At 46.1% G+C, this 288358-nt stretch overlaps 3 protein-coding genes and 1 pseudogene across 6 annotated transcripts; 1 reads left to right on the forward strand and 3 right to left on the reverse strand.

Annotated features, from left to right (window-relative positions):
* Nucleotides 1–13343: 13343 nt before the first annotated feature.
* Nucleotides 13344–13625, reverse strand: LOC132347900 (small ubiquitin-related modifier 2-like; annotated as a pseudogene).
* Nucleotides 13626–60070: 46445 nt separating this feature from the next.
* Nucleotides 60071–183660, reverse strand: MTCL1 (microtubule crosslinking factor 1). 4 transcript variants are annotated; one of them, XM_059893590.1, is made up of 15 exons: nucleotides 182315–183660; nucleotides 172705–172929; nucleotides 171131–171289; nucleotides 112874–112933; nucleotides 111668–111742; nucleotides 106285–107550; nucleotides 105053–105208; nucleotides 94755–94985; nucleotides 93366–93563; nucleotides 81726–81893; nucleotides 76286–76540; nucleotides 71348–71644; nucleotides 69458–69489; nucleotides 66416–67904; nucleotides 60071–61223 (listed from the first exon to the last, which is right to left on the reverse strand). In XM_059893590.1, exons 1-15 carry the CDS (start codon nucleotides 183368–183370, stop codon nucleotides 61011–61013), a joined length of 5880 nt encoding a protein of 1959 aa, XP_059749573.1. In that variant the 5' UTR covers nucleotides 183371–183660; the 3' UTR covers nucleotides 60071–61010. The 4 variants fall into 4 exon arrangements, with proteins under 4 accessions (XP_059749573.1, XP_059749574.1, XP_059749576.1 ...); XM_059893591.1 differs by lacking the exon at nucleotides 111668–111742; XM_059893593.1 differs by lacking the exon at nucleotides 105053–105208 and having other exon boundaries at nucleotides 182315–182438.
* LOC132347786 (large ribosomal subunit protein eL33-like) lies at nucleotides 151222–151560 on the forward strand. Its single transcript, XM_059894603.1, has one exon. The coding sequence runs from the start codon at nucleotides 151222–151224 to the stop codon at nucleotides 151558–151560; it is 339 nt and encodes a 112-aa protein (XP_059750586.1).
* Nucleotides 183661–221621: 37961 nt separating the features above from the next.
* RAB12 (RAB12, member RAS oncogene family) lies at nucleotides 221622–245613 on the reverse strand. The gene is made up of 6 exons (XM_059894508.1): nucleotides 245111–245613; nucleotides 232681–232741; nucleotides 226217–226355; nucleotides 224468–224557; nucleotides 223750–223854; nucleotides 221622–222813 (listed from the first exon to the last, which is right to left on the reverse strand). Exons 1-6 carry the CDS (start codon nucleotides 245595–245597, stop codon nucleotides 222700–222702), a joined length of 996 nt encoding a protein of 331 aa, XP_059750491.1. The 5' UTR covers nucleotides 245598–245613; the 3' UTR covers nucleotides 221622–222699.
* Between the last annotated feature and the right edge of the window lie 42745 nt (nucleotides 245614–288358).

Genomic DNA, 288358 nt, shown 5'->3' on the forward strand with positions numbered 1-288358 from the left:
TTTCACATGAATCTAGTTGTCAGCGGGGTGGGTAGAGGTACCTGCTAAGTCTCTCCTGGTGTGAGCACACAAGTGGCTTCCCCACCCTGCCCCGAACGCATTTAAACACTAAGTTAATTAATGCTATGGGGCCTGCCTTTTATTTCCACAGAACAGTGTTTGTTTGGAGAGAATCTTGAGGCATCTGAGCTCTTACAATACAGTGTAAAACAAAGTGTTCTTAAACCTGTCAGTGTTTTTCAAATGAAAAACAACCAAACACAACTTCAGCCTTTGGCTAACTTTCTTAGAGAAGAAAACCAGCATCTGCCGGTAACAGGCTGCTCTGGGGACGGCTGATCACAGGGCCCAATGCCACATTCGTAGTAATTAGTGGCAGCACAAGAATGGAAACCTCAGCAGTGCTCTTCCTGTTGCTATGGTGACAGCCCCCCAAACAGCCCGCCCTTCCCCTCCCAGGCGCTCAGCACTACCCCTGACCTTCCATCTGTTGTGCGATCTTGTTGAGAGCAGAAAGATTAAATTGACTGCTCATTTGTCATCCAGAGTTTGTGTGTATGTTTGTGTGTGTGTGTGTGTGTGTGTGTGTGTGTGTTGGGATGTCAGGAGGAGGAGGATGTGGATTGGAAGGAAAGGGGTCTGGGGGCTGGCTGTTCCCTGTGCTCAGCAAGAGGGACAGGAGAGCAGCTGGCACATCTGCCCAGATCACAGACAGGTGCTGTTGAGGGGCCCAATTCTCGCGGCGGCCCATAGTGCCTGGTGATGATGAGTGAGGCCCCGGCAGAAGCAGGTTCTTGACCTGATGGAGGAAAAGCGGAGCTCACGCCCTCAGTTTTTACCAAGACATCCTCCACACTTACCCTCTATTTCTGGTTTTTGAGTAATTTCCACGGGTTCTTTAGAACCTGGGGAGTGTCAAAAATTCTTGTTGCTCTGCTGAAAACCTAAGAATTTGGCCAGATTTGCTAAAGATATGTAAAGATTGTAAAGTAGAAATTGGGCTGCTTATTTTCCTTGGGGTCTTGTTTGTTTTGGAGGTGGATGTGAAGAGCGTTGATCTGATTCGCAGTATTGTATGCTGCTGTCAAAGGACCGTCTCTCCAGGGGCCCCCAGGGCTGCACACTGAGACCAGGTAGGATGTCCTCCACTACCCACCAGGAATTATGGGGATGGTACACGGACGTGCTTCGGAAGAAATGAGTGTTGTGCTCGGGAAAGGGCATGGTTTGCCTGTGACATAAGATCAGTAGGTTTTGGATGTTTTATTCCCTTAATAAATCTTCCCTGTACTGTGCTGTCCTGTGGCCTGGAATGTTCGTGTACTGTGGAGGGTTGAGACCATTTGTCTGGGCTGCTGAGTGAAGAGATTCCTGAGATTTCAGGGTGGAGGGAACACACCTGCCCTGGTGGGTTTGAGTTGCAGCCTCAGGTCTGCCAGTTAGATGGCTGGTGTCTTCCTTGGCAAGTCTTTGTGATGCTCATGGCCAATTGTGAGGTTCCTGCGCTTGATGCGTCCGGGTTTATCTTCATATTTCCGTATTTGGGAGCCAGACTCTGCAATTCATCACACATGCTTATTTCTAAGGACACATTTCTGGTGTGACGTTTTTAAACAGGGCTTAGTTGGGGTTAATAACCTCCACATAGGTTGGAACGGTCCTGTGAGAGGGAATCGTTTGTGTAGCAATTCCTGAACCGTGAACTCTCAGAGCTGCAAGCAATTTGGGGTCAACCAGTCGCATTTGGCAGAAACGCAAACTCAGGTCCGAGGGCTGCTGCCTGGCGTTGGAGCTGAGCCGGGGTCTGTGTAGCCCCTCCCATCCCTCTGCTGTCCGCTTTCATTAGACGTGTTTGCACAGGGACAGTGGAGGAGGGGTGCCATCAAGAGAGAAGGCGTGTCCGTTCCTGGTCTAGTCAGAATGATGCGGCTCAGGATCACATCCCAACTGGGGAGGCTTCCAAGGCTGCAGGAAGCCCGTGTGAGGATGAGTGCTGGCTCCGAGTCTGTGGACACACCCACCTGCTGACCTGCTGACCTGCCTTGTAGGCTCGGACCCAGCCCAGCTCTCCAGCCACCTATCGCTGGCTCTGTGTTCCTGGGAAAATTACTTGAACTCTGTGACTTCTGTTTTCTCAATTGTAAACGGGGACTGAGTACCATCTTTGGAGGGTTGTTGTGAAGATTTGATAACACAGAGAGTCTGGGCGTCCGGCGGCCAGCTCGGAGTAAATGCGCAGCCCCCTGGTTATTCTTGTTAGTCAACAAATCCCCATCGCTCCTTCTTCCCGGCTCTTTACTCGCGCATTTCACAGACTTTCAGCCTCCCCTCAGGTAAGTTAAGGGTGTGCTCTAGCCTGCCAGGCTGCTGCTCAGGTCCCAGTAGCAGACGGCCGTTGTCCTCGTGCCGTTAACTTCTGACAGTCTTTGTGAGCCGTGGTTTCTTGACCGGCATGACCCACAGCTTCAGCACCCCTCCCCCGCAGTTCCTGTTGGCGCTTCCTGTTGGGCACGATGGGGCCCATCCAGCCTCACCCACTGGGGAGGGAGGTCGGTCCATGGAGGCAGGGAGCCAATGTGAGTCCCTGGAGCCTGGTTCTCCGAACTACCCACCGGTGCTTCTGGAAGCCTGGGCTGCACACCTGCTTATCTTTATCTTTCAGGATGAATTCATTCAACAAATATGTGCCCAGCCCTAGGCTCAGTGCCCAAGACACAAAACCAAGGAAGACTTTGTCCCTGTCCTTGAGTTGCCTGTGGTCTATGAGCTGGATGCTTAGGCAACAACTCAGGGAAGACAACCATCTGTGGAGACTTCGCGGTGAGGTCCAGACGGAAGGAACACCTGCCACAAGCTCTGGGCCAACTCCGGGTCCCGCACCATCCCTACAAGGTCTTATGTCGTTAGGTCCTCTCCACACGGCTCTGACGCATGTGTGTTATCCTCACGGCACAGGGGGAGAAGCTAAGAGGTTAACCCTGAGCAAGGCTGCCCAGGTGTGCATCACAGTGGAAACTTACAAGGCTCCTCTGCCTTCTGTGACCAAGCGCGTCTATGCTGGATGCTGCTGCTGATTGTAGCGTGAACTTACGGGTGTTTCTTACCTGTATCTCCACCTCTCCCAGCCCGTTTCAGTTGAAAACAGTAATTTGAAGTTCAACTCCCTGCCTGGGCTCCTTCTTCTTTCTTCTCCTCCTTCCTAAGATGCATCTGTGTCCGGGGAAGAGCTCGAGTTTCCTCCTGGCATGTGCTTCTGCACCGGCTCCCGCTGGCCGAGGAGGGACCCATTGGCCCTGGCATTTGGGTGATGGCCTGGGGATCTCTGCTCAGGAATGAGTGGTCCCGCCTGATTCTTTGGTAGCTGTGCAGGCCCTGGTGCTGCAGCTGATCTGAGTTGAGGTCTGATTTCTCAGCATGATCAGAGTCTAGGGTCTCTAGAACCCACCCCCTTCCCTTTATCCTATGTCTCCTTCCCTCCAGCCGACATTTCCCCCCCCTCCTGAGCCCTGGCTGGTGCAACACGCCTTCCTGGTCTCAGCCCTGACCTGCTCTGATGCTGGGGGTGACCGTCCAGCTGTCCTGCTCCAGGTCAGCCCAGCCTCACCTCGGAGCCCCACAGAGGGCCAGTGGTCCCCAAGTCACAGCCCCCTGCAAGCCTCCTCCAGAGGTCACCTAGGACTATCTGGACCCCAGACTTTCTAGTTGAAGTTGGCCAAGCCTGGCTATTGATCTGTTAGGGGAGTTTTTGGAATTTAGAAAACACTTTTTCTCTCTATAAGAGAGAGTTCTCCCACCATGGACTCCAGAAATTCACCTTGTGGCTCAAAGCAGATGAAGGACTCTCTTCCAGCAGCTCTTGCCCGTTCGTCTTAGTTGGATGAAAACCCTCATGGCTGCATGTCAAGGGCGGGAAGGCTCCAGGGGAACAAGCCTCTCAGTGACGAGGGAGGAAACGTTAGCAGATGGTCAAAGAAACTGTCCCCCCGACACGCAGCGGAGGCCCGATGTGCATCCTGTCCTCATGTGCTGTCCCTGCTGCTGTCACCCATGTCCATGCACAGCTGTTGGGGGATGTGTGGGAGGGGCCTTAATGACCAGGCTGGGGGTGGGGGGAGCAGGGGTCCCCTGGGAAAAGGTGACTCCCAGCTTAAAGATAAAGATTTAAACTAATGGATCAGGAGTGAGATTGTGTTGGGAGAGGCAGCATGGGGAGTAGAAATGTGAGAACTCAGAACCGCCTAGGCTCATTGATCCTTCCGGCACCCTCCCCAAGCCAGGTCCGAGTCCTGGGGAGGGAATGACACTGGTGTCACAGCTGAGAACCTAATGCGTTTCCCCCTCCCCAATCCTGTGGATGGTAGTGCAGAGCTCACTAGGAGGGGCATGGGATGGGGGGGATGCAGGCTTTGGGAAGATGATTCCTTCAGTTGTAACAAGCTGCATTTGTGAAGTTAGTGGAAAGTAAGGCCGACGTGCCATTTCTGATGGAACTGGTCTGGATCTCAGTTGTCTCTGCTGGGTTACAAAGCACGCCACCACTCAGTGGTTTCAAACGACACTTTATTATCTCCCATGACACGGACTCATCAGGGTGGTTCCTCTGCTCCTGTGATGTCAGCTGGGTTGCAGTCACCCAGGTGCTTGGTTGGCCTGGAGAGATGGTTCCTGCCCTTGAGGGTAGTTCCTGCCCATGAAGCCTTGGAGGGGATGCCTGAAAGTTGGGGCTCAGCCGGGATGCGGGGCGGCCAGTCCCCCTCCCCTTCTCTTTGTACAGTGATGCGGTTTCTCCTTCCACGTGGTAAGTCCACGTACTGTCTCCTGTGCTCTCCCCAGCAAGGCAGCCAGACCTCTCAAGGCAGTTCGAGGCCCCTACAGGCACTCGAGCTAAGCTGAGAGGCAGGTGCTCACAGCCTCTTGGAGGCTGGAGTCGGCCCCGTCATTCCTCCCACATTCTCCTGGTTGATGCGAGTCACAGGCCGGCCCAGATCCAATGTGAAAGGGGAGTCTCCAAGGCAGGAATGCTGGGAATGTGGGTCACTGGGGGTCATCTTTGGAGACAGCGATTCTGTCTGTGACTGTGGAAATGCACAGAAAATGAGGAATGGGTTGTAACATAGTTTCCAGGGAACACTCATGTGTGTTATCCCATTTAGAACTCACAACAACTTTGTAAGGAAGGCAGGAAAACTTTCAGAGATGTGGAAACTCAGGCTCATGGAAACTAAGTGAACCATAAAGGTAAGTATCAAATGTGTCAAAATATTCTTGGTCCATTCTATTGTTTCTTTTTTTTTCTTCCAGTTTTATTGAGATATAATGGACATACAGCACCGTATAAGGTTAAGGTGTACAGCATAATGATTTGACTCACATACATCATGAAATATCTATTGCCTCTCTGAGGTTGACCACACACACACACACACACACACACACACACGGAAAGGGGGGGCGACTGTTTGGCCAGAGCTTTATATGAATGATTTTATTGAGTATTTCAGCAACCATTTTGGAGTTGGTGACATCATGTGACCATTTTACTGATGAGGAAACTGAGGCCCAGGGAGGTGATCTAATTTGCTCAAGATCACACAGGTAGTATTGGCAGAGTCAGGATTCAAACCCAAGTCCTTCTGACTCTGGAGACAGAGCTTTCCCTATTATCTTACTACCTTATCATGTAGTGATTCACACAGGTTGTCAATATAGAGAGAATATTTGAATAAATAAATGTTATTCAGTTCTTCAGATACTTTTGTCAATAAGTAAGTTCATTGGTGTCATTTCCAAAATAAGTTACCACGATGCTGTATTTGTCTTTGACAGGCAAAATGAGGCATAGTGAACACACAATTAGTATTTTAAAACTCTATTTTCCTGGTATTCTGAAAAGTGACGTGTTGTCTGGGTTTTGATCATGACTTTCTAGTATGAAAAAATAAGAGAATCCAGGTAGATATGCTAAGGTCCCTTTTGCTGGCTCTCTGAAATTTGGAGGCGAGCCAGGATTCCTTAGAGAACAAAAGATAGAAACCACTATTTCAGAACTTGCGTCTAGGCTAAGCCTGGAAGCAGAGCTGCTTTGGTTAGTTTATATTATTTCCTGAACATGCTTCCTATCTCTGGTTAGTCCATAGGCAACTCAAGTGAATCCCTGTAGTTACAATTACAATCAGATCTTTAACTGGTAACCAAAGCTAAGGAGTCCATTATGCCATGTTGAGTGGATGGTGGGCTGGGATCCTGTGAGGGGCTCAGGACATTGGAGAGAGGCTGTGACTGTCTTCCAACACTACAGTGCTGATCACTGAATATTTAATTCTTGGGGAAACCAGACCCTTTTCATGTTCAGTTACTACTCTGTCATTGGAGTTCTATCACATACCTAAGTTTTATACTTCGTAGGGTTTTAGGTGCATCTCTGGATATATATTGAAGCATTCAGTGGCATAAACAGAATGTAAAACAGGCTTCATATTATTAAAGACGCTATATTATTAATATAATGCTTCTTTGAGGATTTGTGATAAGAACTGGCCTGCATATTTCCCATGGTAAGGATTAAATGAGACAAGCTATGTGAAAATGCTTTGCATACCACAATTATCACTCAATAAATGAGTGCTCATGTACTGTTGGAGATCTTCCCTTCTCTTGTGTGTTGTTTAACTTCATGTTTTGGTCCCTGGATCACCTTTTCTTGGTATTTGGGCAGACCCATTGGCCGAATGGAGGTTGGACCAATTTATGCAAATTGGCAATATTTCTAGATACATATACCAAACAAACAGCCTTTGAATTTCAAGATGACTCAGAATTGATGCTGGCCATTTTCCAGCTACACTGATTCACATTTTTCATCTGTAAAATATGAGTCAAAATGTATGCTTTGAAGAGTAGTTACAAGAAATAAATGAGCTCTGTGTAAAGGCACTTCGCAAACATCTAGCACTGAACAATTGCACCCTTTACTAGTTGCTATTATTATTCCTCAAAATATCCTGGGGTGAATTTACCAGTCCTGTTGTCTATACTCTACATTGTTTCAAGAGAAACTGGGAAATTTATTCTTATCACTGAGATTACGGCAATACAGGATGTATTATTTAGCTATAGCTAACTTATGAAAATGTTCAACTACACATATCTTAGTCTGAGTGAACATGCATCATTACGCACCATACTTTACTATTTGTAAAATAGTTGTCAGCTACAAACACATTATCCTACGCATTAAAGCTAGTGACAGAAAAATGCTGTTGTCACAGAAAATTGGACTCTGAGAATAATAAATGCCCAAATCCTTATTTTGAAAATAGGAAGCATTCATCTTGTGACAACATTGGCTTCCAGTAGCTTTAATGCGACTACGTAAGTGCCAGGCAGACAATTATCAGCCTTGAAGAATGTAAGGACTAGTTCTTTCATCAGCAGAGAAACAGTCTTCCCATTAAATGCCAGATGCAGTCTGAAGTCCTACATGCCAACTCAACTTCTTTTTTTTTTTAATATTTATTTATTTATTTGGTTGCATGGGGTCTTAGTTGCAGCAGGCGGGCTCCTTAGTTGCGGCTCTCAGGCTCCTTAGTTGTGGAGTGTGGGCTCCTTAGTTGCAGCTTGCCAGCTCCTTAGTTGTGGCATGCAAACTCTTAGTTGCAGCATGCATGTGGGATCTAGTTCCCTGACCAGGGATCAAACCCAGGCTTCCTGCATTAGAGGCTCGGAGTCCTATCCACTGCGCCACCAGGGAAGTCCCCCAACTCAACTTCTTGATTTAAAATTTAAAAACTTTGTATATGCTTTTGATCCATAATCTAAGTAATGATACAAAATTCAGAAGGTTCTAAAGGGTAAGGAATGAGACATCTCCCTTCCCTCCCCATCCTCCAGCCACTCATGTCCCCTCCTTGGAGGCAAATAGTGTTCATGGTTTCATGTGTATATTCCATAGATATTTTATTCATATACAGACATGTATCCATATCTATAGCTATCCCCCTTTTCTACCCTCTTAGGGACTGAATTGCCCCTGACCCCGCAATTCATATGTTGAAACCCTAACCCCCAGCACCTCAGAATGGGACTGTATTTGGAGAGAGGGACTTTAAAGAGGTGATTAAGGTAAAATGAAGTCTTATGGGTGGGCCCTAATTCAGAATGACTGGTGTCCTTATAGGAAGAGGAGATTAGGACACAGACGCATACAGAGGGAGGACCGCAAGCCAAGGAGAGAGGCTCAGAAGAAACCAACCCCAACACTGTGATATCAGCGCTCCAGCCTCCAGAACAGTGAGAAATATGTGTCCGTTGTTTAAGCCCCAAGCCTGTGGGACTTTGTTAAGGAAGCCTGAGGAGACTCATGTACCCCCTCCTTTCACGAACTGCCTGCTTTGCTGTGCCCTCTTTTCACTTACTGTATTTTAAAGAAGCACATAAAGCAGGGGTCCCCAACCCCTGGAAGGGGTACCGATCCGTGGCCTGTTAGGAACCAGGCTGCACAGCAGGAGGTGAGCGGCAGGCAAGTGAGTGAAGCTGCATCTGTATTTACAGCCGCTCCCCATCGCTTGCATTACCGCCTAAGCTCTGCCTCCTGTCTGCATGATGGTGAGTTGTATAATTATTTCATTATATATTACAGTGTAATAATAATAGAAATAAAGTGAACAGTAAATGTAATGTGCTTGAATCATCCTGAAACCATCACCCCCCCACCTCAGTCCGTGGAAAAATTTTCTTCCACAAAACCGGTCCCTGGTGCCAAAAAGGTAGGGGACCGCTGCATAAAGCCTTCCTACTTCATTTTGTTGTCTGGATACACAGATTCTTTTTATTGTCTGGATGTTGCATAATTTATCTGACCTCTCTCCTACTGATGAACATATAGAGTCTTTCCAATATTTTGCTATTAGAAATAACACTGCCATAAATAAATAAATAAGCTTGTACATAAATAATTTTACACATGGACAAGTCTATCCATATGATCAATTTCCAGAAGTAGTATCACTGGGTTGAAGGTCATGTGCAGCAAAATTTTTGTAGTCATTGGCAAATTGCTCTTCCTTTCACAGATGGACACTTCCACCAGAAAGAGTGAGAGAACTTAGCTCCAGCTTTTCCCACAAGCTGTTCATGATCCAAACTTTTGATCTTTCCCAACCTGGTAGGTAAAACAAATCATGTCTTGGGAAGTATCATTTTGCATTTCTCTTATTATGAGTGGTGTTATATCTTTTTATAAGTTTAAAAGATTTTTGTATTTCATGTTTTGGTTAAGCTTCTTTTTCTAATGGTTTTGTTTTGTTTTTGTATTGTAGATATTCCTTACTTGTTAGAAAATTTGGTCATTTTCTGTGGTATGAGTGGCAAACATTTTCCCAGTTGGTATTGGTCTTTTTACATTCTTCTGAGGAGGCCATGTAGAAAATTCTGGCATTTAACATAAGCAGTTATTAGTCTCTTTGTTAATGGTGCCATGACTTCTGACTTCAACTACAGAGTCAGGCCAAACCTTGCAGGTGAGGGCGCCATCCCCTTCCAGGCTTCAGATGTCAGCCGCGGGCTCGGGGCTCCGCAGGCATCCATGCTTCTGACCAACGGGCTACAATTTGGGGTCCCCACTCCCTACTCAGTTTCAGTAATTCTCCAGAATGTCTCACGGAGCTCAGGAAAGTGTGATACAGTTTTTTTTTTTTAATTTCAGTTTATTATAGCAAACAGGATACAAATCAAAAGCAGTCAAAAGTAGAGACACTGAGGGCAAGGTTTGGGAGGGTCCCAGATGTCCTCTCCCTGTGGAGTTGGGACGCATCACCGTCCTGACACAGTGATGCATGACAACATGCTTAGGATTGGCAGCGAGGGGTCCTCACCTGAACATTGATGTCCAGAGTTTCCATGGTTTCATTGTGTAGGTGTGAGTAAGTGAATCATGGGCCACTTGATTGAACTCAACCTCCAGCTCCCCCTCCCTTCCCCAGAGGTTGGGCTGATACCACGTGACTCAAAGCCCCAGCCCTCTAATCACCCACTGGTCTTCCTGTCCTGGCCAGCCACCATCTGAGTCATCTCCTTAGTATAAACTCTCAGGGTCCACCAAGAATGACAAAGACATTCTTATGACCCGGGAAATTCCAGGTATTTAAAGGTTACCTCCCAGGAACTGGAGACAGGCCAGCCCAGTTATTTATTACCTAGGATACAGTTTCTGGATTTTGTATTGTATATAGAAGATTCTTCCCTTTTCTAAGGGAAATTATTACAAAAACAAATTGCCCATGATTTCCTCTGGTACCGGAATGATTCCACTTTCCCCCCAAATGTATTATTTCAGCTTTTTGAGATGTAATTGACATCCAACATACATTTTTGATCCATCTGGAACTCATTCTAGTTTATAGGATACAGATTCAACTTTATTTCTTTTTTCTAGATAAGTTGTCCCCAAACCACTTATTGAATAAACTATTTTTCCTCCTTGAATTGAAATGCCAGCTTTATACGGAATTCCTGTATGTATACAGATCTACTTCTAAACTTCCTAGTGTGTTCCATTGATCTGTTTTTCCTGTGTAGCACATGGTTTTAATTATTGTAGTTTTGTAAGTTATTACTTCAAATTGATACCACTAGTAAATTTCTTAAACTTTTATAAAACATTCTTCTGAAACTGGATTTAAAACCAAATACTGGGACTTTCCTTATGGTACAGTGGTTAAGAATCCACCTGCCAATGCAGGGGTTCAAGCCCTGATCTGGGAACATCCCACATGCTGTGGAGCAACTAAGCTCATGTGCCACAACTACTAAGCCTGTGCTCTAGAGCCGGCAAGCCACAACTACTGAGCCTGCATGCCACAACTACTGAAGCCCACGCACCTAGAGCCCGTGCTATGCAACAAAGAGAAGCCACTGAATGAGAAGCCCACGCACCGCAATGAAGAGAAGCCCCCGCTCGCCACAACTAGAGAAAGCCCACGTGCAGCAACAAAGACCCAATGCAGCCATAAATAAATAAATAAATTTATTTATTTATTTATTTATTTATTTAAAAAAACCCAAACCAAATGCCAATTAGAGGTAAGACACCAATACAGCTGTCAGATGAGTAGCCAGCAGTGCATTGATCTAGCTTGCGAGCCAGTTAGCAGCTTAGAATAGGAATTGTTTCCAAGGCATTGCTTACTTTATATGCCAGAACGTAAGGGAACTCACACAGTTGTGCCCCATACATTTGTCTTTTATAGGAAGTTATTCAGACTTACATGGACAATTTTCACTGCACTGGAAACAGCCCAGCCACCTGCAAGGCAGTGGGAGCCTTTGGCCTTCTCAACAGTCAGCTGTGGCATGAGCTGGGCATATGCTTTCCTCAGAGCATCTCACCTCCTGACCATCCTGACCTGGGCTGAGTCACTCACTTCCTCCCAGCGGGATCCGCAGTCCTCCCTCTGCTCCTCACCAGGACGGGTCTGAGTCAGATGGTCATCCTGCTCCAGGGTCGGCAGAATCTAGTTCTTTGGTTGTCAACTCTGCTATTTTCATCTTCAGGCTTTCCCTTCACACTGGGCAAAGAAAATTTGTGGAATCTCGCAGAACCAAGCCACTGGTTTACAAGGATGACAGTTTTTTTGGAGAAGCATAAAGTGGCATTATCCTAGTTATCCTCATATCTGTTCAATTTCAGATAAATTACTGAGCAAAAATTTTAAAGTGGTTTATTAAAAACTTTTCATTTTTATTTTGGCTATAGATAGATGCGTAATTGTCACAAAAATTTTAGGATCATTTTGACTGTTTTAGGCTGTATATTTCTTTAATTCTGCTTACTACTTCATGAAGAAATATCAAGAAATTTCTCAATTAAAACAAAAGGTTTGAGATCAGCTCGGTGCTTTGTAACCACCTAGAGGGGTGGGACAGGGAGGGTGGGAGGGAGACGCAAGAGGGAGGGGATATGGGGATATATGTATATGTGTAGCTGATTCACTTTGTTATAAAGCAGAAGCTAAAACACCATTGTAAAGCAATTTTACTCCAATAAAGATGTTTAAAAAAAAAAGGTTTATGGGTGAAATAACATAATGTCTGGGATTTGCTTCCAAATAATCTGGGGTTGGGGGTGGGGGATTAGTCGGTTTATAGAAGACACAAGTTTGGCCATGAGTTGACGACTGTTGAATCTGGGGTGATGGGGGCATAGGGCGTTTCACTGTAGTTGTTCATTGTGACAAATACTTAATTCCTTTTTATTTTGTGTGTTTGAAATTTTTCCTTAGAGCGAAGCCCACTTTGGTCCCACGCTGGTTGGGATGACGGCAGTGCCGCCTGGCCGCACCCAGTGGGCACCGGAGCCCCTCGAGGGCTGCATCCTCCCCAGGCAGGCGCTGGCGGAGGCAAGAGGCCTTCCCCAGCTCCCTTTGTTCCTCCCAAGGCTTCTGGCAGAATTCCCACTGCTCTTCCTCCACATCATCTTCCTTTTCTATTTCTGAACTCCATTTTGTGATTTTTCTAATTATTCCCAGCAAAGAAGAAACTTGAAAATCACATATGCTGTGACTGAAAATCTTTTTGCTGAAAGCACATTCAGAAATAGCCCGAGGAGTAAAATGCTTCCCAAGAAGAGCATCTGGGGAAGGATTTCTGCCTTAGTTTTCCTTAAAATAAGGTGGTTTAACAGTGATCTGAAGAAAGCATAGTGAGCAACTTTCCATTTTCCTGTTAATTACACACTTGAGCTGAGAAGCAGAAGTAAAAAAAGCATTGAAAAGAAACCCATGAAGTTTATTTAAACAACAAGATGCTTGACCTGAAGGGGAAAACTATCTAGGATTCATTTCTTTTACAGTAATTTATCCTTGCTTAAAGACAGATTGCCCTACCTGTAACAGCTACATACAAAAAAGTTATAAAATTGTTCTTGGTTTTGAAATGAAAAGGAAAAACATTAAAATTCTCCAATCGAACAAAGTATGCAATAATTTTTACATTGTTCTTTTTTCGTTAAACAGGGAAATCAAAAGAACTTACTGGCATATAAAGAGATGAGCTGAATGAGCATGCCAATAATGGAGAAAGGGACTATCTTCACAGAAGCAGTATTTTCCCCCATCCCTTCTCCTTGTGATGTTGATCAAAATGTACCATTGGCCATTTGGTTAAAAAAAATCAATATGCTTGTGCACATACCTCCATTACTTCATGTACAACAAAGGAGTGGGGGAGGGGAAAATGAAAGACTAGAGAAAACTGTACTGCAGCAGTCACGATGCGGTGGAACCAAATCGTGGTTTTCTAACTTAGAATGACTTCTTGGTTCTGGAGTAAAGCAGCAGGTTCTCTCTTTAGTAGACACCTCCTGTCTGCTATTGGGACACAAAAGCTGTATCTTCATCTTCCATTTCCAACTGTGCAGGTGTGTCTGTTTCATTGATTGGCTGCCCATCAAATCAGAATCTGATCTGCCTCATGGACAAACCCTGTCATTCACAATAGGCTTTCGTCAAAAGTGGTTACGCCTCCAAATCTCAAACTGCACCACAGAACCATCCTGCCTCATCACCTTCATGTTAATGTGATCGTGGGTCCTCTGTCTTGACTCCCTCCTGGGGCTCTTCATTGGCCATGGTAACCTCTGGAGCCTTCTCAGTGGCCGCTTCACAAGAAAGGTACCAGGATTGGCACCAAACGAGCACAGAGCACCACCAGTAGTGGCAGAAGGAGGAGGCAGCAATCAGTCAAAGGGAATTTTCTAAAATAAAAAATAAGTCCCTTGAGAGCATAAATTTAGTTAGAACCTGTGAGACCAGGGCAGGGGAAGATCTTTATTATGGAGTTTATTTCCAGTTTATTAATTATGAAATAGCTGAGACTTAACCAGAGAAGTCTGAAACTCCCAGGTAACTGAAACACCTGTGTCAGACAAAGCTCTTAGCATGGAAGGACTTCTCCATCAGCTGAGAAACAGGAACTGCTCGCTTACAATAGCTCCAAAGAGAATAAAATACTGGGGAATGAATTTAGCAAAAGGAGTGCAAAACTTACACTCTGAAAACTGTAAAACATTGTTGAAAGAAATTAAGGAAGACCTAAATAAATGGAAAGGTATCTCAGGGTCAGAAGACTTAATATGGTCAAGATGGCAACACTCCCCAAAGTGATCCACAGTCATTTAGTGCCATCAAAATTCCAGCTGAGTTCTTTCAGACATGGACAAGATGGTGCTAAAATTCATACAGAAGTGCAAGGGGCTCAGCGTAGCCAAAACAACCTTGAAGAAGAACAAAGTTAGAGGACTCACGCTTCCCAAAATCAAAACTTACTATAAAGCTACAGTAGTCAAGATGGTGTGTTACTGGCATAGAGACAGACATATAAGTCAATGCAATAGAATTGAGAGTCCAGAAATAAACCATCACAGTTGCAGTTCATTGATTTTCAATGGGTGCCAAGACCATTTAATGGGGGAAAAGGATAGTCTTTTCAATAAATGGTTCTTGGGTAACTGGATAGCCACATGTAAAAGAATGAAATTGGATGCCCTACCTTACTCTATATACAAAAACTAACCCAGAATGGATCAGAAACCTAATCTAAGACAATAAGACTCTCAGGAAAAAAAAAACTGGTGTAAATCTTTGTGACTTTGGATTAAGCAATGGTTTCTTAGATATGACACTTAAAGCACAGGCACCAAAGAAAACATAGATATATTAGACTTTATCAAAGTTAAAAGCTTTTGTAGTTTGAAGGACAGCATCAAGAAAGTAAAAAATGACAACCCACAGAATGGGAGAAAATGTTTGTAAATCATATATCTGATAAAGGGTTGAGATCTAGAACATATAAAGAACAACTCAGTAGTAAAAACACATATAACCCAATTTAAAATGGGCAAAGGATCTGAGTGGACATTCTCCAAAGAAGATTTTCAAAGGGCCAATAAACACATTTTGAAAAGATGCTCAATATCATCATTCATCAAGGAATTTCAAGTCAAAACCAAAACGAGATAACACTTACATACTAAGATGGCTATAATCACAAAGACAGATAATAAAGTGTTGGCAAACCCGCATACACTGCTAGTGGGGATGTAAAATGGTGCAGCCATTGCAGAAAAGAGGTTGGCAGTTCCTTAAACGGTCAAACATAGAGTTACCACGTGATCTAGCAGTTCCACTTCTAAGTATATACCCAAGAGAAATGGAAACGTATGTCTACACAAAAACTTGTGCATAAATGTTCACAGCAGCATTATTCATAGTAGCCTGTGGGCTAGATGACCACTTCCAAGACGGCTCCCTCACAGGGCTAGCTATTGGCTGGGAGCTCAGCTGGGTTCACGGGCCTGAGAACATGGGACCACTCATCACAGGCGTCTCCGTGGGCTCTTCAGCTTCCTCACAGCATGGTGACCAGGTTTCGAGGAGAGGAGCACCCCAAGAGACAGGCAGTAGAACCTGCTAGTTTCTTGGGGCCTGGGTGTAGAAACTGGTACCATTACTTCCGTTGCATTTTTTTGGTCAAGCAGTCAAACAGCCTAGATTCAAGAGCAGGGAACACAGACTTCAGCTCTTGATTGAGGAGTGTTTAAATTCGGATGACATGTTTTATAACTGCCACACCCCACAGTAACTTCCAGAGCTGGGATGTGAATTCAGGTATGTCTGAATCACGGAGTTCAAAGTCTTAAAAATTCTGCTTTGCATTGCAAATAGGATGGGTGGAAGACCCTGGGCTGGAATAGTGAGAAAACTACTTAAAATATTTTTAGTTGGCATTGGGAAGGGTGGTGGCTGTTGCTGTGTTACCTTGCTCATAGTCAAGATCATTTTGGAAAAATATTTGCACTGTTTATGGCAAATTTCAAAGATATCATTTTAATGCTGAGTTTCTAGAGGTGGGAAGGTCCTTCTATTAGAGATGGTGCTTTTAAAAGAACAAACAGGAGAAGGGCTTATTTCCCTTTTAGCAATAGATCTGAAGACAGGACTTGCCATGAGCAAAAATAACTCTGCCTATGCTTTGGTTTCCACAGTGAAGAACGGTCTCTTTATTGTGGGCATGCCTTAACTCAATACCACGTTACTCAGCTTGACTTTAATCCTGGGGCTACAATCCAACCATTCAAAACCCCATTATTATAGCTGAGAGGTGGGGCAATGCCAGCATGATTCAAACCTGGTAGCACATCAAAATGAGGCGTCAGGGCTCCATTCAGCTGTTGGTTTTAAGATGCAGGTAGAATCCAGGCCCTTTCTTGTTCTATTCTGTTATGGTTCCCAAAAATTGCTGCCCAAAGGGTAGGGAAATTCCAGCCATTGCCCACATTTGCTTTGGGGATCTTGGATTTTGATAGCACTAGAGATGAAGATTTGCATACCTCACAGCTGCTAAAGGATGGGTAAAAGTGAATACGACGTGCTCAGTAGGATCTTGCTGCCCAGATAATAGGAGGTGCTCTGGGGTGAAACTGTGTGGTCATGCTGCGGTATTGGAGGTCACGACTAAAAGGACGCACTGGGAGGTCTGGGGTACAGAAGGATGACTGTTTAAACAGACAATTCCACTAAAAGATCAGGCGAGAAAGCTGCCTCGTGGGGCAACTCTCTGCCAGGCGTTGTCTCCTTAGGGCCAGGGAGGAGAAGGAAGCTGGCACAGGACAGACAGAAGGAAGCAGAGGGCCCAGAGAGAAGCTTTTCCCTTCCACTGTGCCCTGTCCTGAGCGCTCAGGGAACTACGAGGAGCATTCCCGGAATCTTTCCCTGGTGGGGCCGATAAGCAGTTAGCTGCTGCCACGCACAGGCTGGAACCCTTCCACCCCTAATGGACCAGAAGCCATGAGCGCCATCGACCACCGTGCAGGATGCACTCCCAGTCCCTCCCGGGTGATCGATGAGATGGGTGCTGAGGCAGGAGTACTGACTGACAGATGGCCTTTCCAAGTCGTGGTCAGGATGCGCTAGAATCCTTCTGCACAAGCCTGAGTCAGGAGCAGAGACCTCAGAAGTGGACGGAGGAAAAAGAGCCAGGCAGAATGTGAGACTGACACCTGACATAAGAGATGGTCTGAGGCAGCAGACATGGAAAAGCAGCTGAGGGGTTTAGGAGAACCTGGCTGGTGGAAGGCGAGCCACTGGATGAGCAAATTCATCTCAGGGAAAGTCAGGGTCAGGAGTAAAGTCTCAAAGGCCCCATCTGCCTCGCCTTCTCTCCGCAGCCTCTGCCTTCCCCGTTTCTTCTGGACGAGACTGTGCCCGTCACCTCTGGGCTCAGTCCTGTGGGGTTTCTGCTCCAGTCCTCGCTGGGCCAAGAGCACTGCAGGCCCAGGGGATTTAGAGACCAGAGCTTTCCTGGTGGGTAGCGGGAGGCTTATTGGTTACATAGTACAATTCCTTTTTTATTATTGTGGTAAAATATATATTAACATTAAATGTACTGTTTTAATCACTTTTAAGTGTCTAGTTCAATGGCATTAAGTATATTCACATTACTACACAACCATCACCCCTATCCATCTCTACAACTTCATCATCTTCCCAAACAGAAAAACTATCTCCATTAAATACTAACTCCCTATCTCCTCCCCCAGCCCTTGGTAACCATCTTTCTACCTTTTGTCTCTATGAGTTTGACCCCTCTAGGTACCTCATTTAAGCAGATTCATCTATTTGTCCTTTCATGTCTGGCTTGTTTCACTGAGCATATTGTCCTCAAGGTTCATCCATGCTGTAGCATGTGTCAGAATGTCTTTCCTTCTTATGCCTATATACTATTCCATTAGATGTTTACACCACAATTTCTTTATCCATTCATCTCTCGATGGACATTTAGGTTGTTTCCAACTTTTGGCTATTGTGAATAATGCTGCTATGAATGTGGGTGTACAAATATCTTTTTGAGTCCCTCTTTTCAATTCTTTTGAGTATAAACCAGAAGTGAAATTGCTGGATGGTGTGGTAATTATGTGTTGAATATCATTAGGACCTGTTGCACTGTTTTCCACAGGGGTTACATTCCCACCAGCAAAGCACCAGAGTTCCAATTTCCCCACATCCTTGCCCACACTTGCTTTTCTCTGTTCCACCCCCTCCTTTTTTAAAAATGACAGCCGTCCTAGTGAGCATGAATTGGCATCTCACTGTGGTTTTGATTTGCATTTCATGTTGAGTATCTTTTCATGTGCTTATTGGCCATCTGTGTATCTTTGGAGAAATGGCCATTCAAGTCCTTTGCCCATTTTTTAATCAGTTTTTTGTTTGTTTGTTTGGTCTTTTAGTTTTAGGTGGTCTTTATATAGTCTGGATTTTAATCCTTTAACAGATAGATAGATGATTTGCAAATATTTTCTCCCATTCTTTGAGCTGCCTTTCATTCTGTTGATAGTGTTCTTTGATGCATAAAGTTTTAAATTTTGATAAAGTCCAATTTTCCTATTATTTCTTTTGTTGCCAGTGCTTTTGGTGTCATATCAGAAATCATTGCCAAATCCTATGTAATAAGCTTCCCCCTAGGCTTTCTTCTAAAAGTTTAATATTTTTAGTTCTTAGGTTTAAGTCTTTGATCCATTTTGGGTTATTTTATATATAGGGTATAATGTAAGGGTCCAACTTCATTCTTTTGCATGTGAATATCCAGTTTTCTCAACACTATTTATTGAAAAGGCTGTCCTTCCGTCATTGAAGGGTAGTACCCATTCTTCTTTGACTTCGGTTGATTTTGTTCCCCTAAACCCTACGGATTCCATGTAGCTCTAGGTAGATTTAAACGTCCCTGTTGCAAGTCTGACTGTGTTTTTTACCTTTGGGATCTGCCACCCCCTCCAAACGTAGAGTGGACATTAGGTTGTCTGGTCAGTCCATACGGTAAAATTTACACAGTTAACATTAGCCTTGAAAATCCTTATATCATCTCAAGTTACACTGAATGACACCTCTCAGCGAGACAGTCAGAACTGGTTTCCCCTCCTGTGTTGGCACTGACTGCTTGGGGTGGGGGAGGTGGGGGAGTATTGAGCATCAGATGCAGTGGTTGGTCTGCATTTAGGAGCCATTTTTTAATAAAAAATATGGATCTAGATCAACAAAATCACTTCCAGATGGCAAGATGCTCACAAGGTGTGCTGCCCAGATGCAGAGGTTGCCCGCGGGAACAGCAGAGCCCTTGCTCCCACTCACTGCTCGTCCCAAGACACCTGCCCGTGGGGTAGGAGGTGTGCTGGCGGCACCAGAATGTGGTTTTCTCTCACTCTGCAGATGAAAGACATTTAATTGTGCCAGCTAAAAGGCATCTAGTGTGTCTCCACTATGAGCCACAGGTGTGGGCCCCTGGCTTGTGGATTTGAGAATCGCTCCTGGTCTACATTTGTCCTGCTTCGCTTTGGGGATACCTTGCCCTTCCGACCTCGGTGTGGCTTTGGCCTTGGCTCCACTCCTAGCTTAACTGCTCCCTGTGATTTGGCTTCCAGATGGCTGGAACTCTTTGGTTCCTGGATTGTTGTCTGTTGAGACTTGGTTTGCCTTCACTTCTCGGCTTGGACTGCCGGGTTGTGAAGCTCAGGTTCACAACTGAAGGGGCTGCCCCGCCCGCTGCGCCAGGCGCTTCTCCTACCTCCCTCCTTCTCCAGAGAGCCCACGCTGGAGGGTTCCCAGACTTTTGGACTTTCCCACATTGGCCCCGTTGCTACTTGTATTCTCTGGGCTGGGCTCCTCTCTGGGACATTCTGGTCCCTCCCGAGTGAGGAAGAAAACTTTCCACATCACTTCTGAAATTCCATCTGAGATCTTGTTACCCAGCCTCCTAGTCCGGCCCCAACAATGGTCCTCCTGCCGGTGTCTCTTGCGCCAGTGGAAGGAGGCTCTGGAGCAGGTGATCTTGAGTCAGGCGCTGGGCGGGGCTGCTCTGCAGGGGTCCGGTCCTCGGGGAGGGGCGGGGAGGCGGGGGGGAGGGGCGTCTCACAGGGCCTGCGCAGGCGCAGCTGCTGCTCACGCCCCATGATCTCGGCGCCAGGCGCAGCGTCTCTGCACACGGCCCGCCCGCCATCTTGAACTGAGTGTGGTGGGCGGACCTTCTGCACACGGCCCTGAGCCGAGCTGTCGGCGCCGCCGTTTTGCACCAGGAGCCTTGGTCTGAGGTGTTGGCGGTTTGCGAGGCGCCTGCACGCGGTGCCCTGGGAGCTGGTGGACTAGACTCAGCGCAGAGGAAACAAGGTTAGACTTTGTTTTTTTACCCAGGTTCTATGTTTATTTCTCGTGAGTTGTTAATGGGATTTGCCAGTGACAACATGAGTGGCCACCGCAGACCCTGAAGCCACCTCTTATGGATTCTGTTTCCCTTTGCTCTTGGTTTGGCTCATGTGTCCACTATTGAAAGGTCACAGCTGGCTCCTCAGGGGGACTCTGCCCTCGGGGAGGTTGGCCCTTCCCAGTGCCGCCGCGGCCTGAGGTTCCGGGCCGACCGGCTCATTCCTCCGCGAACCGCGAGGGCCTCTCACCACCGGTTCACGGTCAGAAGACAAACCCGACAAACCAAATCATAGCAATAGCTTCCAGGTGCGCGGTCACGGCTGTTTCTGCCGAGAGGCTGGGCCTTCCATCCCAGGTGTGGCCGCCTCCGGGGCTGGTGGGGAAGCCAGTGAAGCAGAGGCTCCCTCTCAGCGGCGGGAGCGGAGGCGGACACCTGTGGTCCCCGCCCGTCCCCAGCGCCCAGACTTCCCGGTGGGGTCTCCGCGCAGCTCCTGAGGGGCCATTGCCTGACCACCTCCCCGCGCCATCCCTGTGCGCCATGGTCGGTGGCTCACCTCCACCACCCGTGGAGGGAAGGCACTGAAGTCCCCGATTCGTGGTCAGTGGGAGCAGAGCTCCAGAAAGCTCCAGCACCTTGCCCCGGGCACCCAGCTGGTGTCTGGACAACCCTGTCCTGCCTGATTTCAAAGCTCGTCTTCTGACGCCCCACCACACAGGTGCCCAGCAAAATGCTCCAGTAAGTAAATCTCATCTCTGCTGCTTTCAGCTTTTTTTCCCCTGCCCTCACACTCCATCCACGAAGCCACCGTTCACTACAGGGCCTCATTTGGCCCTGGGCGCTCGGGTGGAATCCTAAACTACAGTTCTTCCCCTCATTTTTCTTCTCGTTCTGAAATAATTGGCCCCGGGGCCATCCCAGCAGGCTTGGCGCTGGACCGCGTAATTCATAACTCAAAATGGCTGCAGTGTTACTAGGAGATAATGGCTCCAGATGTCTTCCCTTTTCTTAAAATGTTTCCACTTTAACAAAACTCTAGCTGCGAGGACTGTTGGGAGGAATTCAAGGTAGGTCACAACCCTGGAATGGAAAATATTTTTGCATACGCCTCGTTGATACCCTGCAAATCTCAGGTCACACAACAGGCCAGTGCAGATGGGTGGGGACCACAGCTGACGGGCCCCTTGGCAGGGAGAGAGAAAGCCATCCTCTCCTTCCCGGCTCCCTTTTCCGTAAGTGCTGTGACGAGATGGAAGGATTTTGTGGTCAGCACGGTAAGCACTTTGATGGGATATATGAGATCAGAGACATTGAAATCACCTTCAAGGAGCCAGACAGAAAGGCAGGGTGACAGAGCGGCAGGCGACCGCCTGGAGCAGGCAGACGGGGTTTATACCCAAGATCTACATATGCCCTGTGCAACCACCACCCTCTCTGGGCCTTGGTTCCTTGAGACGGGGATAATACTACTTACTTCACAGGTCTGCAAGATTAAGGGAGTGCTCTGCACAATTAGTTACACGTGTCCTGGAAGAGCCTTCAGCAAATGACATCTCAGAAAGTGCAAAATGCCACTGAACTGTTCATTTTTCATGTTATGTATGTGTTATAGGCCCCCCATTCACATGTTGAAACCCTAATCCCTAATGAGATAATGAGATGGTATTTGGAGGTGGGGCCTTGTGGAGGTTACTAAGTCATGAGAGGGAGGCCCTCCTGATTGGATTCGTGCCCTGATAAGAATAGGGGAGAGAGAACTAGCTGCTTGTCTCTGCTTTTCACCAGGTGGGGGCTCAGCAGGAAGATGAGGACGAGAGCTCGTCGGACACTGGATCTGCCGGACTTGATCCTGGACGTCCAGCCCCGAGAACTGTGAGAAGTAAGTGTCTGGTTTAAGCCCTGCCGTCTGTGGTATACTTGTTATGGTGCCCGAGCTGATGAAAGTGGTGTATTTTAGCACAGTTTTAAAAGTTCGAGTGACACAGTTGACCTTCTGGAGTCCTTTCCTTGTTCTTCCCAGTTAAGATAATTCCTTGGGGTGATACCTACTCCTTCTGTCACATGTTAGGCAGATGTCTCAGTGTCTGGGGTGCAGGCTGGATCTCCTTTTCTGGAGTGGCGATTTAGGACTTGTCCGGGCTGGGCCTCGTTCTCACCCTGAAGTGGCGGTTCTGACATAGAAGATGGCAGAGTTGATACAGGCATGAGCATAAGCCCTTTGTGGGCCTTGTGGTGGGAGGGGGCAGCACCTGGGCTTGTCCACCCAAATGTACACTGAGAACCAGATGGAGTGACTCTGCCAGCCAGGAAGCCACCGTCCCTGCATCACGAGCGTTGGCCGGTGGGAGCCGGCCCATCATCATCAGGTGAGATCACCTGAGAACCCCTAAGATGTAGCTGGCACAGAGCGCCGCAGAGCCAGCAGCCTCTCCCTCTTGTGTGGCTCCAGTCACACTTGCCTCTTGGCAATGAGTGGACATGAGCCATAGCAGGACATGGGCCCAGAGGCCCCTGGACAGGTGACTCTAGCTGAGCCTCAAGAAAAACAGATTTGCAAAGAAACAGTGGAGATGACATCTCCTCCTGACAGATGGGGGCCCTACATGGGAGCATCGAACCTTGGAGCTGGACAGCAGGGTCTTGGGGAGGTGGTGGGGAAAACAGTCAGGAGCTATCTCCTTGCTGAAGGTGGCTGGAAGGCACAGAGGCGATGTGGAGGAGGCAGAAGTGCCAGCAAGAAAGAGCGACAGGGCTTCAAGGGAGTTCCTTGATTTGTGAACAACCTGATAGCAGGCAGGAAGCAAGCCCAGAAAGTCCAAATGCCATTGACTCAGGGTAGCCCGGGGCTGGTGTGAAGTCCAGTAAAGCAGGGCTTCCTTCCCACCATCAATGGATTCTTTAAGTGGCTATTTCTAACATGTGGCAACATGGACGAATCTCAAAAACATTACGTTGAATGAAAGAAGGTAGGCAGAAGAGTACATGTGGTGTGATTCCATTTATGATGAAATTCAAGAAGAGACAAAACAGATATAGGCTGGTAGAAATGTGAGCAGTTACATTCTGGCTAGGGATGGGTTGTTGGTAGGGATTGGCTGGAAGGGGAACTAGGGAACATTCTGGGCTGATGGGAATGTTCTCTGTCTCTGTTGGATGGTGGTTACCTGAGTGTAAAATTGAATGAACGGTACACTTAAAATCAGTGCATTTTACTGACGTAAATTATAACCCAATAAAATTAATAAATACACACACAATCATTTCCAGTTATACAGAGCATTGTGCTAGGTGTCTATAAGCTACAAGCATATCAAACAAGAATCTGCCTTAAGGAAATAGAGAGTAAACAATTGTATAGATAAGATAAAAGACATGGTGCCCACGAGTCGTTGTACAAGATAGCCGGGACTTCCCTGGCGGTCCAGTGGTTAAGACTCTGCGTTTCCACTGCAGGGGGCACAGGTTTGATCCCTGCCCGGGGAACTGGGGAACTAAGATCCCGCAGGCTGCTCGGCGTGGCCAAAAAAAAGAATGCCTGGGGCACTCACCTGGGCCTGTACTGCTTGTGGTGAGCCCCACAGACATTTCCCCCGCTGGAGCCAATGTTATAGCTGGACGCCCTTGTGGGTCTTATTATAAAAAGAAAGATAGCTGGTAATATTGTCCCTAAGAAGAGAGGTAGGTATAAAATGACATATCGGAAGTCAGAGGAAGGAGGATGACTTCTGGCTGGAAGAACCGTGGTGGGCTTCATAGAGGAGGCAGTGTTTGAGCTGGACTTGGAAGGAGTTGGGAAGGAGTTGGACAAGAACATTCTGGGTAGAAAAAGCAGAATAAAGGCAGAGAGAGAGAATGTCTAGGAAGCCACAAATAGTTCCATTTGGTTGAGATGTAGATCATGAGACAGGAGCAATGGAAAAGATTAGGAAGCAGAGAAGTAGGTAGGATCTATTTGTACAAGGTCTTGAATGTCAGGCAAGAGTATGAATTTTATTAGTAGGCAACTGAGGGGTTTTTATTTTTGCGTTGCAAATTTGTTTTTATTATTTTTTTGTTTTTATATAATTTTGTATAAAAATTTTTCCATTTATAGTTATTACAAAATATTGGCCATATTCCCTGTGTAGTACAGTACATCCTTGAGCCTATCTTACACCCAATAGTTTGTACCTCCCACTCCCCTACCCCTATGTTGCCTGCCTCTACCGTAACCACTAGTCTGTTCTCTATATTTGTGAGTCTGCTTCTTTTCTGATTTATTCACTAGCTTGTTGTATTTTTTAGTCTACATATAGATGATATCATACAGTGTTTGTCTTTCTCTGACTTATTTCACTTAGCATAATGCTCTCCAAGTCCATCCATGTTGCTGCAAATGGGAAAATTTGGTTCTTTTTTATGGCCGAGTAGTATTCCTGTGTGTGTGTGTGTGTGTGTGTGTGTGTGTGTGTGTGTGATCGATCTTTATCCATTTATCTGTTGATGGACACTTAGGTTGTTTCCATGTCTTGGCTATTGTAAATAATGCTGCTGTGAACATTGGGGTGCATGTATCTTTTCAAATTAGTGTTTTTGGTTTTTTTTTTGGATATATATGCAGAAATGGAATTGCTGGGTCATATGGTAGTTCTTGTAGCTTTCTGAGAAACCTTCATACTGTTTTCCATGTGGCTGCACCAATTTACATTCCTGCCAACAGTATACGAGGGTTCCCTTTTCTCTACATCCTCGCCAACATTTGTTATTTGTGGAGTTTTTGATGATACCTATCCTGACAGGTATGAGGTTGTATCTCGTTGTGGTTTTGATTTGCATTTCCCTGATTAGCGATGTTGAGCATCTTTTCATGTGCCTATTGGCCATCTGCATTTCCAACTGAAGGGTTTTGAGCAGGGATGAGACATTGGTGTGATGTGCACGTTGGTGTGTGTTAGACTTGGAGAGGGGGGGTCGCTGTGCTCGGTTTTTATGGCCATCTAGTGTCTTGCTACCCAAAGAGTGATCCATGACCAGCAGCACTGGTACCGCCTGGGAGCTTGTTAGAAAGGCCCACTATCTGGTCAGTCATACCTAGTGAGTCAGACTCTGCATTTTAATAAAGTCCCCAGGTAATTCTCATGCACATTGAAGTTTAAAAAGCACTGGTCTGCATGTCAGACAATGGAATCGTGGTCTTGTGTGGGGACTGGGGGCTCTGAATCAGTCCTTCGTTACCTAAAATCCTGAGCACAATAGTGGAATATGTGTAGATAACGGATCTTCACGGTGTCTTCTGAAGTGACTGGAAGAATAGTTCATTTCTGGAGCCTGGGGAAAAGCAAACAAAATCCAGGGTAAGGAAAGGGGTAAAAGATCCGAAGCAGAAATGCTATGCTCCTCCATTTCACTGGCTTCTTACAGTGGAAGCTTCTGTGGGTTGGTAATGGGAGAATCAATATTCCTGTACCACAGTGAGTGGAAGCCAGGATTATTTCATTTGAATAATTTATCATCCCCCTGCATTAGAAATTGAAGACTTGCCAATTATTGAGGCTTTTAAAAGGTTATGGTCCCTTTCTATCCCTTCCTGGCTGCCATTTTAGGCCAGCTCTCCATATGCTTTGCCAAACTTTGTCAAGATTATTCCAGTTTTTTTTTTTTTTTAAAAAGCAACTTTCTCCTCTGTGAATTCTCCTGCTTTGGATCCCCAGTTGGCCAGCACCATAGTCTTGACTTGTTAATGAGGAAGCAAGGGCAAGGAAAAGATAGGTCTGCTCCACTCAGAGACCAGCTCCCTTCTCCTTCCTTCACGGGGTGGTCAGCCTCACTGGGACTCCTGCATTACCTCCCCGTGAGTGATGGAGAAAAGACGGAAAGGGAGAAGACTGCACTGCTCTGAACACACTAGGCACACAGTGAAGGTGTTAGGGATCTGCATTTTCTACCCCACCCAGACTCACAGGGAATATTCTGGAGATAGGTCATGTTCTCCTTGACCCCAAATCTGACATCAAGTCTCGGGGAGTGCCTTATGGTTCCTAAATAAGTCACGAACTAAATAGCAACAACTCACAATGCTGAGTACACACTCCCAGGCTGTCCTCTGATGAGCTTTAGCAGGTGTGCTTTAGTGACTGGATTGGGTAAAACAAGCCCATGTACGGCAGAGAAAGGAGCTCACTGAGGGCAGGACATCTCGCCTGGGCAAGGGGGTCAGCCTGCAGCATCGTTGTGCTCTTCCTGGAACCAGCTGCATGACTTTGATGAATTATTCCATTGATGGGAGTCTTAGTTCCTCATTTGCACAATGTGGATAAAACAATGCCATGTTGTAAGGACTAGGGGAGAACCACTGAGATGGGGTTCTACAGCCACATTAACACCAGCAGCCACTGACAAAATCCAGGCCCATATGAGCATCTGTGGAGCCCACGAGGCCCTTAGTTAAATGCCATGAGGAGCCCATTCCTCTTGTACCAAGAAGCAAATAGGCTCCCATCTCCTTCAAAGAGTGGCTTGGGAGCATTGGGTGAAGAAAATGGGAATGGACTATATTTACTTTGAGTTTATCTTTAGGGGAGGTATTCTTTTCCATGACCCAGCCCATCAAACACCACTGTCCCCAGATTGGCTCAGGCAGACCAGGCTTCACTGGATGCCCAGGATCTGGACCCCGACCTCCCTGCCCTTGGAGGCTCCCTCAGCAGCTCTCTCCTTGGGGGTTGTGGGTAGAGCAAGAAGAGAGCTCTGGGGTCCTCATTCATGTTACTCCTGTTGGGTTAGAACCTCCCCAGGAAAGAGGGAGAAAAGTGATTACAAGACTCTTACCTTGGGCCTCCCTGGTGGCGCAGTGGTTAAGAATCCACCTGCCAATGCAGGGGACACGGGTTCGAGCCCTGGTCCGGGAAGATCCCACATGCCGTGGAGCAACTAAGCCCGTGCGCCACAACTACCAAGCCTGCGCTCTAGAGCCCGCGAGCCACAGCTACTGAAGCCCGCGTGCCTAGAGCCCATGCTCCACAACAAGAGGAGCCACCGCGATGAGAAGCCCGCGCACCGCAACAAAGAGTAGCCCCTGCTCGCCGCAACTAGAGAAAGCCCATGTGCAGCAACAAAGACCCAACGCAGCCAAAAATAAATTTAAAAAAAAGAAAAAAAGAGTCTTACCTCCTCCATTTGGTAAGTTGCTAACCTAAACCATCTCTAAAGACCTTCCAAAAGTCAAAATTGTAGGACTGTTTCAGAACTCTTACAGATTTCCTGGTCTGTGTTAGAATGTGTGAAAACTACCTCCAGTGTCAGCAAAAGAAGAATCTTTCCGAGAATAAGTCACTCAAAAGAAGTTACATTCTTTGGGGGGAATCTATGAGGTGCAGGTTTGTTGAGAAATAAGATTGACCTAGAAAGATGATTTTTCCCATTCGTGTGGTCACATTTCTGCTTGTGAATTTATAACGTCTGCCTGCATTCCTGTTTCTGTATGTATGTATTCATCCATTCAGTAAGTGTGTTTGCCATGCACTGTGCCTGTGGGGTGACAGCAGAAATGAGAGAGAGATGGTCCCTGCCCTCAGAGAGCTTACCCTGCAGGACGTCAGGCCGTCAGCCCGGTCCTAAGCTCCGGAGTCCATCCTTTGCCCAACTGGAAGAAAGTTAAAGCACTCTCAATGGTTCCCCATGTCATCTTCGCTGTCAGCCCCGCTTTGACCTTGAACGCTGGTTTCAGTAAGCAGGCACTCATCTTCCCTCTGCAGGTGGCAGGTGGACCGTGTGGTGGGTGAGCTCTGGGACCTGACAGGCAGGGCTCTAGCCATGTCTCAGCTCTTTACAAGCTGTGGGGTTGGACTTCGGATGAGTTACAGAAATCCTCTAAGCTTTAGTGTCTTGGCTGTCAGATGAGTTTGTTGGGAGGCTTACATGAGCTGACTTTTGAGAAGTGCTGGGTTCAGGGCCTCACACAGTGAGGATCCGGTAAATGATGGCTGCTGTTGCTGTTATCCCCTGTGTTTATTTGACCGGTCCTGTCCTGTAACCGGGTGCTAGAGTCTCTGCCCTAGTATCCTGGCCTAGCTGCGACTAGCATCTTGCCCGTCAATTTCCACATCAACTTAACGTTATGAAATGTGCAGACATGAAGAAAAGTTGAAGGAATTTTAGATGACCACCCATCTACCATCCACCTAGATTTTGCTATTAATATTTTACCACCCTTGTTTTTTCACATATTTATCTATTTATCATCCCTCTTTCCATCCATCAATACTTGTACATTTTTGGATACATTTGTTTTTTTCTTTTGAGGTGGTTGTTTTTTGAGTTTTGATAACTGCCTAAATCAGTGTAACCCAAACTCCGACCTGTCAAGGTCAGGACATTCACATACCCTAGGAAGTCCCCTCACATACTCTCCCATGATTCCCAGCTCCTCCCTCCCCAGAGGCACCACTGATCTGATATTTTTTGTATCGTAGAGTTTTCTTTTTTTTTTCTGATAGATACTTTTCTTTTCATACAGTAGTTTTGCCTATTCTAGAATTTCAAATATATGGAATCATACAGTACATACAGTAACACATGCTCTTTTTGGTCTGGCTTCTTTCACACAGCATGATGTTTTTGAGAGTCATCCGTGTGGTTTTGTGTATCACTAATTTGTTTCTTTTTCTTGCTGAGAACTGTCACACTGTATGAACATACTGCAGTTTGTGTATCCATCTCCCTTTTGACAACACCTGGGAGTTTCCAGTTTGGGAGGTTATAAATATGAGGACACCTGGGAGTTTCCAGTTTGGGATGTTATAAATATGAGTGATCTTTCATAGGTCTTTTGTGGACAGATGTTTCATTTCATTTGGATAAACGCCTAGAATGGAATTTCTGGGCTATAGGGTAGGTATGTGTTTAGCCTTACAAGAAACTACCAGCTACCACTCTACAGCCTCCAACAGTACATGAGGTCTAGTTGCTTCACCTCCTCTCCAACGTTTGGTGTTAGTGATTTTAATTTTAGCCATCCTGGTGCCTGTGTAGTGGTATCCCTTGTGGTTTTAATTACTTGCATCTCCCTGACAACTAGTGGTATTGAGCAATTTCTCATGTGCTTATAGGCCATTTGTATACCTAAAGTATCTGATCAATTCTTTGACCATTTTAAATTGGGTTGCCTTTTTATTATCGAGTTGTAGGATTTCCTTATTTATCCTAGATTCTAGTCTTTAGTTTTCTGTTTTATCTGAGTCTATGGCTTGCCTATTCGTTTTCTTAACAGTCACTTGATAATCAAAAGTTTTTAATTTTGATGAAGTCTAATTTATCTTTTTTTTTTTCTTTTATGGTCACTGTTTTCTGTTTCCTGCCTAAGAAGTGTTTCCCTATTTTTAAGGCATAAAGATGTGTGTTTTCCCCAAAAAGCTTTATTAACATTTTCTGTACATTGGGAGGTAGGTTTTGAGGTTTATTTTTTCTGCGTATCAGTTATTTCTACACCATTTATTGAAAAGGCTTTCCTTTCTTTGTTGTGTTGCTTTGACACCTTTGTCAAAAGTCAAGTGAACTTTGGCTTCTGTCCAAGATGGTGTAACTGGCACCAGATTTATCAGAGCCATAAAACACTACACACCTGGACAAACTCTAGGAGACAGTGGTTTCGACATTGGACAAGAGGCGGCACAGAAAAGTCGGCCCTGAATGAGGGGAGACGAGTGAGGTGAGCCCACGATGGCTTCCGCTGACCACCTGGAGGGTCTTCAAGCTGCAGCATGGGAAGGGGGGGCCCAGACAGGGCCTAGTGGTCTCCCTGAGTTGAGGAGTCAGAGGAGAGGGGAGGTGAAGGCAGGTAGAATTTCTGAGGCAGAATGCCAGGGAGGGGAGAGGGGCTCTGAGAGCTGCAGAGGGACTGGAGGTGGGGCTTCGCTGGCCGGGCAGTGGGTGAGGGTGGTCAGCCCGTGATGTCAGCACAGGTCGGCTTTGGGTTTGTGGTTCCCTGGATGCTGCGTTGTCCTGCCCTCCAGCGCTGGGCTGCTGGTGCTTGCGCCTCCCGTGGGGTCCGTGGTGTCGGGGGTTTCCTGGGTGCCCCTGTGCCCCCCTCGCGGGGGCCTCTCTCCAAGACTGTTGCGGTTCCGTACCCTGTGTTAGGCTTGTGGGGGGAGGTGGGGGGGTCTCGGTTCCTCTGGTCCTTCCTTCTCCTGCTCGGCCCCCATCTTTGAGTGATGCCCGATAGAGGCCATGGAAAAGAGCTTGTTTGCAAGTGCAGACCACCATCCTTGTGCCCGGGCATCTGGTCACTATAAATTGTCATGTTGAGGCCACACTTAAGAATTTGTTCACATTTTAGCTGTTTTCCTCCCCCCTGATTTCTGTGGCAGCCGTGCCTCCCTCTGCCTCCACCAAAGGTGAGTCAGCGGCGTGTCCTGTCTTTCCTCAGGGGACTTGTCACTCTGGAATTATGTTCACCTCTCTGATGGGCTCAAGAAAAGCTGTGATACTTTAGAGCGTCTGGCCTTTTCCTGTTGTGGTGGTGGAAGCCGAGTTCGCTCCCTGAGCAGAGGGGAGCCCTGCCTCACTCATCTTAACAAACACTTGCTGAGAGCTTTGCTTGCCAGGCTGTGCACACGCAGAGGAGAGAAAACATGGTCTTTGCTCTCTGGTCGCTGAGCGTCTAGTGCATCGGGCGAGTGGCAGTCATAACAGGATGTGTTCGCTGCTGGTGTGATGATAATGCTGGAAACGAGCCAGCACGGGGGCCCACCAGCACCGGGACCCGTGGGGCCGTGTCAGTGCCAGCGTCTCACCTCATGACAGAGCAGCGGTTTCCAGGAGGATGAAGCGGGTGAGCGCATCCTGGGCAGAGAAGCACCACACATGTAGGCACCGTGGGATGTAAGAGCACGGCTGTCCTTGTGGGATTCTGGCCCTTATCCCCACGTTTGCTGCTGGAGCTCCCGACAGTCACTGCCTCAGAGCCCGGGCTCTCTTAGATGCTACCCAGTGATCCCGATTTTCTACCAGACAGCACCCCGCACAAACACAGGCTCAGGCAAGTGGGCCTCCCTGGGCTTCCCCTGTCCTCGTCACAGCCCTGTGTCCTTCTTGTCAACCCCACCAGACCACACGCCTCTCAAGGGCAGTGAGGGTTTTCCCCCCTTGGTACGAGCCCAGAAAGTGCCGGATGAACTGAAATCAAATAACCTGCCTGTACGCCCTGTTGGGGTGGTTGGACCCCTCTCTGGTTCTCAGGTCTGAACGGTGCACCTATCAAAACAGTGGGGTGTCTGGATTCTGGGGTCAGTTTATTTTTAATTGAAGGGAGGAGATCATCTTATTCCAGGCTGTCACTCCCTCTTGGAATTTGCAGCCCTGGTCTTTTCTAAATGTTACCTTTTAGTGAGCTAAGTTATTCATCCATTCCCTAACCCAATGACATTCTGATTGCGGCGCTCACTGTGTAAATCTGGAATCATTTCAGATTCTATTTGAGCCCATCTCCACATAGGAGGGTAGGGAATTGCTTGCTCTGCAGCACAGGTTTCAACTGTAATTTTACAGAGCAAGTAACTTAGGCTTAAACCCAGGAAACAACGGGGGCATCTGTTTTCAAATGTGACATTCTTTCCCATAGGAAGTGCTCTCAAATGTGTTTGTTTTCCATCTTTTGCTTTCACCTGCGTCCTTGCCTGTTACCAGCAGAACAGTGTCATATTTTTCCAGAACATACGTAGCTCACTCTTGGGTACATGGGAGAGAAGGATGACTTGAGATAGAAAACAGTACAATTTTCTTAACTGGTTAGTTGTGGAAAAGTTTAGGTTATCAGATGAAATGTAAAGAATAGTTTATATATGCACAGTTCAGTAATTCCTCAGATGTTTAAAATAAGTAAAGCAACACTTATTTATAGTGATACTTATATTCATAGTTGTGGTTACAGAGCTGAGGGAGAAATGAGATCTGGGCCAGTAGGATGGGAACATCCAGAAATGGCTCCGGAGCAGTGACAGCGAGGCTGGTTCTTGGAGGCGGAGGGAGAGCTGGCTGGGGCCGGCCTTCCAGAGAATGAACAGCAGGCGCTAGGGCACTGGGTTAGCTGCCATGTCAAATTTAACCCACCCAGTTGTAGCTAAATGCCCATTTTCTTTATGTCTCCCATTTTATGTCCTCTGTATTTTTCCTTTTGTTTTTAAATGAAACCACTCCCACCACCTAAAACATGAACTCTTCCCAGATTATAGGTTCACATTATTATCTCCTTCCCTATTTAAACTTTGTCTCATTTCCATTTGACTCCCATTCCTTTGGGGGTTTGTCTTCACGTCTCTTCCCACACACTCCTGAAACCCACTTTCCCTTACTGCTGTCACGTGGCTGGTGTGCAGTGAGCCAGCATGGAAGGCTCCATCTGAAGATGGAAGTAGCCTAGTCTGAGAATGGTGGAACAATTAGCAAATGCGCAAACCTCTGTTTATGTTTCCATTATTAACATACATGTAACAAATGTTTGAATACCTACTGTTGAGACCAACGTATGAACAGAAATCCTTGTTTGTCTTATCAAATCAGAGGTGAGCTGGTAAGCCATACTATAACATGTGAGGGATTGGACATTAGAATAAAGTGCTCAGGGACCCCAGAGGGCTTCATGTTAGGGAGGTCCTGGAAAGCTTCACAAGTAGTGATCAGAGCAGATCCAGGCTTGGAAGGGTCTGAAGGTTATACAGTTGGATGGCCCTTCAACAAAAAAATATCTTAATCCTGTAATTTTACCTAAACAACAAATGTCCATGTGAACACATTGCTAGAATCTCTCCCTTGGTCTCAGTAGAGGCCTATGGAAATGCAGGGCCTGGAACTTAAACTTCATTGGCTTCACAGTAAATCTACCTGTGGAGATGACATTTCAATTGGGTTTTGAAGGTTGTCTAGGAGTTTGCCAGACAAAGAAGGACTAACCCACCTGGCAAAGCTATTAGTATTTGCAAGGGCCAAAGATGTGAAAATGCTGTGTATCACAGCATTGATTGCATGGGGTTTAGTGACGGGGGATGATGTCAGAGGAATGGTCCTGGGGTCAGATTGACCATGACCTGATGTACTGAGGAGCTTTGGTTATAGCCTGTGTCATGTGCTCAAGAGAGTTTTACACAAAGGAATAATATGACAACTCTTCTAGAGAAGGATGAATAATAGCTTTTCATTGGAAGTGCCTGAAACTCTTGAAGACTGGTATCTATCATCTAATTGCTGAGGCTGGAATTACTATACTGAAGTTTCAGTGAATGAATTAGAGCTATGTTTCCATGTAAATAGATCTTGAAAACACAATTAAGTGGGTAAAGCAAGTTGCAGAACATTGGAAGAGTGTGATATCATTTATGGAAAAAATGTATTAACCGACAGAACCATACCACATTCTGTTTATGAGTACACACACCAGAGGCTCCCAGGAACCTAACCATACTTCCCCTAGGAAAACCGTGTTTCTCCTAGGAAAACTGTATTCCCCCTAAGAGCAGTGGTTCAGTATTATCTAATTAAGGGATTCATGATAAGCTTGTAGAACATAAGTACTGTGGAAAACGAAAATCAGCTGTAATTTGTATAATACGTAAATGTTAACAAAGTTAACCATTCATTTTGAATAGTGGTTACGTGAATATTGTTATATAATTCTTGGTTATTATCTCTATTTTGTCGTTCAAAAAAAAAGAGAAACAGTCTGCTTTGGAGTGTAAGCACAGGATAATTTAAGAACTATTTTCTTTCCTGTTCCTGATATTAGCTTGACAAATACACTTAGAATGCTTACACTTTAAAAAAAAAAACAAAACAAAACACGAGGGGACAGGGCCTTCCTAATTCCTAATCAAGGGTTTCTAGGGAGAAGACTGCCAGGGCAGTCTTCAGCACCACTTAGACCATGAAAGGCTCTTTTTCAGTCTTTGTCTTAGTCTCAGATTAGACCTGAACCCCACTCACTGTAGAATCTGTGTTTGGATTTGCACAAGGCACTTTCAGGGTTCTGATCTGTCTCAGCTGTCCAAACCTCACCTGCTTGTCTCCTAACCCTAACTCAGAACAGATGAAGCCTGTTGGCGTGAGAGCAAAGGCGTCCACCTGCCAGAGAGGGGAAGAGGGAAACCAGTCAGAGGAGGCCCCAGCCTGGGGCACCGTCCAGGGTTAGGTCTGCGGAGCAGGCGGCAGCCAGGTGTGGAAAGTGGCCCCTCCACCTCCAGGCTGCTTAGATGGTTGTCTTTTAAGTGTACAGTTTATACGGAAGCCAGTAGGTTTGCTTATCATCTTCACAGAAAGAAGAAAGAAGTTGCTCTGTTCTTCTCTTCCCACATCAGTTATTTATCAGCAGTTCTGTTATTCAGTAAAGAACATAGGAAGTGAATCCCCTTCGGTTTGGCTATTTTGGTAACAGGTGCTGCACTGAGATACATGGGTCTGTTCTCAGTCTATTACAGCAATACAACACACCTAAAACTTCCTTATTTTTTGTTTTATTTCTTTTCCTTTAGACTATTTTCAGCCTTCAAGGAACAAATGGGTAGCCTGTAAAGCTGGGCAGTTTACCAAATTGCTGCACCAAACAGAAAGAGTGTTTATTGTTTTTCGAATGCTGAGTCAGTGAGAGTGTTGTGGGAAAGAGGACATATTAGGTTATCTTCTGGGCCCCAGCGAAGTGTTTGGGATTCATTGGCTCAACTGTGTGTGTGTTGTGTGCCATGCCTCTAGGACTGCAGGAAATCAAAGGGGATGTAGCAGAGACGGTCCCTGATTCCTTAAGGTGTATACGCGTCTAGTGAGACAATTAGATGAAGTAATTTTTAGGACAAACGTAAACCAGTGGTCACGTGGTTTCGAGGTCTGCCTTGCCGCCAGGATTTCATCCCGGTGGCCTCGGGGTCCTCCTCTCCATCCTGACTACTTCAGCCAACCTATTTGGCTTCATCTTCTGCGCTGTTGAGGATCCACTCAGTAAATCAGCCTCACTGTCCCCAACTTCAGTATGTCCACGACCTTCACTTTGTCTGCCTTTCAGCTGCCTACTCCTGGGGTCATATTTATCATTGTGTTAGTACCTGGAAGTACTCCGTCTCTGAGATCTTAAACTTCACTGTTTGACTGGCCTTTTGCAGAGACTGCTAGAAAGCCTTCAGTTACCACAGAAGGGCACAGGCTGTTCAGAAGAAAGCCTGTGTTTTCTAGTCTCCCTTTCAACTAGGTGTGGCACTGTGACTAAGTACTGCTTCGATGGGATGTAGGCAGAAGTGATTGATGCAGCTTCTGAGAACCGTCCCCATAGGAAGGGGGCAATCCATTCTGTACTCCTTCTTCCTGCTTGCTGGGTGGAATAAGGCTCTGAGGACAGGGACTTGAGCAGCCATTTTGGAGCATGAGTTAGAAGCTAGAATGTTGAGGGTGATAGAGCTACACTATGGAAGGAACCTGGGTTCCCTGTGATTGTGGTGCCCCATCCCAGCCCTGCATTGCCTGTGTTTCCTTGGGAGAGAAATAAGCCTCAGTCTTGTTTAAGGCACTGTTCTTTCGGGTTTTCTGTCCCTTGCAACCAGTTTCAATCCAAATTATAGCTCTTTTTTCTCTACTATGTTTATATCTCAACCTTATCAAGACTTCAGTTTTGCTTCATCCACATTTTCTCTCGGTATTATTTCTTTCACTATCCATACCCTTTCCAGTCTCTGTAGCGGATGTGATAAACATCAGGAAGTGACTCAGAGTTACACTGTGACCTGTGATTCTGCAGGGTGCACGGACATTGTTTCACTGTCCTTGTGTCTGTGCAGCGGGGGATCTGTCTGCAGAGTAGATTCCATGCTTCTCTCATGGCTGCAGCCACAGCCCAGAGGATGGCAGTTTCACCAGGACCCCTGATCCTGCAGAGGGGGCAGTGGCACCAGGCAGCACTGGGGCTGGGGTGTGGGGTATGCAGCTGTATTGACAGCATGTAGTAGAGCCCACTGGTCCAAGGAGACCAGTGGATAAAGACAGTTCCATAAGTAGTGGCATCAGCAGAACTGGCAGCTGAGACAGGGAGTGTTGCAGAGAACGCGATGGGACTCGACCCTGCCCCCGCCACACTGGGCAAGAGGGTCACCGCCTCCTTGATGAGAAAGAAGGCGGCCACGACCCACAGTCAGTGTTCACGACTCACTCGTGGCCTCTAATGTGTATATATGCCTTTCTCTTCCCCTGGTCTACGAGGGGCTCGAGTCAGGGTCTCCAGTGACTCATCTCCACATCCCTGGAACCGAGACTGGGATGTAGTAGATGGTTAATAAATGTTTGTTGATTGAGTGAAAGAATCTTGGCAACAGTATGGATGTGTAATTATTCTTTACACTAAAAACATAATCACATGATAATCCAGCTGACTGGATTTACTGGAAGGGGACTACACACAGGCTGTGTCAGATGTCAAATGGGTACACAGTGCAATTCAGTAAGAGCATGTTATCAGAAGTTGGAAGGATTACTGTTGGACCTGTGTTCCATGTTGGATGGTGTTACGGTGTAGAATGGCACCAGGGCCCCACATGAGCTGTATTCATGGCTCTCTCTTGTTCTTCATGCGCGTGAGAAAAAGCACATGGTACAAACAGCATAGCTCCTGGCCCCAGAAGCTCATGAACAGGAGATACCTGGGAGGGAGGGAAAAGGTTTGCCCCAGCTGCTCAGGGCAGGGGAGTCACCTGGCCCAGAGCCATGACCCCCTGAGACATGGGCTGGCCCACTCAGGAGGGAGGTGAGGCTTTGGGGTGACGTCCCTAGGGGGCGTCTTAGGTGGGACATGACTGCTAATGCCCAGGTGGCAGTGACCACATGGCTCTTCCTCGTGGTAGCCATGGATCTATGGTCAGGGCTTTCCAGAAAACATCTTCTCACAAGCTGCATCAGTGTTCTTTTATTACTCACATAAGCTTCCCCACTATAACCTTCCTCATTTCTTATTCTGAGCTGGGAGGATGTACTGGGGAATCTCTTACTAACTGGTGCCCCGGCATGAACAAGAACTTGAAATGAATGGAGGATGGATGGATGGATGGGTGGACAGAGAGATGATTGGACTAACAGGAGGAAATGAGTGATAATAATAATGAGGAGGAGGATGATAGTTAAACCAGGAATTGAGGCAGAGGCATTGAATGTTTCTTTATCATTTGGTTTGGATGGCACGATAGGCATCTCAAGTTATCAGTGCCCTACAGTAACTTAAAACACAGTTAGAACTTGAAGCACACCATCCAGGAGTTGTAAAGTCTTCATGGTGGCTTAACCTGCATAATTTTTATTTCCTCAGAGGTTATGTTTATTATTCTACATTACCTTCAGAAGTAAAGAAACTGAGGGGAGGGAGATTACATTTATAGCAAGTATGTAACAAAGCAGTTCAATTACTGCATTCTCAAGGAGTATGGAAATGGAGCCAGGCGGTATATACTCTTAATTTTTTATTTTTATTATAAAAATTTTTCTTGGAGTATAGGTGATTTACAGTGTTGTGTTAGTTTCAGGTGTACAGCAAAGCCAATCAGTTATACATATATCCACTTTTTTAGATTCTTTTTCCATGTAGGTCATTACAGAGTATTGAGTAGAGTTTCCTATGCTCTACAGTAGGTCCTTATTAGCTATCTACTTTATATATATCAATAGCATGTATATGTCAATCCCGATCTCCCAATTTATCCCTCCCCGCTACCCTCCTGGTAACCATAAATTTGTTTTCTACATCTTTGACTCTGTTTTGTAAATAAGTTCATGTGTACCATTTTTTTTAGATTCCACATATAAACAATATCATATTTATCTTTCTCTGACTTACTTCATTCAGTATGGCAATCTCTAGGTCCATCCATGTTGCTGCAAATGGCATTATTTCATTCTTTTTTATGGTTGAATAATATTACATTGTGTACATATACCACATTTTCTTTATCCATTCATCTGTCATTGGACACTTAGGTTGCTTCCATGTCTTGGCTATTGTAAACAGCGCTGCAATGAACATTGGGGTGCATGTATCTTTTCTAATTACGGTTTTCTCCAGGACTGGGATTGCTGGATCATATGGTAGTTCCATATTTAGTTTTTTAAGGGACCTCCATACTGTTCTCCATAGTGGTTGTACCAATTTACATTGCTACCTGCAGTGCAGGAGGGTTCCCTTTTCTCCACACCCTCTCCAGCATTTATTGTTTGTAGATTTTTGATGATGGCCATTCTGACCGGTGTGAGGTGATACCTCACTGTAGTTTTGATTTGCATTTCCTTAATAGTTAGTGATGTTAGCCATCTTTTCATGTGCCTATTGGTCATCTGTATGTCTTCTTTGAAGAAATGTCTGTGTAGATCTTCTGCCCATTTTTTGATTTTTTTTTTTTTATTGAACTGCATAAGCTATTTGTATATTTTGGAGATTAATCCCTTGTCGGTTGCTTTGTTTGCAAATATTTTCTCCCATTCTGTGGGTTGTCTTTTCGTTTTGTTTATGGTTTCCTTTGCTGTGCAAGAGCTTTTAAGTTTCATTAGGTCCCATTTGTTTATTTTTGTTTTTATTTTCATTACTCTAGGAGGTAGATCAAAGAAGATCTTACTATGATTTATGTCAGAATGTGCTGCCTACATTTTCCTCTAAGAGTTTTATGGTATCCGGCCTTACGTTTAGGTCTTCAATCCATTTTTAGTTGATTTTTGTGTATGGAGTTAGAGGTGTTCTAATTTCATTCCTTTACCTGTAGCTGTCCAGTTTTCCCAGCACCACTTATTGAAGAGACTGTCTTTTCTCCGTTGTATATTCTTGCCTCCTTTGTCATAGATTAGTTGACCATAGGGGCATGGGTTTATCTCTGGACTTTCTAATCTGTTCCATTGATCTATATTTCTGTTTTTGTGCCAGTACCATACTGTTTGATTACTGTAGCTTTTTTTTTTTTTTTTTTTTTTTTAATTTTGGCCACACCGTGTGGCATGCGAGATCTTAGTTCCCTGACCAGGGATCAAGAGTTAGTTACCCTGCAGTGGAAATGTGCAGTCTTAACCACTGGACCGCCAAGGAAATCCTGATTACTGTAGATTTGTAGTATAGTCTGAAGTCAGCGAACCTGATTGCTCCAGCTCTGTTATTCTTTCTCAAGATTGCTTTGGCTATTTGGGGTCTTCTGTGTTTCTACACAAACTGTAAAATATTTTGTTTTAATTCTGTGAAAAATGCAACTGGTAATTTGATAGAGATTGCATTGAATCTGTAGATTGCTTTGATTCTTCCAATCCAAGAACATGGTATATCTCTCCATCCGTTTGTGTCATCTTTGATTTCTTTCATCAGCATCTTATAGTTTTCTGAGTACAGGTCTTTTGCCTCTTCAGGTAGGTTTATTCCTAGGCATTTTATTCTTTTTGATGAGATGGTAAATGGGATTGTTTCCTTCATTTCTCTTTCTGATCTTTCATTGTTAGAGTATAGGAATGCAAGAGATTTCTGTGTATTAATTTTGTACCCTACAACTTTACCAAACTCATTGATGAGCTCCAGTAGTTTTCTAGTAGAGTCTTTATGATTTTCTATGTATAGTATGTTATCTGCAAACCGATAGTTTTACTTCTTCTTTTCCAGTTTGGATTCCTTTTGTTTCTTTTTCTTCTCTGATTGCCATGGCTAGAACTTCCAAAACTATGTTGAACAAAAGTGGTGAGAGTGGACATCCTTGTCTTGTTCCTGATCTTAGAGGAAATGCTTTGAGTTTTTCTCTGTTGAGAATGATGTTAGCTGTGCGTGTTGTCATATGTGGCCTTTATTATGCTGAGGTATGTTCCCTCTATGCCCACTTTTTTTTTATCATAAATGGGTGTTGATTTTGTCAAAAGCTGTTTCTGTGTCTATTGAGATCATATGGTTTTTATTCTCCAGCTTATTAATGTGGTGTTTCACATTGATTTGCATATATTGAAGAATCCTTGCATCCCTGGGATAAATCCCACTTGATCATGGTGTATGATCCTTTTAATGTGTTTTGGATTCGGTTTGCTAGTATTTTGTTGAGAATTTTTGTGTCTGTTTCATCAGTGATATTGGCCTGTAATTTTCTTCTGTTATCTTTGTCTGGTTTTGGTATAAGGGTCATGGTGGTCTTGTAGAATGAGCTCGGGAATGTTCCTTCCTCTGCAATTTTTTGGAAGAGTTTGAGAAGGATGGGTGTTAACGCTTCTCTAAATGTTTGATAGAATTCACCTGTGAAGCCATCTGGTCCTGGACTCTTGTTTGTTGGGAGTTTTTTAATCACAGTTTCAATTTCATTACTTGTGATTGGTCTGTTCAGATTTTGTTTTTTCCTGGTTTAGTCTTGGAAGATTGCACCTTTTTAAGAATTCTTCCATTTCTTCTAGGTTATCCGTTTTATTGGCATAGAGTTGCTCTTAGTAGTCTCTTGGGATCCTTTGTATTTCTGTGGTGTCCATTGTAACTTCTCATTTTTCATTTCTAATTTTATTGATTTGAGCCCTCTCTGATCTTTTTTTGATGAGTCTAGCTAAAGGTTTGTCAATTTTGTTTATCTTTTCAAAGAACCAGCTTTTAGGTTCATTGATCTTTTCTATCATTTTCTTTGTCTCTATTTCATTTATTTCTGCTCTGACCTTTCTTTCTTTCTACTAACTTTGGGTTTTGTTTGTTGTTCTTTCTCCAGTCGCTTTAGGTGTAAGGTTAGGATGTTTATTTGTGATTTTTCTTGTTTCCTGAGGTAAGATTGTATTGCTATAAACTTCCCTCTTAGAACTGCTTTTGCTGCATCCCATAGGTTTTGGATCATCGTGTTTTTGTTGTCATTTGTCTCTAGGTATTTTTTTATTTCCTCTTTGATTTGTTCAGTGATCCATTGGTTGTTTAGTAACATTGTTTAGCCTCCATGTGTTTGTGGTTTTTACAGTTTTTTCCCTGTAATTTATTTCTAATCTCATAATTGGAAAGGATGCTTGATATGATTTCAATTTTCTTAAATTTACCAAGGCTTGATTTGTGGCCCAAGATGTGATCTATCCTGGAGAATGTTCCATGTACACTTGAGAAGAAAGTGTGTTCTGCTGCTTTTGGATGGAATGCCCTATAAATATCAAATAAGTCCATCTGGTCTAATGTGTCATTTAAGGCTTGTGTTTCCTTACTGATTTTCTGTCTGGATGATCTGTCCATTGGTGTAAGTGGGGTGTTAAAATCCCCCACTATTATTTTGTTACTGTCAATTCTCCTTTTATGGCTGTTAGCATTAGCTTTATGTATTCAGGTGCTCCTATATTGGGTGTATATGTATTTACAATTGTTCTGTCTTCTTCTTGGATTGATCCTTTGATCATTATGTAGTGTTCTTTCTTGTTTCTTGTAACAGTCTTTATTTTAAAGTCTGTTTTGTCTGATACGAGTATTGCTGCTCCACCTTTCTTTTGATTTCCATTTTCATGGAATATTTTTCCATCCCCTCACTTTCAGTCTGTATGTGTCCCTAGGTCTGAAGTGAGTCTCTTGTAGACAGCATATTAGATGGGTCTTGTTTTTATATCCATTCAGCAAGCCTGTGTCTTTTGGTTGGAGCATTTAATCCATTTATATGTATGTTCTTATTGCTGTTTTCTTAATTGTTTTCGATTTGTTTTTGTCAGTCTTCTTTCTTCTCTTCTTTTGTTCTCTTCTCTTCTGGTTTGGTGACTATCTTTAGTGTTGTGCTGGGTTGCTTTTTCTTTTTTGTGTGTGTAACTATTGTAGCTTTTTGGTTTGCAGTTCCCATGAGGTTTTGATATAACAGTATATATGTACAAGGTTGTTTTCAGTTGCTGATCTTTTAATTTCAAATGTAGTTCCTATTTCTTGCATTTGTACTCTTCTCATGGTTGCTCGTTTTGATATATTTGTGTGTGGATGATTTCCTACTTTTACTGTATGTTTGCCTTTACCTGTGAGCTTTCTCATTTGTGGCCTCCTCTTTTTTTTTTCTTTTTCTGCCTAGAGAAGTTTCTTTAGGATTTGTTGTAAGGCTGGTTTGTTGGTGATGAATTCTCTTAGGTTTTGCTTGTTTGTAAAGCTTTTGATTTTGCATTGAATCTGAATGAGAGCCTTCCTGGGTATTCTTGGTTGTAGGTTTTTCTCTTTCATCACTTTAAATATATCATGCCACTGTCTTCTGGCCTCTGCAGAGTTTCTGCTGAAAAATCAGCTGATAATCTTATGGGGATTCCGTTTTATGTTCTTTGTTGCTTTTCCCTTGTTGCTTTTAATATTTTTTCTTTGTATTTAATTTTTGTTAGTTTGATTATTATGTGTCTCGGCATGTTCCTCCTTGGGTTTATCCTATAGGGGACTCTCTGTGCTTCCTGGACTTGGGTGACTGTTTTCCTTTCCCATGTTAGGTAAGTTTTCAGCTGTAATCTCTTCAAATATTTTCTCAGGCCCTTTCCCTTTCTCTTCTTCTGGGACCTTTATAATGCTAATGTTGGTGCATTTAATGTTGTCCCAGAGGTCTCTGAGACTGTCCTCATTTCTTTTCATTCTTATTTCTTTATTTTGTGTCAGTGATTTCTACCACCCTGTCTTCCAACTCACTTATTCGTTCTACCTCAGTTATTCTGCTATTGATTCCTTCGAGGGTTTTCTTCAATTCAGTTATTGTGGTGTTCATTTGTTTGTTCTTTAAATCTTCTATCTCTTTGTTAAACATTTCTTGTATCTTCTCAGTCTGTGCCTCCATTCTTTTTCCTAAATTCTGGATCATCTTTACTGTCACTGTTATGAATTCTTTTTCAGGTAGATTGCTTAGCTCCTCTTCAGTTAGTTTTCGTGGGTTTTTATCTTATTCCTTCATCTGCAGCATATTTCTCTGTTGTCTCATTTTGTCTAACTTTCTGTGTTTGTGGTCTCCTTTCGGCAGGCTGCAGGATCATAGTTCCTCTTGCTTCTGGTGTCTGCCTCCGGGTGGATGAGTTTGGTCCAGGAGCTTGTGCAGGCTTCCTGGTGGGAGGGACTGGTGCCTGCCCTCTGGTGGGTGGAGCTGGGTTTTGTCCCTCAGGTGGGCAGGGCCATGTCAAAGGGTGTGTTTTGAGGTGGCTGTGAGCTTAGTATGACCTTAGGCAGCATGTCTGCTAATGGGTGGGGCTGTGTTCCTGTCTTTTTTTGTGTGTGTGTGTGTGTGTGTGTGTGTATGTGTGTTCCTGTCTTGCTGGTTGTTTGGCCTGAGGTGTTCCAGCACTGGAGCCTGCAGGCTGTTGGGTGGGGCTGGGTCTTGGTGCCGAAATGGCAACCTCTGGGAGCACGCACGCTGATCAGTATTCCCTGGGGCCTCTGTTCCTGGTGTTCTTGTCCCAACAGTGAGCTACAGCCAACCTTCGCCTCCCCAGGAGACTCTCCAAGACCCCTAGGTAGGTCTAGCCCAGGTTCCTATGGAGGTACTGCTTTGTGCTAGGTCCCAGTGCATGTGAGACCTTGTGTGTGGCCTCCAAGAGTGCAGTCTCTGTTTCCCTCAGTCCTTTGGAGCTGCTGCACTGAAGCCCTGCTGGCCTTCAAGGCTAAATGCCCTGGGGGTTCTTCCTCCCAATGCCAGACCCTCAGACTGTCTTGGAGGGCTGTTTTTTTTTTTAATATCTTTATTGGGGTATAATTGCTTTACAGTGGTGTGTTAGTTTCTGCTTTATAACAAAGTGAATCAGTTATACATATACATATGTTCCCATATCTCTTCCCTCTTGCATCTCCCTCCCTCCCACCCTCCCTGTCCCACCCCTCTAGGTGGTCACACAGCACCGAGCTGATCTCCCTGTGCTATGCGGTTGCTTCCCACTAGCTATCTGTTTTACGTTTGGTAGTGTATATATGTCCATGCCACTCTCTCACTTTGTCACAGCTTACCCTTCCCCCTCCCCATATCCTCAAGTCCATTCTCTAGTAGGTCTGTGTCTTTATTCCCATCTTACCACTAGGTTCTTCATGACCTTTTTTTTTTTCCCCTTAGATTCCATATATATGTGTTAGCATAGTGTATTTGTTTTTCTCTTTCTGACTTATTTCACTCGTATGACAGACTCTAACTCCATCCACCTCACTACAAATAGTTCAATTTTGTTTCTTTTTATGGCTGAGTAATATTCCATTGTATATATGTGCCACATCTTCTTTATCCATTCATCTGATGATGGACACTTAGGTTGCTTCCATGTCCTGGCTATTGTAAATAGAGCTGCAATGAACATTTTGGTACATGACTCTTTTTGAATTATGGTTTTCTCAGGGTATATGCCCAGTAGTGGGATTGCTGGGTCGTATCGTAGTTGGAGGGCTATTTTTATGTGGGAACATCCCTGTGTAACCTTCGTGGGTTCATTTATTTATTTATTTATTTTGGTGTGAGGCCTGTTTTTAGTGTGGTTGTCTGCCACCTCTTTCCTCAGTGTATGCTGGCTGTTATCCCCTTGATAGGAGGTGTGACTGATGTTGTGGTGACCAGAACCTGCACTGTATATTGATTAGTGGATATTGAGCAGGGCCTTCCCTTTGCTCTGTGGTTGTCACTGTCCTGTTAGGGGTGGGGTCTGCTTTCCTAGTTGTTGGAGTAGAGACCCCCAGATCTGTTTCTTAGCTGCGTTTCTGATCTGTGGTGCAAGGTAGGTGGGAATGGAGCACTGCCACTGGGAGAGAAGCCACTGAGTATTCCTCCTCTGGAGCTGTTCACCTGTAGGTGTGCTCTTTTATGTCAATGGCAGCCCCTCCCCTTGCACATCACTCAACAAAGGCGCTTCGCTTCTATGGTGGTCCGGGCTTCCTCCACGAGCATTCCTGGTTGAAGAGCTCCTCACTCACATTCCCTGTGCCAACAGCAGTTCTCTCCCTGGGACTGCTCTCCAAACCTCATGTTCCAGCACCCAGCCTCTGTGCACACCAGCGGACACCCCTCTTAGGCTGGGGCGTGCAGGGCTGTGGCACAGACCATCTGTGTGGGTCTCACTCTGCCCTGCCTGCCGCAGACCCATTGCTGGGCTCTCCTCTGGTAGCCCCCGAAGCTCCCCCTCTGTCCCAGCTGATCCGCTCTCCGGTGAGGGGGCTTCCTTGGATGCAGGAACCTCTCCTCTCCTTCAGCTTCCCACCAGGGGTGCGGGTCCCATCCCACTTCCTTTCCTCTTCCTTTTCTATTTTTTCTTTCATTCTGCCTGGTTACACAGGGATCTTTCTTGTTCTCTTAGGTGTCCGAGGTCTTCTGCTAATGTTCAACAGGTGCTCTGTGAGAGTTGTTCCATTTGTAGATGTATTCTTGATGCATTTGTGGGGAGAGGTGAACTCCATGTCCTCTTACTCCTCTGCCATCTTGATTCCTCAACCCACACAGTGAATAGAAGAATAGACATTGGAGGGTAGCGATCAAGACAGGAAGGAAATGTCTGTTTTCTAGAAGATTTTGAGAAATGGGCTTATTCAAGTGGATCACCTGTTTTTGACAAAATGTCATCTTACAGAAGCACACCACTTGACAAATGTCAGCACATCACTGCTCTTGGTCCCAGGCCACCACAGACACAGGTGTCTCTGTCCTCTGTCACCCTTGGCATCTGTTGCAGTGGCTCCGGTTTAGAGCAGCTTTGTTTGCAAGCTCCTATGAGCCAGCATTTGCAGATTGCACCACAGTAAACCTCCATATGTGTTGATGCCTTAGCAAATGCCAGCTGGGCAGGTTCCTCTGTGTGATAAGTCTGGTAACAAAGCTGTCTGCTCTCTGAGGGCAAGAGTCGGGTCTGTCCTGCTCCTGCCATAGGCCCAGCCTCTAGCAGAGCGCCCACTACATGAGAGAGGTCAGCTGTTTGCTGACTGGCTGAATGAAAGGGACCGCTGTGGGGAGACCAAGGAGATGGTTTTGTCTTTTCAGGACTAAGGGAACTGTCTCTTGTAAGATCTCTGAGTCCGAGCCCCTTATGTACCATCTGTGGGGCTTCGTCAGTCTTCTGTGATGTCAGAGGCTTGATCTTCTCATCTTTGTGATGTCACTGCTGAGCCACCAGCTGAATGGCCAAACCTTCCTGGCCCCTGCGGCACTCGGCCTGCTCGTGTCCTGTCTAGATGCTGTTCTGAACAGATTTGCTTGTGTCTGCATCTCCTTTTCCCAAGGGCAGGAACTAGATCTTATGTGACTCCTGTCCTGGGTCCAGCAGAGCGACCCATAGGGGTGGGTCCTCACTGTCTGTTTGCTGAGTGAGTGGACAGATGCAAAGCCTCACCAGGGACCCCCAAATGATGTGGGGATAGGGAACCAGTGATTACCAGTGATGTGATAAATTACCAGTGATGTGTTTCTGGAGATACTCAGAGATGCTACAGAGGGATTTCTGCACTGAGCCAGGGCAGGGGATAAGCAGTGCAGGAGGAGCGCATGCTGGCCACGGGCTGTGAGTGTGGCCTTGGGTCAGAAGATCCAGGAGCTGGTTCCACTCTTACTGCCTGTGAATGACCTAACCTCTCTCAGCCTCGTTTCCTCATCCGAGAGATGGCTAGGATTGTTGTATTAAATGGGACAGTACCTGGGACACAGTTAAGGGCTCAATAAATGATTGTTATCATGTTTATTAGTAAGTAAAATTCCTGGGCATATTAGGCCCAGCCAGTAATGGTGGGGCCCAGGTGGAGGAGGATTACAAATTGGAGACAGAGGGGAGACGTGAGTTTTCTGACCCCTCTCTTTTCCGGTTACCCCATCCTTCCCCTGAAACAGCTCAGGGTCTGCTTCTGAGTCTCCTGGGTGCAGGGTGGGCCGGTGCCTCTGAGGCTCCTGGGGAGAGCAGTTCATGGCTTGGGAGGCAGCCAGGTGACCTGAGCGAGAGGAAGTTGTAGAAAGGGCCGGGAAAGAGTGACTAAAGGGAAACAGGCACGAATGAGGCGCCCAGATCCTCACTGTGTTAAAGGAAAGATGCGGCATAACAGCACTTTGTGAAACCGTGATTTTGTATGCAGACTAGCTGTTAGCATCACAATGTTCTTCTCCTTGTGTTAACGGGTATTTATGCTAGGCAGTGGGTCTTAAGTTTTAATGTACCTTCTTTAAAAAATATTTGGAAATGAGAGTATTGGATCCCACAAGTATTTCTTGAGGGTCTACTACACTGTGCAGGACACTGAGAGGTTATAGGGAAGAGAGCCCTGCCTTCGTGAGGCTCACAACCCACTGTGCCTGTGAAGCCATAAGGCATTAATTCAGGGGTCCACCGAGGCCAGGAAGAAGTCTCCTTAGCTTCACCTCACTGCAGGTGGCAGGGCAGAATTAGGCTGGAGGAAGCTGGAAATATAAATTGGCTTTCCTGGGCAAGTGCACAGCAGCCTACCAGGCCTGCCACGTGCCTGGGTTGCATGGGGGTGTGCTCCTGACCGGGGAAGGGAGATCAGGCCATTTTAAATGCAGAGGAAGAGATAGGGTTGCGGCCTCTAATGCACATGCCCCATCTGCTGTATCTCCCACCTGGAGCAGTGACTCAAAACCCATTGTATGTTCTGTTGAAATGCCAGAGTGATGTCCTCATCAGGTGTGGTACTGATGCTCCTGAGTGACATCTGTGTGGCATTACTAGGCAACAAGCCGCATGCCTTCATCATGGTCCAGCCCACAACTCCCCCCCAGGTACCACTGCACACAGGTGCTGACCAAGTGTGGCCTTGACTGCCACAGAAGCAGTTTGCTGCCCATCTGGTCTCCCAGGTGGTGACTTAATATTGGATCGAACCTCCAAATTGGTCACTGGCTGCTTTATGGGCTTCTGTGCCTTGAGTTCAATGTCCCAAATGTCATTTTAAAAAGGTCCACTTTGTTCTGGCTCCTCCCCTAAGTGGGTCAGGGTAAATTTAGATAAGATCTTTAATGGCTCTGAGAATTCAGTTCAATTTGGACTTGACTCTTGAGGACACAGAGTTCTTAGGGGGAAGATGTTCCTGCCTTATTTTGAGACTCTGCTTTAACCAGTATGGTCTGGGTATGACCTCCTTCAGGACTGAGATCAAGGCAAAAAGTGACAGGAGAGGTTCCCTCTGTGGCCTGGAGAACGGTGGCTTTTCACACCAAAAATCCCTTCTGCCTTCCTGGGGCGTGAAAATTGTGAGCGCAGGCTGCCTTACAACCCTGCAGCCCATAGCCCGTGGGGGATCCTGCCTTAGCCAGGCTGCGGCTGCTCCAGGGTTCCTAAAGAGGGGCGACTTAGGGGACTAGGGAACATCCTTGAAACTGTGTTCATATCACTTTACGTAGTAGTGAGAAGTCAGTTATTCACACCTGAATAAAGTGTGAGGGGAAAATGGAGATGAGACGAGGTGGGCTACATGCCCGTCTCCCCCCACGCCAGCCCACCCCAGCCAAGCCTGGTGCTGCCTCCACCAAAGTCACGGTTTCAGCTCTTGCTCATGGAGGTGTGGGGGTGGGACAGTGCCAGGACGACCCCTCCTTAGTGACGAACACATTTTAAGTAAACGAAGTACTCCTGTGGTCACATCTGTGGCTGCTCGGTGCCCCCTCCAATCCTGTGGTCTGTGTTTTTCTTCACTTGGGTCAAGGTATTACACTTCAAGTGGTAGCAGTGCTTTAGGCAGTTTCCATGCCTTCATCATCCATGCAAATATAAATACTGTGTCACCTCTGCCCGAGTTCATCCTTCTGTGTCAGTTATGTTAGAAAGGACACCACATGAATAAAAGAAACTGGTAGGTTAACTGCTGCTTTTTGAGAACACATTGAGAAAAGAATTCAGGTCCGACAGGTTGGTTGGGGCTATTTTACAACCTTGAAAATAAATGAAGTCAATGAAATTCAAGACATGATTTAGTCTGTTAAGCTCGCAGGTGAGCTGAGTTGGGCCAGGTCCACCTGACAGCCTAGGCGTGTCCCACAGCAGGGCCAGTACAGCCCCACTTGCTCTGTGGGGGGTGTGTGGGTGTGGGGCCCCTGCAGCCTCTCTGCTCAGTGAAGCCCTGGGCTGAGTCCTGCTTTCCAGTTATTATCGTGTAATCTTGAGGCAGCCAGTGGCCTCTCTGATCCTCAGTGCCTTTAGCTATCAGATTAGGACAATCACCTTGATGTCCAGGATTGTCCACGTATATGAGATGATGCTGTTTGTTGAGCAGGTGTCATCTGACAGGCCCCATGCTAACTCACTGTCTCCTCCAGTCCTCACAGCCACCTTGTGAGGTAGCTGTTGTGATTCCCACTTTACAGAATGAGAAAACCAAACTCCAGACAAGGTGAGGAGCATGCCCACGACTGCACAGGGAAGAACCCATGCCTGTCTGATTCAGACCCCGAGCTCTTAAATCTGGTTGAGACTGGCTCTTGAACAATGCTGCAAAATAGAATTAGTTCCAGTGGGGATTAATTCTTTAAAAAATTCCAATGCCCAGGTCTCACCCCAGACCAGTTGCATCACGAGGTCTGGGGTGGGAGGCAGGTGTGGGGTTTCCGAAGGCCCCCCAGGTGATCCCAGTGTGCAGTAAGGTTTGGGAACGTCTAGGTTAAGGAATTCTGCTCTACTAGTAGTTCTCAATCTTGGCTGCCCAGAACCAGCAGGGGAAACATCTAAAATGTACTGACGGCCATGCCCAAAGGAGTCTGATTTATTTGATCTAGGAAGGGCCTTAAGTTACTCCCGGTGACTCTGATGCAGCGAGGCAGAGACCATTGTGCTAAGTTTCAGGGGAAGCACCCTCTGAAAATGGTTGCCGTTGTTAAAATTATGTGTTAAATGAGGGCTTAGTGAGGACGCTTTTTACCGTCTCTTCCAATGTGCACTTGCAACTCCTTAGGAAAACCACTTTTCACCTTTGTCTCAGTTTGCTGGCTCAAGGGAGGGACTCAGTCCGTACTTTTCCAAAAAATGTAGCTGGAAAGAAAAGGGAAGGGGCAGGAAGCAGCATCACTCAACCCGTTTGCCTCTGCTTTATCCATGTAGTCATTTAAGTTCAGTAATAACATCTAACCTTTTAGGTAAAGGAACTGGAAGTTTCTTCTACGGTGAATTTAAAGAATTCAATAAGGAAAATAATAACTGTTTGCATAGCTTTAAATTCTCGTACCTCTTTATTTTTTTAAATTTATTTATTCATTGGCTGCACCACGCGGCATGCAGGATCTTAGTTCCCTGACCAGGGATCGAACCTGTGCCCCCTACAGTGGAAGTGCAGAGTCTTAACCACTGGACTGCCAGGGAAGTCCCTCTTACCTCTTCGTTAACATGAAGTAGCAGTTTTATCGATATATGCTGTGAAAATTTGATCTTCTCTTTTTTTCATACTTTTTAATTGTGTGCTTATTTATTGAAGTATAGTTGATTTATAATGTGTTAGTTTCAGGTGTACGGTAAGGTGATTCAGTTATGTATGCGTATGTATGTGTGTATATTTATTCTTTTTCAGATTCTTTTCTGTTATAGGTTATTACAAGATACTGAATATAGTTCCCTGTACTATATAGTAGGTCCTTGTTTATCTATTTTATATGTAATACTGTGTATGTGTTAATCCCAAACTCCTAATTTATCTCTTCCCCCCTTTCCCCTTTGGTAACATAAGTTTGTTTTCTGTGTCTGTGAGTCTCTTTCTGTTTTGTAAGTAAGTTCATTTGTATATTTTAGATTCCACATATCATATGATATTTTGTCTGACTTCACTTAGAATGATAATCTCTAGGTCCATTCATGTTGCTGCAAAAGGCATTATTTCATTCTTTTTATGGCTGAGTAATATTCCATTGTATATATATATACCACATCTTCTTTATCCATTCATCTGTCATTGGACACTTAGGTTGCTTCCATGTCTTGGCTATTGTAAGTAGTGCTGCAGTGAACATTGGGGTGCATGTATCTTTTCGAATTAGAGTTTTCTCCACATATTGGGTCAGCCAAAAAGTTTGTTCGGGGTTTGTCCTTGAATGAACTTTTTGGCCAACCCTATATATGCCCAGGAGTGGGATTGCAGGATCATATGGTAGCTCTATTTTCAGTTTTTTAAGGAACCTCCATATTGTTCTCCATAGTGGCTGCTACAGTTTACATTCCCACCAACAGTGTAGGGAGGGTTCTATCTCCATACCCTCTCCAGCATTTATTATTTGTAGACATTTTTTTTGAAGGTTTATTTTAAAACTTTTAAAAAATTTTATTGTAGTTGATTTACAATGCTGTGTTAATTCTGTACAGCAGAGTGACTCAGTTATACATATATATACATATATACCCACACATATATATATTCTTTCTCATATTCTTTTCCATCATGGTTTGTCACAGGATATTGAATATAGTTCCCTGCGCTATACAGTAGGACCTTGTTTATCCATCCTATATATACTAGTTTGCATCTGCTAATCCCAAACTCCCAATCCTTCCCTCCCCTCTGCCCCCAACCCCCGTCCCTTGGCAACCACAAGTCTGTTCTCTGTATCTGTGAGTCTGTTTTTGTTTCATAGATATGTTGATTTATGTCGTATTTTAGATTCCACATATAAGTGATATCATATGGTATTTGTCTTTCCCTTTCTGATTTACTTTGCTTAGTATGATAATCTCTAGGTCCATCCATGTTGCTGCAAATGGCATTATTTGATTCTTTTTGATGGCTGAGTAATATTCTATTGTATAAATGTACCACATCTTCTTTATCCATTCATCTGTCGATGGACATTTAGGTTGTTTCCATGTCTTGGCTATTGTAAACAGTGCTGCAGTGAACATAGGGGTGAATGTATCTTTTCGAATTATAGTTTTGTCTGGGTATATGCCCAGGAGTGGGATTGCTGGATCATATGGCAACTCTGTTTTTAGTTTTTTGAGGAACCTCCATAGTGGCTGTACCAATTTACATTTCCACCAACAGTGTAAGAGGGTTGCCTTTTCTCCACACCCTCTCCAGCATTTGTTATTTGTTGACTTTTTAATGTTGGCCATTCTGACCAGTGTGAGGTGATACCTCATTGTAGTTTTGATTTGCATTTCTCTAATAATTAGTGATGTTGAACATCTTTTCATGTGCCTATCAGCCATCTGTGTGTCTTCTTTGGAGAAATGTCTAGGTCTTCTGCCCATTTTTTAATTGGGTTTTGTTTTTTTGTTGTTGAGTTGTATGAGCTGTTTGTATATTTTGGAAATTAAGCCCTTGTTGGTCACATCATTTGCTGTTTTCTCCCAGTCCGTACATTTTTGTTTTGTTTTGTTTATGGACTTTTTTTTTTTTTGATGTGCAAAAGCTTGTAAGTTTGATTAGGTCCCATTTGTTTAGTTTTGCTTTTATTTCTATTGCCTTGGGAGACTGACCTAAGAAAATATTGCTACGATTTATGTCAGAGAGTGTTTTGCGTATGTTCTGTGGTGTCTTGTCTTATATTTAGGTCTTTAAGTCATTTTGAGTTTATTTTTTGTATATGGTGTGAGGGTATGTTCTAATAACTTCATTGATTTACATGTGGCTGTCCAGCTTTCCCAACACCACTTGCTGAAGAGACTGTCTTTTTCCCGTTGTATATTTTTGCCTCCTTTGTTGAAGATTAATTGACTGTAGATGTGTGGGTTTATTTCTGGGCTCTCTGTTCTGTTTCATTCACCCATATGTCTGTTTTTGTGCCAATGCCAGGCAGTTTTGATTACTATAGCTTTGTAGTATTGCCTGAAGTCTGGGAGGGTTATGCCTCCAGCTTTGTTCTTTTTCCTCAGGATTGCTTTGGCAGTTCTGGGTCTTCTGTGGTTCCATATAAATTTTAGTATTATTTGTTACATTTCTGTGAAGAATGTCATGGGTAATTTGATAGGGATCACATTATCTGTAGATTGTTTTGGTAATATGGCCATATTAACAATATTCTTCCAATCCAAGAGCATGGGATATCTTTCTGTTTCTTTCAATCATCTTCAATATCCTTTAGCAGTGTTTTATAGTTCTCAATGTGTCTTTCACCTTCTTGGTCAAGTTTATTCCTAGGTTTTGTTTTTGGATGTGATTTTTAAAGGCTTTTTTTTTTTTTTTTTACTTTCTCTTTCTGATATTTCTGTTACTGTATAGAAATGCAACAGATTTCTGTATGTTAACCTTGTATCCTGCTACTTTACTGAATTGATTTATCAGTTTTAATAGTTTTTGTGTGGAGTCTTTAGGGTTTTCTATATAGAGTATCATGTCATCTGTAGATAATGACAGTTTTACCTCTTCCCTTCTGATTTGGATATCTTTTATTTCTTTTTCTTGTCTGATTGCTGTGGCTAGGACTTCCAATACTATGTTGAATAGAAATGGTGAGAGTGGGCATCCTTGTCTTGTTCCAGAATTTAGCGTGAAGGCTTTCAGCTTTTCATCATTGACTATTATGTTGGCTATAGGTTTATTTTATTATGTTGAGATATGTTCCTTCTATACCAACTTTGGTGAGAGTTTTTATCATAAATGGATGTTGAATTTTATCAAATGCTTTTTCTGCATCTATTGAGATGATGATGTGGTTTTTATTTTTTCATATTATTTATATATGCATTCCCATTTTTTGACAGTTATTGCAGTCAGGATGGGCTAAGTTGTGCTGCCTTAATGAACAGTTCCCAACTCTCAGTGGCTTAACACACAAGGACTTATTTGTTCCTCATGCTACATATTTAAAGTGGGTCTGTGTATGACAGCCACTCAGGGGCCCAGATGGAGGGACATATGCTCCCACAACTGCTGAGGCAGAAAAGGAACATAGCAAGTGGTGTATTGGCTCTTAAAACTGTCAGCGGAAAGTGACATGTGTGGCTCTGTTCACACTTCATTGGCAAAGAGCCACACCCAAATTCAAGGGGCAATGGGGGTGATTTTATAGTGTGCTCAGAAGTAGATGGAATATTCATGAACAGTTCTAATGACTACACAACAAAACTCATATGTATCTCATTTTTATTACCACTACCTTGAGAACGTTGGCACCTGTCCAGAGTCTAACTCACAAACGGGCATGAACCACAGGAGGACAGTGCAGATGTGGCTGCTGGTGTCACTAGGAACACTTCAGCAGTGAGAGTCTTTCAGTGGATAAAAGCGACTCTTCCTGTGAAATGCCGTAGCAGACAGGTGCCCAGGAAGGAGTAACTTGCTTTCTGGATATGGCAGCCCTTATTATGGGATTCCTGTATTGAGATGGATGGCAGGGTCCTGGGGGGGTCAGGATGGATGAGCTACTTTTCACCCTTTGCTTTTTTTTCCAATAAAGCTTAGCATGGTGTCAACATTTGATAAAAACACCAGTCCAGTATACAAAAGTAACTGAAAATAAATTTGAATCTCTCTGCAGACCCGAGGAGTATTACATGCACAACCTAGGCAGTATTTCTCGAAGTTCTCTTTCTCAGTCTCGTTCCTCATCAGTTCCTCCAAGACTCTTACCATACAGGTCAGCATGAGGTCTTCCCAGACCACTCTTCCACCCACCACCACCACCCCTGTGCCCGAGCCCCAGGCAGAGTCAGTCCCTTTTCTGTGCCCACTCTACACTTATATATACTCTTATAGCATGTATCATATTGTTTTATAATGTGACATTTGTATAATCATTTTACTTAACAAATCTTAGTGCCAGGCACTGTTCTGAGCGCTTGACAAGTATTAGCTTATCCAGACCTCATAACTTAACCTAAGTTAGCTATTAGGTGATGATTATTAACGCTTTTATTTTGCATAGCAGAAAACTGAGACTTAGGGGGCACAGGTAACTTTCCCGAGGGTGTTTGGTTAGAAAGTGGTGAAGCAGGATTCGAGCCCAGGTAGTTGGACACCATTGACCAGGTGATGAGCCTCGTGGGGGCAGGTGCATCACATTTATGTTTGAGTCCCCACAGGTCCATCCATTCCCTGGTCACTAGGAATGTTTTCTAGGTGAAGGAGCACAATATTCAAACCTGTTGATGAACCATAACTTGTTTAGCCTGTTTCCAGATTTTTCTGTATAATTTGTGCTGTTATGAATGTATTGTACAAACTACATTGATTTCACTGGAGTTATTTGGGGTAAATTCCTCTAAGTGAAATGACTCAATAAGTATAAACAGTTTTACAGATAATTGCTTATTGCTTAGTCATTCTCAAGAAATTTGGAATTCAGAATTTATAATTCCGCCAGCTGTTTTCAGGTGCACCTACTTCATCATAGTGTCTTCAGTGCTTTGTTTTTATTTTAATCAGTTAAAGTCACATGTACTAGGGAGGCTGGAGTTGATGAATAATGAGTGGTGAATTTGTCCCAGGATTACTGTGGGGATTGTGAGGTTTGGATTCCTGGCGCCCTGTTGAAGTTTATTAGCTCACTAGGAAGTTATGAAGCTTCTGTCTTTGAAATGGACTGGGTTCATTGAATCTGATGGCCTAGAACAAACGAAGTCGGTTATCTTTGTGTTCCTATCCCATTATTTTATATTTCATTGTGCAGCGCTTATCACTGGTTGCCTCCCCAACCCTCCCCCACCATCTGCACACCGAGAGCCGGAACCCATTTTTACTAAATCACAAATGACAATAGCTTAGAAGTGCCACCTTCCTTTTGGAGAAGGAGCAGACCTTAAAAACAAAGCAGGAATGAGAAGCTTGCTGTGTGATTTTGTGCCCCGAAGGGAAGGGGGCTAAGAGGGTGACTGTTCTTCTTGGCTCAAGGCCACTGACAAGGCTGCTGGCCCAGCCTGAGAGGCAGCAGAAGAATAAGGGCTTGGTTCAGCTTTTATCTGAACAACTGCAGTAGATTCTGGAGTTTGGCAGTGGGTCCCGCGGAATCCTCAGCAGCAGATCCTAAAGCCCAGCTCTTGATGAGTGGCATGCGGCAAGTCTGGCGGTGTGATGCTAATAATAACAGTAGTAGAAACTGTCCGAGCCGCCGCCAGGCTTCTCTGGCCAACACCACAGTCTTTTGTCGGGAAGCCTTCCCATCTTGCCCCTCCTTATCCTCACATCACAGTAGTCTTCCAGAAAGTAACTCCCTTGCTTAATATCTTTCAGTGGATTTCCCCCCACCTAGCGTAAAATTCACTCTTTCCTGTGCACCGTGAGGCCTCCCCTTCCCCTCTCAGGCCACAGTACCCGTCCTTCGCTTCCAGGAACAGACAGGCTCTGCTCCTCATCCCAACTTTGCACCAGCTACGTCCTCTGCCCGGCCGACAGCTGCTTCTTGCCCAGGCCTCAGCTCAGAGGGAGACCCAGGGAAGCCTTTTAGTTAGCTGCCATCCATCACAGTCACACCTGTTTACTACACATTTCTCATCACCAGGACAGAAGCTCTGTGAGAGCAGGGAGCCTCTTTTCTGTTCCTGGTTGAAAGTTGGTGTTCACAACTCTTAGTGTAGTATCTTGCACACAGTAGGTACACAGTAAACCTTAATCCTTACACGGCTGGGAAGTAGGTGTTGTTGCTATTTTTCAAATGAATCTCAAAGAGATGGCCTAAGGTTGCATTACTTTGTGTTCAAACCAGGATTCAAATCCAGATTTCTCCACTCTGAGTGGTGTGGCCCAGAGTTTACTAAAGACCCAGTGTCATCAAATTCACTCAAATGGCCAACTTGCTTATGACTCAGCCAGATTTCCTGCTATACTGGTTTCCAGTGCACACTGCATCAAAGAATGATGCTGAAAGGACTAAACGCAAACAAAAGCATAAGTATAATATGTACTGGTGGCCCCTGGAAACAACTATGTTTGAGTGAAAGATGCCAAAGTGCCTTAATTTTGCAAACTGATTGATGAGTGTTCTGATTATTCATTGTGACTTGCTTCCTTTTGGGGAATAGTCAAGGCTGTTTAAGGTAAATAAAGCATTTTGTTTTAAAAATGAATAGATAAACAAAATGCAGTAATCCATACAATGGAATGTTATTCAACTCTGAAAGGGAAGTACTGACACAGGCTACAGTAATGTAGGTGGACCTTGAAAACATCATGCTAGGTGAAAGAAGCCAGACATGGCCACACTGTATGATTCCATTTATATGAAATGTCTTGGATAGGCAAACCCACAGAGACAGAAAGCAGGTTCGTGGGTGCCAGGGGCTGCGGGGGGAACTGCTGTATTTCCTTGTAGGGTGATGAAAGTGTTCTGGGATTAGACAGTGGTGATGATTGCACAACATTGTGAATGTTCTAAATGCCACTGAATCGTACACTTTAAAATGGTTTTTAAAAATGGTTAAAATGCTAAGTTTTATGTGTATTTTACCACAATTAAAAAAATATCAGTGAATTAGAAAAGAGAAAATGATAGTTGTACTTAACTATTTTTTGAACAAAATAAATATGCATAACTCTGGCAAGCTTAATAAAAAAGTAGATGAAACACAACTGTGCTAAAGAGAATTAGAGTTATGATATGCACAGATATATTTTTTGAAAAGACAAGTAATACTGAAAACCTTAACGTCACAAGGTTACCTCTTCATCAGAAAAGGAAGGTTGCACTGTGGCTGCCCCCAGCCAGACTGACAGCAGTTTGGTGAGAATGTCAGGCTGGTGCTGGGTGAGACCAGTGGGCAGGGCACGCCCAGCACGTGTGTGTGTGTGTGTGTGTGTGTGTGTGTGTGTGTGTGTGTGTGTGTGTGTGAGGGCTCTTCGCTGGGTTTGAGGAATCTGCTTCTTTGTTTAGAACATAAAAGCGAATTGCACATTAAGGATGGCGGGTGGGGACATGAACAGACAAGCAGCTGCTCTTACCCACTTAGTGCCTCGCCGTCCATTTGGACAGGAGCATAGAAAGTGATTTCATCCTCTGGTCTTGCCTTTGCAAAAGTTGGAGTGGTTCCACAGTAAATGGACTCAAGAATACATATGCCTAACAATTAGAGAACTGGATGGTTGGAGAAGTTCCAAAGTGCTTTCAAGGCACTGGTGCCACTGACGTGGCTTTGTCCCTGCAGGTTCTGCCTCCAGCAGTGACCCCTGCCCTGCTTAGAGGTCCCATCACCACCTCCCCACACCTCTGCCCCTTCTCTTCCCCCACCTGACAACCCCTCCTGCCTTCACAGTTAAATCCGGCTCTTCCTCCCAAGCCCAGCTCAAGTACCGCTTGGATTTACACCATGCCATTTCCGCATTTGTGCCTGGGATTCATCTCCTCCAGCCAGAGAGCAAGTTCCGTGGTGACCAGAACCTCTCCTTGTAATTCTGGGGTGCCCCACCATCACATTCAGCCTTCCCTGCCTCCTAGGCACCCTTTCCCCTCTATCCTAACCACTCCGGTGGTTTTCCTTTGCTGGGCCAGTCTGGCAGTGACAGGCTCAGGGTGAGATGAGTGAATTAAAGCAGAACCATGAGATTCTTCAGTCCTGGGGCTTTTGTTGGTGCTACTGGTAAGAGATCCTCTTTCTCTCGGAGTTGCTAAACCAGTAAGAGCTTCTGGGGACAAGGGTTGCCAACTTTTAGGATGCTTGTCTGAGAATAAAGCCACACAGAGTAGAGCAGAGCCGGGAGACAGGGCATGTCCTGATGGAATGATGTGAGTCCTGGATTGTAACTGTGCTGGATGCTGGCACTTCTCCAGTTATGAGCACCAGCAACTTGCCTGCTTGCTTCCAACTGGAAGAGTGTTGTTGCACCTCCCAGCACTTACTGTGGGCAGAGGCTGGGCCTGAAAGAAAGCTTTGTCAACTTGCTGATAGTTTGTCTACAGCTGTGTCTAGGGGGCTAAGTAGAATATTTCCTTTTTTGCATTAAAAATTATTACTGTGGTAAAATATACACAACACTCACCATTTTAATCATGTTTAAGCGTAGAGCTCAGTGGCATTAAGTACATTCATATTGTGCAGCTGTCACCATCATCCATTTCCAAACTTTTTCACCTTCCCAAACTGGAACTCGGTACCCATTAAGCACTGTCCTCGTTCTTCCCTCTCGCTAACTCCTGCTAACCAGTATTTTACTTTTGTATCTGGAATCTGACTACTCTAGGTACCTCAGATAAGTGGAATCATACAGTATCTGTGACTGGTTTATATCACTTAGCATAGTGTCCTCACGGTTCATCCACACTGTAGCAGGTGCCAGAATCTCCTTCCTAAGGCTGATGAGTATTCCAGTGTATGGATGAACCACATGTTGTTTATCTGCATCCATCGATGGACACTTGTATTGTTTCCACTTTTTGGCTACTGTGAATAAAGCTGCTATGAGCATGGGTGAACAAATATCTGTCCAAGTCCCAGCTTTCAGCTCCCCTGGGCCTACACCCAGAAGTGGAATTACTGGATCATATGGTAACTGTTTAACTTTTTAAGGAACTGTCAGGCTGTTTTCCGCAGCAGCTACAGCAGGCTCCAACGTCCAACAGTACTTTTTGTTTATAAAAAAAAAAATTTAGTTTAATGGAACTGTGGTAATACTGGGAGAATAACTTATACCATAGCCGGTTTGTTACTGAAAGATTACAGATAGAAGCTTCGGCCTGAAATAGTTCTTGTTTTCTTCATCAGCACCACTTCTTCGTAAACTCCTACTTATCAAACACTGGCAGCTTGGGCTGCATCTCAGTCCAGGGATGGAAACGGCCTCTCCCACCTTCCGAGGAGGGGAGAGGGTGGGCGCATTCTGACTGTGGATAACTGTTTTCCTCACACCCCCTCGCCTACCCATTTTGGCTTTTTTAGCAAAAATGTAGTCGCCGGTTTATCTATTCCAGGATGCCCTTGCAGAGAAGCTGCAAGGCCGTTGTGCACTCACAGTGCATCCCAGTCAGATACGTGAGTGGCTGTATGACCCCCCTCGCCCCCACAACGGGAACCTTTTGCGTGAGCCGTTAGGAAAAGGTGGAGGGTGCGTGAGACACAAGGTCTGGGACAGGTGCCGTCTTGTAAAGGCTTTATTTCTTCTCCATCATCGTCTCATACAGACTCCGAGGCACCACCCTCTCTCTTTCCATTTGGTATCCTCAGGACTTTTTGTAGTGTTTTTCCTTAAACAAGGAAATTTGGAGTAAACACTGTATTGCCTGTTTAACAATAATTTTAAAATGCCATCGCTGTTGTATCATCAATGCAAGAAGACAACGACAGTACAGTACGAGGGGGTTCACACTGTATCACAGTGGGACAGAGGGCTCACACATAGGCGGGGCGAGACCACAGCAGCGGTATGTACATGCACCCCAGTGCTTCGAACCCAGAGACGTGCAGGTCGAGAAGAATATGTGGATTATACAGCAGGTCTGGACAACCCGGCTGAGGCCTCTCTACCTTTCCAGAATGCTGCCATCTATCCCCTCAAGGATATAGGAGATCTGCCTTGTCTACTGGCTGGCTTCATGGTTTTTTCATTACAAAAAGTTCACTGAATCATACAGTCTGAAGCATTTCAAAAATTCTTAAAAAACAAGAACACTGACAAAATAAAATTAACTTAAAACACTCTAATTCAACGTGGAAATAAACCAAACCAAATGTTAACAGTGCAAATTTAACAGTGAGGCAGTCAGTATCGCGCGCGAGGGTGTTCAGAATCTCTTAAAAACTTTTTGTTTTTAAATTTATATCTTATTTACCTTTTTTTTGTTTAATATAAAAAAGATGGAGACCAAAAATAGTTTTCTGAGCTATGAAAAAAATTAAGTTCTTACAGGCACGTTTACTGTTTCATTCTAGAAACATCTCAGATTCACAGGTTGAACATTCAGCAGCTGTGTTATTTTTTTTAAAAAAAACATTCTTTGACCTTGGGAAAACCAGATCTCTCCTTTTGGGGCAGAGTTCGGTTGATGATGACGGTGTGGTTATGCAATTACAGTGAATTATTCCAGATAATCCATGCGAGCCTGCATCACAGGTGTGGCTTCTCCCCGGGCAGCCTCCTCCTCCAAGGAGGTCGGGTCTCCGGGTGACGGAGCCGGTGAGGCAGTGGGGGAATGTGGGGCCCAACGGGACGGAGGGCGACGGTTTGCTGGTCTCTCGGGCCTGGAGAAGCAGGGTTCTAAGGATGGAGCTAGTGCAGAACAAGGGAGTTCCTTCAAAGCCGAGGAAGAGAAAGACAGGGTTACTCAGACGGACAGGTCCTCTGGGAGGTGATTTCCCCCAAACAAACTTCTCAGTAGGCTCAAGTGCAACAGACCAGGGTGTCTGCAACTTCTGAATGCTAAGTTATACGTTGCTCATGGAGTATAAGTTAAAAAGGTAAGTAAAGAATTCAACACGAATGACCAGTGACGACAGTAATGGGAAGATAGCAAATTATGATGAAAACGTGGCATGAGATGGGTGTGTATATGAGGCGCCTTCGGAATTGGGCTGCAGCAAATGGAAGGGGGGAGCCAGAGTCCTGAGTGGTCTGCCCAGTCCTAAGAGGCTGGCCATGAAGGGATCTATGACTCCATCAGGCTGCACCAGCAACGGGGCTCACCTTCAAACCAACTCTGCTACCGTTTATTCCAGGTTGACTGGCACTGGGTTAAACTCCCACAACATGGAGATAATGCTGCAGGCAGAAACTTTCATTAGATAAAACCACCTAAATTACTCTTCCTGGCAGCAGCATTTGAAAAGTGGAGCCCGGGCTTCCCTGGTGGTGCAGTGGTTAAGAATCCACCTGCCAATGCAGCGGACACGGGTTTGATCCCTGGTCCGGGAAGATCCCACACACCTCGGAGCAACTAAGCCCGTGTGCCACAACTACTGAGCCTGCACTCTAGAGCCTGTGCTCCGCAACAAGAGAAGCCCCTGCACCACAACGAAGACCCAACACAGCTAAAAATAAAAACAAACAAAAATTTATAAAATAAAATTTTAAAAAGTGGAGCCCGAGTGTATGGGCTCCTGCACCTTCTGAGGACCGATAACCCCGGGACCGATCACCTACAGTACGTCCTCTCAAGGCTGCTGCTCCTTTTTTTGTATTAGAGACTGTTGAGCTACTTGTCCTTACTCTGCACGCCAGGACAAAGGACACTGACTGGGGATCTGCGGGCAGCTGTGGCCTGAGGAAACGGTGAGCTCTATCTACCCAGACACCCACACAACAAGAGGCTGAGGTGGGAAACCACTGTGATGAAGAACACAGAACAAGGACCCTCAGAGCCACTCAGGAAGTAAGTCGAGGGATGTAAAGAGATGTGATGAGCACAGCAGAGCAGAAGGAGGAGCATGTAGTCATCAGAGCGACAGAGAGAAGATGGAGGGCGGGGCACAGGAGGGATGGGGGAGTGGTCGCCGCCCGGGGGCAGCAGAAAAGGAGCATCGACACACACGATGACTAACGTCCCTAGACCTGCTGGTGGCACTTCATGTGACGACAGTGAGGCCTCATCAGCAAAGCACTTATACTAGTGGAAACCATGACAACCAGAGATACCTCGCCTGTGAAAACACATCAGCACTGAAGCAGCCAAAATTAAAGGAAATGTCCTCACCTCAGCCCAGCCCAGGGCACGAGGGACGGTGGCTCAAGATATGTGTGGTTTGTGTTGCGTATATAAGAGTGTTGGGTTGTAATATGTGTTGTCTATCAGTGTGTGTAGGTTGCCGGCATAGGATTTTTGGACACCACTGTGGCCTGTTTCTACTTAGCTGATGCTGAGTGACAAGGGTTTTCTGTTAATTTGTGCCACCTCGTCACTAGCATCTGTGTGCACAGAAGAAATGCTCTGTGACCATGAGTTCAAGGGGACAAAGTTCTCTTTAGTGTCACACCAGCAAATCTGAGCAAGTGATGCTGTTTTTTCCCAAGAAGCCCCTGCCATAGGCTCTGGGGGCATCTCATCCTTGCAGCACCTCTTCTGGAAATGGCCTCTGGAGCCATTCTTTGTCAGTCATTTTTCGTGGGGCATGTGCTTAGTCTTTGAGAGCCAGTTGTATTTAAGGCCAGTGGATAAGGGGGGGGGTGGGTGACTATATCCTTGATCAGAAACAAGGTTGGTATTTTCTCACAAGCCTTGATTCAGGCTCTGAAGGTGATTCTGCAATTTTGGAGCAGGGACGATTGTGTTGTTTAGTCAATTAACACAAATTGATTGAGCACTTACTATGACCCCCATGGTGACCACTGGGAAGGACAAGATATATTTGTATTTATTCCCTCTGGTGTGGTTTTTGAAAAAAAAAGAGAAAAGCCTCATGCGTAATGGTCACACCTTATTATAGTACATGGCAATGCACAGCCACCGAAATGTCAGTGAGCAGGCACAGGCCGACTGGGAGCACGCTCAGCTCAGAGACCCTGCAGGCTGGACGGTTCCCTCTCTGGCCAATGTCCTTTTACCCCTTCGGGAGCATACTGGCTGCAGACTGCACAGGAGAGGGGAGATCTCAATAGGATCTCTACTGAGCAGTCAGTATCCCAGGGGGCAAGTGGTCCCGTCCAGGCCTGCCCTCTGTCCCTGCAGGTGGACCCCTGGGCCAGCCTGGAGCAGAGCTGCCCAGGACGGTGGGGCCTCATTCTGTGGGTCAGATGCCAGCCCTGAGCTACATGACAACCTCTCCAGACAGTGTGGAAAGAAGGAAGAAAGCACTTACGGCGTGAGGCAGGCAGGGCTAGAGTCCCCAGGGGGCAGTTAGTAAGACAGTTTGGTTCTGGACAGAACAGACAGACAAAGAAGAGAAAAGCAAGTAGGTTGGAAAGTACTTTTTAAAAAGAACAACAGTAAAGGTTTAAAGTCAACAGGCCTGGTGGCAGCTCCAGGGACAGCCATCTGGAGAAGTGAGGTCCCACAGAAGCGGGCACACAGTCTGGTCCCCGCCTGGCCAGAGCAGGAGGGGCCCTCACGACAGCACAGCTACAGACCTCTCCCTTCCGCTGGCTATTCTTCTCTTCTTCCCGAGCTGCCCCTTGGCATTTAACATTTCCAACACCCTACAACTGCTGTTTTTGAAACAGAGCCCATTAAACAGCCAGATTGTTTTAGTCACAATGACCAAATGACTGCAGCTCAGACTAAAACTTTCCCTTCGAATTTTCCACTGAGACATTTCCAGATTATCCTCTCTCTCCACACCAGACCTGCTCACAGCTTCTCTCTGCATTGTGCATTGGTGCTATGTCTTCAAGAGAAAAAGAGGAATAAAGTAGCTCGTGGGGTGAGAATGAAGGGAGAAAGGGAGTTTCCTACTGTGCCCGTTCCTGGCTAGGAATGACTCCATCACCCACGTCTAGATGTCCCATTGAGCACTCCGGGAAAGATTCTCCCACACGGGCTCGGAGGAGGGTGGGAAATCTGAATTCGTTCTGATTTTGAAACGAAAAAAACTACCACAAATCTAGGGAGGGATGGGAAGGGGTCTTGGGGTTTCCAATGGGCCTAAGTCAGTTCAGGTGAGGAATAATTCCACTGGAGTCTAGAATAAGCCAAATTCCAACAGTAAAGGAAAAAGAGCCCATGACATTTAAACACTGCCCGTGAGAGCTCCATGCCAGTTCTGAACCCCTGACACCGTGCCTGGGCCCCGTTTAAATCGGCCATCACCTCTTTTGGTAGTAAACACACCGAGTGAGAAGAAAATCTAAGACACTTCACAGAGGACCAAAGTGGGGCACAGCTTTATACGGATAAAGCCATTTTCACGCCTTGGTTTAATAATGACTGAATCACAGCACTATTTCCTTTCTAGTCTCATAGATTGCCTGCAGCATTCATTCGTGACTCAAAATGAATTTAGTCTCTAATATAAATGGACACCACAGACAGGCCAGTTAATGCTTGGGATAAAGCTCTCATTCCAAGGAGGTGTGGCACTCACCCAGCTAGACCCCCTGCAGCAGCAAACCACTTACCTGAGGGGTCCTGAGGGATGGGGTAACAGAAGCCCGCAGAAGACACCATTTGTTACCTGAGAACACAACCTCCTTCTCAGAGCACGCGAACAGCCTTATCACAAAGACGCGTACCTTTGGCAGGCATAGGCCACAGACTGTCAATATTATTAGGTTGAACCATATGGTGTTGCCATTTCTGTAGGTCACTGGCAATTTCACATGGTTTAAATCTATTTCAGATTTAAACTCTATATTTTGAGTTAAATGCCTCTTGTTGAGTTATACTGGGAAGCTGAGCATTCCTTTTCCCGCTGGGAAATGTGGGGCAGCAGGTGGATCGGGTGACACAGGAAATACACCTCCTCCTCCTCTCCTCACCTGTGCAGCTGGGGCTGCAGAGCCTTGGGAGGGAGCGTGTACGTGTCCTTCTCTAACCTTCACCATCTGCTGTCTGCCCAGCCTGGAGAATGCCTACCGGTGTCTGCATTCCACTGCTGTGGAGGTTTTGCATCTGGGTTCCTGGTGGGTCAGGCCTCACCCCCAGGTCTACACATAAGGGTGTCTGACCAAGGGCTGAGAAACCTCCTCTGGCACTGCGTGAACGATAAGACCAACATCACCACCGTTTTCACCCCCGGCACCAGCATCTGGCTTCGTTTTATTTTGCTCATTCTTGCTGTGGTCCAGTTATACCCCATGTGGGTATGAGCAGGGCAGAATTCAAGATCGACTGATTTGCAAATAACCTTAAGGGGGGAGAGATACAATAATAATAATCACATAATAACATGTGACAATATGGATAATACGTGTGGTCATAGGTGACAATAATAGGCGATGTTTAAGGGGATAACGATTATAATCGCGTTGTATGAAGGCAGGATTTTGACCTTATCCATTCGTCTCACCTCGTTTTACTGCTAAGAGAACGCACGCACACAGAGAGGGTAATGGGATTTGTGAGACGTGAACCCGTTGTCTGCACTGAAGCCAGCGCTGGGATCCAGACACCCTTCCTGTAGGTCCTGACGAGAGGTGTTCTATGTCCACCCTGTCAAAACCCTCTCTCTTCATCACAGCTGGAGCAGAAAGCCTGATGTTGCCCACACACGCTCCCAGGACACAAACTCATACAGAAGGAGGGGAGATATGACCCCACGTGAAAAGCCCTGCCCTGATAAACACACAAGCATGCATCACTGAGGCCAGAGTGGAGGACCTGAGTCCGTCCCTGAGCTCCTTAAGAAAACCATCTCATGGTCCTCAGAGGATCACTGACGGCAATAAAACGAAGTTCTCTTTTAAGAAGCAGCTCCGGGTTGGCGTTCCTGCTTCTTCTATCCTCCCCTAAACCTCCTGAACTCACATAACCTGGTACAGCCCCAGGGTCAGCTGTGCTGACACTGAAAAGGATGAGCCGCAGGGGGAGGGGGTGGGATACTCAGCATCCGTTACCTCGATGGACCCTGGCTCGGCTCTGACCGTCATTTCTCCCACGGGGCCGCTGCTGCTGAGACTGGGGGTGCCGTGGGCGGCCTGCCTCCGCTCCTCCTTTAAGGCGTGTTCCAACAGCTTCCGGTGGAGGATCCGGGCGACGTTCTCTGTGAGCGTGTAGCCGGGGGGAGCGGACAGGTCCTGCCTCGCGGGTGTGCCCTCTCCCCCTTCCTCCCTGCACGTCTCGGAGCCACCCCCGACCGGGCTGGGCGACCGGCCTCGGGAGCTGGGGCTTGTGTCCTGGCCTGGGCCCAGCTCCGGCAGGGGCTCTGCCGAACGAGACCGACTGGCGGCCCGCACCCCCTTCTGGAAGGGGTCCTGCACCATAGGGCTGTGGTCGATGATGCTGAAGAGGCTGGAGAGGCCGTCGTTGATGGCGGTGTGCACAGGGCTCTCCCGAGTGGTGGTAGAACGGGCCCAGGCTGACTCGCCGCAGCCCTTCGGGGCCAGCCCCGGGGAGGTCCTGCTGCTTGGCTGGTCCACTCTGGGGAGGGGCTTCCTCTGCAGCTTGGGAGACCCGTACTTCGGGGAGCAGCATGTGCGTTCAAACTTGGCCTGCACCTTCTCGATGGCGGGGGCCACCTGCCTGTTCCTGAGGCCGCGGGAGGGAGAGGACACGGGCGTGGTGCCACCCCCCGCCTTGGGCGTGAGACACTTGTGGGGGCTGCTGGTGACGGTGCTGCCCCGCAGGGCTTCGGTCTGCAGGCCGATGCTGATGGTCTGGATGGTCTGCGTCCCTGTCGTCCGGGACCCATTGGTCTGGCAGGCCGTGTCCTTGACCAGAGGCTCCCCGGGGCTGGAGCAGACGGCGCTGACGGAGAAGGCCACCTCCTTCATGTCATCACTCAGGTTCTTGGACATCTCCAGGCTGTGCAGCGGGGAGGAGAAACCGAGGGTGCTGTCGAGGGGCCAGAGCCCACCCTCCGTGTAGTCTCGGGGGTGCTTGGAGGGGGCACAGGGCCACCTGCTAAGAATGTGTTCAGAAGAGCCCCCCTTGGCGCCCCCCGGGCCCCCTCGGGCCCTGCCCTCACCGCCTGCCACCAGGGTGCCATCCAGCCTCCGGATGGCGGGCGGGCTGTGCAGCATCCTCACCCCGGCCTGCTCGGCGCAGACAAGGCTCCGCGGGAGCTGCTTCTGGCAGTGCTCCGGGCTGGTCACGGTGTCCGTGGTCAGGGTGATGCTTGTGGTGAGGTACCAGGAGGAGTCGGAGAAAGGGTCGGTGCTGGCCTCGGAGCTCGCCCGACCCGCCTCGGTCCTGTCTGCCCAGGGGTCTGGGGGCCTGTCGTCCCAGCTCTTGCTGTTGAACTCCTCGATGTACTTGAGGTCATCTGGGGACAGGGGCGGGGTGACGTCCTCCTTGCTGCTGGTGGCGGGCAGGCCCTTCTCTGGCAGGAAGGGAGAGCCATCCATCAGGCGCTGGAACTCAGACATGGATGACACGGACACGGCCCTGGGGAAGGGGAGAGGAGAGGTGTCAGCTGCCACCGGCTAGGGAGCCACGGCCCTGGAACCCCTGACCCAGCACACCCTGTGTCCTGCCTGCATGCACAGTGCCTGTGTCTCCACCTGAAGGATCAGGACACGTTCCAGCTGCCTGATGTTTTCCACTCTTGGGCTGACCCTCTGGTGTGCAACAGGCTTTTATGGCTCTGGAATTGCTGCAGGAGCCTTGTATTGGTCAGAATTTACTACGGCCGACCCTCAAAACCGTGGGAGAGGTGGGGCTCCGGGGCAGTCAGAGCTAAGCTCTAACCCTACTCTGCAGTATTCTAGTTCAGTGCCCGGATGCTCCACAGGAAGAAGGGGAGCCTGGCTGTGGCCTGGCCTCTCCACGTACTTGATGGGCACCTTCAATGTCGGAGCTGCGGGAGCTTCCCGAGTTCCCGGCATTAGAGCAGGCGCGCATCCCACAGACGTGAACGCACCACGGTCCCAATCCAAACGAAACGAGCGGCGGGGAGGGAGAGATGCCACCACAAAGCGACTGTGACCTGAAGTCTTCTCCGCCCACGGGCCTCATCCTCTGTCGGCTTAAAGCACTAACAACAGTCTCTCCCAAGGCCAACGGAAGATGTGGAGGAGAGGAGGGCAGTGGAAGGTGTGATCAGGCTGGCGAATGATTTCAACACCACTTCAAACAGAAATCCCCCCTGGCCCTGCCCAGACCCACCCACAGGCTCAGTCCTCCTCTTCCCTCTCTACTCAGTTTAAACAAATTTGCGTATATGTGCCTTTTCAGACATGTCCCATCATACATATAAGGCTTACTAGAATATATGATTATGAACACCAACTACTTTATATTTACTTCAAGGATTACCGCCAGGAAATACTGTAATAAATTCTCCTAGGAGAGCTTTTAAATGGTCAGTCTATAAAGTGTCTCATAACATATCAAGAGGGAGTTTTTTCAGACTTTAAATTAGAAGAAAGGGTTTCCATGGACTTTCAAAAACCATTTAACACAATCATCTCCTTATATACACAACACAACTCTAACCACACAGCTCTTACTGTGACACTAACACACACATGAACACAGCATAGCACTGGCCTTTTTGTTGCTAATAATTTAAAATACTGTATTTATGAAATTAATAATAAAGCAACTACTTATCCAGAAGTTTTACTCTAAGTCATTTTTGAAGAGTGTCACGGTACACTGCAGTGACAAGATAGAATTTTAAGACCAGGTGGTTTTTTAAATTTTTGGTTGCATTGGGTCTTTGTTGCTGCGTGCGGGCTTTCTCTAGTTGCGGTGAGGAGGGGCTTCTCGTTGCAGTGGCTTCTTTTGTTGCAGAGCAAGGGCTTCAGTAGTTGTGGCTCGAGGGCTCTAGAGCACAGGCTCAGTAGTTGTGGCATGTGGGATCTTCCCGGACCAGGGCTCGAATCCGTGTCCCCTGCATTGGCAGGCAGATTCCTAACCACTGTGCCACCAGGGAAGCCCAAGACCAGGAGGTTTCTACTGCAGTAGTCTACTATCATTTCATCAGTCTTACTTACCTTTGAAGATTTCCCTTGTGATTTTCTTCTTCCTATAAAGAAGAAGTAAGTTTATCTGAATCGGTTAACATTGGCTGCCTGGGGGCCTTCAGGGTGCTAAGTGATTTGTTTTTCTCTTAGGACAATACCATTTAAAACATACATGGCAGCCAAGTTTGGGCCAGGAGTGCCTCTGCCTCTCAGCCCTTTGAAGTACAATAATGACACCAGAATCCAGGGGTGATGAGGGCTTAGAGCCTCTGAGTCCAGGGAGGGCCCACGGGAGTGAGAAAAATTGGCTATAAACCTTGTCACAGAGTGGCTCTCCTGTGCTCCTCAGAGGGCATCACTAAGCACGTGAGCTTCAAAGCTGCCTCGTTAATGACTGAAAGTGTGTGTGAGAGAGAGAGAGAGACAGAGAACACACACGCATGCAAGAGAGGAGGGGGAGAACGGGGAGAAGAAGGAGATGGAGGAGGCGGAGGAAGGGAAGACAAGGGTGAGAGCAAGTTAGGGGAGAGATGTCTCTTGGCCTCAGCCTGTCTATAGAAGTCGGTGTGAGAGGTATAGACTACTACATATAAAATAAATAAGCTGCAAGGATGTATTGTACAGCACAGGGAATATTGCCAATATTTTATAATAACTAAATGGGAGCATAACCTTTAAAAATTGTGAATCACTGTTGTACACCTGCAACTTACATTGCAAACCAACTGTACTGCAATAAAAAATGCAAAAAAAAAAGTCGGTGTGACATCCTTAGAGGGCTCTTTGTTTTAAATATCGCCCTTGGGAATCAGGGAAGGTACAGTGACCTCTGCTAAAGAAGAGAACATGCACACATGGTCCTCCTGAGGACACCCCTCTGCGGACCAGTCCTGAGGGAGCAAGGCCCAGTGAGCCTTCGAGGTATTGCGACTTGAGTCCTGGCACAGCAAACCACCTGAGCATCCCCCAGGGAGCCCTCCCTATGGGATCTGGCCACTGCTTTGAGATGGCATAGGAGACGTTGCCACTAGATCCCCGGGGTGGCATGCTGGCACTGTCACCTCTGCTGGGTACAGGTGCTGAGGAGAAGGCACTTGACCTCGCCGACCTGTGACTGAGGGTGATCCCCCACTTCAACATCCCTGCCTGACGGGCACCCTGTCTGCTGAGCGTGTCAAATGACAGGTGCAACCACTGTGAGATTGGCTCACAGGTATGATTCCTAAAATCAATCTTTAAAACCCAGTTTTAAAAAAGTCATAACCAGAAAAACCCAATGCTGTGCCGTGGAGATTTCTGCACAGAGCTAAGCTCTTCTATTTGCTGATCTAAGTTACATAGGTTTCTAGTGTGGGATTTTTTTCCCTTTGCCCAAATAAGGTATTTATTGTATATCATTGGTTAGTGACATTTGTTACTTTCTTTAAAGCAAATTTTTTTTCTGTTATTAATGTTTTCTGGAATCAGAAGGCTGTACTATGATTTTAAGAAAAGTTGCAGCTCTGCACTTCCCGGGATGATCTATTGGGTTTGCCAGAAAGTTCGTTTGGTTAATGAATACGTCGTTAAATAAAGTTCTTGCTGAAAATGAAAAATGTCTTATTTTTACTTAAAACTGAACGAACTTTTTGGTCAACCCAGTATTTCCTCTTGTGTTTCACTGGACACTCCCGTTCCTGAGACTCCCATTCACACAGGACACAAGCCCTGAATTTCTGAACCTGAGACAAGCGGCTAAGTGAAGCAGGGAGCCTGGGGTCAGGACCACCAAGCAAAGCTCCTGCATCATGAAGGGTTCGTTTTTACTGACCCCAGAGGCCGTGATATGCAAAACCAGGGGCCTGCCAGCCACTCGGCCGGCTTCCCAAGCCCCTGCCCTCGGTCCTGCCGCAGGTAATTACACCCCAAACCCAGGCTGACCTCGGGGAAGCAGTTCCTGAACTCCCTCTCGGGCTTGCGGTCTGGAGGCTCCTCTGGCTCGTCGTCCAAGGACAGGGCGTCCAAGTAGAGGTTCTCCCGGGCCGAGCACCTGTCCGATTCCTTCAGCTTGGACAGCGGCTGGTCCTCGAACGTGCTGGAGTCGGTGTCCATGCAGGGCCACATCCCCGTGGGGTGGGGGGCCCAGGGGCTCCCCGTGTGGGCACAGGGGCGGACATCGTCTTCCTTTTGATCACAGAGGAAACTGCCACCTCTCCGGGGACTGTTTTCTTTCTGCAACTTGAGGGTTTTAAAAATGAAAACAATTAGCCTCATTCTTCTGTCTGTTGCTCCCTAAGGTCATGGTTTCTCCACAATTTGGAATTAACATATGGTCTATCTGAAAGACGGTGAGAAGTCTACGTTCTTAAAGTTCTGACCTTAATTTCAAAAATAACACATCACAAATGCTTTTTGAAAAGAAAAATCACAATTTTATATGGACTAGAAAAATCTGCATTAACCACATGCAAGCCAGCTCCTTCTGATGAGAATATGTTATTGTATATAACTTTGAGTACTGTGCTCACAGGAAATTATACATGTATTTTTTTAATCTAACATTACCAAATGACACATTTAGAACTCCCTTTTTGTAATTACCTTCAGAACGTAAGGCACACTCAGTGGAAAGCCATCAGCGATAGCAAACTTCTGAGGGTGAATTTGATTTTCCTAACTAGCAGGGTTTCTAAATAACAACAGAGCATGGTGGTCTCCAAATTATTTGAAATGGGTCCTACATAAACCCCGAGTGATCACCTGGGTTATAACCATTGGGTGTCGAAAACATCCTACACTTTGCTTGAGAGGATTAGAATTTAGCTACAGAGGTAATTAAAGATCTGGTATGACTAAAAAAAGAAACAAAAACATGAGCCACATAGTTTGGAGTCATACTTTTCTCTGACTTGGTAAATGCAAGCAGCAGCAGTGGGGAAACCTCAGGAGACCTAGAACCACTGTGTGTGGCTGGTCGTCTCAGCTCAGTGTCCCCACCTGTAAGAGGGGTGCCCCTCCCTCCGGGGCTGTGGGAGGGCTGCAGGCCGGGCCCAGCGTAAAGCTCACTGTTCGTCAGCAGGACCACCACTGACCCCCCCTTGAGGCCTGCGTGATTCCTCGGGCCTGGGTGCACTGATGAGTGAACGCCTCATGTCCTCACAGCATGGGGGCCCTTCAAGAGGAGCCACCTGGAACCACAGGAACGGGCAGGGACACGCGTGCCTGCAGTGCTCTCTCCTCGGAGGAGCCCTGAGGGGCTGTCCTGGACCCTGCCGGGCTCCCCTCCAAAACAGGCAGAAAGCACCTTTGACAGCTCGGCTCACGCACTCCACCGCCCTGGCTGCTCTTTGGACTTGAACTCAAAGGTGCGGGCGGCAGAAGTGGTGCTGAGACGGTGCCCAGAGGCTCTGACCCTCCCTTGGAAGCGCATTCATTTACCCTTTAACAAGGCATCTTTCACAAACTACACCTCCTGTCCTCACTCAAGCCTTCATCAGCAAGCTGGATAAGTGTGGCCTGTGTGTCGTAGGGAACAAAGCCATGAGGAGTCATGGGGACTTTTACTCATTTCTAGTAATTTCTGAGGTGGTGGAACCAGTCTCAGAGTATTATCTTCATTTTAGGAGACAGATGGAGATTCAAGCAGCTGGAGCTTAAATGTTAGAGTTTGAGGCAGAATCCCCGTTGAATTAGGGAACAAGCAAGTCACCGGGGGTTTCAGCTAAGCCCCCTCTGCTCTCTACCCCCTCCCTGGTGACATAGCTCTCAAAGATGCTAAATGCTTTCTTTTTTAAAAAAATGAAAAGGAAAGTTTTTTATGTTCATCTAATGCATGTCAGTGTGATTTAGTTTCAACATATGATCATCTCCAAGCTATTTCGGGCACAGAATTAAAATGCAAAAATCACATTTGAAGCTGTAAATGTGCACGGAGGGTGTGTGTGAAGAGGGGGGAGAATGACTACAGGGGAGAGCTACGATCCAGCACATTCTCACTCAGCAAAATGGGGTTTCAAAAATAAACCTGGGCAGCCAGGAGCAATGTGCACTAAAGCTGTGTTAGTTAGGTTCCCTAAAAATGAGCTGGAGTGGTTTCACCTGGAGGTGTCCTGCTGCCAAGATGCCTCTGCAGTGCTGACATAGAATAAAAGGTCCCTAAAAGGATAGGGTTTCCTAGGAGAGTCGTTTCAAACGAGGCATCGGCACCTACTGTACTTAGAGTCCTGCAGTAGAACAACTTATAAAGCAAACACCAAATTTACAAGATTTGCAGGCAACAATAAACCCTTGAGAATGTCACTTTACCTGACAAGGAAAAAGGTTACTTTGTACACAGGTTTTAAAAGAACAGCCTTTCATGCTGTAGAGGTAACTGATTTAAGGAAGTCACTGGAAGAAGAATGGAGTGACATGTGAGCTTTCGTTTAGTTCTTTAACACAGCCAACTCCCAAGGCCTCTGCAGGCTAACTGGGACTGAACAATTCAGAGGAGAAATGTAGTGTAACTCCAGGAAAGTTAACTCTCACCCATCGGATCTGGGTTGAGACAGATGATGCTGATAAGATAGATGGTGTGTGTTGCATGACCTTAACCACATTCCCGCAGTCATTCGTCATATCAAATGCCTCACATGGCACAGAAATTATGTAGGAATTCAACACCACCAGGCAAGTACGAAGCATGTGTTCTCAAAGTGGAAAATGGATTTAGTGTTACTTCTTTCACCATCTGTATTAGGTCATCACAGACAAGGTTACACGGCCCACCACGTAGTCAGATATGGAGGGGCATACATTATGAAGAATGTTTGTCTACGTGTCTTGTTTATCTACGGAACGTGCAGCTAAAAGTTAAATGAATGAACAACTCAATAACTGATTAAAAAAAAAATCTACACACACTACACTTTAGCCAATTTCCTCTTTTACAGAGAATGCCTATAACTGCTTTTCCTCATTTTCAGGATTGGGTACTGTGATTTTTTAAATGTCAAATATTTGGGGGGGAAGGCTGGATTTATTTTTGAAAGCCACAATCGCATATCTGAAGCATCAACAAACCCTCTTCTAAAAACAGCAGTGAAATCATTGTACAAAGCCTGCGGGATCCACCACACAGATTTCAGGAACAGATGAATGAATGCCCAGAACCCACGTGTCTTGAGTCCATTTTGCTCAAAGATGTTAAGGCTGTCATCGTGGTAGGGCCATGGCAGTAGTGACAGTCTTGAAATGGAGTTCAGCCCCTGCCCACTCATCTTTCCAAAGATAGTCTTAAAATGGGGTGGCTGCTCATCCCTAGGGCATTAACTCTTCGAACACTGAATGTCACTGGATGTCTTACTAATTTTTCCTTTACTAGAAATTCCTCATTCCCCAAAGTAAAATGAAGCCCTTACAAAGACTTGCTTAACTTACATCCAAGGTGTGACTTCCAAAATGAAGCCATGATGAGACCAACAAGCCTACAGCTCACGGGCAAAGGGGATGATGACGATGGCCTTGCTGGGGTGCGGGAGGGACAGTGTGTGTGGTCCTGGAGGGACGGCCAGGAGGGACCCTCCCTGATAACGAGGTACCTGGAGGAGCCAGGATACTGGTTAACGAACATTGGATGAATCCGTGACCACTTTGTAAGAGTACGTGCTGCATCTGCCCCTACAATTCCCACCCGACAGCTGATCCTCTGCATAGGGCACAGGCGCACAGGGGATTTAAGACAGAAGATTCTTCTCAGGTGCCGCATTTCTAGGCCAAACAGGAAGTGGCCAACTTTCCTTTGATAGAATTTGGGGAATTTTGAAATGAGCCAGATCATCTACCAGTCTGGTGACTCAGCTGTGTGAGTAACCAAACCCAGGAAGGACGTCGGGCCTCTTTATGTGCAGTGCACTTCTGCTCAGAGGTTTCAGAGCCGTTCCTGGTCCTTTTCAGTTCTCTCTCCCTTGCCCCCTCCCTTCTCCACAGTGAGCAGAAACGGACCTTTGCCACTGCACTTGCAGAACACAGGTCCCATGTCTAGGGATAATACAGCACATTTTCCAAAAGGCAGCATGGATATTTATAATAGAATAATGAGGTTATTTTTTCTGCATTCAGTTTATTGATGAATACATTTCCTTGAGGCCTCCTGAATTTATAAGTGTGACAGGCTGAACTACAGTGTATGCTATGTCAAAATCCAGCCAGGGTAGAATCCCAGTCCTTCATCAGTTTCATGTGAAAATTTAATTTGTGCACTACTCAGGCAGGACTGCAGCTACGCAAACTGTCCTAAGTCTGACGCAAGGCAGGGAATGATTATCTCTAGAACAACAACTCCCCCTTTCCCACAGAACTCATCTGCATTTTTCAATGTTTGTTTAGCTGAAGATGATGAACAATCAGTCACTTCCCCTGACTGTGTCCTGTCTAATTACAGCTCCACAAGATCCACAGCAGGTGCAAACAGCCTGACATCCTACTGAATTCAGCAGTTTCTTTACTAATGGACAACAATTCCATTCAAGCTGAAGCAGTCACCATGACCGCATCTTTAGTGGCAGACTTAAAAACTAGTTTGCTTTTTGGTAGAAATCACTTCCTAAGGCCTGAAATAATCTCATCTCTCAAGTTTAGTCTTTAAACACCTTTAAAAAGTTACCCCCCAACCGTACACACACAGGGAAGTTAACCACAGACTTTGCAATGAAAAGGTCTGTGTCATGGGAGGGCTGAGCCTAGGTCTCCAACACCAGAACTCCTAGGATTTCTACTTCCTCCTCTGGAAGCCCCTACATCAGCCTGATGCAGCAGAGACCTCCGAGCTCTGATTTTCCCCTTCTGAGTGCTCTGATTTCCAGGTCAGGCATCTCCGCCTCCTCCCTGGGGCATCCTCACCTGTTCAATTCTCCACAGGAGCTCCTTCTCCTGCCGCCCCCACTCCTGCCGCTCCCGGTCCAGGCGGTCGAGAAGCTCTACCTTCTCCCGGTTCCAGTTCTTCTCGCTGTGGTGGATCTGCCATCGCAGGTCCATGACTAGCCCATGACTGTCGGCCAGGAGCTTCTGCTGTGCCTCCCTCTCCTTCCTGAACACCCCTTTGCTGTCAGCAGAGGAGCCTGGGTCTCCCAAGCTTTTCTCAGTCTTCGCTTCCAGCTGTCAAGGAGAACAGACTTAGGAACTTAGTCTCTGACAGTCTCGCAGTAGTAGGTGAAGAAAATCTCAGCACTCTCATGTATTATCCCTGGAAACATGTTTAAACCAAGATCTGACCAGTCTTATGGAGGAAGCACTTTTCATCTTTAAAGTCCTAATTAAAAACATCTGACATGGGAGAAAATATTTGTAAACAAAGCAACTGACAAAGGATTAATCTCCAAAATATACAAGCAGCTCATGCAGCACAATATCAAAAAAACAAACAACCCAATCCAAAAATGGGCAGAAGACCTAAATAGACATTTCTCCAAAGAAGATATACAGATTGCCAACAAACACATGAAAGGATGCTCAACATCACTAATCATTAGAGAAATGCAAATCAAAACTACAGTATCACCTCACACCAGTCAGAATGGCCATCATCAAAAAGTCTACAAACAGTAAATGCTGGAATGGGGGTGGAGAAAAGGGAACCCTATTGCACTGTTGGTGGGAATGTAAATTGATACAGCCACTATGGAGAACAGTAGGGAGGTTCCTTAAAAAACTAAAATTAGAACTACCATATGACCTAGCAATCCCACTACTGGGCATATACCCTGAGAAAACCATAATTCAAAAAGAGACGTGTACCACAATGTTCATTGCAGCTCTGTTTACAATAGCCAGGACATGGAAGCAACCTAAGTGTCCACTGACAGATGAATGGATAAAGAAGATGTGGCACATATATACAATGGAATATTACTCAGCCATAAAAAGAAACGAAATTGAACTATTTGTAGTGAGGTGCATGGACCTAGAGTCTGTCATATATACAGAGTGACGTAAGTCAGAAAGAGAAAAATATTGTATGCTAACATATATATAATGGAATCTTAAAAAAAAAAAAAAGTGGTTCTGATGAACCTAGGGGCAGGACAGGAATAAAGACACAGACATAGAGAATGGACTTGAGGACATGGGGAGGGGGAAGGGTAGGCTGGGATGAAGTGAGAGAGTAGCACTGACATATATACACTACCAAATGTAAAATAGCTAGCTAGTGGAAAGCAGCTGCATAGCACAGGGAGATCAGCTCAGTGCTTTCTGACCATCTAGAGGGGTGGGAGGGAGACACAAGAGGGAGGGGATATGGGGATATACGTATACATATGGCTGGTTCACTTTGTTGTACAGCAAAAACAAACACAACATTGTAAAGCAATTATACTCCAATAAAGACGTTAAAAAAAAAAAAAATCTTGACGGAGTCACACAGAAGGTGAAGCAGTGAATCCACCCAGCTTCCCAGAGTCTGCTTCTTGCTCTCCTTCCCAACTGTGAGTCACCACATCTCTTGCCTGTCCTGCTGTACAGCTCCTTGCGGGCAGGCACGTGTCTGCCCCTACATCCTTAGCCCCCATGTGGAACCTGGTGATGGGACAGTGATGTAACCTAGCAGTCTATAATAACGCCCAGGAGATTAAAGACCAAAAACTAACAAGCAAGCAAAAGAACTCCCATCTAGACATCACATGCAAACTGCTGAAAACCAAAGAGGAAACCTTGGAGGCAGACAGAGAAAAATATACACCACCCACGGAGGTGCACAGATGAGAATGACAGCAGACCTGTCCTCGGAAAGTATGCAAGTCAGGGGAAAATGGAGTGACATCTTGAAAGGGCTGGAGGGGGAAAATGTCGACCTCAACAGAATTCTGTACTCAGCAACAGCATCTTTCAAAAATAATAGAAGAAAAATGCTTTTTCAACAAATGAAAACTTTAAAGCAGGCTTACATTTCAAGAAATGATAGAGGAAATTTTCAGGCACAAGGAATATGATATCAGCAAACACTTTGCACAAAAAATGAACACTAGAAATGACCTAAATAAATGCAAATATAACTCATTTTCTCCTGTTTTTAACTGCTTTAGAATGCTACTGAGTGTCTAAAAATAGTTGCATTGTATTTTGTGTTTACAGAATGTGTAGAAGTAAACTGTCTGACAACAGCACAGAGGACAGGAGGAGGGAATTGGGGGTGTACTGTTGTTGGTGAATGTGATAAATTGTAGTGAAAGATTCATGAACATAAAGATGTATCCTTTTGCCTATTCTAGTTCAGCAGATCCCTGAAGTCTACCCATGGACCCATGTTAATCCATTTCAACTCTAATGGTTTCTAATCCATTCTGTACCTCGATACCAGAATAACTTCTTAAAAATGCAAGTCAGGGCTTCCCTGGTGGCGCAGTGGTTGAGAATCTGCCTGCTAATGCAGGAGATGCGGGTTCGAGCCCTGGTCTGGGAAGATCCCACATGCCGCGGAGCAACTAGGCCCGTGAGTCACAATTACTGAGCCTGCGCGTCTGGAGCCTGTGCTCCACAACAAGAGAGGCCGCGATAGTGAGAGGCCCGCGCACTGCGATGAAGAGAGGCCCCCGCTTGCCACAACTAGAGAAAGCCCTCGCACAGAAACGAAGACCCAACACAGCCATAAATAAATAAATAAAATTTTTTTTAAAAATGCAAGTCAAAATGCTTTACTCCCGTGATAAAATCAGGATTAATGTTTCAATTCTTTGGCGATTCTTCTTTCCACTCGTATGTGACAAGGTGCAGCTCCTCTGGTGTGCCATGCCCCTTTCTCCATGATGTCCCTTTTTTGTCCGAAACACTGTTTCTCTCCTTTTCCATGTGCCCACTCCTGTTCATCCTCTGAGATTCACTCTAAGCAGGGCTTTCACAAACAACCCTTCCCTGAACCCTCAAGCCGAGGTGTGTGCCCTGCATGCCCCCCCATCCCTGAGAGCCTGTGTACAGGCCTGGCGAGGCACTCACCACACTAGTACTAACTGTGGCCCTTGTCTGGTCTCCCACTGCACTGAGAACCCTTTCAAGATCTGTCTTACTTGTTGGGGGATCCCTGGCAGTTAGAGCAAGGTCTGACCTAGGAGTCAGTTGAAGGAATCAGATTTGGGAACTGACACAAGATGGCCTCCACTGAGAGAAAATACTTCACTTTTGGGAGAATTCAACGGTTTTGCATTTAAGTAGAAAAGGATAAAGATGAGTGAACTAGCATCAGCCCACATCCATCATTCCCCGGGCTCCAAATGTTTGAGAAACTCTTAAACAATTTGGGGCAGAAGACTAAATCTTTACCTATTACCACCTGGCTTCTGGGTTTGAAGTCCTAGCTTTATTTCTTGGTGTTTAGTGATTCTCCCCGAGGCTTTATTTGTAGCAAATGTGTGGGTGGACACCAGGTTCCTCTAAAACAAAGATGAAAGGTTTTGAAGCTGGCTCAAGTCAAAGATTATGCCTCCTCTTTTTAGCTACCCTTACATCTCTGAAAATATTTAGGTTTTTCCACTATAAACATAGTTTTAAGTAAGTTTAAAGGCAGCTCATCAGAACGTCCTTACTCATTTCTTCTCCACTGCCAGCTCTTCAGGCTGTGAACTAAGATAAACAGAAAATCTAGTAAGAACCTCCTACCCAGCAGTAGGCAGGATTCATAACTGGGTTAGCAGCTGCATCCCCTGCCTAGCCTGGCCCGGTGCTTTGGTCCAGCTGTGCTTTGCTGCTTCCCCTGCAGAGGAGGCTATGCCTGTGCTGCACCCAGGGCTATGAGCCGGACACCACTGCTCCCTTGGACCAGGCAGCAGTGCCCGTGAACTTGTGGGCACCACGGGAGCTGTCTTCTTTTGACAGGACAGGCCCTTTAATCTTTTATCAAGGCCATTTAGAAGATGTCTTCTTTCCAGGCAAGTTTTTTCTTTCATGACTGAGCCAATTCATACAAAGTTTTGATTACTTCATGGTTTGCCTCAAAACAGGGCCTAGAAAATAGATTATCAAGGACGCGCAGACCTTTCCTCCCTTATTGTGATCAAGGGGCTGGAAGAAACCTGGAGAAGCAATCTGAGCGAGCAGGCCCTACATGGGAAGTGACATGGCTTTCAAAGATTTCCAGGGAGAAAGCACTTAGAAAACAGCGTTCCTGGCTCAGCCCGATCTTAACGACCAGGGCCGGTATCTCAAATCCCCGAGAGGCTCTGCTCTCTTGTGGGCGGTGGAGGCAGTAACCTGCTGTCAGCTTGTCACACTAAAGGCTCTGTGATCTGAGACGACACGCTTCCTCTGGGCCTCGGGCGCCTTCCGTGTAAATAAGGACACTGAAATTGATCAGACTTCCAGGACTGTAGTGGGAGGTCTACAAGCTCTTTCTGGTATTGGGAGAAGTCTAACGGGAAGTATTCATTTCCTTTTTTCAGAGGTAACTAAACCACAATCTGCTTTTTCTTTGCCCCTGTCTGAATTCTGTCAGTGCACTCTGATCACGTTTTCACCCTGGCCGTGCTTCCGTGGCGCTAAAGACAGCCTTGCTCCCTTCTCCCCACGTCCTCACCAACACTTGCTATTTCTAGTTTTCCTGATAAGAACCATTCCAGCAGGTGTGAGGTGACAGCTCATTGTGGTTTTGATTTGCATTTCCCTGATGATTAATAATGTAGAACATCTTTTCATGTATCTTGTTATCTGAGGAAAACGAAAACACTAATGCAAAAAGATATCCCCCATGTTCATAGCAGCACTATTTACAATAGCCGAGAAATAACGCACAACCTAAGTGTTCATCGACAGATGAATGGATAAAGATGTGGTACATTTGTATAATGGAATACTACTCAACCACGAAAAAGAATGAAATAATGCCATTTGCAGCAACATGGATGGACGCCAAAGGCATTATGCTAAGTGAAATAAGTCAGAGAAAGATAAATACTGCATGATTTCTGGTATATGTGGACTCTATAAATATTATAAGTGAAGCCAAGCTTAGAGATACATGGAACAAATTGGGGGTTGCCAAGGGGAAGGGGGCAGGGAATGGGTGAACTCTTTTTGCTTTTAGTTTAAATAAATTGAATAATAATAATAAAAAGAGACAACCTTGCTCTACACAGAATGGGAAAATAAACACTACTTTTGAAATGCTGCTGGGTTGGGGCAGTGTTCCAGATCTGGGAGAGGTAATAGGAGGGAAAAGACAGCACTGTGGGAAGGCGGGGACTTTCTGGGGTGGCAGAGGCAGCTGCTCCCAGCTTTCTCCTCTCACCCTCTTTCCCTGGCACGCCCTGGGATCCGGACCCTCCCCACGGTCGGAGCGGAACCCTGGCGGCCGTACCTGCTCCAGGCGGCACGTGAGCGCGGCCCACTCCACATCCCAGGAGGCCTTGTCACCGGCATATTGTTGCTGCAGCCGCCGCCGTGCACGTTCGTCCTCCCACAGCTCCACACGCAGCTCCTCCAGCAGCGCCTTGAGCGCGCAGAACAGCGGCTGGTTCTCTGCCACCTGCGGGGACACCGGGCGGCTCTGCCATCTCACAAGGGTGAGGACAGGAGGCTGGCAAGCAAAGGGGCACTGGTGCCGGGCTGTCTCCAAGGTGGGTGGGAGGGAATCTGCACAGTCAGTGGGAGAGCCGGGTTCCCTGATCGCCTGCAGGATCTGGGGCTGACGCTGCCAAGGGCTCATTGGATTAGGATGCTAGCACCACAGGAACCCGGAGCAGAGACGGGAGGAAGCTGTGGGAGGCCAGGGGGAGCCAAGCCAGGGCTGCCAGGACACTCTGCTTGACTTCAGATGTCCCGGCTCTGGTTGAGGAGCAGAAATAATGAGATACCTACACTCACGTATGTATGCTATCATTTGAGTGCCAGCTGTTGAACCAGAAGGGAATTAATAAAGGGCTCATGTCTCTTATCAACATAGGTGGTCATACTCAGACTCGTAGTTACTAAGAGGTCATATATTACAATATATGACAAGCATAGTCATGGGGTGGGGGTGACTTTTGAGGTTTAACAATTAAAGCCAAAAGTAGAGGGTGTGGAAAAAAGGGAACCCTCTTGCACTGTTGGTGGGAATGGAAATTGATACAGCCACTATGGAAAACAGTAGGGAGATTCCTTAAAAAACTAAAAATAGAACTACCATACGACCCAGCAGTCCCACTACTGGGCATATACCTTGAGAAAACCATGATTCAAAAAGAGTCATGTAACACAATGTTCATTGCAGCTCTATTTACAATAGTCAGGACATGGAAGCAACGTAAGTGTCCATCGACAGATGGATGTATAAAGATGATGTGGCACATATATATACAATGGAATATTACTCAGCCATAAAAAAAAACGAAACTGAGTTATTTGTAGTGAGGTGGGTGGACCCAGAGTCTGTCATACAGAGTGAAGTAAGTCAGAAAGAGAAAAACAACGTATGCTAACATATATATATGGAATCTAAAAAAAAAAATTGTCATGAAGAACCTAGGGGTAGGACAGGAATAAAGACGCAGACGTAGAGAATGGACTTGAGGACACGGGGAGGGGGAAGGGTAAGCTGGGACAAAGTGAGAGTGGCATGGACATATATACATTACCAAATGTAAAATAGCTAGTGGGAAGCAGCCGCATAGCACAGGGAGATCAGCTCGGTGCTTTGTGACCACCTAGGGGGGTGGGATAGGGAGGGTGGGAGGGAGACGCAAGAGGGAGGAGATAATGGGGATATATGCATATGTATAGCTGATTCACTTTGTTATAAAGCAGAAACTAACACACCACTGTAAAGCAATTATACTCCAATAAAGATGTTTTTAAAAAAAAAAAGCCAAAGGTAAACGGTTAACTTGTTCGTGAAGGCTTCCTCGTGGTCCCCCGAGATAGAATCACTATCCCTCTCTTTTCTGCTCACTAATGGCAGGAAGAACCACTGCACCTACTTGTTTATCCTGTTCCTCCCCTGTCCCCCAGATCTGTAAGTTGTGGGAGGAGACAGTGCTTAGCTCATGGGAAGCATGCAAACAGGTCTGATAAATGAAGAATGGATTTTTATTACTAATCTGCTTATACCTAACTTAAAAGATTTTATATTTTCTAAAACCAGTCCAGCCCTTTGGACACACATTTCAAAACCATGATTGCTAACTTAGTATGCTTCAGCATGGGCATTTTTTCAGAAAGGTTTGGCCAAATGAATTAATACACACTGAATCAATTATGGTACCTGGATGATAAAAGCCACACGAGCCCATCTCTTCCAATCACACAGAAAACACTAAAAGCCTATCTCGAGCTCCCAGACTGGTCTCAGGGAAATCCTGTTTGGTATATTTATGAGGCAGGAAAAATAAAAGCTCTCTCAGTCCTGCTGGAGGCAGGTTGTCTGTAATATGGGAAGACAGAGAATCCCCTATATGGTAGACCTCCAGTGCCGGGGCAGCGAGGAGTGGACCTCCAGCCTGGGGTCTGCATGCCCATCAGCCTTCTGTCCTCCATCAGCTCGAGAGCCAGTCGTGCTTCTAAAACCATCTAGTCAGTGCAGGAAACATACATGTACATATACAAAAATGGCTAACTGCATTTGGGGAGAATTTGAGATACTTCGCATATGTTTGGATTTAAATAAAGTTGAATTAGAAAAGAGAAACTCCTTAACATGAGATTTATCACTGAAAACACCATAGTTTTCTCCATAGTTTACCTGAAGAGTTTTAATATTAGATACAGTAGACTTTTGGTTGAGTGGAATGGTCTGTTTGTTAGCATTTATTGCTCCTTGATTTTTCTCACCTTGAACAGCAATTTTCACTTTTAGCTTTGAGATGAAAGGCACTAAGAGGACAATTCAGTTAACATTTGCAAAACTCAGCAGATAGAGAACATTCTAAAAATCCTACATGTTCTTTCCAACCATCTGAATATAAGTAAATTACCTCTATTCTCAACGAGATGCTCATAAAATGTGTGAAATTGTATTGATAATAAATGCAGAAGTTCCTTTCAGCTCTACACCAAAAGTATTTAAAAATGATATAAGTGCAAGTGAGTGACAAGATGTGCTGCAACAGTCTTTTCACAAATACACATCTCCCTAAGTACAGAATTTGTTTGCTGAAAAATTAGATATGGTTTATGATAGATTTGATTTTTTCATCTTTGGATTTTAAATTTTTTAAAAAAATCACTATTCAAGTCAAACAGTTTTAAGCATAAAATACTAATAATTTTGATCCACTCTTTGGAGTAGTCTCATTTTCACTTTAGAAAAAGCAGAAAACCACATAATAAATTCTTATATGTTATTAATAACTCCCTGTGAAGCCCAAGTTGTGTATGTGGTCAGCTGTGGGCTTCTTAGGCATATAACAAACAGCCATGACAACATTAGGACCAGAACTTTGTGCTCCTTGAAAGCAGGGTTCACATGACAGTCCTTTTGCAGATTGAAAATTTGCTTCCTCTGGAAGTAAGTACTTTTTGGCATTAGCAGATATCAGATTAAATAAAATTAAGCCTTAATGTTTTCATGCACATTTGGGTCAGAGTAATCAACAATGTCCTGTTAATACCAATATTATATTTAATCATCATGGAATGAGCTCAAAATTGCTTCGGGGTGAGGGTGGCCAAAGGGAACAAGAGCCCAGAGAATTGATGCTATTTGGTACCTGTTCCCATGGTCACCTGGGAGCAGCAATGTGGCCTGGCAAGCAGCCAGCCTAGCTCTGCCACTGGAGAACAATGGCAAGAGCTGATGTCCAAGGGAATGAGCCATAGATGGGCATGATCCTTCCAAATGACTGTTACACACATAAAAACCCAATGATGGTAACTAATGCTAATGGTTTCTAATGGGCCAGGGTGTGTTAATCATTCACCTACAGAACCTTGCTTGCATCTCACATCTATCCTGAGTGCAGAGTCACGTGCCTGTGTTACAGGGGAGGAACCACAGTGACAGGTGACCTGTCTGGCCGTGAGGAAGTGTGGAGCCCGAGTGCAATCCAGGCCTGTGCCACCTGAGGCCAGACAAGCCCACCAACATATGTGAATTCTGGCATCATACCCTACCCGGGCTTTTTTTTTTTTTTTTAAAGATGCCTAATCTCTGTGAAGCAAATTCCATCCCCCCACATCAGGAGAAATAATAATAGTGAGCCATCCTGAAAGAATGCCTAGAAGTTACTCCTCTCACTTTTTCTCTCAGTGGTGGCCCTTTGCTGGCCTAAGTTTTTGGTAAAAAGACCTAAATCAAGTCGAGAATGGAATCAAGACTCTGGTCCATTTCGAGGTCTTCAGGTGAAAGTCTTCTTGGATACAGAGCTTTCTGAACCTTCTGTGCCAGGGGCCCGGCTCTGCAACCTTTTAACTTATATATCTGGTAAGTGTGGTCAATTAAAAAGACCAACTTTTCAATCTCCTTAAGATCAGCTGGTTGGTTTTCTTGCAGAGAAACAGGATAAAATGGTTCCACTATTTCCTTCTCCTCGTTCTAAGGGCATTTCAGCCCTTCCAAGCTCATCTCTCTTGGGGAAGGCTTAAAATAATCCCAAAATTGGCATCAGGAGCTTGACTGTGCTATAACGTTTTAAGCTTATAACAGGTTCAAGGTTGGGCTTCAGCCAATAGGACTGCTACCCAGTTATAGGACAAATATTAATAGAAAGTGAAAAGGAAATTCATAGAAAGGTAGCATACCAATTGGTGAGGCAATACCAGCTACTTTACAGAATCACTTTTGCCTAAGATTTCTAAGACATGTGCATCGTAATTCTGTGAAAGAGCTAAACTACCATCAACTACTTTGCTTGCGTCAGAGCCATTAACTTGGAGATGGGTTTAATCTGAAGTTGGAACAGAGGTACTGACCTGCTGCTATGGGCTGACCCGCAAAAAGCCAGTCACAAAATAGAGGTGCTGGCCTCCACCTCCTACTCACTTAGGCAGAGAGAGTTCTGGAATGCTGTGGTGGCTGCCCCTGACCCCAACACAGGCATGCATAGTTCCTACTTGATACATATAAAGAGAGGGGCCTCCTGCAGGTTCAAAATAAAAGTAACTCTTCCACCAGCAGGAGCCCCAAGACAAGTCCCCTACTGAGATTAGCTAGAAAGGATACATTTACACCTCCAGCAACATTTTAACAGATAAGCCATTTGTCATTCCTACCTTCATTGTTACATTCAGATTAAGATTCTTTTCTAAAACCCTTATCCCCCCCACAGATAAAAGAGAATGAGTCGGCATAAAAAAAAAAAGAGAGAGAATGAGTCATTGAAGACTGGCATGAAAATATAATCTACGATGGAAGTTTGCGGAGATGACAGACTCATCTATGGACAGAACTCCTGTGTTCACTGGCTGAGGATACGCCAGGTGGTCTGGGCCGTAAAGGCTCCGTGCCTGCAGGTCACCATCATTTTCACCAAGAGCCTCTGGAGAATAAAGGTGGGTGTGTAAGAGAACAAATAGATGTAGGTTGAATAAGGTATAAACCCAGAGCTGTCACCAAAGACTTCAAAGAAACAAGGGCAGGTCTGATGAAAGTCAAGTGGCCAGATGGGAACAATGAGCTTATTAGCAAGCTTGTTAGCGTATTTAGATCTCCTGCCACTCCCTGAAAGATATGTCGCAAACTGCAAACTGCCGGCCACAGTTAGCTCTGGGAAGTGGGACTGGGGCCAAGAGAGTATTTCCTCGGATACCTTTTGGTACTGTGACCCTCCACGTCCTGCACATACTATTTTCACAGTAATAGAAACAAACAAACAGAATACACAGCAAAAATAAGGTGTTTTCTAACCTTAAGTTCTAGTCTGGTTCCCTTCATACAGAGTTGCATGTCTCCTAGGCAAAGTTATAAAGTTGCAGAGTCTGAAGAATAAGTCTGGTGCAGCATACACAAGTGAAAGATAAAAGCTACCTAGGCTCAAGTGGAGCACGTTCTTATTTCAAAAATTAAATCAGGGCAGATCACAGTTCTGATGTGCAGAAGTGCTTTTTCCGGAAGTTTTTGCATCTTGGGCAGAGCAGAAAGGGTGGGCTGCCAGCAAGTGGGCTTCTAGGCACCAGGTGAGTCCAAGTCCAGGAGGTCCTGGAGCCAAAGGCATTCTGTCTGTAGGGGAAAGGCCGGCTTTGACCTAGGGCAGCCCCCAAAGGCCCTACACTGAAGATGGGTCCTGGATCACTGGCAAAGGTCCAGGGGAGCAGATTCCACCCGGTCCTCAGGCTGGATCCCTGGTGAGGCTTCCTCAGTGACCAGGGGCAGTTGAAGGAAGACTTGAAGATGAACATGAAACGTAATTGCATTAGATCATGCTCTGAAGTTTAGGTTCTTCATATTTACACTTAGATGCTTTATCAGATCAGAAATAAATGAAAAAGAAATGAAACAATAGCAAAGATCAATAAAACTAAAAGCTGGTTCTTTGAGAAGATAAACAAAATTGATAAACCATTAGCCAGACTCATCAAGAAAAAAAGGGAGAAGACTCAAATCAATAGAATTAGAAATGAAAAAAGAGAAGTAACAACTGACACTGCAGAAATACAAACGATCATGAGAGATTACTACAAGCAACTTTATGCCAATAAAATGGACACCATGGAAGAAATGGACAAATTCTTGGAAAAGCACAACCTTCTGAGACTGAACCAGGAAGAAATAGAAAATATAAACAGACCAATCACAAGCCCTGAAATTGAGACTGTGATTAAAACTCTTCCAACAAATGAAAGCCCAGGACCAGATGGCTTCACAGGCGAATTCTATCAAACATTTAGAGAAGAGATAACACCTGTCCTTCTCAAACTCTTCCAAAATACAGCAGAGGAAGGAACACTCCCAAACTCATTCTACGAGGCCACCATCAACCTGATACCAAAACCAGACAAAGATGTCACAAAGAAAGAAAACTACAGGCCAATATCACTGATGAACATAGATGCAAAAATCCTCAACAAAATCCTAGCAAACAGAATCCAACAGCACATTAAAAGGATCATACACCATGATCAAGTGGGGTTTATCCCAGGAATGCAAGGATTTTTCAGTATATGCAAATCAGTCAATGGATACACCATATTAACAAATTGAAGGATAAAAACCATATGATCATCTCAATAGATGCATTAAAAGCTTTTGACAAAATTCAACACCCATTTATGACAAAAACTCTCCAGAAAGTAGGCAAAGAGGGAACTTACCTCAACATAATAAAGGCCATATATGACAAACCCACAGCCAACATCATTCTCAATGGTGAAAAACTGAAACTATTTCCTCTAAGATCAGGAGCAAGACAAGGTTGTCCACTCTCACTACTGTTATTCAACATAGTTTTGGAAGTTTTAGCCACAGCAATCAGAGAAGAAAAAGAAATAAAAGGAATCCAAATCAGAAAAGAAGAAGTAAAGCTGTCACTGTTTGCAGATGACATGATACTATACTAGAGAATCCTAAAGAATCTACCAGAAAACTAATAGAGCTAATCAATGAATTTGATACAAAATTAATGCTTAGAAATCTCTTGCATTACTATACACTAATGATGAAAAATCTGAAAGAGAAATTAAGCAAACACTCCCATTTACCACTGCAACAAAAGGAATAACATACCTAGGAATAAACCTACCTAAGGAGACAAAAGACCTTTATGCAGAAAACTATAAGACACTGATGAAAGAAATTAAAGACGATACAAACAAATGGAGAGATATACCATGTTCTTGGATTGGAAGGATCAACACTGTGAAAATGACTATACTACCCAAAGCAATCTACAGATTCAGTGCAATCCCTATCAAACTACCAATGGCATTTTTCACAGAACTAGAACAAAAATTTTCACAATTTGTATGGAAACACAAAGACCCCAAATAGCCAAAGCAATCTTGAGAAAAAAAAAAAAAAAAAGAACTGGAGGAATCAGCCTCCTGGACTTCAGACTATACTACAAAGCTACAGTAATCAAGACAGTATGGTACTGGCACAAAAACAGAAATATAGATCAATGGAACAGGATAGAAAGCTCAGAGATAAACCCACGCACATATGGTCACCTTATTTTGGGTAAAGGAGTCAAGAATATACAATGGAGAAAAGACAGCCTCTTCAATAAGTGGTGCTGGGAAAACTGGACAGCTACATGTAAAAGAATGATACTAGAACACTCCCTAACACCATGCACAAAAATAAACTCAAAATGGATTAAAGACCTAAATGTAAGGCCAGACACTGTAAAACTCTTAGAGGAAAACATAGGCAGAACACTCTATGACATAAATCACAGCAAGATCCTTTTTTACCCACCTCCTAGAGAAATGGAAATAAAGACAAAAATAAACAAATGGGACCTAATGAAACTTAAAAGCTTTAGCACAGCAAAGGAAACCATAAGCAAGACGAAAAGACAACCCTCAGAATGGGAGAAAATATTTGCAAATGAAGCAACTGACAAAGGATTAATCTCCAAAATTTACAAGCAGCTCATGCGGCACAATATCAAAGAAGCAAACAACCCAATCCAAAAATGGGCAGAAGACCTAAACAGACATTTCTCCAAAGAAGATATAGAGATTGCCAACAAACACGTGAAAGGATGCTCAGCATCACTAATCATCAGAGAAATGCAAATCAAAACTACAGTATCACCTCACACCAGTCAGAATGGCCATCATCAAAAAGTCTACAAACAGTAAATGCTGGAATGGGTGTGGAGAAAAGGGAACCCTCTTGCACTGCTGGTGGGAATGTAAATTGATACAGCCACTATGGAGAACAGTAGGGAGGTTCCTTAAAAAACTAAAAATATAACTACCATACGACCCAGCAATCTCACTACTGGGCATATACCCTGAGAAAACCATAATTCAAAAAGAGTCGTATACCACAGTGTTCATTGCAGCTCTGTTTACAATAGCCAGGACATGGAAGCAACCTAAGTGTCCATTGACAGATGAATGGATAAAGAAGATGTGGCACATATATACAATGGAATATTACTCAGCCATAAAAAGAAACGAAATTGAGTTATTTGTAGTGAGGTGGATGGACCTAGAGTCTGTCATACAGATTGAAGTAAGTCAGAAAGAGAAAAACAAATACTGTATGCTTACACATATATATGGAATCTAAAAAAAAAATGGTCATGAGGAACCTAGGGGCAAGACGGGAATAAAGACACAGACCTACTAGAGAATGGACTTGACACGGGGAGGGGGAAGAGTAAGCTGGGACAAAGTGAGAGAGTGGCATGGACATATATACACTACCAAATGTAAAATAGATAGCTAGTGGGAAGCAGCCACATAGCACAGGGAGATCAGCTTGGTGCTCTGTGACCACCTAGAGGGGTGGGATAGGGAGGATGGGAGGGAGGGAGACGCAAGAGGAAGAGATATGGGGACATATGTATAACTGATTCACTTTGTTATAAAGCAGAAACTAACACACCATTGTAAAGCAATTATACTCCAATAAAGATGTTAAAAAAAATTAAAAAAAGAAAAAAAGTATTAGGTCACAGCCTTGAATGAACTTATCTTTTAATTAATCCAATTCTGGGAAGATTGGCTGTTGTAACCCCAAGGTCATACTTCTGGCCCTATTGACCATCCTGTGTTTAAAAACCTGATTTCAGGACTTACTAATAAGTATAAAATGCATACACAGCCATAGCAGTGCTGGCCTCAGAAGCTTAATGCAGTGGTGGGCGTCTTGGAGCTCATCCCCAGCCTGGGCCCTTCCACAGAGGCTGGGCGAGCTCAAAGTGCTCACTGCTCCCAGGACAGTCGGGTCCCTGCCGCACTATCAGTCAGCGGGGAATGTTCACAGAGCCAAACATTTTCCAACCTGGTGGTTTTTTATCAACTATTTCCAAGGTCAACTCGGTACATGTAATTTTTTTTTTTTCCCCTCATTTGACATGATAAATGTTGCCATCCACTGGTTCAACTGTAAGAATGTTCAGTATGACACAAAGCGAGGCCTGGGAAATTCTGTTACTTGCTAATTTATCCTTGGGAAAGAAGTCAGGCCACGTTTCCCACTCTGCTTATCACCTTGGGAGGCTTTCTTGGGAGTTTCTGAGAAGGTGCGGCTCTGCGGGGCACCTCCCTTGAGACACATGCTCGGCTTTTGCATCCAGGCTGCCTGGCCGGTACCCACTCTGCGACAGGGCAGACAGACCTCCTCCCAGGGAACGTGCACTCCCGGGGACCCAGCTGTCGTTGCGGTGGAGCTCATTAATCTTGTGTCCTCGGACGGACAGACGGCCTTGTGCACTTGACTGCCATGGGCAGATGGGTCCAGTAAAGGCAGATCTGAATCTGCCATCTGGAAGCCACCCTGTTAGCCCATCCACAGCCTCTGCCCCGCACCATACAAAGTGGAGACTCACTGGTCCATTTCAAGTGGAAGAGCTGAGAAATGAATGTTGGAAGGAGGCGGCAGCAAAGAGAGAGGATGTTAAAATACACTGAACGGGAGGTTCCAGCTGAGTGACTTTCCATAGTTTTCCATCTCACGGGGAAAATTTTCCATGACTGTTGTTTGGGAAACCAGATGTGTTACATTGTTTTCCTCCCCCCTTTCCAAAGCATTTGGATGCACGCGTGGGAAACACCCAATATGCGCCCTCAGAGGCAGTGGGTTTGTGGCTAAACAGCAATTGAGGAATACTATGTGAATTAATCACAGATACTTCATAGGACTGATTGACAACATCGCTTTTAAAAATAATAGAACTGGTAGATGTTAGAGGATGTTTTTGCAAAGTAGCATTTTATTTTCTAACTGGATCTTTGCCGGAAAACACATTCCATGAGCTAAAAATCTCCCCATGGACACTGGCCTAACGACAGACTTCCTAATAACGGTAATTAAAAGTTCCTTTGAAAGTATAACCTCTTTCTTGAGTCATATTATTCTGGGAAAAATGAGGGGTGGATGGGTATGTGTAGAAATCAGGTCTTCAGTTGTGAAAATCTGAGTTGTACACGGAGAGAAGGCAGTAGGGGAAAGGCACACTCCCCCAGGCCTGAGCGCAGACGGCGCCACTTTCCTGCTCTGGATCTGCGCCCAGGTTCTGCTGCCATTCCTCACCCCCTTGATGCCCTGAGGCTCTGGGCGGAGGGAGGGGCCGCAGCTGTGGAGCCCGGTGTGCGCGCAGGGAGCACCAGAACGCCTGTGGCTGAGCAGCTGCAGCTGTGTCCGCGGCCACCCCGCCCTGCACCTCACCCCAGAGCCAGGCTCTGCTTGCCGGACCCTCAAAGAAGCAACACAGGGTCAGGAGGGACTCGGGCCATGGTGCCCAGGAGCAAGAAAGCCTTAGTCTCGCAGGACCTCAGCACGCCAAACCCTCTACGGCTGCCGTTTTGTAGAAAAGTGCAAAAACTCTGGGGGCCATAGTATCTTTTGGCTTATTCAGCAGGGCCTGTCTGCTTATAAAATGAATGGGGCGTTTGGCAGCACTAATAATTAAGGTTCTACACTGAAATTCCACCTCTCTACACACGCTTTAATTTTTTTTCCAAGTGTCGTCAAGTATTTTTATTTGGGACATTATGTTTCACGTGGCTTAAAAAGAACCTGAAACACTTTATACATGTTTGGGGATTAAAAAGACCAAACTTGTTGTGTCTTTCCTCCTGTGCGTTATGTTGCCAGTTTAGTGATGATGCCGACGCCCACTCAGCAAACAGCAAAGCCCTAAGTTCCTTTTCTGGCCATGGTCATGGCACTTCCTCCTTGGAAGAATGGTCAACCTTTATAAGGCACAGGCTACTGCATCCAATACCGTTTTTTCTTCCTGCTGAGGTACATTTGCTGGCCTTGAGGGGACACAATCCATGTGACCTTATCATGTCCTTATTTATGTGAATAAGCCAAATAAATGAGACCTTTCTGCCCTGGGAACAACAGCACGTGAACTGATGACAGACAGACTAGGGGTCTCCTCTCCCCGGCGTGGGCACCCACCTGCCTGTGGAGCTGTCCCCCGTCTGTGGGCTGCAGCCGTGGTCCATGGTCACCGATCTGCACACCAAACTGTGGAGGATGCTCCCCCAGGGAAAAGCCACAGCCTGGACCGTCGTCATCTTGGTCTGGACCGTCCACCTTTGCATCCTCCTGAACGCCAGGCTCCCCAAGCCTGTGGAAGGTCTCTGGAAGCTCACTCTGAAACGGCAGGAGGGGATGATCACAGCTCCACCCGAATCCTTTTGCCCTGAAGCCTGATTTTTAGTGTTTGAGGGTAATTACCCACTTTAGGGGTTATCATGTCTTTGCTTCTCAGCCCTTTCCCCTAATAGGCTCATTCTGGCCATGGCACTCATTGGCCACTTTCTCCATTTTATAGAGTGGGTGCCCAGGTTTATTAGAAGAGATTAGAAATGTTACTATTTATAAATTATTACTGCTCACAGTTAAGTTTTATAAATTAGAGAAGGAGGAACTCCAAAGTATTGATCAACAGAAAACTTTACAACTATTACTAGGTTTTGCTTAATGATGGTTTTCTAGGTCATGGCTATTTGGAAGCAGGTTGAATTCGTTTTTGAAGACATTCTTCACCCTGAGGCAAGAGCATCACTGTATCTTCCCATTCATAGGGTGTCTTAAAATTACATACACTGTTTGTGAGAGTAGGAAGCAGAGGAAAGGTGTTCAGGGGCTAAAAGGAAGCAACAGTCAGAGAGCCCTGAAAGCAGCCGACAAGGTAGCCAGGGGCGTGAATGTCCAGAACACACGGACACCAGCGGCTCCAGCCCTGTGTTCCCCAGAGAGCAAGGCCAGGAAGGAGCCTGCAGAGCTGGAGATCACTCTGCCTTCATCGGTACAAATCAGAAAGCAAATAACTCAGTTCTGGTTCTGTTGTGAATCTGGGAATTGAGGCATAAGAAGGAAGCGTGTACAGGTTTCAGAGGTGGCAAGAAAGTACCCCCTGGAGCTCAGAGAGACCGTATGAAACTGCACTGGCAGAACGGGCTCTGGCATTTAGGACCAAGAACTAAAATGGAAAGAAGAGAGAACAAGTTAGAACTAGGTTTCACAAACCATCACTGTGGAATGAACCGATAAGGACCTCAGGGTGGTAACTTAACGAATTCATCTTTCAGCAACAAAAGACGTGGCAGCAACACTTGTCTGCAGGATGATGTTACAGACCAGCGTGCTCTTAAAACGAGGTCAAAGGGCAGCACTGGACAACCCACTGCATTTCCACTGCCTGGATTGGACTTGACAAAACACCCTGAAGCAGCAGAACATGACTGTACGTATCAGGGGAGGGGGACAGCAGGGCCTGGCTGGGAGTGGGGGCAAGAGCAAAACAGATGCAAAGACAAGGAACTCCCCAGGCAGAGGTACCTCCGTGAAATCCTCCGCGTCCTCCTCCGTCTGCTTCCCTTGCCGCCAGTGTTTCAGCAGCCACCTGAGTTTGACGTAGAAAAGGAAGATGTTCTGCTTCAGGGAGCACAGCTCCTGCTGCATCAAGAGCCTCTCGTCACTCCAGGTCTGCTCGTGCAGCGAGTTCTGCAGGGCCAGGCTGTGCACCTCCAGCTCCCGCCGCCGCAAGGCACACAGGTGCTCCTCCTCCATCTTGAATGGAAGAAAAGAGACGGTGTGACGGGTACCTGTCCCGACCTGGCACCCAAACCAAGGGTCTCTGCAAACGGCCATCCAATCCGTGCCATTTTGCACATGGGACGTGAAACGCAGAAGCTCCCCCACGTTTAGTAAACTCCTTGAGAGGTTCGCTATTTACAAAACCTTGAGCGTTTTCGCTCAGAAATGAAACCTTGAGCGTTTTGTGATGCAGAAGCAAGTGCTCTTTCAAGGGGAGGTGTCAGGATCAATTTTCTTTATGGAGTCTCTCGTGGTGTTTTCAGATGTTTCTAAACTCTGTCAGGAGAACTGTCTCTTGGAATAGATGGCTCACAGCTGACTTATATGCAGACCCCATTTGCCTTCCACACAGGGGCTGGTACCCAAGGTAGATTGCAGTTGTCAAGGCCAAGCAAGTGGGAATCCTTCCCCTTGACTTCCTGGGCCCTGTGGTCCCCACACCCCCTGACAGAGGACAAGCTAGTACTAGACTGCACAGAGGGTGAGCGCACAGGAAAGACCAACAAGCTACTTCCACGCTTGAGACCTCACCTTCCTACCAGGTATGGGCGACACTCAGGGAAACAAAAGCATTGCTGGGAAAGAAATGTTTTCCATCACTATGTTAGTTGCTGCCTTTTCCACATGGGTATAGACACTCTTCCAAGCAGTAAACAACTGTTACGTGTCAATAATGACTAAGCAAAAGGGTGTGAATAAAATCTGAACTTACAGATAAGGGCACAGGAATAACATCCATAGTAGCTAAAGTGATACCTGGGATGGAAGCTTTCTGTTCCACAGACCAAAGAGATGGTTAGAATGCCAGCCTTATCGTTATCCTAACTTAATACCCCCTCTTGTGCCAAAAGCCAATGGGTGGGTTTGGTTTTGTTTCCCTAAAGAACTTGATGGGTGCTCAGAAGCCATGGGACCATGGGAGCATGACTGTGGCTGCCTGAGGTCGACACTGGTCTGACCGACGTGCTAAAGGCCGGTGACCAGTGAGGCCACTCTGTGAGGCCCTGGGCTATGTGGTCACTTGCACGGCCACTGTCGTGATACCAGACCGAGTTTGCACTTGAAGCTGGGATAACATAAAGCTATGGCGATTTCATTCACGCTCTCAGCAGCCGAGTCCCACCACGGGCTCGCTCTCCTGTGGATGCAGGACAGGACGGAGTGACGAAGCGGCAGCCCAGCTGCTGGAAATCCAGTGTCTGCAATTTATTTTTGTGTTATCTTAGGCTATCGACTGACCCTGGTAAAGTTTCAGCTGCTGAGTGCCGCTAACTCATGCTGTGCAGTGCCCAGTGCATGGCGGGTGTCCCAGAGGGGCCCCCAGGATTGGCCGCTGGAGGCGCAGCCCTGGGAAGGGGATGTTCTCTTGGTTTTTTCATCCCTAACCTCCTGGAAACGACCCTTCCTGACTCGCTGGCTCTGACCTCTCCTCCAGGACCCCACACACTTCCCAAGTCTCAGAGTTCTGGTCCTCTGCCTTCAGGGAGGTGAGGGGACCCCCCTTCCATTCCCCTCTGAACAAGCCTAGATGCCATCTCACCACCTCCAACTGAGGACTGGGAGACTCTTCACACCCACCCCTTTATCCTGAATCCAAGTACTAGAAACACCTGGGACCCTGCCATTCTGCTAACGGCGTCTCCAGGGATAAATTCACTCAAACATGATTTTTGGTGCAATGCAAAAAAAGTTAAATTACGTAGGAATTTACCCTTTACAAAAGGAAAATAATTTCATATTACCTAATAATACATGAAACTTGACCTATAAATGTAACTTTTAAAAAGGGGTGCACATCTAGTGGTAAAGGATGGTACCCGGCTCAGCTCTGCTCTGCGTGGCAAGGTGCAGAAGGGGCTCCCTTAATCAGTTTTTTGACCCATTTAGATAAGCACGACCACGGCAACACGGGGCTTCGGTGTAACTCACATTCCTTGCCAAAATAAGTTCTTGGATACACAGGTACCTTATTTTGCATAGGATATGCATTTAAAATACCGTGGTGCCATTTCAAGATCAACTGGTTTTTGGTTTTAAAGATACAGATATCTTTCAAGAACAAATACAAAAAGCAGCAGCCATGGCAATTCCGAGCCTGGATATCTGTTTACAACTCAAGTAGATCCGGGGTGGCAGGAACTGAATGGTCCTCGGAGGCCTGCGGGCAGTGAAGTCCGTCTCCTAGGAACTCTGGGGAAGGACTGAGTGGATGAGGGATCAGGAGCCAGGAACAGGTTACTCTAAATCAGCTGAAAGAGCTGATAAGGCCACAGCTCAGTTAATGGCAGCTTTCTGAAAACAATGGGTGAATTGTTGACGTTTCTCTCAGAAAATTAACCTAATATTGTCAAAACATATCAATCTGCAGGACAGTGAAAGTTATGGACACACTTTAATGTCCGGCGCTTAGGGCCCTTACTTTACTTTGCTGATTCTGGCTGCAGGAAAGTTTAGATTAGATATTAGGAAGACCTTCCCGAGACCACAATGTCAGCATGGAAATGCATGTTTTCGAGCAGGGAGGGAGATAGTGATCTTTATGAGACCCCCAGGGGGCAGCTTGAAGGGCTGTCCCTTCCACACGCCCTCCAGCCCCGCGCCCAGGCTGCACAGCCTGTGCGGGAGACAAGAGTCCTTATAAAACACCTCTTGTTCTCTTTCTCTTTCTTTCTCTTTCTCTCTTTCTCTCTCTCTTTCTCTCTCTCTCTCTCTCTCTCTCTCTCGGCCCTGCAGACAGAGAAGGTGGTGCTGAACCGTGGTCCGTATTTACCTTCCGGATGGTGTCTGTAAATCTCTCTGCCTCCTCTTGATGCATTCTGGCCACCTGCGCAATCTGACCCTGCAGCTCCTTTATCAATACACTCTGTTTAGGTAAAACAGGGGAGCCCCTGAGCTGACTGGTGGGACAAAGGAAGGGGTTTAGTGGCAGCAAGAACTCGGTCTGAGCTGAAGATGCAGGACAAACGTGCACAAGGCAGGGACACACATGGAGTGACATGGCACGCATGGGCGCGGTGGCAGAGGAGTGACCCTCAGCAGCTCCCCCAGAGCCTCACCTGGGCTCCGCCTGCCCTGCACCTCTCACCCAGCAGACGGGTGGGTAAGCGGTACCCAGCACCTGAGCTTCGGCCACCACGGCAAGACAAACCAGGCCGAGAGGTGGCAGCCCCCATAGCAGCTTCAAGACAGCTTTTTAAATGCTGGGGGCGCCAGAGCTGGCAGTCCTGATGGTCAAGCATGACCACCTCACACACAGCCTCTTAGATTCACTGCCCAAGTTCACATGTGCCTCTCAGTTGCATAGTTAATGAGTTCGTACACTTTCCTGTTAGAGTTTTTCCTGCCCCATGGGAGGCCTCCCTTTCCTCCTCACATTCCCACCCAGGATGCTCTAGGTAACCAGCCTGGGGCTCCTTCACCGAACAGACACACATGGTGCCTTGGAGGAGCTACATAAGATCTGCTTGCTACATTTTAGGTTAAAATACTTAAAGGAATCTTTAACATAATTGTTATTGGTAAAATCCATCTTTTATGTGCAAATGGCCATGATAGAGGCCGAGCTTCTCCTTTTGAAATGTTTTTTAGAGATGGAAACGCTGTCATATTGAAAATCTCAGTCATCATTAAAATTGAGGCATGCCGTGCTACTCACTGGTTTCTGCTGCGTAAAGATAGGTGATTTATAAAGCTGGGGATTAGAGTGGTCTGTTGCAAGAAAAACAGTTGTCACTTTGCTAGTTCATTCTGATTACGTTTAACTAATCTGTTATTTCTCACCGAGGGTACCGCTGTTCTCCTCTGATATAAGCTGGTGTTGCCTGGATTGTCATGAGTGAAGATCACATCCCAAGAGTAGGAAATGCAGACAATAAAAGAGCAGAGCACTTGCCCTAGCACAGGGTTGACTACAAGAGAATTTACAGAAAGAAGGATGGAGACCGAATATCAGAGACACTGGGAATTCACCACTTTGGGATAAAATTTTTGAAAGCTAGAGATTTAAGGTCATCCTCTTTTCAAGAAACTCAAGAACTACTGAGACCGTGAATGCCTCTGTAACTTTGCTGGTTACTAGATATTATTACTGCAGCCTTTTATATCTACTAGGCAGAGTCAGGGGTTCTCTCTGAAGAGGGGTATTTCTCTACACATCGAATTTACCCCAATGACTAATTTCTCATTTCTAAAAGTTCTATTTTCTTTAATATGTGGGATCTTTTACAGTACGACTTACTTTTTTGTCCTGTTTGCTGGCCCTTGGTCGATCTGAGAGCGCTTTTTTTACAGTTTCTATCTGCTAATTCTAGGATCTGGAGGTCTCAGAGTGGCTCTAGCTGCTGCTGCGCTAGCGCCATGAGCGCATCGGCGGTGGGGCATCAGCTAGGATCTCGAGTGTGGCCTGGGCTGAGGATGTGCCCGCAGGTGGTCTTGAATTTGCAGAAGCCAGCAGCTGAACAGAAATTCTCCTTTCCTCAGGGGTTCAGCTTAGAGCCTGGTCCTGGTGAGGCCGCCATCCTGACGGGTACCCTGGGGAGGCTTCACGCGGCTGGGCAAGCTGTCCTATTGCCCCCCCCACCCCCCGCCATGGACAGACGCTTCTTCAGCCTTTCATAAAGGGCAGTTTGCGGGGGTGGTCCTGGTTCATTTCTCTCCCTGTCCATTTTCAATTCTGAAGTCAATTCCAACCCTTGAAGATTTTCCTAACTTTCTTGGGAATAGAGCTCTATATTTAAAAGGACATTAGATATTTTATGCAGCACTTTCTATCTACCGAGTGCCTATAGCTTTCGGCTCTATACTGGGGACACAGCAGTAAGTAAGCTGCCCCCGACCACTGCCCTCCTGGGGCTTCCCTCCTGCCCCTCGAGGAGTTTGGCACAGGAGTGCTTCCAGGTCACCTGGTTGCTCTATGGCCAGCTTTACTTTTTTTTTCTTTCCTTTTGGCCATGCTGCATGGCTTGCAGGATCTTAGTTCCCCAACCAGGGATTGAACTTCGGCCCTCAGCAGTGAAAGCGCCGAGTCCTAACCACTGGACCACCAGGGAATTCCTCCAGCTTTACTTTTTCTTTTTTTTTTCCAAATAAATTATTTTTGGCTGCATTGAGTCTTCGTTGCTGCGCGCGGGCTTTCTCTAGCTGCGGCGACTGGGGGCTACTCTTTGTTGTGGTGCACGGGCTTCTCATTGCAGTGGCTTCTCTTGTTGTGGAGCACGGGCTCTAGGTGCGTGGGCTTCAGTAGTTGCGGCACGTGGGCTCAGTAGTTGTGGCTCGCGGGCTCTAGAGCACAGGCTCAGTAGTTGTGGCGCACGGGCCTTAGCTGCTCCGCGGCATGTGGGATCTTCCCGGGCTAGGGATCACACCTGTGTCCCCTGCATTGGCAGGCAGATTCTTAACCACTGCGCCACCAGGGAAGTCCCAGATTTACTTTTGAGTTACATGCTACTCTATACATTTAAAATATGAAAATCCTCCGTATTTTAACACATTTGGTACCAGCCCAAAGCTCTGAATTATTAGATGTTAAAACGAGCATTGAAATCAAGCTGATCTTTTAAGAAAAGCAAAGACCTATTAATTTAGTTTCTACATATTACACTATTTCGTTTGGTTGTCATCTTAATAAATAATTATATAAACTTTTTATTTTGAACAAATATACAGGCCTCCTATTTCACTGTCGTTTGATTAAAAATGTGTTCCTCTGAACCTCACCTTGGAAGGGTCACAGAAAAGGACCCTTTAAGTCCTATGAGGATGTTCATCTGGGACATTTGATTCACCTACAGCGGCTCCCGTGTCGTCTGTGGAGGCTGGTCAACGACAGAAACTTCTAGATCCTCCTCATCTACAACACATTTTCCTCTTTTCTGGTCTATTTTTGCTAATGGAACATTAAACTCTATGGACAACTAATTGCTCCTTGTCAGGATGCCGTTACTCCAGTGTTACAAAAGCAGAAATACAAACAGGCTGTGGCAGAAATTTCCATCCAGGGCCACACAACTGCCACATTCACAGCATTTTCACGCAACACAGAGATCTCCGGAAAATACATACTTCCCTTCATCGCCATGTTCCCGAAGGTTAGATTCTGAAACCATCCTCCGCGCACTCACCTGAGATTCTGATTAGACATCGAACGCACTGACCTCGTCCTGCGCAGACTGTTTACGTGAACGGACACCCTCCGCAGTGGCCCCCAGGCTGTGGGCTCGTGTTCGTCTCGACACCACAGCTACCTCCCTGTGTTACTAATGGGAAGCCCGCAGCCCACACCTGCCCCTACGTGGCGTGTCCCACGCCGATTTACACTGCTAATTTCCTGGCCATCTTCAGAGATAGTGGCTTATAAATTACTTTCCACACTTAAGGAGACAACTTCACTATCTCGATATACCAAAAACAAAATGAAACAAACAAAAAAAAAGCTTTTCATTGTAGCCACTTATTAGACACTAGCAACACTACTTTCTAACTAGGACTCTGTTTCACCTGTATCCCTGTGACCTCATCTCCCGTGACTTCCATTTTGTTCTGGCCGGTTTTGCTACCCCTTCTTTCCAAAGTGGTTTATCGGGTCAACACCTGTGCACACATACTTGGCATAAACCCCACGTCGTTTTATCGAGGATGGTATGTCACAGCTGAGGCCGAAGGGATAGCTCGTTGATTAAAGGACAAGAGGAGGGGCTCAGGAGAAGATCTCTGAGATTTCTGACCCAGAAACTCAATCCTCTGGGCACAGGCTCGGTGTCATTTATGTGTGTAATCTGACCAGTGCCCGTGCTTGGCTACTCCTCATTCAGAACTATTTTTAAGGCACCCCACACATTCCAAACCACATATTCCGTACCCTGCTCTCCTTAACAGATGGGAATCTCTCAGCAGATTTGCCGGGAGCCACAGGGAGCAAAGTCAGGGAAGAATCCAGTGCCACATGAGAATCTTGCTGATATCTACCGAGAGGAACAGGCAACAGCAATATTGGTCCTTCTGAAGTCTGGTTGTTCTCCTCTGAGCAGTTAACTTTTGTGTGGTTGCATTAGTAGGTTAGTGGGTGTTAGCAGGTTGTGACTCTGGCTCTCTCTGGCTGTGACAGTTCTGAGAGGCTGGGTAGATACACCTTCCCCTCCCAAGCTTATCGTGTGCGGTCAGAGGGGCAGGCCTCTCACTGCACAGACCTGTTACCTGCTAACACGGTACCCTGGAGTAAGGTAGTTTTTTTCTTTTTCGCCTTGTTGTTATTACTGCTGCTACTGGTACTGCTAGTACTAGTAGTAGTTAAGTTTGGGTGTTTGGCCAAACACCCAAATCTTGTCAAATAAGCACTTAACTTCTTTCCCCTTTCCCCAAACTTGAAAATCTATAAGGCAAAAAACATAGAAAGCACTTCACAAGTGGAACTTGAGAAATTGGAATTGAGAAATTTTCTGAACTTCAGCTTAAATTCAGAAAGTTGTTTCTTCTTTTAAGCCACTGATCCTGGGTGTCCTATCAGTCCCTCCACCACCCCCTCCGAGGAGCTAAGGGCCAGGAGCTGAAGGAAATTCACACGTGTACAGGAGTAGTTAGCTGTGCAGACAAACCATGGTCATTTCAAGGGCAATGGAAGAGGTAGTAAAGAAAACTGCTAATAAGGGGGAGGGATGGATTGAGAGTTTGGGATTAGCAGATGCAAACTACTATATATAGAATGGATAAACAAGGTCCTACTGTATAGCACAGGGAACTATATTCAATATCCTGTGATAAACCATAATGGAGAAGAATATGAAAAAGAATATATATATATATAACTGAATCACTTTGCTGTACAGCAGAAATGACATCCATGCCATGTGATGTGTGTCTTTAACCCAGAGCAGCTTCCCTGCTACCTGATGGAAGCTTTGTGCACTGTTTCCATTAGAGCCTCACAGGAAAGCAATTGTTGGCAATGAATTTGGTTACATTTTCATTAAAAGGTTTTAAGAGTTCTGCTCCCTAGAACGGTCCATTGTACAATTCTTTAATCCAAAGTAATAGTCAAACACCAAACTGAGCAGTCTGTCAGGGTGATATCCACCCCAGGGACACAGCAGCTCCACTGAGCCCCAGACCCTACAAGCGATCTCCATGCGGCTCTTCTCATAAAAGGGAAAGCTATGGAGCCATCAGAGGGGTCCTAGAATATGTTTCATCTTTTAGAAAGTATTTTAATATACAATGTGTTTGCATACATAATTGAGTTTTCTCTTCTGTGTGAAATGCCTTGGTGAATGAAAAATGAGAACAAAGGATGTTTAACTCCTGAGTAATTCTATTTCCCCTTCTAGGAAATGATGCTCCTGGACCTTGCCTTTCACTTTGAGTTTTTTTTTACTTCCTGCTTAAAATGTATAAAATTAAAGGAAACCAGACAGATGCTTAAAAGAAGAAACATTCCATGGCAAGATAGCTGGGCATACAATTAGTCCCCCTGGTGATCTGCATTTGGAAACACCGCCCCCAAGGAGACAGAGCTCGTGTTGGAGGTGTCCAGGCCCAGTGGGCACCAGTCCCTGCTGTACAGGCAGCACTCCTCCCTGTGAGGGGTCGGGGTGGGGAGAGGACTGACCAGGCCTGAGGAAGCGGTTCTGGACCCAGTTCCACCACCAGCCGGCTGGGGGGTGGGGAGAATTTGCTGACACTGCTTCACACTCCTTCTTCTCATCTGCACAATGAGGGGATTCGTCTGCAGATCCCTTGTGAGCTACACTGTTCAGTGACCCTAAGTCACATGGCAACAACTAACTCTGCTAATGGACCTATTACGAAGGTTTAGTTTTCCCACAACATGGTTTGATTCAACGAAGCATCTTCCTCTGTCCAGAACCACTGCCAGTTTCTGAAGCTCTGCAAAGCACACATGTCTGGGCAAGCGAGGAGCACACTCGTCACGCCCACAGAATCCAGCAGGGCCTGGGGGCGTGTGGAGAAGAGCCCTCCGACACTCACCAGAGTGAACCAGACGGTGGTTACGTGGGACACGCCCTGAACGGTGTATCACAGGAAAGAGGGCTCCAGGGACAGGACCAGGGAGCAGCCCGTGGAAAACGAGGAAGGGCCAAGGTGGGCAGAGAAAATTGGTGTCGACACCCCGCCTCTGGCCATGGGTTTTGGTGCCAGTACCCCGTGTGCAGGACAGGACGCAGACGGGCCGGTCGTGGTCTTACGTGTCCTATCATTTGATGTACTCTGATTGGCTAGTTTTTGCTCATTTTTACTGTATATTTATAGTTATAAAATCATACAGGAAAAAAAAGAAAATCGGTACCAGCTACAGGAGCCGCAACACTCCTCGTCCTCTCTCCTGCCTTTTGGGAACTGCTGATGCCTCAAAGCTGAATGGTAACATCCTCGCTGGGACTGATGAATGAAGACCCTTCATCCCGACCTTTTCTGATGCATAACATGCGGCTCTAACCCTGCAGTAACCTGCCTCAACGGGCAGTACCAGGGCCAGACACTCACTCCTCGGGGCCACCTGTCCTTCTGTACTGGGTTGAATTACTTGCAGGGAAGAGCATTCACTGAGAGGACAACTGTTGCATACAATAGAGTATTTGTGGGGGCTGCGAGCTTTGTGGACATGGGTTGCTATGACAACAGACTGCTGAAGAGTCGCCGGGTCAGGAGAGCATCCCTGATTCTGCCCTACGACTGGAGCGCCGGCATGGAAAACGTGGGGCGGGCCCACAAAACACAGGAGGGACATGGCCTGGTTTTCAGTCCTGCTTTCCTTGCCGTCTGACAAGAAGCCACAGAGCACTCCCCAATCAGTCTCATATGCTTTGCCTGAGGACCCAGGAGAACCAGTCCCCCTGCCCTCACCCTGTATGGACCCCTCAGTTCAGTTGCATGCAATGGATTCTGGTTCAGTTAAGTCTCCCCTGGTTCCGCATCGCCCCCCCTCCCCGTTCCGTAGGGGCCTCGGACCCAGGTAGGAACCCTCACACCGACACACGGCGAAGGAGGGGTGGGAGGGGGCGTGGCCGCTGGGACCCGCCCCCGCTGACCTCCAGGTTGAAGCAGCTCTGGGCTCCGGGCCGGCAGCTCCCCGCGTCCCCGTCGGCTCGACGGTGCAGCTCCCGTGTGGCTCGGAGATGCAGGGGCCCCCGCTCCTCCCCTCGCTCCTGCCCGGGCTGCCACTCCAGCTGATCTCTCAGTTTGGACTGTTAGGTGCACGGGAGGGATTTGTTTTTTGTTTTTTGTTTTTGTTTTAAAATTTTAAACAAAACACAAAGGACAAGAGGGCGGGGTGGGGTGGGGCAGGTAGACAGACGGCTGGAAAACTACGGGATGAGGAAAAGCATGACCAGAGAAACCAACGTAAACACAGCGGCCTCAGAGAGAGGAGAGAACAGAGCCAAGATGAGGCTGAGCAAAATGGCGGGCTGAGAGATCTGAAAAGCAAACAGAGAAACAGGGAGAAGAATGCAACACGCTGGTTACGAGGCGCATGCGATGGGGACGCATGAGTCAGACTCGCCCGCAAGCGCACTACCCACGAAGGATACGGAAACAAGGCTCCTGCTGCTTCCTCTCTGTGGTCGCGCAGCGAAAGCCACAGTCCAGGGCGGCGCACGCGAGAGCAGTCCTGGGGCTACTCCACTCGCCGCCCGCTGCTCCGGGGGTGCCATCAAAACCATCCTTCTCTCCGCCGCGCTCCTCGCCCGGCCGGGCTGTGTCGCAGAGGGAGCGGGTGGGCTGCCTACGGCCTTCAGGGCTGGACTGTCCCTGGGGCAGTGAACCCAGGCAGGGATGCACGCGCTCCCGGGAAGTCCGCTAATTATCCTGACCGTGAAGAGCGTTTGTACTGCGTCTTAAACTCCTCTTTGCTTCTTCGTTGGGATGGCTGGTCGTTTGGGATGCCAAAAACAAAAAAAAAGGGACAGACTGCGACGATCCTAGCGCTGCCAGCAGGATTAGCCTTGTGTCAAGAGGGAGGACCTCTCAGCTAAGAGCAGCGGCGGCGCAGTTAAAAATCAGAGGAAAAGGGGGAAAGAAACAAGGAGACAAAAGAGAGCGAAACCAAATCAAACCAAACCGTGGGGAGGGGGCGTGAAGGAAAAAAAAGGAGAAACCCAACCAACAGAAAGGCTTTGGTTGAAACTTGAGGCTTTAGTACAAGGCAGGTGTGCGATCATAACCAAGCAGCCGTGAGCAGGGTGAGCTGGAGTGCGGCAAGGCCAGCGAGGAGGAGGAGGAGCAGGAGGGAGCAGGGAGGCAGAGCCGGGAGCCCCCTTACCTGCAGGTCCGGGCCCAGCTCCTTCCCCAGGTTCCCGACGGGGGAGTCCCGGGACACGGAGGTCACAGAGGACAGGAAGCTGGAAGACTCGGTGAGGTGGGGCAGAGGGGACAGGCCCTCCCCCAGCCGCTCCACCTGCTCCAGGAAGGCCTGGAGCTCCTTCCTGAAGGCCTTCATCCTCGCATTGAGGGTCCCCAGCAGCTGGGGCTCCTCCTTGGCGCCGGCTCCCGACGAGGCCCCACCGCCCTGCAGCGCTGCGTCCGTGAAGCCGTCGGTGTCGTTGATGATGCGCTCCACGGTCCGCTCCAGCCGCTCGGCCTCGTGCCTGATGCTCGCCAGGCGCTCCGAGTCCTCCCGAGCGTGGAGCAGCTCCGCCGGGCACTCACCAGCCTCCGACGGCCTCCCGCTGCCGAAGCCCGACGTCTTCTCGAAGGTCTCCTCCGAGTCGCTCTCGCCGCCGATGGGGCCCTCCCGCCGGGGCTGCAGCGCGCGGCCGTCCTCCCCGTCACTCTCTTTCTTGCCCGCGTCGCTGTCAGCGTCGCTGTCGCGGGGGCTTGGGGCGCGCGGGCCCGTGGGTGCGGCCGGGTCACAGCGTGGGGCGCCCAACAGCAGTGCTTGGTTCTCATGCTGCAGCGTCAGCACCTTCCCGCTCAGCTCGCTGATCTGCAGCCGCGCCGCTTGGAGCTCGTCCTGCAGGGGCGCCCCGCCGCCCGCGCCCCCCGCCAGCCACGCGGGCTCCGGCCGCGGCTCGAACTTGAACTTGCTCAGCTCGTGGGTCAGCTGTCGGTTGTGGTCCTCGATCTCGGAGATGGACCTCCGCAGCAGCTCCGCCTCCTCCTCCACGAACTGCAGGTGCCGGCGCAGCTCTGCGGAGGACTCCAGGGAGTCCCCAAAGGGCGAGGTCGGAACGCCGGGCAGGGGCTCCCGGCCCGCGGTGTCTCGCTCGTGCTGGCCCCGCAGGTCCTCCATCTCCGCCTTGAGGCCCCGGTTCTCCACCTCCAGCTCCACGATCTTCCGGCCCAAGATGCTGGCTTCCTCCTCTACCAGCTTTAGCCGCAGCTTCAGCTCGGCCTCCCGAGTGCTGGGCGGCCCGCCGGCCTCCCCTGTGGGGAGGGGGCTGTCCACGTCCCCGTAGAGGGCTTTGTACCTCTGCAGCTCCTGCTCCAGCCCGTCCTTCTCCCGCCCCAGCCTGGCCATCTTCCTGAGCATCAGCGAGCCCTCCTCTTTGGCAAACTGGAGCTGGCACCTCAGGTCGGCACTGTCATCCTGCCAGGAGAGAGCAGCCCAGAGGAGGGTTATTTGAAAATACCAAATGTTCCTGTTTTTGACGATTTCCCTTGCACCTCGCCCCCGACACACGCACACACAAAACACCAATCTTCACGTCAGTGTGTGGAGTCGCTCGTTAGAGGGACCACGACAGAGCCAGGGTGAGCCCAGGGCCTTCATGGGGGCACCAAGGACTGCTGGTGGTGGCTTTGTCACAGAAACAAAGGAAACCAAACAATTAGTTTGGAAAAACGTGCACACAAAAACCATCACCCAGGAGATGAGTGGAGAGGAGTGAATGAGATGAAACCCAGCCCCGTCAGCAATGTGGCGACCCACCCCCGCCCACCGTTACTTTGTGGGTCCACCCTGACCAGTGAGAGACCCCAGACCCCTTGCTCAGCCTGGGGCAGGTAGACAGGCCTCTGTGGCCACTTCCACCTGTTGCCACTTACCTCCTACCTCATCAGAGGGGCGGGCCAGCACCTCACAGGTATTAACAGGATGGGGAGGCCAGGTGACCCCAAATGAGAGCCCGGCTTTGCTGGAACCTGAGACACGGCAACCCAACGCTCCTCCTCTCCTGCCTCCCCTCCCGCAACGAATCACAGGGATGGCATGAGGACAAATCACGAGATGATGGGCATGAGGGTGCTTTGGAAGCCGAGTTGCACAGTAAGTACCAAGCTCTGACGGTTAGTGTGAAATGGTTACTGCAAACCTAAGCCCGGGTGACTCGCACCCTCTCCCCACGCGAACTTGACTTTGGTTACGTTCTGCGCCTTTAGTGGCTGTAACACAGCAGGAAATTAAACTCAGAAACCCAAGGCAAGGTGTTAACTGGTTTAAAACCTGAGAAGTGGTGGTCATCGGGATCCCAGAGGATTCTGGAGGGTCACCGGAGCAGGCTCGCGGCTACTAAAAGCCCACACTGCTCGGCTGAGGTCAAGAAGGCAGTTTCTGGACCAACTGGAAAGCGGACTCTGCCTTCGCAGCGCAGGTCTCAATGCCCTGAAGCTGCGTGAACTCTTCACATTCAGTGGCTGGCAACAGTGACCAATTTCATGAATCATTCCTCTTTGATTGGCTACCAAGTTTCAAAAGGCTGTCATGGGGACAAAGACTTAGGCAGAGGCTCCCCCTGCCACACAAACTCAGTGATGCGCTGGGTGGTGGTCACACCCCGTCAACCCAGGGGACGGAGAGTCATCAAACCACAGCAAGTCAGCCCCCTGGGGGGGGATGACTCTTCCAGATCACTTGTGCGCAAACAGGCCAGCAGGGCTGGCGCAGCTTCATCCTCAGAGAACACGGCTCATTCTCCACCCTGTTCTTGCCACTCGCTTACCATTGGGCAGAAAGACATAGAAACACCTCCCCGGGTGCCCCCACCTTTCCTCCTTCCACCCCTAGACCCCTCCTGCCCGAGCCACAAACCCATGGAAGGAAAGAAAAGCAGAGTGACAGGTAAGATTCAAAGAAAAATCACAGGCCAGCTGTGAGCCAGAACCACACGGAAAGCAGCCCTGGTGCTGCCTGCGCGCCCTCTGAGGGACTACCTCTCACGCCACCTCTTAGCAGAGGGCCTACCGGTCCCGCTCCTTCTGTCCATGGCAGCAGGGGCTGAGCGCAGAGCCCTGGGGAACCGGCTCCTTATGTCCAAAGCAGAACCCTCAACTCAAGCAAGGTCGTTGTGAAGGTCAAAAGGAACAGCATATAGCTGAGTGGTTTGTATGTGGTCAATCTCCACACTCCAGCACGCTGAAGCCAACCTTCTGCTTTGTCTGAAACTCAGTTTGGGGAAAAGGAGCCAGTAATTCTGTTTTGGTTTTTTTTTTTTTTTTCCTGTTTGCACGTCAGGAGAGTTATATATAAATGTCACTGGGAGGAGAGCATGGTCTTCGTGATCTAAGAACTTATCACATTAAGGATCCGGTTTGTTTTTGGTTAGGCAGACATAACAAGGGTTTCTGTGACTAACTAGAAATAAAGCTGTCTGCCCTGCTCAATGGAGCAAGATGGGTTATCACTGCTGGGGTAATGATATATATTTTTAAAGGGCCTACCTAGAATACACGGGCTGTAAAAGACATACTATATTTAATCCTAATACTAAGGGGGAAAGCATACTTATTTGTTGATTCATTCATTCCTTCGGTAAATACTGAATACCTACTCTGTACCAGAAATTGGCATGTTAAACAACCCAGTTTCTTAGAACTTTTGAGAGTAGAACAATCAAGAGCATCTTTTCAATTTTTGGTAAACATAGATTTGTAAGAAATCTCTTGTATCCAAATACACAGAGAGGTCTTTGTTGTCACAGGAAGGAATGGAGTTTGAATAAGCTAAAATACATATCAATGGAGATAGATTGTCAATACTTTGTAAATGAATCAGTTTGGGGGTGACAAGTCTGGGATAGGAAGACCCTTAGCCCCATCATTAACTTGATAGCCAGTGTTTGTCCCATGTCCAAAATCACCTAAATGATCCTATCTCCCCGGAAGCACAGAAATTCACCTTCGTGCCTGGGGACAGTCGTGGAGATCGGAGAGGAGATTGTTGCCAGCCACAAGGGAACTCCACCTCCAGCCCAGGACTGAAGCCTGGGCGGACCCAGGGATGTGCAGGGCCCCAGCCGTAACCCGTGTCCTGACCCTACTTCCCTGGAAACTCACAACTGGTGAGGCCTTGAGACGGTGGAGGCCAAGGGGCAGAGTCACCTGCACGGTTCCGGACGCTTTTGTCTCAAACCGAGATCAGAGAGTCTCAGGCCATCTCTCCTGAGGGCTCCCCCCAAAAGTTGAACTGAGAAATCGGGGAAGGCACACGAGAGGCACATGGAGACTGGGCCTTCCCCAAGGGTTCTGTACTTGGTTGTAAGTACTCATCTGGCCCCGCTTATACAGGTAAAAAAAACCCCAGAGAGCCCTCAAATTGCTTTGATTTCTAGAAACCTCACACCATCCGCCCCCACCCCCTCTCTGCCATTCCCCACAGTCTGATTATAAACTACAACCATCCTTCTCTGTCTCCTTGAACTTAAACCCAGGTCAGGTAAAAAAACAAGATTCTATGATAGGGCTTCCCTGGTGGCGCAGTCGTTAAGAATCCACCTGCCAATGCAGGGGACACGGGTTCGAGCCCTGGTCCGAGAAGATCCCACATGCCGTGGAGCAACTAAACGCATGCACTACAACTACTGAGCCTGTGCTCTAGAGCCTGCGAGCCACAACTCCCGAAGCCTGCACACCTAGAGCCCGTGCTCCACAACAAGAGAAGCCACCGCAATGAGAAGCCCACTCGCCGCAACTAGAGAAAGCCCGCTTGCAGCAACGAAGACCCAACACAGCCAAAAAAAAAAAAAAAAAAAAAGATTCTATGATATACCCTAGTGAGTGTCCAATTCATAGATTACCTAAGGATTGATCAAATATCCAAAAAGCCTTCCTGTTCCTTAAAGAAACTACCCACATACGAGAAATTCTACTAGATGATTAAAGCGTGCTTCATTTCTACGCAACACCCATGCATTACTAGGCCTGACTAAACCAAGACTAACGCAGTTTTTGACAGAAAGGCCATCTTTGAAGCCAAGGGAGTGTGTGGCTTATAACAAAGGGATCAGACTTCCTCGCTCAGTGGAGGCGGCTGGAGCAGTGTTTTTGGGGGTGGGTGTGCAGGGAGCTGGGCTCAGCCTATTCTGGGGCGGGAAGCCAACTCCTTCTAATAAGATGGGGAATCACAGCCTCAGCTAAAGCAGCATGGGCTGGATACCCATCTTATCTTTAACTGAAGACTTTCTAAAACTCAGCCAAGACTCCAGGGGAGGGGTCTAGGCTGATCTCAGGCTCTGGTTTCAGGAGATGGTCCGATAGCTCAGGAATGCAGCATGAAAGCAGGTCCAGTAACCTTCCCACGTGACACACCTGGTGCAGGCAGAGAAGGCAAGCAGGGCATGAGGGGGAGGACACACACAGGGCCACCGCCGCCACCACCAGCGGAAAGGCCTTGACAAGCGACAGAAATATATCGCTACGGGTATATATTCTTTGGCTTGCAAGTCTGCCGTCTGGCCAGCCCCCCCAGCACTGACTGCGCGTGCGCCTACCTTGCGCCGGGGCGCCAGTTTCCTCTGAGTTCTGGCTGCGGACCTGCAGTTCCCAAGGCGCTCCGTTCCACCGCTCTGCCAGACAGAAACTCCTCGCTCAACGATCCCGCAGGCTGGGCACTTCACCTGCTCCCGAGCCCGGGCCTCCCCTCTGCTGTCCCCAGCCTGACTGACCCTCGGGTGAGTGCACTGCACGCTGTCCACCCCGCGATGGGTAGAGATGACCCTTTTAAAGAGAAGCTCTCCCCTGGTCAGGAGCCAGTACGTTGAAACAGACTCAAAGCCCAAGGGGGCTGAAGCTCCCAGTAGTGGGGACGACAGATTTTAATGTCGCCCTTCTTAGCGGATTCCAAAGTGAGATTTGGGGAGCAGAGACGTGGAGAACAGTTAACCTCTGGCATTCCTCCCGCTCACGCAGCCAGGCCCTCCGTGAAGGCTGCTCTGGGGATGGGGGACTTTGGAGAGGGGAGAAAGCAAAGGGAATCAGGTGTGGGATTCACAGCGAGGCCGGCCCCGGGCCTCGGAGCTCGTAGTTTCCTGGACTTACTGCATCTCTCTATAATTAGTCCTTGCCCTGAGAGCTCAGGAAGCTGACACCCCAATGATGCCTTGTTCTCGCCAACACCTAATACTAGCAGTTTTTTTTTTTTTAAAAAGAAGGAATCCAGAAAAGCGAGTGTTCAGAAAAGCTAAGGAAGTTCTGAAGGCCACATGCCATGTGCACAGAAAGGGCCCCACTCTTACCACCTTGGAGAGAACACCTGGTTTTCAATTAGGACAATTTAAGACACCCTTCAGTTTGTGCGTTAAAAAAAAAAAAACCAACACTCAAAACGATGCTTTATGGATGACCCGACACAACGGCAGCTGTGCTATTTTACTACTTTACTGTGTGAATGTCTTCGAAGGCCAGAACGCCTGCCACCAGCTGTGAGCACGGCAGAGCCCTGAACGGCACGCAATTATGCGTTACTGGCTCAGGAAGCCAGTTTGTTCCTTTCCTTCTTGAAGAAACCACCAGCTGATCGGTGCGAGAAACAAAAGAGCTGTTGGTTTGGGAAGACAGTTTTCACCCCCACAGAGGCTTTGGATGAGTCCAGATGTGTGGGCAGCTCATGTTTCTTTGACGATATTAAAGGTGACACTAACACTTGAGAAAATTCAAAATGAGGAGACGTCGTAACATGAGAGTAGAACGCTGCTTACCTGAGTGAAGGCTTTCTTCTCTTTGTACATTTCCCGGCTGCCTCTTCTCTTCAGGGAACTCTGAAATAGATCCAGGTGACATTCTGTTACGGAGGGGGGGGTGTCACACATGGGAGCCGGCACTAGGTGGCAGGTCCCCACTGGGAGGGGACACACACAGTGGACGGAGGCTCTTTTTGTCACTGGAATCAAGAAACAAACTAGAGTCAACAATATAAAGGCAGTCGGGGGAATTCTCTAGTAGTCCAGTGATTAGGACTCTGAGCTTTCACTGCCATGGCCTGGGTTCAATCCCTGGTCAGGGAACTAAGATCCCACAAGCCACGCGGCGCAGCCAAAAAAGTATGTAAATATAAATATAGAAGAATACAATACAATACAGTAAAGGGAGTTGGGTGAGCTCAGGGAGGTCTTCGCATCCTGAGAGGCTTTAAGTCCTGATTATTGGATTTGGGGTTTTCCCCAATCCTTCAGTTTCATGAAGGAGGGAGTCTTGGGTCATTGTGACTGTGGAGGGGAGACGGGAAAAGGAAGAGGGTAGGAAGTTTTGGGAAGAAGATATGTAATGTTTCTGGAGCTGCCTTACCTTACGAATTATGTTTTGTTTGGGCTAATATCAAAATCAATTGCCATTTCCTGAGTACCTGTGGTAAGCAGTGAGGTAAAAACTGGTCGGAGGGAGAGACGGTGGCCCTTGTTTACGGAGAGTCCAGGTTGCAACATTCTCCACGAACCCACGCCAATTCCTGATTAAACATACCTCTTAGGTCTTAGCGAGTTCATCATCTCGTCATGTGGGAAGCGGCCAGGCTGGGTCCCAGCCTAGTCTTACATGCGTTACAGCGCACCTTTGCCTGCTATGGGCAAGAAGTGTGTCTGAAGTCAATCAAAGGGCCAAGGGACGTCTGAGACAAGAGCACAGGGAGCCAAGACCGTTCCCGCTCACGCAAAGTGCGGAGACAGAAAGAACAGTTGGACGGAGAGCCAGAAGCTCTGAAGGGAAGACAAAGGAACTTGAAACCTGAAAGGATGGATGTAATCACAGCACAAGTTAGAAGAAAGCAGTTTGGAAAGTTAAGAGACTCCCCCCACGGCCACCCCCTCCCCTCTGCAGCTTCACCTGAATGAGGGGGACCGGGGTCCCCTGGGAACTGACCCAGAGAGGGGCAGTGCCCTCTCTGCTTCGTACCTTTGCTGCACCCCGCACACCACCCAGCCTGGGAAGGAGGCTCTTCTGCAAGTCGCCTCCGTGACATCAGATCTTACGTTAATTCACTCAGTTCTGTGTACATTACAGTGTCTCCATGTCAGAAGGTCAGACCGTGCCCTTTATTGGATGAATTTCAGGGTTAAGAAACAGTTGAAATTCTAGCTGCCCCTGAGCCTCTCAGAGGCTGGAGGCCTGGGGAGAAAGGTAACTGAGAGAACGCATGAGAAAGTAGAGAGTCAGCATGGGGTGTGAGCGCTCCCCGGCCAGCCAAGGGGGGTGGAGGCTTGTTCCTAAACCCCAGCTGCAGAAGAGGCTTTCTTTCCTTTAGCTTTTTCAGTAAAAGCAGGGTCAGACTACAAAGAGAACCACCATCTCCTCCAACAGGTGAAGTTGAGCCTGTCTTAAGAGAAGGGCTTGAGTTTTTGCACCCATTGTAAGTAGGTTTTCCAAGATTCTTCACGCTGCAGTTGAAGGAGTTTCTTTGATCTGAATGAGCCGAGTGAGATGAACGCTTCTGAGGATTCACTATAGAGAAGAGTTACAATAAAGCATCAGGGAGAGAGGCTGTTCCCGAGGCTTCAGCCTGAGGGGTTTAATTCTGGGACTGTGGTCGCAACCAGGGCCCACAGTGACTGCAGCAAGCCTGCCTTCTGCAAGCCGCCCGCCCGCATCACATCTTCCAAGGAACGGAAAACAGATTCTGCACTTGCTGAAAGAAAACTGTCTGGAAGCCAGAGGAAAGCTAGAAGTGGAGACAGAAGTTTCTGAAAATCTATGCAGAATCACGGTTGCTGCATTTCGGTGCTGGAGGAAGGGGCGCTTTCTGGGGGAACTCCTGCTGGAGGGGCCCGGGCACAGATTCCTCTGACCTACCCGGGTGTCTTTTTCCCTTGCCCCGCCCTGAACAAAACTGCCTGAGTCCCGTGATCCTTCTAGCGAATCAGGGAACAGGCAGGAGTTTGTGGGACCCCCGACATAGATCCCAGCCACAATGGCAACTACAACAAAAAACACTGCAAGGATTGAGATTAACCAGCAATAAAGAAACCAGAAAACTTTGGTGATGGACATAAATGAATGCTAGATGTTGTCTGATGGGAAGACCTATGTTACAAAGATGTCACATTTTTCCCAAATAATTTTATAAGTCATTTTAACCAAACTCCTCTCTGTCTCCATATATACATAGTGCAACATATATACACACAAAAAGTATGTGTGTGTGTGAGTATATATACATACACACACACATACTTTTTGTGTATTTGTAAGGGAGATAAGAGGATGGAAGGACTTGACAAAAAGATTAAAAATTCAACTAGATCAGGGATAGGCAAACTTTGGCCGTCAGGACCAATGAACCCACAGCCTATTCTGTGACTAAGTTTTACTGGAGCACAGCCTCATCTATGGATCAGAAAAAATAGATCTATACCATGTATTTTTAAAAATTCCAGATGATTTAAAAATCTAAATGTAGAAATCACACACACACACACACACACACACACACACACACATACATACACTCAAAATCCCAGAAAGAAAGAGATGAATTTCTATTTGTTCTGGGGGCATGAACTTTATAAACACAAGAAACAAAAGCTGAAACATCCAAGGAAAAGATAGAGTGGATTTATAAGATTAAAATATTTTTATATTATCAAAATAAACCACTTACAGTATTAAAAAGCAAATGATAAAATGGAAAAAAAGATTTTTCAAACCCAAGACAGCCAAAAGAATACTATTTGGCAAGCAATAAAACCATCTTAATAAGAAAATAAACAAATGGCCAATAAACATGATGACTAGTAATTAAAACAACAAGGTATTGTTTCTCACTTCGAGATTTATGGACCAAAAGAAGTATGACATCCAGTGTTCGCAAGTGTCCCCAGAGGCATCCGCCCCCCCCACCGATCAGCATGAGTCAGGGGCCGGCGGGGGGCGGGGGGTGTGTGTGTGTGTGTGTCCTATAGCACTTCCAGTGGGCAGCTCAGCCTGACAAGTCAGGAACCCCACCTCTGGGAACGTACCCTAAGGAAAAACGCAAAGACCTGTGTGAAGATTTGAATGAATCAAGAGTGCTCGTCACAGTACCTTTTATAATAGTAAATGAATACCGCGCAGGTTATTAAAATGATGTTTTTGAAGAATACTTAAAGATTCCAGAAATATAATACATTAAAAGGAAAATGCAGATAACAAACACCATGTGTTTTGTGACTTCACTTTATATCTAATAAGTTATAAGTATGCATATGGGGAAGTGGGGTGGGACGAACTGGGAGATGGGGATCGACATATATACGCTACTGATACTATGTATAAAATAACTAATGAGAACCTACTGTATAGCACAGGGAACTCTGCTCAATGCTCTGTGGTGACCTAAATGAGAAAGAAATCCAAAAAAAGAAGGGATATATGTATACGTATAACTGATTCACTTTGCTATACAGCAGAAACTAACACAACATTGCAAAGCAACTATACTCCAATACAATTTTTTTTAAAAGTATGCATATGCATTACATGTGTATGTGAGAAAAGTAAACTAGAGAAATGTATATCAGAATGTTAATAGTGATCCTCTTCGGATGACAGAATTAAGAGTGAGTCAGTAATTTTCTTTTTTGTGGCTTTTCAAAGTCTCCAAATTATCTACAGTGAACACTATTTCCTTTGCAATTAAAAAAAAAACAAAAACAGGAAATTAGAATCCGTTTGTAAAGAGGTCAGAGGAAAGAGGCTATCGCTGATGTCCTACGTAGGGTTTCAGTGGCGCTTCATTAGAAGTTATCTGCCAACTTTTGGGTCTCTTTCCATAAGGTGATATTGTTTTTATTAGTCTGGTCCTTGAGGTATGACTGGTACATATACGGTTGGTGAAAAAGACCAGGAAGCCCCCTGAGGGTAGCAGGAACCAGCCAGGTACCCCACGGCACTGCAGGCAGGTGCCAAGCCATCCTGAGCCCCCGGCCGGGGTGCAGGCCCCTCTGCGCTTGCGCCCAGGCAGGGATCTGTGCTCTGGGTGCACTGGCTGGGGACCCTGGGTACAGAAGGAGTTGTATGAGCATCATGGCCGGTTCACCCCTCTGGATGACTCAGATCCAGTGGAGTGTCTCTACCAAGAAACAGTAAGGAAAGGGGTGAATGCTGACTATCAAATAAACACAACCCAGAAGGGCGGCTCCCCTGTGATTCAGTCCACTCTTCCTTTTTAGTCTGGCCAACTGCCAGCAAATCAACTCTCAATTCCTATTGAGAAGGGGAAAAAATTGAGTTTGAATCCAAATTGAATCCATCTACGCTGATGCATTTGCTGAGTATTGAATGTGATTAAATAAAACATGAAGTTAGGCAATTTGGACTTGAATGTCAATTCTTAACGCTTCCTACTTGAAGTGAGCCAGTTTCTTCCAAGCCATTTCAGAAAAACTAACAAGCTCTCAATTGCTACAATGTTTCAGAGACAGGCTTTGGGCTTGAAATTTAGATTGGGAATAAAAGGAGGCAGACGAAATTTAGAATGCTGTAAATCATGAGTCAGTATGGGAAAGAGTAGGATGGAAGCAGAAGATTTCAGAATTCTTACAGATTCTTATTATTTAGAAAGTTGTTTGGATTTGGGGGGCTGATTTGCAGCACACAGTTATACCATCAGAATAAGAAAATGAAGGTGCCTAGATCTTCTTCCTTTTAGGAGGACATTATCAAGGTTCATTTCACCCACATTACAGTTCTCCTTATGTTAAGAGAGGTGAAGGATAGGGATTACCAGGTTCTCCTTCAGCCGGAAGCACGAGGTCCCCGCTGGCAGACGTTTCCTTCCCTTTCGTCCTCTCCACTGGCCCCTAAACATCTTCCAGGGAGACTGGTTCCCTTCACTCTGCTGGAGTCAGCTGCACCACAGTTACACTGCCCCCTCCAATACACAAAAGCCCCTGGGATTCTGTGGAAAACCCTCCAAAGCCGCAATGGGAAGGACACCTTTCTCCTCGGCCTGCCTGGGAGGATAGTTAGGATATTAACAACTGCCTCTTGTTGGATACTTACTCGTGCCAGGCCCGATGCTGAACTTTCTCGATACATGTAACCTAATTTACTTCTCACAGAGCCCCGAGATATATATAGGATACACTCTTATCACTGGTTAACAGACAAGAAGACACAGAAGTCAGGTCATGTTTCAAGGTCCCCCAACTTGGAGGTGGGGCACCAGCCTGACCCTGACTCCTAGCCCTCTGACCCCCAGAGCCACGCTCCAGGCCCGACAGCCCAATCTCCCCATTTGGTCTGGTTTTCTTTTTGTCTTCTTGAGGCTTCTGAGCCCCAAATGGCTGGGGTTTTTTCATCCAACTAGTCTCTCCTTTCTTTAGCAAAAGAGCATCAAGGACTATTACAGGAATGGTTGCAAACTGCTAAACTCACGAGGTACCTCGAAGCAGTGAAATATTTGCCAGCGCTCTTGATGATTTCCAAAGGATCTGAGGCTGCAGACAGCAAAAGTCCTTATTTGGAAAAGACAGAAAACTCATTATCAGAGGACAAAATACCACAAAGTAAATGAGGAGAAGAGGAGGAAAGTTATACTGAGCCGCTTCGGCAGAAGAAAGGTATAGCCATCAAAGTCAGAGCTGGGTGGGGATCCCTCAGCCAAGACGCAGAGGGGGAGGCCAGGGGGGCAGCTGCCCGGCCACACGCCACACCGTCCAGGGCCACGAGGCCCACTCGGACGGGTGGGGACCGCCAGCACACCCAGCCTATCAGACGCCACTTTCTCCTGGGAGAAGAAAGAACATGATGATAAAAATGACAAGTCGCTGCTCATGCAAATTTGGGGACCGTGACACATACATGATTTGTAATAGGGCTGGTGGATTCATTTTAAACCTCAGAGACACGTGTCTGGAGGCCTAGTAATCAGAAAATTGCTGGTTAAACCATGTCACAGCACAGTACTCTCAACCAGACATCACAAAATAGAGATGGTAAAGTAAAACTACAAATTATCATTAATACGCGAAAAGAAACATGAAAAATCATGACTACTGGAAGACCAAAGTGATGACTGCAGCAAAAACAAAGTGTCTGTTCCCCAGATTATAGGAACCTCAACTCTCGTTGTGCACATACACATGTAGGCCCTCAGCCACACCACCAAGCATTACATGAAATACTGAATTAGAATCCACATTTCAGAAGCCTCTGACTCACTTAGTAGGTGATCAGTAGGCCCTTGGGCATTCACGGAGTCTGAAAATCTATAGAAATGTTTCCCATTTGCCTGTCAGAACTGAAGAGAAAGCTCGTGTATTTTTAAAAATAATCTGTTCCTAGCTCCCACTGGTCTCCTGGAAAGAAATATACTCGCCCTTCCTTCAAGAGAGGCCAATTATTTCCTATTCTGATGAAATACAGAAGAGTTAGAAGTACTTTGAAAAACAAAACCAAAAAATACAAATAAATAATATATTCAAGCGTTGCCCCCTTTTCAGAGAACGTTCATCACTGATTTTTTTTTTTTTTTCAGGTGCATGACGCATGAGAAAATACTTGGCACTCAAAAAGAGCATAGGGAACAGTTCTGATTTACTTACGGTTCTATTTCATAATAATCTGCCTGTGGACCGTCTAATGTGACTTGAGTATTGTACTAAATAATAGACCTCACTGTTATACTGTTACAATGTATGCACATATTTGTCAAAACTCAGGGAATATAAACTTAAGATGAGTGCATTCAGTATATGTAAATTAACTCAAAGTATCAGCAAAGTATCAGCAAAAATTAAGCTCCAGTTAACAATGTGTCTTGAGGGAAAAGTGAATTGGTGTCTACATTTTCAAATGCATCAAAAAAATAATATGGGTTAATAGATGGATGAATGAAGATATTTGATAAACAAATACAGTAAAATGCTGAGGTAGAATATAGGTGGTGACTATACAGGTGCTCACTAGAAAATTCCTTCAACTTTACTCTATGTTTGAAAACTTTCATAATATTCAGAAGAAAAACAAGCACGTTTCCAATTTCACTGAAAACAGTTGATATAATGTTGCATCGCCATTATAAAGGATTACTAAAACATTTTAATGACATGAGAAATTTCCCACAAAATGCCAACCTTTGAAATGCAGGATGAAAAACATAAATTTAATATAATCTCATCAAGATTAAATATTTTTGTCTTTGAAATGTTTAGAAGCAAATATTACACTAAAATGCTAAGAGGTCTTATCAATGGGCAGAAGAATTATGAATGACTTCATGTTTTTCTTCACAGACTTAAAAAATTTCTCTGAAAGAGTCAACATTCATATACTATTTTTTCAGATCAGAAAAGATGTTATATTTTGAAAACAACAGAATTGACTCGTGATGCAAACACCCGGCTACTCCTAATGCTGCAGTGGACAGATCTGATGGACGGAGAGCCCCGAAGGCAGGTAGAAATGAACAGGAAATGAAACTGGAGGATTAGTCCCCCGGGCGGGATTAGCACTGTGCTGCTGGGGATTATCAAATGCATCTTTGCACAAAGGACAAGGAAGGGCCTAATGGACATTTGGGCACGGCAAACGGCTCAGATTCTAATTGCCCTCCCGGGCTGATGGCTTCCTCTCCAAGAGGCTCCCCCGCAGACCGAGGCCGACTTGCTGACCGACTAGCTGACCCACGTCTGCCCGGGAGCCCTGCTGCCTGCAGCCACCACTCAGCTCCGTGAATCACCCACCAAGAGGCTCTGAAATCTCCAAGTGTCCCTCCTAGCGCTCTGCACAAAGCCACTCCCGTCCCTTGGGTAAATCTTCAGCGATTCTCATCTCCAAGCTGTGGCTACTTGGATTCGCAACTCTGACACCAAGCACACGCTCCACGTGTTTTAAGGGCAGCGGGGACGCCTGCGCCGTGATTTCACAAGGGAGCAAAGGCTCTCCGTATTCTCCATGAGCCTCCAGCACCTTCGGGGAACTACAGATGATTCAATTAGCCGAGACCAGGCCCTGACCTGCGGGAAGAGGGCGGGATGCTGCTTGCTCTTGCAGCGTGAGAATAGCCCTGGAGGCCTGAGGGCTGCTGGGGCCATGGACGGGGCCGCCAGCCCAGCCTGCTGAGCTGGGCCAGCAGTGAGCACTGCGGGGAGCAACGTGCTCCCAGCGGGACGTAACCCTGGGCTCAGGACCCTGGGCTCAGGCCGAGCCGGAGCAGCAGAGGGAGGGCGGCCCTGCACCCCCTGCCCAGCCAGACCCAGCCTTGTCCCTGGACGGCCCCAGGCAAGGCTAGAGCTATGGGGCTAGGAGCAGGCCTCCTGTGGAGGAATAAAAACAGCCCTGGTTCAGGTGATTAAAAGCAAAGAAGCCAGGTTTACTGTCTAGGTGGTGCTGTCTTCTTTTGTGAACACACAGGCTATGAAGCCGGCCGCCCCAAACCACACATATTTCTGCCAGCAGATGACAGCACAGAACTTCCCAGACGGTGTTTACAAGCCCGATCGGCTGCCAGACCAGGTGTTTCCACTGCAGCCCCTCAACGGCCAGAGCAGGGTGGCCAAGGTTAGAGCCGCCATCACTTTCAAGTCCCCCCTCGGCCCGCCAGGCCCCAGGCTCTGACTCAGCGACCACGTCAGAGAGCCCCAGGAGCCGTCCTGCAGCCCAGTGGCACTCCCCGCGGGGAGCTCTCCTCTCCCCCAAAGAGCCCCGACACCTCGTGTCTTGCCGAGGATGGAACATCGTGGACGAGACTCTCTGGGAACGATGGAGGTGGCCTGTGAGGTATCATTCCACGGCGTGGCACTGGGGACACGCAGGGCTGCAGGCCTGCTGCCATCTTGTGTGTGGCATCTGCTTTGTGCTGTTGCAACCACTGCAGTCTAGCTGCTCGTCTTCTAAATGACACCAAATCTGTAACCAGCTTCTCCCATGAAAAGCCAGTCGGAGAAAATCCAGATGTTGTTAGATGTTTACACGCAAGCCATCAAAACAGAGAGGACCTCATCTAGGTATAAAGGGCAAGACCGTTCTTTATTCGTGGAGAATCTTACGACAATGGCTCCTCCCTGGGCTGCCTGTAGACCCATTTGTGCAATCAAGCCCGGTTCTAATGGTTTCTGAATTGACACAGGAAAGAGCTTGATCAGGAAGTACCATCTGCCTGAAAGCTTGGTCCTGCTTCCTCCCTGGACGCAGCTCCCGTGGCCGTTCCTGCTGGGACAGGCTGCTCACCCCTGACAAGCCTGCGTGCCTGCCCTGCGCCATCGCCTGCCCAGGGATGAGAGCAGATGTGCCAGGTCCTTCCAACCTCTAGATTCTCGGATTCTGCCGTTCAGCAAAACCACTCCCACCCAAAGCAGACTGGGGTCGGGGAGGGTGACACGGGCCTGGAACCGCACAGGCGTTGGCACCGCACCAGGATGCACAGCGGGGCTCGTGGTCCCCCAGGACCGGGAGAAAACCGAGGCTTGAAAGGTTGCCCAATGCGCCCAGGACATCAGAAGGTGGGGGGTGGAGGGGGGAGTCCCAGCTCCGCCTGGGCTGCTTGGCTGGACTCGACCACCACAGCTGCCTCCGGAGGGCAGGAACGAGGCCACGGAGAGCTCGGAGTTGAGGGTCTCTGCTCTGCCCACGCAGTTTACATAAAAAGGAAATTCTGATACGCGGATGAACCTTGCAAACATTACACCAGGTGAAATAAGCCAGATAAAAAAAGGGCAAACATTGTACGAGTCCACGTATATGAGATACCTAGATCAGGCAAATTCATACAGATGGAAAGTAGAATAGAGGTTCCCAGGGACTGGGTGGGAGGATGAAGGGGCAGGGGAGAGGGCGGCTATTATTTAATGGGTACAAAGCTTCTGTTGGGATGATGAACGAGTTCTGAAAATAGTGGTGATGGTTGCGCAACACTGTGAATGTATTTAATGCTACTGAATTATACACTTGAAGAGGATTAAAATTGTAAACTTGATGTTACGTATATTTGACCACAATAAAAAAAACTAATTATGTCCAAAATTAAGAGCCAGGACAAAGCACTCCCAACAAAACTCTGTGGATTGCTCTAGCTTCCGTTTTGGGTGTCCCTGTAAGGTCCCTTGATTGATTTCACGTTCCATGTGTACAATACTATACATTCTTTGTCTCCTTTTATGGCCAAGAAGCTAAGATTAGCCAGTACTGCTTTTAACCTGTAAAATATACATTCAGATGGACTCAAACTGTTTATAAAATGTTTTGAAGGCAGCTTTTAAACTGTGACCTAAGTCTTAGCAAGCTTTTTCTCCAAGAGACTTTTTTTTTTAAACAATGGCACACATTAAAAAATTTTTATTTTATTATATCTTGAAGGGTAGTTTCTCCTCTACTGATGTTTCAAAGTCACTATATTTTAATCAACTATTACTATTACACGCATGGTTTCTTCATAAGAAGTCAATACCTTCTCTCAGTGATTGTAATTTATTTGTAGAAAAAAAAAATCTAAAATTTACCAGAGAATACTAGTGGTAGAAATTTTACTTGTTTTCACAAGAGTTCAAAATCTTAACACTCAGTAGAAGCAAAGCACGAGTACCTTCTACGATATTTTATATTTGCTTCTTATACATACACACATATTTTGCTTCTTATGGAAATAGAGGAAGAAAAAAATGAAAAGGGTTAAGGAAGTTGGAAAGAAGAAAGGGAAGTGAATCCAAGCGTTATGTTCTGGTTCCAGACAGAGCTCTGGCTGACGTGGACCTTGATCTCAGGGTCAACCGACACGTCGAGACAGTGACCCAGCTTCCTGATGGGGGAGTCAGGCAAACCTGATGAGGTGACAATACACCCACTGGAGGGTCGTCATCAATGTATTGTGTATCTGATGACGTGTTCCATCAGAGCCAACGCGATCCGCCATCTGTCCTCACGGCATCCCCACTGGGGGGGTGTTACTATTCTCATCTCAGATGTGAGGGAAGCTCGGACAGCCTACTTTGCAGGATCCGCACCATACCACTCCCAGCCTGACTCCGCACAGAAGACAGGCCGCCTGGGTCCTCGCCGCTGCCACTGCTCTCCCACTCCAGGTGGCCTGGGAGTCCGGCCCCCAACCCAGCAGAGGATGCAACAGGGAACAGTGCTCTGCCCTTCATGTTTTGGGGGCGGCAGAGGGGCCAGAAGCACAGACTAGAGTCGTTTCACGTTCGCCTCTCGTACAAATGGGAGAAAGGACTCCATTCTGTAGCGTGCCCAGTGAGCAGACCAGAGCCCCCTGCGAGGCGGCCCCTGGAAAACCCTGGGTCCCATCCCATGCACCGCCCTCTGTTGTGACCCCCCCTCAGCTCCCCCACTGTCCCCTCTCCCCCCTTCCAGCTTGGGGACCCTGCAGACCTGGTCTAGTGTTTTCTGGGTTACTGGTGGGCACAGAAATATACTATTATATATTATAATAATATATTATAATAACAGCTGGTCATGTATGGATGTGACACCCTAGAAACTTATGCCAGTTACACGCTTCTCCACAAATCCTGGGTTGGAGAGGACCACCGCCTTCTAATTAGTGTCTTATGACGGCTGGCATTCTGCTCTGTGAACCTCCTTTCTTCCCAGGAGATTGTTTCCACATCGTGACAAACGAAAGCCTCTCCAGCTGTCCCATCAGAGGGGTCTCAGGGGGTCCTTGGGGGAAACAGCCCCATGACAAAGTGAGAACAGAGAAAGGACAGGAGAAGGTTCAGCAGCTCTGTCGGAATTCCTCCCGAACCCGGCAGCGGGAGACCAGCTAGGCCTGAGGATGGACGAAAGCGCTGAGCTCAGGACGAATCCTGAGGACCCGTCACGACTTCCTCCTGCCTGCCTTCACTTCCAGACCGTGAGCCACACGGATGGATGCGCTTCACACACAGGCCTGCTCGGCAGCCTGACAGGCTTTACACTGAATTTCAAGGCACTCAGTGGAAAACAGTATGGAGGTTCCTCAAAACACTGAACAGAGAGTTGCCATATGATCCAGCAATCCCACTCCTGGGCATATATCCTGACAAAACTATAATTCGAAAAGATACATGCACCTCTATGTTCATAGCAGCACTATTCACAATAGCCAAGACATGGAAACAACCTAAATGTCCATCAACAGATGAATGGATAAAGAAGATGTGGTATATATATACAATGGAATATGACTCAGCCATAAAAAAGAATGAAATGATGCCAGTTGCAGCAACATAGATGGACCTAGAGATGATCATACTAAGTGAAGTATAAGAGAAAGACAAATACCATATAATATCACTTATATGTGGAATCTAAAATACGGCAAAACTGAACTTATCTACAAAACAGATTCACATAGACAACAAACTGGTGGTTGCCAAGGGGGAGGGGGTGGAGGAGGGAAGGCTTGGGAGTTTGGGATGAACAGCTGCCAACTATTACATACAGGATGGATAAACAACCAGGTCCTACTGTGTAGCACAGGGAGCTATATTCATTATCCCGGGATAAACCAAAATGGAAACGAATATGAAAAAGAATATACGTATAATTGAGTCACTTTGCTGTACAGGAGAAATTAACACAACACTGTAAATCAACTATACTTCAATTAAAAAAATTTTTTTTCTGTTAAAAAAAGCGCTCTGCATCATTTGTGTGTGCCGTCTGCTACTTAAGTCTTTCCACTCAAGGCACTTTTCCTCGCAAAGTGATCCCCCAAGTGCGGAATAAAACAGTAACCCCACCCCACAAATACACTCCCCATCCCTCTGGGTCCTCTCCTTCTACTCCCCTACTACTGCTATCCTGGACTGAGGTTCTGGAGGAAGTATTTCACCATATTTTACGGTCTGCAGTAAGGGGAGAAAAAAGGAGGACTCTTTGAGAGAAATCTACCATGTTGGTATATTCAGCTCCCCCTCATCTCTATTCTGAAAGCCCTGCATTGGCTTGCCAGGGTATCAAGCACAATTTGCAATAATAGGGTTTTGTTTCCTTGTGCCACGTATGATCGGCTATCTATTGTTTGATCGCAAACACCTGATAACAAGAATTCACAATTCATTGAGGGCGCCGGGGTTCCTGAGAGAAAAGGTGCCTCGGTATGTAATTAGCACAAATGGTTTTCAGGAAAATGTCAACAGCACAAAGTCACCCAATCGTAGTTCATGCAAGATCAGACTTTTATCGATTTATCAAGTCCTATGAGCCTAACTAGTACCCTAAGGCAGAAATGCCAAGCTCATCACAGATGACATTAATCAGCCTGAAAAAAGTATCTACTGTCTTTGACCCTAAATCCTAAGGATTAAAGAAAACCCAGGTGATGGCTCCACCGTGATCTATAGAAGAACATGAAATTATTTCCACCTGGGAAATGTGAAGTGAGTCACAGATAACTAGGAAAACCTTTCCGTGTTGTCAGGAGTAATTCCAGAGGGAAGGATTAGCAGAGGGGGTGCTACCAGCTAGTTTGAGTCATTTTTGCAAACACTTCTTTTATCTTTCTTGGATAAAAAGCTGACGAACCAATCTTTAAAATCCTTGTTTAGCCAAATCTATAGCTGTAAAACCAGTTACAGGAAGAATGTCTATATCAAAAGAACATGGACATTTTATTAATGATACCAGCAACACTGAAGACAACAACAGTACCTAATACAGTAAAAACATATTGCTTTTAAAGAACTATGACACTTTACCAGAGCACCTTCATTAGAAGACAATATTCCACTGTGATACTATGATGTATAATAAGGAATATATATTTGACCTTCACTGATATTTGCTCTTTCTGGCACGAAGCTCCAAAAACCCTTGGAATTTCCTAAGTGATGAGTGCAATAAAGGTGTCTTGATATTCCTAATAAACGCCTGTCAAGCACTCCTAAGTTTATGTTAATGAGGTGACTTCTGGACCTAAGGATGGGGGCTGGTTGCCAGAAGAACCAATCATGTGATTAGGCGGTGGGAACTTTCAGTCCCAGTTCTCTGACCTCTGGGGAGGGGACAGAGGCTGCAGATCGAATCAACTGCCAATGTCAATGACTTTAATCACAGTCGTGCCTACGTAACGAAACCTCCATAAACCCCCAAAAGGATGGGGTTCAGAGAGCTTCCGGGTTGGGGAACCTGTGGAGATTCAGGGAGTGGGGCCTGGACAGAGCACGGAGGCTGTGATTCCCTTTCTCCTGCCCTGCCCTGTGCACCTCTTCCCTGGCTGTTCCTGAGTTACATCCTTTTCTAATAAACTGGTATTGTAGGCAGTAGAATGTTTCTGAGTTCAGTGAGCCACTCGAGCAAATTAATCAAACTGAAAGAAGGGGGGCGCAGGAAACTCCATCTATAGCTGGTCCAGCAGAAGCACAGGTAACCACCTGGACCTGTGACTGGCATCTGAAGGTGGGGCTGAGCCCTTAACCTGTGAAAGCAGACGTCACCTCCAGGTAGAGAGAACTGAGTTAATTCCTTGGTGGTGCGGTTGGGGGGAAATCACACGTTGGAATTAGTGTCAGAATCAGATCCTCACAAACCATTTCAAAACCACAAATGACCTCCTTTTTCTATACATGCATCTCCGAATATACCTTTGTGTTCGCCACAGATGTGCTTCTGCACCGGGAAATGGGTTAGAATGTGGAGCCTTAACCCTTCCTGGTTCCGGAGCCACTATGACCTCCCTAGACCCTCCTCATCGTTTCTGACGGACCCCCAATGGCGGTAACACTTGAACTCCACCTGGACACAGGTCCTCCATGCCCCCTGCCTCCTTAAAGGGGTTTACAGGTCAACCTGTCATCCTGTCTGGAACCCCATTACCAGCCTCGTGGGCTCTGCCGCAGGCTCAACCTGTCGTCCTGTCTGGAACCCCATTACCAGCCTCGTGGGCTCTGCCACGGGCTCTCTGGCAGACTGTGCCCGGGGCCAGAGCTGCCCCCTCACTGGTCTTTAGGACATCAGTGGAGCCTTTGCCTGGCTCCAGCTGACCGGCTGGCATCAATTGATTAGGGGCTGGGGGACCGGATGAGCACGAGCAGGTAAAATCCAGCCAATATCAGGGAGAAGGGCTCCAGGAGGAGACCTCGCCTGTCAGATGCGTCTCTTGGCATTCATGACAGCGCCTTTGGGGCTTCGGAGCATTTTTTAAGCACTCTGCGGTTTGTGACCATGATCTAGGTGCTTAAAGCTGATGACACCTGAATTCCAGGTAAAGATGCCCTCTCCTCTTTCACACTCTATCTTCTCCCTCTCCCTCTCTTGTAAAGTCTCTAAATTTTTTATATCCAAAAAGTTTGCCTTCCTCCTTCAATAGTCCTGAAACTCTGACTGAGAAGTTGAATCTCTTGCCTTTGCTACACTCAATTCTTCATGGCTGGCGAGGGCTGAAATCCCACACTGTTTTATAATGGAAAGAGACGAGGGCCTGAGTCCCCAGACTGCCTCGCTCCCTCTGGAAAAGCCCGGCTCCCTACAAAAGAGACCACAGCCTCGTGTGCTAAAGCTCAGGCACCCTGCTCCCAGGACAGAGCCTACGGCGCTCACCCCACGCCTGCTGGTTCTAACACTGAATACAAGCCCAGCACAACAGATGAGGGTAATCACACTTGTGTGATGTGCTGTAACTTGCTGTACGAACCCCCATCCAGCCTGCTCCACACACGGCTCCCTGTGACCTCACGGGACTATGTTCTCTCAGAGGGGGCTTGGACACTAAAAACAGTCCTGACCCTTCACAAAATAGGGCAGGTTGTCTTGGGGGCCCCGGAGAGATGTCCTGGAATCCTAAGAAGCTGCAGTGGCTTCCAGAGGATTTTCTGGGGCAGAGTTGGTCCCAGGGGAAGCAAGGACACGGCTGCGTGATGCCCCTGGAGTGTCCCTGGCAGAAAGGAAGCCTTGCCGGGTCATCGCGCCCTCATAAGGAACGGCGCCTGTGTCACCACTGTCCCCCACCACTGACTAAACTGGAGCTCAATGAGGGGAGAGCATCGAGGACATACCGGTTTTTTGCACTGATATGGTAGTTTTCATCTCAAATCCTGGTTTACAAAACAACAATAACAGCCAAAAACCCAAAAAGCACTTGGGACCTTGGCATCAGAAAGCCTGAGTCCTGGACCTTGTCCTGTCGCTAGTTGTACGACCTCAGGCAAGGCCCTGGGCCACGCCGCCCCGTGGGTGGACGCCCTCCAGAGTGGAGGTGGGGAGCGAGCCCGTGGCACAGATGTGCTCGGCATGACTCAAAGGTGCTACGTCGTTATGTAGCGTGTCTACGTCACAGGTTCCCAGAGACTCTAAAGTAATGATTTCAGTGATTTCAGCTTCAGTGTCGGCTGACCCCCTCCTGGTCAAGCCAGCTGCTCCCAGCCAGGGGGCTCTGACACTGTCGTGTGAAAACGACCAAAGAGCCAGCGTGGCCTTGGGGACATTTTCTGATGTGTGAGTTCCACCCGCGAGCAATTTCCTCCCACCAGAAAGCTTGAGGAACTAAACCCCTTTCCCACGGATGGATACCCCTATGCTTCATGCCTGGGAGACGGAGAGAGAGACAGAGACAGAGACAGAGAACAAGAGAGCACACAAGACACAGAGAGGGGAGTGGGGTGGCACTATCAGGTAGCAGATATGTTGCAGAACTGCACATGCCTGCACTATAGCTGCTAGGAACCACGGTGCCTATGGCTACGGGAGTGCAGACCGATTAAAAAATATGGAACCGGGACTTCCCTGGTGGCGCGGTGGTTAAGAATCCGCCTGCCAATGCAGGCGACACGGGTTCAATCCCTGGTCCAGGAAGATGCCACATGCCGCGGAGCAACTAAGCCCGTGCGCCACAACTACTGAGCCTGCGCTCTAGAGCCCGCGAGCCACAACTACTGAGCCCGCGTGCTGCAACTACTGAAGCCTGCGCGCCTAGAGCCCGTGCTCCACAGCAAGAGAAGCCACCGCAGTGAGAAGCCCACGTGCCGCAACGAACAGTAGCCCCTGCTCGCCGCAACTAGAGAAAGCCCGCGTGCAGCAACGAACAGTAGCCCCTGCTCGCCGCAACTAGAGAAAGCCCGCGTGCAGCAACGAAGACCCAAGGCAGCCACAAATAAATAAATAAAAAAAAAATAAAAAAAAAATAAAAAGTATGTAACCACTCTTGATGGAAATTGTACAAAATAATTTGGTTCACTTTTCTCTGGCATCATTGGTATTGCATTATCAAGCACTTGATAGATTTACTTTGGCTGCTTCATGGAAGCCTGTCTCATCATCCTAATATGTCATAAAACCAAGGGCTAGGACTGAATCACCTATTTCCTCCGTATGCCCAATGGCACCTGGTAGAATGCTGTGCACACAGCGGATATTTTATACGTGATTGTTTGAAAATAAGGGTGAGAGTAAGAGAGGGAGGGGAGAACATTTTTCAAGCAGTTGTCTATAACACAGTCTGTAGGAAAAACAATAGGATTTTCAAATAGTTTGAAATAAGAATATATATTTTAAATTTGAAATATATAGCCAAATTACATGCTGTGAACTGGGCCTTTATTAAACAGACACAAATTTTAACACTCTTCCCAGATTTTCACCTCTAACATCATGATATTTATATTTTTATATCATTAGGAGATGGTATCTGTGGGCCTCTCACATACCTACACATTTTGTTGGGTGTGCCATGGATGCAAGGCTCGGGCCAGTCTATACCTGGACCATTTTTCAGCACTGTGTTTGCAGGGAGCAACCTTGAGGGATTCGGTAACATCTCCCTCTGCAACAGAGAGCAGGCTTGCCTACCGTGTGCTATGAAATAGTGGGTCGCTGCAGCTCAGTTCCTCAGCAGGGACACAAGCCCACTGTGAGCGCATCCATCTGGGCCCATCGGGTCCTGCTCCCTAGACTTGGGGACCTGACTGGTGATACTGCCTGCTATGCCCTGAGTAATAAAGTCCTCTGTTTCTGACCCCAGGGTCTCACGTCAGCATCCCTGGAACACTAACAGGCTAGCTTGTTGGCTTGTATCAATAAATGCCATGTCTGTCAATATCTTTATTTCAAATAACGATTGAGTGTTGCCTATGGACTTTATATCTGAATGAAAGGAAAACCACTAGATTCAAAGGTCATGCCTGCAAGAGAATTTAGCATCTGATACTTTAAAAAGACATTTGAACTGTTGGTGAAAACCGCCTTGCCCACCGTGGGCTCCTCCACGTGCAGCTCCGAGCGTGCACGAGGTCACCCATCTGTGATGCCATCAGCCCAGCCAGGGGACCCTACTGCCTGACTGGGGGTTTGGCCTCACTGCTTCTCCTCTCCTCCCCCTCTGAGGGCTCCCTGGCTCTGCTACGCCAACCGGTTTCCTGGCCTAGGGACCAAGAGTAAGAGTTCAAGTGCAGCCAGCCTCTGCCTTGGCTCGGTTCTACCCTGGCTGCCTGCAGAAACAGATCAGAACGGGCACGGTAGGTATGGCAGTGGCGCCCAAGTTCGCCCTCCGCAATCCCTGAGGCGTCTCACGGCCCAGGGCTTCTGCCTCCCCTATGGTTTCTGGGCAAACCCTCCCCCGCTCATCCCTCTTGCAGGGCAGGGGCCGTGTGGTCCTGCAACAGCCTATGTGTCCGGCAAGAGGGCGCCTGCACCCCCAAAGCAGCTCCACCATCCTTGAGGAGTGCCTAGATCAATGATCATCATTTCTAGAACTCACCTGCGACAATACTTTTCAATAACATTCTACTGGGTTTAAAAAGTGGGAAAGCAGCCAGTAAGATTTTTAAACAGTTACCCCCAGAACCTTAGAAGCACTCTGCATCTGGCCTAAAAACTACAGTGCACCTAAGACTATACATATTTTCACCCTGTTTCATCTGCTCTTCTGTGTGGTTTTCTCTGAGACAAAGTGCCAGACCTGGCTTTTCTTAAACTTTCCTCCAAATAAACCTGGAAAAACAAGTCACAGTTGCTAGAGACAACTATAAAACTTTAAAAAATGTTTTTTCTATTGAAGTTATCAACTGTCAGCTCTCTTTCATTATTATGCAAAATTATGCATTATTATGCAACTAGTATCTGGAAGCTTTAATGTTTAAAAAAAGAAAAAAGTTTAACAGTCTGAAAAACTACTATCCAGTACTTCTAATATGCAGATGATTCTTACACAGAGTAATGAAATTTACACATCTTCCTCAAATAACATTATTTAGCTGTTCTCACTTAAAACATTAGATGATGTTTGATTTTCTCATTCTACAAGCCAACCCTGACCTCGGCCTCTTCACCCCAAATCAGCCCTCTCCACTTGCCATCAAGATGTCCCAGATTCAAAGCACTGGAATCCTCACAACCTCTTCTCTTCTGTTCCATCTTATCAATTCATCAACAGACCCCCTTTCAAGACACCCCCACCATGTGTATCAGTCCCCCGCATTTCCGGCATCACTACCCTAAGCTAGGTTCTTCAACACCTTACGCCCAGGTTAATGAAACTTTCCAGAGACAATATCATCAACTTCACCTGTCCCAGCGCCAAGCGTTTCTAATTTAATCTCACCTGCAACATGACAACCAAAATAGAACTATTTTTTATTGTGATGTCCCCTCTCAAAAAGCAGTGGCTCCTCTTTGGGCAGCAGTGGACCTCACTTGCCCTTCCTGCATATCCCCCCGTATCTCACCCCTACACCTGCCCTTCCTGCATATCACCCCTGTATCTCACCCCTACACCTGCCCTTCCTGCAGACCCCCCTGTATCTCACCCCTACACCTGCCCTTCCTGCAGACCCCCCTGTATCTCACCCCTACACCTGCCCTTCCTGCACTAGATATGGGGGGGGATTCAAAACAATGAGAAAAGTTTGCCGCGTGTCTCTTTGGCTGTTGAAGGGCAAGGAGCAAACCCCTCCCCAAGAACAAAAAGCACTTGTTTTTAAGTGTTGACGTATGGGCAATGAGTGTCAAAAACAGCATCCCAGTGAGAAATTACAGCACAAAATTTAAATGATCTTGTTCCAAAACACCACCAATCTATTCTGGAAGGACTGGGATGGCCACCTTTTGAGCACAACCCAGGACGGTAGTAACGGCACCGCTTGCACCCCCAGAAGCACAGAGAAGATGTCGCGTTACACTCCTGGGTGGTCACTGAGAGAGACGTGTTTAATGTCTCCTCGCACAAAACTTACAACAGAGAACCAAGCGCCTGGTGGAATACTCTTCTGGAGCCTGCTTTTGACAGAACACACACAAGCTATGTCCAAACATGTTAAAATTCCTTATAAACATTCAAGTCAAAGTGCAAGGTCGGTGGCAGCGTGAGCCTTACAAATCTCCTTTGAACAAATATTTTCTTCTCAATAGAATCCAGACACACACAACCCGAGTGCTGAGAGGGGTGCACGTGGGGCATGAAAAGGCACAGTCACCTGTCCACACGCACTTGTTCCGCTTTGGGTGCGGGTCCCAGAGCACCACGTATCGCATCTTCCCCGCGTGGAGGCCAGGGAGGGACCCGCGGAGGTGCGCATGCGCGGTGAGGCGGCACCGCCCCCCGCTGCGTCCCCCGGGGTGGGGGGGGGCGCCCTCTCCAGTAACTCTCTACCGATGCTGGTCCAATAAATACATCAACACACAAACAGAAGGCAGCTCCGCAGGCCTCAACCCCAGCAAACCCACAGATGCCTATCTTGTGACTCCCTAAAAAACTTCTACTGGCAAGTCGCTAAACTGTAATGAAGAAAAGGCACTTTAATAAACCAAGAACTCCCTTCAAGTCAGATGAATAATCTGATTATAACTGCCATGCATTCAAAAAGCATTTCAATAATCTTGCAACTCCTCCCACGCTGAGAAAAATTGTTCTCAAGCCCGTGGCAGAGCAGCGTCCCTCCGGATGTATGCATTTGGGGTCCAGGTTTGCAACCCCAAGGAAGAGCTGGGCCATTCTCTATAGTTGCTCCCTGCCCTCCATCCGATAAGATAGAAACTTCCTTCCTCGCCCAGCCAGTCAGCCAGGTGACAGCTCCTGCGGTGATGGGTACTGGGCACTGGGTGCCCAGCCCCCAGGTCTGGGCTCTGTCCAGGCTGGTCCGGCCGTGGCAGTCTCACACGGTCAACCGGCTGACAACTTTAATATTCTCACAGATTAACAACAACGAATTCAAAATATAATTTTATGTTAGCCCAGACCTCCTCTTGGAGCAAAGCTTTATCTCATTTAAGCGCCAGAACAAGCTTATGAGGTAGGGACAAGTCTATTTTACACTTGCAGATGCTCAAGTTCTAATAATTAAGCAATCTGCCTGAGACACATGGTTAGGAAGTGACAGGGGAACAGACCCTGGGCTCCCCAGCACTGTACGCTGAGGCTGGTGCCACTACAGCGGGAGGTACTGTTCTCATGGGTTTTAGCAGGTGGCACAGCCTTTACGAGCTCAAACCCGTCACTGCTGCACCTGCCTTGGTCCAGCCAGGTGTTTCCCGTTTAGACTGTTGCAACAGCTTCCAAACTGGCCTTTCTCTTCCGGCTTCACTCTCCTGCTGGTCATCTCCCAAAGAGGTGATTCTAATCGTGTCACTCACCTTTTAAAGCCCTCCTGGGGCGCTCTGCTGCCTTCAGAAGAGCATAAAACAATCCGAGCTGGGAAACACGACTCATGTGGTCTGCCCTTGGCCAGCTCAACCCGGCCACACCACACCCTGTGCCCCCAGGGCGGTCACACTGCATGGCCTGAGGCCCCGCTCAGGCGGTCTGACCCCTCCCTCTCATTCCAGCACGTCCCACTCTGAAACGATTCCATCACTGCCAAGGCCAAGGCCGGAGGCTGGGCAACTGCAGCCAGTGTGCCACAGAGCAGCTGTTATCTTCTAATTGCTTTCCGATGCCTTTATGAAATGAGTTTGGGGATACTGCACAGGGACGAAAGCCTCAAAAATAAAAAATGCTGCTGGTTGATCAAAAACTCCACATTTTACTGCTGCCAAACAGATAAGGTAAGTGGTCAACTGTCTCCTGAGGTCACCCGAGGCGAGCCCTGGGTCTCCATTTATAACAGGACTAAAAGTAGAGATGAGGCCTGACATTGCAATGGTGGTGTCATGTGCTGGTGGTGCTACCAGAGGATACTTCTTTTGTCCTTGTGCACGAAAGTGCTTTGAAAGGACAGAACCCCTTAGGTCACTGACAGCCCCTGAGAAGCAGCTGTGACCACCTATGACCTAGGGTTGTAAGATACAAGGATCTGGTGTCTGTCCCAGTTTACAAACCAAGTAGTTCCCTCACCAACATCTCACCCTCGGTCCAGTGATTCCACCCCAAAACACAGAAGTGGCTGACCCTGAACTAACGTAAAAGAAATTCTGAAGAATCTGTTCTAATCCATCAATTTCCATAGTTCCAACAGAAATACATATGTTACACATATTTTATATATCTCATATATGGGTATATATCTCACACCCTAGCACCTGAAAACGTGAGTCAGTGATATTTTTCTGTAGCTCTGAATTTTCATTCATCCTCAGTTATTAAATAAGTCGCCATCAACTATTTTCGTTTTCTTTCTCTTGGTTATAAATATTTGGTTTCTTTAAGCTTGTCGAAATTTTTGTTTACTATTTTCTCCAAGTGGGAGTTTACCTTGCTCATTATATGTATTGTACCAAAGTCATAAAACATTTCACTGTCAATAAAAAGCAGAAACCATGGGGAGTTTTAAGGGACTTAGGTAGAAATGTTTATAGTTAAAAAAAAAATTATTTTTTTATCAACTTAGTGTGTTGGAGCCAACAGCTAACGTAGTGGTGATGCATGACGGCCCTGCATTCTCAGCGGGGGAGGGAGAGGGGCTCCACCTGCCTGCGTGGGGCTGCACGTGCCAGGGGCCCCCACCTTCACCAGAGTGGTCTCAGCTGCTCAGCTTTAGTTTGCACAGATATTCATTCATTCAGCAAATAGTCATTTGAGTTTGACTGTATGTTAAATAAAACTCCACTGTGATGGGGATAAAAACGCCTAAGACAGTGCCTGCCTTCAAGGAGCTTAGGGTCCAGCAGAGATGTCCAGATGCACACCCAAATAAGAACAAAACAGGGCAGTGTGTGATGCGTGCTGGAGCTCCCAGCGGGGGAGCACTCACTTCCAGAGGGTTCTTCAGGGACCTGGGAGCCTCAGCACCAGGGACAGGAAGGGAGAGGGCCCTGCAGGGGCAGCCGACCAGGGGGCTGCAGCCTGGAGGCAGGAGCAGGTGTATGGCACGTGGCCTGGGCGGTCACCAGGGCTCCTGGGGATGGGGTGGAAGACTAGGGTGGAAAGGGCTTCCTGATGCCCGGCTAAGGAGTTTACTTCATCCACCGGAAAGCCAGTCCCCAGTGATTGCTGGGCCCGGGAGAGACTGTGCAGAACTGGTTGGAGGGCGGGGCCGAGGCGGGGGGGGGGGGGGGGGGGATGGGACCCCTGCAATAGAGGCCGGAACCGAAGGGGCAGGACCAGGAGACCCCGCGGGGCCCGCAGAGATGGCGGCTAAGGGCGGTTCTGAGGGTTTGGCTTTGGGAACTGAGGACTAGTGGACCCACCACGACACGGAAGTGAGGAAGGGGAGGTGGGGTGACGTCCAGCCAGCTGTCCTGACCCCCGCGGGAGGCCTCTCTCGGGGGACCCCAGCGTGGGGGACTTGAGGGGAGGCGGTGAGGACGGGGCCAGGCAGCCCTGCTCAGGCGAACCCTCCAGTTTAAGAGAAGTACAATAAAATGAATTACCAAGAGAAGAAACGGAACATGCAAGCCCACTGCGCGTGGATGTCACATTCTTACGAGAGTTTCCGGGGGCTTTCTCTCCATCTCTGGGCATCCAGTGCTGTGGGGTGAACTGTGTCCCCCAGAAAGATCTGCTCAATGGGACTTCCCTGGTGGCGCAGTGGTTAAGACTCTGCGCCCCCAATGCAGGGGGCCGGGGTTCAATCCCTGGTCAGGGAACTAGATCCCACATGCCACAACTAAGGAGCCCACCTTCCGCAGCTAAGACCCGGAGCAACCAAATAAATAAATAAATAAATAGATCTGGTCAATCCTAACCCCCGTACCTGCGCATGTACCCTTAATTGGAAATGGGGTCTTTGCAGATGTCACTGAGGTAAGATGCGGTCACCTGGAGGAGGGTGGGTCCTAATCCAGCGTGACTGGTGTCCTCGTTAGAGGAGCAGAGTCAGAGAGACACAGAGAGAGAGAGGGAGGGAGGGAGAGAAAGAGAACAGCTTGTGAGGTGCAGACGCATAGGGGAAGATGTCTTTGTGAGGAAGAAGACAGAGACGGCAGTTAGGCAGCTGAAGCCAGGGAGCCCGGGAGAAGCAGAAGGGCAGAGAGGCCTGGACAGGCCCCCCCCCCAACCCCCACCCAGAGCCTGCAGAGACGGCGTGGCCCTGTGACACCTTGATTCTAGAGTCCACAACTGGGAGAGAATAAACTTCTGGTTTTTAAGCCAACACCCAGTTTGTGGCACTTTGTGATGGCAGCCCAGGGGTCCCCGGTACCCGTGTGGATTGGCAGCACCTGGGGACCCGCCAGGGAAGGTCTAAGGCTGTGGACGTAGTCACTCCAGAAAGCTGAGCATCCTCAGATTTCCACTGGGAAGAACCAGGCCATTGCAGGACACTTGGGAAGAATGACCGCTGTGATTATCAGTGGAGAGAAGCGAACCTGCAAGTTTAGCCAGATTCCCAAGCTAAACCTGCAACTGGCTCCCTGTCCATTCAGCTGCTGTCTGCTTTCTCTGAGAACAGAACACTCCCCTTTTTTGCATTTACAGTGAACTCGGCGTTTTAAGTCTCTTAAGGACAGAGTTTTCGCATGGGAAGCCCAGAGAGATCAGTCCAGTTAAAAAAAAAAAAAAAATCCCATTGTAGGCACACCCAATCCTCAGGTATTTATTCATTACAACCAGATATCATGAGATAATTATCTGTTTAATCATCCCGCATCAATAACCCACATCCATCGCTCCAGGAGCTCTGGGCTCGGCCACAGTGAGGACTCAGCTCTCCAGGGGTGGGGCGATGGTGAGCAAGTGTAGAGGCGGGGAGGTGCCAGCAGGGTCTGCAGCTCCTAAAAGCACCTTGGGAGAGAGACTTCCTTACGAGAAGGAAGACCACCGATTTACCCCCAACCTTATTTTACTCCAAAGAGGACAAAGAATCACGTGGGGGAGCACCCACTTTAGCATCTCCAGGGTTTTGTGGATTGGAATTGCATGGGACGCCCCCCATCATGCCCCTCAACCTGGCCCAAAATAACAATGCCGGTTAACAGCAGTGACAGCCATGGCTGTATCCCCTAGGCAACCCAGACACGCCTCCCAAGTCCTCATGACCACCTGCCTAGGGAGGGAGGCAGGAACGACCCCGATTAAAAAAGAAAACACTGGCCTCCTAGGAAACATCATCTCCAGGGAGGACGTGGGGGGACAGGTCAAGAAAACATGTGCCAGGTGGGAAAACCAGTGCCGTCACCCCTTTGGCTACGCACAGCACGCTGCATCCTTACATCTGCCTCACGTTACCTGTGATAAACTTGCCAATCAACCCTCTTCATTTCTTCAGAACACAGACATGTAAAAGTATATAATACAAGACAAGGTTCCAGGTCCAACCCTGAGAGGGCAGCCGGTTAGCTCTGAACAGAGCTGAAGACACGTGACTAACAGACCACTCTACTAATACACTCCAGCAGCCCGTCAACAGGTGAGATATTCCCCCCTTGGGGCAGCGGTTCCCAGGCAAGAGCAGAGGTCAGAGTCCACTGGGTGTTTTTTCACACACACACACACACACACACACACTTCAGCATTCACTTGTCAGAATAGGGGGAAGGGGGTGTACAGTTTGCAAAAGGTCTCTGATAATGGGCAGACTGCTCTAAGAAACAATTCAACGGGTCATCCACCTGGGGAAATGAGAAAAGCTCCACTCACATCCTACCTCACAGTTAAATCCTATTTGGGGAAGAGCCTAAGTATGAAAGTTGGCAAACCTATAAAAAATTATAGGAAAATACGTTCACGACCTGGGAGCATGTGCCATAAAGGAAAAGACTGAACAATTTAACCACATTAAAATTTAAACTTCTGTTCATCAAAAGATATTACCAAAAAAAATGAGAACGATACATCACAAACCAGAAGATGACAATTTATAGCATCTGCAAGCTAAAACCATAAGGATATATCATTTCATTCACCAGATGGCAAAAAGTCTGACCATACAAGAGTTGGCACAGATATGCATAATGAAATTTTCATAAATTGCTGGTTAGGTATAAGCTGTTACAACCACTTTGATAAACCATTTGGCATTTCTTAGTAAAATGGAACATATGCAAAGGACTTAAATAGACATTTGTCCAAAGAAGAGACACAGATGGCCAATAGGCACATGAAAAGATGCTCAGCATCACTAGTCATTACGGAAACGCAGGTCAAAACCACCATGAGATACCTTTTAACACCCATTAGGACGGATGCTATGAAAAAATTAGAAAATAACAAGTGTTGGTGAGGATGTGGATAAACTGGAACTCCTTGTGCATAGCTGATAGAATGTAAAAGAGTTCAGCCATCGTGGAAAAGAACAGAGGTCCCTCAAAAACATTAAAAATAGAATTACCATCTGTTCCAGCAATTCCACTTCTGGGTATGTACCCCAAAAGAATTGAAAGTAGGACTTGAAGAGATATTTGTACACCCATGTTCATAGCAATATTGTTCACAAGAGCCAAGAGGTGAAAGCAACCCAAGTGTCTGACAGATTAATGGGTAAACAAAATGTGGCCAATACACACAATAGAATATTATTTAGCTTTAACAAGGAAGGAAATTCCGACATGTGTTATAACATGCATGAACCTCAAGGACATCATGCTAAGAAAAATAAGCCAGTCATAAAAGGACAAATATTGCATGATTCCACTTATATGAGGTACGTAGAGTAGCCAAATTCATAGATACAGAAACTAGAATGGTGGCTGCTAAGGGCTTGGAAGGAGGGAGAATAGGAAATTAGTGTTTAATGGGTACAGAGTTTCAGTTTTATAAGATGAAAAAATGCTCTAGAGATGGACGTTGGTGATGGTAGCACAATAATGTGAATGAACTTAATGTCACTAAACTGTACACCAAAAAATGGTCAAAATGGTAAATGTTATGTTATGTATATTTTGCCACAATTTTTAAATAATAAAAGTAACATAAATTGAACACGTACACATCCTATAGCCCAGCACACCTCCTCTTTTTTTTGATTGGGTTTTCTTTTGATGTTGAGCTGCATGAGCTGTTCAATATCCGCAAATCAATCAGTGTGATACACCACATCAACAAACTGAAGAATAAAAATCATATGATCAACTCAGTAGATGCAGAAAAGGCTTTTGAAAAAATTCAACACCCATTTATGATCATAACTCTCCAGAAAGTGGGCATAGAGGGAACATACCTCAACATACATGACATACCCACAGCTAACATCACACTCAATGGTGAAAAGCTGAAAGCATTTCCTCTAAGATCAGGAACAAGACAAGGATGTCCACTCTCACCACTTTTATTAAACGTACTTTTGGAAGTCCTAGCCATGGCAATCAAAGAAGAAAAAGAAATAAAAGGAATCCAAATTGGAAAAGAAGTAAAACTGTCACTGTTTGCAGATGACATGATACTATACATAGACAATCCTAAAGATGCTACCAAAAAACTGCTAGAGCTCGTCAGTGAATTTCGTAAAGTTTCAGGGTACAAAATTAATACACAGCAATCTCTTGCATTCCTATACACTAACAATGAAAGATCAGAAAGAGAAATTAAAGAAACACTCCCATTTACCATTGCATCAAAAAGAATAAAATACCTAGGAATAAACCTACCTAAAGAGGCAAAGACCTGTACTCTGAAAACTATAAGACAGTGATGAAAGAAATCAAAGATGACACAAACAGATGGAAAGATATACCATGTTCTTGGATTGGAAGAATCAATATTGTCAAAATGACTATACCACCCAAGGCACTCTACAGATTCAGTGCAATACCTATCAAATTACCAATGGCATTTTTCACAGAACTAGAACAAAAAAATTTTTAATTTGTATGGAGACACAAAAGACCCCAAGTAGCCAAAGCAATCTTTAAAAATGGAGCTGGAGGAATCAGGCTCCCAGACTTCAGACTATACTACAAAGCTAGTCATCAAAACACTATGGTACTGGCACAAAAACAGAAATACAGATCAATGGAACAGGATAGAAAGCCCAGAAATAAACCCATACACCTATGGTCAATTAATCTATGACAAAGGAGGCAAGGCTAGACAATGGAGAAAAGACAGTCTCTTCAATAAATGGTGCCGGGAGAACTGGACAGCTGCATGTAAAAGAATGAAATTAGAACATTCTTTAACACTATACACAAAAATAAACCCAAAATGGATTAAAGACCTAAATGTAAGACCTGATACTATAAAACTCTTAAAGGAAAACATAGAAAGAACACTCTGACATAAATGGCAGCAATATATTTTTTGACCTGTCTCCTAGAGTTATGGAAATAAAAACAAAAATAAACAGATGGGACCTAATTAAACTTAAAAGCTTTTGCACAACAAAGAAAACCATGAACAAAACGAAAAGACAACACTCAGAATGGGAGAACATGTTTGCAAACGACGTGACTGACAAGGGATTAGTCTCCAAAATTTACGAACAGCTCATGCAGCTCAACATCAAAAGAAAACCCAATCAAAACATGGGCAGAAGACCTAAATAGACATTTCTCCAAAGACATACAGATGGCCAAGAGGCACGTGAAAATGCCAACATCGCAACATGATGCTCAATATCGCTAATTATTAGAGAAATGCAAATCAAAACTACAATGAGATATCACCTCACACCAGTCAGAATGGCCATCAAAAAGTCTACAAACAATAAATGCTGGAGAGGGTGTGGAGAAAAGGGAACCCTCCTACACTGTTGGTGGGAATGTAAATTGATACAGCCACTATGGAAAACAGTAGAGAGGTTCCTTAAAAAACTAAAAATAGGACTACAATATGATCCAGCAATCCCACTCCTAGGCATATATCTGGAGAAAACCATAATTCGAAAAGATACATGCACCCCAGTGTTCATTGCACCACTATTTATTACAGTAGCCAAGACATGGAAGCAACTTAAATCTCCATCAACAGAGGAATGGATAAAGAAGATGTGGTACATATATACAATGGTATACACTACTCAGCCATAACAAGAATAAAATAATGCCATTTGCAGCAACATAGAAGGACCTAGAGATTATCATACTAAGTGAAGTAAGTCAAACAGAGAAAGACAAATATCATATGATATCGCTTATATGCAGAATCTTAAAAAAATGATACAAATGAACTTAGTTACAAAACAGAAATAGACTCACAGAGTTAGAAAACAAACTTATGGTTACCAAAGGGGAAAGGTGGGGCAGAGGGATAAATTGGGAGTTTGGGATTGACATATACACACTGCTATATTTCAAATAGATAACCAAGAAGGACCTACTGTATAGCACAGGGAACTCTGCTCAATATTCTGTAGTAACCTAAATGGGAAAAGAATTTGAAAAAGAATAGATACATGTGTATGTATAACTGAATCACTTTGCTGTACACCTGAAACTAATACAACATTGTTAATCAACTATACTCCAATATAAAATAAAAATTAGAAGAAATAAACAATATACTTCTTTGGGATACAAAGAGTTGGCAAACTATAAAGAAAAGCAAGGAAAAAAATAGAATTCAAGATAATGTTGACCTGAGGGTGACAGATTATCTTACATGGATTGTCAAACAAACTGGTAACATTCTACTGCCTAAGATGAGTATTCTTTTTACTTTCTTCTTTAAATTTTATATATATTATATGTAATATATACACATGTATATATACATATATGTATACATATTTTAAATATATTATTTTTCTGTATAATATAGTTTGTAATGTTTTTTAAAAATAGCATTTGCAAAAGATAATGAGTTTAGTTTACAACTAAGACGCTCCAAATCTCAAACCCTCTCACATATTAGGAGGTGACTTTGTCCCTCTGATCCTTTGTGAGCAGCCCAGACCTCTCCCCAGCTCTTATCCCCTTGTGGATCATGGGATTAGTGGAGACCGAAGACCACGGCTGGACAACTTCTGTGGGGTTGGCTGCCCTGTTCTGGGCCCTGCACAGGCGTCAGAACAAGGGAACCTATGAGGCTGGGTTGGGGAATGAGGGACTCTTCAGATTTTCAGTGCAGCCCAGCCCAGAGCCTTACGAAGATTAAAAGGAACAGAAAACAATATGTGAGGGCCCTGGTCTTTGACAAAGGGGCTGCTGTAGCTTTTCACAGAACCTGACAGATATTACACCAGGGTTCAAATGGGTCATACACACATCGGAGTTCAATTCTTTTTAAAAGTATCCAAGCTTGTTAAAGAAAAAACAAAACAGACAGAAGGAATGTGCCAAAGACAATAAAAGAAATACAGGATTCAGTCCCAAGAAACAGCAGGAGGTAGGGAGAAGAATGGGGACCAGGTGAAGTTTTCATCTTAGAATTTCCACGTAAATCTTCTGATGTGTTTGAACTGGGCAATTTATCAATACAATAAAAAATCATGCTCTGAGGGGATGAGAAAAACATGGTGCCCCTTAGAGACGGCAAACAGGAGTTACAAAAGTTTAAAAGACTTGAAAAGGGCTTCCCTGGTGGCGCAGTGGTTAAGAATCCGCCTGCCAAGGCAGGAGACACGGGTTCGAGCCCTGGTCCGGGAAGATCCCACATACCGTGGAGCAATTAAGCCCATGGGCCACAACTACTGAGCCTGTACTCTAGAGCCGGTGCTCCGCCACAAGAGAAGCCACTGCGATGAGAAGCCCGTGCACCACAACGAAGAGTAGCCCCTGCTCGCCACAACTAGAGAAAGCCCGTGCACAGCAAAGACCCAATGCAGCCAAAAATAAATAAATAAATTTATTTATTAAAAAAAAAAAAAAGGCTTGAAAATACCAATGATACTGCAATCTTCCTTGAAAAAGGAAGGAATAATACATTCTGGAAAATGTATTATTGCTCCATCACTGGAGGAAAATGTGAGCTGGCAGAATGGTATAACGGAAAAAGAACACCAGGCAGGAAACCGGAGATCTGTTAGGGAACTACACCCACCCAGCATGTGGTATGTGGTAGGAAGGGTATGGATGGGCTGGGTCCTCTGACACCTGGAGGTGTGAGATTCTCAGCTCTGCCACTTACCTGTGACACACGGCAGGCTGACAGAGGGCAGGCTTGTCAGCCGTGAGCCTCGGTTTTCTTATCATTAAAGTGGGAACATAAAAATGCCCACTTCAAAGGGTGGTCGTGAAGATTAGACAAGCATTGGAAGCATTTAATACCCAGTGGTGCATAATAAATGTTATGCCCCAGCCCTCAATTTCCCAACTATGCAATTGCAGGAAGGAATAAATGAGCTCTAGCCTCACCAGCTCTAAACTTGTTTGCCTGCTGCCATAGGCAGAACAATTCCCTCCTCCCCCAAAGGCCCGCTTCCTTAATCCATGGAACCTGCGACTGCATGATGCCACATGCCAAAGGGTAATTACAGTTGCTAATCAGCTGACCTTGAAATAGGGAGACTCTCCTGAGTTATCCCAGTGGGCTCTATGTCATCAGGGTCCTTGGAAATGGAAGCAGGAGAGAGATTCCTGCCATTGCTGGATCTGAAGATGCAGGAAGAGGGTTTGAGCCCAGAAATGAGGATGTGCCTGGGGGCTGGAAAGGGCAAGGAAATGGATCCTCTCCTAGAGCCTCCAGAAAGGAACAGAGTCCTGAAAAACCTTCATTTTAGCCAGCGAGTGACTTACTTCTGCTGCAGCCCCCCCGGGAGGAGCCAGACAGGCAGCAATGGAAGCAGCTCGGAGCAGGGGCGAGGGAGCCTCCCCTGAAGAGCACGGCCAGGCCCCGGGACACAGGACCCGGCTCCCAGCTCCTCCAGCCAGCCTGTTGCAAGAGCCATTTAACTCTCCATTAACCCGATGTGATGAGCACAGAGAAATGAACTCCCGGCAGGAAGCGCATCGCAATTTACGGCACCCGCTAACTGATGTGCAAGTTCCTACCGCGTGGGTCGAGAGTAAACCATTTGTTTGCTTACTTCCCTCACACCCTTCCCGGACGGTGGGTGCATCGGGCCTTCTCCTCTCGTCTCCTGCAGTTTTCTATTCAGCTGTTATTCCACTGACGTTTCCCATCCCGCAGTCTTTTCTCAGTTGTGCGGTTTGCCATCAGCAACCCATATCATTTTTGCAGACCTGACCGAGGTTTCACAACAAAAATCCCACGACCCTCCAACCTTCCACTCATCCCACTTCGAAATGTTCGCCCAAAGCAAGTATCCTCCCGCATGAGGCGTGCGGTGAGAAGACCACTCAGTTGGCACTTGAGAAAACCCTGGTCACGTCGCTTAACTGTTCTGGGCCCCAACACTGTCCTCTGCAAAAGAGGAGATGGTCTGGGACTGCTTCGTGGCGAGAACACTGCTTCTGGGGGGTGAAGACCTAAGAGGCAGAGACCTGCTCTGATGCTCCGTTTTTAACTTCACTGACCAAATATGAGAGCAACTTCTGGCCCAGGCACCACCTCGGCGCTCAGGACACAATGACAGCCACGGTCCCTGCCCTGAGCAAGCTCACTCTCTGCAGCCGCAAGGCTCTCGCAAGGAACTGTCTTAGGTTACACGCCTTCATCTCCTTGGGCTCGGGGGCATCTGTCCCATGGGGGTGATGAAACAGTTCCCCGCACAGGGGCTGAAAGGTGCAAATAAACCCCAAGCATGAAGCACTATCTCGAAATGGCCATTATCTTATTTGTTAAGGATTTCTCATACTTGAGCAGGTTTCTGCTTCCCTGAACGCAGTAAGAGAGCTCTAAAGACTGGACTTTGGTTAATGGAAAAAACAAGCCAGATGGAGGTGAGTGAGTGAAAGAGCAACGTACAACTATTTCTTTACTAACCAGTTACTAGGACACATTCGCCTCCAAACTCGCTCAGCAGAACAGGCTCCGGGAGACGCTCAGTTGTTTTCCAAGGAGATGGTTGTTTTCATAAGCCAGAGACAAGCTACGTTACTCCCCCCTCCTCTTTACAATCACAGCCGTCGGGGGCGACCCTCCGTCCAGCACATCCACGTGCACACAGCCCTCCCTGACCAGACTTCACCAAGATAAATAATGCTCTCGCCCGTTCTTGAATCACTCTGACCTCTCTGACAGATGCTGGCGTGCATCTCTGGAACATGTGTCCTTAATAACAAGGGAAGAAACATCCCAGGCAGCGTAGGATCTCTTATAGACGCCACAGAGACGCAGAGGGATTTCTACAGGAAGGCACGTTCATGCTCCTGGCAGGCAGCCCTCGGTCACTGCCTCTCCCCTACTGTGCACACACCCCAGTCCTGCCGGCGAGCCTGCCTCCCGGCAGCTGCCCTCTGCCTCCCCTTACAGTTGCCCCCACCCCTTAGCTCCCACATTTCAGGGATGTTTTCTCAGATGCGCAGGACATGCGCTGAAACCCACCAGTTCCAGGCTTCTGCGGTGTCTTCCACGAGTTAACTGGACCCTCCCTCCAACACAGCACCTGGTGCTGAGGTTTTCCTCTGTGATGTCTCGCTCCGTGGAGCATGGTCTGTGGATATGCTGTAGCGGCAAGAGCCAGGCAGGGTAGAAGTTGGCCAAGAAGGACTCGGTGAGCTTCCCTCCCGACTCTCAAAGCACCGTGTTCTACTCACCCACGGACCAGGTCAGTCCAACCTGACTTGAAAAGGCAGCTCTTGGGCAGAATGTGTTCGGGGGCGGGGTGTTGCAGGGCAAGCTCACAAGGGGCAGCTCTAGTTCCCGTTCCAAAAGCAAACGAAACGCCATGCCTTCATTCTCTGCAAATGGTCCGCCAGATTTCCCAAATCTCCCAAGGTAGTTTTCTAATTATTTGTGTTTACTGGCCAACTTGTCTCCAAGTATTAAAGACTAGCTCCTCAAAAATCATGCTATCGACCCACGGGGCTTTGCATTAAGAGTACCTATAGTGCTGGGAGAACTGGACAGCTGTATGTAAAAGAACGAAATTAGAACACTCCCTAACACCATACACGAAATAAACTCAAGATGGATTAAAGACCTAAATGTAAGACTGGAGGCTATACATCTCCTAGAGGAAAACAGAACACTTTTTGACATAAATCACAGCAACATCTTTTTGGATCTGCCTCCTAGAGTAGCGAAAATAAAAACAGAAATAAACAAATGGGACCTAATTAAGCTTAAAAGCTTTTGCACAGCAAAGGAAACCATAAACAAGACGAAAAGACAACCTACAGAATGGGAGAAAATATTTGCAAATGATGCGACCAACAAGGGATTAATCTCCAAAATATAAAAACAGCTCATACAGCTCAATATCAAAAAACCAACAACCCAATCAAAAACCGGGCAGAAGACCTAAATAGACGTTTCTCCAAAGAAGACATAGAGATGGCCAAAAGGTACATGAAAAGATGCTCAACACTGCTACTTATTAGAGAAATGCAAGTCAAAACTACAATGAGGTACCACCCCACACCGGTCAGAATGCCCATCATCAAAAAGTCTACAGATAATAAATGCTAGAGAGGGTATGGAGAAAAGGGAACCCTCCTACACCGTTGGTGGGAATGTAAATTGGTGCAGCCACTATGGAGAACAGTATGGAGGTTCCTTAAAAAACTAAAAATAGAACTACCATACAACCCAGCAATCCCACTACTGGGCATATACCCTGAGAAAACCAGAATTCAAAGAGTCATGTACCAAAATGTTCATTGCAGCTCTATTTACAATAGCCAGGACATGGAAGCAACCTAAGTGTCCATCAACAGATGAATGGATAAAGAAGATGTGGCACATATATACAATGGAATATTACTCAGCCATAAAAAGAAACGAAATTGAGTTATTTGTAGTGAGGTGGATGGACCTAGAGTCTGTCATACAGAGTGAAGTAAGTCAGAAAGAGAAAAACAAATACCGTATGCTGACACATATATATGGAATCTAAGAGAAAAAAAAAAGGTCATGAAGAACCTAGGGGTACGACAGGAATAAAGACACAGACCTACTAGAGAATGGACTTGAGGATATGGGGAGGGGGAAGGGTAAGCTGTGACAAACTGAGAGAGTGGCTTGGACATATATACACTACCAAACGTAAAACAGATAGCTAGTAGGAAGCAGCCGCATAGCACAGGGAGATCAGCTCGGTGGTTTGTGACCACCTAGAGGGGTGGGATAGGGAGGGTGGGAGGGAGGGAGACGCAAGAGGGAAGAGATATGGGAACAGATGTATATGTATAACTGATTCACTTTGTTATAAAGCAGAAACTAACACACCACTGTAAAGCAATTATACTCCAATAAAGATGTTAAAAAAAAAAAAAAAAAAGAATCTGCCTTCCAATGCAGGGGACTCGAGTTTGATCCCTGGTCGGGGAACTAAGATCCCACATGCTGCAGCGCAACTAAGCCCCCTGCCCTGCAACTACTGAGGCCGTGCGCTCTGGAGCCTGCCTGCCACAACTAGAGAGAAGACTGCACACCACAGTGAAGAGCCCAAGTGCCACAACTAAGACCTGATGCAGCCAAATAAATAAGTAATTTTTTTAAAACATGAGAAGGCAACCTACTGAATGAGAGAAGATATTTGCAAATCACATTATCCATCAAGGGGTTAATATTCAAAATATATAAAGAACGCATACAACTTGACAACAACAAAACCCCCAAACAACCTGATTTTTCAAATATGCAGAGGACCCAATAGACACATGAAAGATGATCAACGTCACTAATTATTACGGAAATGCAAAGCAAAACCACAATGAGATATCACTTCATACCTATTAGAATGCCTATTCTCAAAAAGACAAGAAATAACAGGTGTTGGTGAAGATGTGAAGAAAATTGTACCCTCATACACTGTTGGTGGGAATGTAAATTGGTGCAGCCACTTTGGAAAACAGTATGGAGATTCCTCAAGAAGTTAAGAATAGAACTACCACACAATTCAGCTATTCCACTTCTGGGTATTCATCTGAAGAATACAAGAACACTAATTTGAAAAGACAGATGCACCTCAATGTCCTCAGCAGTGTTATTTACAACACTCGAGATATGGAAATGAACTCATAGACACAGAGAACAGATTGGTGGTTACCAGAGGGGAAGGGAGCTGGGGGTGGTTGAAATGGATGAAGAGGGTCAAGTGTATGGTGATGGACAGTAACTAAACTTTGGGGGATGATCACTTTGTAATGAACATAGATGTTGAATGATAATGTTGTACACCTGAAACTTATATACCAATTTTACCTCCATAAAAAAAGAAGGAAAGGCAGAAAGGATATTTTATAGATTTCACAAATGATCATTGAAATTGATGTGAAATAAATGTAGACGGATTTTTGAATAAAAAAAAAGATGTGCTGAATATACATATACAATGGAATATTACTCAGTCATAAAAAAAACTAAAATAATGCCATTTCCAGCAACATGGATGGACCTAGACATTATCATACTAAGTGAAGTAAGCCAGGCAAAGACAAATATCATATGATATTGCTTATATGCGGAATCTAAAAAACAAGATACAAATGAACATATATACAAAACAGAAATAGACCCACAGACATAGAAAACAAACTCATGGTTACCAAAGGGGAAAGGACTGGGAGGGATAAATTAGGAGGTTGGGATTAACTGATACACACTACTATATATAAAATAGATAACCAACAAGGACCTACTGTATAGCACAGGGAACTATATGCATTATTTTTTAATAACCTATAATGAGAAAGAATCTGAAAAAGAATATAAATATATATACATACACATATGTATATATATATATATATATATATATATATATATATATATAACTGAATCATTCTGCTGTACACCTGAAACTAACACAACACTGTACATCAACTATACTGCAATTAAAAAATAAATAAATAAAAGAGCACCTATAAAAAATAACTTTGCAAGAGAAAACCAAAATCGCCTACTCGCTCACTCTTTGAGTTTCCTTCTTTAAACTGGGGACAAAAATACATCTGTAAGACCCATAAATGCAAAGACTTATTAGTATATAGAGTAACTTAGCTAGAATGACAATATTGCCCTATAGCAAATGGTTAATGCATAAAATTATCTTTTAAAAACTGCACTAGTAAGCTCAGAGCAGAGGGTTCCTAAGCTTTTTAGTCGGATGGCGGTGGCGGCTCCAGTGAATAGCTACAGACAGAAAAGAAAGTCCTCCAGTATGGGAAAGGGAGACCAGGCAAAACGTTTTTGGAGGGAAATGCTGTTGACTATGAAACTGACTAAAACTGTTATTTCATGAAGAGCATTAGAGGTGAAATAAGAAAAGTGAAATATATTTATTCTTTTAGACCAATGCACTCCAGTAAGATTTACACGGTGGCCGCCTCGGAGAGCCTGTATTTCGGGGACACAGATCTTCACTTCCAGAAGCTCCGACTGAGACCTTCTGCTACCAGTCTCTGCGTCATCAGCTATGCCTGCCAGACACTGCCGGGCAATTGGACCCAGACATCAACAAACATACCCTGAGCTAGACAGGCTGGGCCACCACAATCAGTAAGAAATGAGAACACATTGCAAGTCCCAAGGTGGATAAATAAGAAGAAATCCACATATAGGACATTTGTTCTGAGTAAATCCTAAGAGTTCTCATCAGAAAAAAAAATATTTTTTTTGATTTCTTTAATTTTATATTTATATGAGGTGATGCGTGTTTACTAAGCTTACTGTGATAATCATTCCATGATATATGAAACTTTGGGGGCAAATAAGTGGGGTAGGCTCGGCTATATGCCTCAACGAGGCACTGGTGTGGCTCCGAGGCTCCACCAGCTAATGATTTCTATGGATTCCAGCAACAGGGAGGACAGGATGGAGGAGATATGGGACTGACGGTGCTGGTCCCCTGACCTCCGAGAATGGGTGCTCCAGCCTGCTGGGAACAGGACTTCTAAAATGACAAATATGTCTGGAAGGCTGTGGTCCAAGGCCATTTTTGCTGACTATAAGCAGGGTGTACGGAACCAGAGGGAGCACACAGCTCTCCTGAAAACTGAAGGTGTATATGCTCGAGATGAAACTGAATTCTATCTAGGCAAGAGATGTGCTTTTATGTACAAAGCAAAGAACAACACAGTAACTCCTGGTGGAAAACCTAAAACCAGAGTAATCTGGGGAAAGATAACTTGCACTCATGGAAACAGTGGCATAGTTTGTGCCAAATTTGGAAGCAACCTTCCTGCTAAGGCCACTGGACACAGAATCCGTGTGATGCTGTACCCTTCAAGGATTTAAACTTACTGAAAAGTAGATAAAACTGTGGACTTGTTCTCTTGTAAAAAAAAAAAAAAAAATGATATAAGTCAAATCATTATGCTGTATACCTTAAACTTATACAGTGCTGCATGTCAATTATATCTCATTAAAACTGAAATAAAAGTTACAAAAAAAAAGAAATCCACATCAAGATGAATCACTGCAAGTGAAACTGCAGTGGTAACAGAAAAACTTAAAAGGAACCAGAGGGAAAGTCAGATTACCAGCAAAGAACAACAATTAGGCTGACAGTTGCTACAATGGCAACAGATATCAAAAAATAATGGGGGCTTCCCTCATGGCGCAGTGGTTGAGAATCTGCCTGCCAATGCAGGGGACACGGGTTCGAGCCCTGGTCTGGGAAGATCCCACATGCCGTGGGGCAACTGGGCCCGTGAGCCACAATTACTGAGCCTGCACGTCTGGAGCCTGTGCTCCGCAACAAGAGAGGCCGCGATAGTGAGAGGCCCACGCACCGCGATGAAGAGTGGCCCCCGCTCGCCACAGCTAGAGAAAGCCCTCGCACAGAAACGAAGACCCAACACAACCATAAATAAATAAATAAATAAATAAATAAAAATAAAATGACTAAAAAAAAAATTTTTTTAAAAGGAAAAAATATAGTTAAAAAAAAATAATGGAATTGTATCTTTAGAAGTGCTGAGGAAAACAACTGTTAACCTAAAATTCTCTACCCAATTAAATTACCATTTGAGAGTATTTTTTAGATAGACAAAGGCCTCTCTGCAGAGATTACCTCCTACTTATGCTTACTGAAATAACACTAAATGCATCCCAGCAAGAAGAAACAGAACCTGGAAAGAAAAGTGGTAACCAAAGTTGGTAAATTTAGATCTAAAAGGTGAATTAGCATAAGTACTTACAATTAAAATAAAATGGAAGCTTAACATGGGGTAGCGGGGATTTGACACTAAATTATTTTCAGCAAGTCACAGTGTCAGAAGGAGTCTGTGTCCTTCAGGAGAATGGTAAATACACTTTTAAGTATGTTTGTTAAAATTTGCAAAGAACAGAGATATAAAGTCTAAACCAACAGAGAGAGAATTAAAAAAACAAGCCCAGTATTTTTGATGGAATGCAGGAAGGTTAAAAAAAGAAGAAAAAGGGCTTCCCTGGTGGCGCAGTGGTTGAGAATCTGCCTGCTAATGCAGGGAACACGGGTTCGAGCCCTGGTCTGGGAAGATCCCACATGCCACGGAGCAGCTGGGCCCGTGAGCCACAACTACTGAGCCTGCGCGTCTGGAGCCTGTGCCCCGCAACGGGAGGGGCTGCGATAGTAAAAGGCCCGCGCACCGCGATGAAGAGCGGTCCCCGCAACGCGATGAAGAGTGGCCCCCACTTGCCGCAACTAGAGAAAGCCCTCGCACGAACCAAAGACCCAACACAGCCAAAAATAAATAAATAAATAAATAAAGTAGCTATAAAAAAAAAAAATTTAAAAAAAAAAAAAAAGAAGAAGAAAAAAAACATGGTGGCAGGAAAAGTAAATAACATAGCGGAACAAGTCCAACTCTAAGTGCAATCACAATAACTCTAGATGGAACAAACTCACTTATTAAGATAAACGTGGATTACCTCTCACACACACTCAGCCTTAAACTGCTTAAAACATGACACAGAAAAGTTGAAAACAAAAAAGTAAAAAAATTATACCAGCAAACAATACTGCAAAGAAAGCCAATGTAGCAATATTGGTACAATGTGATACTGAGAGCAGCATCAGACACATTGGAATCCAAGGCAAAAGCACTAACAGAGATAATGCATTTAATAATAGAAGAACCACCTACCAAGTTATGATAATCGTGAATTTTTATGCATCCAATAATAAAGTAGCAAACACTTTCCCAAACCAAATTCACTTTATTCTGCTGAAATGGCCCCAAAAGCAAGAGACAAGAAAGCCAACCCACTGGTCAGATGGGCCCACTGGTGGGACGTATCACGGCCTTGAGTGAGTTTGATCATTATAAAAGAATCATTATTTTAATTACAGAAATGAGACTATTTGGGGGAGTTAAAAGTGAACAGAAGGCTATGTATTATTCAAGAGTGGCCATAGAAATTATAGATCTAGATTTCATTCAAGAAGCAAGGAAGGACTAGACCCATAAGATAAATTAGAAGTAGGCAATTGTGGGGAGTAATCAACTATTTTATGTTTTCCCATTTGTTTAATGTAAAAGTCATATTTTTATATACATTAAATTCAAGAGTGTCCTTTTATTCCCTTTTTAAAAATTAAAAAGAAATTTTTTGGCCTCTCCACGAGGCATGTGGGATCTTAGTTCCCCAGCCAGGGATCAAACCCGCACCCCTTGTAGGGAAAGCACGCTGGACCACCAGGGAAGTCCCAAGAGTGTCCTTTTACTGACAGTGTGTTCAGTTGAATGAAACAAAGTCCCAGTGCTCGGGTGGGTGGTTTCAAAGTCCCCATGAGAGGCTCAGAGGCTACCAGGAGGACAGGAGACACTGACCACACAGCCACCCTGCCCCCTAATGCGGGTTCCTGTCCCACTTGTCACCTGGAGAACCAGAGTCGCACACGAACAACACAATCCACAACAGCTAGAAGCATGCACGCTGAAGATGAGCAAAAGAGGGAAAGGACAGAAGAGAAAAAAGACAACTCAAGGGGCAGAGAGGGGCAGAGCAAATTTGACGAGTGGCAGGTTCCAACGAACCTGAGAGAGATGAATCCACTGTCATGAGCAGGCTGGAATCCAGCCTCTGATGTGCTTTAGGAAAACTATAATTAACGGCCAGGAAACCCCATGGTCATGGCCCTTTACGACTGCTGTGGTCAGAAACACACAACTCGAGGCTGGGCACCGACTCACGCCCGAGGGCAGTTACACGCTGCTGCCCGTCTTCTGGGCCTCTGCTTCAATGGAAAGAGGTCACTCCAAGGCTTCCTCTTCCCCAAACGCCTATCCTGCAAACTCTTATTTTACCCTTTGTTAATCTCACCAACCCACAGCTCCACTCCTAGGTGGGAACTATTTAGCTACGATTACAGAGATGCTCCAGACGCAACATCCTCTCAGGGCAGTGATGGCAGCTGATCTAAAAGCACCGGGAAGTTTTACAAAACACAGATGCCTGAGAAACAGAATAAAACAAACCCCTCAGATGCCTGGGTCCCACCCCCAGATGTTCTGATGCAACTGGCCAGGGGGTGGCCTGGCATCCGGGTTTGTAACCTCCCCAGGGATTCTTCTACCAGGCAGCTGGGGGCGAGTGTCACAGGGCTCAAGGGCTCGTCCTCAGCACGGGTTTACAAGACCCCTTTCACCTCCTAATAAAAGCCGAGGAGCAGGGCGCACCTTATTCCCTGCTCTGAGCACTGCTGGTCTCTAATCCTCCTGCACTGAAAGACCCAAACATCTACCCTCCTCTCCCATTTCAAAGGGCACCTCTGAAGATGTTTGTCAAGAGGTTGAGAGCAAAGGCGAACGAGCAGTGTCTGCTTTCTGCACATCGTGTCACCAGCCTGCCCCTGGGAAAATCTAATAATTAGCTGAGCTCAGACGTCACTGGGGTGGCTCAGGAGGGGGATGTGAGCCCGTACAGAGCGAGAAGGGAGATGAGAAGGCTTCCGGAGGTACCAGAACAACCTATGCAGCCCCTCACAATCATGTCAAACCATCCCGCCCTCGAGAGGAAGAACAGGACTCCGCTGTCAAGGCCAGGGGCACGTGGACAGCACCACACGCCCATCTGGTCGCAGGGATGCTTCCCTCGGAAGCTCCAGGGGAGCTGGGGGGAGAGATATCCGGCCAGCCTGTGCACGTGGTGTCTCTCCCCCAGCCGGTGGTGCTCAGCTGGGGGTGACTTGGGGCCCCTCCCCATAGACACTGGCACAAATGGAGGGTTGTTCCTGGCATCCAGTGGGTGGAGACCAGAGATGCTGTTACGCATCCTACAGGGCACAGAGTGGCCCTCCCGCGGCAGAGTTATCCAGCCCAAAACACCCGCAGAGCCGAGGCTGAGAAACCATCTCCGAGCGATGGCTCAGCAGTGATTCGTCGGGCAATCCCAATGTGCAATGTTATACGACAATGTGAGGGTTATGCGACACCTGGGCCCCATCACTTAGTGACCCTGTGAGTTACCTGGTTTAAAAATAAATCCAAACCCAAACCCTACACAAGAGAACCCTTGGAAACAACAAGAAACTCCCAGCGACACTTCAAAGTTGAAAAGGAAGCGAGAGGCCCAACCACGGACTCAGTTGGCCAGAAGGAAAGCATCTCATTTCACCCAGCGAAGTTCCTCCGACTCCTCCGGGAGGAGCGTGAAAAGCTCTCGACCATTAAGAGTGTTTTAAACACGTGCATTAGACCCAGACAGACAGGCACCTGTTGCATAAAATTACATCAACTTTAAACTGTCCTGTTTCCTAGGAGTCACAAAAATAATGGAGGATTTTTCAGAAGTGACTTTGTTTCACTCATGAAAAACATTGTTGCTAATCCACGTGAATAAGCACAGATGATGGAACATCCACAAGCCTCTTCACAGCCCCCTCCCAGCGCCTTGACCAATAGTCCCTTGGGCGGGGGGTATGGAAACGGTACCCGGTGCCGCAATGTCCCACCCCTGATTTCCCCCAAACAGCCCCCTCCGGCTCCCAGCCCTGCTCAGACTATGGTGAGACCTCCAGCCGGAAGAGGGGAAGCCGCGTGAGACGGGAAACAACCAACAAGAGGCTACTCCAGCTGTTCAGGGTTAAATCATCCACTCATCAAGCATGGGCTTGGTGAGTAAATACAGCTTTGCCTGGGCGACCAGCTCCCAGCATCCAAAGATGAAGAGCATCTATGCTCAAACACCAACCATCTGATGAATGCTTCCGTGTTTTGGACATTCCCTTGTCCCAGTCAACCTGCTGTGGGTCACAAAAAAGAACATCGGTGATGCTGGGGGACAAATGAGAACCAAGCCTCCCACACAAGTCTTCTCTCAGCGCAGGAACTGACCAACCCAGGGCGAAGCACCCTGGAGGCTCAAGGTCTCTCTCTCATTTCTCCCAGGCGCATCCTTATGTCAGGGATTCAAATGCTGGCAATCAACGCTCAACAGCAAGACATTCTGCACAGATGCGTAACTATATATATAACTTGGCGTCTTTTCAATGCTGAATAATTCCTGACGACTGCAGGGGAAAAATGAAAACAGCTTCTTTGGCTCATGATCATACCACTCAATGTCTGATGGTTCTCACTTGAGTCAGAGAAATGCCAAGAAAGTGTACTCGGGAAACAGTCATACCAGACAGCATCTTCTAAGCATTTCTATTTCTCTGACTCTTGATTCTGCATTTGAGGATAAAAGTTATCCAAATCATACGACGTCACTAACACCACGTACAGTGTATAAATGTGACAGACCACCCCCCCAGCATCAAATGTAAATTTTGAAAAGAGAAGTGTTTGTTATTTATTCCCGCAGCACAAACTGGATGCAGTTAGCCGTCTAGTGGAGTTTAAATTATCCAGAAATACGTGCTATGGCTACATATATATATATATATTTTTTGGTCGTGCCGTGAAGCATGTGGGATCTTAGTTCCCTGATCAGGGGGTGGAGCCTGTGCCCCCTGCAGTGGAGCCGCGGAGTCTTTCCCACTGGACCGCCAGGGAAGTTCCTCTGGCTACATTTTATTTTTTTTTTTAATTTTTATTTATTTGTTTATTTATTTATGGCTGTGTTGGGTCTTCGTTTCTGTGCGAGGGCTTTCTCTAGTTGCGGCAAGTGGGGGCCACTCTTCATCGTGGTGCGCGGGCCTCTCATTATCGCGACCCCCTCTTGTTGTGGGGCACAGGCTCCAGACGCGCAGGCTCAGTAGTTGTGGCTCACGGGCTTAGTTGCTCCGCGGCATGTGGGATCTTCCCAGACCAGGGCTCGAACCCGTGTCCCCTGCATCGGCAGGCAGACTCTCAACCACTGCGCCACCAGGGAAGCCCCCTAATTATTTTTTAAGAAAAGCCACCTGAACGGTAGTGTCTGTGTCACTGAAATTCACAAGCTCCTTACTTCAACAGCAGAGGACAGGCTGACAGCCGCCCTCCACAGTATAAAAGAGTCCCACGTGCCAGGACAGACCATGCTAAGGGCAGAGGAAGGGCTGGGTCTTACATCTCTGGGGGGAGTGAGTGTGGCCTGAAGCTGATGGCCGCTCACATAGCATCGCTGCTTCTGCCTGAAAGGCCACCTGGGTGCCCACAGGGATACAGGAAACAGGCAGAGAAGAGGCTGCCCGCTCACAGGGACAACCGGGTGTGGCATGACCCCAGCGAGGGACCCTCCCCGAACCTCAGAGCTAACCAAACAGGGCGATCTGATGGCCCTCAGTCATCATCAAAATATTAATACTTGACCTCAACTGGAATCTCAGGTCTGTATGAACTGTCCTGAGGCAATCACTTACAGAGTCAGAAATTCCCCGCCAAGAGATTTTAAGATAATGTTATAGCTCTTTCTCAAGGAAAGATAAAGATGACAAAACCTTCACTCATTCAACAAATATTTACTGAGTGCTTGATAAGGGCAAGGACATGCAGACACACATATATACCCGATAAGTCAGAGATGTGAGGTCCGAAATGCCACTGAGGGATCCCGTGAGACCCTCAAACTGTGGGTTGGAGTAGACACCTACCAAGGAAGCACTTTCGAGATTTATACAGCTGAGTAATCGAGGCTGTGTGGGCAGAGATCAACAGAGCAGAACTGCACCCAGAAATAGACCTACACACATACATCCCCTGATTTCTGACAAAGGTACAAAAGTAACTCAATGGAGCAAAGATAGCCTTTTTCAAGAAATGGTGCCAGAACTGGAGGCCCATAGGCAAAAAATGAACCTTGACCTGAGTCTCACACCTGGTACAAAAATGAACTCAAAATGGACACCATGGATTGAAATGTAAAACGTAAAACTGTAAAACTTACCCCCGCTCGAAAAAAAAAACACAGGAGAAAATATTCAGAATCTAGGTCTAGGCAAAGAGCTCTGAGAATTGATACCATAAAAGGAAATATTTATAAATTGAACTTCATCAAAATTAAAAACACTTGCCCTGGGAAAGACCCTGCTGAAAGGATGGAAGACAAACTGCAGAGTGGGAGAAAATACTTGTAAACCATTTATCTGACCAAGTATCTAGAAGAACTCTCAAAACTCAGCAGTTAAAAAAAAAAACACACAACAGTAAAATAAGCAATCTAATTAGAAAATGGGCAAAAGAGGGCTCCCCTGGTGGCGCAGTGGCTGAGAATCTGCCTGCCGATGCAGGGGACACGGGTTCGAGCCCTGGTCTGGGAAGATCCCACATGCCGCGGAGCAACTAGGCCTGTGAGCCACAAGTACTGAGCCTGCGCGTCTGGAGCCTGTGCTACGCAACAAGAGAGGCCGCAATAGTGAGAGGCCCGCGCACCGCAATGAAGAGTGGCCCCAGCTTGCCACAACTGGAGAAAGCCCTCGCACAGAAACGAAGACCCAACACAGCCATAAATAAATAAATAAATAAATAAATAAATACTTAATTAAAAAAAAAAAAAAAAAAGAAAATGGGCAAAAGACATGAAGACACCAAAGAGGACATACAGGTGGCAAATATGACATGAAAATATATCTAACATCATTAGCCATTAGGGAAATGCACATTAAAACCACAAAGAGATATCTCCTATCAGAATGGCCAAAATGAAGAAGTGACAACACCAAATGCCAGTGAGGATGCAGAGCAATGGAGCACTTGTGCATGCCTGGTGAGAACATTAAATGGTGCAGCCACTCTGGAAAACAGTTGGGCACTTTCTTAAAAAAAAAAAAGAAAAAGAAAAAGAAAAAGAAATATGCAACTACCATATGACCCAGGAACTGAGCATTTACCCCAGAGAAATGAAGGCTGATGTTCCCACAAAAACCTGCACATAGACATTCGCGGCAACTTTATTCATAATAGCCTTAACCTGGAAACGACCCAGATGTCCTTCAACCAGACTGGTTAAGCCCCCTGTGGTGCATGGTCACCGTGGACCACTCCTCAGCTATAAAAAGGCACTGGACTTCTCTGGTAGAGCAGTGCTTAAGAATCTGCCTGCCAATGCAGGGGACACAGGTTTAAGCCCTGGTCCAGGAAGATCCCACATGCTGCGGAGCAACTAAGCCTGTACGCCACAACTACTGAGCCTGCGAGCCACAACTACTGAGCCCACGTGCTGCAACTACTGAAGCCCCCACACCTAGGGTCTGTGCTCCACAAGAGAAGCCACCACAATGAGAAGCCCGCGCACCGCAACAAAGAGTAGTCCTCGCTTGTCGCAACTAGAGAAAGCCCACACGCAGCAACAAAGACCCAATGCAACGAAAAATAAATTTTTTAAAAAAAGGGGACTTCTTTAGTGACTCAGTGGTTAAGAATCCACCTGCCAACGCAGGGGACACGGGTTTGAGCCCTGGTCCAGGAGGATCCCACATGCTGCGGAGCAACTAAGCCTGTGCGCCACGACTACTGAGCCCGCACGCCTAGAGCCCGCGAGCCACAACAAGAGAAGCCACCGCAGTGAGAAGCCCATGCTCCGCAATGAAGATGAGCCCCTGCTTGCCACAACTAAAGAAAGCCCACATAAAGACCTGACGCAGCGAAAAATAAATTTTAAAAAAGTTTAATTAAAAAAAAAAAAGCACAGACCACAGATGTGTCCACAACCTGGGCAGATCTCCAGAGAATGCTGCTGAGTGAAAAAAGCCAGTCCCCAAAGGTTACACACTGTGTGACTCCATTTGTCATATTCTTGAAATGACACAATTATAGAAATGGAGACCAGAGCAGTGGGTGCAGGGGTGCGGGATGGGAGCTGGGACAGGAGGGAAGTGGGTGCGGCCTAAAAGATCAACGTGAGGGATTCCTGTGGTGATGGGACCGTTCTGTAGCTTGACTGAACCAATGTGATATCCTAGTTGTGAGATCATACCAGAGTTTTATGTTACCTAATAAAACTTGGGGGAGGGACTTACCTGGCGGTCCAATGGTTAAGACTCTGCACTTTGCATGAGTTCGATCATGCAAAGGGGACATAGGTTCGATCCCTGGTTAGGGAACTAAGATCCTGCACGCCCGGCAGTGCGGCCGAAAAACCAAAACAAACAAAAACTTGGGGGAAACAGGGTAAAGGGTACATGGGACCTTTCTGTATTATTTCTTACAACTGCATGAGAATCTGCAAGGGCCTCATGAAAGAGTTCAGAAAAAGAGTGCTGGGGAAGGCTTCAAGAAGGAGATGGCATTTCTGGGAGAATCTTAAAGGATGGGCTGCATGTCACTAGGAGAGGTGGGACTCCAGGTACAGTCCGGGGGGAGCAGGGGTGAGGAGGGCGGAGAGGGCTGTGCTCGCTCTAAAGGTGAATTCTGCCCTCCTTCTTCCTATAATTTTCTCAGTAGAGATGAAAGCAGCAGCTTAATGAATACTTCCAAAAGTAGAAATTCATTTTATAGAGAAGCATTAGTGGGTCAGGGCAAGAGGCAGATGCCCTTCCTCCTGGACCCACTCCTCCTCCGGCAGCTTCCCCAGTGGCCCCCCGTCCAGGCGTCTGCACAGAGCTCCCCTCCACCCCTCCAGTGCCCACCTGCCCACCGGCCTCCTCCTTCCAAGTTCACAGCAAAGGAGGAGGTGGGGCTTGAGCCAAGGTCTGGAGGACAGAGGAGAGGGGAGGGTTGCTGGGTCAGAGGCGTGGGTAAGTCCCAGCCTGGCCAGGACCCGCGGTGAGGGGGCCGCCCAACCTTCACTAGCCTCGTAGAAAACCTTGATATGAGTCCACCTTGATTTCCACAAGAAATGGCTCCAGGGCCGGGTTCCGGGCACCAGCACAGCGCTCGACAGGCTCTCGCCCATCCCTTCCAACAACAGTGAATCAGCCATTAGTGCTATTTATGGTTGTTTAACTGCACACACACTCCCCTTCTTCCCAGACACCAAAACTGTGCCATTTACAGCTGAAGCATTTTATTTTATTTTTAAATTTTTTTGGCTGTGTTGGGTCTTTGTTGCTGCGCGCGGGCTTTGTCTAGTTGTGGAGAGCGGGGGCTACTCTTCGTTGCGGTGCGTGGGCTTCTTGTGGTGGCTTCTCTTGTTGCAGAGCACGGGCTCTAGGCACGTGGGCTCAGTAGTTGTGGCACACGGGCTTAGCTGCTCCACAGCATGTGGGATCTTCCCGAACCAGGGATCGAACCCGTGTCCCCTGCACTGGCAGTTGGATTCTTAACCACTACACCACCAGGGAAGCCCCATGGCTGAAGCATTTAAAGCTGTTCCTGCCAAGGCCTCCTGTGCTTCCTCTGCCCTGCTCCTCACCCTCCAGGCCCCTGAGCTCTGCATCTCCCGGCCTTGGGGGTCATTCCCTTGGTTGATGGGGCTCTAGTCCAATCGTACCCCTGCCCTCGGGGTGTGTGCAGGACACACAAAGGCCGTTTCCCTCCAGATCCCTGTGTTGACACTGCATGCACATGCACACACACATGAATATGCACACGCACACACACCCCCCCAGACTCATGTTTCAGCGTTTGGGAAAAGGACTTAACCAGACACCTCCAGTTCTTCCTGCTCCCACTCCTTCCCATGTCACCTCGTTATTAAGTTAGCAGGCACATAACCGAGACCACTCAGGACACCGGACTGCTCTCCCCCATCCTGCTCTCTAGCTTGTCACCCTCCCTCCAAACTCAGGTCAGCAAAGTAGAGCAGGTGCTGCGTGTTCCCTGAGGCGCCCACAGAGCCTGCCAGGCTCCCACATAGGATGGCTGCCTCATCCACCCGGCCTGCCCGTCCTTCTGTCCACTGCTGACTGGCCAGGGCCGAGGCCTGAGGGACTCCACGGCGGCCGATGACAACCTGGTCAGGGCCCGGGAGGCGCCCAGGCACGAGGACTCTGCCCCTACATGCTTCACACCGACTCACCCACACACATCTTTTTCTTACAAGGGGGACCATAAACTCTGAAATCACAGACAATGCTATTAAAGTGTAGCATGACAGCAATAAAGCCATTTACTATGTTTGTACACCTTTGTTTCCAGACATTATGGACACCTGATAGTTTGAATATAATGACACACAGAAAAAAGTCCTCACCCACTGGGTGAGAAAAAAGTAGAAAGACTGTCTTAATCCATTCAGGCTGCTCTGACAAAATACCAGAGACTGGGGGGCTTAAAGAACAGACATCATTTCCCACAGTCCTGGAGGCTGAGAAATCTAAGATCAAGATGCTGGCAGATTCCTTGTCTGGTGAGGACCCGCTTCCTGGTTCATAGACGGCCAGGTCCCAATGTGTCCTCACATGATAGATGGAATGAGGGTGCTTCTGTGGGGTCCCTCTTAGGGGGACACTAATCCTTGTGAAGTGGGAGACGCTCTGCCCTCATGACCTAATCACCTCCCACAGGCTCCACCTCCTCACAGCATCTAATTGGGGATTAGGATTTAACATGAATCTGGGGTCAACACAGACATTCAGTCTACAGCAGCCACTGCAAGAGAAGATAGTGAGGAGGAGGCACAACGTGGAGAAGCCATGAAAAGGAAAGGCTCTGAGGTCTTCAGGGGTCGGGGAGCCACAGAAAGAGGCAGGGATGAAGTGCTGGGTCAGGAGACAGAGGACACATGGGGTTACTCTGGGGCCCCAGAAGGGTCACATCCTGTTTTGGCAACATGGCACAGGGAGCTATCGTGAGCCCCGCCCCCCAGTAAACAGCTAGGAATGCTAGAGAAAATATAACAAGCAAAAATTTATACACAGCTGAACTCACACACACAAAGAAGGAAAATTCCCTAGTGTCCGCAGTGCCTAAGGGATTGGAAACCAGAGCCATGAGCACAAGGGTATGTGTTAAGGGGGGCAGGAGGGGATGGTGGGAGTTACCAGAAATAGGCCAGGGGTGTAAGAAGAGGCTTCAATCAATGCACCAAGGCAACCCAATGCGGAGATGCACCCCCACTGAAGTAAACTAAAAATCCCTCGAGGAGGGGAGGGTAAGCTTCTGCTCAGGACACTGGGTGCTGGAAAAAAATCTCCTTTGAAATATGAAAATACCCTAAGGCCTATGCAAGTTCAATGTCCAACTGACACCCATTTGGTACACAACTCCACAAGCCAAAAATTAAGGACTATATTTGGACCAATGATACCACCAAGGCCTCCAGAAAAGACCAACACAAAAGCTCCCTAGGAGGACATTTTGACAAACTTCATGGAATTCCTACTAAGAAGGACTCGTAATAAAATCCACTGTAAGAGTCACCAGATCAGACAAACTGAAGGCTTAGTAACATCAAGAACTCAACAGAACCGAAAAAGACTGATTTTAAAATGTTTAAAGATTTAAAGCAAGAACTATGAGATGATGAAGAAAGAAGAAACTATGAAAAAGAACAAGCAACTTTTTAAAACTTCTAGAAATGAAAAGTTAGTGGATGAATAAAACTGTAATTCTCTTGTAAAGAAGAGAATTAGTAACTTGGACAAGAAATTATCCAGAATGTAGCACAGAGAGATAAAAATAAAAATATCTTAAAAAAAAAAAAACAAAAAAGAACAGGTAAGTGAGATGGCAGATGGAAGATGGAATAAGAATGGCCAACATAAGGCCCACATAAGACTAACAGGAATTCTAGAAGAAATACAGAGGATGGGGAAGAAACATGATTCAAAGAGATAGTTTCCAGAAGACTATTCAAAGAGTGAGAATTTTTCAGAGTTTATGAAAGACAAAAACTCAGATTGGCAATGAGTGTTGAGCAAAATAAAAATAAATCTAGATACATTTGATTCAAACTATAGAATACCAAACACGCAGAGAAAAGCATAAAAGTAACCAGGAAGTAAAGACAGATTATCTACAAAAATGAGAATTATCTAACAGCAGACCTCTTGATAAGCAAAATAGAGCCAAAAGATAATAAAAATACTATCTTCAGAGTGTTAGAATTCTATGCCCAACTAAATATCTTTCAAGACTGAGTATGAAATAAAAGTATTTTAGACAATATCATTTACTGATATAAACCATTAAAAGATGTATTAATAGATCAGCGAGAAGGAAACTGAACTCAGAAGGAAGGAGCAACACTCAAGAAGCAATGATAACAGACTGGAAAATGTGCAAATGAATCTAAATAAGAATTAGCTATGAAATTAGTCAGCTTAGGTGGGGAGATGATTTTAAAAAGATGAAACTGAAATACTGGGTAATAATAGTATGAAAGGAGTTGGAGTTGAAGCTTTCTAAGATGCTTGTATTATTCAGGAAAAGAATATAGATAGTGATTAGTTTTAGACATTGAGAAACATGCATGTTAAAAATGTAAGAATCGGGCTTCCCTGGTGGCGCAGTGGTTGAGAATCTGCCTGCCAATGCAGGGGACACAGGTTCGAGCCCTGGTCTGGGAAGATCCCATATACCGCGGAGCAACTAAGCCCGTGAGCCACAATTACTGAGCCTGCGTGTCTGGAGCCTGTGCTACGCGACAAGAGAGGCCGTGATAGTGAGAGGCCTGCACACCGCGATGAAGAGTGGCCCCCACTTGCCGCAACTAGAGAAGGCCCTCGCACAGAAACGAAGACCCAACACAGCCATAAATAAATAAATAAATAAATAAATAAATAAATAAATAAAATTTTAAAAAAACAAAACAAAAAAAAGTAAGAGTGATCATTAAGATAATAGTAATAGAATGTATAACTTCCTAACCAAGAGAGAGAACACAGGAATTAAAAACTCAGAGAGAAATCAACATTAAAAAATAGAGGGATTTGCCTGGCAGTCCAGTGGTTCTATGCAGGGGACCATGTGCAGGTTTGATCCCTGGCTGGGGAGTTAAGATCCCACATGCCTTGTGGCCAAAAAAACAAAACATGAAACTGAAGCAATATTGTAACAAATTCAGTAAAGGCTTTAAAAATGGTCATCAAAAAAAAAAATCTTAAAAAAATAAATAGAAAAAAGAAACAAAGAAAAGGAATGGAGGGTGGGATAGAGACGCAAGAGGGAGGAGATACGGGGATATATGTATATGTATAGCTGGTTCACTTTGTTATAAAGTAGGAACTAACACATCATTGTGAAGAAATTATACTCCAATAAAGATGTTAAAAAAAAGAAAAGGCATGGAATATAGAGAGCATAAAATATAATGACAGAAATAAATTCAAACACATTAATAACCACAATAAATGTAACTGGATTAAATTCACAAGTTTAAAACAAAGATTCCCAGATTCCTTTTTAAAGGTAGCTATAGTTCATTCAGAAGAAATACACCTAAAACATAATGGTGTAGAAAAAATAAAACTTACAGAATCACAAAAAAAGCTATACCAGGCAAATACTAACTAAAAGAAATTTGGTATAGATGATAGAAGCAGACAAAGTAGGCTTTACAGCAAAAAGCAAGACATCAGAATAAAGAGGTCATTATCAAATGATAAAGGCAACAACTCACAACAAAAAAAAGTTCTAAATCTTTATGCATTCATATTCAAAATCTAAAAAGCAAAGTGACAGATTACAAGAAGAAAATTTAAATGTAGAATTATAATGGGTGATTTTAACACATCTTCATCTTAAAGAGATGTATTTAGCAGACAAAACAAAACTATAAAGGATATAGAAAATATGAACAACACAATTAACAAATGATCTGATATTTTTTTTTTTTTCCAAATTGTGGCAATCTAGCAATGGATTGAACTTACAACCATCAAAAAAAAATAGAACTGAAAATATCAGAACGCATCCTATACGGCAAAAAAATAAGCATTTTGGTGAAATCTTTCCATTTGTTTATTCAGTGATGGTATAAAATGTCCTTCCTGCTGCGAGTTATAGTTCAAGTTGGAAAGTCTTCAGTCTAATGGATTCAACATCTTCACCCCAAAACTAGAGCATATACAATTCCTCTCAAGCACTCAAAGTTACAAAATCTGATCATTTACTTGGCACACAAGGAGTCTCAACCAAACCCAGGGAATCAGTATCATGTCCTGAATGGTGATGACAGATGTTCCCAAGAGCTATCTGACAGCTAGTTGGTTCCTGTGGCTCCATTCACTAACCCTAGTTCCCAGGAGTGATCTAAAACATGCCTCTATCCCTTGCAAGTGTCAACTAACTTGGCTAGTTATTATTTGTGTCTAGCATGTACTCAAAAAACCTTTCGGTAGAATGAAAGAAATACGGTTGAGTGAAAGCACTTGGGCAATCTTCAGGAAGTTGAAACTAAACTAAGGTTAACTATTTTCAAGCTTTTGAGATATTCCACCATAGAAAGAGTACTAGAAGAAATATACGCCCCCAAAAAAAGGGCAAAAAAATTTTGAGCTTTGCACAAGTGAAGTGGTATATGGGGGTTTGGGTGCATGGACATGGTGTGAACAGCACAGGAAGCCAGCCAGCAAGGAAGCTGCTATCCAGAAGGGACAATTCCAGAGGGGTTAATACTATCAGCCTTCTTTAAGCGTCTCATCTATCTGTGGAGAAAGCGACTTTTCCAAGACACACCTCTACCAGTTCAAGAGGACCAGAGGGCCTGTCTCTTCTCATCCTTCTCAACTGCCTTTTAGTTCACTGCAGGGTTTCCTGCCAAGGGGTGGGAACCCCAGCTGGGAGACAGGGATGGGCCAGGCGGGAAAGGACCTCTGTTGTCATGCTAAAGGGCTAGACAATCCGGCCCAAGGCAAGTTTGTTTGTTTAAGCCGAGGATTAACACTGTCAGATTTGGGGGATACACAGAAGGTAAAACAGAAAAGGGAACGACTAGAAGTAGTGCATCCTTTAATGTGGTGACCACAGAGTGTCTGCCCCCAAATACTCATTTGAGAGATGAGTGAAAGCGTGGATAGAGAAAGTCAAAATGTTTAAGAGGTTAAAATTAACCATTTTAAAGTGTACAATCCAGTGGCATTTAGTACATTCACAATGTTGTGCAACCATCACCTCCATCCAGTTCCAAAACACTGTCATCACCCCAAAAGGAAACCCCAGTCAGTCTCCTTTCTCCCTCCCCCCGGTCCCTGAAAACCACTAAGCTGCTTTCTGTCTATGGATTTACCTATTTGAACATTTCCTATAAATGGACTCACACAATATGTCTGGCTTCTTTCACTTGGTGTATTTTCGAGGTTCGTCCATGTAGCATGCATGTACCAGTGAGAAAGAATTTCTAAGACCGTGAAAGCAGAGCAGCAGGCAACTGAGGGTGGGGAGCAGGAGGGGTAAGGATAATTGCCATCACTTAAGCCGGGGTGACTAAAAGGACAGTGACACCATTAACACAGCTGGGAAAGATAAAAGAAGGTACAGGTGGGGGCAAAGGTGACAAGTCTGTTCCTGGACAGTCTGAGTTTGAAGGGTGACCAGAAACCCACCCTGGAGGAGGCCACCAGGCGGCTGAAAGCAGTCTGCAGCTGCAGAGAGAAGCCCCAGCGACAGAGCCGAGGGGCACAGAGATGCAGCGTGTCACTGTCCTCCGAGGGGCACAGACACATCTGTAACCACGCCTGTCGTGGAGACACACGCACAAACTGCCCTGGCCTTTCTCAGAATGTGGCGCATGGTCCACTTACCAAACTTCAGAGCTGAACAATAACCAGTACGGCTCAGGACAGAGAAAACATGATCCTCCCTCTAGAGCGAAACCCACAAGAAAGTCTGTTCTGGCTTTGCTACAAAGGACCCATTCACGGAGACCCCAGCTCAAATTTTCTGATAAGCATCTCCTCTGCCACCTCTGAACCCTGTGTGGCTGGTTCATCCTTCTCTGCTTCCAGAACGGTCCCCCAGCGTCCAACCCTCCTCAGACTCTCAGGTTCATGCTTCGTTGAAAACTTTGGTGTCAATATGCAACCCCACCAGTCTGACTGCGACTCTGGAGGTAAAATACTATGATTGTGTCCCAATTGAGCAATCCTTCTGAGTAATTTTAAGCTGTAAAGAAAGGGAGGGGCCAGCGCCCCACCCCTTCCTCACAACCAGCCTGGGCCGCCAATGTCAGTGATCATTTCTCACCCCAAAGAACTATTCGTGACCCGATGCCAGGTCCTTCACAAATCCATTTCAATGTGTGCAAAAGAATCCCTGCTCGCTTTCAACACATGTATTTACTTATGTATGTATAATTTACCTATTTATATAAAAACATACATGCATATAAAATTTATAAAATATACTTCAAAGTTGTTGTCTGTACCCTCAAGGTCAGGCTCAAGCTGGAAATTTTGAGAAAAGGAACCATTACGGCCTACCTCCTGGTAAACTCGGACCAAAGGGAAAAGAGGGAAGTAAGTTATTAGAACACATAAGTGTAGAGGTGAGATCACAACCAGAGGAGGGTCACCCACGGGGACAAACCTGCCCGGGTTTCCCCTCCTCCGCCGTGAAGCTCGGCACGGCTCCACGCTCTCATCTTCATCCCCCACTCACCCGGCGAGTCCCCGATGTCCCCCGAGGGCAGGCACTGCTACAGGCACCCTCAGTGACCCGGACAGAGCCCACAGAGTATTCACAAAGGGGACAGTGATGAGGGACGAAGAAATAGAACACGCAGCACTTTCACGGAAGTGGCGACGTACACAGAATTTACCCAAATCCATAATGTGTCAGATCAGTAAACAGCTTGAGGGCAGCACCTGTGCTGCCATATTCACATCCGCCTCCCCCAGGGCCCAGTCAGGGCCTGAGTGAAGTGTGGGTGGAAGGGCAGATGATGACGTATCACCTCACACAGGTCAGAATGGCCATCATCAAAAAATCTACAAACAATAAATGCTGGAGAGGGTATGGAAAAAAGGGAACCCTTGGGCTTCCCTGGTGGTGCAGTGGTTAGGAGTCCGCCTGCCAATGCAGGGAACACGGGTTTGAGCCCTGGTCTGGGAAGATCCCATATGCTGCAGAGCAGCTGAGTCCGTGTGCCACAACTACTGATCCTGCGCTCTAGAGCCCACGAGCCACAACGGCCAAGCCCACGTGCCGCAACTACTGAGGCCCGCGCACCTAGAGCCCGTGCTCCCCAACAAGAAAGGCCACCTCAGTGAGAAGTCCGTGCACCGCAACGAAGAGTAGCCTCCACTCACCACAACTAGAGAAAGCCCGCGCACAGCAACGGAGACCCAACACAGCCAAAAATAAATAAATAAAATAAATAAATTTATTTAAAAAAAAGTGAACCCTCTTGCACTGTTGGTGGGAATGTAAATTGATACAGCCACTATGGAGAACAGTAGGGAGGTTCCTTTAAAAAGTAAAAGTAGAACTACCATATGACCCAGCAATCCCACTACTGGGCATATACCCTGAGAAAACCATAATTCAAAAAGAGTCATGTACCAAAATGTTCATTGCAGCTCTGTTTACAATAGCCAGGACATGGAAGCAACTTAAGTGTCCATCGACAGATGAATGGATAAAGAAGATGTGGCAATATATACAATGGAATATTACTCAGCCATAAAAAGAAACAAAATTGAGTTATTTGTAGTGAGGTGGATGGACCTAAAGTCTGTCATACTGGGTGAAGTAAGTCAGAAAGAGAAAAACAAATACCATATGCTAACACATATATATGGAATCTAAAGAAAAAAAAGGTTATGAAGAACCTAGGAGCAGGATAGGAATAAAGACGCAGATGTAGAGAATGGACTTGAGGATACGCGGAGGGGGAAGAGTAAACTGGGATGAAGTGAGAGAGTGGAATGGACATATATACACTACCAAATGTAAAACAGATGGCTAGTGGGAAGCAGCCTCATAGCACAGGGAGATCAGCTCAGTGCTTTGTGACCACCTAGAGGGGTGGGATAGGGAGGGTGGGAGGGAGATGCAAGAGGGAGGAGATATGGGGATGTATGTATATGTATAGCTGATTCACTTTGTCATACAGCAGAAACTAACACACCATTGTAAAGCAATTATACTCCAGTAAAGATGTTAAATAAATAAATAAATCATATTGGCTGAATGACAGACATAGGCAGCACACACCCATCATCTGCTGACACAGGATAATGAACAAGCGTAACGTATTTTCCAGCTCACTGGAAGAGAAGGCTCTCGAGAAAAATGCTACCGCCTTATTTTGTATTCTAGTAATAATAAACCTCGCTTGGACCCATAAAGGGAATTAATGGCCAGCTCATCGGAATGGAAATTATAAAAAATAGCTTTAGAGCAGGGTTCAACAAGCCTTTTCCGTAAAGGGCCAGAGAGCAAATATTTCAGGCTTTGCAAGCAACACAGCCTCTGTCACACCATCATCTTTGCTTTTTTAGGTGTATTTTCTGTGTGGTTTTTTTTTTTCCCCCAACAATGCTATGAAAAATGTAAAAACCATTCTTAGTTCCCAGGCCATTCAAACCGTTGCTGGCCGACCCCTGCCTTAGACCATGGTAAGAATAGGACACTTAGAGTCCCAAGTCCCTCACAATTCAACCCAAGGGGCAAATCCCCATCCATGTCTGATTTACCTCCTTCAGTCTCTCCAGCTCGTTTTGGAGGGCCTGTTTGGATATTTCCACTTCAATCATCTGCTGTCGGAGAGTTTCATTCTCATCTTCAGCTTTAGCTCTCTTTTCCTCCACAGTTTCAAGTTCATGGTGCAACCTGACCGACACATCTTTGGCCACCTGCATCAACCCACAGAGACCGTCATCAGGAAGGGAAGCTTTCTGTGTGCTAAGGGTACCTCCAAACAACTTCAGAGGCAGAATCATTAAGGAATATTATATTACACCAAAAAGGAAAGATCCTGGCAATACTAACAAGCCTAGTTTTAAAGGAGGAAGGTATTAGTTTGAAACATGAAATCCACATTAAGGGAAAATATGACATTCATCTGGATTAAAGGCCACTTTGCAAGGCCCTGCTCCTTCTAGAATATCAATATCCCAGGAGCACATGCTTTAAATGACAAGTTAAAAATCATCACCATCATCATCAAAAAAATAAACATTTCTGTTCCCCAAAATAATACAAAACCTACCTGCTTAAAAAAAACAAATGAAGTAATTCTGTATGCAGTAGATGTTTCATGTAGTCAAGTTTTAAATTGTCTATTCTGGTAAAATATTTGAATGCTAAAGGCAGTTAAACATTTTTACTTTCTAAAAGGAAATAAGGAAGGAGATTTTTGTGAGAGAAATATAAATCACCTTTATATCACATTGAATGACATTTTGTTAGTGGTTTATAAATTTGAGAGTTACAAAGATTCTTTTCCTGTTACCATAATGAAAGGCTAAATGAGATTTCCTAAGGACTCGTCCAATAACTAGGACATTATACATAATTCATCTCTAGATAAATGATTTGATAATTGGGGCAGGAGAGAAGCCATGGTGGAGAGGACAAATGGAATAAAGTCTGGGATTTCTTCACCTCATTCCCACTTCCACCAATGATTCTCAAAGACACTTTAGACAGTAAGTTATGATCCTATTTCTCTTTCAGTTAAATCACCACTACAAGTCTTACTTGGGTTATAGTACTTTCAGGTTTTCTGCATCCTAGAAACTTAAATAACCAAAAAAAAAAAAAAAAAAAAAAAAAGTTAAGTGACTATGATCAACTTTTAAAAGTGGTCTTTGACTATAACTGAATTGATAATCAATCTTTAAAATATTCCAGATCTGTAGAAGGAGTTTCTGCACAATTTCTAAAGAACGGTCAGATCAATGGGCAGGTATTAATTCTTTTTTTACTGAACATCTATTACTATAATTTCTTTTCTTTTTTAGGGGGGGTTAAGATTCCAGTTCATATGAGGGATTTAAGTCTTGGTCCAAAGCCATATGGCTACACACACCTTATAAACCATCACGTGAATGAAGAATGTTTAAGCTGAATTCTGTTGAAAGAGAGAAACACTAACAGAACCTCGTGTAAGTGGGTTCTGAGGGTTGCGTTTCAGGTCTGCAATCGTACAGAAATGGTACAGAAACCTGTATCTCTAAGACACAATCTAGGCAAATCTGTGGAATTGTACAGAAACTCCCAGCAGCTCCTTTGGGGAAGGCATGTCCCATCCACCCGGCTCACTCACCTTTAAGTCCTGCTCCAGACTTCGGATGAGCTCGCCATCCACCTGCCCGGTCTCTGCCACCTTCAGGCTCTTCTGCTCAGCCTTCCTGAGGCGGTACTGCAGGATTCGGCAGTTTTTATTGGCGCGGTCCAGTTCCCGCCGAAGCTCCTGCAGCTGGTAAACATCTTCCTCTAAGTAACTGTCTCTCATCTCTTCCATTTCAGCACGGAGTTCATCCAACTCATCCTACACAAGCCAGACAGAGGAGATTGAGAAGCCAGGTCCATCAGAAAGGATGGAGTCGTCCATCCACCCCTGCTCTGCAATACTGTGAACTTTCTGCACAGTTACCTGTTGGCTTCTGGCCACAACTGTGTGATACGACACAGGGACTCTGGAAATTCTCACGCAAGACAATTATCACCAGATGTCTGTTCAGATCTTATGGATCCAGAAGCCAAAAACGAGCATGGATTATTCATTGCAGGCTCTCAGCATTTACCCTGCTCCCAATCTTTCCTTACATAATCATCACCATAAACGAAGTCATCTCTGCAGATAATTAAACCTTTAGATTCAAACCAAACGCTGACCTAAACCCGAGTCTCTAAGACACAATCTAGGCAGTAAGACAGACACTGCCTGCAAAGAACACAGACTTTAGTGGGGTCATAATTGTGATTTGTCTGGGAATTATAACATACCCGCAAATGTCCCTAAAATTCTGTCTTGACTCATGATTCTAAAGATAAAACCGGGAGATCAGCTCAGTGCTTTGTGACCACCTAGAGGGGTGGGATAGGGAGGATGGGAGGGAGACGCAAGAGGGAGGGGATATGGGGATATACGTATAGCTGATTCACTTTGTTATAAAGCAGAAACCAGCACACCATTGTAAAGCAATTATACTCCAATAAAGATGTTAAAAAAAATAAACATAAAACCCGTGCGCTGTTTTTTTCCCATTCGCCTGCCCTGCATTTCCCATCTCCACTCCACTCTGGTGTCAACATGAAGACACGCGGGTACAGGAGAAACCCAGGAGTTATTCCTGGCTCCCTCCCCGCCGCATCCCAGGCCACAGCCAATGCAGTGCTGTCAGCTCAAAGGCCAAATACCTGCGGCTCTCCCGCCTCCATCCCTCTCAAGGGAGCCACAGGTAAGACTTACACAGGTAAGCCCATCACCTGGGTGCCCTGCTTCCCCTCTATAGCCCAGGCTCCACCCAGACTTACCCTTTTCATAAGTAACTCAGACCACCTCCCCCTACTCATACCCTCCAGGGGGCTCCGCATCACACGGAGGAAGTTCTTCCAGGTCCTCCCCAGCGCCTGCATGCTACCCCCTCCTTCCCTGCCACCCTGCTGCTTCCACAGGGTCCAGGCGGTTGGAGGCCTTTCCCCTGTTATGGCCTCCCCCTCCTCCCCAGCTCTTTGCGGAGCTCACAGTCACACGATCACACAACTTGGAAGGCACACAATGCCACCCCCCTTGCCATCCCCCAACCCCCAGTCTCTAGTCCAGGCCCTGCCCCTCCCCGCCACCTCCTACCGCGGCCTAATGTTATCTGTGTTTCTTCCTGTTCATCATCTGTCGTCCACCCACGAAGGTAAGTGCCAGGAGGGCAGACACCTGGTGTCTCCCAGTGTCCAGGGCAGTGTGAGCCACACGGCAGGCCCTCAATAAATATTTGTGGAATTACTACCCATGAACCTCGGTCAACACCTAGAAAGACCAAATCCTAAACACGACCCAAACCAGACATCCCCGCGCTTTGCTTTGTTCCAGTCTTGTAGTCTGGTCCTGGAAAATTCTTCCCAAACCCATAAACACAGCTGCAGCATGTGATGAGATATAAATTCTATTATAAAGACTTCAACAAGGAGCAATTTGGAAGACGGGAGATTAAGAAAAGCATTCTAGAACTGTCTTGATTAGTTTGATAATTGATGGCATAAATGCCTCCAGATTAGGGTACACTCGTTCATCTTTTTTTTTTTTTTTTTTTTGCCACACCACGCAGCTTGTGGGATCTTAGCTCTCCGGTCCCTCGGCAGTGAACATTAGGAATCCTAACCACTGGACCACCAGGGAATTCCCCATTCCCATTTGTTTTGTTCAATTAATACTGAGGCTCAAGGGAAAAATTCTCCCAAATGTGGACACCCTAACTTGTCAGCTCTCACCCTATTCAGTTTGTTCCTGGAGTCTGACCACCTTTGCTAATCCTGCATTTATTCTTAAAACCAGGGATTTACTTACAATAAAGAACAAGAGCTTCCCAACACCAGAGTCTCAGGTAGACAAGAAACTGACTAGAAAGGAATCTCCTGAAGAGTATCTTACCCTGGGTAAGATTAGGTCCAAGAAGTGTAACAAACGAATTGGGAAGCTTTGTGGAAAAATACAGACTGGCGCCAACAGGGTGAAAACAATTGTCCAGCCAACCCCACCCGTGTGCAGCCATCACCTATATGGGAAAGGGCACAGATGTGGCACCTCATTCCCCCAAGCCCCAGTCTGTCGGTTCTCCCACTCTGTCCACACCACCTGACCAAGAGCATTACCTACTTAGTTGACCATGACTCCAAGTGGAGCCTGCTTCAACGGACCACCAAGGAGAACGCATGTTAGAGAGGAAAGCTTTACCAACATCCCTAGTAGTCAAATGAATAAAATGTTTTTGTTCTCATCTGCTAAGTGTTCTTACAGAAATTCTGTACCAGTGATGACAGCCTCATTAAAAATATAAGATGTTCTAATGTGTCTTAGGAAAGGTAAATCTTAACGTTGAAAATGTTATCATGTATAAGCAAGTTTCATTGCTGTTTTTTCCTTCGTGGAGATCTCTTCCTATCAATCTTATTCCTGGTAGGAAAATTTGTTGGCACTGGGAGTTACTGGGCCGAGCACAGAGGCCGGTCACTGGAACACCCATGAAGAGAATGGGCAGGCTGGGCTCTTCAGATGCCTGGAGAACCCACCTATTTCAGGAAGGTCCTTTCAACCTGCAGCAAATAGGTTGTTCCTGATGCCTGATCCCTGCACTGAGCCATGGAAGCTGTGCCCTTGACCCAACCCACGCTGGAGGAGACCAACCACCAGCTGCAAGCTTCAAAACAGGCCTGTGCATGCCATCCTCCCATAAAGGGTAGAGAGTTAGTCCCGGATCTTCAAAATCAAGGTCAAGCTTCACTCAGATCCCATCTGTGAATCTGATCTGACTTTGAGAAAAAGCCTCACCTCTACACACGTCTGAATACAGTTAAAATTGTTACACTGGGTAACTAATAAAAAATAGTTCAATACAGGCAATAATCACTATATGTATGTACACATACAAATATCCAGTGGTGTTGGGCATTCCGTTTATGGAAGGAACTGGTTATGATTGCTTTTCCTTCTAGAAAGCTTATCAAGTCATTAATGCCTGAAATGATATATTATTCAAACACCAGTTTTAAAATGTGACATAGCCATAAAAAGACATATGATACGACTTCCAGGTAAAAAACGTTCTCTGGTTTTCAGACTTCGTAATGGGGGTGGCATGGGGTTGGGGGAGGCCCTCATCGGCCCAATGTTAAACGCTGGCTATGTCCTACGGACGCCTACACCCCCGCTGCAGGCTGAAAAAGTCTGTTCCAGGGCTAGACGAACCCACACCTCCAGATCACCGAGTAGGCCAGATGTAAACAGCTAATATTTTTTGGCATAAGTAATCACTAACATTAGTTGTACTGAAAAGAAAATTAGGGAGAGACCATAATTGCATGTATTTGAATCATTGCTTTTGTAACTCATTTTATCTAAATTTGTAGAACAGAAGGCATCCTTTATTAAGCACTTTACCTTCATTACTAAGCCTGGGTTATTACTTCATAATAACCCTACCAGGGACACACGACCCCCATTTGACAGACAAGGAGGCCAAACCCAAGCTGGTAAACACATCCAAATCCTCTCGGCTAATAAATGGAAGCCCAGCTACAAACCCAGGCTGTCTGGTTCCACACACATGCTCTTTCCGGTAAGTGCTAGAAATTATCTGCAACAACCAGGACAAATGAAACAATAAGCTTTAAATCATATTTTTAGAAGTCCACCGTCGGTGTAAAATAATAAAAGCAAGCTAACGTTTAGACCTTGACATTGTCAATGTGCAGGTATACTTATATTTTCACACTTTGTCCTCACGAAAGCATTGTAATATGCAGAAAAGGTATCAATACCCCCTTTTGTAAAATGAGGACATTGAAATTCTAAAAGTTTAAATGCTTCCCAACACTAGCCTGTAGCAGAGATGGGACGAGGCCAGGGTTTCAGCTCTTTTCATGGAGCCTTGAAAAAAGCAATTTTCAGGTTCAATGAAAAGAAGTTCTAAGAAAAGCGAATTATGAACCACGTAAGCTAGCAGCAGACATTTGAAAAACCAAAACTGTGATTATTCAGATTCGGGTCATGATGAGAGTGATTTTCAAACTAAGATTACATTAATTTTCTGACAGCATGCTCTAATTTAGAAAACATTAAAGAACCTTAAAGATGTCTGCCATTTAAATGCTTAAAAAAAAAAAAAAAACCAAGTCAAGCAGAAAATATAATGTTTCTGGCAGACAACATTTACACATGGTAAGTAAAAGTGGAAAATTGCTGTTGTTTTTTAATACAGATAATAAGAAAAAAAGTGCCCTTAATCAAGTTTTATATTGAATTAACATCAGGTCTGTCAGATACTCAAACGTTAGATCATTATCACATTGAAAAGCTAATTTAGTTTTAACTAAATATACTTTTCAAATTTTGTATATAAAATGAAACCTTGATGTACTGGGAAGTTCCCCAACTACTCCCTTTTGCCTGCAGATAACAAATCAAGCGTTATTTTACATCTATTTGACACATATCAAATTCGAGAAATAATGAGGTACCATGTGTGCACTAGAACCAAGATTAAAATTTCAACGAAAACCTCTTTACAGATAGTTTTATCCACCAATATAAAAACCAAATCCACATGGTAAAAGCAGTGAAAACTCTTGATCATACTGACAATCTTATCAGATCTTAATCGCCTTTAAACCTGAAATCAATAATTAGTCCTATTTTATTCACCCCTCTCTAAATAGACCCAACTTAGGCAGTGAGAGCAGTCAGCTGGCTACTGTTGCAATAATTCCCTCTTCTGGGAGTTACAGACCTTACCGTCTGTTGTAATATACAATGAATCCACCTCGCTTCCCTCCCGTACAATGGAACTGTTCTCTGCAGAGTCCCAGCTGAGACTCAGAAGGCTCAGGGACCCTCCCATTGTTTACCAAGTGACGGTTCATCCGGCAGCGATGGCCCTGTGTTCCCTGGTCTACATGATCTTGCCACCTAAGGTGATTACAGCCGCTTTTTCGCAGGCTGAATAAAGAGTGGGTGTGGAAAGCAGAAGGTCAGGAAAGAATAGGGATACTGTCTGCTTTAACCTTCCAGAAGAAGGGAGGAGGGCCGGGGAGGGAGGGAGGGGCTGAAGCGCTTTACACTCAGAACTGTTTATTCTTGCCTCAGTGTCCACCCCACACCCTCCCTTTCCAGGCGGCGCTGAGCATCTGGACCCTGAGCAGCCAGATTTAACCAAATCCTTTCAGACCTTGAAACTCCAAAGTCTCCAAGTGAGACGCAGGGCGGTGAGGCTGGATCGGTGCTGATACACTGTAACCTCTCGACCCAAATGGCCTCACCAGTGGTCTCCCTAAGAAATCACTCCTCTCCAAGAATCTAACAGTATCTGCTCTGTAGCTAGCGCTGACTTTTGTTTTAACCAGAAGTAATTCTTCTGAAGTAACTGAAAAGGCAGAGCAAACTCAGCAGCCCTTCCCCCACTGACCTTGCGGGCCCCCGCAGGACACGGGCACTTTGGGGTACACTATTTGAGGGCAGGGAGAAGGGTGTCGTGCGAGCATCCCCAGTAACACGAGAAACATTTTCAAAATAGGCCAATAAACTCAAAGCGATTAAACCCTCCTGAAAAGCCTGTGAAAACAGAGAACATAATTAATATGTTCACAATGAGCTCTAGGGCTTGTCTGATTGTCTTGGAGCAATCGAGCAAAAACGCAGTGGCGGCGGGCAAGGAACACTCCAGCAGCGTTTCGTGGACGCCGTCATCACTAAGATGTGCCTGGGTCTGGTCTGAGAAAGAAGCAAATGTCTTTCGACAACTGAACTCAATCTCGCACCTTAATTCCTGAAGCCTTCCCAATACATGCGAGTTCATCAGCGGTCAAGGGCCAAGAGTGCTTTTCTGACTGTGCTTTCACACAAAAAGCCAGCTACCTGGATTGAGTAATTATGCACTTCTCATCTAGTCACCATGGTGCCCTGTGATGACAGTAGGGAAGCAGGGTCAGGGATGGCCCCGTACAGCTCCACACAACAGAAGGGGGCACTTCTCTGTTGACAGTTGATTTTTAAGAAAATACAGCAGGCTGGTAAAAACCAAGAGAATTCCCCTCGAATTTCCTGATCAGTAACACATCCTCCTACAGTTTTGAGGCCTTAGTTTTCTGCTTGGATTACTCTTAGGTCATTCTAGCTCAGAAACTGTCTTATACAGTAATGGTGGCAGAACTGACTCAGGAAAGCTTGTAATACTTGTGGTCACCATCCTCCAGAATATATCAAAGTAAAATTTCTGGGTGGAGTCTCCCTTCTAATCGCGAGAGTTCTGTGCAACATTCCCTAAGAAAGCAGTAGGTCAAGGACTCGCTTTTATCTACCATCAAAAAAAGTACCAGTGAGAATAAGAGCAACAAAAAGAGACGTTTGGGCTTATAATGTGCACGCTCTAAACCTCACGTGCAAAAGGCAGGCCTACAGCAAAAGTCATTGCCCATGAGGTCACTGATGCTCCCAGCCCCATTTTGCACAAGTGGGCGGGCTCGCTGACCTTTAGAAAAGTCTAGCAGGGTTGCTGTCTTTCTTTCCCACATTGAACTACTGTCATTTAAGCTTCTGAATAGCCAATCATGTAACTCACACATGTGTTTGTGATCATTCTTCTGACTTCCTAGCCTCCGCAGACCTCCTCTATCTCCGCTTCTCTCCTGCTGTCAGAGGAAAGGCTGGGAGATGGATTCAGGCATCATAAATGGTCGGCCATGACCTTTCTCCACAGGAAATGGCAACTGACATTTCCCACAAACTAAACATTGCCAGTGGGGTTTATGGGACCATTTGTCCACAGGCTAGTGGAGAGGTGCTCTTGGTGGCCCTTTCACCTAAAAAGAGGGCCCCTAGGAAAGCTAAACACTGGGAACATTTTGAGCTAATAAAAAACTCTAAGGCAAGCGTGTGCTCAGAAAAGGAGCCTTCATGGAAATAGGGTTGCAGCCTGGAGCAGGGAAAGAACAGAGGTCTGGGGGGCAGGGAAAATACAAGCTGCATCGCTTACTAGCTGGATGACCTTGGGCAAGTCACTGAGTTTTCTCAGCTCTCAGCATCCTTGTCTGTGAAACTGGAGTTATGATAAATATAACAATGATACCCTATGTTGCTGTGAGATTCACTGAAATATCAAATACATCAGATTAGGTGCCAGGGTCCGACACCTATTTCCTTCACTGAGAATCTAACATGAAAAAATAAAGCAAATAACCAGTCATCTAGGAATGAACCCCGAAATGACTGCCTACCTAAGAGCAAAGATGTAATGAGAAACATCTTTTCTTCAAAAAAAATTTTAAAAACCTTAATTTTCTGTTACTTAGCTGTCATGATTTGGATAAACATCATTCAGTCAGAAACGCTGTGGGTCAGGGATTAGGCTAAGAGCTGAGGCTACAAAATTCAATAAGATAATCTTCCTTGTCCTCAGGGAGCTTACTTCCACGGCAGATTTACAAAAGTGCTGATTTCACAACAGAGTCACACACGATACCGTGGCTCTTTCTCTTCCAAACCTCTGAATTTCACTCTGTTATCTATTACATAAGAGTCGGTGACAGGGACTTCCCTGGTGGCGCAATGGTTAAGAATCTGCCTGTTAATGCAGGCGACACGGGTTTGTGCCCTGGTCCGGGAAGATCCCACATGCCGCGGAGCAACTAAGCCGGTGAACCACAACTACTGAGCCTGCGCTCTTGAGCCCCCGAGCCACAACTACTGAGCCTGCACGCCACAACTACTGAGCCCATGTGCCTAGAGCCCGTGCTCAATGAGAAGCCACCGCAATGAGAAGCCCAAGCACCACAGCGAAGAGTAGCCCCCGCTCGCCGCAACTAGAGAAAGCCCCCACGCAGCAACGAAGACCCAACGCAGCCAAAAATAAATAAATAAATGAATTAAAAAAAAAAAAAAAAGCAAATGTACTATTTGAAACGTCTCACTCCAAGTCTCCATCTGCTCTCTTTCCCCACCACTCTCCTCCTCTGCCTCTTTGAACAGGATAAAATAACCACTGGGCTCAGTGGGTTAGAGCAGCTTCTGCAGCCGGGGTTTAGGAATACTCAGCAGTTCACTGCTCTGATCCCAGTTTGAACTTCACACTTCACCACCAAGCACCTTAAAAGCTCACATCCTTGGTCCCACCAGCCAACACTTGGCCTCCATCAGGGACCATCAGCATTTGCTGAGAACACAGGGCGAATCACAAAACCCACTGATAAAGGAGGTTTCGGAGGAAACATATTTAACTGTCTTAACAGAAACAGGAGATTTACACCGGTGGAGCTATTTACCAACCTGCGTATCACAATAAATTAAAACAATTGCTTTCAGGACAGATCTCCTTAGTTTCAGGTGACCTACCCCCACCCCCAACACTGCCTAAATCCTCTTTCCTGCAGCGCCAGCCCTCCTCCTCCTGGAAAAGATGGAGTCAGACTTGTGCCCCAAAGCTCACAGGACCCAGAAGCCCCTTAGAGTGGGCCCCGCCACCAAGTGCTCAGATAGGACGCAGAGGCTGCGATTCCCTCGAAAGTGCCCCGGCGTGAGCAAGGCATCAAGTGGCCTCTCCTGACACGGAAAACCCAGCTGGTGGACGCTTACAAAGGACCGGCCAGCAGCACACAGTGGTCCCTCCGCTCAGGCCGCACTCAGGAGACTCCTGAACTGCAGGTTTATCACTCACTGAAAACGCCGAGGCCCTCTGTCTGCTCTGTGAGCCCCGGGGGAGACACGGAGGGCGCCCGGCTTTCTGTAACTAGGGGAAGCGGCAGGCGAGTCTGCAGCCTGGGCCACCACACCCTCCGAACGCCACTCTCCTCCCACGGAGCCCGGCCCAGAGCCCTTCGGCTGGGGAAAACCCGCTCCCACAGGCTAGGGGTCTGGGGGTCGGCTACACATCCAAAAAGTGACCAGAGCCGGCACTCTATAATCAACGCAGCATCAACAGGGGCAGAGGCATCCGCGGAAAGCAGCAAGACTTCTAGAAACAAGCTAAGTGGGTTGAGAAGCAGCCCGGACCCACAGGTCTTGCTGCTCCTTCCAGAAGTTTTGGCTCCTGTTCCCAGCGCCCGGTGTGTGCGGGGGGCAGGAAAGTGAATGGCAGCAGGAGAAAGCGGAAGGCGGGGCTCGCGGGTTCCAGCCCGCACCCAGACGTGGAGTCGCCTCCGGGCCACCGGCGGCGGGGCGGGCTGCGCACCTTGAGATAGTCGTTCTCCGAGCGCAGCTCCTCCATCTCCCGCAGCAGCTCCTCCTCCTCCGCCGCCGGTACCAGCCGGGGCTGCTCGCCCGGGCCGTGCTCCTTGGGGTTCCCGGGGACCGTTCGCTCCGGAGGAACGCACCCCCCTGCATCCTCCGCCACGCCGGGCCCCGGGGACCCCGCGGGGACCCCGCTCGGGCTGCTCCGACCCCCAAGGCAGGCGGCGGGGGGCGCGGCGAGGAGCACTGGGGGCTCCGGGCTGCCCGGCGGCACCCCCCGAGCCGCGGGGCTTGTCGTGGGGGCTCCCCGCAGGGGTTCCCGGTCGCTGGAGCCCGTGCCGGACTCGGCGTCGCTGCTGGCGGCGGGGATCAGGCGCTGCTCGTCAGACAGGGGGTCCGAGGGACAGTCGGAGAGGTCGGAGCTGCTGTCGGTGTGGCTGATGCGCGAGCCGGGGGCCGGGGAGCCGGTCGCGGAGGTCACGGCGAGGATCACGGCGGGGACGGGGACGATGGGTACCCGGGGCCCGGAGGCGCGGGCGGGGACCACCCCGGAGCCGCGTTTGGCTTTGCGGCCCTTGGCAGCGGCGGGCGGCGGCTCGGCCCCGGGCGGCGGCTTCCCGACCCGGGGCAGCGGCTCGGCGGGCGCCGCGCGCGCCGCCCTCCTGGGGCCCGGAGCGGCCTTGGCGCCGCCCGCTGCTCTGGCCCCGGCGCCCGGCGGCGGCTTGTCCTTCGCGCCGGGGGCGCCGCCGCTGCGCCGGGAGAGGCGGCCGGGCGCGGCCGGGGGCCCCGGCGAGGGCGGCGCCTTGCCCGCGAGGCTGGGCGAGCGCGGAGCGGCGGGCGCCGGGGCTCGGCCCGAGGAAGGGGCGGCCGGGGCCGGGCCGGGGGCCGCGGGCCGGCCGTGCAAGTCCTTGAGAAATGGCCTGGCGGGCGAGGGCGCGCGGTGCAGCCGCCTCCGCTCGGCCAGCGGGTGGAGGTGGTGGTGGCGGTGGTGCTGGCCGGGCGGCTGTGGCTTCGCATCCGGGGCGCCGCCGGCCGCGGGGCCATTCAGCGTCTCCATGGCCGGGGCCCGGGCCGCGAGCAGCAGCTCAGGCGGCGGATGCTCCGGGCGGCGGCGGCGTGCAGCCTCCCCGCGCGCCCGCTCATCACTGTCCGCCAGCCCCGCCCGGTGTGCGCCCCGCACTCCCGCGCCGCCGCCGTCCCCCGCACCCCGGCCCCGAGGATCCCCGCGGGGCTCGCGGCCTCCGTCTCCTGGCTCTCCTCCGGCTGAGGTCACCAGCGCTCGCGTTCTCCGGGCGCGGCGGCGCGGCGGCTCCCTGCCGCTCGCATCCCCTGCGCGCGGCGCGCCGGGCTCGCACACCCGCCCTCGTCCAGCGGCAGCGGCGCTGGCGGCGCGCTCCCCGCTCCCGCGCCCCGCTCCCCGCCCAGCCCGCTCCCCGCAGCACCGCCCGCTCGGGCCCGCGCCCCCCTCCCAGCGCGGGCCCGCCGCCCGGTGCGCATGTCCCACCTCCCGCCAGCCGGCGCCGCGATGGGGGCGGGGCTGCGCTCCCGGACTGTGCGCCGGCTGTGGCCCCCGGCCCTCTCCGCCCTGGGACCCTCGTGCTTTTCGAGGCCGGGGAGGCAGTACGGGAGCTGGGGAGGGAGGGGGAAGGGGCAGAGGTGAATTGGGGGGCGGGCGCTGCCCCCCGGTGTGGCGGGAAGCTGGAGGTCCGGGAGGGTGGCTGGGCCCCTCCGCAGGGTGCACCCTCGGGGCGCCGGCGTCCCCTCCGCGGAACAACGCCCCCCCACAGGCCCCCGCATCCAGGCCAGCCTCCCAGGGCCCCTTAGTTCCGCCCCCCCGTCCTCTCCCTCAGGGCCGAAGTCTCCACCCTCCTTTAAGGAGTGCTGGGACCCGACGCAGCTACCTATCGGGTCCAAGGCGCACGGGGCTCCAGAGTTGGCACCCCAGTAGCCTCTGGAGCTCAGAGGAGAAGCCGCTGTCGGAGTAGGAGAAGCATCTTCGCCAAGCTTGGCGTCAGAAAGCGAACTCACATTTAGTGTCGGCTGCGAGCCAGGCCCTGTTAAGACACTCCAGCAGCTCGGGCAGCGGCATTGTTTCATTTCATCCTCATAACAAACCCAACTACGAATTACTTCTGTCTTATTGAAGGATGAGGACATGGGTGCGGGAGGTGAAGTCAGTGCCGCAGCCAGGGCACGCTGGCTGGGACTCATACCCAAGTCTGTGCAGTGTTCAGTCCTACATGTTGTCCCCTCGGAGAACCCGGAGCTTGAGCGCCGCTTCAACCACTGGAGATTCTACCGTGGCTCACTGACCTTTTCAAGCCTCTGTTCCCGCCTCTGTATGATTAGAAAATACCTCCACCTGAGTGTGGGGCGTGAATCAGCAAGGATGAGAAAACACTGTGTAAGCTGTAAAGTGCTGTTCTATATCACTGAGTGTAGCTTTTGTCCCAGGTGTTGGACTGTAATAGAAAAGAACCTTCGTGTCCTATTACAAATTAATCACTAAAGGGATGTTGCCTATAAGCTTAAATTATACATAATGACCCGCCCGTCTCTGGGAACCCCACCTCCCAGGAAATGAGCTTTAAGCTAAAACACCTTTGTTAAGCTCACGGGAAACCTCCTGACCAGGCCCACCTGTGAATGGCTGCAGGAAGGAAGAAATTAACATATTCCCCTCTGAGTTTGGCCAGAAACAGGACTCTACCCCCCTCCCCTTTTAGTATAAAAGAATTCTGAATTCTAACTTGGAGAAGATGGCTCTTTGGGACATTAGGCCACCATCTCCTTGGCCTGCTGGCTTTTTTTTTTTTTAGATTTATTTATTTATTTATTTATATTTTTTGGGCTGTGTTGGGTCTTCGTCGCTGTGCGTGGGCTTTCTCTAGTTGCGGCGAGCGGGGGCTACTCTTCGTTGCGGTGCACGGGCTTCTCATTGCGGTGGCTTCTCTTGTTGCGGAGCACGGGCTCTAGGCACGCGGGCTTCAATAGTTGTGGCTCGCAGGCTCAGTAGTTGTGGCGCACAGGCTTAGTTGCTCCGCAGCATGTGGGATCTTCCCGGCCCAGGGCTTGAACCTGTGTCCCCTGCATTGTGGCCTGCTGGCTTTCTGAATAAAGTCACTACTCCTTGCCCCAACAGCTCACCTCTGGATTTATTGGCCGGTTGTGCAGCGAGCAGTACAAGCTTGGACTCAGTAACAGGATGGTGGGCAATACTCAGAGGAATAAGGGCCAGCCTGCCGTCTAGACTTGGCTTTGCTGGGAGGCAAAGGCGGGCAGTGCTTACAAGTTGCTGGGGTCGGCACGGACCCTGACCCAGGAAGGATGGGCTGGTCTAGTAGGTGAGTACCCAGGACCTGCCAGGGCAGAGGCTGTAGGTGGGACATTATCCTCGAGGCTGGGGGAGCCTTTGGAGGATGCTGAGCATGACTGATCTTCTCTACTTAGGAGGATCCCAGTGGCCACAGCAGCAAGGAGAGGGAGGCAGGTGACAGGGAGCAGTTAGCGGCTGCAGCCAAAAGCGCAGATGAGGGCAGTGGTAGTAGGAATAGAGAAAAGGGGACAGACTTTTGAAGATGAAAGGAAAAATAGAACCTATAAGGGAAAAGAATCTGAAAAAGAATATATCTATATATATAACTGAATCACTGTGCTGTACACCTGAAACTAACACAACATTGTAAATCAACTATACTTCAATAAAAAAATATATACATAAAAAATAAATAAAATGTAAATTTAAAAAAAAGGGAAAACATAGACTCCAAAATCTGTGATCTTAACCTTAAATCACCCTACTTAGCCACCTCCTTCAAAAAGTGCGGGATAAAGTCATCACTGACGCAATAGCTAATAAGACCACAGCCATCTATCATGGGGTATTTGGAGAAAAAGGACACAGGTGGTGACAACAGTGCAGAAAGGCTGACAGGTGCCCTGCTCCCACGCCAGGCCCATCCAGCTCTCCCTAGAGGGCGCTCTAACTCTCCCTGGTGCCCAGTGATTAATCAGAAAGTGGCCGCCATCAGTCCCCAGAGCACAGCCGCCTGGAACTCCGGGACCTTCTCCTCGACCTTCTTCCAGAGACACAGACGTCCCCGACACCCTCACATTTCTCGAGAATTATGTCCAGGACTCTTAGCACAAGCTTGCCAGCTCCTTGCACTGCATCTAATCATGCAAAAGACCAGCTCAAAAATGTTTCCGTAAGCTAGTCTTCCAAAAATATCAGCCAGGTTCCATACTCTTTGTCGCCAGCTTCCTTTCCCTCAGCTAGTAAGTCAAACAAACTTCATCCTCTGAACGATTAGCCTGGCGATTGTTTCCATTGGACCTTGGCAAGGAGGTGTCCAGGAATGCTTCCTTTGTTCCCAGCAGTCAGTGCGTTACAGGTGTACCAGATACCTGCTTGCATCATAGATGTTTTTAAAGTCACAGATGATTTTAAAATAACGTTTTGTTCTTGTTAAATCAAGTTAGTCTTAGGGCTTTAGGGGTTTGCTATTTAAAGGAGACTTAAAGTGATTTGTTCTGGAAAACAACAACAAAATCCTGTGTGGGTGTGGCTGTTCGGGTCTGTCTGCCCTCAGACCCTGCCCCCTGCTCTGTGTAGCCAGGGAACAACCCACAAAGGTGGGCTTGCTGGGCTCCTGGGTTTGCTGATTGGGTTTGGCCTCTGGGAGGTGCAGTCAGGAGATTAGAAGGTAACAGCAAGGAAGAAATCAGGGGATTTCTTATCCCCTCTCTGTGCCTCAAGTGGCTTCTGAGCGGCTGGGTCTCCTCTGTGGACTGGCCTGTTGGGGTTCCAGCTTTCCCCAGATGACCTGCTCCCACCGGTAACTTCATCTCCTCACAAGCCTCTCAGTCAAGGATGGTCATGGCTTCCTGGGGCTGCAAATCTGTGGGTGACGTCACTGCCCCTGTTTGGCCCTTGATCCCCCCATCCCATAACCAGTCCCCGCACTGCAGTGCCTGTCTAGGGCCTGCATGCAGCACTGGTGTAAAGAGTAGTTTGGGGAGATAAATTAGGAGCGTGGGGTTAACATACAGACACTACTACATATAAAATAGATAACCAACAAGGACCTACTGTATAGCACAGGGATATACTCAGTATTCTGTAATAACCTATAAGGGAAAAGAATCTGAAAAAGAATGAATATATATATATGAATATGTATAACTGAAAAGAAAATATATTACAAATATTCACTGAAAAATAAAGAGAAAATTCGGATTAAATAAATTTTTTTTTTTTTTTTCTAAAAAAAGGAGTAATTTGCTATGACTGCATCCACAGCCTTGTCAAAGAGCAGCGTGCTACAGTAACAAGAGCTGAGATCTTGCCACCAGGCAGATCTAGGGCAAATCCTGCCTAAGTCACTTGCACTCTGTGTGGCCTTGGGTAAAGTATTATCATCAATATCATCATCATCACTATGATTTAATACCAGTGGAATAATCTCCAATACTTTAAAATGTGAGCAAAGCGAACTTGGAGTGAGAGTTAGAAATCTAGTCTGTGTCTGTACAGTTATATAAAGCGAAACAAATTTTTTTTCTTGTTTGACTCATAGAGGGGAAAAATATGACTGCCTCTGGACGACAGAGATTTTTGCAGAACTTCTGCACCCTCAAAACCTTGTCCACAGTACTTATCTATTTTCCAGTTATTTCCCTTATTTTAACACAAAGGCACTTTAGAATATGAAATCATTCCTGGTCTAAGTCAGAAGAAGTCATCCTCTTTGAAAAGAGTGGAAAGAAGAGACTTTTAACAGAGTGGGCTATTTTTTGGCGCTTCAGGAAAGGTGGGGTTGAAAAGGGACAGCTGGAAGTCAGGTGGCCCTCGTGGGGTGCATGTGCCTCCCAGCTGCCCCTGCAGGGTTACTGCCAAAATGCCACGTGGGACTTGACGCAGGCCAATTCTACAAGGGCCCACAGACCCCTTCACATGGCCAGACTGGCCCCTGTATATGGCTTGGTGGTGGTCATGATGATGGCTTCAGAGGCTCATAAATCTTGAGGACACCAGAAGCACCTGGGGAGCTTGTTACAAATGCAGGCTCTATGGCCACACGCTCTGGAGCCCTGATTTCAAAGGTGTGGAGTGGCGCCCCAATCTGAACTTTTAACAAGCACTTTTGATGCTGATGACCCTCTGACCACACCCGAGAAGCCCTGAGTTAGTGTTTCAAACACAGCTCCAAGCATCACATGCTTATCATTTGCATTTCCTCCTGGTTCTGTTTGAGAGTCCTTCCAATTTTGGTATGAGATTCTGGCAGATAAGAGATGCAGAGACCACGATAAAGGTATAGCCAGTGAAGCGCCAGCTGTAGACAATGTCACAAAGTCCAGGCCTGTCCTAGAGCCAGTCTTAAGTGGTAAGTGTCTCTCTGATCCAAGAACCCAGAGGAAGGGGCTAGATGGTGGCAAGGAGGCTCTTTGCTTGTGAGCAGTGGTTCTTTATGAGGAGGGAGCTCCCTCTTGGAGCATTTGGGAAGTTTGTTATGGTATTTTCTGTCGTTGCAAAAACTGGGTTGGGGAGCACTAGCTGAATTTAGGAGGGGAGTCAGGGATGCTGGATGTTTTGCAATAACCCCAGAGAATTGCCCCATACGCTGCACAACTTCCAAATGTCCTCCTGAAACATTCATGAAGGTTAAAAAAAAAAAAAATTTTTGCTTACCATCATCTGAACCTAGAACGTAACTGTTTATCTTAGTCCAGTCGGGCTGCTGTAACAGAATCCCACAGAATGGGTGGCTTATAAACAACAGACATTTATTTCTCACAGTTCTGGAGGCTGGAAGTCTGAGCTCAAGGCACCAGCAAGGTCAAGTTCTGGAGAGCACCCACTTCTGGGTTACAGACCAACATCTCATGTCCTCACGTGGCAGAAGGGGCAAAGGATCTCTCTGGGGCCTCTTTTATAAGGACACTAATCCCAGCCATGAAGCCTCCACCATCATGAGCTAATCACTTCCCAAAGGCCCCACCTCCTAATACCTTGGGCATTAGGACTTAACATGAATTTTGGGGGGACACAACATTCAATCTATAGCACTGTTTCACACCTAAACACAACACTTTTACATATAAGGCAGTATTTTTAGTTTGTTTTACTATATACTGGATTTTTTTTAAGGCATGCAGCTGCAATAGAAATCAAGACTGGACTTCATTTTATTTGGAGATTTGCAATGAGTTGTGTTTTTTTTTAAATTTTATTTATTTATTTATTTTTGGCTGTGTTGGGTCTTCACTGCTGCGCGGGCTTTCTCTAGTTGCGGTGCGCGGGCTTTCTCTAGTTGCAGTGCGCGGGCTTCTCATTGCGGTGGCTTCTCTTGTTGCAGAGCATGGGCTCTAGGCGCGCGGGCTTCAGTAGTTGTGGCTCATGGGCTCTAAAGCGCAGGCTCAGTAGTTGTGGAGCACGGACCCAGTTGCTCCGCGGCATGTGGGATCTTCCTGGACCAGGGCTCAAACCCGTGTCCCCTCCATTGGCAGGCGGATTCTCAACCACTGCGCTACCTGGGAAGCCCTGCAATGAGTTTTTCATCTTTGATCATTTCGTCATTGATGGCAGTGCCACTCAAAATATTTGAGTCATCAGTATAACACCTGTATTTGTCTGCATTTTTGCAATCGTCTCTATGTATAAGATCTGAGTACTTCATTGTATATATTTTCTAGTATATTTATAAGCTTTATATGTTAAATACATACTATTTTGTTATAAATAACTTTCTTATTATTTCTCTTTCACATTACTATCAAAGCATTGTATTGATTTTTTAAAAATACATGTTTTGGGGAGATGTTCACACACTAACTGATTCTCATTTCACGAAAGGAAAGGGCATTTGTAAGAAAAGACGGGGCGATGTGCTGCCCTTGTTGGGAATCGGGGTTTCTGCCCAGAAAGAGCTGAGCTATTGTGGAGGGTGCCCCCTCGTGGTGGGTGTTGGGATGACATCCCTTCCCCCACAGGAAGAAAACTGCAGAATCTAGAAGCGTCCCCTGGGGGGGAGGAAGAGGAGGTTGGTGATTCTAAGACGTGTCCTTTCATTAAAGGAAGCCGTGTTTCATTATGCAAGCTTTTGTATGTTTGCTAAACTTGAAATTAAAAATTCAGACTTCTTTCCTCTTACAACATAACTGCTAAAATTTGTAAAATTATTTTTAAAAAACGATTGTGGGATTCTCAGCTTGATGCGCATGGAAAACATATTGCTAAAAAAAGGCAAACTCGGGACTTCCCTGGTGGTCTAGTGGTTAAGACTCCGCGCTCCCAAATGCAGGGGACGTGGATTCGATCCCTGGTTGGGGAACTAAGATCCCGCATGCTACCTTGGCGTGGCCAAAGTAATAATAATAATAATAAAATTTTAAAAAGGAAAACTCAGCAAAGTACTCTATCTTTCCCGATTGGCAGCATGTGGACTCTGAAAAAATTCAGGGAAATTAATAGGCTATGTTGTCACCGCTTTAATTTAGAACATTGCTCATTTCCTCATGCAGGTCCTGAAATGCATGGCATTTCTTGTTTTATTGTAATTCACCATTATTTATTTCTCTCCTTACAGAGTTACAACCCTTCAGAACAGAAATGGAGATATGAGGCCAATAACGACTTCCTCCTGCCCAACTTCAATGCTCATCTTTCCATACAAAATAAGAGTAGGTTCACATGGAAAGCAGAAATAGAACAGGCATTTGTAGGTTTCATAGCAGACAGTACTTAGGGCATAAATTTCCTGATTAATACAGAAGATGGGATACTGTTTAAGACAACACACACAAGGGAACTCCCCGGTGGTCCAGTGGTTAGGACCCCACACTTTAACTGCCGAGGGCCCAGGTTTGGTCCCTGGTTGGGAAACTAAGATCCCCCAAGCCGCATAGCATGGCACACCCCCCCAGAAGAAAATCACACATAAAATACATTTTAATTATTAATTCTCATAAAATTACCGTCAAGCTCATTTTAGGAACGAGGAGATAGAATGATGTGGGTTCTATGCCTGGGCACAGTGGTTTGTTCAGATACCTTGGACAAAAGAGCTCAGTCTTCCTGGGCCTTCGAGGCCTAATCTACCAAGTTAGAGAGTTGAACTGAAGCTTTAGTGTATGTCCCGGCTTCACATATCTGAGGACTGAGGTAAACTTTTCAGTGCTATTTTAATTATCAACATGGGATTATTCATAGGAAACTGTAGGTCACCTCTGTTCATTCTCAGACAAAATACCCTCAAAGAATATGAACTAATTTTCATACAAGAATAGTATAATTTAGGGCTTCCCTGGTGGCGCAGTGGTTACGAATCCGCCTGCCAATGCAGGGGACACGGGTTCGAGCCCTGGTCCGGGAAGATCCCACATGCCACAGAGCAACTAAGCCTGTGCGCCACAACTACTGAGCCTGCGCTCTAGAGCCCGCGAGCCACAACTACTGCAGCCTGCGTGCCTAGAGCCCGTGCTCCGCAGGAAGAGAAGCCACCACGATGAGAAGCCTGTGCACCGCAACAAAGAGTAGCCCCCGCTCGCCGCAACTAGAGAAAGCCTGTGCAGCAATGAAGACCCAATGCAGCCAAAAACAAATAAAATTAATAAATTTATAAAGAAAAAAAGAATAGTATAATTTAGAAGGTTAATAGGATGCAATAAGTATGACAAACGTTAGACATATTCCTACTTACCGTACTGGGGCAGACTATTGAGAGTTAATCATGTTTTTAAGAGATTCTCAGTATTATTCCTTAGGATAAGGCCATTTCATATTTGCCTCTTTAAATATTTAAATATCAGGATCTAGGAATTTGAGCGCAGAGAGAAAGCACTGCAATCCTCTCGTTCATCAGCTCCTATTTGGGAAACCCCGTGGCTGGTATCCACTGGTTGTAATTCTGAAGCAGACCTCCCTTCCATAATTAGGGTGATTGTATAATTTATCATCCAGACCGTATAACATTTGAGAATGAAAGGGGGCACAGTTAGTAATTACACAAGACAACAGGCCTGAAGTGGACCAGGGCAGCCGGCTCAGGCTGTACGGTCACCTGTGATTAATGTCCATTCCTCAAGGTAAGAATGTCTCCAGATTGGGTCAGACTGACTCATGTTTACATCCACCTACACTAAGAACATGAACTCTTTTCACTGTGTTTATCTCTTTTAAATATACTTGGGAGAGAAGCCTGTTAAAGAATCTCCATAGCCTGTTCATCCACTCACTCATGTACACACTCATTCATTCAAAGATTATTTATTGGGACTTCCCTGGTGGTGCAGTGGTTAAGAATCCGTCTGCCAATGCAGGGGACACGGGTTCGATCCCTGGTCCGGGAAGATCCCACATGCCATGGAGCAACTAAGCCTGTGCACCACAACTACTGAGCCTGTACTCTAGAGCCTGCAAGCCACAACTACTGAGCCCTTGCACCTAGAGCCCGTGCTCTGCAACAAGAGAAGCCACCACAATGAGAAGCCCACGCACCGCAACGAAGAATAGCCCATGCTTGCCGCAACTAGAGAAAGCCTGCGCGCAGCAACGAAGACCCAATGCAGCCTAAAAAAAAAAAAAAAAGAAAAAGAAAAAGAAAAAGATTATTTATTGAACCCCTTCTAAAATGCTAGGCTACGTATAGATATCGGGAATAGCAGGGATGAAAAAAACATGGCATCTGCCTTTATAGGGCTCATCATCTCATATAGAAAATATAATGAGAAAGAGAAAAGCTGCCCCAGGTACCAGAGCTGGCCTCCGTATCACCTAGGCCTCCACGTTCCTAGGGTCTAGCCTGGCTCTCAAAGCCAAGCCCTGGCACTCTCCTATCAAATATAAACAATGTCACAGAACCTCAACATCAGACGAGGTCACTCTGGGACTGCGATGGGTCAAGACCACTCTGTAGTCATGTCTGAATACAGAGAAAACACAAATATTGTCTAAACCACGGAAATGACCAAATACCCCTTTCTCCCTGCTATATGAGCTGCTGTTTCTTACCAATTACAGCATCAGTCTTGCTCAAGTGGTCCCTCCTTCTAGGTGAGATTAAGATACCCAGTCATAGAATTATCCCTGCTTCCTGACAGCATCCAATCCACCCCAAAGCCCTGCTCCACTGGACCCTCCCCAAATCACCTAACACAAGTCCAAATCCATGTCCTGCAGAGGGCTCCCCCCAGTTTCCATCCCTCCACTGCCACGGGCAATAAACCCAGCGTACTCAACCGCGGTGTGTGAGCTCCAGGTGAGGATAATTATGACTCCAGAGGAAACTTAACATAGCACCCATTCTCTGTTTTACAAATATATCAATATGTGAAACATAGTTTTTGTGCTTTAATGGGTCTTGTTTCTCTTTGAAAAAGACGGCATAAATATGGAAAAAAATATTATCGATATATTTAAATGCTATAAATCTCTGAGCAGCTAAATCTGCTTACTGTTTGCCCAGATCAAAGCCTGCTTTGGAGATGAAGAGAAAGTCTTTTAGCTCCATGAATTTCTTTTGTTCCACAGTGAAGCAAGGATCTTATCTTTTGCACCAACATAATGCCATTTTATAATCTAGGCTACAGCAGTCAGTGATTTCATGAGTTCTCAAGTCCTCTCCGCCGTGCACTGAAGTGGTGTTTATCCATTTCTATTTACTCTGCAGGATGCTTCTAAAATATAATTTGAAGGCTGTAATTGTTTTTGTCCCTAGAAAGATAGGAGAAATAGAGTGGAATGGGCTGTCTCCGGAAGTACAACTGGATGGCCTCTGGAAGGATGTTGCCTAGGCTGATGGTCATCTTTCAAGGATGCTGTAGAGAAGATTCTTATCTGGGCAAAGGGTTTGCTTTCATCTCTATAGTTACATTCATGCTTCTTCCATAGAGTGTAACCTTCCCTAGTACAGAGCCCCAGGGCAGTACAGAAATCCGCTAACAGTAGGTAGTTAATGTGTCTTTGCCTGTTATATAACTGATATCAGTCACCAGGGGAGCAAGTGCATGCAGTCATAAAAGTAGCCTTCATTTTTCTTTCCTTGCTCTTACTTTTAAAAGTTTCTACACATGTATCAAGTTCAAAGGAGTTATTACTTAGAACTTAGAAAAACTTAGAACTGTCCTCTGCTTAAATCTCTCCTTCCAACTAGTCACCCTGCAAGATTCTAGAATCTTAGACTACATTCTATCACATAGAACATTCTAGATTTCATTTTTGCTTTAGTCACTGAAAATAATGATGACCAAAGTTTTCCTTTATATCACTTCTATATATACTTCCAGGGAGGGAAGATGGACCAGAAGTTCAGTTATCTTACAGCTTTTTCAAATAGAAACTCATTTTCATCTCAACTAATAAAGTATAGAGAAATCAAAATCAAAAGCATCAGCAGTTAATACCTCCTAGATACCTGGAACTTTTCAGTGTGAACTACAAAGCAGATTCATACCCTTTAAAGAATTTGTAAACTCAGGAACTGCTGAGAGCAGGCAATTTTTGAGAGGTATGAAAGATACAAAGAGTCACAGTGTGTAATTTTTTTTTTTTTTTTTAAAGGGAGAGTCTTTTTTTTTTTTTTTAAAGATTTATTTATTGATTGATTGATTGGTATGTTGGGTCTTCGTTTCTGTGCTAGGGCTTCCTGTAGTTGCGGCAAGCGGGGGCTACTCTTCATCGCGGTGCGCGGGCCTCTCACTGTCGCGGCCTCTCTTGTTGCGGAGCACAGGCTCCAGACGCGCAGGCTCAGCAGTTGTGGCTCACGGGCCCAGGTCGCTCCGCGGCATGTGGGATCTTCCCAGACCAGGGCGCGAACCCGTGTCCCCTGCATTAGCAGGCAGACTCTCAACCACTGCGCCACCAGGGAAGCCCAACAGTGTGTAATTTTTATATAAATTTTGGGTCTTATACCTCCTGAAATGGACATAAAGTGGACTGAAAGATGCAATTGAGAGACAGCTTTCTTCACTAAACCACAGTTGGTATTTTCATACCACTTGGTCCTTCCTGTGAAACTTCAAGATGCCCAGAACCCTTGCGTCCAACTGGAATCCACCAACCCCAGCTTACCTCTCGGAAAAACAACACATGTAAGAAACAAACAAAGACAAAAATTCTGCCAAGTTAAGACAAGCAAACCATTTAAAACTGACAAAAGCTATCTGATGTGGAAAATACAAATACTGAACCAATCTCCCTGGTTTATGAATGTCACTAATAGCTAATCACATAGAGCATTGAGACTCAGGGACAGATTTTTGGCTTTGTGACCTGGTCTCTGGGGATTGCTGACTGGAGAAACAACTCAGAGGGGCTCTGTGACCTGTTCTGTAGACATCTGTTACCTTCATTCATTCCTACACACTTTTCATTTATTCTTTCAAAAGATGTTGTTGTCACAGGCACTGAATTTATATAAAAGATGAAAACAACTGGCCTCTGCCCTTGAGAAGTTTCTGGACAGACTTCTTTTTTCTTTTTTGAGACAGACATTTAAAAAATGAAAATATTGAAAGAAAGTTTCTATGCTAGTAGAACCCAGGGCCAGCTACGTAATTTGCAGGGCTCAGTACAGGAACCCTTTGTTCTAAAAAGCAGGGGGAAAATGCCATGAAAGTTCAAAAAACAAAGCTTTTCCTTTCATCCACAGTCTCTCTTTCAACTTGTCCTGGTGTTTTTATTTGCTATTTAATGTTGCTCTAAGTAAAGAAAAGTTAAGATTTTAAATCAATAGCATGAACTTTGCCTTAAATCTTTACATTGTGCAATGCCACTTCTAAATGCAAAAACAGGAACTCTTAGCTCCTATGTTGAATCACAGAAATTACACAATTTGTATTTTGATTCTCATACATGTATATGTGTTTCATTCTTATTAAGACAGTGGAAACATTTCCCCAAACTAGCTCAACTGTTTTTATTTTGCTTCTCAATATTCACACATTTCCCACCATTCTCCACCTTCAGGGAAAGCCCTGAAAGGAGAAGAAATGATGGATTGCCCTTTCTTCCCCTTTCCTTTTATGTAATTTTCAGTGGAATCCGTGGCTAATTCAGGGGAGTGGCACAAGTAAGAAATACTACGATAGAGTTCCTTGGCCATTCATGTTTCTTCGAACACCATTACCTTCTGCGTTTTGAAGCTAGTTCTGGTCAAAGCAGTTTCTGATTCGAAAAGAAAGCCTCTAAGAGCCGCCAGCACCCTTGCTCACTCATAAACATAACACACTTACCTGGATTCGCTTGGAGTCTGCTGAAAGCCCTGTATTGTGCATCTGCCGTGGATCTGCCGGGAACTGCCTGCTCTCTGGGGCATCACGGATGCAGATGCAAAGGAGGCTCGGGGAACAGCAGACGTGCATGTAGCATGGGTTTACTCTGCTCATTCATCTGCTTCACTGTCCCACTGGACTTCCCTTAAAAACACAGGTTCACACTGTTGGTGGGAATATAAATTGGTACAACCACTATGGAGAACAGTATGGAGGTTCCTTAAAAAACTAAAAATAGAACTACCGGGGGCTTCCCTGGTGGCAGTGGTTAAGAATCCGCCTGCCAATGCAGGGGACACGGGTTCGAGCCCTGGTCAGGGAAGATCCCACATGCTGCGGAGCAACTAAGACCGTGCACGACGACTACTGAGCCTGCGCTCTAGAGCCCGCAACCCACAACTACTGAAGCCCGGGCACCTAGAGCCCGTGCTCCGCAACAAGAGAAGCCACTGCAATGAGAAGCCTGCACACCCCAACGAAGAGTAGCCCCTGCTTGCTGCAACCAGAGAAAGCCCGCGTGCAGCAACAAAGACCCAATGCAGCCAAAAATAAATAAATTAATTAAAAAAAAAAAAAAGAAAGAAAGAACTACCATAAGATCCAGCAATCCCAATCCTGGGCATATATCTGGAGAAAACTATAATTTGAAAAGATACATGCACCCCAATGTTCATTGCAGCACTATATACAGTAGCTGGAAGCAACCTAAATGTCCATTGACAGAAGAATGGACAAAGAAGATGTGGTACATATATACAGTGGAATATTACTCAGCCATAAAAAAAGAATGAAATAATGCCATTTGCAGCAACATGGACGGACCTAGAGATTATCGTACTAACTGAAGTAAGAGAAAGACAAGTATCGTATCACTGATATGTGGAATCCAAAAAAAATGATACAAATTAACTTATTTACAAAACAGAAACAGACTCACAAACTTAGAAAACAAACTTATGGTTACCAAAGGGGAAAGGTTGCGGGGGAGGGATAAATTAGGAGTTTGGGATTAACAGATACACACTACTATATATAAAATAGATAATCAACAAGGACCTTCCGTATAGTGCAGGGAACTCTACTCAATATTTTGTAATAACCTATATGAGAAAAGCATCTGGAAAAGAATGGATATATGTATGTGTATAATTGAATCACTTTGCTGTACACCTGAAACTAACAGAACACTGTAAATCAAATATACTCCATTATAAAATAAAAAGTAAATTGAAAAAACAGGTTCAAAGCTGAACGTAGTAAGAATTTCAAGTTTAATGCAACAGCAGAGCTATAAGCCAAGGATGGAGCCCGTCTAAGCAGGGATCCTGCCTGACTGCACAGATCATGTGCAGGAAGCCCGCCCAGGGGCATGAAAGTCCATGATGTAAGGTGTGGTGAAGGGCAGCACAGAGCCCAGCAGGAGGCTTCTTTCTGCAGAGATAGCACAGCACGGTGGCTGAGAGCTTGGGCTCTGGGGCCAGACCCCAGCATTGCCTGCTTGTATCCTTGGATAAATTACTTACTCTCTCTGTGCCTCAGCTTTCTTGCCTGTAAAATGGGCATAATGATGGTTCCTAGATCATAGAGTTATTGTGAGGATTAAGACTTTAACGTACATATAAATATTTAGAATCATATGACTTGGCATCTAGCAAGCCCTGAATGAAGATGAGCTATTGCTAGTAGAGACGAATGTATGAGATGATGCTCCCAAACACCAGCATCTAGGGTTCCACACTCAGTAACCAACTTTCTGAGAGTAATTTAACTTCCTGTATCAAACTGCCTGCAGGCAACGGATGTGCTTGATAGTACCTTCCTCAGTGGAAAATAATAAATAGATATTCTGGTTTGCAAATTTGAAAAACAAGAACAAAAACACACAGAGGGAAGTAATTAAGTCTGGTGAGGCTCTCTGATGGAGGAAGAAAATGAGCTTTGTCACAAGGCATAATGGGTCCTAGACATAATTGTTTTCAGTTTCACAGATGAAGAAACCAAAGCACAAAGAAGTAATTCACCAAACACAAGGCTGTTACGTGGCAGGACCAGGCTTACACTCAGAAGTGCCGTGCCCATTTACACCCTCCACCCCACTGTACTCTGCGCCCCACTCCTAGCACGAGCTGCACACACACCTCCCCCCCCACATCAGAGTGGCTGTGGACCTTCCCCAGGAGTGAAACAGCCCACCTTGCAAGATGCAGAGGAGAGAACTTCTGGAGAGACAGCTGGAAGGAAAGAACTGATGACTGTCAGGCAGGTGATGCCCACGGGTCTGCCCTCTTCATGGGAAATGTAATGCCAGATTGTCTGCCCTCTGGGTTCTAAAAGCTGGGAGCCATTCTGGAGTTTCCACTCCTAGGTGAGATGATAGTGGGAGGAGGATTTTAGATTTATCAGGAATCGCAGGTCTTTGGTGGTGCATGGTGTCCATACAGGAAGAGCAAGATCTGCTGAACTAATTCTACGTAAGTTAGAATTTGAAAAGGTGGGGAAGCAGTTTTTGAAATAAAAACGTAAATAGGGCCATCGAGTGCGGAGCAGTGTCACCCACACATGGGAAGCCTAGCCTAAAGCTGTGGAAATAACTCCTTGTCTACAGATCCCTCCAGAAGTTTAAATGTGGTCCGGGGAGAATGTTATCTGAGAGGACCAAAGGAGGAAGCAGTTAGATTCTTTGAGACTCGGGAAAACAGAGACTGTTAAGGCATCAGGGAACCTACTCATGATTTTCCAGTGTCTGTTCAAGGACACTCTTGTGTTTGGACAAGTTTCCCTCGTGCTGCTTTGTGAAATAAACAGTGGACCAGTGTCGGCCACCAAGAGTGGTCTTGGGTTGCATTACGTGCTATAGGGTGAGTAAGAAGCAGGACTTTGACCCACAGCTTCAAAAACTATGAGTATCTCAATCCCAGACATTCATCTGAGCACAATGACAATGAGATCAGATCGAATGCTGATTTAACCAGATATTTTAGGAAAGCCCTTGAAAATAGTAATAGCATCACAGATTCAAAAATCCTGCCATGAGGGTGTGTGATGTTATGGATGCTTTTGCATGTGTGTGTGTGTGTGTGTGTGTGTGTGTGTGTGTGCGTGCGTGGGGGTGTGTGTGTAAGTGGCTTAGCTTATTAGGTCCCAGGGGTGGACGTGTTCAGCTCCCTGTCTCCCATGGCAGTTTTTCCACATTAAAGCTTAGGGAGAGGGTTGCCACAATCCCGTTCTTCCTCTGTTTGTTTTGGAGGACATTGAGGTCTGCTGGGGCTGTGTTGTGTCTGACGGTTGATCTAAGGAGAGAGGAAAAGGATGGCCAGGCATGTGCCCCTGAAATTTTAGTAGGAAGACCTTCTAGAGGACACAGCAGCAGGAAGATGCTTAGGAGAGAAGGCCCTTCTCATGCCGCTTTCCTGCCTCTTTAAGATGGTACAGGTCCCAGGAGTTCACCTTCTCCTTCTGCTTTCCCAAAACTTCAATGAGCATTTTCTTTACACCAGGCACAGACATCACCTCTCCTCCTGCGTCCCCATCCCAGCCCCTCAGCTCCACCCTGCACCCTACGAATGAAAAATGTTGCTGCCATATCAGTACACAAAGGATGCTGCAGCCATCAAGCCATCACATTACAGCCGCCCCGTCGGTGAGCCCTGAGGGCACTCAGGATGGAAACAGGATGCCCACCATCAAGCCCTCAGCCACTGCAGCCACCCCCAAAGGTGCTCCCTGAGGGGACTCAGGATGGGGAAGCACAGGATGCTGGCCCCAGAGAGCTGAGGTGCACGTCAAAGGAAATGATCTCAGTGAGCCCGGACTCACATCTTCCCATACATAGAAAAGCGCTAAATTCCTTAACTTGAGATGCCTGGTTTTCTTTAATTAACAGTAATCTTTTGATGTTCCAACTACCTGGTCTTTGTGGCAAAAGCCCCTATGGATCCTGGCTTCTCCCTTACCTCTTGGGAGCGGCCCATCAGAGCCATCTGAGAGGCTGCGTCCTGGGCTTAAGTCCTCAGTTTTGTCTGCCAAATAAAACATTCTTCTCAACTTTTAGGTTGTGCTTTTTTTTTTTTTCAGTCAACAACCCTATTCAGCTCCCTTAAGGCCTCTGGGCAATGACTGCCTCCTGCTTCCTCTGCTGCCTGGTGGGCTTCAGGAGGGGAATGCCTGGCCAGGACTGTGGCATATGAATCGCTTTCCTTTATTCCCGTATTTATCCTGCACGAAAAACCAGGACCAGGGTGTGTACAAATTTCAGGATACGTCTGACAGATGCCCTGCTAGCTGCTGAAAAATGATTAAAGGAGAAATGTATTTATTTATCCATGCATTTATTTATTACCTTTGCTGTGCAAAATATAAGGACTCCTCTCCAAAGATGTAGATGTGAATGTTTACTTTTTTAATTTTTAAAAGTAAGGACAGAGAATATGTCACATCAATCACCACTGGATACACTGCAAATCTCAAATGAAGGGGGAAATGGAAAAGACATACAGTTTTTGCTCCTGATTTGCAATATTAATAAAACCTTTGTTACTAGTTAGCTTGTGAGTAGAATGAAATAGAAATATCTTGTTAGTGATAAATTTATTCAGGAACTAACTGGAAGGTTAATTTGAATTTATAGAAAATGTATAGATTTTTTTTCTTCTGGTTTAAGAAACCAGCTTTAATGTATACAAATAATGGGAACTAGGCGGCATATGTTCTTTGCCGGTTTAAGAATTGGGACACCCAGACTTAGCTCTGCCCCGTAAGGAAAGAATGACCTGCAAACGCCCGGCTTTGGGACCAGACTGACCTCGGGTGAAATCTCGGAGGACCACAGTGGATCCCTCACTCACTACCTTTGGCTTCCCTTCTCCACCAACAGCTAATAGTAATGAAATACTCATCTGAGAGTCATTGCAAGGATTAAATGAGATACTGTAAGACCTTTTGTGCATTTGAAACACACAGAAAACTTTCAATTAATTAGCCCTGTGACCTTTGGGCAAGTCAACCTCACCAAGACTTGTAATTAGCATATCAAACACCAGCCTAATTCTGCCAGCTCCTCCTCTCACTGCAATTACACCGTTTATATGTAAATGGCACTGCCAGTCCCTGGGTTGTGCCCTCGGAGCTCAACCAAGAAAGTAGTGCCCCATCTTACTGACCCTCCTCCCTTCCTTAGCAAATGCTTGTTCACTGGGAACACAGTGGTCCATGTCTGAGCAGCCCCTAAGGAACTGACCAGGTTGACAAAATGCAGTGTGAATTCTCAAGATTTTTCTGTGGTTCAGTGATGGGAACAGAGATGACCCCACATGTGAGCAGTAGCCACCTGTGGTCTGGAGGGAAGGCGGAGGAAGGTAATTGTACTTGGATGGAGTGTTGCAATGAGCTATGACAGCCTCTTGAAGCTTTTGGAAGCTAAGGGAATTTTACCTGACCTGAAATCACCATCAAGATGTGTGTTTGTGTCTGTTGGTGGGAATGTAAATTGGAGCAGCCGCTATGGAGAACAGTATGGAGGTTCCTTAAAAAACTAAAAATGAAGCTACCATATTATCCAGCAATCCCACTCTTGGGCGTGTATCTGGAGAAAACCATAATTTGAAAAGATACATGCACCCCAATGTTCATAGCACCCCATGTTCACTATTTACAATAGCTAAGACATGGAAGCAACCTAAATGTCCATTGACAGAGGAATGGATAAAGAATATGTGATACACACACACACACAAAATGGAATATTAGTCATAAAAAGAATGAAATAATGCCATTTGCAGCAACATGAATGGACCTAGAGATTATCATACCGAGTGAAGTCAGAGAAAGATAAATATCATATGATGTCAGTTATACATGGAATCTAAAAAAATAATACAAATGAACTTATTTACAGTAACAGACTCACAGACATAGAAAACAAACTTATGGTTACTAAAGGGGAAAGGGGCGGGGAGGGATAACTTAGGAGTTGGGATTAACATATACACACTGCTATATACAAAATAGGTAAACAACAAGGACCTACTGTAGAGCACAGGGAACTATATTCAATATCTTATAATAACCTATAATGGAAAAGAATCTGAAAAAGAATATATATATATATATATGTATAACTGAATCACTTTGCTGTACATCTGAAACTAACACAACATTGTAAATCAACTAGGCTTCAATTTAAAAAAAGATGTGTGTGTGTGTGTGTGTGTGTGTGTGTGTGTGCACGTGTGCACGCATGTAGATTCCAAGAGGAACTTGTATAGTCAGGAAGCTTTGCTGGAATGGGTCTCAGGACTTGCTGGCTGACTCCATTTTCCACCCAAACATCTGAATCAGCCCTAGTTAAGCCTCATTCATTCAGCAAATAAATTTTGCCAAACAGAGAACACAAATATGACTAACCATTGCTTTGGCCTCAGAGACTCTTGTTAAGCATCCAGGAAACAAGCAAGGTGGACGTGTTACACTGTGTCGGGGAGAGGGGTGCAGTGGGCACAGAGGAAAGGGTGAACGATTTTCCCCCGATGAAGGAGGAGGGGGCTGGTGAGAGATGGTCTAGAAAGGAGGTGACCGCTTTTGTCTTTTCCAAATTTGCATTCCCTTGATTTTTAAGGCTCCTTCCCTGCTCCGCATTCTAAAGAAAGACGCTAGCTCTTGCCATCTGTCAAGCTGGAGCCTCCCAACTGGGGACGTGACGTTATCCCCAAGCTAAATGTGCCGGGGTGGGGGGATTGCACAGCTGAGAACCGCAAGCAGATCCCGGTCTCACTGACTTGCTGGGGCCTGTTCCCCTTGAGGATGGCTCAGCCGGCTGCTCGTTAACCTTCTCCCGAGCGAGCGGGGAAACTGGGCAGCCAACAGCTTGGGGTTACCACGGGCCGGTGAAACACCAACCGGCTGTGCTCCCCAGACAAAGCTCCCGGCTAAGTGTAAGCAGCAGGTGGGCTTTTCGCTGGGTCCCTGTCTGGGCCCCTGCCAGTGAGAGAGGGCTCATTTCAGTGGAATGAGGCCTCTCGGAGTCAAGAAGAATGACGGAAAAGTGGTTTATGGACGGGTCTCTCCATTTCCATGCAGCTCACCCAAGGGCAGGCCTGACGGGTATCCCGCAGCCACCTTGAGGAGCTTCAGAGCCCTCGGGGCGGTGGTTCTTCAATCTCCCCCGAATCAGCATCACCTGGAGCTCCATTCCAGGGCCCTATTCGTAGGTCTGCGGTGGGACTTGAGAATCTGTGTTTCCAGCAAGTTCCCAGGTGAGACCACGTTTGACCACCGCTGCCTCAGGGCATGACTCATCCTTGTGCCTAAAGCAAACCTTGCAGATCACGATCTGAGATTTAGTGCAATCTTGCACACAAAGATAAAGGCCCCTGGTAGAGAGATAGGATTCACTCTTGCCAGGGACATTTTGTAGGAAAAGGAAAAGGTTATTAGATGATTGTTGTCAGACCAGATAAGAAAAGGATGTTTGATTAAAGATCACTTTTGTCTCACTTGACTGGGTGCGTAGGTGACAGGTTTCCCAGTACAAGTTCTTTATCCCATTAAAGTTTATCATTTGTTAAATTGTTGTTTTAACTTTTTAAAAATCAAGAATGCTGGGACTTCCCTGGTGGGCCAACGGGTAAGACTCCACACTCGCTCCCAATACAGGGCGCACAGGTTTGATCCCTGTTCGGGGAACTAAGATCCTGCGTGCCACACAGCTCGGCCAAATAAATAAATTAAAAAAAAGAAAAAGAAGAAGAATGTTAATGTCTTCCCAGAAGTCGATTGGGTTTGGGACATGCACTCTTTTACACCAGGATCACAAGCCCGCTCAAGTTCACTAAGGAGGACCCAGAGCTACCCCTTCAGACCTCCAGGAAACGGTGCCCCGCTGCGTGGCACGAGGGAATCTGAGAGCTTTTGCCTTCTGCACAGCAGTGGAGTTGTCTCCACGTCTCTCTGCCAGCGATCTGTCTAGGCTCCCTGTGGCTGTTTGCTCTAGTACTTTTTCCGTCTGTGGGTTTGGTCTCCTGCAGTGATGGCCTGGACCGCTGACCACACCTGCCTTTGCAGCTCTGCTCCCCACATCTATCCGACACAGCCCCTGTGTCCCTGAGCTCCCAGGAGAGAAAATCTGGTTGACCCAGCCTGGGCCAGGTGTCTGCCCCTGGTCCTGTGAGGGAGGCTGCCAGCTCCCGGGGAGAAGGGTACCGCACTCATCCTGAAAGGAGAGTGTGGGCAGGGAGGCCGAGATGGACGCTGGCAGCTACCACCAGCTCGGGGACCCTACCTCCACAGGACTTTGTGTGTAAAGCACGTAGGCACTCAGAAACTAAGATAAGTTTCCTCTCTTCTTCATTTCTTCTGCAAATTCGCCAATTCGTAGGGGTTTAGAGAACCAGGTAGAGGATTCTGGTTAACTGCCTGTGGAGGATGGCGGGGGTAGGATGGTCTTCTGAGCCCTGATCTGCCCCCTTAAAGCCACACAACTAGTGTCACCTCAGGGCTCGGGCACATGCTCAGCCCCGGCTCCACGGGAGAAGGTCTGTCAGCTCAGGACACCAAGGGAGTCACACATCTCTTCACACTCCAGAGAAGTGTGACCATTTGTCTTTTTTTTTTTTTTTTTTTTTGCAGTAAAGGTGACAAAAATTATGAATGTGTAAAATTATACCTTGACCTCAAAGGTCTAAACCATATCGTTAACTGTAATCCAAATGCTTGACTGAAGGTGTGGATTTCATAGCATGTGTGTTATTTTGGGCCAGTTTATGGGAAAAAAAAAAAATCTTTTGTAAGCCCGACAGAGACAATGGCTTATAAAAGTCAGCATGAGGCGTTTGGGTAGGTTCTCTATGGGAGGATTCCTTTCCTTTCTTCCCCTCTGCTCCCCTCCCCTCCTTCCTTTCCTGTGTTTGTTTTTGAATTTAAATTTTACCAATATTTCGAGGACTTTCTGTCAACAGAGGTTGTGTTTTTATTGGTAAAGTTTTGACCTATCACAACTTGACACAAAAGGCAAGGCGGGGACCCTGTGCTACAGTCAAAGGTCACGAGGACACTCATGTCCTAATACCTGTGCTCGGAGTCCCTCCCTGGGGGTCCGCAGGTAGGCAGGAGTAAACTATTATTGACCACGTGTCAGATCAACCATTGGCTAACCAGGCACCATAAGAACATAGGGAAATTACCTCCTTTGGGAATTCTATTGTTTTTAAGCTTTTCTTTGGCCACACTGTGCAGCATGTGGGATCCTAGTTCCCTGACCACGGATCGAACCCGTGTCCCCTGCATTGGGAGCGTGGAGTCCTAACCACTGGACTGCCAGGGTATTCCCTGTTTTTAAGCATTTTCACGTCGGGAGGAAAGAAAATCCTGAAGATATATTTCACTGTATTTATACTTCAAAGAGTGTCTCCTAAATTTACACCACTGATTCCTAGAAGAATTTAGCAAAGGAAAAGGCAAAGTGAAAAGTTCTAACTAGAAAAGTAGCATTTTCTCTTTTGGATTTTTCAAACCATTTGAACAAATTATGGAAAATAACGTCTTGTCCATCAGCTATCATGAACATTCGTGCACTGTGGTGACGTCTCTTCCACACTTCTCTTCTTGTATATTTTAGAAAGAAAAGCTCTTATCCAGTATTATTTCCCATCGTGTTGTGTTTTCCTGCTTTGAACCGGCATCTGAAGAGGCCATAGAGCCTTCTTAATTTGAAAGTACTCTTGTCTTTGGGACTATGGGGTCGTGATTCTTAATCCTTAGTGTGCATCCGAATCACCCAGAGGGTTTGTTTCAATACAGATCACTGAGGTCCAAACCGAGAGCTTCTGATTCAGCAGGACTGGGGAGAACCCGCATTTCCAGCAAGATCTCCGGTGAGGCTGTGCCTGCTGGTCCAGAGGCCATACCTGGAGAACTGCTGGTCTAGAGAAACCAGGCAGCAGCTGAGCAGCTTTCCCTGCCCGACTCCTGCCTCCCTGCCTGCCCCTCCATCCTGAGCCCCCTGTCCCACCTTGCGGGACTTTGCACAGGGGTGGGGGGAGGGCCCCGGAGAGGAGGAGCAAGGGCCTCAAATCTGACATCCTCAAAAGGGGGAAAAAACCTTTTATGTAAATCCACCTTTCAGTAGTTTACAAACACTCTCATTAAATTATAGAAAAAAAATTGAAAAGATTTTGTACATCGTATTTAGAGATGAAAGTACACAAATCATATGAAACAGAGTTTTAGCCATTCATCAGCCTCACCGCATCGCCTTACCTCGGTGCAATTTCCTTTCCACCACACCTTGCTAGCTCCCATTTATCTGTAAATACAAGTTCAGCCACGCAGTAGAAAGTCTTTTCTAAGCCCTGAGAAATTCCTGAAGGAAATAGCTATTGCATTCCACTGACGTTTTGGCAAGGAAACTCCAGGTGAGAATTTCAAGAGACAATAAAAAGCACAGGCTTGGCCTCCAGAATTCAAATACTTTTTGTAAATTTCCCCATCCCTCCTATAAAGGGAATATGGCAATTTTGCAAATGAAGGTCTAAAGAAGTTCATAAGTTAAACCTTCTCTTAACCTAAGGAAGTTTAGTCAACTGCTGATTTAAGGAAACACGTCACATTTTATATCAGCTGGAGAAACTGACAACACGCATGTTTTTCACTTACAAGTGCAAAAATTTAGCCCTGTTTTCTCACTTATTAAAGTTGAGAACTTTAACACTAACACCTGGATTAAAACTGTAACCACTGAAAGATGAGACAATTAATTAACCAGTGAAAACAGCAGTACAAACTTCTTTAGCTCAGAAATGGGAGACGGAACAGGGTGAGGGAAGCCCTCGTTTTTCACCATGGATTACACACGTAGAGAACAAAAGTTAGTCGAGGGATACATAAGTCAAAATGCTTTTATTTAGTTGGGTTATACAAAAATCAATAAATAAAATTCATAATTTATTTTTAATAAAAACAGAGAAGAAAAAGTCTGCCTACTGCCCTGGGAAGGTCAGCTCCTGGGCGTGGGCCCCTGGCTGTCTGCTTCCCAGAGCATCACCTGGCTAGGAGCTCCTACAGCGCAGGTTAAAATCATCGATTCCATCATTGTTCTCCTGGGTATAAGATACACACACAGCCTCTCTTTAGACAAGCAAGAGGTGTCTTTTCCCCGGAATCTGGATTGTCCTGCAGGGAGCACCCTACCTTGGAACTGCCCTTGGCCTTGCAGCCGGCCGTGCTCAGGACTGGGGGCGCCAGGCGGGGAGGATGCGGCAGTTCTGGGTCCAGGCCCGGCGGGTCACCCTAGACGGCAGGGGACAGACAGGTCGACAGCCAGTGAGGATGGAGGAGGCGCCTGGAGGGAGCGTGACCCTCCCCACTGGGCCCACCTCCCCCGCGGGCAGTCAGGCAGCCTGGGGGTCTGAAATCAGAGCACACACAGTGCCCATCCCTAGGCTGTCGTAAGCATCAAGTCCTTTCACCAGCCGAAGGGCTTCAAATAGCACCTAGTAGCCAAAGGTGCTGGTGGCTGTTGTTATCACATAAAGGACGGGAGGATGGTAGGGAGGCTGTGACAGAAGGACAATGCGCTGGGCCCCCTCCCCGAGCCCCTGGCCGCACTTTGCATACAGCTGGAGTGCAGTCCCGAGGTCCCCGAGCCAACAGCGACAAAGGGCCCAGAAAGGAGCCGTCACTGCCAAAGCTGCAGAATAGACTCAGCCCGCAGACAGCGGCCGCCCGGGCCCCACTGTCCCGGCCCTCACCCCTGTCTTTTCTCTCAATTAACATAACTAAAGGAGGAACCCAAGGCCTTTGTCCTGAGCTCACCCAGTCTCAAGTCCAATGCTAACCCTCGGCTCCGGGGAATCCGATGAAAAAGAAGGTGGTCAAAGTTAGAGGCCCGGGGTCTTGCACGGTCACAATCCAGAGCATCAGAATTATTTCTTAATCATTTTCAGAACGAAACCGCTTTGCAGCCTCCTTCTTAAGGGAAGAGACGGGCGTGTTTAGCAGCTTAAACAGGCAGATCCCACCCCTCAGCCGGGCCCTCAGGACGCCAGGTGGGTGGGGCTGGGCCTCAGTTCACCAGCATCATCGGATTAGCTTTCTGTCCTTGGCAAGGTCACCCAGAGCCCAGCTGCAAATGCAAATTTGTAATGAGACAGGGTGGGGTCACCCATCTCCACCTGCCAGCGTGAGAGCCAGTTTCCTAGGTGACAGGCGGTGCTATTTTCCTGGGTAAAGTCACAGACAGGGAGGAGAAGGAAGTAAAAGTGAAAATAAAAATGAGCCGGGGCACTGGCCTGACCGCCCCCAACTGGTAAAGACTGATCTCCAGCCATCACTGAGGACCGTGGGCCTTAATCCTTCTCCCAATCAATACCATCAATGGCAAGTTTTATTGTTCGCCATTTATTATCCAATTTGCATTCAGAGGCCAAGTAAATAAATAAATAAATAAATAAATAAATAAATAAATAAAGCACAACAGTGCAATTTGCCTTTTCACAAGTGAGTTACACTTGCTTTCTGTGTAGCAACTAATGCTACATTCTCAAGTTACAATATGACAGTGAAGCTTGTAAGAGTGTAGACTTCTGTCTCTGAAGGAAACAGAAATAGCATTTCTTCAAGAACTTTGCAGGGGTGTGGTTTACGTGTATCTGTGTATCCATCCATGTACCTACAGAAATGCCCCAGCTCTCTACAGTCACATTGCTTGCTTTTCTTCCTCCTTTCCTTCCTCCCTCCCTCTCTGTTCTCCCCTCCCTCCTTTTCTTTCTGTCCAGAAACATTTATTATCAGGGTACATTCACTGAATGTTTGCTCTGGGTCAGAGAAATTTACAAAGGTTGAAACCTCCCAGGCTCTCAAGTACTTTACAATCTAGTTGCAGGGGAAAGACTCAAGAAGTAATTATAACTCAAATACCAAGCAGCCTTCACCAGCCTGTGGAGTCAAGAAAGTCACCTTAATATTCACAGTCAGTTTAGCTGACAGCTAAAGCAGGATGGGCAAATAAAGGAACAAATAAATGAAAACATAAACACGGTCCAATCAGGTACGTCTGGATAGACGTGTGGATATGTTCCTGCAAATAGGTTCAATTCATTTTAGGTCACGTTGGCAAAGCAAGGAAATTACCATCATTTGGTAATGACTCTGATTAATCAAGTTTGTTTGGTTTGGATTTACACGTACGGGTTTTTTTTTTCCAGTTCACAGGTCTCATAACATCCAAGAGAACCACCCAGGAAGCCACGTAGAATCCGAGACACCTGGAGCCAGGTCAGGGGCCCACCTGAGTGGCCACAGTCCCCGCCGGGCTGTGCGTGCTTCATTCCCATCGGGCATTCAGTGGAAAGCTTTTTACTTTTTTCAACGCTTCTCTTTCCAGAAGCTGGTCCTGACTGGGCCTGCAGGCAGGTCAGGGTCCGTGAGCAGGGAGCTCACCTGCCTCCAATTCCAGAGCGGATGGGAATGTACCCAGCATTTTGTAAAAGTCCACCAATAGCACACTTGGTGAGTCTATTTGCATGAAGTTCAAAAACTGCAGAGCTGGTCTGTGGTGGTAGAAGCCAGGGGAGGAAAGAGCCATCCAAAGCAGAGTGTGAGAAAGGCTCTAACAGAAGAGTTAAGCACTGAAACCAGCCTACAGGTGAGAAATTATTGCCTGCAATGAAGGAATGAGGGAACCAGGGTCGAGGATGTTCATCTGAGCCGGGCGCAAGGAGCGTGCAAGCTTCCGGCAGCAGGAGCCTGGGCTTCTGTCACCACTCAGCCCTGGGATTTCCAAGAACCATTCTGAGGGTCCTCCTCTGTGATGCGGGCTAGGACATCTGCCCAGGGGCCATCCACACATGCCTGGCTCCCAGGGATACGCCCTTGTTTCGGCCCCAAATGGGGGAAATGTGAACACTCCCAGCCAGTGTTTGTCTCAGGCAGGACCCTGCATATATGCTCTTATCCTGATAATCTCATATTATAGAGGAGAGGAAATGGAAGCTTCAGGGAATCGGGTGAAATTTCCAAATTCATAGTTCCTAGGCGGCAGACTAAAAACTGCAACCAAGATCTGTCGGAGTTCAGGGCCTTTTCCTAATTACAGTCGGTGGACGTGATGGACTGCGCTGGCTTCGCCCGCGCCCTGGGCAGACGAGGTGCGTCATCACCGGCCACCCCGTCTCCAGCTGCCCCTGCTTCCCTCCGCAGCCTGGGAGGAAATTGAGTTTCAGTTTGAGTCCTGTTATTCGTCTCAGCATCATTAGCAGGAAAGTCACATGAAGCGAAGAGTAAGGCCTTTCTGCTTCCTGATCTGTTAGTGCCCAGACAACTGTCGATCAATAGGGTTTTATCTTAAGGTCAGACCGTCAGCTTCTGCCGCTGGGGCCACACAGGACAGCCAGTCGCCGGCTCAGGCGGCCTCCCTTCCCCGCTGCCCTGCTCCCTAGCCGCCTCTGGAGTATCTCCCGGTGACCAGCGCCTGTGAGCTTCTGCTTCAAAGTGGTTTATACATGATCCATCCATGTCGTGTTCAAGCTGGTTGATAAGCAGCATTCAAGACAGACATTGCACAGGGCCCCCCCCCCCCCCAGGAAGCCTTCCCTAGGAAGAACTACTATGGTTTAAGGATGGCAAGATGTTAAAATAAAAACTGCCCATGCAAATGAGGTACAAAATCTGTCCGGTTTTCCCCTCCAATTTCTTAGAGCCCTCCTCTCTCCCCTGCCTTCAGCGTCAGGACCAAGCCGGACCATCATGGCGGCTTTGGACATTCATTCTTTTTTTAAAAAATAAGTTTATTTATTTATTTACTTATTTTTGGCTGTGTTGGGTCTTCGTTGCTGCACACAGGCTTTCTCTAGTTGCGGCGAGCGGGGGCTACTCTTCGTTGCGGTGCACAGCCTTCTCATTGCAGTGGCTTCTCTTGTTGCGGAGCACGGGCTCTAGGCACGTGGGCTTCAGTAGTTGTGGCTCATGGGCTCTAGAGCGCAGCCTCAGTAGTTGTGGCGCAAAGGCTTAGTTGCTCCGCGGCATGTGGGATCTTCCCGGACCAGGGCTCGAACCCATGTCCCCTGCACTGGCAGGCAGATTCTTAACCACTGCGCCACCAGGGAAGTCCCTGGACATTCATTCTTGACTTCGGAATAAACACACTGAGGACAGAGTGATGACTGATTCCCTGCAGAGAAAATACTCATCACTTTCTGTGGACCCTCCCCGGCTGTGGGCTTCACCCCAAGTAGCTGCTAAGACCAGTGAGCACAGAGCTGTGAGAGCACGCCAGGACTTGGGGGGCACCCAACGGGGTTGTTTCCGGTAATGCTGGGGAGGGCCCCCAGGCTGGGCCAACGCCCCAGACCTGAGCTAGCACACCCTCAACTAGCTGACTTGCAGGTTGCTGGTTGTCATGGCAATATGACCCCTCCCCCACCCCACAGGGTGGGGTCCCAAGAGGAGGAAGGCCTGGCAGCTGCTAAGCTTGCATGGGGTCGGGGTAGGGGGGTATGGTGGGCCCAGCAGTTCCAAAAGACCTTCAAGCATCTGTAAGACTTACAGCATTTTTCTTCCTAATGAAGGGAAAAATCATAATATAGTGATGATGAAAAATATTGCACAAATGGTGAAGAAAAGGAAAGCCAACAGAAAACCCTGAAAGGGAGCAGGTGCCAGGCATTAAAAACGAAAACCTGGGATAGTGAGAAAACCTCAGGGCGCAATTTAAATTCCTGCCCAAGGAGAAAAGGCAAAAGAAAAAAGGAACCTGGATCTTTTGAGCCAAAGGCAAAAGGAAATGAGAGTCCGAAGCAGCTCCCTCCGCCTGCAGCCCGGGGCAGCGTGTGACCGGGAGGGACCGGGAGTGACCTTGGCGATGACAAAGCCAGGTCTGTGATGGAAATTAAAGGGCTGAGGCCACCGGCACCCAGGAGTTCACCAAATGCTTTGTATCAGTGCTGGCGATGGCTGGAGATTTTGCACTGCCTTTAAACTTCAAGTATTGATATTTCTTCCTATGAAATCAGACCTTTCTTGCAATGTGAAAATGGCTTTAATTTAAATGAAACTATTTAGTTTCAAATAGTCATCATAAATTATGCCAGGGTCAAAATGCAAAAAAAGGGTCAGGCTGGTTTTGAGCAGTTTTGCTTTATTGTCAGGTTAAGGCCAAATCCGCAGGAGTTCCTTTTATCAAATCTGTTCTCCAAGCCCTTATCCACCTGGTGAGAGATAAAATACTCCAGGGGGCCAACTGGGTGAGTAATTGGCTGTCACTGTTGAAGAGGACCCCTGGCCAGCCTGCTGGGCGTTGCAGACCAGGCTTTAGAGCCTGAGTGGGAAGGTCACCCCTGAGAAAGCCTCCAGCCTTCCTGACTCTCACACAGCCTAACCTGAAAGGCCTAACTCTTGAGTGACAATGGCCAGTATTTACAAATTCATCTGAGTGAACCAATGTTACTGTTTCCCAAACGGTGAGACGATGCCAGGATTCTGCTTAGAGCCAAGTGGGGCTCATTTTAGAGCAAGTCGTTAGTCAGATATGAAGCTTGCTTGTTTTGCCAATAGATCACGTGGACCACAGTTTGAAGGAATGCCTCATTCTAGAACTTGCTCTCAACATTGTGAGTTTCTTTGGAAGATGAGACAAAAGTTTTCCAGTAAATCAGAGTCACATATTCCTTGGGTTGCTTTTAACTTACACCCTTGTTTCCTGGAAGTGACCCATACAATGGCGTTGGCACCTGCAGCTTTTTGAACCACAGTCCTGGGAAGGCCAGCTGCCACCGAGTAAGAGCTTTACCATCTACGATTTTCTCCCTGAGGCTCTGTCTGCTCAAAGACATCGGTTTCCCTGGTATCATGAGTTAGCATTTATAGCTTTACACGAATACTTCAGGAGAGTATCCAGGACATGTAGAGTGTCTACAAATCAGTAAGTAAAAGGCAGACAACCTGATAGAAAAAATGGACAAAAACCCCATTAAAACCACAATGAAATAACACAATACACCCATCAGAATGGATAAAATGAAAAAAGATGGGCAATTTCAAGTCGTTGGGCTGTACTCCACAGGCCTACAAACCCTCTGCTTGCCCAGCTTCAAGACCGAAGAAAGAGCCCAGAGTCAGCAAGAGAGACATAAGTGGTTTAATGGATGGGGGAGCTTACACATCTGAAGCAGGGTACTGGAGCGACACCCTACCGTGTGCGGTGGACAGGGGGCGGGGAAAGGGGAGATTGCCAGTTATAGGGAAATTGACGTCAGGTGGGCTCATTAGTTACCAGGGAAACCAGCAGAGGGGCACGCCCCTCACCACCCCCTTTGATAAGAATAATCACCAGCTGGGGCCTGGGGCAAGTACGTAGGGAGGTCAGTCTTGTAAGTAAGGCGAAGGTGAAGCAGGCCCTGGTCGGGCAGGGGATGTCCAGAGAGCAAAAGAACAGCCATCTTGAGTGGCCTGACCATATACAGTTGTTAAGAGATTCTATTAATTATCATTAATAATTAATTAGTTAAATATTTATTTGATTATTTGAATAATTATAGTATTTTATTTTACGATAATAGATTGTTATTATTACAGTAATATTAAATGCCAGTAGTTTAATTATAGAGTCACCGGTATTAAAATGGAGCAGGACCCTATGGTCCTTCCCCACCATGTCCTCCGCCTGCCTTTTGTCTGTAGAGAAACTTTAGTCAGAGAATAAGTTTAGGGACTTCCCTGGTGGTCCAGTGGGTAAGACTCCGCACTCCTAATGCAGGGGGCCCGGGTTTGATCCCTGGTCGGGGAGCTAGATCCCACATGCATGCTGCAACTACAGATCCTGCATGCCACAACTAAGACCCGGCACAGCCAAATAAATATTAAAAAAAGAGAATAAGTTTAATCAGAGAAGTGAGAAAATGCAGAAGCAAAGGGAAACAGTCCAACAAGACTAAATAATAATAGTTTAGTCATTAAGCACAGTCAAGGACCTTTAGTTCCTTCTCAAGGGCTATAGATAGATATATTCTGAGCCATATCCTGTGAGCTGTCTTGTAGATACTGAAACCTCCACCAGGTGGAAGAAGTTTAACTACATGATGACCAGACTGTAGCCATGACATAAGCTGCCACAATTCCGAGAACTGGCCTCAAGGAAATGGGAACAAACCATCCCTGGAACTGAAGACTAACTGTACTTAATCAAGACGACGCTGGTCAGACCACCGATGACCAATTTCAAGATGACGGTCAAGGCTGACTCTGCTGTTTCTGCATGTAGCCCCCTCCCTCTGCCTATACACCCCTGAAACACCCTCTAAAAGCTCTTGCCCACTGATGTCAGGGGGGAGTCAGCCTTTGGACAGGAGTCTGCCCTCTCTCTCGGTTGCAGGCCTCCGAAATGAAGCAAACTTTCCTTTCCACCAAACTTGCTCTTTGTTGGCTTTTCAGCGGCGAGCAGCCAGACCCCACTTTCGGTAACAGGAGACACAGACACTGTGAATTGGTACCAGTCCCGTGGGAAACTTCTTCGTTGGGATCTATGAGTATATAAGCACACCCTAGGACCCAGCACTCCTCCCCCTAGGTGCTCCCAACAGGGGTGCACACCTATGTCCGCCACATGAAAGAGCAAGAATGTCCCCATCAGCCCTGTTCTGAGCAACAGAGCACCTTACAAACGACTCATTTACATAAAGTTCAACAGCCGGCAGACTGGGCTATGGTGTTAGCAGTTAGGATGGTGCGTCAGAGGCAACTTCTGAGGCTTTGAGGCTACTCTTGTCCACTTTGAGAAAAACCTGTCCTCTGTACGACTTATGATGTGTGTCCTTTTCTTTATGTATGTTATATCGCCATAAAAATGACTGGAATAGCACAGAACAGAACCAAACCAGAAAATCTCCAGGAGAGCCTGCGGGCTGAGAAGCCCTGTTCCTTCCAGTCCCCGGGACCCCCGCCCCCCTGGAATCCCCCGGTCACCTGCAGCTGATGCCCTACCTTCTAAGAAACCAGGAGACAACGACCTTTCCTCAGCACCTGCTATTTCTCTCCTCTTTCTCCTGTTCACCTCTCCGTGGCCTCTCCAAGCACTCTCTCTGCCTAAACCCAACTGCCAAGGAGAGAAACCAGAGGGAAGTTCACATCCTCTGCTTACACTCTAAACTGAATCATTACCGAACACAATCCTGTAACCAGAGAAATCCTGTTTTACGTCCTGCTGGTGTAAGTTAGATCATAACCCTCCAAAGGGATGCCGGCCAAGGGTTACATACTTACAAAATTCACGTTGGCATCTCTTTTTCTCTTCCTCGGAGAAGGTTTTGTACTTCTGGCCTCTATGCTCCTCACGCTGTATCTGACATTAATGTGTCCTCTTTAAACTCCTTCCCCAGGCTCACGGGGACTGTGCCACTTGGCGGAAACAGGTCCCTTGCTTCCCTCCCTTTCAGCCTTCTGTGGACTCCTTACCCGGCAGCACCCACTCCTTTCCTTAACTGGTCCTGCGATATATGCCCACAGCTGTGAGTCCTAATCTCTGAGTGTGGTCCGTGGCTACAATTTAAAAAGTAAACGCCGGGTAGATTTAGTGAATAAAATACATTTTTGTCTTCCTTCAGTGACAGATAAAAAGCAAACAATACATTTTACCAAAAGAATTATCTTTAAAACTCTTACTGTACTCTGTTTACCTCTAAAACATTTTTAGGCTTAAAAAAACGTCAGTGTTTGATTTAGGAAAATTCCCGAGTTCAAACCAAATTCATAAGGTCTGTTCAAAGTACTGTTAAAAAGTAGGGCATAAGTTTTAAGATTCACGTTCCCCTCCTAAATTATACCATATGTTCAAATGATACCTTTAAATTATGTATGTCTTTTATACATAGCGGAAAACATGAAAATAATAAAGACTAATTGAGAAACAATTGTGCAATTTGCAAACGATGTTATTTTAACCTGCAGTATTTTCAGCATTAGTACTCTAGCTCCCCCTAATGGAAAGTTTGCATCATTGCAGAAGTCCTTCAGAGATGATCCTTGGACCACTAAGATATTTCATTGCATTATACAGTCCATGTGGCTTCCCAAGGGATTTTAGATGGCTTAATGAACACATGCACTAGAGTAGAGTAAAAAAAATAAATAGAAATTCAGGCTAACAGTGCACTCAACCACATCCCTTCACTCAAGGTAAGCATGGGTTCCATGAGAGGTTTCTGGGGGTTGCTCCGTGTTAGCTGAAGGCATGACATCAGGGCACAGTGAAGACAATTCCTGGAAGTGAAGACCACGGGTTCCTTACCCAGCTCTCCTATGAGCTGTCCCGACTTGGGGAATAACAAGAAAGAAGGGAACGGAGACTACGGCTTGTCCTCTACGAGCTACGGAATTTTTGACAAAGTCGAGCCAGCAGATATTGGAATTTAGCAGCTTGGAGTATGGGTAACTGTGCAGCTGATGAAGAGCAGTCCGTATGTTTAAAAGCACCAAGCATATGGGAGGGGTGACTTCAATCCTGATGGAAAAGAAAAAGCCTAATGCAAGTGCTAGACTGATGGGGGTGCCCCTCCAACATCGTCCTTGGCATCCGGTTTATGTGCAACCACTGCATCTTCTACTGGCTTTTCTGAAACAGGCTGCGGTAAGTTATTTTCGGATCAGTCCTGGGGGAGATGGAGAAGGGGTGACAAATAAGGGGGAGGGACCTCCACCTTTGCTTTGCCATCTCGTTTATTAGTTCTAATAGTTTTCTTGTAAATTCTTTGTGAATTTCTATGTAGACAATCATGCCATCCGTGAATAGAGAGCGTTTTATTTCTTTTTTTGTGCTCTACTGCAGGCTAGGACCTCTAGTATGATGTTAGTTAAAGAACAAATATCCTTGCCTTATTCCTAATTTTAGAGGAAAAGTGATCATTCTTTCACCACCAAGCATGAGGTTAGCTGTTGGGTTTTATAGGTGACCTGCAGCAGGTTGAGAAAATTTCCTGTTTCTTTCCTTTCCTAATGAGCTCTGGCAGTTTGTATTTTTCAAGACATTTGTTCATTTTATCTAGGCTGTTAAATTTATGTGCACAGAATAGTTTATGGTGTTTCATTATCATTCTTTTGATGTCTTAAGTGCCTGTAATGATGTCCCTTCTTTTATTCCAGATATGGGTAACTTGATCTTCTCTCTATATTCTTGATGAGCTTGGCTAGAGGTCTGTCAATTTTGTTGATCGTTTAAAAGATACCTTTTCCCCATTTTTTTCTTTCATTGTGGTAAAATATACCTAACATAAAAGTTACCAGTTCAACCATTTGTAAATGTACAGCTCAGGGGCAACAAATTCATTTCACATTACTGTGCAGCCATCACCACCATCCATTTCCAGAATTTTTTCATCTTTCCAAATGGAAACTCTGCACCCGTTAAACACTAACTCCTTATCCCCTGCCCCAGTCTCTGGTCATCATCATTCTACTTTCTGTCCCTGTGAATTTGACTGCTCTAGGTCCCTCATACAAGTGGAATCACTCAGTATATCCTTTTGTGACTGACTTATCTCACCACAATGTCCCCAAGGTTTGTCCATTCTGTAGCACATGGTGTCAGAATTTCCTTCCTTTTTAAGGCTGAATAATACTCCATTGTAAGTATATATCACAGAACACATTCTTTATTCATCCATCAATAGGCACATGGGTTCCTTCCTTCCATCCTTCGGTTATTTTGAATAATGTTGCTACGAACATGGATGTACAAATATCTATTTGAACCTCTGCTTTCACTTCTTTGGGGCACATACCTGGAATTGGAACTGCCGAATCATACGGTAATTCTATGTTTAATATTTTGAGGAACTGCATACCATTTTCCACAGTGGCTGTACCATTTTACATTCCCACCTTGCGTAAAGGTTGCAACTTTTCCACATCCCTGCCAACACTTATTTTGTTCTTTTGATAATGGCCATCCTCATTGGTGTGAAGTCATCTCATTTGTGGTTTTGAGTTGCATTTCCCTAATGACTAATTTTTACCCATTTAAAAGTTAAGTTTTTTTTTAAATTGTTGTGTGGATAGTTTTTGGTTTATTGACTATTATTTTTATGTTCTTAATTTCATTTATTGATGCTTCATCTTTATTATTTCCTTCCTTCTGCTTGCATTGGACACATTTTCAATGGTCCCATGACAGGCCGCAGTAGGTGGCAACCATCCAAGAGTGAGGAGCGGCAGGGCCTGGGGGACACGGTGGTGTGGTGAACGTCCGTAGTCTGTCCAGCCTGGCTAAGGAGAGAGCCAAATGGAAGTTGGCCCAGTTGTTTTTGGTCTCATTCTCTTTCTAAACCATTTTCTTACCTATTTTCATGATTCCCCTTCAGGTACCCAACACTCTCCTGCTCAATTCAATATCCAGTTATTGGTACTCGGCAACACCAGATTACATTTTAATGGGGATTCAACTAACAAGTTACTTATACTAAAATCTTTTGTTTCGAATTATGGACTGAAAAGCTGTTTCCAGAGTTAAAGGGCATTTCAACAAGTTGAGGTACATCTTTAATGGACTGACCCTACAGGTAAAGCTGATGACCCCCGTAGGCCTTGATGGGTCTGAGACACACCCTGAGGCCACAGTCTCTTCCAGAGAGCTTTAGCCCCGGCAGCACCCCTTGTCTTTTAGAAAACGCACTCTTCCATACAATAAAATGCATTTTAATCGCAAGCATTTGCTGAGCTGTCTTTGGAAAGGTCTGTAATTTTTTAAAGAAAGAAACCCAGTACAGTGTAGGCATTCTACTGCTGATCTCGCCCAACAGCCTTAAACCCCCAGCCCGTCATCAGTCAACAGGGGTGATTAAGTCCTCACTGCCCTGGGGCCCTGCTGTCTCTGCTGGGAGGGCACCTGGGAACTTCCACCCACTGGGCGTGTTCGGTGAGCTGTCTGTCAACAGTGGGTGGATTGGGGCTGGTTTATCCTGTTATCACATGGTCAAAAAGGGTTATGGTTCAAGCCTATGGAAGAGCGGACCTGTTGGCAAATGGACCAAACTCATCAGCTCACAGAGGCAGTTCTCCAGAACCTTCTTCAGTAATAACTGTCCATTTATGGGAATGAGACATGCTCCAGGTTTTGCATGCAAACGGCTTGACTGCATTTCCAGTCACTGCCTTGTCTCCACCAAGAGAACAGGCTTAATCGAACATTTCCAAGGAGCGGCCAAGTGTTCAGGAAGCTATAAGCCATGGGGATAGCAGTGCACGCTTTACTATGAGGTCTGCTTTTTCCAGAGGGTCCCTTTGGTTTCAAATCAACAGCTTGTGAATACACCATCCCTCTAGCCACCGGTCAGTAGCCTACTCATTCCTGAAGGCCCAGGAAAAGCACCTCCACCTCCCTCCACCCCTTCTCCCCACACTGGCCGTGCTTCTCCTCCTCCGCTTCCCAGACTCTGCACCCGTCCTTTCATGATGGAAGCTCTGCACTCCTGTTAGGGGTCCGTCTGTTGCACCTGACGAACTTATCCTTATGGGCAGGGTCTGCCTATGGTCTCTCTCTGTCATGTCCCTACAGCTCCAAGCACAGGGCCTGGCTTAACAGCAATCATGCAATAGACTTAACCTTTGTTCACCACAGTATCGTGGCATGAATACTAGCCCGTATATCATGTCCTGACCCACCCTTAGCTGCAGTCTGTGGCCTACTTACGACTTCTAGGCAATAAATAATCTGTAAGACAAGTACTTTCTCTCTCCCTGGTAACGCAAGTCATTTGTGGGGGGCAAAAAAACCCCACCAACTTATTTTAGGTAGTTTTACAGCTTGAGACAAGCAAGACAAATCTCTTGTTTTGTTGCGTCCTCAACTAATATTCATCCCTCAGTTTTTTTTGGCTGCACTCAGCGGCATGAGAGATCTTAGTTCTCCAACCAGGGATTGAACCCCCTGCGGCAGACGCGTGGAGTCCTAACCACTGGACCACCAGGGAAGCCCCACCCCTCAGTTTTAATAGTCAAAACTTTAATTAAACCGTTAGTTAAATAAAACCACCTACCAACTTGAAACAGCACTTCAAGGATCCAGGAGGTAGAAAAAGGAAGACTTTGCAAGGAGCAGTGTAGCGGTGGCACTGCCCTGGCCCCTCCGGTGGGCGCAGCCAGGCTCAGCTGAGGGTCCGCAGGGAGCTGGAGCTAAAGGTCAGCTGTCTCTGCAGGGGAAAAGAGGGGGCGTGGGAAATGGCAAGTCCCTTCCCCTCTCCTCCCAGCCCCCCGAGTTCCTCCCAGCAGCAGGTCTAACGGGAAGAGCAGGGGTGTTGGCAGGTGTCCTTCAGAGCTGGGGCCCTGGCATCACAGGGCAGAGCACAGGAGGGCCGTCGTGGAGGTGAGACAACAGGTAAATGATCGGCACAATCCACGACTGGTTGTTGGACGGTAGAAGGCAGAGACATTAAACAGAACATTCTCTTGAGGACACTATCTGTAAACAGACATATATTTAACCATTTCAAGTGTGCAGCCCTGTGGCATGAAGTACATGCACATTGTTGTGCAACTATCACCACCATCCACCTCCAGAAAGTTTTATCATCCTGCACTCAGACTCTGTATCCACTAAGCAGTAACTCCTCATTCCTCTCTCCCCCAGCCCCTGGCACCCACCAGGGCTGTGTCTATGGATTTGACTAGTCTAGGCCCCTCGTGTGACTGGCTCATTTCACTCAGCATGATGTCCTCCAGGTTCATCCATGCCGCAGCCTGTGTCAGAATCCATTCCCCTGCTGATGGACACTTGGGTTGCTTCCACTTTTTGGCTACTGTGAATAAAGTTGTGAACATTAGTGTATAGCATCTGTTTGTGCCCCGGCTTCTGATTTTTTTGGATGTAGATCCAGGAGTGGAATTGCTGGATGGTATTGTAGTTCTATGCTTAAAACTCTTGAGAAACTATCAAAATGTTTTCCATGGAGGAGGCTGCATTTTTCTTATCTAAGACACTCAAAAGATTAAGATGTGGAGTTTTGGAAGAATATCATCAAATATGTAATTTATAACTGCACAAATAAGTGTGGTAACTCAACTGTCATTCATAAATACAAAATTTTATTTGCATTTCATTAGTGTAGAAAGACCACAATGCTTCTCATATCACAACACTCAAGACACGCCAAGTTATTCAAATACATAATGACTTATTTACCTTGACTAAACAAACAGTGCAATTTAAGAAAAGATATACCAAAGATAGAGTTCACAAATTCATTATCAGACCAGGGGGGGAAAAAAAAAGAACACAGTCTAGGCCTAACAGGAATAACCTTCGCCATCAAGGGGAGAAGTTTTATCATTACAAAGGTATATAGAATGTTTAGGCAAATACATGTACTTTCTTTGATATAGTAAAATGTATCTCTTTAAAATTCCTTTAAACAAGATTTGTTTAGGACAGCAGTGTTCTTTTTAAATCTTCTATAGTTTCAAAAACATTTCTTTATTGAATCTTTGTAGTTCTTAAAAGCACAGGGTATGTCCATCAGGAAACCAGAGAGATTCGCGCCTCGGGACCAATTCAAGTCCTACCTTCTAACTAGTCATATTCTACCAGTAATACGTAATGTGAATAAATAACCTTCAAGACGGCTATGAATGGAGCTTGCTTTGTGGGAAACACTCCAACACTTCAAAGATGCTACGGCTGGGAGAAATGTAAATAAAGAAAAAGCATTCAAGATAGCGTTTCTCCCTCCCCCCAAAAGTTTTTAGTTTTACAAATTTTCTTTAAAACAGTAAGCAAAGCACCACGTTCTTTCTTCTTATCAGAATATCCCTGTCCTCATAATATAATTAACAAGGACAATTATTTATTTCAAGAAACATTATAGCTCTCATTTCTCCTGTTCTTCGTATTAGAAGTACTACGTTTCCCAGTGTACATACACTAGGCACCGGGATAATGCATGAAATATAACAATTTGGAGGGAAATATGTCATTTATAACCAAAACTTACCCAGGATTGCATATCTGCGTATTTACAAGTTAGTGTATAGCTCTGACTTGGATTACAAAGTGCGAAAGGAAATGGTCAAAATGATTGTAGTGCAGAATGGAACCTTTCCCCTCTCCAGGAATCGCTCCCACTTTGTCTCCAATGTAGCGAATCAACAGCATCGGACGTGTGGTCTGGGTGGAGGCAGTTCTGGTGGGATCTCAGGCTCTGGTTGTAAGGAGAGGATGCTATTGGACAGCTCGTTCCTTAGCATGTCCAGAGGCATCTGAGGATAAAGAAAAAGACAAGTACATTTTAACCCAACAATGTATATGTAAAGACTACAAATCGTACCATTATAGAAGACCAAAGTATTTTTTATAGAAAACTCTTCAATCATCAGAATTTAATTAGGCATGAAAATATTAAGCCAAAACCTAAGAACCAGGTTCAGGGAGCTTCAACCATCACACAAACGCTGTGCAGCCTATTTCACACCCTACGGCAGAAGAGAGCCGATGGACCTCATAAACATTTATTTTCACAGTCCAGTATAATGGAAACTTAACGTACCAAAAAATGAAAAAAACAGTTCTGTGTTCTCTGGGGTTATACCATTACTAAAGAAAGAAGTACCTTCTCCTGGTAATTGTACAGACAGCCATTGTATTAGAAGCTTCTGAATTACGTTTGAACCGAGTCGATTATGTGTAATAGTAATACAAATACACTTAAAGATCTCACTAAGAAATCTTTGGATGCAAGCCCAAAGATGCCTGAACAAAGTGCTGCCGTCCAGTGAAGCCATCTTCCTGCCACCTGGTGCCACAAAAGGTCCCAGGACGGCCTCAGGCCCCGCCGGACAGCAGGGCCCCAAGGCGGGGCAAGACCTCCACTGTCTGTATCTAACTTAGTCCTTTGTGGGAAAACTCCAACAAGAGAGGAGCAAAAGTCAAATAACACGGCCCGCAGTCACACCCGCTCCCCAGACCACGTGTGAGGCTGAGCGAGGACTGGAACGTGGCACTAGGGACGTGGGGAAGGCTGCCACGGCAGCGAGCTGGCTCCTGGGGCCGGGTCCTCGCCCCCTTGGTCTTCAGCCTGACGATGACCCCCGTGCTTCCCTTTCTACGTAAAAGCTTCCCAACCAAAAAATAGCAAAGGAAACAATGAACAGGTTTCAGATGAAACACTTCCACGATGTACGATTCTCTCTTTTTACCTTTTTCAGGATGTCATCGACAAGCTTCAGGAATATTTCGTCCACGTTGAAGTTATCCTTGGCACTTGCTTCACAGAACCGCATCCCAGTTATCTGCTGTGCAAACTAAGAAAACACATTATTTTTCTCTGCGGGGATGCAACACAATCTAATGCACAAGCAGGGGGCCTGTGACGGGGGACGGACAGCTCTGGGGCTTCGGCTTTCAGGGAAGGGCTGGGACGAAAGGCCTGGAAAGTCCTGTTTACCCTCAAATGTAAAGTTCACAAGTGTAGCCAATTTCCTACATGATAAGAAAACAACAAAACAAAATCTGTAAGGTGACGCCAAGTCAAACTACGTGCCCAAGTTTCTAAACTGTAGTGTATCTGACATTTAAAACATGAATATCACCGCTTCTCCACGGAAGGTCAGAGTGAGAGAAAAACCACGAAAGCAATTGTACGGTTTAAAAGAATATTTCTCTGTATAAAATGTCAGGTGAGATAATAAATAATGCAGGATACACTAATGTGTTTTTCTCCCCTCCATTTCAAAATGAATTTAAAGGAGCAGGAAGTTAACAAAAGCAAATGAATAAGAAGGATGCAACTGAGTGATCACATTTTAAAAATTATGAAATAATTATAAAGTCATTTATTAAAAGGGAAAGCACACGGAGTGCTCACTGTACAGAGCGTGGATGCTGAGACCCCCCTCTCTGCCCCCCTTTCCTCACCTTTTCACCTTGTTGTCTGCTGATTTCTCTGTCAGTTTCACAGTCCAACTTATTTCCAACTAAAAGAAGCTCTGCGTCTTCTGAAGCATACTGTGGGATTGTAAAAGAAGCTGCATTTCAAAGACAAGCACATCACTCATGACGGGAAACATAAACCAAGGCAACACGTCTCACCCTTCCGACCACTTGCTTCACAATCTCTGAGCATCTACTCTGTCCCAGGCTGGGTTCCTGCCGGGCTCACGGCAACGTGGTCACAGGCCTGACGAACCACAACGTTCTCAGCCCTTGACCCATGATTCCTAAGAATCTATCCTAGGGAAATGACTCAAAATATAGGCAAAGTTTAACACTTAGTTGAAAAAAACCTAAAAATCCCACAAAGTAGATGAAGAATGAAATAAAGTACACAAAAGTATGAAGCCATAAACAAAACAGAACAAAACAAAGGCTTCGGAAGAACATTAAGATGACACAGGAAGGCCCCTGTGACAGAATATTTAGTTCAATAAGCAGGGTGTAAAACTAAATGGAGTAGGGACCCAATCTAGTTTTTCTGGATGACAGAACTAAAGATTTTTAAAATTTACTTTTGTGTTTTTCTTGGTTTTCTAAATTTTCCATAATGACAAGGTATCATTAATTTTATAATGAGGAAAAGTTAAGCTCCATTTCTAAGTTTAAAAAAAAACAGCAGCCCCTAACATGGAGGCCACTGCCTACGGTTTTAACTCCATCCCTCGGTTCTGTGCTGTCAGCTGGCAGCAAGGGTGCCCCTGTCTGAGGTCCTTAGGAGCACGCTCCGCGGCTTCAGGAGGAGAGGACATCACATCCGGAGACTCGCCATCCCAGAGCCCAGACCCGCTCTGGGTCCTGCCATCTCCGTAACCCTGGCAACCCTGGTCCCTAACACACTTTAAAGAGGCACGCGTTGAAAATGTGCTTAGTAAGACCTGCAAAGGAACATTCTCCAACATCATCTAACAGATGGGTTTAATACAATTTGTAAACAAAATCCAGTTTATAATATACTAAGTGTGCTTGCTATACAAAGGAACTAAACATCAAATTACTGAATAAGGGGGAAAAAACTCTCAAAATGTGGCCACTGTTGACCACCACATCTCACCCTCAGTGGCTGTGTCGTCTACATGTGTATTTTGGGTCCCCGTTTCTCAGAGGGGAACCCACAGATTACATTATTCATACAGACTTGGGTTGTCTCTATATAGTCAAGTGTGGTCCAAAGGATAAACTCTTCTTTAGTTCAAAGTGAGGAGGTGAAGGCCATCTCTCATTTGAGGGCAGAGGTCCCGTGGTGACCGAGGCCCTTGGCGTGTCCCACGGGCACAGTGGAGACGGCTGTCCCTGGGAGGCTGTCACTCTGTGGACACTCACAAAGCGAGCGTCCAAGTGAACTTTCTGCAGAAACAAGGAGTCCTGAATCTGATTCCACGGACGCAGCCGGACAGTGTGCAATGAGCATGTCTGGGCTTTGAAGTCACACAGCCCAAGTACCAGAATAAAAATCCTGGGTCTATTATTTATAAGGGGATCCTGGAGACATTTTAGTTCTTCTCTGCCTCATCTATGATGCAGGGCTATACACCTACTTTGAACGCTGTCATCTGGATTAAATGACATTCAGGATGGAAAAACATGCTCCATAAATGTTTCCCTTCTTCCTCTTGTAATGATTAACACCTACAAGCAAAGAGTTCACATCTGAGAGAGAAATGCAACACCTACCTTATCAATCATCTTCATCCATTTTGGCAAATCATCAAATGTCTCCTTCTTAGTGATATCATATACTAATATGATCCCCTTGGCACTTCTGTAATAAGCTGAGGTAATGCTGTTGAATCTCTCCTGACCTGCGGTGTCCCTAAGAAACAGCAGCAAAAATTAGTTTCTGAACAACAACAGGGAGGGCCTCAGCCCAACTGTGAGTAACTCCTCACACATCTGTGCATATTCACTCCTAGTGGGGGTAGCTTTTCTGAGGTAGGTACATCCAAACAAAATCATAAGGAAGCCCCAATTTCTTTCAAACCAAGATTTTGAAAAGAAGTAAATGCCGTGTAAAATGGTGGCAAGTATAACACACCATAAACTAGGTGGTTATCAACAATGACAAAGTGTATGGATGATACCTGAAAAGATTTAAGCCTAGAACTCTTTTAACTGAACTCGATGGTGAATATCTGATTTTGCTGATGGAGTCCCCACTAATGAAAAACGCTATAGAATTGGTCTTGTTATCTTCTTAATCGCTCCAGAGTAAGTGGTCAAAGGCAAAGGGAGAAGAGGTACCAAATAGCTTTGCAAACAATCAAGCTCATCACTCTCTGACTGCTACCCTGAAATCTAAAGCTTTATTTCCTCTCCAGGAAAAGTTGTCCGTTTCCACATGAAGATATACTCACACTAACAGTGCACAGAAGCTGGCTGAAACCCATTTTCTAAACCTAAGAAGCCAAGAAACTACTTGAGAATCATCACAAATTTACAAACGAGGCTCAAGAGAGCAGGCCTTCTGATCAGGAAAACAATCTTTAATTAACAATCTATAATTGTAGACAATCTATAATTAAAGACAATCTACAGACTGTCTTTAAAGACCACCTATAATTTAGTTTTTGCCGAAGAACCCTAACTCACGGCATACTCCCAGGGCCATGTGACACGGGTGGCTAGTGGTGGAGGAAGAGAAGGGGCGGTGGGGTACACAGAAAACGAGGTTCTCCCCTGCAAGGTGCTACCACAGCCTCTCACAGGACAGCACGTGAGCTTCTGAAATGGGGAGACGGTGTGACACCTCTTCCCAACGCATCGGATGGGGTGAACCTTGTGGGGCCGTGTCCCTAAAACACATATGGCAAAGGTGCTGTAACTTAGCGGCTTTGATCAGACTAGACTTGCCACCAAATTAGCTCCGCTTAGGGATATGTCATTATGCCCAAACAAACAACGAAGCTCGCTGGCAAATTCATTTTCACGTAAAGCAAGGCCACTTGCTTTGCTCCAGAGGCTGTAAGACTGCCCTGTGCCCTTGGCTGGAAGGCCCAGGACCTGAGGCCGGTCTGTTTTGTCCACCAGGGTCCAGTGGGTGCCTGGTCCACTGCGGGCCCTTGATCCACAGGTGTTGAACAAAAGGTTACATGGGTAAAATGCAGAAAGTGGATGTCACGTCAAGGCAAAACAAACTTTATTTATTTTATTTTTTTAAGATTTTTTTTGATGTGGACCATTTTTTTTTTTTTTTTTGATGTGGACCATTTTTAAAGTCTTTATTGAATTGGTTACAATATTGCTTCTGTTTTTTGTTTTGGTTTTATGGCTGCGAGGCATGTGGGGTCTTAGCTCCTCCACCAGGGATTGAACCCTCACCCCTGCACTGGAAGGCAAGGTCTTAACCACTGGACTGCCAGAGAAGTCCCCTGAACTTTATTTTTTGACCCAGAACTGCCCCAAAATTGGACCACTGAAAATGATGGGGACTGAATTCTTCAGGATTCCTAAAACCAACTTAGAGACACAAAAATGCACCTTCAAATCAGGTGAGAAGGAACCGATTTAGATACCATTCATTTATATAAGGAATCATTGAACAATTTTATTTCTAGGGTCCAAGACATTTAGGGGCATAATTAATACTTTCAAACCAAAAAAGAGTTAAATCTTTCAGACTGTGGTTTCTCTTCTTATCACAAGTGCTGGCTTGTTCAAGCTGGGATTTGATAAAACATTTCTCACTCATTTCTTTAAAAAGTAAAAATAACACACATTTTGCTACTCTGAAATCTGTGGTTAGCACATGATAGCTGCACCACAAATCTAAACAGCAATCAGGTACAAGGTCTTCACTGAGCATTTTGGGAATCACGGACTTTCATGAATCTTTATGTTAGGTAGCTTTAAGTTGACTTTTAGCTTAAATCAATTTCACATTCGTTCCTACATATATTCACTGAATCAGGATCCAGAAATTGGGGGCTCAAGAACAGAGAAATTGGAAGTAATACAAGTTTTTGAAAAATTATTTTGATCGTATTGTGGTTAAGAACACTTAACATGAGACCTGCCCTCTGAAGGGAGACTTTTTTGAGTGTACAATACAGCACTGTTACCTACAGGCACGACATGGGACAGCAGATCCCTAGGAGAAGTTCTAATAAAAACCCAACAATCAAGGAATCAAGATAGTACCAGGCATTTTTGATACAGTTTCAAAAAACCCGCTACATGAGTAGCACGCTTAGGGATCTTAGAAACATTGTGAAGTTAGCTGACTCTCGGCTTTTAAGTCAGACACACAGAAAGAGGGCGGAGACCTCGAGAGGCAAACTCTGAGGCAACCTGTAACACAAGTTAAGTCCAAATATGGCCAGCTCACAAGACCCCAGAGAGGAGACATTAAGGCCATTCCTTTGACGCCGTCACTTTGTGCCTGGTTCTCACTGCTTGAGGGAGAAAAGCGTCTTCCCTTGAGAGACTATTCCGCATTTCCAAAATGTCCGGGTTGCAAAAGTTAAGTGTTTATTAAATACCTACGCTGAGCCAGTACCACAAAAATTCCACACTACTCTCCACTTTTCACACAGCTAGATAATAACACGATACCAATGCCCGGATCATGGTTTATCTGCCTATGAAGATGCAGAATCCTAGTATTTCTCTATCTCAATGAACCTGAATTTTCACTGTAATGACCGAGAGCTGATTCTTACAGATTTACAGCTTATTACTGTCAGCCAAATCATCATTTATTACGGGTGGACTGCAATCTCACTATTATTTCTCTCTCTGCTTTTGGTGCAAATTGAAAACTTCCTGCTATCCTGTTTCCACAGTTGGGTAATACCACCATGCTTTGAAAATTCAAAGACCATCATTTATAAAATTTAATATATCAGTTTAAATGACACAATTCTTAATTTGTAGGAACCAAAGTCAGCGTATGAAGCGTTCTACCTCTTCAAGCAGAGAATGAAAGGACACAAACTTGATGTCTATGTAAGAACGCTGGTGAAGACCAAATTCCCTGACAGTGAGCATTGGACAGAACAAGAGGCCTTCATATGAAGCATCTTAATTCTGTGTTTGCCTAAAGGAGGGAGGCTAATTTCTCAGCTTCAAGTCCATCTCAACACAACAGACCTAAGTCTCTGTGAATAATTTCCAGGACAGCATGTGGATATAAATTCATGAAACTACATTCCGGTCGACATCTTATTTTAGCTATACTTACATCAAGTTCTACATACACACACGTGGAAACGCTTCAAGCAGAGATGGGAAAATGGTCCTTTTTCTAACCACAGATAATCAAGGGACTTAAAAATGTGGCAATGACATAAAGTGTGACCTAAAACTACGACAATGACATCTGCAGCTTTTGGTACCTTAAACCTTTAGGAATCTGTAGTAAATAATACTTTCTTAGAGATTGGCTATATCCAGAAATCATCAAGAAAAAATGCATGTCTTCTAACACAACCTCCTTGCGAAAACTGGCCAGCGGTGAAGCTTCCACGGATTGAGTCTAGGTCAGAGCACAGGCTCTCTGAAGAGCTCTTTCCAACACACCGGCTCCCCCTACGCCCTCGACCGGCACAGAGTAAAGTGATGACAGCACACCCGGGACACAGCAGGTCACAACAGCCACGGCTTGAGGACGGCTCCCAGGGCGGAAACAAACCCCGCATCCCTTTACCGGCTGGGCCGCGGCTCCAGTGCTTCCTTCCTACCTACGGGGTCACAGCGATGGAAAGAAGGTTTTTCCTTCCTTTAAGTAACATACTCCAGAAGATAAGAATCCTATTTCAGATGAGAATCCTGTTTCAAGTATTATGGGACTAGCAGGTAGCTGGTGTCAGTAGATACATTATTCAGTGGTGAAAACCCCTCTGGAAAAGACAAACTCTACTTCCTCACTGAATCCCTGGGACGCTCCCTGTAGAAAACTGGCAATCAACCTCTCAAAAAATTCAATGAATCTGATAGCCCCTCCCTCAGTTATATTTTCCACCAACATTGTGCAGTTTTAAAAATTCCGAGAATGAAGTGTGAAGGGTGAGGAACAGCAGAGGAGTGATCCGGAGGAGGCTTTTACATCCCAGAGAACCGTGGTGTCGGGGCGCTCGTGCATCTCCCACAGCTGCACGGTCACACTTTACCCCCCCAGAGTGGGATGCACCAGGTCGGGCCCTCTTAGTTCAGATTCAAAGGAAGGCAGCTAGATTCCAGAAGAATCCAACGTCACCGGCACAGAAGGCCTGTAGTGAGCAGAGTTCCATGGCACAGGACACCTGGACGTAAATACCTCTGTAAATCAGATTACTCCTGCCTGAGACGGAACCCAAGTATTAACACATCACCTAGGACGTGTCTCTTCAGACAGGTGACAGTGTCATCATTGGGACACTGCTGTCACCCACCGTGCAAGCGTCACAAACGTTCTCACATCACCTGTGTCTCCTTTGTGAGGCAACCTCCGCACAGGTGCCAGGTACAGAGGTGGACACACCCTGAGAATCCTTTTTTTTTTTTTAAATAAATTTATTTATTTTTATTTTTATTTATTTTTGGCTGTTTTGGGTCTTTGTTGCTGCGTGCAGGCTTCTCATTGTGGTGGCTTCTCTTGTTGTGGAGCACGGACTCTAGAGCGGAGGCTCAGTAGTTGTGGCACACGGGCTTAGTTGCTCCGTGGCATGTGGGATCTTCCCGGACCAGGGATCGAACCCGTGTCCCCTGCGTTGGCAGGCAGATTCTCAACCACTGCGCCACCAGGGAAGTCCCCGAGAATCTTTTTAAAGACCGTCTTTTTTTTTTTTTTAATTTGGCCACGCCATGTGGCCCGTGGGGGTCCTAGCTCCCCAACCAGGGATTGAACCTGTGCCTCCTGCTGTGGAAACGCAGTCTTAACCACTGGACCGCCAGGGAAGTCCCTAAAGACTATCTTTACCTTAAAGAGTGTACGGTTAGAAACAGCGGCTCATGTGAAAGGTACTCTGCTGATATTTTCAGAATTCAAAACCTGGGCAGCAATGCACACACACAGTCTGCTACCTTCCCAATCATGGGCTAACAGAGTAAGAAATATCCATTTTCTGTTACCAAGTATTTAGGCAAGACCATAAATGTCTCATAGTCAAGCCCCAAACAAAAATACGAAAAACAAAAACACAAAACAGAAAAGCAACACTCCCCCACCCCAATCCTTCAAGTGGGTTAGACAGTCAGCAGTCACCAATGCAGACATTACCTGACGGCCGGCGAGCTCCTCCGCTGGTTCGCGGGCAGTGGCGCCCCGGACAGGGACACGGGTGAGGATGAGGCATGGCACTAACACGCAAGCGTTAGGTGACGATGGAGCCACCGACGCGGCAGCAATGAACGCGGATGAAAGCAACACACACACGGCGGACAAACACTCAGAGCTGAGGTCTACCTGCGGGAGGAGTTAGTGGCTGAGATGCTGCCGCACGACCGTGTTAACAGCAAGGGCGACTCGGGACACCCCCGGCGGGGCCGCTCCCACTGCCGCCGCCCCCGGGCCCTCCTCCAGAGGGGCTCCGGGGGTCCCCGCGGGCGGCCGAGTGCTGAGCGGCCGCCACACGGCTGGTTTAGTCTCTCACACGCTCCTGACGTGCAGGGAGGGGGCTCTGGGCTCCCCTCCATGGGGCACGGAGGGCCTCAGGGCACATGGCTCCGGCAATGGAGCTGCGAGGAAGGGCACGCGTGTCCCGTGGTGGCCACCACGCGGTGCCACCAGGGACACAGCCTGTGGGGGACTTGCCAGGAGACAGTGCAGCTCCGGGGAGGAACACACTGGCCTTTCTCTGAATGCTTGCAAAGCAATGTTAAAAACATGCAGACGAGCAGCGGAGCCATCGTTTTAGTGATGACGGTTTTGTCAAATGATGTGAAACTAGAGACTAAAGGCTCCAAACTAGTTGCCATAAAAGTCACATTCTTCTCCCTACAACTCCCGTGTGCAAATGGGATCTGAGACAAGTGGACTCTTTCCTGAACTCTCCCTTGACAAGTGAACTCTCCCCTGAAAGAAGGTCCGTTCATTCCACTTGAATGTGAGCGAAGGAGCGGAGACGTAGGAGCGACAGACCAGCTTCAACGGTTAATTGTATTAGACAAGCATGAGGACTGGTAAACACACGTGGCAGGACTGGGTGTAGATGCCCACTTACCAGATCTGTAACCTAATTTTCTTTCCTCTTAGCTCTACGGTTTTGATTTTAAAGTCAACACCTGTAAATAAAACAGACGAAGATGAAGCAAAAACAATGCAATTCATCAGAAAAATAATACTACTTGCACATTTTTATGCCATTATCAGAAAAACCCAAAAAACTGATCACACTAAATCCTAAAAGGAGAAAGCAGAAGTTTGCCAGTACGTGTGACGACCATCACTCTGTGCTTCCCAGCACAACTGAAGAGCCAAGGTATGTTCGGTTTTACCCTGAACTTGAGATGCAGCATTTGCTATTCATAATAGTTTATGACTACTAGAGATGTAGCATAAAAACCATTTAAAAATTACAACTAATCACTACATGAACAAATGAATGGCTTTATAAGCATGCTATCTCGGGGAAAATTCTTACATGTTACACTGGAAACTCAATAATGATTTCAAACAGCCTTAGTCTGAATTTAGAAATCATTGTATTAAATTTTTTAGCGTTCACAAAAGTGACTTTATTATACTGTCCATAGCGTGGAAGAGGAATTACTTTTTAAAAATTTACTCATACATATTAATTTCAATTTTTATTTAGTTTAACGGTAACAAGTAAACTGTCATGAATCACCACCCATTTCCAATTCAGCCCTTAAAGCTTCAGATAATTTTTTAAACCAAATTTTCATCTGTGGATGTTACCTTATATACTTCTCACTTACAGAAAACTTCAAGATTTCAGAACAATATTTTTTACACAATTTTCACAACTAAGAAAAAATAAACCAAAGGGATGCCAGCTAAATTTGGGAACTGGAAACATAATCTCTACAGGAACTATATTGTGACTGCTTCATGGATCCAGGGTCCCGATGCTGCTGGGTCTCTACTGGGGTGGGGCTGGGGGTGGGGCAGTGATGCAGCTCTTCAAAGTCAGATGACGTTCTTGAGGTGAAGCCCCAGGCATGCGGCTGACTTTTATAATTAGCAACACACTGCAGACACCAATGCAACCAAAAGACATGTTTACAACCCTGGGTGGGACCAGGGTCTGTACAACAAAGAAAGGTGGCAGGAATATAAAATGTCACAGCTGGAGAATAGGCTACTGCATTTTGGTTCTTAATCTCTCGAACCAGCCCTGATTTCAAAGGTCACAGCAAACGGGTGGTTAAGCCAATTTCACTTGCAGTTCTGGAAAAGCTTTGCTTTTCCGAGTCAACTGACTCTCAGACAGCCTTGAAACAGGAAGCATGTCTGTACACGACCAACATCCTCAAATAGAGACCAAGCAGAATCCCTCATGACTCAACCATAAGGTAAGAGCACAGCCTACCTAACGTGATATTTTACAAGCCTGGAAACCAGCCTGGACCTATACGCTACATTCTGATTTTAAAAAGGCACAGCTCAGACAAAACACTTTCTTCCTGATATTAGCATAAAATTAGGGCCTCACCATGTTACTCTGTGATGGCAATTTACAAATCAAGTTCATACTCTGCCATGACTACTATTCTGTTTTACTTTTGTTTCTAGTTCCTTTGATTTTTTTAAAAATTTTACTTAAGGGAGGTGCAACTTGTTAAGACTTGTTGCAGTGCCAGCTACATTTTATTGAAAAGAACTGGCAGATGATACTTCTCTTGTGAGCTCTGCTTCATGTCAACTACAAGAATCCCTTCAAACAGCCAGCACAAACAATTTTTGTTTTGATTAGGCTGTTTTCTCTGCTAAGAACCGTTCTGAGCCTGAACATGTCAGACGTTTTTTTCAACCAACTTTCCGACTTCAGCAGTCCTGCACTGTGGCTATTTTGTAACCACAAAGTTTAATGAGTAAAAATAAAAGGAAAGGGCATTAATAGTCAAAATCAGGAATAAGTGGTAATGTTATCACCATGTGATTATAAATACACTACTAATTTCAATAGGAGAACATAGCAAAGATGAACAACAGCGAATAGGATTAAGAATCTGTTTAGCCAAAACTACTTAGTTTTAGTGAGTAGATTAATGACATCACTAACAACAACAGAAAAATATCCAGTAGCTAAATCTAAAATTCCACAAAAGCAAACAGATCATTAAAATAGTCCTTTCTCTTAAATGAAATTTCTTTTACCATATCTAATAGCCACTAAGTAGCTGATAATGGTTGGAAACTTACTCCAATTTATAGCTTAGAAACAAATCCTTAAAGTATACAACTACACGTTTTTTAAAAGGCTTTTTACATCAAGTCAAAAATATCTCTTAGTGCTGTCTCTTTTTACCATTTACATGTTATAGAAATTATAAAGGATCCTTAACAAAAGGTAACAAGTCACCAATAGCCTCAAATAGGGGATTAGTTTTGGGAAAAGTCAGCACAGAGACTCCTGACTGAGCAGGGTCGCCCAGGACCAATGTTTATAAACAAATAAGGGACAAAAAAAAGTGGCAACTTTTGTTGAAAACCAAGTTTCCTATAGTGTCAATTTTTTTTTTTTTTTTTGGCTGCACCGAGTGGCATGTGGGATGTTCGTTCCCGACCAGGGATCGAGCCCCCGCCCCCTGTGTTGGAAGGGAGGAGTCTTAACCACAGGACCGCCAGGAAAGTCCCCTCCTATAGCGTCTTAAGCAACAGGGGAAGCAACCAGCCTACCACTCCACCAGGTGGTGGAGACAGTCCTGCCCCTGAAGAGCTGAGTCATCCAGACCTAAATCAACAGCCCAGGCACTTGGCAAAAGGGCCTTCCTCTGCTCTTCTCTCTTGGAGACCCTCCCTTTCTGCCCAGGAACCTTTTCGGTCCTAGGTGCTTGCCATCTGAGCCTCCCGACGGCCCCACGCCTTACCCGCGTTCCTCATCCATGTTACCAGTTCTGCCCCCTCCAGCCCTGACCCACGGCTCCGCTGGTCTCCCCCACGTGACAGGAACAGGTGCCTTCTGAGCACAGTCACCTTTGGCTCCCTGGAGCCTAGAACACTGCCTGGCCCACCACAGCGACCCAGTAAACCTGGTGAATGGAAATCTGCCCCTCTTCTCCATCAAATGCTGGGTGGGTAAGGAGAAATGCTGACTTTTCTTGGAAATAAGAGGAAATTCAGGACTGATGATGAAACAAACACACACACACGCTTAAACCATAGGAAGGAAGGGCGGACGTTCTGTCCTGAGTGTGCCTGGTGGGCAGAGTGGTGGAATTCAGGGTGCCCAGCTCACACACATCACCCTGGAAATGGAGCATTTCATTTCTCCTACAATTCCTGTTACTGATGGTAAAACTTTAGAGGATGGTCAGTCTTAATACATCCAGATCGTCTCCCTACACGTGCCCCTCCCAGGGGATTATTACCCCTCCCAGGGGATTATTACGGTATCAGTTTACTCAGTCACATAGACAGGAAATGGTCCGCTAAGTGAATGTCCTGCCACGTGACAGGGGCCTACCCTTCTTTAAGCTTAACCAATGTATGAAGTCTTCCTAAAAATATTTTGATCAGGAAGGACACAGGTCACAGTGCTGTAATCCCTCTGTCAAAGGGTATAGCTATGTATTCTATTCAAGTCTGCTTGATCTTAATTTCCTTTAATAACAATGAGAGTGGGCATCTGTCAGACCCCCTGTGCCTGACATGCAGCATGTGGGCTCCTTCAGAGCCCAGCAAGCCAGGCACTATTATACTCATCTTAGAGAGGCCAAGGTCATTTGCTTGAAAGTCATTATCACTTCTGCCAGTTGAGGGGCAGAGCCTAGATTCAAAATTATAACACTGCCCACAACCAAAGGTTGTTATCATAAAAGTCAGATGCGTGGAAACAAGGAAAAGTGCGAAATCTGCAAATGGCCCAGAGTCACTGTTAAAGGGCTGTTAAAGAACAGAATTTAACCTTGCACTGTCATCTTTGTATTTATCTTTCATAAATCTCAGCAACAGCATAAAGAATTGTTGTACTTGGTGCTGATAAGATTTCTAAGTTCCCTTGAAGGCAAAACAATTCCAAAAAAAATTACCGTGTTACGTTTTGCTGGGGTGTAAAAAGTTACAAAAATGAAAATAGCAAAAATAAACAGAAGCTTCTTTCTTCACATTCCCTTCCAGCAAAAAGCAAAATAAAAGCAAAAATAACACGGTGGCCCATGCCTGCGATGACAGCTGAGCGTTCCTCCTCCTCTCGCACACCCCGCCCCCAACAACAAGGACCTGCAGTTGGCACCCGACTACGATTCTAGTTTACTTAACATGTTCAGGAGGTTGAAGGATTTCACAGACTCTGAAATAAGTCTCAATTCAAGTGGTAGTTACGACGTTACTGCCAATTTATAATAACTATCTTAGGTGCACACACTGGCTTTTCTTCCAAGGACATCTATCCTTGACAGTGTCACCCAATCCTGGACTTAATATTTCTACTGATGGAGAAGCTTCCCAGTATTTCCACTGAGTTGACAGTGAGAAAATAAACTAGGAAATGTGTCAAGGTCACACAGATAGAGGCAAATTTAACATTAGGAAACCCTCTCTTGAACATGAGGCCAGCCTTCTGCCTCACCACCGCCTTTTGGGGAGAGCACCCGATAAAGGGCAGGCAATGCAGACCACCTTCCCGTAGTACTGACCCCAGGAGGCCCCGAACCTCTGAAACCCTACTGTTTAATATTATGGGGGGCTTTTCCTACCTAAGCCGAGTTATGAGAATTCAACGAAACGGAAACTAAGTTACTGTAACTGTAAAATACTTTGATCATCTCAGAAGCAGGTACTGTTAAAATAGTTTAAATGACTGCGCATCATTAAAAAATGCTCTCAGGTCTGAGGATATTAAATGTCCACCCTGAGTCTAACAAGACCTGCCCCTCTCTGTCCAGACTGGATGGCCTGCACCTCAGCAAAGACCACCCACCATCCCTGACCCGGACACACGCAGGAGATGGTCCTGCACTTGGCTGGAACAGACACGGACACACATGAACTTCATCCGGCACGGACAGGGGAGTCTGAGGTCACGCACTCCAGAAGAGGTGGGTGTTTGTTGTCATGAAAGTTTCATGGGCAAGGATGTGCTCCCCTCGCAGACAAAGAACAACGTCTCCTGGGTGTACTGTGTACAGTAACTCATCGCAGGGATCTTCTTGATGCTTTTATAGGTAGATACTGTCATTGTCCCCATTCTACAGATGAAACACCGAAGCTCGGGCAGCTGGTACCCTGCCCAAGGTCAACAGGCGGCTAAGTGTGAGAGCACAGATTTGAACCCAGGCAGTCTGGCTCCTCCCAGCTCTCTGTACAGCCTCACCTGAAGGCAAGAATGGAGGCAACTACTGGGAGGGAGCTGTAAACATGTTTTTAACGTCACAAAGGGAATTCTGCGTTGCTAGGGAAATATATAAAAGCAAGAGTGAGGGACTGGCCCGCTCAGACTGCTCCCACACCAGCAGGCCTGGCTCTACCCTCTGGCTACACACAGACCCCGGCTGAAAAGCATGGAGTCATTTCAACCTCCTGGTCACCAGAGGAAGAGAATGTCGATGGGGGAGGAAGATCTGGAAAAGAAAAACCCCCAGATGATCAAATGGCAGATCGGTAACATTTTCTTCACTTGCTAAATACTAAGTTTACCACTGCTCAGATGGGCCCATAAAATATGCAGGGAAATTCAAAGGAAATTCTACTTTACCCAGGTCCTGTGCTTACACTTTGACACTTCATGCTCACCTGTATGTATTTCAGTATGTACCCTTAAAGGATAACAATTATTTTTTGGAGTGTTGCAGAGTTTTTGCATCTGTAGTATAATTTAGGAGGATAAGGGAACATCTATAGCTGCCTTTTCTGGTCCAGGTACATAAGCTATTTCGTTCCTGTAGCAGCAGACAGGAACAGAGTGTGATTTCTGTCTATTTTTTCTTTTCATGAAGGAGGAAACTGAAGTTAAGGTGCTGCCTAAAGACAGTGACAGCTTATGAGCAGAGCTGGGACTTAAATCCAGGACTGTATGCCCACCCCCCAAGCCCACACTCTTCCTCTCTCTCACTCCCACCCCCTCCCCCTGCCGGGAGCTTCGAGAATGACAGGAGTGGCCAAGGAGACAGTCCAGTGTCTTAAATGAAAAATCAAAAGTGAAAGTTTGGTTGCGGGTGTGTGATTGTGTAGCAGGCCTAGCTTCTGCGTTACATTACGCTGGAACAACTAGGAGACCTGCGTTCACGGGCAACTCCCATCACCAGCTTGCCGGAGGTGGGTCTGCAAGTTGTGGTTTGGTTTTGTAAACTAAGAAGGCCTTATGTAAGCACTAGACACCAAACAGAGGAGCCTGTCAGATTTGGGGGGAAAAGGTTTCCTGTGGCATATAATGTTCTGTTAAGCCTGTGTTGTATTTTCTGGTTTTAAAGTTCAAGGGTTAAAAAAACAAAAAAATCCCATCCAATTAAGGGCACTATTTTAGGCTTATAGTTCTGGCTTTCCGAATACTTTCCGAATGTCAAAGCTGTGCAATTAAAGGACAAAAGGAGAAGAATCCCCTTCCTCCTCTGTTAAAGTGTAGCTTTTTACATCCTCCCTAACGTTTTTTTCATGGCCATCTCCAGGACTCACTTCTCCTTCTGAAAAGGACAAGCCAGGAGAGCAGGTGTGCTTCCTGCACCATGAAATAGCCAGCAGAATGGAGTCTTACAGAAGTACGAGCAGCCTCTCATGAAAGATCTGATGACTAGTGTACAAAACTAAGCTTTCTTTACAAATTCAAGCAAATGCTTTATTAGAACGATGTTTCTGGCATGCAAGGCTGGAGAATAATTTGGCCCTACCAGCTCTCGAAGGAACCCAGGCTGCCTTCTTTTTTTTTTTTTTTTTTTAACATCTTTATTGAAGTATAATTGCTTTACGATGGTGTGTTAGTTTCTGCTTTATAACAAAGTGAATCAGTTATACATATACATATGTTCCCATATCTCTTCCCTCTTGCATCTCCCTCCCTCCCACCCTCCCTATCCCACCCCTCTAGGTGGTCACAAAGCACCGAGCTGATCTCCCTGTGCTATGCGGCTGCTTTCCACTAGCTATCTACAGGCTGCCTTCTAAAGCCAGTCCGCAGACCCTCGGCCGATGGTTCCGCAGAGCCCACAGCTGCAGGACAGGCAATCTTGAAGAATCTGGATCCCTATCATCGGGCATAAGCAGAACTTCCTTCTGCAGTGTGAGTGCATGACACTGAAAGAAAGGCTGAATGCACATAAGCCAGGTCTTTAAATAGATCTTTATTCAACCTCAACAACCGGGATCGCCAACTTTCCACACTTATTTTGAAAGATAGCTACTTTATTTCCACAAATGTGCTCTGCACAAGCCTATCAGCGTGCACTGAGTGCATTAAGTAAACCAAATCACACATTGCACAGCATATGCTGGCATAGAAACTGACCATTCCTCTTCCACTCCCTTCTCCCTGAGTCATCCTGTTACATCATCCCGGCAGGGGAGGGGCTGACACTGAGAGCTTCAGAGTCTGGGCTTCGGAGTGGGAATTCGGACGACTCTCCCTAACTCCCTTGTGAGTGAAACACTCGGGCAGCTCAGCCATGGCTGTAAAGACTGCACACAATCACAGAAAAGCAACATAAAACACACAGCTTATAAATTTAATCCAGTATGAAACGATCATTCTGGGTTTCTGAACAAAAATCTGTGACCTAAATTTCCAGAATAAAGTACAAGCAGTCGATTTCCCTTGACAGCAGCTCCACCGCTTGTAGGCAAAGCGGACCAGACACCGATGGCCTGCATCTCATCCATCTCGTCCCATAACATTCAAGGCCAATCCACAGCCAGTCCTGCACAGGATTTACATCCACCTGTTCCCTGGACCTCTCGATTCTGCTTCCGGCTCTACTGATGGCCCCGATGAACCACAGTCACCTGCACCACGAGGTTTCCCCGCCCTGGGAACAGGCTTCCCGAGTGCACATGGGACCCGAAGAGGTGTGCTCCGAGAACGGAGACCACGGCACGTGACTGAGTGGGAACAGCGCTTCCAGCAAGCGCTATCAACCCTCTAAGACCACTTACTCTCAGGGGCCAGGCTGTGAAGTTTAATGCATGGATGCAAAATGAGAAAAATGAAGACAGAGTAGTGAGGTTCTCAAACTGAATTCAAAAGAACTTTTAAATTCTGATATTCTGTCTTTCCTAATTTTTTTGGTCTACCTCATGTTGTCTTTTTTTTTTTTTTTTTAAAGTCGGTGGTAGTGGATTGTTAAAAAATGTCCTTACGTGGCAAAACAAAAGAAATGGCAATCCTATGTTGGCCTCTGGCACTTTGAAAGAAACTTTACTGCCCAGGAAATGAGAATTCTGGTCCAAACTGTCTTACTCCTCCTTTTCCTCTATTTAAATATATTTTAATAAATACGTAAAAGCCTTAAGATATTTGAATAATTGAATATTTAGGTAAGAAATGCAATTTTTAGAGCAGTATTTTAATATCCAGAGGAAAGTGACAAATGATAGGGGCATAGTTAAAGAAAGTCAATGTCAATGATACCATAGATCGATGACATCACTACCTTCACAGGGCTCTCAGGGGGACCCAATTAGGCAAGTAGGAATGAGTTTCATGGTGTCTGATTCTGAATCATCCAAATTTTCAGAATAAAGTGAATTTAAATCTCAAAGTAAGCTAAGGAACAGACAGATAGAAGGAACTCACTTGCAGCCCTGGCCCTGACCACTTGCTGACTGCTGGGCCACTGTGGATGAGTTGTCTACCCTCTGGGACTTTGCTTCCTCATCTGTAAAATGCGGAAACTTTCAGGATTGTTGTGAAGTTTAGAAAGAGTATACTCTTGCTGGTACACAGTACATGCTCAAGAAATGTAGCTACCACTAATAGACCGTAAACTTTTACATGCAAAGACAATAAATTACTTATCCAAAGTCACAAACTAGTTCATGGCAAAGCTTATATCAAGAACCCAGGTTTTCTAGAATGTTTTTCTAGAAATTTAATGCTGCTGGGTGGGTGGAGGCAGGGTGCTGTCTGGTAAAAATATTTCGATCCAAATAAACTTAACAGTTAGCTTCCAATAGTTAAAAAACAAAGGTTGACAAATACATAATTTTATGTGTTTTTTTTTTTTTAGAGACTTGTGAATTTCTACAGCCAACTAGTTTTTTTTCCATTTTTTAAACTTCAAAAAGCTGTTCCTGAGGCTTTTAAAGCCCCTGTCAAACCACGCCAGCCATATCAGACTAAGTAACTCAATTCCACGAACACAAAATCTCATTTGAAAGTAATACTCCACCTAATTTCCATTAAATAGGCCAATTATTATTTATTTATTTATTTTTGGCTGTGTTGGGTCTTCGTTGCTGTGCACAGGCTTTCTCTAGTTGCGGTGAGCGGGGGCTACTCTTTGTTGTGGTGCGCGGGCTTCTCATTGTGGTGGCTTCTCTTGTTGCGGAGCTCAGGCTCTAGGGCGCCGCGGGCTTCAGTATTTGTGGCACGTGGGCTCAGTAGTTGTGGCTTGCGGGCTCTAGAGTGCAGGCTCAGTAGTTGTGGCACACGGGCTTAGCTGCTCTGCGGCCTGTGGGATCTTCCCGGACCAGGGCTCGAACCCATGTCCCTGCCTTGGCAGGCGGATTCTTAACCACTGTGCCACCAGGGAAGTTGCAATACGTCAATTATTAAAAACAGTCTTTTCAGTTTCATACCCTGGTGAGTTCTGTGTGTCTTGTAAACCAAATCAACTTCTGATTTGAAAATACAACAAAAAAAATCATTCTGTTCATTTGTAATTTTACAAAATAGGTTTATTATCTCAAATCCCTTGGGATTTCTGCTACGATCTTTTACAGAAAGTCCAGTGAGTCTGACTCACTGGAGACGCGTGCTTCCAGCCTGAGGTTGGCTGAGCCATCACTGGAGCGACCCTCCTGGGTCAGCACCTGTGCCGGGCTGCGGGGCGCATGGTCTTTTCCAGACTCTGCCAGCTGTACAGGGTGAGGACAAGGGGCCCCGCGGAGCAGAATCTGCAGAGCTGACCGTGCTCCGTGGACACGAAACTCAACAACTGGCCTCAGAAGGACCCTACGAGCCACCTGCAGGAGGCATTCAGGTGAGGCAACCCCAACTGTACACCACACCCAGTGCCACATTTAAACGCGCTTTTCTAAAGGAACGCGGGGAATGAACTTCGTCTCTACAGCATTCCAGTGCGGAGGAAGCCTCCCCCTCCAGCTCTCATCCCACCCCGACTTGGGGGGCTTCCTCCATGCTCCCCAGCCTGTACACATCTCCACATCGCCCTCATCACCCTGGGGCATCCCGAGCCTCACGGCTCTGAGCCACATCTGGACAGAGACTTTGTCCTCTTCACTCAAGCTCCCGTGGGTAGCACAGCACCAGCATACAGTAGGTGCTCAATAAGTGATCTGATAAGTGGAAGGGAAAAGCACCTCACAGGCAGAGATTGAAGGGGTGTTAGTTAACTTTCTTAAAGTGTTCTCACATTCTGGGTCAGACCAGAAGTTAGCATCTTTCTCTGAACTTCCCACAGCTAATAAACACTTAACAAGCCAAGTACTACAGCCTACGTATGGAGGAAACAAATATGAGCATGACAAAGTCCAAGTGCACAGGGAACCCCACAGCAGCAGTGGGTGCGGAGGCGTGTGCATTTATGTTTGTTTGTTAAGGGGACAGAGAAACCGACTGCCTGGTCCCCTCGCCTCCCGGTTTCTTCCCGATTCCCAAATACCTGATGCAACCCTGCCAGGGCTGTACCCAGAGGCCTTTATGGCTCCTGCTGCTACAGGAGAAGGTCCACACTCCATGGCATGGCAGCCAAGGTCCTGAGGCATTCATTCCCGACGTCCCCTAATGATTCCTTCCCAGATTGTGTGGGTGTTGCTCCGCTGTGGCCCCGGCTTAAAAAACCCCTCCTCACCTCTCCTCTGCCCTGTTCTAAGCGCACCTGTGCTCATCCCCCATCTCGCCCTCCAGCCACCCAAGCCCTGTTATCCACCCATTATTCCTGTGCTAGTTTCTCTTCACCTAGTACAGCTATGTTACTCTTCAGTTTTACGTATTTTTAAGTGTGGAGCCATAAAAGATGGATAATTCTGAATTGCTTTTAGTTCTATTTTACCTATGCCAGGTACTAAAATAAGAGTATAAACCCTCGTTGGATGGTTTAATAACTCCCTGTACTTTATATGATCCAAGATTGGATGTTTGAACCAGGTCTAGGGTACGCTACTGAACTTTAATATCATGACTCCAAGGCCAAGATCTTAAAAACACACAGGGTACAGAAAGCACAAATATGTCCAAAATGATCTATTATTAAAAAAAGCATGAAGGGAAACACATTCTCACAAACAAAACAAAAACACAGTACAAAAACTGGGAGGTTAGTCTTCCAATAAGACATTTTAAATGTAGTAGTGTTTTGTTACATGACATCTTAAAGCCAATTCATCCCCAAATTGTATCAACTTGGAACTACCACTGGTTACAATACTAAATATATGTACAAGTGTGTGGAATGATACTTTTAATTCTGAACTTCATATTTACATACCATTTATTCACTGTTTATTGGACCTCCCCTCGGGGAATCCCTCCCTATTAGTGAAGGTGACTGATCTTCCTTTCGAAGAACTATCTCATCTGCGGGGTTCCCCTACATTTGACAGCTTTTAAGGGGTTTTCCATAGAAGCAAGTGTTACCGACTGCGACCTGACAGACCTCAACGCCAAGGCCTGTACATGTGACTTCATCAGAAAACTCCCCTGCAGTTTCAATTTTACATCCTGAGGACACGATACTTCCTGACCCGGTTGGTCCTGTAGTTACTTCGCTATACTTCACGCACCTGGCGGTGCCGGAGGCCTCCTCCCCACTTTCGGAGCCCCTGGGGGGTTATCTGAGGTCACGGACAAACACAGCTTAAGTCCTTCTGCCCCGCATTTACAGTTAAAAGAAGAAACTTAGTGTAGCGTTAGTTTGAATATTCCCCAGAGGTCCTCCGCAGGGAATTTAAAACGTCATTATTTCAGCGCAACATAAAAGTGAGTTCAAAATTAGAAAGTAAGCCGGGTTGACAGTGGAAATACCCCTACTCCTAGGACGGCAAAGTTAGGGCATCAAAATTCACCAGACATGACGCACTCTGGCCATCTAACCAGGGCACAGCTCGAGTCCACCACGCTGCCCACCTGCCCCCCACCTGTCACCACCTTTTTCCTGGTAACGAGTGGGCGGGGGGTTTCCGGGGAGAGATGCTCCGGGCTGGACGGGCCCCGCGCATCACCCGGCCTCGTGACGGCGCAGGGCGGGGGCGCAGGACGACTCTGCGTGGGGACGGGGGTCTCCGCCCGGCGCTGGGCAGAGGAGGCAGGGGCTCCCCGGGGCCCACCCCGAATGCACGGCCCGGCCGGCCAGCCTTACCCACGGTGGACTTGCAGGCCTCGCAGAAGGTGTCGTCGGTAAAGCGCTCCATCAGGCTGGTCTTGCCCACGCCGCGGGAGCCGATGATGATGACCTGCAGCTTGAAGTCGGCCGGCCTGGGGGGCTGCTTCCTCCGCCGGGCCTGGCCGCCCGACAGCGCCGGGGAGCCCGCGCCCAGGCCACCGCCGCCCGCGGGCCGCCTCTGCAGCGCGGCGCCCGGATCCATGCACGCATGCGGCCCCCGCGCGGCCCGCCGCCCGCCGCGCGCCCCGGGCCCCCGCGCTCCCTCGGCCTCCGCCGCGCGCCGCGGGTCGGCCCCGGGCTGGGCGAGCGCGCGCTCGAGTGGCCCCGGCGGCCCGCGGGCTCCGCGCTGCAGCTGCGCCGCCGGCCGGCTCCCCGCGCCCGTGTCCGCTCCGCCGCCGCCGCCGCCGCTGCCGCCGGGGGAAGACGAAGGGAAGCAGCTACTCCGCAGCAGCGGCAGCAGCATCCCGGGCGAGGCGGGGCGACGGCGCAGGCGCGGCTGGCGGGGAGGGGGGGGGGGGGTGGGGGGTGGGGCGCGGGGCTGCCGGGAGCGCGCCCCCTGCCGGCGGGAGGACCGCCCGCCCGCGCGCCTCCCCCTTGTGTTCTCGCCCCCTCTGCTCTGCCTGCCTCCACTGTCCTGTCTCCCCTCCCCTTTATTTCTGCGGCTTTCACCTTCCCTTCTCCTCCATCCCCATCCCCCCTTTCCTTTTTCCCTCCTCCTGTCCCTACCGTCCTTTTTCCCTCCTCCTGTCTCCTACCGTCATTGAGCGCAGCCCCCAAACACCAGGCCAGTGTGTTAGCCGTCTCCCCCCTAACCTGTTGAACTCTTATTCCCCAAATCACTGCCACAAACGCGCACTGTCACCGGGCGCTGAAAGTTCCTGGCCGGGCCCCGCCTCGACCCCCGCCCCCTGGGAGTCCCGTGCAGACCCCCCCTAGGTCAGGCCCAGACCCCACCTACCCCGCTTGGGAAGGAGACTGATCACCTCTGTCTTAACATTTTCCATAGGAAACTCGCGAAATCAGTTATTTTTAGCCCTGATTGCTGACTTATTCAAAGTGCAGAAGTTTTCATTCCGTTTAACTTTTAAAACAAATAAATAGCCTGCCCCTTTGGGGAAGCGAATGAGTTCAGATTCAAACAGTAAGAAACTCCAAGATTGACACTCCAAAGGTTTAGGAATTGTGGACTCGGGCAGTGTGTTTTGCCATTTCTATTTGAAAGGATTTAAGGATACAGAAAACCATTCTCTGACTCCTTGCCAGGGATTTGTTTAGCAAATTCCTCAGCGTGAACTTGAGCACCTCAGGACACAGGGTTCTAAACATGATAGGAGCTGGCACATTTGCCGAGAATGATCAGGTAACCCACCAAATTTCAGCTTTATTTAGAAGTGGATTTAGTAATGCGTACATTACTAAATGGCTATTGCTCTACAAACGTGATTTGTAAAAATTTAGCATTGCCCACAAAGTAAATTGGAAGCTTACATTGATAAGAGAATTCTTAGCGTTCCAAAAGCAATCACAATAGGAGTCTTTTCATTAGTTAGGGTGTTTAAAATATGGTCAGATCTCTATTATGTTAAGCACAGCTCGGCTCACAATCAGGCAGCCTCTCTGAGCTGTGGATTTCCCTCATCTTCTATAGGAATGAGAGCGACCCCTCTTGCTAATCAGCATCGTCAGGAAAACATCTAACAACCTACGCAGAGTCTGTTATTAACTCACTGTTTTTTTAAAAAAATAAATTTATTTTATTTACTTATTATTTTTGGCTGTGTTGGGTCTTCATTGCTGCGCGCGGGCTTTCTCTAGTTGCGGCGAGCGGGGGCTATTCTTCATTGCGGTGCGCGGGCTTCTCATTGTGGTGGTTTCTCTTGTTGAGGAGCATGGGCTCTAGGCGCGCGGGCTTCAGTAGTTGTGGCTTGTGGGCTTCAGTAGTTGTGGCTCGCGGCCTCTAGAGTGCAGGCTCAGTAGTTGCTGCACACGGGCTTAGTTGCTCCGCAGCATGTGGGATCTTCCTGGACCAGGGATCGAACCCGTATCCCCTGCATTGGCAGGCGGATTCCCAACCACTGCGCCACCAGGGAAGCCCCTTAACTCACTGTTAATGTAAGGAATTAAAGAACCTGATTTACTCAAGACTTTCCGGGAATACTGCAGTTTCACAAAGCAAGACACATACGCAAAGGTAATCTCAAGATTTTGAATTCAGTCCATCCTGATTTATAGCACTGCCTGTCCCAATAGGCAGCTGTGTCTGGTGTGGGACGTGTAGCTGAAGGCCCTCTTGTCCATAACAGAATATCTTCCTCATAAAGCTGCCCTGTAATTTCCTCCACTAGGATAATTAATGGGTTAAGTGGCAGGGAGTTGGGTAGTACCCCCAGAGGACACAGTTAAAATCCATAGTGTTGCTTTACACTATCTGTTTGTTGCTACATAGTGTTCCAGAACATAGGACCAGAGACAGTACAATTCAGTAGATGTTTGTGAAAGAACAAATGACATTTCATAGATATTCATATTGATAAAGTTAGCTGGCTCTGTGGGCTTGGTCCTAAATCCAGATTGTGAAATAAAGGGGATACCCTGCCATCCTGCTTTCCCCCCGGAAATTCCTTCCTATCATTTTGTAAGACCCCCCTTTCTTCACTGTCACCTTGGCACCATCATCACCACCTAAGACCAGAGAAGCTGTAACTTTTACAAACAACCAGAACTGGAAGAGCATGGAAAGTAAGAAGCAGAGTCAAGGACAGAATCTGGGGTCACCAATGCCCAAGAGACAGGCAAAGGAAGAGAAGCCACCGAACCTGGGAAAGGCAGGCGGGAGGGAGGATTCTGGAGACAGTGGGTCCTGGAAACACAGGCAGGACTGTGGTTTACAAAGGTGGGACTAATCACAAGAGTTAAACATTACAGATCAGTCAGGTCAAATTAGTGCAGGCACTCCTAGCTCTGCATGGCATCGAGGGACCATAAGAATGATTGTGTAAGTTCAAAGAGTTCAAATGATCTTCATATCAATGGGGAAAATTAGGATTGTTCCATGACCTTCACAAATTTTTGTCGAGATGCTGAAAACACTGTCAGTTATAAGTGTATAAAGAAATGATAGAGATGTGGATGGACCTAGAGACTGTCATACAGTCTCTAGTGAAGTAAGTCGGAAAGAGAAAAACAAATATCATTAACACAGATATGTGGAGTCTGAAAAAATTGGTATAGATGATCTTATTTACAAAGCAGAAACAGAGATACAGACATAGAGAATAAACGTATGGCTACCAAGGGGGAAGGGCAGGGTGGGACAAAATGGGAGATTGGGATTGACACATACACTATTGATACTATGTATAAAATGGATAACTAATGAGAACCTACTGTGTAGCACAGGGAACTCTACTCAATGCTCTGTGGTGACCTAAATGGGAAGGAAATCCAAAGAAGGGATATATGTATACATATGACTGATTCACTTTGCTGTGCAGTAGAAATTAACACAACATTGTAAAGCAACTATATTCCAATAAAAATTAAAAAACCAAAAAAACCCTAAAAAATAAACAAACAAAAAAAAAATGAAAGAAATAATAAAACTAGCGTTATTTAGGACAGTGTCATTTAAAACATCAGAAACATTGATAATTAAACTGTTTTGTGTCTTTGTAGAAAACTTATCAAGAATAGCTCGAACAGTGCTCATCTTGTCATGTGACTTAGGATAAGGAGTGGACATCCTTTCCATGCCATGGTGAATTGATACACTGCTTCCTAAGTTTGGATCAGCTTCCAACATTTTGTTCTTTGCATGTTCAATGTTATGAATTATCTCCAAAAGTTCACTGAATGTTAAGTTTTTTGCTGGCATTCGTTCCTGTGGGCTGGCTTCATCCTTTTCACCACAACCATTTTCCTCCGCTGTGTTGATAAGCTGGTCTTCACTGAGCTCCTCTGTCAGCACATCTAAAACCTCTCGAAAGGCAGCAAGGTCACTCATCCCGCAGTCAGCCATTTTTTTTTTTAATCTATTTTATTGAAGTATAGTTGATTTACAATGTTGTGTTAATTTCTGCTGTACAGCAAAGTGGCTCAGTTATACATATATATTCCTTTTCATATTCTTTTCCATTATGGTTTATCCCAGGATATTGAATATAGTTCCCTGTGCTATACAGTAGGACCTTGTTGTTTATCCATTCTGTATGTAATAGTTTGCCTCTGCTAACCTCAAACTCCCAATCCTTCCCTCCCCCCCACCCCCAGCCATTTCTTCTCTAACTCCATTCCCGTAGATTCAGTTTCCCTTCCTGCATGATCACTTTTCATTTCTTTGATGCACCTTCCTTTTTGGTGACCAATTTCCTCCTTTGACTATCCATTTTTGTGAAATGTCATGTGGGTTTAGCACTGGGAGACAAGGAGGCAACACAATGACACACTTTGCTGTCAGGGGAAGGGGGTGGCACTGAATAACACACACAGCGACCAGTCACCAACAGACTTTGAAAGAAGTGACATTGTAACGGAGACTCTGACTCCATTTGTTTATGTTTGACTACTGACATCTTTTAAGCCTCACCCCTTCCTCTTCCCCTGCTGCCCCACGTCTGGGCAAGTGAAAAGAAAGCCCAGGCACTCCCTCTTTTGGCTGCGTTGGGTCTTCATTGCTGCACGGGCTTTCTCTAGTTGCAGTGAGCGGGGGCTACTCTTCGTTGTGGTGCATGGGCTTCTCACTGTGGTGGCTTCTCTTGTTGCAGAGCATGGGCTCTAGGTACGCGGGCTTCAGTAGTTGTGGCTTGTGGGCTCTAGAGCACAGGCTCAGTAGTTGTGGTGCACAGGCTTAGTTGCTCCGCAGCATGTGGGATCTTCCAGGACCAGGGTTCGAACCCATGTCCCCTGCATTGGCAGGCAGGTTCTTAACCACTGTGCCACCAGGGAAGCCCTCAGGTGAAGTTTTAAAATGTTATCTTTCATTTGACCTGAATATTTTTACCTTTGTGAAATGGCTCAACCGAACAATATTTGTTTCCATTTTATTATTTAATAACATATCATTGTAAGCTATGACACTTAAGCAAGTGATCCTTAGAATGTGTATCTGTGGTGGGTGTCATATTCCTTCCTGTCAAAAAGATGGGAAGTAGCTGACACAAGGCAGTCTACATCAAAATCTTGCACTCTGCATTATGAAAAAAAAATGTATTTACACACACGATGCTTTTAAAGAAAATCCTATGTGGGTTCTTTCAAAGGAACCATCTTTGGGTCAAATGTTTTAAATGTAAGTCTTCTCCTTCAAAAGACATAAATAAGGATAAACCAATTCCAAGTTGGTTGATAATGAAGCTCAGCTCCACCTAGGGAGTTTACAGAATCAGAATCCATTCCTTCATTTAATCAGAAGCTCCATAATTGTATACTGTTTTTCATTAATGACTGGCTTTTCTTTTTAAAATAATGAAACGTGTATGACTTACCTCCTTCCTCTTTCCAGCATTCCTGTCTCCTTGTCACATGGATGAGCCCAGGTGGCCTTGGTATGTTGGCCCCGGAGTGTTAATTTCTTCTCGGCAGCTGAGAAGGGTCAGCTCAAAAGTCTGCAGGAACCAAACTCAAATTTTTATACATTCTAAAAATTCTTGTACTAAATAGGATAAACCTTGACTCCCTTTTTTCATTTGTAGATTAAGTGGGATAATACCTAATTTTGGCATTTACACATAACACGTAACCTAGCTGCTTTGGGATGGTCTTAGAATTTTTTCCTGGTAATTTGTTCCATTTCTTGACCCCTCCCTGCAAACAAAGTGACAGTGACACTTCATCTTGACTTTTTCCCTTCTTTTTGGTTTATGCCTATTCTAATTAAAAATGTATAAATAAAGTTAAATTTTAGGCTGTCAAAAATATTTTTTATACATTCAGTTGTTTTAAACATACCCCCAATAAGCAGATTTTTAGCCATTTAGAGCTTGCCTGCTTTGCACACCCTGAGAAACTGTGCCTAACATCTGCTAACTAGGAAGATAAAGCTTCTAGGAGCTATAAAGACCCCAAGCTGCTGTGCCCTTTGGAGCTCTCTGATCCACAGACTCTCTGCCCAGAGACATCACCTACCACGTGAGCCCTGCATACCTGGGGGAGGTCCCTTGCCTTCCTCCTCTTCCACACTGTGGTCTTCTGCACAGAAGTCTCTGGATAGTCCCAGCCCAGACGGACTTCCCGGGGTGCAAACCTGTCAAAGCCCACCTGAGAAGCCTGTGTGTCCTACTGCCACCTGGTGGTCATGTCTATTTCTTTGATCAACTCTGAAATCCCTAGAACCCCCTTACACTCCTCTATCCAAAAACTATCCTCTATTTTTCCTTGAGAAAGTCAAAATTCTAACCAGGACAGTGCATCTAACATCCCCAAATTCAGAAAGTGAGAACCAGAGGGTGACTTCCAAGTGTCTGTGAAGTTGCAGGAACACTCATGACAGCACCTTGGATTTGGCGTTTTTGATGGAAGCCCAAAGGTAGATTTCAGCTGGAAGAAGCTGCTTCAAGAAGTTGGCGCTCAGTTCAAAATCAGAACCGAGAGAGGGACTTGGATATTGTTGCTATTTAAAATTCATGTATGGGGACTTCCCTGGTGGTGCAGTGGTTAAGAATCCGCCTGCCAATGCAGGGGACACGGGTTCGAGCCTTGGTCCGGGAAGATCCCACATGCCGCGGAGCAACTAAGCCCATGCGCCACAACTACTGAGCCCGCGTGCCACAACTACTGAGCCTGCACTCTAGAGCCCACAAGCCACACTACTGAGCCTGCATGCCACAGTGTGCCACAACTGCTGAAGCCTGCGCACCTAGAGCCCGTGCTCTGCAACAAGAGAAGCCACCGCAGTGAGAAGCCCGCGCACTGCAACGAAGAGTAGCCCCCGCTCGCTGTGACTAGAGAAAGCCCGCGCGCAGCAGCAAAGACCCAGTGCAACCAAAAATAAGATAAATAAGTAAATTAATTTAAAAAAATAAACAAAATTCATGTATGAAGGCAGTAGTCACATTTCTGGTCCTCCCATTCTGGAAAACCACAGAGCAGGTTTTGCTGTACAAGACTAATTATTTTTGTCAGGAATTATGTGATTAGAAGGAGTAGAAATCTACTCCAATTATCACAGGTCAAAAGTTAGAATTTGTTATCTTGTGTCCCAAGGATAGGATGTACAGGCCCCACGAGGCGCTACAATCAGGAGCTGGAAAGTCAGACGGAGTGTTCTGGGCTGAATTGTGTCTCCCCACACCCCCCGGCACATCCATGTGTTGAAGTCCTAACCCCCAGCACCTCAGAAGGCGACTGCATTTGGAGACAGGGCCTTTAAAGAGGCAATTAAGGTAAATGAGGTCATGTGGGTGGACCCTAATCCAATATGATTGGTGTCTTTATAAGAGGAGATGAGAACACAGACAGGCACAGCGGGAGGACCACATGAGGACACAGGGAGGAGATGGCCATCTACAGGCCAAGGAGAGAGGCCTCAGAAGGAACCAACCTGTTGATGGCTTGATCTCGGGCTTCCAGCCTCCAGAACTATGAGAAATAAGTATCTGTTGTTTAATGCCCCTGGCCTGTGGCTCTTTGTTACTGCAGCCCTCACGAACTCACGCAAGAGGTTATAAGGTTACGGGTCCCACCTCTGCGGAGCCCATAGTCTCTTCTCTGCTTTTTCGGCTCAGCTGCCTCGTTCTTTGTATATACAGGCAGGTGGCTTTCTCTGAAGTGATGCACACATGACACAGGTGGTCTCACCAGCTTGATTCTGGGTGATGGCTCTCAGCTCCTGTGTCTCAAACCAGCTATCTGGAGTCTCCAAAAGAGGGCACCTGACCCACCCAGTTGGGTCAAATGTCCAGTTGGTGTTACAAGAGCTGTGGCTGGTGGGAGAGGAGAGTCACATGTGCAGGATGGGAACTGTGCCCTCCTGATCCACTCGAGACGTCCCTGAGGAGTGACCCTCAGATCTGGGGTCAGGGAGGCAGGCAGCCCCAGGAGTGAGCAAACCGTAGAGATGAAAGTGTAACTACCAGACAAGGCCAGCACGATATGGCCCTCTGGGCTGGACCACACTTCCTGTCCCTACTCCTCTTGGCTGGCAAATGGACAGTGAAATGTAATGGAAAGGACAAGGCTCCAGCAGCTTACCCCCAAAGCCTGGACACCACTAGACATGAAAGAAATCGGTGATGACTTTAACTGTGACCAGGGGGAGAGCAGACAGACAGACACACACAACCACACACAGGTACACACACAATACACATGTGCATACGACCACACATGCAACACAAGTACACACACAACCACACATGTACACAAATCACACACAACCACACAGTACACACTGCAATACACATGCACACACATACACGATCACATGCGTACACATGCACACACGTACAATCGCATAGTACACACATGTGCATACAGATGTACACACAAGCACACATGTACACACACGTACAATCACACACGTACACACAATCACACACACGAATGCACACATACATGCACACACACAGCCCCTCAGCTGTCATGTTGTGATTTTTCTTCCCTTTTTTAATACTGTTATTTTTATTTTAAGAATAGACAAAATGCACACACATGGGGGCAGAATGGAAAGGAAGCATCCAGTGTGCTTCTTCTGTGTCCCTAAGAGTGGACACAGATCCCACATGTAAATAAGGACAGTCTTAGGTCCCTGGAAAATTTTAGTTAAGCAAGTATACATGCTTCTTTTCAAAAAAGGAAAATTAGAAAATGTAAAGATATTAAATAATGTACTTATCGATACTTTCAGATTACAGAAATGACAAGCTTTAGCAAAAAAGGGGAATTTAGTTTTCAGATATGGGCCCGTCACATGGAAACCACAGACAGAAAGGCCATGTGGACCTTAGGGATGACTCCAACTCCATCAGGCCTCTCCCACCTCATCTACATCCCTTGAGCACCAGGTGTTGCTTTCAGTGTTTCTCTCTTATCTCACTCTGTTTCCCAGTTCCCAGAAGAGGAAAGAGCTGTTTATTCTATTGCCAAATTCACAGGGACGGCCTCTGACTGTCCTGGCTTGTTGGTGCTCCATCTTTAGACCATGAAGAGCCACAGAGAAAGTGGCCTCAAACGCAGCTCTGATGTAACCAGATTCACGGACAGAGGCGGCCGATTCCGGGAAAGTGTAGATAGGTGGTCGAGGTGCCAGGGGCAGTGAGCTGGGGAGACAAAATTGCAGCCTTCCGCTTCCGCAAACAGGCAACAAAAGGGAAAACCTATCATTACACCATTAAAGATAATAGTTGGAACATCTGAATGCCATTTTTTTTTCGCACTGAGAAAGGGCACTTCCTATTCAGACTTTAAAAAATAGGGATAGGAAATTGTGGGTATTTTAAAGTTTTCTTTTAATATTTTAATGTATTTTCTAACTTCTCATATGAGTCCACTTTTATAATTTGAAAAAATACCTTATATTTAAAAAGTAATAAGAGAGGTATTTCAGGATACATCAAATTTTCCCAAGTTTTATTTGTTTTCTGAACACTTGTAACTTGTGCATCGAATGCATGATTCATGAGTTGCCATCGTGAAATAACTTTATCTGTCACTGTTCTTTTAAATTTATTCAGTGGAACTAGTTTTTCTCGGTGCCTGGGTGAAAGCTCCAGCAGCTGTCTGACTTTTGGAAGTCACTTACGTAATGCAAATCGTCTCAATACAGAAAAGAGTGTTTCTAGTGCCCTGCAATTTTCTAAACTCAAACTTGATTTAATTGACCTGTCTCTCCTCTACCAGGTGGGAAGTTTGCTGCTGGGGAGAGGGTCTTTCTCTCATTGTCCAGTGTTCTATTTCTTCCCAAACCCTCCAGTTGGCTAACCTTGTTTCTGACACCTGCAGGGTTGGGGGTCACCTGGGGTCCTGGGGAGACAAGACAAGGAATGATCAGGGTTGGGTTGGTTCTGCCATGAGTTGGCTTCTTGCTCTCTGGTGCTGGCAGATGCTCAAGTCTGACTCTTTCTCTCGTGGGCGTTTGTGCGAGTGCCTCAGAGACCTTCCTCTGCCCACCCACGTGAGCAGGTGTAGCCCACGTGCAGTTCCCTAATTGGAGGTAACCACTTCCTTCTGGTTCACTGTATTTCTCCCAGAGCCATAGGAGTCTGGCATGACCTGCGGCTCTTTGTTGATCCAAGTGTCCCTCCTGTACAAGATCTGACTCACAAGCGCTTTCTCTTAGGTGGGCCCACAGCTGGCCCACAGGAAGCATCCGTGCCCCTTTGGGGGTGCCGGCTTCCCACGCGACCACCCCTTCCTCCCTTCCGCTACCTGCAGGGCCGCTGCATCTCCCACCCTTCAGATTTCTCAGGTGGCAATCAGACACTTCTTTCCGAGGCCCCCACCAAATGGAACACGAGCCAGGCTCTCCTTGGGGTTCCCTTAATGATTTTTTCGAAGGCAAGTGTCCCCCGCCCCTACCCCAGGGCTGGGACTTAAAGCACTGGACAGCTCTATCTGCACAAACCCCCCAAGTCTCCACCTTCTGACCTTTGATGTGGGCGAGGGTGAAAGTTTCTCACCACCAACCCTAAATGTCAGCATCTTTATTTGGAACCTTGGTTTGGCCTGTGATCTTTCTCATCTTAGGGTCTCAGCAAAAACCTGCACTTTTATATCCTATTATACACTTTATAATGCCCCCTTTTCTTTCTTTTTTTTTTTTTGGCCATGCCACATGGCTTGCAGAATCTTAGTTCCCCGGCCAGGGATTGAACCCATGCCCTCGGCAGTGAAAACGCCAAGTCCTAACCACTGGACCACCAGGGAATTCCCACCTTTTATTTCTTTAATTTTAAATAAATAAATAGATATTGATCCACACTTGCAAGCTGTTTTTAGTCTGGAAAAATTTAAAATGCAACTAACTTCGTTCTTGGTTGGTCCATCCATTCTTAAACGTTAGACATCTGAGGGTTACGCTGCTTTAGGATTCAAACCACAAGTGATAATACCTTTCACTTATCTAGCATTCTGGAGTTTAAAAAGGAGTGTGTCTAAATTGCTTATTCTACACTCAATTGTTCAGAATTAGGAGACAGGAGAGGACTTCTAGAAAAAAGATGGAGTTATGAATAATGTATCCTTTTGTGTCCAGCAAGTAAGCAAGTGAGAAAGTACATAAAGGATTTAAAAATTTTGGAAGGTTTGTACCTCAATCGAGATTACGTATGGTTTTTTTGTTTGTCTCAAATACTCTTCTGCATTTACGCATTGATAGTCATGCTGTTAAAAAAAAATCAGATTTCTCTTGTCCTTCTTTGAAAAGAGGCATCCAAACTTGAAGGTTAAACTTGACAATGCTGTTTTAATACCGAACATGTTCGCTGGTGTCAGTGGTATGAAGTGACTGCTCTCCAGGTGATGCTGGCCCTCAAGGAGGTTCCATAGGTGCGGCCACAGGACCAGGCAGGTGTCTGCAGAAACATCAGGACCACGCCACTACGTCACCCAGACAACATGCGCTTCTCTTACTGCTGCCTTAATTTCATTTCCAAAGTCTAAGTCACTTTTCCCCGCTGGGACCGGTCATTTTATATTTGGAATAACGGCTTGTTAATGTGGAACCAGGGCCTTCTGCCACGAAAAAAAAAGAAGCCAATTAAAAAACAAAAATCTCTCTCACACCTTCTTCTTCTCCTTCTCTTTTTCCTCTTCCTCTTTCTATTTTGTTCTCTACATAAACTATCCACTCCACCTTTAGCCCAGCTCAGGATGTCCATCTTGGCATTTGCCTGGTGACTGAGCCTCTATTTTTTTAAAAAAATTAATTAATTAATTAATTAATTTATTGGCTGCGTTGGGTCTTTGTTGCTGTGCGTGGGCTTTCTCTAGTTGTGGTGAGCGAGGGCTACTCTTCATTGCGATGCACGGGCTTCTCGTTGCGGTGGCTTCTCTTGTTGCAGAGCATGGGCTCTAGGCTCCCGGGCTTCAGGAGTTGTGTGAGCCTCTATTTTTTCCCCACTGGGGAGAAAGCATTGGCAGTCAGATGCTAAGGCCAGTCTCCTCTTCCAGCTGTCCTTCCTCCTTGTCTCCAGCAGGAGACACAGAAAGTCCCCTGTACGCCACCCGGATGATCTGGCTATGGTCCCTCTCCACAGGAAGCCCCCCAGCCTTTTCGAGGAAGTGGGCTAACCTTAGTCTTTACTGCCTGAGGACTTCTTCAGTTTCTTAGCTCTGAGTGCGTATTTAAGAAATCTGGTGAGAGAAAATGGGTTTCTCCATCAATAATGTGGGGCCCATCCAAAAACTCTCAGTCCTGGGCATCCGTGGACAGGGGCTGTGTTGTATTCCAGGTCAGGACAGACCTCGCCGTTGCCCACCGCCTCCCGAGATCTGCGTCTAGGCCAGCGCAAGCAAGCACGACTTGACCAAAGCACTTTTCCTTTCAGGTCTGTTAGATATGGCAAAACCTGAATGTGAGCTGGCTCTTTCTATCCAATGTTGCTTTACCATTTAATTCATGTATTGGTTTATGCAACCAACAAATGTTATTCAGTAAGTCTACCTGACACTCCCGGGTTAGTTGACAAAGGAGGTTTAGGAAAGGACACCTGCCTTGAAAGAACTCACAATCCAGTAGGAAACATGTGTCTCTTTCTGTACCTGCCTACCAGAATGCTAAGTATTCAGTGCACTGGGTACTCCGGAGAAGCCCCACATCCTGCTCCAGCTCCAGCTGCAGCTGCCTGCACGGTGTAGGCTCTGACCAGCTTTGCGAAGGAGTGACCTCAAGGTGTCTTGCATCTGGACAGATCCCTGTCAACAGCCTCCAGCTTCCTGCCCCCAGGCTTCTCGGGTGCCGGCTTGGGTCCCCCCCATGACACCTGCTTAGTGCCTACACCTGCGTAACCGGACAAGCAGGAGTCAACCCAGTGGGACACCCTTGACCCGTGGGTGATTGCTTGGTCAAGATAGTAAGCCAGAGGCAAGACCACATTTTGGGAGATACTGCAGGGATTTGCACACAGCCATCAAGGACAAAAGGGTCTGAGCCCATCCTATCCTGGGTGGAGCTGAAGGGTGGAGTGGGGCTGGTGACAGGCTGGAGTTGGGGAGGGAGCAGGAAGCAGGGCTTCCTAACTGGGGAGAGAAATTTCATTTGATTTCTGGCCAGTGGGGTGGGGAGCCTTGGAGGCTTGAGGGTAGGGGACTCACTTGATCCAATTGACCTCCTTACAGGATCCCTCTGACTGTTGTGTGGGAAACGGAAAGTTTTGGAGGAGCCTTAGAAGGACAGAGCTGGGTCTGGGGCCAAGAACATCTGGCTCCACTGCTGGATGATGACCTTGACACGTAGCTTAACCTCTCGGAGTCCCAGAGTTCTTGTCCGTAAACTAGTGATAATAATAATGCCATTCACCTCACGGCGTTCTTGAACAATTCAACAATGATTTGTCAGGCAGCTCTTCTGTGCCGGCCATGCTGTGAGGTGCTGAGCACAGTGAGGATGGTAAGTGATGCATGTTCAGGAGACGGTTTCAAGGCTGTTATCCTTGTGCTGCTTCAGTTCGTGTCCTGGTCCGATGGAGGGAGCTGCTCTGGGTCTCACATCAAGGGCTGCAAAGAAACACACTCCCAGTCTTGGAACCCATCTGGGTGTCTCACTCATGCCTGGAGACTCAGGCCAGGTGCTGTGACAACTGGACAGCATCACTGCACCCTGCTATTGCACTTTTTTTTTTTTTTTTTTTTTTTAAATTTATTTATTTTATTTATTTATTTTTGGCTGTGTTGGGTCTTCGTTGCTGTGTGCGGGCCTTCCCTAGTTGCGGCGAGCGGGGGCCACTCCTCATCGCGGTGCGCAGGCTTCCCATTGTGGCGGCCTCTCTTGTTGTGGAGCACGGGCTCCAGGCGCATGGGCTTCAGTAGTTGTGGCACTTGGGCTCAGTAGTTGTGGCTCACGGGCTCTAGAGCGCAGGCTCAGTAGCTGTGGCGCACGAGCCCAGCTGCTCTGCGGCATGTGGGATCCTCCCGGACCAGGGCTCGAACCCATGTCCCCTGCATTGGCAGGCGGATTCTTAACCACTGCGCCACCAGGGAAGCCCTATTGCACTTTTTAAATTCTATAATGTTGAAGTAACTTGATTTATTTGCCTTGTTTTGGTATAGCTTATCATTTGTATTATTAATCTTTTAGTGTTTGATTTTGACATTTTTTTGGTACACTAATGATAGCGTTGAGTCAAAATCTGCTCTCCCAGAGCTCCCAATGTGCAGAAATACCAGCTGGTCGGCCTCAGTCTCCTCAATCCAAGGGTGACAACAGGAGCATATTGTGTTGCATTATTGTTTACTGCTTTTATTTTTTTTAAAAAAGATTTTTTTGATGTGGACCATTTTCAAAGTCTTTATTGAATTTGTTCCAATATTGCTTCTGTTTTTCATATTTTGGTTTTTCTGGCTGTGAGGCATGTGGGACCCTAGCTCCCCAACCAGGGATCAAACCCACACCCCCTGCATTGGAAGGTGAAGTCTTAACCACTGGACCACCAGGGAAGTCCCTATTGGTTTGATTATTAACATGCTTTCAGACAAAATCATATTAAGGAACTCTAGTTTAGAAGGAATATAACTTTTTTGCGTCTTTTTTTTGTTGAAGTGTAGTTGATCTACAATGTTGTGTTAATTTCTGCTAAACAGCAAAGTGATTCATATATATATATATATATATATATATATACACATTAAAAAAAATTCTTTTCCATTATGGTTTATCACAGGATACTGAATATAGTTCCCTGTGCTATACAGTAGGACCTTGTTGTAAGTCAGGAAGAGAAAGACAAATACCATATGATATCACTTACATGTGCAATCTAAAATATGAGACAAATGAATCTATCTAGGAATATAACTTTTTAAATTTTATTTTATTTTTTTCTTTTTGACCGCACTGCAGAGCTTGCAGCATCTTTGTTCCCCGACCAAGGATTGAACCTGAGCCCTCGGCAGTGAAAGCGCTGAGTCCTAACCACTGGACTGCCAGGGAATTCTCTTATTTTTATTTTTGATTGTGATGAAGTACACATAACGTAAATGTTATCATCTTAACCATTTTTAAGTGTAGAGTTCGATGGCATTAACTACATTCACAGTGTTGGGCAGCCATCACCACCATCCTCTCCAGAACTCTTTCATCTTCCCCAACTGAAACTGTCCTCATGAAACAATAACTCCCCCTCCCCCTCTCCCCAGCCCCTGGCCACCACCATCCTACTTTCTATCGCTATGATTTGATACTCTAGGGATCTCATATAAATGGAATCATACAGTATCTGTCCTTCTGTGACCGGGGTTCATTTCACTTAGCATGATGGCCTTAAGGGTCACGCATGCGGTAGCGTGTGTCAGAGTTTCCTTCCTTTTTATTTTTGATTTTTAAGCTTTACTGAGGTATAATTGACAAATAAAAATGGTAAGATATTTAAGGGGTACAATGTAATGATTTAGTATATTTATACGTTATGAAAGAATTCCCACCATTGAGTTAAATACACACTCATCACCTCATTTATTTACCTTTTATTTTTTTTGCTGAGAACACTTATGTTAATACATAAGAGATGCAACTGAATTTTGCCTGTTGACTTCATATCTGGCAACTTTGCTGAATTGCTTGTTGGTTCTAACCGGGTGTTTTGTGTGTGTGTGTGTGTGTGTGTGTAATGGATTGTAACTTTTTGAATGTTTTCAAAACCACGCTCTCTTTACCTAGTAGAAGGCTGTGCACAAACACTCTTTGTAACACATCCTGAACACTGATGTGTACAGAATGCTGACCACTCTATGCTGGTGCCCGTGTGGATAGAAAAAGCAGAACCCAACGACTGCCAAGTGTGCTCTGAATCTGTCAGTTACACAAAATCGAGTGTAAATGGTTGCTATGCCAGGTGGAACATGTTGACAGAAGAGGGGATATTCAAGAGATCTTTTTAGACGTTTTCGATTTTCTTAGTGTTAAATGTGGCCTCTGAATACATTCAAATTGTGCTTATGCCAGCATGTCAGAATTGTCACCGAAATTGGTAAATAATGTCTAGTAGAAAATTGCTTTGCTTTGTGGGATCTCCTATCTCACCATAAATGAGGTGTAAATAGTTTTCTAATTTAGGAAAAACAGTGAGAAGATTTTCCTGCTTGAGAAAGGCAGTTTCATCTACTCTTGAAGTAACTGGAATGCTTTACAGAAAACATCCTAACAGGAGAATACAGAGTTCAGAGAATTTCCGGAATGTCAAATCAGAGCTACAAGGAGAGGATGGATTGGGCTGTACATATAACTGTAAGGAAGAGGGTGTGACTAAAAAAATGAAGTCACTTGCAGCTGCTTCCACCATTTGGGGGGATTGGGCTTCCCTGGTGGTGCAGTGGTTAAGAACCCGCCTGCCAACGCAGGGGACACGGGTTCGAGCCCTGGTCCGGGAACATCCCACACGCCACGGAGCAACTAAGCCCGTGTGCCACAACTCCTGAGCCTGCACTCTAGAGCCCGCGAGCCACAACTACTGAGCCTGCGTGCCACAACTACTGAAGCCCACGTGCCTAGAGCCTGTGCTCTGCAACAAGAGAAGCCACCACAATGAGAAGGCCGCACACCGCAAGGAAGAGTAGCCTCCGCTCGCCACAACTAGAGGAAGCCTGTGCGCAGCAACGAAGACCCAACGCAGCCAAAAATAAATAAATAAAAAAAATAAATTAAAAAAAAAAAAAAAGAAAAGTATTGATGCCCTCTACTATCACATATACAAGTCAGAGGGCCTTCTCCTTTCCAGTCACAAGGCACTTACCTGATCATAGCACTCAGACCTCACTGCACTTTGCTTGCCTCCATCTCTGCATGGGCCAAAGTGACCTCTGTGTGACCAGATCTTCTACAGCACGATGTCAAGTCTGATGCAGGGAGGGTGCCCAAAGTTTGGTAATTTGGGTGACCAAAATATAGGAAGCCATAGTAGACCATCCAGCAGCCCGAGCCACCAAGGTTTGCTTAGAGAAAACACAAGGGCCAAACCTACTTCTCAATGCCTTCCTGTTTCCATCCGCATTCCTTGTGGGAAGATGTGCCCAATGATAGCAGGTTGCTTTTTGCATGTGTGCCTATCTTGCCTGGGAAAAGATGGTTGAGTTAAGGTAGAGTTAGATTACACTGAATGATTAAGAACCAGAAAATTTCAATTTCTTCCTGGCAGATGGAGTCTGGGGACCCTGGTATGTGGAGAAGAGGAGAAATGGGGAAGGGTCGGGAGAGAGGAAGGGTGATATTGGGGGAAGGGATATGGGGTAGACCTAGGAAGAAAAATGACCAGTGGACTTTAAGAGCAATGATGCTCAAGTAACATAACATTTGTTAATATCTATATGCTGTAAGTCACGAGTATAAATCATCAAGATCTTCTTTAAGATACTTCTACATTAACATATATCACTGATACTTCAAAATTCTTCTTTTTTAAGAGCAACTGCACCCTCTATATCAAAAGCGCACGACGGTGTAGGTTCCTATAACAAATACCCATAATCTCAAGATCCTACGCCAAGAGTCCTTGGGACTAGTTCAACAAATCTTTCAACAAAACAGCAACGCTCTTTGCTTTTTTAAGTAAACAGGTAAAAACTCAACGTTATGACGACAAGATAAAAAATCAGTATAGACTTAATTTCTACTTTATGGTAACTTGCATGTGATCCTTCCTAACCTTCTTATCTGTCTTTCAGAAGAAGAGATGATGAGTAATGTAGGGCTTTGCCGTCTCAGAATCACTTGGATCTATGGCTTTCCTGCTTAAAGTTCCTGCTTTAAACAAACAAACAAATAAGCAAACAAAAACTTGGGGCCTCTTGGGTTAGCTACCCTTTTATTCCAGGCTGAATAAAAAACACTTGGAGGGTTTGTTTCAAATTTCTCCAAATATCTCCTGTGTTGCCCAGGCAGGGCTGTGAGGCCCATGGCAGGGGCATTAGCTGCAGAGACAAGGTGAGGTTTGGTTCAGTTTGGGGAAAGGGATGAGGCCTGAAGACTTACTGCTAGTGGGATGGCTCTCATTACAAGGAGTGCTGGAACTGGAAACCCAGTTCTCCTGGCTTTTAATCCACTGGGTTGTCTAAAAGCCGAACTTCCAATTTGATGAGTCTGAGCATAAACCAGTTACATTCCCAAAGGTCTGCTACTTTTTTGACCTTATATCTAAAAATATCTTTAAAAATTTACCTTTATATTAAACTCAACGTTGATAGAACTTTTTAATGCTAAATCTAACTTTGAAAGAAAGCAACCACAGGGAAAAATTTTAATTGACATTGATAATTTAAAATTTTATTTCTAACATTATTGTTCATAATATTAATTGCTTTTAAGAGACTCCAGGGATCAGAGCCCAGAAATAAACCCACAAATCTATGGTCAATTAACTTTCGACGAAGGAGGCAAGAATATACAATGGGAAAAAGACAGTATCTTCGGCAAGTGGTGTTGGGAAAGTTGGACAGCCACATGTAAGTCAATGAAGTTAGAATACACCCTCACACCCTACACAAAAATAAAATAAACTCAAAATGGCTTAAAGACTTAAACATAAGACATGACACCATGAAACTACTAGCAGAGAGCATAGGCAAAACATTCTCTGACATAAATTGTACCAATGTTTTCTTAGGTCCATCTCCCAAAGCAATAGAAATAAAAATGAAAACAAACAAATGGGACCTAATCAAACTTACAAGCTTTTGCACAGCAAAGGAAACCATAAAGGAAACGAAAAGACAACCTACAGAATGGGAGAAAATATTTGCAAATGATGCGACCAACAAGGGCTTAATTTCCAAAATATACAAACAGCTCATACAACTCAACAACAACAAAAAACAAACAACCCAATTGAAAAATGGGCAGAAGACCTAAATAGACATTTCTCCAAAGAAGACATACAGAGCCAATAGGCACATGAAAAGATGCTCAACATCACTAATTTTTAGAGGAATGCAAATCAAAACTACAATGAGGTACCACCTCACGCTGGTCAGAATGGCCATCATTAAAAAGTCTACAAATAACAAATTCTGGAGAGGGTGTGGAGAAAAGGGAACCCTCCTACACTGTTGGTGGGAATGTAAATTGTTGCAGCCACTGTGGAAAACAGTATGGAGGTTCCTCAAAACACTAAAAATAGAATTGTCGGGACTTCCCTGGTGGCTCAGTGGTTAAGAATCCGCCTGCCAATGCAGGGGACACAGGTTTGAGCCCTGGTCCAGGAAGACCCCACATGCTGTGGAGCAACTAAGCCCGTGCACCACTAAGTCCGTGCACCACAACTACTGAAGCCTGCGCACCCTAGAGCCCGTGCTCTGCAAGGAGAGAAGCCACCACAATGAGAAGTCCATGCGCTGCAATGAAGACCCAATGCAGCCAAAAAAAAAGAAAAAAAAAAAAAAACAATTGTCATATGATCCAGCAATCCCACTCCTGGGCATATGTCCAGACAAAACTATAATTCAAAAAGATACATGCACCCCTATGTTCATAGCAGCATTATTTACAATAGTCAAGACATGGAAACAACCTAAATGTCCATCGACAGATGAATGGATAAAAAAGATGTGGCACATATATACAATGGAATATTACTCAGCCATTAAAAGAATGAAATAATGCCATTTGCAGCAACAAATGTATGCAACTAGAGATTATCATACGAAGTGAAGTAAATCAGAAAGAGAAAGACAAATATTATATGATACCACTTATATGTGGAATCTAAAATATGACACAAATGAATCTATCTATGAAACAGAAACAGAATCATGGACATAGAGAACAGACTGGGGGTTGCCAAGGGGGAGGGGGTTGGGGGAGGATGGAGTGGGAGGTTGGGATTAGCAGATGTGAGCTTTTATATATAGAATGGATAAACAACAAGGTCCTACTGTATAGCACAGGGAACTATATTCAGTATCCTGTGATAAACCATAATGGAAAAGAATATTAAAAAAAGAATGTATATATAACTGAATTGCTTTGCTGTGCAGCAGGAATTAACACAACACTGTAAATCAACTCTACTTCAATAATTAAAAAAAAAAGACTCCAGGGATCAAATAACGATTTGTTAGCAGATGTGATTATTTCTAGAATTAAGTTAAAAAATTATTTCTATGTAAAATTCTGCTAAAGAAGTAAACATAGAAATAGAAAAATAGATGTTTCTTCTAAACATATAAAATATTTGTCCCCTTCTTTTAAAAAAGACATCTTAATTTAGCTCAGCAAATTGTCTAATAGTGTTGGAAAGCAGGAGGGCGTGAGGATTTATGTGGTCTACACCACCTTTGACCCTGGCAGTTCCTTGGAGGTAGAGACCCTGCCCTGTGCAAAGGGAGAGAATTGATCTCAATTAAGAAACTTCAAGTTAAACAGCAGGGCACTCCCATAGCACGATACGAAAGGCAAGACATATTAATTCCATTCAGGAATCAATGAATATAAACAACACCTCAAAGACATTTCAGCTGCCTACAAAAGCCACCAAAGCACAGTTCATTATCTTTGTAATAATAAGCATTTGCTCTGGCTTCAAATGCATACTTTTCTGATACACTACATTTGAAACACAATATTGCAATTCTACTCAGGTTTACACAGCTAGATCACCTTCATTTTCACCTCATTAAAATAGCAAAAAAATTTTTTATAATTGACCAGAAGATTAAATTAGCCTAATCAACAAGAACAAAAGAGGCATTTCCCTCTTTTCATTCTTTCTCTAATAGAGTTGTAACCAATAAAAGGCATTAAATACGAATTTTCAAAACCACTGTCGTCCTGGAATGACACGTTGACACACTTTAAGAGTAGGTGTCTGTCTCTGTGGGTGATTTCTGTGATTATTCAGTAGAGAAGTAGGTTACATTTATTTCACAGGACTTGTTTTGTAAACTTAGAGGTTATGCTTATAATACCCAAGAGCTGGTTGATTAAGTTAATTCAGAAAAAAAATCAATCTCCTGATTACACTATAAACAGACTACATTTTTATTACATTAACCCACTGTTTAAAAATAGGATGGTACAGCCTGTGTTCTGGTCCTAAAATAGCACAGTCTATAAAATCAGACAGGAAAAGCTGTTCATTTGCATCACTGTTATTCCTCATTTAACAGATATTTCCTCCTTCCCTAGTCCTTTTTCATTGGAGCTCGGCCCTAAATTTGCCTGAGTTGATCACCCCTGCCAAGTACCCCCCTCCTCCCCACACAGACTCCTGGTGAGCTGAGTCTAGGCTTAGCTCTGGCCATGAGGACACTGTCCAATGGCAGAATGCACCAGCCAGTTGCTGTGGTGTGAAATTTCCAGGAGAATCCAGGACTTGTGATAGACTTTAATCATTTGTCAAATGTTAACATTAAGAAAAAAACCATTAGTGGCCATTTTGTGGGAAGGCAGGTTTGAGGATGGTAAGGTACATGGCAGCTGAAGCCCATATAAGGAAGAGCATGATATAGTCAAGCAGCAACATCTGTGAGCCACTGTGGTATTGCGCAGGAAATATCATGTATCTGCTTGATGAGAAATTCACTTTCATCTGGGCCCTACAATTAGGAGTAGATGTTACTATATATAATAGAAAACCCCCAAATAAAAAGTGGCTTTAAAAAGTTGGAAGTTTACTTTTGCTCTGGAGTTAAATAACCGGCACTGGTTTGACAGCTTCAAGTCATTAGGGACAAGGTTCCTCCTAGTTTGCCTTGAACTCATGGTACAACATGGCTGCTGGAGTTCCAGTCATCATATTCATAGTTCAGGCAACAATATTGAGAAAGGGGGAACTCTCCCTTCTAAGAATTGTTCTGGAAGTCCCACACAACACTTCCTCCCATATCTCATTGACCCCTTGGTGATATCTTACTACAAAGGAGGCCGGCAAATGCAGTCTTTAGTTGCATATTCGCCCCCAGTGGTGTTCTGGTAAGCCAACTTTACATCGCCCTGCCTCTTTAAAAAAGAAAGAAAGAAAGAAAAAAAAAAATCCTGCTTGTAGCATTTGCTGATTTCTGTGGTGTACATATTCCCACCATGGCCAATTTCAAGCTACTAAGCTTTAACAACTGGTTTACAAAACTCTTGAAAATCTAATCATTGGTTCTTGTGAGCTGGTACCAGCAGGCTCTAGTAGACCACTGGACTGCAAGTCATTCCAGTGCTGTTTACTATGGAGAAAGGGTAGAAGGAGGGATGAATAGACAACCAGTAGTCCACACTGCAGACCCCAAACAGAAAGGAACCGTTCTGACCAGAAGTAGGTTTAGAAACACTTGTCCCATTATTCCAGCGGAAAAAGAACAGAACTCTAATTTATGAAAAGGTGGGAGAGAACATCGGCTGGAGAAGATGTGGATGTTTAAAGAGGGTGCATAGAGACAGAATTTTCCTCTTGCTTCTGCAGTGGATATGTGCTTCTCTCTTATCTCCCGGGAGGTGTACGACAGGAATATTTGTGTCACCAGTGGATGGCCCCGGTCAGCTATGTTTCCTCTGATCCCCTAGCATGTCCATATCATAGTGGAGAGATGACAGCATTCCTGACCTCCGGGTCACGAGGGAGATGATGGGTGAGGGGAAGTTCCTATCCTTTGGGAAGAAGAGTTCCTCAGGCAATTATGTCTGAGTTGTTTTTTTTTTTTTTAATAAATTTATTTATTTATTTGTTTTTATTTTTGGCTGTGTTGGGTCTTCATTGCTGTGTGCGGGTTTTCTTTAGTTGCGGTGAGCAGGGGTTACTCTTCGTTGTGGTGCGCAGGCTTCTCGTTGTTGTGGCTTCTCTTGCTGCGAAGCACGGGCTCTAGGCGTGCGGGCTTCAGTAGTTGTGGCACGTGGGCTCAGTAGTTGTGGCTTGCGGGCTCTAGAACGTAGGCTCAGTAGTTGCGGCGCATGGGCTTAGCTGCTCCGCGGCATGTCGGATCTTCCCGGACCAGGGCTCGAACCTCTGTCCCTTTCATTGGCAGGCAGATTCTTAACCACCGCGCCACCAGGGAAGCCCTATGTCTGAGTTTTAAAGCAGGTAGTGATGGCTGCAGGGCTTTACAATGTCTTATCTGGCTGGGTATCATATACAGTAGAATTGGGCTGTTCTGTTCTCACCCTCCTCTCGCTCTGGCTTCTCAGAGCCTGAGCTGAAATGGCTCAAGCACACTTAGAATTCAGATTTGGAAGAAGAGGGAACGTCTTTATTCTCATCATAGCTAACATCTCAAGATTCATCATCAGGCAAAATCTTGAAATTCACAGACTTTCTTATTCTTCAAAGGGACTGCCTGGACTTCCAAGAATTCTTTAATGAAGTTTTTAGTAGCAGGGGAGCCTGAAGAGAGTCAGTTTTCCTTGCGGGGGCTGGTCAAGGGAAGATTAGGCCACCCTGTCTCTAATGAGGCAAACATATCACAACTCAGACGTGCAGAGTTGACACATGCCACTGTTCCTCCCAAACAGCGCACTGCTCTTGGCCAGCACTGATGGCAGCCAGGGCAGAGAAGTGGGTTAGTTTCCTATGGTTTCTGTGACAAATTACAACAAAATTACTGTCTTAAAACAACACAAACATATCTTCTTACAGTTCTGGAGGTCAGAGCCTGAAATACCAGGGTGTACTATTTTCTTTGGGCTGCTGTAAGAAATCACCATAAACTCGGTTGCTTGAAACAACAGAAGTTGTTCTCACTGTTCTGAAGTCTAGAAGTCTGAAATCAAGGTGCTGGCAGGGCCACACTCCCTCCAAAGGTTCTCGGGGACAACTGGTCCCTTGTTTCTTCAGCATCTGGTGGCCATCAGCATTGCTTGGTGTCCATGGCTTGCAGACACATCACTCCATCTCTGCCTCTGTCCTCACCTTGTCTTTCCTTTGTGTGTGTCTCTCTCTCATTGCCCCTTCTCTTCTCTTATTAAAGACACTGGTCATTAGGTTTAGGGCTCGTCTTAAATTAAGTAACCCAGAATGATCTCATCTTTAGATCCTTAATTTATTACATCTGCAAAGAACCTTTTTCCAAATAAGATCATATTCACGGTTCTGAGGGCTAGGGTATGGACGTGTTGTTTTGGAAGGTCACAAGTCAACTCACTACACATGATTTATTTAGCCAGTCTCATACTGATGGACATTTGGTTTGTTTATTTTTTTCTAAATTTTGCTACTGTAAGAATAGCTACAATGCACATCTTTGTATGTGACATATTAAAATAGGTGCATGTGTATTAGTTGGAATTCAGGTTCAGCTGACGCCATAATAGTGGAACAAAACAGAAGCATCTTTTTCTCTCATATAACAGTATGAATGTAAAAAGTCTAGGGCTGATAGAGTCCCGTAGTACCTTCTTTCTTGTCTGAGTCCCTAAGGTGTGGTTCTCACGTGCATGGTCCGAGATGAATCATACCGTGTCCGCATTCCAGCCAGCAGAGAGGCGGCAAAGGAGAAATCGAGGGCACACTACTCCCCTTGGAGAGCATGTCCTAAAAACTGCAGTCTCTTCTCACATCCTACTGGCTGGACCTTGGTCACATGGTCAACACTTAGCTTCATGAGCAGCTGGGAAATGTAGTCTTACCCGGGCAGCTAGAGATTGTGTTACTACATAAGCAGTAGGGAACACATATGGGGGAAACTGGTAACCTCTGCATAATAAGTGTTTCTTTAGGGTAAATTCCAAGAGTAGAATGGTTGGGCCATGAGGGCAGGCCCGTTTTAAGGGTAGTTCTGTCAAATTATCCTCCAATATTCTCATTTATGTTCCCACCAGCAATCATGGGAATATCCTTTCCCCACACCTTTCACCAACTATTAATTTTAGAAAACTTAAATTTTTTTTCATTACGATGGGGGAAAATGGTATCTCGTACAGTTTCATTTCCATATTCCTAGTGAAGGTGAGCATTATTTAATACATTTATTGGCCATTTCTATTTCACCCTCTCTGATTTTCCTTTTTTGTTCCTTCATTCATTTTTTTCTAGGAGATCGTTTGTCTTTTTCTGATTGACTAGAAGGCATTCTTTACATATTCTCAGTATTAATACGTGTCTGTCATAACTGTTGCAAATATTTCCCTCAACTTGTCATTTGTCTTTCAATTTTGTTTTAGGATATATTTTGTTACAACAGAAATCTTAAATATGTTTTACTTTTATATTCTAAAAAGTGTTAATCTTAAAAAAAGCAGATGCAGCTTCTAAGCTTTTTGTTCTATAAAGCTCAAAAATTCAGGTGTGATTGACTGAAAAGAGTCACGTCCCCTAGTCTAAGTAATGGGGACACAGAAAGCAGCTCTTAACTCATGGCATCATCTTGCAAATCACAACTGCATCTGATTCTTCCATGTCATCTACACAAGGCTCTTGTCATCAATCCAACAACAAGCTACAGAGCTTTCTGACAATCTTGGGCATGCTCTGCTCCTTGGAAACCTGAGGCATCTAGTCAAGAGCGGAAGGGCTTCCACATTACCTGTTAGAGTCTAGGAGGGCTGCCAGGGCACGCACAAACACAGAAAGACCCATCCAGGGGGCCTGAATTTGCTGTGCCAAGGTCATGGGTTTATACAAGGTTCCAGTGTCAGAACAAAATTAGGCAGAGAAGAGCTGTATTAGTCTTAATCTCATAAGCGACCTCACTGAAGACTCCTATTCATGATCTCTGAATCAGAGGGAGTGGAGGTCTTGGAGGGGTCAGAAATTTTACACACTTCCAAAGGGACCACAGGGCACTCAGACCCTGCTTAAGATCTTCTTTAGAGAAGAGGTACCCAATCCACTTTGCTTTCTCAAGGAACCTTGGCTTTAAAGCTCCGAAGGACTTGTACTTGCACAGAAAAGGGAATGGCCCCAGGGCCCTCTCTCATGATTCTAAAGAGGGCACATGTCTTTAGCTGCTTCTCTACCACTTATCAGAATTTTAAGGCACATATTGTTTGGATAAAATATTGACTGCGTTATTATCAATGTTATCACATATCTGGTTCATGGCACCATCTCCCTAATCCACTGTGGACATTCACCACCACTTTCCCTAAGTAGAAAAACAAGTCAGGAACCTCTTTGAAACGAAAAAAAAAAATCTGTTTTAAGAAAGGGCAGTTCAGATCATACTCTCCATCAAAATCCTCCCCCCCATCTCCACCTTTTCTTTCCAGAGAAAGAGAAGTAGGTGTTTCCTGCTCTCTCAAGAACCCTAGAAATCCTCTCCTTGATGAAAACAATGAACCCAGGCACTGATCCATGACCTCCCCAATTATAGAAATCTAGGGACAAAGCTATTCCTAATTAAGGTGAGCATACAATTTAATTTAATGTATTTATTGGCCATTTCTATTTCATCTTAACTGATTTTCCTTTTTCTCTCCTTTGATCATTTTTTGCTGTTGTTCTATTAGATTATTTCTCTTTTTCTGATTGACTGGAATTCTGCCCCAACTCCCCCCATCCCCAAACCTAGAAAGTAACTGACGTCCGCATGTCATCTGAGACACACTCCATGGAGTTGGATGACGGAGAGGAGATACATACAGAGTGACACGCACAGGGCAAGAAACCAGAGGTGCAGGCTCTGGCCCCAGTGCCCTTGCTTACTAACTGGTCATTTTAATCCCCTTGGGGGGACCCTCCCTCATCTTCTTCCAAGAATGAAGATGTTCCCATTGACCTTCAAAGACCGAGTGAATAGGAGAATACCAACTGCTCTTCATAGCTTCAGGCATCAATTTGGATACTTGTTTCTAGACCTCTTCCCAGACTGGTAAATTCTATTCTCTTCTGTTCCTCCTTCCCCTGAGGTTACAAGAGCACAGAATTTTAAGGCAAGGCAACTCTCAGGGCAGCTCCAGACCCTGGCCCTCCTGGAGCCTGCCTTCCCCACACTTTCTTGCTTGCACCAAGCTTGCTGCTAAGACTCTGCTCCTGTGCGGGCTCACAGCCTCACCTTGTTCACCAACAGATGGTGATACAAGCACACGCTCACCTCAATAGCGGACTGGTCCACTCTTCCCTTTCTAGAGAAACTATAGATACTTTATAACAAATATTTCCTTTATCCACCAATTGTCTTAGGAGGTTGACTCTTCCCCATGTCACCCCCACCCCACACTTGACGCCCAACAAACGAGCCTGGAGGATTCCATTCCCATTTGGAGAAGATGCCCCTGGAGCTGAAGTTCCCCACCCCACCCAAACCCCCGTGGCACTCACCGTTTTCCAAATATGCAAACAGCTTCCTACGTTAAGCACCTGTGACTCTGCCGGAAGCCTTCTCAGGCTGCAGGAGGATGATGGCCAAGGGGCAGGCTGGGCCTGCTCGGAGTTACAAACCTGGGCAACAGCCCTCAGGCAACGCCAGTGAGGAGGCCCTTGCCCTGTGGGTGGGACGATGCTGCAGCGAGGTCTCCACCAGGGTCAGCAAGCTTTCTTGTGAATTCAGGTGGTAAGTATTTTAGTCTGAGGGCCATATGGCTTCTATTGTAACCACTGTCCCCTGCTGGTGTGGAGGACAAACAGCCATGGAAAGTATGTAAGCAAATGGGCGTGGCTGTCTGCAGAGAAAACTATTTGTGGCCACTGATATGTGAATTTCAATAACTTCTATGTGTCATAAACCATTTTTCTTCTTTCGATTATCTTTCAACCATTTAAAAATGTAAAGACTAGTCTCAGCTCGAGGGCCACGTGAACACTTAGTGGGCTAGGATTCTGCTGATCCCAAGTCTAACTGGCCACGCAGGGGACCCCAGTGAGAAGGTGCCCACAGAGTCATCTGCTCCTTGGAGCTTCTTCTACTAGCTTCTTTCCTTTCCTGGCCTCACTTCACCTGCTCCCCTGGGGTGACCTTCCAAATAAGCAACTTGCCCTCAAATCCCTCTCAGGGTCTGGCTCCAATCTTAGACCTCTTCCTGGACCAGAAAATTGGGATTTCTTCTCTCACCCCTTCCCCAAAGTTACAGACCACAGAAGCTTAGGGAAAGGCAACTCTAGCTCCCAGATCCTGGCCCTCCCGAGTCTGCCTTCCCTGCCCTCTTTCTCGGCCACCCTGCCTTCCTCCTGCCCATCACGTCTGCCCAGCTCCTGAATCTCTCGGCTCTATATTCCATTTCCCCAGGACACTTCAGTGAATAAGATGGTCCTTCTCTGATACCATGGCACTTTCATTCTACTGGGGACGGGAGGAGAGTAAACCCACAATTATAATCAGTGAGGTAGGCAGGATGGGTAGCAGGGGATGCCACGGAGTGAGGGTGGATCTTGAGAACTTCCCCAAGCCTGATTTCCTCACCTGAAAAGGAGATCATCACAGCTCAGCCTTTATGAGCCTCTGAGAGGATGAAGTTGACATCAAACATCAATCATACGTTATAGTGTTGGGTGCACTGTTGGTGTTCAGTGATCGGATATGACTGTTGTCATTAGTAGACAGATACTGCTGTAGGAGCTCCCAACAGAGGGATCACAAGTGAAGGCCAGCATGGTCATGGGGGAGGCAGGACTGTGTGGGACAGGGCTCTGGGGAATGGGTGGGGTTCGGGTGGGTGGGGTTGGGAAGAGAGACATTTCACCTGGGAGCACATTGTGGGCAAAGACATGGGCCCCAAGAGCCCAACACAAAAGACTTGAGTAACTATTCCAGCCTCCTCTCCCTGGAAACAGAGCAAAGGAGAAAGTGGCTCGTGCAGCTGGGATATTGCCTGTGTGCATTTATCAAGTCTCTGCTTACACTGCAGGCAGTGTTCTAAGGGTTTAATAATCTCATTAAACTCTTGCAACATTCATTAGATAGGAATTAATATCATGCACATTTTACAGGGAAGATAGTGATGCTGCAGAGGGGTTAGGTGGCCAGTTTACAGCCTCTGTCCTTAACCCTCAGTCTGTGATGATTCTGCAGCAGGTAGAAGGGAGGTGTTCAGGGAAGGCTTCCGCAGGAAGTGATGCCTCTGCTGATCTCTGAAGAAAGACACAAGTTACCCTGGGGAGGGAGACGGAGAGCACGTGTCCTACGACTCAAAGGCCTGACGGGAGGCCCCAGAAATAGCTTTCTTTGCCAGAGCCTGAAGCCTGGAGCAACGTGCTGGGGATGAGAGATGAAGTCACGGGCTGGAGGCCGGCTCATGAAGAGCCCTAGAAATTCTGTTTAGGAGTCTGCCCTGTACTGCGGCCATGTCAAAAACGTTATCGCAGCACTGCTCTACAAGCCTATCAAGGAAAAGACAAAAATCCATCACATCATGGCAACCTTTGGTAAAAATACAAGAGTGAAGAAAATGGTGAGTAATTTTAAACACCTCTGATTTCAACCAAGCTGTTCAGCAGCCCTGGTGAATCTGGTGATTGAGGCAAAGGAGCCAGCAAAGCATCCCACTCACTAGGTGTGTGTCCAAGGTCAGGCTCGCACGGCCATGGGCTGCTTCCATTGCCAGCCACCCAAGATACCCGCGTCCTGAATGTTTGCATGTGGTTCCTTGCTGATGAGGCATGGCTAATGGTCACATTTCCACTTTAAGATGAACTTTTGGGCTTTGGAGGGCCTGGCGGTGGATGGGGAGCAATCATGCAATTACTAAAGGTCAGGGATTTGGCTTCAGTTGTCACTGTGCTCAGGAGAGCCGGGCTGGGCACGTCCCCGACACCTCCCGTGCGCGAGCGCTTTTCCACCTCCAATCACGCTTATCTTCTCAACAGGGATGTCCGACGTGTCTTCTGAGGAAGCTGCGTCTTTGGCTCTGAGGCAGTGTTCGGTGATGACATTTCCAGCTCCGATCTTCACTTCCATGCAGAGGGTCTCTGGCCATGGAAGGATCTGGGCTTGTCACTGCTGTGGGGATCGCTATGCGAGAGTTGTTTGCAATGTAAGGCATTACCAATGTTCAACTAAGAACACTCATTCTTTCTAGAATGTGCACTCTGGAACCGATATGTCCTTTACAGAGTGCCATTTCCAATGCTTCCTGTTTACCTTTCGGTCCAAAGGAGGGCTTGAATAGTCCTATTGCTAGGTTATCTAATTTTGGCATCTCATGAAATTTTCCCAAGGAAAATTTGCTGCCCTCTGTCCGTCTGAAGATGCAGAGGGAGGCAGTTAGCAGAACCCAGAACAGGTAGCTTTGGATGAGTGCTGCCTGATAGGAGCTCTGGGTAGGGGGACCCAGTCAAACACAGCAATTTGGTGGGGAATACATACCCTGTCCTTCCTCCCCTTGGCCCTCTGACCTGTGGTGACCTCCCTTTCTTGGCTGAACCTAATCCAAAGCCAGACAACACGGGAGGCTGGTTGATGCTGGCTCCCAGATCAGCCCCTGAGACACAGAACCTCGTGGAGAAAGAGTGGAGTGCGGCTGGGGACAAATGGAAGAGATGCATCTCCCGCAGAGATGATTAGGTGATTTGCTTGAGGCTGAGATACGAAGGGGCAGACATATGATTAAAAACTCAGGTCTTAACACTCATTTAAATGTTCTTTCTGTTATGCTGTGTGGAAGAGTGAATAACTGCTAATCAGAGTGTGAATGTGGCACTGATGATTTCTCTTGCTTCAATTCTCCATGAAGATGAAAATTACAACACATTGCTAAGGCTACAGTTTTAGGAGTATCTCAACATGGTCATTTAAACCTCAAGAATTCTAAAAGGAAAATGGCTTTAAGCAAGTGATAAAGGGAACAAACACACGTAGCACAATGAGCAGCTGGCCCATCATCTCTCACTTTTTCCTTTTAGGTTTCCATTAAAAAATTAAAATTTCAGAATTATTAGAAGGGAGTTTAACTGTATGTATCATTTTTATGGACAATGGAGGCAATAATTCTCTCTTAGCTGGGCTTGCATCTGGAGAATACAGACTGACCCAGACCCCTGAGTCTCCCTGAGTGTCCAAGGACAGAATGATACCAAGGTCAGCTGCTACAGTTCCTGCCTCAACGTGACTGAGGGGGACTTACCTGAAAGTAAAGTGTTGGGAATGAGACTAAATTGACTGATTCCTGAAAACTGAAGTTGAAGTCCCTTCTTTTTAAAGGGATTCCTATATATTTATATGGTCACAAACTACAAATGACTTTGGGTGCAATTGTTATACCCAGATCAAGAGTGCCCATCGCCCGTGATTTTTAGGAGTCTCTTGGCAAGATCACTTAGACTCCTAGTGAACGTAAGAAGTTGAGAAGTGAGACTTTCCTTAACAAAACTCAAAGAGTATCAACTTAGACATAAAATTCACTGGAGAAAAATGTGAGAAACAGGGAAACAGATTTGCGCTATTGTTGCAGACTGGATCCATGATTTTTGGGAGATGGTTGAGCCACTGGGTGGGTGGGGAGTGGGGAACAACATAAAACACTAGATTGGAAAGATACATTGGGAAACAAATACCACTGGGAAAGTGAGGAAAGTTCAGATCTGCTGCTTCCTAGGTGTGAAGCACAGGAAAGTCATTTAATTAGTTAAGACTTTGCTCTCATCTATAAAATGAGGATGATTACTTTTTGGCCTGTCTCACTAGTAGTTGTAAAGATCAGGAGGAGAGTGGCCAAGATGGTGGAGTAGAAAGACCCTGAGTTCACCTCCTCTTGCAAGCACACCAAAATCACAACTATCTGCAGAACAACCATCGATGAAAAACACTGGAACCTACCAGAAAAGATCTTCTACAACTAAAGACGTAAAGAAGGAACCACAACAAGGTAGAAGGGGTGGACTCGCAATATAATAAAATCCCATACCCCCAGGTGGGCGACCCATAAACTGGAGAATAATGATATCGTAGAGGTTCCTCCACAGGAGTGAGAATTCCAACCCTGCATCAGGTTTCCCAGCTCAGGGGTCTGGCACTGAGAAGACGAGCCCCCAGAGCACTTGACTTTGAAGGCCAGCAGGGCTTAACTGCAGGAGCCCCACAGGACTGGGGGATATAGACACTTCACTCTTAAAGGGTGCACACAAAATCTCATGCACCGAGACCCAGGGCGAAAGCAGTCATTTCATAGGAGCCTGGGCCAGACCTACCTGCAGGTCTTGGAGAGTCTCCTGGAGAGGAGGGGGTGGCTGTGGCTCACCCTGGGGACATAGACACTGGGGGCAGACATATGCGGGAATGTTCAGCCATGTGAACACTCCTGATGGCTGACATCTTGGCCCATTAGCTTCAAGACCTGGCCCCAGGCAACAGCCTGCAGGTGTCAGTGCTGGGACGCCTCAGGCCAAACAACTAACTGGGTGGGGACACAGACCCACCCATCAGGCTGCCTAAAGACTTCCTGAGCCCACAGCCTCCTGTGGACACATCCCTAGACACAGCCCAGCCCACCAGAGGGCCAAGACCCAGCTCCACCCACCAGTGGGCAGGCACCAGCCCCTCCCACCAGGAAGCCTGCACAATCCCTTCGACCAGCCTCACTCACCAGGGGGCAGACACCAGAAGCAAGAAAACTATGACCCTGCAACACAGGCCAGACCCTGCCCTGGGACCAGCTGGGCCCTGGCCCTGCCCACTAGCAGGCCAACACAAGCTTCTGGACACCCCATACCCCATACCCAACTGTGTCAGGAACTGCCGCCCACCCCCAATCAAGAATCTGAAATGAGCTCTGGGATCCCTGGTCCTGCAGCCAGACTCCAGGAAGCAGCTCTGCCTGTCAGTAATCCAGCACTAACCTCAGGACCTAACTTTACCTGTCAGTGGGTGGGCAACAGCCCCAGAAGCTACAGGACCCTGACTCCACCCACCAGTCAGCCAGCACTAGCCCCAGGGCACCTAGGATCCCACAAACAGTCACCTTGTGACCAGGCCTGTCTCAACACAGCCAGCAGCATCCACACAAGGCAGGGCCTGGCAACCAACCAGACTAGGGACCCACCAAGCCCATCAGACCACCCACATAGCCAGCCTATGGGTGCGCACAAAATCTCACACACAACGGAAGGGCCCATGCAGCCCTCTTAGGGGGAACCCCAGCACGTATAGTTTGGGTGACGAGAGGGGAGTGCACGGTGGGGACGCATAGGGTGCCTCCTACAGAGGCCACTTCTCCAAGGTCGAGACACGTAACTAACCCGCCACAGACATAAAAATACAAATAGCAACTCAGACAAAATGAGGAGGCAGAGGAACACGTTCCAGACGAAGGAACAAGATAAAACCCCAGAAGATCAAATGAGACCAGGGAAGTGAGTGTTATGCAAATTGTTTTAAGCTTAAAAAAACTAAAGTATTCCCATCTTGCCCCTAGGTTCTTCATGACCATTAAAAAAAAATTTTTTTTTATTATTTTTTAAATTTAGATTCCATATATATGTGTTAGCATACGGTATTTGTTTTTCTCTTTCTGACTTACTTCACTCTGTATGACAGACTCTAGGTCCATCCACCGGGAACAGAGAATGGACTTGAGGATACGGGGAGGGGGAAGGGTAAGCTGGGACAAAGTGGGAGAGTGGCATGGACATATAAACACTAGCAAATGTAAAACAGATAGCTAGTGGGAAGCAGCCGCATAGCACAGGGAGATCAGCTTGGTGCTTTGTGACCACCTAGAGGGGTGGGATAGGGAGGGTGGGAGGGAGGGAGACGCAGGAGGGAGGAGATATGGGGACATATGTATATGTATAACTGATTCACTTTGTTATACAGCAGAAACTAACACACCATTGTAAAGCAATTATACTCCAATAAAGATGTTTAAAAAAACAAAACAAAAAAACAAACAAAAACAAAACTAAAGTATTAGTTTTGCTTAACTCAAAATATTTGTTTTTCCAGAAGGTATAGAAATACACACTGGAAATCTGAAATCCCTAAAACCCAAACGTTCACTAGCGTCGGTGCTGTTCCCCAGGTGCCCTCGAATAAAGGGTGCCCTGTGATATGTGGCCTGGGAATATGTTTTTGCATCCCATACACAGTTCTTCTTCTGTGCAACTAAGCAACGGAGGAGCAGAGTATTCTAGAGAGGCTGTTTGCACCCAGAAGAGGTCAGGACCGGACCTCGGGAAAGAACTCTAGAGTCATCCGGTTGGGTCCAGAGAGTTCTGGATGAGGGAGCCGGCAGCCCCCACAGCAGGTGCAATTAAGCAGGTGGAGCCCTGGGCGGGGACCCACTCCGGGGGGCCTTGGACACCCCGCCTTTCAGGGCCCTCCCAGCTACAGCCTGGGGGAGGGGGAAGGGTCGGAGGTCTGGCACACTCAGCTGCCACACTGCTAGGAGGGGGACAGCACAGCTCTGTCCGGGAAGGCAGGTTTGTGGATTTTAAGGTTTTAGGTGTGCCCTTTGACCCTCTCTCAGACCATGCCAATAATTTAACCTAAGATTTCAAAGGCTGGTTAAATGCAATGGTGTGTTTTATCTGTCCATGGCATTAATCTAGCATCACATTTTAATAATAATTATTATTTATTCTTTGTAGTACAAATTATCGCAGCCCCGATGATGGAAGCATCTGAAGCAGGAGAACAGAGGAAAGGAGAATCTATTCAGTGAGATTAGATTAGGAGGAAGAGATGAAATATGCTTTTAGATGCACATGCGAGCACTCAGAGAGATGCTTCTGGAGTCTGTGGTGCACAGGAAGTAGCTGTGCACTGGGGGTGGACCTCCTGACCCTGAGATCTCCTTGAACTGTGGTGCCATGGACCAATCACTTCTACACTCTTCACTGCCGGCATCATTATGCAAAAGATGGAGCAGAATGAGGACAGGAAACGGACATGAATTATTGAGACCTGGGGAGTGAGGATTAGGGGGTACTTGGTACCACAGTTAGTCCTAATACACCCACTAAACAGAGACGGAACACATCAAAGCAAGGTTTCTACTGGAAATTCCACGATTAAAAATACTAATACTCTTGTCCTGCAATGAAGCTGAAATAGTTTGTTTTTTTTTTTTTTTTTTTTACATAGATATTGTCTCCTGGAAGAGCTCTTCCAGGAAACTAAATTTTCAGCCTGCAATAAATTCATGCCTAATATAATAGTTCTTTCCTGCAAAGGAGAATAAAATGATTTGGTCTGTGAGTAAACAGAAAAGTGAATTGGAGTTTGGCGTTCATGTGAAGTGCAAATAACATCATAAAATTAATGTGCAGTGAGAGACTGGCCTTTATGACAGCATAGAAGAAAATGCACCAACAATAAATTTGCTCAAAGGATAAACTATTTTTTTCTCCTTAAAGCCCATCTGGCTGTCACCTTAAAATGAATATTTATTAAGCGAATAAAATAAAAGCATTTTAAATCCACTGAAGGACTGTGTTTAAATATATATATATATATATATATATATATATATATATATATATATATACACACACACACACATATATATATATGATGACAACAATAATAGATGATGAGACGGACTGGATTTTTAAAATAACAGAATAAATCACATGCTCTGGGAAGACTGTGTTAGGAATATGCCTTTGGCATTGAATGCACAGTTCTTAAATCAAGATGTGAAGCCAGTGAAGTAAGAGATGACCAGTTTTTGGAAATGGGGTCTGTGCAGCTACTTCTGAAGGACTGCAGTCCATCAGTTAGCAGGATGCTCCGAGCCACTTGCCTCACTCACCTGGCAAAAGTGCCATCACTGAGGAATAGGGAGCAAAACATAGGACCACTGACATGTTCTGGAACAAGGGACTGACCTTGTACTTTCTTCCTGCCAGCAGCTTCCACCTCCCGATGGCATCAGTGGGATAGAACTGGTCAACCTGGCCCTCCTGGAACTGGCCCTGCGTCTGTGGTGGGACCGCCCTGCTGGGGCTTTGTCCTCAGGACCTCACATCGTACAAGTCTCTCCCTCTGACTCTTGTCAAAGCCGGGTAAAGCCACGTTTTCTCTTTTCCCGAGCACTGTGGGTAGCTCTGCCGTGGAGATAAGTACCAAGTTCTGGAAGCAGGAAGGGCTTTTGTGGATCCTGTGTTCCTGGACCAAATCAGCCACAATTTCAAAGGGAATAGGATTTACAATCAGCTAGAATCTCCCTGCAGAAAACTGGGAGGAAAAATGTTGAATAGAAGCTGTTTTTTATTCTTTTGCTTTTTGTTTTTCCAACATAGAAGAATATTTTATGACCTTGGGTAGGGAAGTATTTTCTAAACAAGACCCAGAAAATACAAATCATAAAGGAAAAGATGGATAAATTAGGAGGAGTCAAGATGGCAGTGTGGGAAGACGCAGAGTTAGTGTCTCCCCACAACTAGGGCTCCTGCCAGCCACTGGTGGGGGACTCTGACCCCCAAGGAGACGGGAGGAACCCCAGAGTGAACCAGTAGGACGTAGGGGGACCGAGGGGGGATGAGAAGTGGAGGCCAGACAAGATTGGCACCCCTGAGGCCAGGGAGATCAGGAGAGGCAGGTGGGAGGGGCCATCCAGAAGGAGTAGGAGAGGAGCGGAGGGCAATCGCCTGGCCCACGCAGGCACAGGGAGCCTGCTGAGCTCCCAGGCCGGTCCCCTGCCCTCCAAGGCCCCCCCTTACCCAACCCCCAACCCGCCACATTGGTCCTGGGGGCATAGGAGGGAGGCCGGGGAGATCAGGAGAGGCAGGAGGGAGGGGCCCTCTCAGACCCCAGACCTGAGGAGCAGGAGAGGAATGGAGGCTGTCTGCCCTGCCTACTTGAGCCCAGGAAGCCTGCTGGGCTCCCAGGTGAGGTCTCCTGCCCTCTGAGACTGGGGTGGGGGGCACGCCTGGGCTCCTTCTGTTCCTTGAGCCTAAGCCCCACCCCCCAGAGCCCCCAGGACCTTTTCCAGCCCTGTGGGTTCTGAGTATTGGCCCTGCCAACCGCCCAAACCTCGCCCTTGCTTAGGCCCTGCCCTCCACAGCCAAGGCCTTCCCTGCCCCCCCCCCCTTTTTTTTTCCTTTCCCTCCTCCTCTTTTTTACTATTGTGGTACTGATGTACCTTCTCGTTGTTGATTCAGCTATATTTTTATTCTTACATTCTTTCTAATATATCTGTTACTTTCCTAGTCTAATTTTATTTTTTACTTTGTTATTGTTCTTTTTTTTTTTTTTTGCCACCCCACACGGCTTGTAGGATCTTGATTTGTGAGTCTGGGGTTGGGCAGAAGCTCCTGCAGTGGGAGCTCCGAGTCTGAACCACTGGACTAACAGAGAACCTCAGACCCCAGGGAATATTCATCAGAATGAGGTCTCACAGAGTTCCTCATCTCAGCACCAAGACCCAGCTCTACCCTACAAACTCCAGTGTTGGAAGCCACAGGCCAAACAACCAGTAAAACAGGAACACAATCCCACTCATAAAAAAAAAAAAAATGAGATGGCAAAAAAATATGTCACAGATGAAGGAGCAAGGTAAAAACCTACGAGACCAAATAAATGAAGAGGAAATAGGCAATCTACCTGAAAAAGAATTCACAGTGATGATAGTGAAGATGATCCAGAATCTCGGAAATAGAATGGAAGCGCGGATTGAGAAAATACAAGAAATGTTTAACAAAGATCTAGAAGAACTAAAGAACAAGCAAACAGAGATGAACAACACAATCATTGAAATGAAAAATACACTAGAAGGAATCAATAACAGAATAACGGAGGCAGAAGAACGAATAAGTGAGCTGGAAGACAAAATGGTGGAAATAACTGCCAAGGAGCAGAATAAAGAAAAAAGAATGAAAAGAATTGAAGACAATCTCAGAGACCTCTGGGACAACATTAAATGCACCAACATTCAAATTATAGGGGTCCCAGAAGAAGAAGAGAAAAAGAATGGTCTGAGAAAATATTTGAAGAGATTATAGTGGAAAACTTCCCTAACATGGGAAAGGAAATAGTCACCCAAGTCCAGGAAGCACAGAGAGTTCCATACAGGATAAACCCTAGGAAAAACACACCAAGACACATATTAATCAAACTAACAAAAATTAAATTCAAAGAAAAAATATTAAAAGCAGCAAGGGAAAAACAAAAAATAACATACAAAGGAATCCCCATAAGGTTAACAGCTGATTTTTCAGTGGAAACTCTGCAGGCCAGAAGGGAGTGGCAGGATATACTTAAAGTGATGAAAGAGAAAAACCTACAACCAAGATTACTCTACCCAGCAAGGATCTCACTGAGATTCGATGGAGAAGTCAAAAGCTTTTCACACAAACAAAAGCTAAGAGAATTCAGCACCACCAAACCAGCTTTACAACAAATGCTAAAGAAAATTCCCTAAGTGGGAAACACAAGAGAAGAAAAAGACCCACAAAAACAAACCCAAAACAATTAAGAAAATGGTAATAGGAACATACATATCGATAATAACCTTGAATGTAAATGGATTAAATACCCCAACCAAAAGACACAGACTGGCTGAATGGATACAAAAACAAGACCCATATATATGTTGTCTACAAGAGACCCACTTCAGACCTAGGGACACATACAGACTGAAAGTGAGGGGATGGGAAAAGATATTCCATGCAAATGGAAATTAAAAGAAAGCTGGAGTAGCAATACTCATATCAGATAAAATAGACTTTAAAATAAAGACTATTACAAGAGATAAGGAGGGACACTACATAATGATCAAAGGATCAATCCAAGAAGAAGATATAACAATTATAAATGTTTATGCACCCAACATAGGAGCACCTCAATACATAAAGCAAATGCTAACAATCATGAAAGGAGAAATCGACAGTAACACAATAATAGTAGGGGACTTTAACACCCCACTTACACCAATGGACAGATCATCCAAACAGAAAATAAATAAGGAAACACAAGCTTTAAATGACACAATAGACCAGATAGATCTAATTGATATTTATAGAACATTCCACCCAAAAGTGGCAGAATACACTTTGTTCTCAAGTGCACATGGAACATTCTCCAGGACAGATCACATCTTGGGTCACAAATCAAGCCTTGGAAAATTTAAGAAAATTGAAATTGTATCAAGCATCTTTTCTGACCACAATACTATGAGATTGGAAATCAATTACAGGAAAAAAAAACTGTAAAAAACACAAATACATGGAGGCTAAACAGTGTGCTACTAAATAACCAAGAGATCACTGAAGAAATCAAAGAAGAATAAAAAAATACATAGAAACAAATGACAACAAAAACACTATGACCCAAAACCAATGCGACACAGCAAAAGCAATTCTAAGAGGGAAGCTTATAGCAATTCAATCTGACCTCAAGAAACAAGAAAAAATCTCAAATAAACAATCTAACCCTACACTTAAAACAACTAGAGAAAGAAGAACAAAGAAAACTCAGTCAGTAGAAGGAAAGAAATCATAAAGATCAGAGCAGAAATAAATGAAATAGAAACGAAGAAAACAATAGCAAAGATCAATAAAATGAAAAGCTGGTTCTTTGAGAAGATAACAAAACTGATAAACCCTTAGCCAGACTTATCAAGAAAAAAAGGGAGAGGATGCAAATCAATAAAATTAGAAATGAAAAAGGAGAAATCACAACTGACACTGCAGAAATACAAAGGATTATAAGAGACTACTATAAATAACTATATGCCAATAAAATGGACAACCACAAAGAAATGGACAAATTCTTGGAAAGGTACAATTTTCTAAGACTGAACCAAGAAGAATTAGAAAATATAAACAGACCTATCACAAGTAATGAAATTGAAACCATAATTAAAAATCTTCCAACAAACAAAAGTCCCTGACCAGATGGCTTCACAGGAGAATTTTATCAAACATTTAGAGAAGAGGTAACACCAATCCTTCTCAAACTGTTCCAAAAAATTGCAGAAGGAGAAACACTCCCAAATTCATTCTACAAAGCCACCATCACCCTGATACCAAAACCAGAAAAAGATATCACATAAAAAGAAAATTATAGACCAATATCACTGATGAACATAGATGCAAAAATCCTGAACAAAATACTAGCAAACAGAATCCAACAGGACACTAAAAGGATCATACACCATGATCAAGTGGGATTTATCCCAGGGAAGCAAGGATTCTTCAATATATGCAAATCAATCAATGTGATACACCACATTAACAAATTAAGGAATAAAAACCATATGATCATCTCAATAGATGCAGAAAAAGCTTTTGATGAAATTCAACACCCATTTATGATACAAACTCTCCAGAAAATGGGCATAGAGGGAAGTTACCTCTACCTCAACATAATAAAGGCCATATATGACAAACCCACAGCAAGCATCATACTCAATGGTGAAAAACTGAAAGCGTTTCTACTAGGATCAGGAACAAGACAAGGATGCCCACTCTTGCCACTCTTATTCAACATACTTTTGGAAGTCCTAGCCAGGGCAATCAGAGAAGAAAAACAAATAAAAGGAATGCAAATTGGAAAAGAAGTAGAACTGTCACTGTTTGCAGATGACATGATACTGTACAGAGAACCCTAAAGATGCCACCAGAAAACTACTAGAACTAATCAATGAATTTGGTAAGGTTGCAGGATACATTAATTAATGCACAGAAATCTCTGGCATTCCTATACACCAACAATGAAAAATCAGAAGGGAAATTAAGGAAACACTTGCACTCAGAAAACCTGCACTCAGAAAACTATAAAACACTGATGAAAGAAATCAAAGATGACATAAATAGATGGAGAAATATACCATGTTCTTGGACTGGAAGAATCAATATTGTGAAAATGACTATACTACCCAAAGCAATCTACAGATTCAATGCAATCCCTATCAAACTACCAACGGCATTTTTCACAGACTTAGAACAAAAAATCTTAAAATTCAGATGGAAACACAGTAAACCCCGAATAGCCAAAGCAATCTTGAGAAAGAAAAATGGAGTTGGAGGAATCAGGCTCTCCAACTTCAAACTATACCAGAAAGCTACAGTAATCAAGACAGTATGGTACTGGCTCAAAAACAGAAATATAGATCAATGGTACAGGATAGAATGCCCAGAGATAAAACCTACACACAAATGGGCACCTAATTTATGACAAAGGAGGCAAGAACATACAATGGAGAAAAGACAGCCTCTTCAATAAGTGGTGCTGGGAAAACTGGACAGCTACATGTAAAAGAATGAAATTAGAATGCTTCCTAACACCATACACAAAAATAAACTCCAAATGGATTAAAGAGTTAAATGTAAGATCAGACACTATAAAACTTTTAGAGGAAAACATAGCAAAAACACTCTTTTACATAAACCATAGCAAGATCTTTTTGACACACCTCCTAGAGTAAGAGAAATAAAAACAAAAATAAACAAATGGGACTTAATTAAACTTAAAAGCTTTTGCACACAAAGGAAACCATAAACAAGACAAACAGACAACCCTCAGAATTGGAGAAAATATTTGCAAATGAAACAGCAGACAAAGGATTAATCTCCAAAATATACAAACAGCTCATGGAGCTCAATATCAAAAAAACAAACAATCCAGTTAAAAAATGGGTGGAAGAACTAAATAGACATTTCACCAAGGAAGACATACAGATGGCCAAGAGGCACATGAAAAGATGCTCAACATCACTAATTATTAGAGAAATGCAAATCAAAACTATCATGAGGTTTCACCTCACACCGGTCAGAACGGCCATTATCAAAAAAGTTAGAAACAGTAAATTCTGGAAAGGGTGTGGTGAAAAGGGAACCCTCCTACACTGCTGGTGGGAATGTAAATTGATACAACCACTATGCAAAACAGTATGGAGGTTCCTTAAAAAACTAAAAATAGAACTACCATATGACCCAGCAATCCCACTACTGGGCATATGCCCTGAGAAAACCATAATTCAAAAAGAGACATGCACCACAGTGTTCACTGCAGCACTATTTACAATAGCCAGGTCATGGAAGCAACCTAAATGTCCATCGACAGATGAATGGATAAAGAAGATGCGGCACATATATACAATGGAATATTACTCAGTCATAAAAAGAAATGAAATTGAGTTATTTGTAGTGAGGTGGATGGACCTAGAGTCTGTCATACAGAGTGAAGTAAGTCAGAAAGAGAAAAACAAATACTGTATGGTAACACATGTATATGGAATCTAAAAAAAAAATGGTACTGATGAACCTAGTTGCAGGGCAGGAATAAAGACACAGACGTAGAGAATGGACCTGAGGACATGGGGTGGCAGGGCAAAGCTGGGGCGAAGTGAGAGCAGCATCAACATATATACACTACCGAATGTAAAATAGTTGGCTGGTGGGAAGCAGCCGCATAGCACAGGGAGATCGGCTTTGGGATGACCTAGAGGGGGTGGGATAGGGAGGATGGGAGGGAGGCTCAAGAGGGAGGGGATATGGGGACATGTGTATGCATATGGCTGATTCGCTTTGTTGTGCAACAGAAACTAACATGGTATTGTGAAGCAATTATACTCTAATGAAGATCTGTTAAAATAAAAAGATTGATAAATTAAAAAACTCAAATTATAAATTTAATAGAAGCCGTTTTTTGAGTACGTGTTTGTTATTTCTTCTTTCAAGGCAGCTCTCTCCCTCCCCTGTTAAATTCCAAGCAGCCACCGGGACCCACCGATTCTACCTGAGAATCTCTCCTTCTCCAACCCTCCCACTCCCACCTGCCCTAATTCAGGCCTCAGCCTCTCTCCCCTCTGCTAGGAGATGGTCTTTGTGTCTTTCCTAAAGACCACCACAAACCGCATGTCATTCCTAAGTCAAGACCCCGGGGGTTACCTGTTGCCTACTCGGCCCTGGTCACCTGCCTTCATCCTTCTCCGTGGCCTCGTCCCCCACGGCCCTCCCGCCACCAGGCCCCACATGATGTGCCTTCCTTCCCTCCCTCCCTCCTTGCCCAGCACGTGCTCTGCCCTCTCTCCCGACGGCCAGAAATTCGGAGGCCCGAGGATGCACGTCCCCCGTGAGGACTTCTCGGGCCTGGCGGCCACGCTGCCCCATGCCCATACCTCGGTTTCTTCAGCTTCTGTCCAGCTCGTGTCCATGAGACCTTTGGAGTTTCTGAGAATCACATTTTCTGAACCCAAACCTGTGGCCTGAAGAGTACAGGGTTGAGATCCCTGTCCTAGAGTCTGAGGGATGTCAGCGCCCATGACTGCATGTGGGCTCATCCAGGATCTGCAGGGCGGACAGCAGCACTGGGCCGGTCATGACGCAGTGGCTGCTCATGGAAAGGTGGCCG

This window comes from Balaenoptera ricei, chromosome 14, assembly GCF_028023285.1.
Source record: "Balaenoptera ricei isolate mBalRic1 chromosome 14, mBalRic1.hap2, whole genome shotgun sequence".
NCBI lineage: Eukaryota > Metazoa > Chordata > Mammalia > Artiodactyla > Balaenopteridae > Balaenoptera > Balaenoptera ricei.

Bases quoted from the DNA above. Each gene is read 5' to 3' on its own strand.
- MTCL1 (XM_059893590.1), bottom strand. From the start codon at position 183,370: ATGGAGACGCTGAATGGCCCCGCGGCCGGCGGCGCCCCGGATGCGAAG. The intron at 94,986-105,052 runs GTCAGCGGGGGC...CTTCCATTCAAG, and splicing joins AGAGCTGCTTCAACCTGGAG to ATGGAGGAGGAGCACCTGTG. The intron at 67,905-69,457 runs GTAAGTAAGACT...CCCCTTCCCCAG, and splicing joins CACAAGGGAAATCTTCAAAG to GGCCGTGTCCGTGTCATCCA.
- LOC132347786 (XM_059894603.1), top strand. From the start codon at position 151,222: ATGACAAATATGTCTGGAAGGCTGTGGTCCAAGGCCATTTTTGCTGAC.
- RAB12 (XM_059894508.1), bottom strand. From the start codon at position 245,597: ATGCTGCTGCCGCTGCTGCGGAGTAGCTGCTTCCCTTCGTCTTCCCCC. The intron at 232,742-245,110 runs GTAAGGCTGGCC...TTTTATTTACAG, and splicing joins GGCCTGCAAGTCCACCGTGG to GTGTTGACTTTAAAATCAAA. The intron at 222,814-223,749 runs GTAAAAAGAGAG...CTTTATCCTCAG, and splicing joins TCGATGACATCCTGAAAAAG to ATGCCTCTGGACATGCTAAG.